Source organism: Sebastes umbrosus, chromosome 12 (assembly GCF_015220745.1).
Source record: "Sebastes umbrosus isolate fSebUmb1 chromosome 12, fSebUmb1.pri, whole genome shotgun sequence".
Lineage (NCBI taxonomy): Eukaryota > Metazoa > Chordata > Actinopteri > Perciformes > Sebastidae > Sebastes > Sebastes umbrosus.
The window spans coordinates 16,393,977-16,670,842 of record NC_051280.1 but is presented as its reverse complement, the minus strand read 5'-3'; the positions used below and the strand labels follow the sequence as shown (position 1 = coordinate 16,670,842).

Below are 276,866 nucleotides of genomic sequence, written 5' to 3'. Positions count from 1 at the left end.
TGATTATTCTCCTCTTGTGCCAAATCGGCTCACTCAAATCTTTTATGCCGTTCGAACAATGGAGCCAAATAGAGCTGCGCATGTATTAGGGTGCACATGTGTAACTGTATGGTTGCTGTGCGTGTGTATATCTTATCTGGTTACTTGATGTTGAGTTTTTTTTTAGCAAGGTCACAGCATGTCATCCTCCGCACATATAATGCAAGACGTGTTTAAGACGAAAATATTGCGTGATTACTTTGATGAAAATTTGTAACCTTAAAAAAGGCTCTGATTATATTGTATTATATGCAAAGTGACAAACAGTGACAGAGACATGCAATTTCCGCTGCGTGTTTCCCCTGTAATTTCTTGTGAAAAGACGTGTCAGTAAAGCAGCTTGGTGCCACCCCCTTGTCGACAAATAAAGGCAAAACGCTGCTTTGCGTGCTCAGGCAGCAGCTCTGGCAACGTCTACTGAGTCACAGGGCTCGTACAAGTGTGTGTCTGCCCCAATTTAGGGATTGTAGTTTTTTTTTTTTGCTCGGGGCCACATCTGCCTGCTGTGTGCTGGTGCGGAACACACAGATCTAATAGTGATTGATTGCCTGATTAAGGCGAATTGTGTTGAACTCCAGAGCAACCCAAGGAGAGAAGAGAGCATCTTCAGTTAGTGATGCAATAAAAGTGTGGCTATTGATTTGTGGTGGCACATGTGTGCAAAAAAGACAGTTGTCTCAATTATTCGTTGTTCACTTGTTATCCTGTTTTCTTTCAAACAAACCAAAGTTATTGAAAAATAACTGAAATATTTAGAACAAAAACAGAATATTATGGTTTATTCAGTTGTATCAAGTATGTACTGTACTTATGATACTAAAATACAGCAATTATATGACTATACTATTATTCTTTTGTCGTTGTTGTTTAAACATGACAAAGAGTCTACGGTCATGCTAGCAGTTCTGTGAGGCTGTACGGAGGCACAGTGGTGCTTTGAGCTAATGCTAATATGAGCATGCTTACATGCTCACAATGACAATGCCAACATGCTGATGTTTAGCAGGTATAATGTAAGACATTCTCATCCCAACTTGTCACATAGTGCCGCTTTGTCACGCCCCTGTGACACAAACGGAAGGGCTGTATAATGATGACCGTGTTCACCATTTTATATCATTAGTTATTCATAAACCAAACTAGACCAATTCAAATTTTGACCTGATGGTAGCGCTACATGAATAGTCAGGAGATCACCAAAGGCTTTAGCATGCATTTTCTGGGGACCATGCATGTCTGCACGAGCTTTCATGGCAATCCATCTAAGAGTTGTTGAGATATTACGTTAACGTGTTAATAACGCGTTAACGCAAAATAGTTTTAACGCCACTTCTGTAACGCATTAATGCAATCGATCTTTCTGAGGTTGTAGTGGGCTCAGTTTTAAAGCTAGAGTGAAGATACTGGCTTCATATAAAACAAAAAAAAAGAGAAATCCATTGGCACCAACCGTGTCATACTAGCTTGTCGCTGAGTAGGTTAAATAACACTCTACATTTTTTAAAGAGGTCCCTTGACCTCTGACCACAAGATATGTGATTAAAAATGGTTTCTATGGGTACCCACGAGTCTCCCCTTTACAGACATGCCCACTTTATGATAATCACATGCAGTTTGGAGCAAGTCATAGTCAAGTCAGCACACTGACACACTGACAGCTGTTGTTTTGTCTGTTGGGCTGCAGTTTGCCATGTTGTGATTTGAGCATATTGTTTTATGCTAAATGCAGTACCTGTGAGGGTTTCTGGACAATATTTGTCATTGTTATGTGTTGTTAATTGATTTTCAATAATAAATATATACATACATTTGCATAAAGCAAGCATATTTGCCCACTCCCATGTTGATAAAAGTATTAAATACTTGACAAAGCTCCCTTTAAGGTACATTTTGAACAGTTAAAATGTGCATTAATTTGCGATTAATCACATTTATTCATGGACAATCATGCGATTAATCATGGTTAAATATTTTAATCAATTGACAGCCCTAGTAACAATAGTTAAGTCAACGTTTACATTTTGGTTTCACATCCACCCTCAGTGTACATTTTCAAACTTTTTATACTCATTATTGTGCAAACTTTCAATAATGGTGGCTCAATATACGTCATTTGCTCTGACTGAATGCAAAAACGTTGACATTCAACGTGACCGAGGTTTTCAGATACGTACAATGCCAACATTTGTTCCAGGCGACTGGGCTGAACAACAAGACAGAAGCAACTAAACAAGTTTCTATTCATCTCTTCATCAATGACTGAGAACATAATAAATGTCTGTGAGGTTGTTATTGGAGTTTTCAGGGCCAAACTGGAACATTTTGCTTTACTAAATAGCTTTATCATCCATACATGGCAGATTAGTTTTTCAAGTGCTCACACACACTTGCACTTGCAACGAAGCCTATACAAGTAAACATCCATCCATCCATTATCTGTAACCGCTTATCCTTCACAGGGTCACGGGGGCGGAGGGGCTGGAGCCGATCCCAGCTGACATTGGGCGAGAGGCGGGGTACACCCTGGACAGGACGCCAGACTATCACAGATAGACAACCATTCACACTCATTTTCACACCTATGGGCAATTTAGAGTTCGAGTAAACAACTGAGCGTTATTTAAAAAGGCTATTTATTATCAGACGCGTGTTTAGAATCAGTGCACAGCCATATTTCACACTACATCAAACAAGCAAAATCATAATGCGCATAAGAAGGCATCACCTCATGGAGCTTCTTGCAACCCGATTGCCTCTATGGCGTCTTCAGTATTTTCAGCTCGAAATGTATTCCCCCTTATCACTATTGATCTGGAAGAAGACAAGGTCTCTGGTCGTGACAGCCTGGCCTGTCTGATTTAGGGTTGGACCAACAGCCTGTCTGAGCGCAGGGGCCTGGATGGATTTATATGTGGGCTGCTGCTGCTGCTCATCCACCCCGTGTGCCTTCTTCTGTCTCACACTGGGCTTTCTTATCAAGAGCTTAATTTTGGAGGCAGTCAGGGAACGAGCCACTGTTTTATATTTTGTAATCACATAGGTAATGAGATTAGGGGTTACTTCAATAAATGCGTTTTGGTTATGTGTTCAGCTGGGAGAGTTTAGTTTTCACATTTATTAGATTGCTTGCATGCAAAAGGCGCAGAAGGCCTGATTACAAAAATGCGTTAATAATTACTGTGGGCTTAAGAAGGTGGCGAAGGGCTGGCTTGCTCTCTGAGTTTGTCAGATTGCATAAAGAGGTGCAGTGTGTTCATTAAAATAATTAAAATCATGATGAAACGTATGATAAAAGGCAACATGCCACCATAATAAATGAAACATGGAATATTAAGATGTGTCATTATTATTTCAGTTGCCCTTTTTTCATGGTTGCATATGTAGCTAGAATATAATGTCATATTTAAACATTGCAGTTAAGCAATTAAGAACATTACGTTGTTTTTTTACAGTAGACATTATTGTTGATTTGACACAATATACTGTGTTTTAATGAGATTAAAATATGATCCTAATTCATGATAATTGCCATAGTACCTATTTCAACACACTTGCCTGTGGGTATTAGTATCTATTTTTTCCCTGTCAATGTGAATAGGATTATTATCTGGTGCATCTCCACAGCTCATTAGCAGTCAGCAGGTTATCATATGCTCAAGATGCTGTTTTTCTTCCATTAATTCAGAAAATAATGCTGCATTTTTCATCTGAATCAGATAATTGCTGAAAAATAAATTAATCGCACACCAACAACGTGGAACATTTAAAGTGCATTGTTGCCGCTTGTCTGCATTGCACCCAGTGATAGACTCTCCACTGTTGTTGACTTGCTTTCACTTTCACTAAAGCAAAGCCCTGCCAGCCATAATATTAATAATTTAAAACAAGAAAAGATGAATTATTTGAATGTAGCATAGGTTTTATTTGAGCTTTTTATCCTTGAAGCATAGACAATGATTCAAACCAAGCAGACACGATTTATGTAACTTGGAAGGTCATTTGTGGCCAAAGCAGCAGATGTTAGTGGCAGGTTGCTCAGAGCGAAGGGTGCCTCATTTGGCTCGCTCAGGAGGTGATCATGAGACATATTGCCTTTACTCTCGCCCTCCACACAGGCACATGACTGCTCCTTTTGACTGCCGCCACCCGCTTGGGAATTCGGCAAGACTGATATCAAAGGGTCAGTGGGACGCATCGAAACATCTGAAGTGAACCAGTCAAAGTATTTCAGGTGCCTCCCAATGTTTGTTTGTGAAAATTGCGATATCAAAAAGCTCTTCATAGTCACACAGCAGAGCTTTATTTGGTAAAAGGGAAGCAGAATGATGCATCAAGTGTGACTCACACGATCCCCACTCCTCCAACACACACAGCATGTCCCACGCAATACTTTTGAAACTCGGTGAAGCTATCTTCAGATTTGTCGTTTTCAATATCGGCTTTTTGCACTGTTGAACATAAGGTGGGTATGTCAGTTCACGGAAAAAGATGTTTTGATTTACTCGCAGGTTTTTTCACAGAAATGCACTTTCTGTCTCAGTCTGTGCTTTTTTAGCTGCCCAATTCCTCTCTCACCTCTCTTGGTGTCTAATTGGGTTTCATTGATTTACTCCCTCCATGATGCTGGCTTGGCCAAGTCTCTGCTGACCCTGCAGAAAAATATCAGCCGGGCTGTCTAACAGGCACTGTTCCGGCTACACAGCACCCCCCCAATACAAGCAGTGAATGATTGTGTCAGTGAGCTGGAAGTGAGTCAAGCTGCCTCTCCTCACAGCAGAACCATAGATTTGCGTCGCACTGAAACAACAAAAGGCTCTGGGGGGGGCGGGTGTTTGTACCCAGTGCTCTGGTACAGAGGGGGAAAAAAGTGAGGGGGGCCAACTGGCGGTCGTCAGGAGGCCCGGCGGGGACACAGCCACTCATCTGTGCCTGAGCAACCATGTGTCACCTTGAGCTCTCTGGAGGAGGCGTCCGGACACGAACCTGCTGGGCCGGGCGGGGTGTGAAGAAGGAGGCAGGATGAGGAAGTATATCCAGCTTTCCCATATGCGACAGCTGCGACTCAGTGGACGAGAAAACGGCGAAGCTATAACTTCGAGGAAATTCGAGTGAAGATTTGAAAAAAAGAGAATACCTTCACCTTTTCAATTCCACATACACCAATAGAGAGGATAAGAAGAAAAAGGATATAACACAGACAGAGCTTTAATACCAACTGTGTCCTCATTTCCTCCTCTCGACTCTTGTCCCCCTTCTGCCATGCATTATAAACGGCTGATTATGACAGTGACAGCTCCTCAGGTGTGCAGTATGCTAGATTTGTTATTCAGCTCACAGGCATCGCTGTCCCTCCCTCTTACCACCTGCACAGCAACACACACACACAGTGACACACTCATAGTGCACACACATGCAGTACACACACACACACACACACACACACACACACACACACACCCACGCGCGTACGTATTGCTCACAGCTGCTGTGTCAGCGGGACTCTGGAGCCAGAGAGAGGGGGATATTACATGAATCAGCCTCACACAACTGTTGTATTCACAGTGCTATGATCCAAACTCTCAATTTAAATTGGGCTTTTATTGTTTGATTTAGATTTTTCATGGGCCACTGGTGGTTTCGTGAACTTTGATTTGTTTAATTTTGGAGATGTTATTACATTTTAGTGGACAAAATGGGGCCGATTTACATTCCTGGAGCACACTGAAAAAACAACCTAATACCAGACCTTACAATAGATCTTTATATCTTTAAGAGCACGATGGGGCGAACTGATTATATTCAGTACACCCCAGTATGATTGAAAGGTTCTTTATTATTATAAATATCCAGAGCATTAATATAACAGCAAATAAGTATTTGCTTTGTAAAGATATAGTGGAGTAATGTCCACCTGGACAGAGAATGAAATTGCTCTCCCTCTGTGTGTGTGTTGCCCTTTTTTGGTCGCGTCTAGAAGGTAACCCACAATTTGACAAACCCTCGCAAGATGGTTAAGGTTAGGCACATGGTTAACGTTGTGAAATGGTTAGGTTTAGGCAACAAAACTACTCGGTTAAGGTTAGAAAACAGATCATGGTTTGTGTTACGTAATGACGTAACTAGCGTAAATAAATAACAAACAACCTGGAATGGTTATAGTTAGGATAGGTCATTGGGCAGTGAGTCTCGTGAGAGTTTTTGCACATTTTCGCAATTTGCAAGTTACCATCTAGACACGACCCCACTGTTTGCGCTGTGAGCACCGTTGGCTGTGAGCCAGCGGCTCAGCTGTCACCATGTTGAGAGCTGTGTGGAGGCAATATATATACTCACCCATGCTAAAGCTTTAAAGCTGCAGTAATCAATCAATCAACCTGCTTTTGTATCCGGGGTGTTTACAGCGCATGTCACGTTACCGCAACATCTCGGATTCGATTTGAGCCTTAGGACCTTTGTTGGATGTCATACCCCTCTCTCTACCCCTATTTCTTTTTATGGAAATAGATTTGGTGCTTTTCAGCTCATTGTTTTGGTTTTATGTCCCACACCTTTACGCTGACAACACACCAGGCAGCGGTGAAGTGCGACTCACTGCAATAATTACACTTTTCTGCAGTCGGAAGGCGTGTTCATATGTTTCAGGCGGGAAGAAATTCTTTGTAACATAGGTCAACATGTCACAGGAGTCACAGGACTCTGTTTACTGATTGGTTGTGGGTATTATCTGGCTGCAGATCGCCACCAAAAATTAAACTATCCCCAACTTTTTAGTTTGGCTGCACTTCGAAGCAGAATCAAACGGACGCAGCTCGCTGAGTTCAGAGCGGCTGCCGTATTTTTCCAAAGAGGTCGCATGGCAGATTGCCGCAGGCCACACTTTGCTGCTGCTCTGTTGTGTTTTCAGCATTACTGTTTCAGTTCAGTCTAATTGCTCTCATCAACCACATTTCCAGCCGCAGCAGAAATGTCTATTTTCAGTTAAAAAGGTCTGATAAACTACCCACTACTGTACCTGCCCAGCACTAAACCACTGACAGAAAAAGTTAGCGACTGGCTGGTGAAGATAATGGAGCATTTAGCAGCTAAGGAGCCGGATATTTCCCTCAGGAGTTTGTGAAGACCAAAACTAAGCTAAATGGAGAGTGAATATTGGTCTCTGCCGGATGTGTAAATAAGCGACTTTAAGCCGAAATGTTCTGGTTAAAGGAGAAATCAATCATTGGCAATATACGACTTTTCTGAGTCTGTTGCTCAGTGGTGTATTTATGTCATTGTGAGGGACTGCTCACTTATAAATGATGTGAAGTGGAGTGAGGTCACCTTGATACTTCTAATAATGGAAAAGCATTACAGTGGAAATGCTTCGTTAAAAACATCAATGCTAAACATTTTATCGTCAGCCCTTCCAAATGAGAAAGTAAGGACGTTGTCAGCCTCACTGGCTACAGTACTCTTATTTACAGTTCCTCTAAATTACAAACCATAAAACAATTTCATGTCCTGAACGACTGAATATCTGTAATAAAGTATCCAACTGGGAAATTTTCCCTTGAAGGTTTGGGAGACAATACTGACCTTGTGCTGCCGTATAAGGTTCTCATCATCCTGTTATCTGCTCCTGTTACAGTATTTTTAGGATACAAATTGGTTTTGTGGGTGTGTGAAAAAATCAACGGGCAAAGATGGTGAGAAGATGCCGTGTAAAACAAACACGGTGAGTAGTAATAATTTCAGGGCATGTTGAGAAAAAAAAATTACATTCCTGAGGTGTTGATTCTGAGAAGTCGCTTCATATGGCATTTCTTGAAGTGCCTGTTATTTCAGCGGAGCCCATGGCTTAGACTCTAATTTGCTCCAGCTTTGGCTTCACTCTACCATGTAAATGCAATCAAGTTGCTGACAAAGTATTTCTGTTGGCAGAGCTGCCGTCTGCCATTAAAAAAAAAATAAAGAAATAAATACAGGAAACTGATCTAAAAATAGAAAAATTAATCACTTTGCCAGGCCTCGCTGTGGGAAGCAGTAACTTACAGCGGGTTACGGCTTCACCTTTTCAAGTCGCATTGATTTCATCGAAGAGCAGCTTCTATTTGTGTTTCTAGTATTTTCAACCTAATCTAACTCGACAGGGTTAATTTTATGAGGTCCAGTGTACAGTAAGACAGATTGCCGACCTTTTGACATACAGGTTCACAGTCAACTTTTAATTAGGTTCCGTGTTCACTTCATTACTTTGCTTTTCTAACGCGGGCAGATTGCAACCAGTATATATATTAGATGTGATGTAACCTTAGCAGGTTAACCGAGCATTACACACCACATTAAGACTGATTGCCCAACCTTACACATGAAAAGGTTACATCAACCTTCAATTAAAACCTTCTTTACATTTCATACTGTACAGAGAACAGTAATGTAAATGTTAGTATAATTGCGGCTGGGTCAAGATCTGAAATGTTAACGATCTAGTGGCTAATTTAGTCGTTGTTCCTTCAGGGATAGAAATTAATTCTCAGAATAGATAGGCGTCACCATGATTGGATGTTGCTGTTACAAAATTTCAGCTTCATAGGTCAGGTCATGCAGCAGGAATCAATGTACAATTACAACTGCCTGTGTTGATGAGTATAAACAACACATTCTCATCTCAACTCGTTACATACTGATGCTTTGTCAGACAGAATAAACATCATGGGTAGGCTTAAAATGATGTACAACATTGTGAACACGGGACAGGAACGATCAGCTGATTGTAAAGTGAAAGTGAAACGTAACACACGGGACACAAACAACGGTATCCTGGATGAAAGCCCGGCGCACTTTTTCATAACGTTTATCATTGCTGTGGTTGGGTTTTAGTTAATGGAAGGCCTGGTGCGTTTCATACCGCCGCTAAAGGGTGCCGTGTGCGGCGGTATTCAACGCTGACGGCTGTGACAAAGCATCTATATTTGACACCCTGGGAATGAGAACGGTCTGGTTGACGTGTATAAATTATTCAACCCGGTATCACGGGAAGGCGTATAAATAGCATGACATTATATGGACATTCCGTGTGTCATGAGGACGCATTTTAGACTATTTGCATGTCATTTGTTCGCCACACAACAAAACTACGGTAAGCTCCGCATTTAGATTTAGGCAACCAAACCACTCACTTAGATTTAGGCAACAAAACTACTTGGACTTAAAATAAGTACATAATCTAAGTAAAATACGTACGGAAACAACGTAACATAAGTATGGAAAACACATCACAGACGTCACTAAAACACGTCACAAACAGCACTAAAATCACATCACAAACATCACTAAAAACACGTCACAAACGTCACTAAGAACACGTTACAAACAGCACTGAAAAGACAAAAACACATCACAATCGTCACTTAAAACACGTCACAAACGGCACTAAAATCATGTAACAAACATCTCTAAAAACACGTCACAAACATCTCTAAAAACACGTCACAAACATCTCTAAAAACACGTCACAAATGGCACTAAAAACACAGAAACATCACAATCATCACTAAAAACATCACAAACATCACTAAAAACACGTCACAAACATCTCTAAAAACACGTAACTAATGTAACTTTCAAAACAAAACACTGGTCTCCTGGTTAAAAGTCATATGTTTGTTGTCACTAGCTCTGAGAGTAGCATATTTACGTAGATGTGTTTACATTGTCAGTAAAGACTACATGGCGTACAAATTACATTCCAAAAGCAAGAAAGGCGTTCCTATTGCACACTAAATGTCTTGCGCATTATCATGTCATTCATACGCCTTTTTGTGCGAACGGACTGAAATGATTCTAATGCCATGAGCACCGCTCTCAACATTATGCAAAAGAAACACACGAGGGGTTTTGTCTCGTTTGTTTGATTGGAAATGACTATCTAGGGACGAACCTAAACACGCAGAGGAAATGTAGATATTATGCTATGGATATCACCAGCTGTTAGTCAGGGCCGTGGGCAGTCTTGGCTTACTCGACGGCATTGAACCTCGGGGACGCCGTTTGAGCATCTGTCGGTGAGAGTGCCAGGGCTCAGACCTCTTAAAATAAGACTGGAATTGATACTGACAGAGAAGCTCTTATGAATGTCATGGGCTCCTGAGTGCGATGACAAATTGTATTGTGGATAGAGTTTAAGGATTCTGGTGACAAAGTGTCAACTTGCATTAGCTTGCCGAAGATTGGCGGATCAGGCCAAACAAGGTGGCAGCGAGGTAGTCAGCAGATGAGACTGTTCCCTCCCGTCAAGCTTGTTGAATGCAGTTCAAGCGCTGAGAGGAAGAGCCGGTGTAGCCAAGCGATTTTTTCTGAGTTCTTGGGTTTCACTGTGAACCGCATGATTTCCCATTTCCCCCGGTGCCATTTTTAGTTTTTGGGGTAGACACACACACACACACACACACACACGCACACACACGCACACACATATACACACACACACACACACACACACACACACATATACGTGCCATATGCTTTTAAACTCCAAAAACATATTTTGAAACCACCTCAGAGCGCCTTTATGTCACACAGAAACAGTCAGATAAAAGCTAAAAGCTCCTGTGCTTATCAAACCTCCCCATCCGCAGTGTAAACTTAGAACAAGTCGAACATTCAGTCTCCCCACGGCATCATGTTGGAATCACAAAACATGGTGGTAGAAAAGAGGAGGAAACCAGCTGAGATTTACTACTTCCCATTTTATTTTTAGCGGTTCTTTGAGCGATGCTGGAACTAGAAAAGTAACTAAAAGGTGACTGTGCTTTCATATTTATCCCTCCCTCCTATGTGGAACCTATGGTTGACTGTATTTAATGCCAGCTCTTAAGAAACTCAGATGAAAACCTCCATGTAACATCTGTGCTTTTGTATCTCTCTCAGCCTTTTATTCTGTGTTTTTCTCGCAGCGCTGTTGTCCTTGACTCGTGGTTTCTTTGTGAAAGCTTTTGCTCTCATGCTGCAGTTTAAATTCACAATTTAATTAACGGCAGTTAATAGAAATTTATTTTTATCTTGTTTTATGCTATTCAATTGTGTGCTTTTCTATATGCTGTGAATCACCTTATTACAACCTGCATTATTACTTATAGGATTAAAATGATTGATTTCAAACGCGTGTTATTTTTAATGCTTAATCCCCTTAAAATATATATATTTTTTATGATTTACTGTTGACACTGATGAGATGTTAGTCACACAGGCAAAGAAGCAACTTTGTGGCTTCCCGTCATCGTCACCTGGCTCCTGCCAAAGCTTTGAGCTGAAAAGCTTTACATCTGTGTTGTCCTTTTCCCAACCTTTGCTGGGAGTTTGGGGGGAAAAATATGGCTGAACATTTGCAAAATCTATCACAGGGAAACCCACTTTACTCTGTGTCATGCATTACTGTGTCTCTTCTACTTCTCAAACACATCATGAGACATCTGAGATGCGTTCAGCCCCGCTGGGTAGAAATAACGAATGCCATCAATAGGATGCTGAAAATTGTCCTTGCAATATTACGATGTTAATTTAATTTGTATTCCCACTCTACAATTTGAAAGGACAATGTGACATCTCCCTGAATGCAAAGTAGGGGGAAAACGTGTTATCTTATAATAGCTAATTAGATTTCTTATGCGAATACTGACATGTTAAACAGGCTTCCCCTACCAGTGTCCTTCATGGGCCGTACTCATGTTTATGATTAGGCCTCCCATTAATCCTGCCAACAGACTGGAAACATCGTGCTGCTTGTATATTGGCACAGAGCTCCTCAATCATATCAGAAATAATTTGTTGTCTTGATTAATTGATGTTGAGCATTTGGGCTGGAGTTATTTCCCAATGAGGACTGATTTCCTTTACCAGTAGCAAACAAAGCTGTTAAACTTGTCGTTGCTGAACAGATGTATTAATAAATATCCAGTAGGGCTGTGTATTGGCATGAATCTGGTGATACGATACGTATCATGATACAGCGGTAACGATTCAATATATTGCAATATATTGAGATACTGTAAGCAAGGCGATATATTGCGATTTTTTAAATCTAATTTGAGGAAAACTGTCATAATATAAAGAAAACACCAAAAATACACAATTTGTAGAACAGGCAAAAATAACACATTTATATCGCATGCAAAAAACTACATGGTTTTTGCCCAAAACTGTGTGATTATTATATTATAGGCATGTCTGTAAAGGAGAACCCAATTTCATTCACATATCTAGAGGTCAGAGGTCAAGAAACCCCTTTGAAAATGGCTTGTCAGTTTTTCCTTGCCAAAATTGAGCTTAATTTTGGAGCATTATTTAGCCTCCTTCGCGACAAGGTCGTATGACATGGTTGGTACCAATGGATCATTAGGTTTTCTAGTTTAATATGATGCCAGTATCTTCACTCTAAAAATCGATGCAGTGTTTTGGAGAATCGATACAGAATCTCAACACATAATAAAACGATACCCATGTGTGTCGATATTTTCTTACACCCCTAATATCCGGTGGTATTAACATCTGCAAATGCTGAGCAGTCAAAAAACACAAAGGCTAATTCCAGTATAGCATACTTCATTATTATGATACTTGATGTTACTTCATTTCTTTAAATGCATAGATCCTGCTTCTAATCTCCATTAACCAGCGTTTCATCAAAAAATAAATCATCTATAAGCGACTACAGCCGCACGTCTGAGGACAGGACATATGAGGCAAATTGAAAGATTAGTTGTCAGCGGTATTGATTTGTCAACATCTCTGGAATCATCGACCCATGCACGCCCGAGTCCAAGCGCTTGCTCTTAACATACCGTATAAAATTGATGATTTTCAGGGTTGCAGGTTACAGCAAGAATATAACAAGGCTTCCACATTTTTTACAAACAAATTAATGTGTCCTTGTTAGTAGGAATGTGGCAACAGTATCAACACCATGCTGGTCTGATGATGATCCTGTCCCGGTCAGAGCATGCGACGGTCTGTGGTTGTTTACTGTTTTGCTCCTCCCCACCGCTCTGTTAAATGGGGTATCTCTAATGCTGGCACAATAACAAATTACCTGCTGCATTTGCATACTGTTTTTGCAGCTAACGTCATTGCTTCCAATAATCACCCCTTGATTTGCTAATAGACCTCTATTATAGAATCTAATCCATATTTGTGCACCTATGTGGTCATCCTATGGAGACGTTATAGAAGCATGATTAAAAAGGCACACAAGCAATTTGCTTACTGTTTATTTGATGGAAATGTGTCTTGCGCATTCAAGTAGCCTTCAATAGTGCTGCAGGGATGATGTATTTTTATAGGCCAACCAGGAAGTTAGCATTGCCCTGGTTCCCTCAACAAAAAGCCAATGGGATTTTTCTATTGGGTTTTGGATTATAGCCGAAAATGAGCTCTGTGGCAAACAAACGTTTATGACACTTACACGTTTTGCTCAGCAAGATAATCTTCACAAATTAACACCACTTTTATGATTTTTGAAGTGTAAATGCAATTGCAAAATAGTAAAAAGCTAACGTTATTAACGCTATAAACGAACTACAACACGGTCACATGAGCGCTGTAACGGCGGATGAGTCGGCGGGATGACGTTTAATAGTTTCATTTAGCCACTTGTTAGCAACCGCCTTCTTTAAGACACAAACGACTTCAAAATTCACGAGTGGGATATTTATTAATGTATTTTATGTTGTAGAATAAAATGTTAAAATCTCTTAAGCTTAAGACCTTATTTCAGGCATCTAACTAAAAAGCCATTCAAAAAACCCATTGACTTCCAGACAAGGGAACCAGAAGTGCTAAAATGCTAACTGCTAACATTCCTGTAGCACTCTATACAGCTTTATCAGAGCGTGAGATATCGTGCAAATGTTTGTTTTTCAATGGGAGTGCTTAATCTCTGCTGCTGGGTGAAACTCACCACCTGACATTTTCTTGGTAAAACATGCTACAAATAGAAAAATTAGGAAGCCCCACGTTTGGCCTCTTTGAGTCTATAGGACTGCCCTCAGATGGAGCACTGTAGTTAACTACACTGCAAAATCCAAGGTGACTATTTCCCAGTTGGGGTGAATAATAATAGCTGGACTTCACTTCAGGCCTATTGGAAATCAAACAATTCAACATTGCAACAAAAGAGCAGCATTTCCCATTCACCTTTGTTTTAGATGGAAAGCTGAAACGACCACTTGCACTGCAATAAAGTGAAAGCTGAAGAAAATCCTATAAATAGAAAGACTGTATAGCACATTCCTTTGCAGCATGTATTTACTTTTCTGTAGTTCTTATACTCACAGGCTCCAGATGCCAATAGCTGATATCACTCTTCCTTCCTTGAAATGGTAGAGCTTTTGGGAATATGTAATAAAAACCAAAAGGTCAGAAGTAATCTTAGTCAGATAGGCTGAATAAATACTTAGCACACTGAATACCTCACCGGCCTGACTTTGAGTTTTCACTCAAGTTCCGGCTGAAACTACTTCAGTGATTGTGAGACTTGGCTGTGCTGCTGGCAGTAATTCAGTTTCACCCAGAGATATCTCTAAAGGCCTTGGCCTGAGAGCCCTTTTTTTTTCGGAAAATGCCTTGGACCGGCAGTGACACATCCTCCCTGACCTGGCACTACCCCTGCTATTACAGTCACATGTGTTTTAGCTCATAGTGTGATGACAGGAGGGGAGTGCAAACAAGATAAATGGCAGTCAGAGTACAGTAATACAACCCAGAATACATTCTTCAGAGGAAAGGGAGTTTCCTTTATCTGTAAATGTTAAATTAATACAAGTCGTGTTCTTTTGAAAAATAAACAGAAAGTGACAGCTCATACTCAAACTACTGATGACAGATTTTTGTAGTGGAGGAGCAGACCTTCACCCTTACCAAAAATGTTTGTGCCCCCCACTCCTCAAAAAGAGAAAAACGTAAAAAATATATATATATATATATCTAAACATCAACTAAACATCTAAATGACTTAAACCTGCAGTAGGCAGAATATTTTTGGCATCATTGGGCAAAAACTCCATAATAAACTTTCAGCATATTGTAATTCAAATGTTCTGAGAGAAAACTAGACTTCTACACCTCCTCATGGCTCTGTTTTCAGTCTTTAAATAATCTAGCCTCTGAGGGGAGACTTTGGCCAATCACAGGTCATTTCAGAAAGAGAGTGTTCCTATTGGCTGTTCATTCAACAGAGGCAGCTGTGAATCACTCGCAAACGGTCAAACTAGGCAACGGGAATCAAATATGAAGCACACTTTCTCATTTTAAAGCTGAACAGTACACTACAAGATGTTTCTGAAAACATTTGAGGCGAGAAATAGGCATTAATGTAACATAATATTGATTCATATTTGATCAGCGCTGCCTAGTTTGACCATTTGGTTGGAGTTTGCGAGTGATTGACAGCTGCTCAGAGACAGCAGGCTCCAGCTCGGCTCTGATTGGTTGTTTTCCTCCGGTCTGTGAAATCTTGCAGAAGCCATTAGGAGCACCGGAGGACACAGAGGCATATGATTTTTTTTTCAGATTACCTGTCTCATGCACGACCGTCAGGATATAGTGACCATTTTATAAAAAAGACCTTTTTAAAATCATATTTGCTCCATTTCTACCCACTGCAGCTTTAAATGTTGGATTAATACGAGTCATGTTCTTTTGAAAAATAATCAGAAAATTACAATAAATTTGGATAGCTCATACTCAAACTACTGAAGACAGACTATTTTAAGGTGGAGGCGACAGACTAGCAGAAAAAGAAAGTCTGTAAAAAATGTATATTTATAAGCACCAACTAGGAAAAAATTGTGATGCATTATTAATCATCAAATTATCAAACAACTTATTTTTGGGGCGGTATAATGACAGAACGGAACTTCAAATGGTGTGGATTGTGTCTAATGGGGTGATAATTAATATAACAAAACTAAGCTAATATGCTCGAAAATCAAGTAAGCTATCTAACATTCAAAATAGACATTAGAGAATTGTTTTTCCGACCGAGTACACCTGTTTTAGGGAAACAAGGAACTGCAGCAGCTGAGGAATAAGTTGTGGCCAAAGCAGGTGCAACAAGTGATTAATATTTCCTCTATTGGAGGATATTTTTACTGGAACATTGACGTGCTGTAACGTTACGCTACTTCACACAGGGAAGCTGCTGCTACCGACCTTAAATGAGGACCTAAGCTATCTGGAAGAGACCTTTACCCGCAAAGTGCACTAATGACCTGAAGGAGAGTTATTCTGAGACTTTTCTGCACCAACATCCGCAGTCTTCAGTTACTCTAATGGGGAGTAAAGTTGTGTTTTATTTTCCCCCACTGACATCGTTGTGCTGCTTTGCTGTTGGTGAAGTTATGCATCACAGTTGCTACACAATCTCTCTGCGTGCAGTTAGTCATTTGTTATGTTTTGTCTGGCTTCCTGTGATGTGTGTTGGAGCTCGATTTTGCTGTGTTGCCGGTAATTGTTTGGTTTCGATGCCACTGTCTGTTTCTTGAAAAGCTGGAGCCTTTTTTTAGCACATTGTTCAGCCATTTAATAATAATAATAATAATACAGCATCAATATTGAACTATTCACATAAAAGGGAAACCAAAATGACACGTCAGAGGGGATTCAACAGCAAAGACATCAAAAAGATATGTAAATATGTGTATAAAACATGTTTAAAGGCTCTTGGGATCTCGCTAATATCATGGCAACAATGATGGAAAAAAATAGCCCAACATAAAATCAAACCAAAGGCAGCTGATGCAGACTGAACATCAGTGGTATTTTTTGAAGCATTTTCCATTTAAGGATTATATGAAAATGCCTCACTTCTGTTCTCAAACCGAACATTATCCCCATTACGCTCAAAAGACAACATAACAGCTAGAAGAAGCTAATTAACAAATTTGCATTTGATCCCCGGTTTTAATTTTTGTGCTGCAGTGGGAATCATGACCTCTCGTTTTCTCCGAGTAAAGATTATGTTTAAAACGCAGTTTTCACAAAGAGTTGACTCGGGGTTAATAAAATGTCACAGTACTTGGAGTGGATTAGATTCGAAATGAAAGGATGGCCACAGTTGGATACAAGAGATATACTGTACTGTACACCTCCACTACTTATTGCAGTTAATGCGGCTCATTCAAAGGAGCAGCGAAGCATTTTGATGCCTAAATTTAGTTGAGCATGATTATCATCAAAGCCATCCTGATATGGGAAACAAAAACAGGAGGCTTATTGTAGAAAAGGACTTTTTTGATAAGAAAAACAAAGCATCTTTTGGTGTCAAACTGTCACAGAACAGCGCTGATTAAGGTGTTCCAGAAAAAAATTATGCTCTCAGACTAAGATGTGGGACCGGTGCTGTTGTCACATGCAATGACAGTTGGGATCTAGAGGAAGCTATCATGAAAAGGATATTGCTGTTCACCTGACATGGGAAATCTTCCCACCTAATAAATGATATGATTAAATTTCCTCAAAGTAGACGCATTCAATCAGGACTTGAGTTTCTAGAAAATAAAGGTTCCCACCTCTCTGAAACAATAAAGCCGTTTTCTGTCTCATCAAAAAGGTGGAGCAGCATTTTGCAGGTATTTAACATTTAACTAGACGGGGGGATAAAGGGGGATTTTGCTGGTCTTGTGCAAAAATACTAAACACTAAAAGGAAGGCAAGCATTCTGCTTTTTTCACCCACAGAAAGAATGGAACGGAAATTGTGCCTTAGATGCTATTGTTTTGGTGCTGATTGATTTAGATGAATTTACCCTGAAATATAACATAATTAGCTCACAAGGGGGTTTTAGCAATTTCATTGCAGTAGGCAGGGCGTTCTTCTCTGTAGGGAGACTAACTCTGCATCATTTACCACTTATTGTACCTGCGTTTTAAGACCGGCGAAATCAGATATTATAATGGTGCTGCTGTACAGGAGGCCGAGGAGCTTTTTCAGACTGCTGCTGCAGAATTAAGGCGGTAATTACGGAGACAAATCACTTGAGCTTATCCCAACTGTGGGAAAAGTGGAAAAGCAATTTCTGAACACATTAAAGGAGTTTCAGTACACAAGTTGCATGTTGATATCTCAGCCTCATGTATCAGGCTGTTGGAGGTTTTATTATAGGATATTGTAGATATTTAACGATACAGTATCATTGGTGTTTCTCTGGTAGTTGTCGCACGAAAAGACACATGAATGACATGATAATGTGTAAGGCAAAAGCGTGCAATAAGAACGCTTTTCTTGTTTTTGGCGTGTCATTTGTAGGCCATGTAGTCTATTCTGTCAGGAATGTAAACGCTTCTGCGTAAATAATCTACGCTCAGAGCTAGTGACGTAGAGTAAAAAGTGAGAAAGACTGCTTATGGTGGGCAGGAGGGGAGGTGGATGAGTCCAACAAACAGGACTTTCAACCAGCAGACCGGTGTTTGAGACTGGTGTTTGGTTTTGAAAGTTGCGGTAGTGACATGATTTCCGTACTTACGTTACGCTGTTTCTGTACATTTTGTACTTAGCTTAGATATTTATTTCAAGCCCAACCATGATGTTTTTCTTAAGCTGGGGACACACCAAGCCAACATCAGAGAACTAACAGCGATGATGGCCACTAGCTGCGTCGCCTCACGTCGCCTTTGTCATGGCCAAAACGTTGCACTCGAACACATCACAGAGACTACAGCCAACGGCCAACTAGCACGTACGTTCTGCGCCTGCCTGATCCCTACCAGCAGGTCGCAGTAGTCTGTATTTGTCATTCAAAAACGGAAACCGGAAGACCGAGGACTGCGGATATACAAGCCGTTGTTCTGATATGTACAATTATTTATGTAATAAGAATTAAGCGGCGTTTGCCGACCATTTTCACACCACTTTCACTCACTACTTAGCTTCATTCCAGGTGAATCCTTCTGTGTTTTTCCTCTTGATTTTACTCGTTGGCTTGCTTTCCTCACATCCGTCTCTCTTCTCGTGCACTGATTCGTTGAAGCTGAACCGCCAATCAGAGTGATTTCACGCACCAACGAGCTCCTCTGCCAATTCAACATGCTAAATCGGCTGAGAAAACTCCAACAGCGGCAAGCTAGAGCCAACAGTGCGGGTCACACCGAAAAAAACTTGGCCGATGGACGCTCACCGACGGCTCCCAACTGTCCGACGGTCGACCATCGGCTTGGTGTGTCAGGGCCTTCAGGCCAAAATGTTTTTTTTTGCCTCCTGCTGGTCCGGCACCTTCATACACACTTGTAATATTCACGCCTCTGCGAGGCAAAACATGACACTGACACACTATCCTCTGGTGGACAGGTGGGTCTATTACACGCTTTGGCGTGATACCAGGTTTTATTATTACAGTAATTGTGTCGCTTTTGTATATTTTGAGGTCAAATTGTACTAAATTTTTTTAATTTAGTACAATTTGACTCAAATGCTGTCCTTTACATTAGACCAAAATCAGCTTGTAGTCTTTTCTCATGTTCAGATTCAAACAGCTGTGAGCGTCACCTCGCTCAACAACAGCGAGCAAGAGCTCAGAAGCATTACATCATTCTCGTTGGTAACACAGCAAGCAATAGTAGGTTTTGAACACTTTATTTTAGGATGTTTGGTAAGGTTCAATCTTGAGCAATTTCATGGTAAATTTGCTGTAAAAACACAAAAATCAAGGGTTAATCAGAGACGCGGGTTAGTGTAAACCACAGTACTCAAACATACCCACAAGACTGTGCAGGTATCCCCCTTGAAACAGCATTAGCCTAAATTACACTACTCAATCATTAATGGCTCCCTGGCACTGTGTCAGTATGTGCATCTGCAGAGACTCTCCACTCTGCCGATATCTTTTCCCCGTTTCCTCCCCGCCAAGGACGTTATGTTTTCAGTCCAATTTCTTTGTCTCCTTGGTTGATTGTTAACACCATACCTCAAAAGCGTATTAACAAATTTCAGTGACATTATGGGTATTTTCTTTTATTAAAATGCATTTTGTTCAGAATTCTGCAGCCTTGGACAACTCTGCAGCATTTGAGTGCTTTTTGGTTATTATTGCTGTTATTTCTGAACGTCTAGCAGATTTTGCAGTCAGTAGGAGTGTGAGTCCGCAACACTTGTTCCATATCCCACTGCTTGTGAAAGCACGATTCTCTGAAACAACAGCCAGTCCAAGGAAGTAGACTGAAACATCTTTTGGCTGAGGTTTCTTTTATGTTTTTTTTTTTAAGCTTTTACGTCTCACCAAATCAATTCTTGCTCTGAGCCTCTTTCAGTCAAAGTTAAAGATATGAGACAATTAAGCTGAATAATTGAAAAACCTTTGCGCCGGTTTCTTCCTTTTTCTCATTTCTAGACTGTGACTCATCCTTTTCATGTGAGTCAACTGAAATTTGAAGCAAAATCACAGAATGATACACTGAACACTTAAAGTCCCCATGAAATGAAAAATAACTTTTCTCAGTTTTACTGTAATCCTCTGTTAACTTTTCATTTACCTCTTGTTATATGCCATATGTCAAAAAAACAAAATAATATCAGAGTATTTTTACATCAAAATATGATCAAAATCTTTTCTCTTCCTGTAAACGGTTTCAAATGTTTAATGACTCATCCTGCACTCGCGTTTACAAAAATTCATCTAATCAAATGAGACTTTGGGCGACTAGCTGGCCAACTGTTTGTGGATCGAATCAATGTACGTTCTTTGATCGTAGTAACAGAGCAATATGGAAAGAGACACTGTTTGGATATCAGTGGGCAAAAACAATGTTTTATTTCCAAAACAATGTGGCTGAGGTCTAATTCATTCAACGGAAACTTTACCGATTTTCAATCACCTCGGTGTCACTGCAGCGCGACAGTACATGCAGTGAATGTCCACCTGATGACGATGCAAAACGACTGGCGGAGTTTTGCCTGCAGGTGAGCTGGGGACTCGGGGCGCCGTTCATTTGCATGTCCTGCCTGCGCCAGTTGAAAATTGTCAGAGTTTCCCCTTCATCTCTCCCTCTATCTGATCTAACAACAGGTGAGGTATGTGTATGTGTGTGTGTGGAGCCAACCGTCCTCTGCTCTGTAGCTCGTAGCTCCGTAATCGAGCTAAACTCTAAGCTCGCCCACTTTTTAGCTGCTCAATCAAATGCGAATGATTTGATTTAAATCCCTCTCAACTGTACAATGCTCAAATACTCTGTTTCACCGTGAAATATGTCAAGTACGGCTGTTAGAAACGCTCTAACTTCCATTTCATGGGGACTTTAACCTAATATACAGAAATGGTTATATAATGTTGACAGGACGTGAAACCATAAGCTCTAGGAAAATTTCACTGAATATATATATATGACGCTAGTTTGTATGCTCAAGCAGAATACATATTTGAGTAGGTGCATCTTAAAAGAGCTTGAGCAGGATGGTGCATATTAGACAGAATACATCCGAGACAGGTGGAGCTGGAGTGTGCATTAGTATTAGCCGTTAAAACAAAACCAGGCTTTCAGTTCATGTGCTGAGGTGTAGACTTCAAATGTAGAGAACTCCAATTATGACTGTATCTCAGATGTGTAACCACGGGCAGATGAATGCCGCTGACAAATGGATTCTGCAGTTTGGAAGATAACAGACTGTGTCTGACGAGAAACTATTTATGACAAAACTGGTAGCACAGCTTCTATTCGTTAGCAAAATGCTATGGGAACCCAGTGGTAGGTTAGGTATGTCATCAAGCAAGTACCTTGCATACACAACATGGCAGCACATAATGCCTATCTTTACCTTGCAGCAGCTGTGAACACATACTGTTTGTTAAGTGGAAGCTTTTTTGAGTAAATGATACTGTAGAGCACATACCATAATCACTCGCTACAACTGCATATAAAATGAAACCAGATCATATATCATGCCCTGACATAGCACCTTACTTGAGTATTTCCATTTTAAGCTACTTTAGACTTCTACTCCACTACATTTTGGAGACAAATATTGTACTTTTTTTACACACATTTATTTGATAGCTTTAGTTACTAGTTGCCTTCCAGATTTAGATTGTCAATCAACTAATATTAAGCTACCCAGCAGTATAACAAATCGTTAAAATGAGCTCCACATTTAGCAACTGCACAATTAAAGGCAGGGTTGGTAAAGATTTTAGAAACATTTTTGTTATATTACTTGAAATTCTCATTACATCCTGACAACAATCAATGAATCAAATGTTTTAACAGAAAAAGGATAGAAATCCAGTATGTTTTGTTGTTGCAGGACTGTAATAAGCCCGTCCAATCATTTCATTTGGCCCAAATGTAAAGATTGGACGGGTTGCTTACCTGCCTGTCTGCGTGCACTCATTTCGCATCACCGGAGTCTTCCACAAGCTGCTAGCCTGATGGCTGTGAGTGCTAACAATAGCCATGTTCGTTGTTTACATTCATTATGATATGTTTATGAACATACTCATAATTTTGGGGGACTGGCTTGGATTGTCAGTGTTGCCGACTTTGCGACTCTGGACTTTTGGAGCTAGTTCACAGCTTGTGCTGCTGGCTACTTTCATTGGAAAAGAGTTGGCAACACCGGGCTCGTTTTTTCATCTGGATCATTTAAAAGAATCTAGTGTACTCTTGCTAGTTTCTTAAGATCGCCCACTCTGCCTTTAAAGTGATGTATAACTTTGTTCTGAAATGGGCCATTCTGTATAAGAAGAACTTCATGTTTTTACTTTATAGCTAGGGTTGATAGTGTTCTTCAAAAACAGTTTTTGTTATATTTGTTGAAATTTTCTTTACATCCTGACAGCGATCAATAACTCAAATGTTCTGACAAAAAAAAAAGAAAAAAATCCAATATCTCTGGTTGTCTCAGGAATGTAATAAATCATTTCGTCCAATCATTTCAATTGGGCTGAATGAAACCTCCGGTTTGGGCTTAATTCTCTATGAAATGACCTCTTCAATAAACCGTAGTGTTGTAAATTATAAATCAAATATAAGGAAAAGAGGTCATGGAATCTGTCTAGAACGCAGCTTTATATGGTTGACTGAAAAGGTTATTCTTACAATTCACAAAATGAAATACTGCCCTTCTGACTTATTTTTAATTTACAGTTTAACTATTTGGAAAAGGAAGTAGATTTGATGAAACAGCTGCACCTTATATTATAAAGCGTAACCTCGTCATTGTAGAAATGAGTTGGTGTTTTTATTCATCCTCACAGTACTGTAGGTCTTTGCCCTGCACCGTCCACACATGGTCCAAGTTGATGATAAAAATTTTATATGGCATAGAGAGCTCTGCCAATATGTCCTCGCTTTTCAAGAACCTCAGTTTGAAGTATGGCACACCATCAGCAAATACCTCACTGAAATTCAAATGTGGTGAAATGAGGTTATCTTTTTATGGGGATTTAGATGGAGCTGTTTGGAGTTGGGGCTTCCTATTCATTTATTCTGCCACCATCGAGCCGCTCAGCTGTATTACTGAATTGATGCACTGTGACAGTCTTAAGCAATTTTTATCTCTTTTCTCCATCGTGTTGAGAAATTACAACTGATATACTGTAGAAAAGTCATGGATTTCCAACCGACACCGAGCTGAACTTGATATAGCTCATAACACCATCTGAGCCTGCGTATTGAGTTTTGCTCCTCTGTGACCTGTAGATCAAAGTAATGGACTATTGGAGGCTGTACTCTCCAAACTAAAGAGGCTTGAGCTACTGAGCACTTTAATGGTTTTGGGCAGGTTCTTAATTATAGGACAGTTTCCCCCGAGTGATTCCTCTCTTATGGAAAAGCTACATTCTCACCTGATCAATACAATGAGGGTGTTTAATGAAAGGTACATGAACGGGCTTCATCAAATCAATTAAGACACAATTATTCAGACTGGCCGTAATGCAATACATTAGCCTGATATGAGAGAAAGAAAGTTGTAATAACACACAGTCACGTAACAATTTTATTTACTCCAGAGTTCCCCTGCTTCAAATTTGCAATGAGTGTTATTGTTGTCACTTTTTCAATACAAGCAGGGTCTGAAATTAGCACCCGCCACCCGCCAAATGTAAAATTGTCAGGCCATCTGCCACTTTTGCAGACAGGGAAAACACTACGGATGGGAGTAGAGAATCGGTTCCCGTTGACAACCTGTTCCTAGTTGTCCAAATCCTTGGCATTTTCATGCCTCCGTGACTATCGTTTCCTCTTCAATGCTTTCCAACAGTTACGCATGCACAATGACGCTCAAACTTGTGGCGCTACTAAACCTAAGGGGCACACCCCATTTTTTCCCTGATAATGCTACATTGTGAAGAACAAATCCGTGTTGAAATCAGCAGGAGGAGAGTTAGTTAACGTTACTTGTTAGAAGCCGTTGGCAGCACAGTCCTGTTTGGTTAAATAACGGAGTTACTAACGTTAACAGAAGTTCCATTGAGTTACGTTATGGTGCATTCATGCTCTGTTCAGTAAAAATTAATCGGGCAAATGTAAATTACAACGTCATCATGATGTGTTTAAATGTAATCTCGTAAAATGTAGTTTTTGGCGAGAAACTTGAATAAATCCAGTTGTTGGAAGGAGATGTGTTTTTTTTAGATGAGAATTATGACCTGTTTAACTTTATAACACTCGCTCTAAGCAGCTTATAATACATAATTAAAATTACTAATGACAATATATACATATTAAATAGCAAATATTCAAACAATAATAATCATTTTAATGTGTGTTTTTATGCAAATAACCACTATAGATGACAATAACAAAGTACAGTACTGTGTACAGTACCCCCCCACCCCCAAAAAATAGGTCTCCCCCCGGAAGCTACTGTGTAATTCGAACACTGCAATTTACCATGTATATAATGTTTTTTTTTTGTAAAATATATCAAACATTGAATGACACCAGATCTAAAATGTTATTCCTTCATTTAGCACATAGATTTCAAAAGTAGACAAAAAAAATACTTGCCTGCCACAGTGGCAGAATGACCCTGAATACAAGTGCCTTTTAATTTAATGATACGTATTATCTTTGCAAGCACGTTATAATATGAAATGATATTAAGAGGTCAGTGTTCGTAGCTGGCCACCTGCAACATTTTCTTTTGTGCAGTCTGTGTCCTCAACAAGCTGCTCTTGAATGTCCGTCCTTGTTCTCTCTGTTGTTGGGAGCATCTTGCACGAATGCTCCGTTAATGGTCTGATGACTTTTTGTTCCAACAAGTTCAGCGGGTCAGACGTGTCATCCATTTTACTTTGGTCCGAGCGGGTATTGATCTCTCTTAAGTATAGCTTCTTTTTCTCCCTTAGCGGGGATTTCTGTCGCAGCGAGTGAGAGAAAAAAGACTCCTCTCCCTACTTATCTGAGCCACTCTCGCCACACGTCTTACATCCAGACAAGCTGTAAACATTGATATGGTACAGCAGGATGGTGTAAAGCTGATGCATTGCAAGTAAATATTTATGCAGCATGGTACCACCACGGCGGAGTAACATAACATTGACTATATTCACCGGTGAATTGCTGAAAAGTACTGTGTTTGAATAGAATTGCATTGAGATTTTAATGAGATAAAGCATGTTAGAAATAAGTGGATGATGAAAATAAAGCAACTGAAGCTATGAATGCAAAAGTTTGACTCAAGGTTGACAGAATCTGGTGGAAATGTACTGCATGGAGAATAATAAGCTTTTGACGATTAAAAAACTCTTTGTAAATGTAGCTGTAAACCAATTGTTGTTGAAGCACCTTTGGAACTGAGTGTTATGATGTTATTGCCGAAGCCTTGTTACTTTTCTACTTTACAGATTTGCCTAATATGCTGCATTAGGATGTATAATAGATTGAGAAGTGCACACTTACCTCATCAGCTACACGTGGAATCTGTTGAAATGTGATATGCTGAGATAGAATGATCAAATCACCAGTACTTTCATGATTATGTGGCTTAGCATTTTATATCGTAAAACCTAACAAAATTAGTCTGTCAGAGAAAAAAAACACTGTACAATAACATCTTTGTTGTCACTTTCCATTTACACATCTTTATGAACAATATAGAATTTAAAAAAAAGTGAGATATGCTAATGATCAAAAACTTTGACAAATGCTTAGATCGTATGTAATATAGAGTGAGGTTAAGGCATACACTGTACGATTTTATCCTGTTTCTGGCCTGAATTTTGAGCCTCATGACTCATTTTAGAGTTGGACCGAATTTCAGTTTCGTTGGGCGTTGTTTACCGTGCAGTGTACGTGGAGGACCGAAGACCTATTAACTCCTCCTGATCGGCCGTCGGACAGTCGGATGACATGTCAGAAATTTCGGTCGGCCGTCCACAGGCTCTTGCACAGTTGAAGCAGAGCCTCGAGCCGATTCCCTAACTTCAGTGCCTTTTTCTACTTTTTTTTTTTTACAGTAATCAGAGCGTAGCTATCAAGATAACAATGTACAATAGATATGGTAAAACGTAGCCTTACCTCCAGTTCTCTCTGCAAAATGAACAAGCCATACTGTCTGCCATACACGGCTTCCTAGCCACCTGCGAGTCCATATATGCCGGCACCTTTATTTGTTTTTAGACGTTTCAGCAGACAGGATGGCACAGAAACGTGCCTCCTTGTTAGCATTTTGACCCATACAGACCTCTGCTAGCAAACAAACTTTACCTGCCTCAGAGCTTTGAAACAAATCTGTATTGACAACTGTTAACATCCCGAATGGCCCGCACTTTTGTCATTGCTAGAACTGTAATGGTATTATTAAGTACTCATAGCGGTACTCTGTATTGGCAAGTACCCAAGTGTAAGTATTTGTACTTGGTATGAAAATGTGGTGAAATGTGGTCCCTAGACGGTACACTGTTGCCATCTTTCAAAAGGATTGGGCATGCACTCGAGTGTCACAAAGGTTGTCAAAAGAAAATATGAATATTTCTTAAGTATAAGTAAAATTGTTTGGGAATTAGAAAATAAAAGATATACTTTTCTAGTGTAGTGCTTCATGTTGGCACTAAATCTCAACAACCAGCTGATTGTTCTGTGATCAGCTGTTACAACTCTTTGAAACCACACTCATAGCATAGTTTTCATCAAGTGTGCCAGGCTATAAGGGGCGAGCAATTAATTATTCCTTTAACAGCTCTTTAAGCGTTATGTACACCATGTTTTGTGGCCTCTTTTGAATGCCCAGTCCCTTCTCATACTTAAGATGCACATTTTCTCCAAAACAGACTGAATAATTTAGTTTTTAAGTGGAGTTGCCCCGAAATCAAAGAGTGAGCTCTGAGTCTGGAGTGCAGTGAAGTGCCTTCTGTATGACCATGTTCGAACTGCTTTCTGTCAACTCAGTGTAGTGTGCTTGAAACTCATTTTGCAAGAGTTTCATCAGTCATGCATAATCTTTCTTTGATGCAGATGACCGACGACCGCTGGTAATGTTAAGCCTGGTTATAATGTGAGTGACAAGATTTTTCTTTGCCTGCAGACACATCAGGTAGATAGCTTTCTAGCATTTAAACTGATATACTGATTTTTAAAAGTGTGAATCTTCACTGACCTTTCGATTCGATTGCGATTCACCTGTCAAAGGTTCAAATGCACAGTGATTCACGATGCATATCGATGTATTGCATCCTCACTTTTCTATATTACTGCACATGGCTACTTTTTCATCAATTAATAGAACCAGTCAGATAAATCTAAACTCCTTTTTTATTTTTTTTTATTTTATTTAAGTGCTTTCAAAAATTTGACTAAAACAGTCAATAATATCAAAAGCTGCATCTTGTCAATACCACCTCAGTATATGAACATTACAAAAACAAAACATAAAATTTTCGGCAGTACCTTACAAGTGTGCTGTAATCTATAAAAATAAGAAGATATGCAACGATTAGTCGATTAACTATTAAATTAATCGGCAACTATTTTGATAATCGATGAATCAGTTTGATTAATCTTCTATGAAAAAGAGTCAAAATTCTCTGATTTCAGCTTCTTAAATATGAATATTTTCTGGTTTCTCTATTCCTCTATGACAGTAAACTGAATATCTTTGAGTTGTGGATAAAACAAGACATTTGAGGACGTCATCTTGGGCTTTGGGAAACACTGATCCATATTTTTCACCATTTTCTGACATTTTATAGACCAAACAACTAATCAATTAATTGAGAAAATAATCAACAGATGAATCAACAATGAAAATAATGGTTAGATGCAGCCCTAAAAATAAGGTTTTCTGTCTGCTACATACTGTAGCAGACAGGGCACTTCCTGAATACCTATGGCGTTTTACATTGCATGAATTAGCCTAGTGGCTAGCGGAGTTTAGTTTGTTAGTTAGTTAGTTACATTACATTTCCTTACTCACTTACTGTACTTATAGACCTTCGTCTCTTAGTGCATTTGGTTTAATGTTAAGTCACGGCATCTCCTGACAGAACAACACCGCGGTTGAATTTCAGCCTACATCCATGTTTTTTTCAGCCCAACATTGTTGAAGTAGAGCAGCTAATATTGGAAGCAGCAGCAATAAGTTACTGTAGCGGAGAGAAACAAACGCGACAGTAAATGACAGTAAAACGCAGTAAAGACTCACGCTGAGCTGAAATGAAACCAAACTCACGATTAAGTTCCGTCACCGCATCAATGCAGAATTGTTCACGTCCGCATCGCGATGCATCTCAGAGTCGATAAATTTCCACACCTCTTCTGCTTTTACAGTTAACCGTGTCCTCAAGTTAGTCTTATTGGATCCTATTTTTGACTCTTCAATGAGAAGAGACATGAATAAGCTAAATATATAAACTAAGAGTGAAGACATGCCTTTACATGTACACGCCACATTGCTTGAATCCATTTTTTACTCCCTGGATGTGTTTGATATGTTAAATTCAAGCATATCATTATGTTAAGCGAGAACTTCAATCAATGTCAGTAACGCGGGAATAAAAGCTATGTTGCTGTCACCGTGCTCGGAGGTGAGCTAGTTGAGAGAGTCGGCACCACTCTGTGACTTTGAGAAGTTCTACAAGACCTCATCCAGTCACGCTCTGGACTAAGCTGCATGTGAACGATTTGAGGCAGACAGAGATATCATCCATCAGCCACTTCACCTGGGCCTAATGGCTTGCCGCAGATAGGCATGTTTGGCTGTGTGTTTGATGCGTGCATACCACATACCCACCTACTCTTTTTATGTCAGAATATCAGCAGGCAGCACCGTGTCAGGGCTCACAAATGGATTTTCTAATCCACTTGTTTGCTGGAAAGTTCTTTCAACCCCCGGTTTTTGAAGTGCAAGCCAAAAATGTACTTAAACACAAGCATTTCCCTTAGACTCCTGTCTGTCTCACCCCCCAGCTGTCACTGTGCGTTAAAACATTTCCGTGGCAGAGAGAAAAAGATGCGGGCAGGAGAGGCGAAGGACATCAGGAAAGCTCAAATAATGAGATGTCAAGCAGGGCAGACCATAATTGTTAATTACATTTATTCCAGTGCTGTTGGAATGCAGCCACGATGCTTTCAGGAATATAAAGTGGTGTCCTCAACATGTTCCAGGTTCAGCCTTTTAAATGGGTCTGAGCGATCAGTCCTGAAATTCAATAAGTAGAGCCCTATTCCAATCTGCAGACGTTGCCATATAAGGAACGGAGACAGACGTTTAAAAGCAAGATAGATCAAGTCTCAGCAGCGTTGAACTAAATGAAACACGGGCTTTGTTAGAATGTCTGCCAATGTGTTATTAGTCTACTCTGACATACACAAATATGTTTCTCCATTAGAGAGAGGAGTTGGAGCTGCACGGGTCACCAGGACAGGGCTGAACAGTTTGACGTAGTGTACATCAAACTGTTTTATGTCAACTGGAAATGTTTGCTTTGACCGGGCCGTGTTTGCTTGCTCTTCTCTTTAATTGACGCATTGAAGTGACCTTTCCTCAACTTTTTACCGCTGCTTGAACCGGTGCTGCCTGGCCTGCAGGCAGTGATGGTCACTTTTCATAACATCTGAAGGCAATTAAAAATGTGCTGGATAAGAACCAGTTAGCGAAGCCTGAAGTTCACGAGTGTCCCGTCCTGTTGGCGCTCCGTGATTAGGGCTGTTGCAGTGAAGGAATTTCCTCTGTGGTGATAATGATTGACTCAACAAAGAGATATGCAATATTATTGCCTTTTTTCTTTTTTTTTGCAACCAATTTTCTTAAATGACAAAGTAAAAACAAATAAATGAAATACCTGTTTATTGTTAAATGCAGAACACAGAAGGGCAATGAGGCGCAGCGTTTTTTTTTTTCAGCTGAGATGCTTTGGTTGCATCTGGTTGCTTTGATACAGAACATCTGTATAAGTAAAAATATTGGACCTCAGGTCTATGTGTATTAATTTCTCCTCCATTTTTGGTTGTTGTTGTTGTTCAGCACTCATAGCTGCAGTACTTGTAGGATGTGACAGTTGATCTTTTTAGTATTTGTCCCACCTCTCCTCCATTGTGACTGGACGAGTGCAGCATTTTATTCAAAGTTGAACAGTTTTCAAATCTCGGCGAACAGAAAAAAAACACCTAACATGCAGCGCTCAGTGCAGAATAGCCGCTCAGCATATAGCGGTTGTGTCGGTTGCTTGCCATCTCCTGCAGTTTGCTTGTCAATAGCGCAGTATTGCAAATTACGATTATTGTGACAGCCCTTTCTGTGATTCTATAATGTCTTCTCTCTAACCTCCTGTCCAAATAATAGAAAAGTGTGTTTTGTTAGAGCTCGCTGAACATCCTTCCAGCCCGCTGCCTTAATTGAATTCTAAAGAGAAACTGTTAGTCATCCTACTTTTTCTGTCACTCCAAATGCATTGTTGCTGCAATAAAGACGTAGACTCAGGCGAACTACAAATAAGGCTCTGCTTGGTATCAACGCCTTTTTTTTTCTTTTTTTTTACATGCATGCACAAGCACATCCTCCGATGTACATATACCTTCCTAGTTTTACTTGCTACCCCCAAACCATCTGCTGTCAGACATCGGTAATTAGTTTTATGGTGTTCTTGGCAGCCAGAGTATAGCTTCACGATAATTACCCTTTTATTGTTTTGTATTCTATTGTTAATGTTGTTGTTGTTTCGTGGTTTGTCCTAATTAAAAGTTTGGAGCTTTGCGGATTTAACACAGGCCGCCCTTTTTGTCCTCCTAAATTGCTTATCCTGCAAAGCTAACAATGAGGGATATGATGGATATGAGTGAGCAGATATGGTGTGGGACAGTAAAGTCTCTAATGGAATAGACTAAATCCTTCTGTTACCACAGGTGCCTGGCACTTTTCATCACTATCATTACTATTTTTCCCCAGAAGTCTTGTCTTACAACCCGAAATATCTCAGGTGGTGGAAACAATCTGTGTCTCCCCTCTATAGCTTTCTTTGACATCCCTCTTTTTCCTCCTGCTCTGCCGTCCCCTGGGTAAAGAGCGAGTCGATATTCTCCCTGCATCTCTCACCGTGCTGTTTGTTTTAATGGCTTTTAAGTTGACCGGCGGTCAGGGCCGGCTTTCTCTGGCCTCAAATGTGTTGTCTGAGAGGTCTCTGGTGCTGAGCTTTGGTCATCGTCGCAGCCAAATCCACTTACACACAAACCAATAAGCTCTCACATTCAACAGCACACATTAACCTGAAGTAAAAGCTCTCTAGATTAAATGGAGGACTCGACCGAGAGAGGAGAAAACAGACTCCATCTGGTATCGACGGACACAAACCCATCTTGATCCTCCGGAAATACAGTTCTTCTATTGATCACACAGATTCAATCACTCAAATATATATTCTTTTATATTTCAACTTGACACATTATGAGTAATGTTATAGACAATAAAATCACATTTTAACAGTGAGGCAGCTGTCTATGTTTAGGTTTACAGTTGCAGTTGACAACTTGTACCTTGTTTAACTCAAAGCAGTGATGATGTTTATTACATTTTCTTTTTCCACAGCAAGATTTTGCATTGAACAATGCACTATGTCTGAGGCTGGGTTTCGATACTCAATACCTTTAAGGTGTTGAATGAAACAACCAATACCAAGTAGTATTGAAACGTCTCTAGTCACATGATACCTGCAATTGATCCTTTTTCCTTCCATTCACATGATAGGTATCGAATGAATTACTCTATTGGTATCAGTATCACCTTAAGGGTTCTGATATTGGTACTTGCATCGTCATTTTTTTTAAACGATACCCAGCCCTAACTATGTCACTGACAAGAATTTGTCAGCTCAGTATGTTTCTTTGATTATTAAATCATAAACTCCAGATAAATGTTATTTCCATTTAGCTTTCAGCCTTTCTTTTTGCACAATTGCATGCCATCGGCAGTGTGCTGTGAAGCAGCGAGGGGTATATGTGATACAGCCTGACTGACTGATTACTAGAACTTTAAATCTCTGTTTAACCAGAAGTTTGGGAAAGCAATCAAAACTGGCTCAGGCGCTCGCTATCTCTCTGCTCTGTTCTGTAAATTTTCAAAACAGTGCAATATGTCTGCAGGAAAAGCACCATTTTCTGACGTGAAAATGACAGAATGACTTATGTCCATGTGGCAAACACAGGAAATATTACAGCTGTATTTTCACTCAGACATAACAAATGGTCACTTCTGCCCATAACATTGAAAGTCGTTAGTAAATGTTTCATTATGAATTGAGGTCCATGCTTTTCCAACTATGACATGATGATCAAGGCGGTCAGCTGTCACTTGTACTTACATCTGAATGTCAAGACAACCTTGGTGATCCTGTACTCAATAAATCATTTATCTTATTAATAATGTGTCCTGACCATTTCAGTCTCTAAAATATTCAAATGAGCAGCGTACAGTGAAAGTAGCAAGACATATATATGTCTGTTCTCATACACCGTTTGTAGCTATACATTATAAAAGTAATGCAATGTAATTCGCATACATCCAAAGTAGGGATGTTAATAGTTAAACGTTTAACTGTTTAACCGTTTAACCAACATTAAGAATTTTAAACGATTAATGCTATTGGTTAAATGGTTAAAAGAAATATTAAAAATTAAATAAAAAGCTGAGCAAAACTCAGGTGAAGTGCTGCAGCACAGCCGGTATGAGAGAAGTAAAGTGTTTTTGAACATTAAAGTGTTCAATTAAATGCTCTAGTAGGAAAACCAAAATACAAGTAGGCACCTGAAAATAAACATAATATGTCCTCTTTAACCCAAACCACAATATTTCCTAAACCTAATGAAGTAGTTTCCTGTGAAGACAGAAGCTTAGTTTGAAAAGACTGTATGCATGTAACAAGCGGAAATTGACACATTTTGCTGGACATTCGTAGGAAAACGCACGAAAAATGTGGAATAACTGTTTTTTAATGTCATACGAAGTGTTGTATGAGAATACGTTGACCAATATTGACAAAAAACGATTATTGTGCGTCATTGTTTTTCACAATGACGCATAATTAGCAACCACATACAAACCTCTTTTTTCTCCTAATGAATTACACCAAATATCAGAATTAAATAGTAGAAAAGTAGGTGACAAATGTGGAAAGACATGCAGTAAATATTAATTAATGATTACTGGAGCGTTATCTGAGAAATGAAATACTTACTGTGAATACTATTTGACCTTCTGTGATTTTGATTATACATTCCAGATCCTTAACTCAAATGTATTAGACAGACGGTTGTTGCTAAAGGTTGGTTCTAAATTAGGTTTGGTTCTTCTCTCTCTATTGAACAGGGAAATGGATTTATTTGATCATTTTCATTTAATTTTCCCACATTTTTCTTTTCCCTAATTACCCAAGTTTAAGTTTGCTTTTACATTACACCCCATGTCTTAGCCGAAATGTCACAGCATTACATATTTACTCTGGCTAATGGCCTGTGCTGACAAGAGAGAGGGGGCATAGCTATCTCTTTATTTAACACATGGGGAGTAATGATTTGTACTCAGAGGGGTGCTCTGGTGAGGGGCCGGACATCTCAGTCTGTTTCCTTTAATAGGGCCTGTCTCCAGTGATTAGGGATTGTTGACAGCGGAAGTTGTAGTGCCGAGCACCAGACGGAGCGCTCAGTTTCTTTTCCCCGTTTATTAACACCTTCCCAATCTAGCCTTACTACAAAGTACTCGCCCGCACACACATGCACAGATGAACACACACATACTCTTGCTCATTATGTCAAATATCAGATGGTGAAACAAACATTGTCAAGTCGTGGGGGAGATCTCGGCTTCCGTTCCTCCCACGCCTTCCGAAACTTCTGGGTCTCAGGGCCACACTGGCAGTCGCACTCCAGCTCTCTCATCATTACACCGTGGTTCACAGCACAGCATCAGTACTTTCTATCCTGAACCAGGCTGGAACCAAACTAATTAGCCTGTCATTTCTATTCTCTTGTCTTTGAGGCTGCTGGATTTTCTGTGATTAGTTTCTTCCATGTCATTTCTAAAATGGTTCATAGGCCGCAAACTCTTTCCTGTCTAAATTAATCAACAGTGTCCTTTCTTCTTCTGGTAAAAAAAAAAAAAAAAGGCCAGACCTTGAGCAAATTGTAAAAGGATGGCTCTGCCTCAAAGTCTTTTTCCCTCAAATAGATAAAGAAGCCTGATTCTCTTTTTCTTATCGTCTTGACTGTGACAGTTGGCTCCTCTACTCCCATCTTCACCCCCTCCCCTTCTAACACTTGGCCCCTGGAGGTTGTAATTGACCTACACCTTTGACCTGTGCTTGTACACAAACTGCACAATCGCAATGTAGCAGGCATACTGAATAAGCTACGTCTTCCTCTGGGCGCTGAAGGCTAAATTAATTTGTATGAAAGTCAAGGATAACTAATGGGCAGCCTGGACAAATAATACAATAAGAGCCTTCTTATTCTACAGTAATTCAAACACACAAGGCGTATTTAATTATATATTCCTGCCAAACGCATACTCATCCCCATACGCAAAAAGGGGACCTAATGGCATACTAATGCGCAGTGTTAGCCATTATGCTTGAACCGTTTCAGCCTAAGCCACCATGAAAGCCAATCAAACCATAGCCTTTTCCAAATTCCACAGTGTGCCTTATTTTTCAGAAGAGTTTGTTCTTCTGAAATCGGCAACTAATTGCATAGAGTTAATTGGAGCCTGAACTGCAGATGACCTCTGCTGCTCGGTTGCTGCGGCGTGTACACCCTGAGAGAAGAGTGTAATAGATGTACAAGGAAGAAAGGATGTGCTCAGAGGATTACTCTAGGCTCTCTTTGGCAAACTAAAGCTGGCATGTGATTTTTGGAGATAACACTTGGCCAAAATAAAGAGAAGCTACCAAAAATATAAGGTTGTATCCATCAGCGTGGACAGAAGGTAACGCCTCACTCTTCAAAGGCATTCTCAGCTCTGGATATTTGACCCAGCTTTGTCACTATCCATCATACATGGTCATTAACCCGTGACACGTGGCAACCATCTACCAATCATCCCCCGTCATAAATCACTTTGTCCCATGAAACAATACCATTTCTACACCTTACAATGCCATCCCACAGGGAAGCGAGGGAATCAGAGTATAGGCAGCCACGTCGCCCAAGGAGCGGCTCCTCGTCACGTGACGATTTTGCATATCCAGCTCCAGTGCATGAGCCCCACGCTATTTAATACGGGTTGGCCCACGTGCATGCTAGCTCTGGCCGTAATTGGCTATGATTATAACTAATGGCTATAATGACGTACATTTTCTCCCCAGCAGGACACTGCAATTAGGATCAAGCAAATTCAGTATCTCCTCAGGCAGTCCCCAAACCCTCTTTCTCTCGCAGTCTATTTAGCCAAGCTGGTGCATGTGTGCTTATCATGTACAGTATGCTTGTGTGAGTGTGATGGATGAAGAGAGAGAGAGAGAGTCTGTACTGCCGTGTATTGAACAAAACATGCTTTACTGTAGGGAAGCACCGATCCGACTTTTTCAGTCCCAATAGCGATGACGATACCTGGGTTTTGGGTATCAGCCGATACCGAGTACCAATCCGATACCAGTGTTTAATTAATATGTTTAGCAGTGGATGTAATGGTAAAATGTTCCCATTTTTCAGGATCAGAAGCCATCTTTTATTGACATTGATGTATACTTATTATGTTGATTATGTAATCTCCTAAATGCCACACTGACATCTCAGCATACACCCTATATTTATTTGTAATTATTTGAGTCACAGACTCAAGTGATATATCTCTTTGTTATGACAAAACTTGTATTTTTTTTTTAAGGAAAAGTAAATATATGTTACACATTGATTTCTTTGAGTTGTCATTTGTGATGAAAAAAATGTGGATGCTTGTCATGTTCTACTAGTCATCCCCCTAGTTTGGTCTCTCTCACTAGCGAGTCCGAATTTTAAAGATCATTAAAATTTTTAAAGAACATTACGACTTTCATTTTTTTGGTTGAAGTGACTGGGATCATTCTTTTATATAGGCAACATCAAGCTTGACGTAAACATTGCTTTCCTAACTTTGGAAAACAAAATGTAACAAATAAATACATAGATATAAATTTACAGAATTATTTATTATTAAAATAATAAATCGTACACCAGTAACTTGGTAAAAAAAATAAATATCAAAATTAACAGGAATTACAATTCAAGTATAAACTTTTTTTAATGCAGCAACAAATTGGTCAAAACTTAAACAAGAATTAAAATTCCAGTATATAATGTATTTAGCATATAAACATAGAAAGAAAATTTTGTATACAAAAATAACGCCAACATTTTAAGTTAAATGCATCAATCTGTTGCGCTTTGAAAGCAAAATTAAAAGGATGGATCTATGAAGAACTCTGTGCTCTAGTAAACAATTTAATCACAAACACATTGATTGCATAGATATTAATGGTGATGACAGAGGAAAAAAAAAAGTCACACCCACAAAGCATGGTAAATGAGACGGGGTCCATGTTTCAAGACTGGTCGGGAGGGTTTGCTGACATCGCTGCATTGAAGTCCCTCCCCTCACCGCAGGTAGCGAGGACACAGTGAGCACTAAGTGGATTTATAACACAAGACAAAACCGAGCGACACTACAAAATAGAATGCGGCACAATAATCCTTTTATGTTGAACATCTTATTTTAATAATTGTTGGATGCCAAAATCATAAATTTGAATTTGCTTAATAGCACAGCCCTTAGGTGTGTGTTAACTTACCTTTCATTCATGACAAAAAAAGACCCTTTGATTGTTTCTGATAAACTAATTAAATACTAATTTGCCTCAACCAACACTAATATCACTTTTTCCTCTCGAAACTCATACAGTACAATATAACAAAACATTTGTGAAACTGATAACAATTAGTGTTGTAATTCCCGAGGCTTTGGGCAATTATAGTGTTGTATTAGGTATGTTTTTAGTATTTTGCTCCCCTGTGTGTGTGAAAATAACAATATACAACATTTCAGAAACACTGTGGACCTAGTGCTGTATTTTAACAGCGAGCGTGAGAAACATGTGCAAACATGTGCTGTAAGGATCGCTGCAACTTTGTTGATCATAGATGACTGCATTATTCATCAAACAAGGCTCGCCTCTGGTAACACTGTGCACCCTGCAGCTTTTCTGCAAGTTGTTTTTGTTTTTTTTGCAGAATAGCACTGAAAACCTCTATCACTTAAAATCACATCTGGCTGTCCAGACACTGCACATCGCCATGGGCCGCTTACACCGTGTGTCTAATTCACATTGTGTTTAGTTTCAATCAATTAGTGTTTTTGGTAAATAATTGAACAAGTGGTATTTCATTTTAGAGCCGACGTGCTGTCTTTATATGCATTTCTTCATTATATGCTTCTGGTTGCCATGGTTACTGTGCCCCTAAAGTCTTATAGGAGAGTATGTGCATTTTGCGCTAAGATGAATAAAAAGAGGAGGGGGGGGGGTCTACTTTCAGCTGTATCTCTTTCCTTCTTCAGACTTTTGTGCAAATTACATATACACACACACACACACACATACACACATTGTGCTCGTCAAATCAAGCCACGTCGCCATGGAAACTAGAGTCGAATAAAGAGATTGCCTTAATCACTTGATAAGTAGTACAAACTCTGCTCTAGTCTGGCCAAAGACATTCACTTTCCAGTATTATTTCAAATTTAGTATGTGAAATATGTGAAGCCATTTCATTCTATTAGCCAGAGTTATACATGGTGACATCTGGGACAGCTCTCCAATATGTTGTACTCGAGGTTAATTAAAAGTGTAATGGTCAAGTCTGTATTTCTAATAGAGCCGACAGGAGCTCATAATTCATTCAGATTGATTAGATATTAAACCAGTGGTCTGTAGAAGCAGCAGTCAGAGATGACTGTATGGAACAATTATCCCTGAATCAGTGCTGGCGCTGCCCATTGCTCTGATTGGGACGTGGATAGAAATCTAAGGAAGCAACAAGAGCTTTTTGAATCATTTACTCACCACTAATCCGCGAGGCAGCAATTGACCAGTGTGGTGGATGATTGAAAATACCACTCAAATTTGAAATAATAATTACAAAATGCTCTGGCATTGACCTCGTGGTAGGCTTTTAAAATAAAATTGTAATGTTTGGATTGTTTGGAAAGCTTTGGGCAAAAGTTCTTAACAAAATCTGTAGTTTACTGAATATGTTTGACCGGCAGCACAAAAGAATGAAAACTTTAGCTTAAAATTAAAGTCATTTTTCACCTTGTTCCTATTATAGAATATTCTGAAGGTGTCCGTCTTCTGCTCAAGCACGTGGAAGTTTCATTTGAGAGAATCAGAGAGCATGCAAGCTGTTGCTTATGATGTTTTATACAGTAATAATTAGTAGAGGTTACGGTGGGGAAATTTTCTCCGGACACCGGACATTTTACAAGAAAAGATGACGCTTAATATCTGTAGAGCGCTTACTTTGATCTTTAACATCAGATGGCGATGGCTGTGTGTCTGGCCTCTCCGGTCGAGCTTTTGCTTCGAGGCCGCAGGTTTCCACCTGTGAACGCTTCGTCCTCCGCACGGCGACTGCCTCATTAACGTTATGGTTCCCTTGCAGCATTGGGTTTTAATCCGAAACATTGCCAAATAGGCGCTTTTGCTTTTCGCTTGTGTGTTTGAAATCTGACTCCAGCTACTCTGTGCTGAGACGCCATATGGAGCAGACATTTTCACTTTCAGATTGTAGTGTTTGTTTTCCGACTATGTATTGATAACACGCCGCTGATACGCCAAAATGAACTAAATGGGTTTTATATCTTTTAAAAAAAAAGCAAAGCGACGGTGGAGGCGCTGGGTACGTAATGTAATCGGTGTATACCTGAACACCATGTAACACCAGTAACACCGACTACTCGGCAAGCCTAGTAGAGGTGTGGAAATTTCTCGATTCATCGCGATATGGACATGAACGATTCTGCATCGATGCGGTGACAGAACATAATTTAGAGTTTGGTTTCATTTCAGCTCAGTGGGAGTCTTTACTGCATTCTGCTGTCATTTACTGTCACGTTTGTTTCTTTCCTCTGATCTCTGTGTGTCACAGAGGGCGGAGCCTTGCACACACACTCTCCGAGTGCGCGGAGCTGAGAGACGGCACTCGGCAGTAATCTGAAAATGGAGAAAAATGTTGATCAGTGTTTCCCAAAGCTCAAGATGACGTCCTCAAATGTCTTGTTTTGTCCACAACTCAAAGATATTCAGTTTACTGTTATAGAGAAGTAACGAAACCAGAAAATATTCACATTTAAGAAGCTGGAATCTGATTTTGACTTTTTCTTTTTTGAAAATTACTCAAACCGATTAATCAATTATCAAAATAGTTGGCGATTAATTTAATAGTTGACAACTAACCGATTAATCGTTGCAGCTCTACTCGGCAGTCCGCTAATGTGTTTCTCTCGCTACCAATATTAGCTGCTCTATTTCAACAATGTTCGGCTGAAAAAACGTGCTTGCATGCTGACATTAAACCGTGGTGTTGTTCTTGTCGGGAGATGCGGTGAATTAAAGGAAGAGTAGGTAACTATGAGTAAGGAAAAGCAACTAACCAACTAAAGTCCGCTAGCCGCTAGTATAAATCCAGGAAATGTCCTGTCTTAGAGCTGCTATGTGAAAACCTTATTTCTGTAGATTACAGCACTCTTGTAATGCACTGCAGAGGGATTTATGTTTTATTTTTGTAATGATTATGTACTGAAGTGGGTCACACAGATACTGGTATTGAAACGATGCAGCTTTTTATATTATAGACCGTTGTAGTCTGACTTTTGAATGCGCTTTCTAAATAAAAAGGGAGTTCAGAGTTATCTGACTGCTTGTATTAATTAATTAATGAAAAAGTAGTCATGGGCAGTAATATAGAAAATCGAGGGTGGGATACATTGAGATGCATCAAGGATCGTTGTGCATTTGAATCGTTGGTGAATCGTAATTAAATCGTGAGGCCGGTTAAGATTCACACTTCTAATAATTAGGGCTGAGGAAAATGTGTAATTGTTTTTTTTCCTGATAAACAATGTGATTATTTTTTTTTAATTAAACTTCAGGCTTGTTTTTTGTCTACATGACAATATTTTTTAAATCAGACTGATTACCCATAATGATTAATTATTGAATGTATCTTGTGCATCTATAATATTGCTACTAGGTAAGAGCTCTGTGCATTTAGCTTACATTTTTCGAAAAGACATTATGAGAAGTCGTCACTTAGACGCTGCAATCTCTTTCCTTGTATTGTTGGTATACGAGCGTGAAGTCTCTCATGAGAAGGTAACATGCGTATGTGATTTACTGCTTCATATCGGTGCACCAAACACAAGCCATGATTGATTTGCCAGTTTCAGCTTCTCTCGAGCCATCACAAAAAGAACTACACAGGCTCTATCTGTGTTTCCCATCCCCGTCCCCTGAGGCAGCGCTCTGATGTGGATGAAGTGAAGAATTATCACTGTGGGAAGAGACGGGCACCTGCCGACTGTACCTGGATTTCATTCTGGTGGTATTTATCTGTATTAAAAAAAAGGAAAACGACAGGAATAAAAAAACGGATTTCTCGTTCTCACATAAACCAAGAGCCTTCAGAGCCTTTTCACAAATAGATAATGACGTTGGTGTAAACCTAACACCAATCTAACACGCAAATAACACCGGGGCTGAGTTGATTCTCCATATGTTTTCACCTTTCACCGTTGTTAATTATATCACCTTTAAAACCTCTATGCAGTAATGAAAATCTAGTCTTGTGTTATTATAGATTCACATTTTAAAACAGGCTTATGGCTCTGATGAAGATCAGATGTTGTACTTTAGAGACTGATTATACTTCTACAGTAAATACTAAGCTTTATTTTCCTAAAAGCAAAAGAGAAAAGATCATTTGTTTCATGTGAGAACTGCTAAACACATTTTCCTCTGTGTCACAATGATTTAGTCGTGGAGGCTGGCACCCCTGAGCAAAGTGATTTGTACTGGTACTGAGTCATGACGAGCACATCTCTCAGTCAAATCTTATTTTGGTGAAAGGTATCATTTCCCTTCTGTCCAATCCCCGGAATCAAACAGAAGAGGCAGCCTAACAGAGAGAAACCTCTGAGTTGTTATTATGCAGAAATTGCCTAACTGTAGCACCACAGTCATTGAACTGGAAGAAGGGAATCACCTAAAAAATCAGGCGAGATTTTTCTATTAGTAAAAATACTGGTAGGAGTGGACAAATGTGATGACAGACCTGGCAATTTCAGAGAAATTTAAATAAAAAACTGTCTTTCAATCATGAGGTGAAACACATCTGCAGCACTTGATATCTGAAGACGGAGGAGGGAAACACTCCTGTCAATTTGCTGTATCCTATGAATAACAAATTAATATAGGACATAAATTATGCAAATAAATGAATCCGTCTGTCTTCATTTAGAGTGAGATGAGAGCATCAGAAAAAAACTGATTATCAGCTGGAAAGCTTCAGAGGTGATACTTTTGGCTTATGGAAAGTCTTAATGTGGTGAATTAATGAGCAGGGATTATATCCTGTTCTGTCCTTTTCAACAGAAACTGCTCTGTGATGTATTTTATGCCACCATGCACAACATTTTGCCTGTTTATATCTCTGCGTTGTTGTTTTTCCTTTAGCTAAGGCATTTATTTGCTGCATTCAGTGTAGTTAATGGAACATAAAATGTCCATTATAATGCAATTTCCTGATGGATGACTTTTAACAGTCAACATATTGTGCGTTTAACTGAGTAACTCAAAAAGACCAGGTTCATGCATGCTGATGAAGGAAGGTGAATAACTGTTTTGTCATTATACAAATTTCTCCTAACCGTCTCAGACTAAATTAGATTAAACTTTAACAATCCCTGCAGGGAAATTGGGAGCATGTTGCATAATGTGGCCTAAATACTTAAATTTGTAAGGTGAATAAGAAAACGGTTTAACGATGTAAGGAAAGTGTTTTTTTGTTTTTGTTTTTTTCACACACACAATTACTTTGTTATATTGAGATGGGGAGGAAATGAAGTTGTAATCTTGAGAAAAGGGATAAGTATATGAGCAACAACAAACAACCACACTCAGGTCGTGAAAAGAGTCTGAAATTAACTTTTTTCTCTGTCTGCCACTTTGGCAGGCAAGTGTTTTCTTTTGTCTGCCATTCAGAAATTTGATTTAACACTTTTGAAATCTATGCACTAAATGAAGGAATAACATTTCATATTCAGGTTTCTCACCGAAAACTACATTTTACAAGATTACATTTGAACACATCATGATAACGTTGTAATTTACCTTCGCCCAATAGTCATTTTTACTGTGAAGAGCTTGAAAGCCTCATAATGTTACTCACCTCCATTAACGTTAGTAGCTGTGTTATTTATCCAAGCAGGACTGTGCTGCCCACCAGCTTCTAACCGCTAACGTTACTAACTCTCCTCCTGCTGATTGCAACACTGATTTGTTCTTCACAGTGTAGCATTATCAGGGAAAAAATAGGGTGCGCCCCCTCGGGTTTAGTAGGAGCAGCACCATGCTTTGGAGCGCTTTTTTTTCTGTCCGCTCTGTGGCTCCGGTCCCAAACAAACTGAAACATGATACAGCATGCGTATGTGTCATTGTGCATGCGTAACTGTCGGAAAGCATTGAAGATGAATCGATAGTCACGGAGGAAGGAGATGCCAAGGAATCGAACAACTAGGAACCGATTCTCAACTGAAACCGATTCTCTACTCCCATCCCTAGCGTCTGCCAAAGTGGCGGATGGTCTGACAATTTTACCCGCCACTGTCAACAATTTACCCACATTTGGCAGGTGGCGGGTGCTAATTTCAGACACTGGTCATGAATGGTGCTTTTACCCGTTAAAACTAAATTTGAGTATACAGATGTCCTTCTGATACAGAGCTTGATATTGAAGTGTGAATGAATGAATTGAATTTTATTTTAGTTGTGACATAATTTGAACTGACGGAAACCATTTTATCATCACACCATTAACAACATTATTTATAAAGGTTAGTATTGAACTGTGAAGATAGCAAGATACTGTTTAAAGTGGCAGTATGCAGGATATTTTTGGCATCATTTGGCAAAAATTCCATAATAACCTTTCAGCATATTGTAATTCAAGGGTTTTGAGAGAAAACGACTTCTGCACCTCATCATGGCTCTGTTTTCAGGCTTTAGAAAATCTAGCCCGTGATGGGAGACTTTGACCAATCACAGGTCATTTCATTGAGAGAGCGTTCCTATTGGCTGTGCTCCGGTCATGAGACTGGTACTTGGCGTTCCTACTACTACTTCCGTACACTACAAGATGATTCTGAAAACATTTGAGGCGAGAAATAGACATTAACGTAACATGATATTGAATCATATTTGATCAGTGCTGCCTAGCTTGACCATTTGGTCGGAGTTCGCGAGTGATAGACAGCCAGCTCTTATAAACGGCAGCTGGACAGCGGACCTCGGATCAGCTCTTACTGCTTGTTTTCCTCCGGTCTGTGAAATCTTGCAGATGCCATTAGGAGCATTGTAGGACACAGAGGCACATGATATTTTTCAGGTTACCTGTTTCATGTACTGTCACAATATACCGTTTTATACAAATAACTTTTTGTACTACTTCAGCTTTAAGTAGTTCTTTTCACTTCACCCTGCTAGTATTGTCCCTTGAAGGGAAAGTTATCTTACAGCAGGCAGCAACAAAACATCAATAACACAAAGGACAAGGCCGTAAAACACATGGACAGACACTGAAAAAGCAACAAGAGCAGCATTAAGACGTGAGCCCAAGATAACCATATGAAAAATAAATGAGCCAGCCATGGCGTCTTTGAGATAATTTACCTTTTGTTAGTTGTCAGAATTTCCCCAAGAGAGAAAACATATCTCATGTTACTAAAAATATAATCCACTCCCAGGGGCTTTTCAAGGTCTGAGAAGCTTTCTGACGATTTTAGGCTGTTTTTGGCTATTTTCATTTGTCTAAAAATACAGTCAAACGCAGTCAACCGACTGATGTTCTCTTCTACAAATCTAGCAAAACAGCTTGATACGTGTAGGTCAGCAACCACGACCTTTTTAGAGCACATAAAGCACATTCTTCATTGCCATTCACCAAAGTTTCTGGAATTCCTACAATTTCCTCTGTAAAAGCTATAGCATCATAACATACTTAACTTTAATCCAGAACACAGAGTTCTGTTTACAACCAAACAAACCCATGATGTGATATACAGTAGTACCATACTGTACAGGTTTTACATTTATCAAATGTGTCATAAACAGAACTGTATGTTGTATGGAATACATTACATCTTCTCTTGTCTCTTGCCAGTGTGTGGTTGGCAGAATAATGGTTATGAAACACAAGAGAATATTTTAAAAGAGATGGAAATTATGCAAGCCTCGAGGTGCACACACGAGGAGCTTCAATACCCCCTCCTTGTCTCTCTTGTTTTACCCGCATGTGTTTACATACCCACCATGTCAAGATAATTACAATAAGTACATGAAAAATTAAAACATCACACTATTATTTGTGCGGTATACGCAGTATGGTAATGGTCAACATCCTTGTAATGAAGAGTATAACACATTCTGCATTAATATATACGTAGGCAGACACATTGCAGGCTCTTAAATGTGTTGCGAGAAGAAAATATCTATATTTTGAAATGCAGTGAGGTCCCTTTCCCTAAACTCTTTCTAAATCGTCTCATACAGAGATGGGTTTGACATTTCCTTTAGCGAGTTAAGTAAAGGTTTGTAATACATTTAGAGAATTTATATTTCTTTTGGCTTGTATTTCAATGCATTACAGACCTCTGCACCCACCTGTGCAGAATGTGTGAATGTGTGTAGATCATCAACAAGACAGGCTGCTACCGATGTGATGGGATGGGAAAATATTTTATTAACTTCCTTGACAAATGTAATGATATAAACCTGACTAGCATTAACCTGCACTCCCTGACAGCGGTGTCTAAATAGCTTTATTCTGTAGAAAATCTGTCAAATCCTGTTTCCTTAGTAGGCTGTGATATCGCCTGGAGACCAAAGTTATCCGTCGACTCAACAATCGGTTTGTTTTGATTGGTATTAGGCCAACAGCGCTGTCAGACTCGGGGATATAAAAGAGAATCAGAAATCATAATCCCTCTTTTACAAGATTTTAAGTTGTTGAAAGTCCTGGTGATTCTTTAAACTTCCCTCACATACAGACACCTCGGTGGATGCGGACTACGCGGGGCCTCTAGAGCGCTCTCCATGGGGCTTTAACAGCCGGCGCTTTGATGTGTGGTTAGACGGGTAGACGTAGAGAGAGAGGGAGAGAAAGAGAGAGCGAGCAAGAGTAAAGTTTACGACCGAGATAGTTTGAATTAACTCTTTCAAGCTCTAGAGCAGCCTTTCAAAGTTCAGAGCAGCATTGAAGAAGAGTCACTGGAGAGAGAGTCTTATCCTGCCAAAGGTCGTTTTCATAAACCTTTTAATTATTGATGTTCAGCAACCAACATTGAAAACACAATGAAAACAAGGGCAGACTTAAAGCTTTTGCAAATGTGAAGCATGCAGGGATGCATCAGACTTAAACCAAATGGTTCTTCTCTGTTTTGTTTAGAAGTTTGAAGTCAGAAGTTTGATATTGCAGAAGACTTCAAAACCATGTGGTGATTTTAGCTTTTTAAATCAAAGTTTCTTTTATATATCTACATAAAAGCACATAAATGGTAATAATAAATGAGCAATATGTAGTTCAAGATATTCTCTGATGCTTTGGCCATCTATGAAAAATCCAGAAATTCATGTATCCTCCTTCCAAAAACATGTAGCCTGTAAGAGAGATATGGTTGGATAAGAAATACATTTTATTATTTGAAACATATAAAGGCGCTGACACGGTCGGCCGTCGGACAATTTGGGGCCGTCGGTGAGCGTCGGTCAGCCTAGTTTTTTTCGGTGTGTCCTGCACCGTCGGCTCTTGTCTGCCCGTGTTGGAGATTTTTCGGCCGATTTAGCGTGTTGATTCGGCGGTGGTGCCCGTTGGTGAGAGCAATCACTCTGATTGGCGGTTCAGCTTAAACGAATCAGTGCACGAGAAGAGAAACGGAAGTGAGGAAAGCAAGCAAACAAGTAAAGTCAAGAGGAAAAACACAGAAGGCTCTTTTCATTTTTCATCTTATCTCATCTGATCATTCCAATACACGGTTATTTTCACAACAACGTGGTCGGAGGCGGAATGAAAGTGGTGATCGATAGCGGTGTGCCGCTTTGTTTCATGTACGTATCATAACAACGGCTTGTATTTCCACAGTCCTCCGTCTTCCGGTTTCCTTTTTTGAATGACGAATACCGACTACCGCCACCTGCTGGTGTGGAGAGTTGTTTAATCTCACGCAGGCGTAGAACGTCCGTGCTAACTGGCTGTCGGCTAGTCTTTATGATGTGTTCGGGTGCAACTTTCGTCCAAAACAAAGGCGACATGAGGCGACGCCACAGGCGGCCTTTGTCGCCGCTAGTTCTCTGATGTGGGGTTGATGTGTCCCCAGCTTAATGCATACTCCGTGATATACATGGATCACAGCAACATTAAGAGATAATGCATGAGCAACATAGACAGCAAGAAATGCCTTTCCTACTTTGCAAAAAGTGAGACATATGTTCCACTCACTCACATTTGTAGCAATATGTCACAGCTAGCAGTAGGACAGGCCTTGCCAAGCTCCGCCGATAGGAAATATGAGGAGGCTGATTTTATTTAACAGCTCATTTAGCATTCATGTATAGTACCTTTAGCCCAGGTTCCTAATGGCCTGTATCCCCCAGGATTTGTCAGAAGATGTATGAAAATGCAAATACATCAGCAGGACGTGCACCCAGCTGTCTTGGCATGGAGACAGATTTGATAGAATTGCAGTAAAAATTGTGGCTCTAGTGGGGAGCCTTTAGCCGGCTTTAAGCACTGCACTGTCGGGCAACCCTCCATCTGAAGGGGCGTGCATACGGCTGCCATAACAATGTCAGGCAAATTGACAAGAACATAAATGAAACTTTATGAATGTTTAGAATGTGTGATTTGGTCAATAAGGTCACTTTCAACGTAAAGTTTACTCTTCTTTGTAACCGTTCTGTTATGACATTTGGTAGGCAGAGTCTATCATGGCAGGCTTTACTAACAACATGTTATTACACTGTCCAACGTCGTCATGATTGTGTCAGCAATAGTTTCCCTAATGTCAAGTATAGACCGATTTTGAAAGCTTTATAGACGTATAATAACATGTACAGTAGGTGGTCAAATGGACTAATAGTGGTAATAATGTAATAACACTGTCAAATGTTTTTGCTCTTGTATAATGATTGAATTAGGTTGTAATGAAATCCAGAAATACCTGAAATGAGAACTGATCACTGCAAACTTGGACCCCATTTAGTCCTCAGTGTTCCTTCAACTGCCGTTATTACATTGGACTGAGCTGTGTAGCACTTCCTCAGACTGCTTACTGACCTACTGTACTGTAAAGTTTACATGTGGGTCACATTAACAGCTTTTAAACATCTGGCTCGAATGTGTCTGAACCACCTCCAGAGGTGGATTTCAATCCGTATGTAACACTTTTCTGTTGGATTTACACTCATTTTACAAATTAACAGACACTGATAGTTGCTTTTTTGCAAACGTATCCGTTTCAATTGGCTTTCTATGTCCACTAATATGTATGACTATTTCCTTAGTGTAATCTAAAACTGCACACAATGTATAAGTAATTGATTGATTTTGCTTCATTTTCTGAAGATTATATTGACCAAGTACAAGTTCTTACATTATGAATACTTGATAATACCATTACAGTTCGAACAATGACTTTGAAAACATGTTTTATGTTCATCAGATGTTCCTCGCTTTCTGACTGCAACAAATTAAATATAGAGTATGATGCTGTTGCTGAAATTTTAACATTCAACTTTGCAGTGGGGATGTTAATAATTAACCGTTTAAATATTAAAAATAAAAATAAAAAAGCTGAACAACACTCAGAGGAGCGGCTTGTCACTCAAAGGAGAATAGCTGGTCAACCTTAAGTGAGCGTGGGCCGGAGTTGTTGCTAACTCCGGGGCTAACCTCCGACACAAAAAACTAAGTTTACTTCTGAATTTTGTTAATACAACTCTGACAATCCACTGCACATACATATCTCCCGACCCATGACAACACCCAGAGGGCACACAACTAAAACCATGCAAGTTAAACAAGTATACAAATAAATAAATAAATACACACAAATATACAAATTACATAAAATAATCATAGTTAAAAGAAAGAAAATAAATAAACAAATAAATAATTAATGATAAATTGGGGTATATCCTATTATTTAGGGCAATAACATGCATAAAAACAAGCACAGGAGTGAAGCAGAAAAATGTGAACACGGAGACAAATCAGGGGTCCTTCCAATGCTTCACTTGCAACGCTCCTAGTCACACACATTTAAATTAGGGCTGTCAATCTATTAAAATAATTAATTGCGATTAATCGCATGATTTTCCGTAGATAATCGTGATTAATCGCAATTTAATCTCACATTTTGTATCTGTTCAAAATGTACCTTAAAGTGAGATTTATCAAGTATTTACTACTCTTATCAACATGGGAGTGGGCAAATATGTTGCTTTACGCAAATGTAGCTGTATATGTATTATTGGAAATCAATTTACACCAGAACCATGACAAATTGTCCAGAAACCCTCACAGGTACTGCATTTAGCATACAAATATGCTCAAATCATAACATGGCAAACTCAAGCCTAGGGGAGACTCCTGGGAACCCATACCCTTTCACATATCTTGAGGTTAGCCTCCTTCGCTACAAGCGAGTGTGACATGGTTGGTATCTATGGTTTCCTTAGGTTTTCTAGTTTCATATGATGCCAGTATCTCCACTCTACCTTTAAAACTGAGCCCGCTACAACCCAAAAATCACAAGTTGCGTTAATGCGTTAAAAAAAATAGTGGTGTTAAAACAAATTTGCGTTAACATGTTAAAGCGTTTACTTTGACAGCCCTAATTTATTTATACCAAACTTTACTCAGCCACGAAGTGATCTGAGCCTAAGGCATCAACACGACTAAGGAAAGGTTGCCATATCAATACAAACTTGTCAGCTGACCAGCTGATAGTATACCTGATCTTCTCCAACTTAATAAAATACAACATATCTCTAAGCCATTGTGCAAATGTTTGAGGGTTACAATCTTTCCATTTAATCAAAATTTGTCGTCTGGCCTTGTGTGTATTTACAGTATGTAGCAAAAGACAAAAGGTTTAGTTTATTGTTTTTTAAAGTCAAGTTTTGTGTTACCACACCAAATAAAGCAAGGCAGGCTGATGGTTCTAAGGATTTATCAGTAGTTTTGGAAAGCATATTGAATATTAATTGCCAAAAATTCAACAATTTTGGACAATCCCAAAACATGTGAAATAGATAGAATACTGGTTCTGCTTGCAACAGTCACACATGGGGTCTATATCTGATGTGAATTGGGATAGTTTAACGTTAGTCCAGTGCAGTCGGTGGAACACTTTTAAACTGCATATGTTTCATGCATATGGGAGATGAATATATTCCCCTCAGCATCTTTGACCAGATGGAGTCTGAAATTTCTATACCCAGATCCCCCTCCCAATTGGTCTTTAAGAGAATTCAGACTTGTCATATTTTCTCTCATTAATAAAGAATATAAGTCTTCCTTCACTTTAATCTGTGGTCGGCTGGCAAGCAAAACACAGGAGCTTGGCTTGGGTCTTGAGGAGTTGTAGCATTTATTCACCGACAAATAAAAGGTACACACACTGCACTGCTACGTTCACATCATCAAACACATGCTCTCTCTCTCTCTCTCTCTCTCTCTCTCTCTCTCTCTCTCTCTCTCTCTCTCTCTCTCAGTCTCGACCGGACACTTTGCAATACACCAGTGGAAACCCTGACAGAGTACGCCAGGCAGACACACAGCTGTCAACCTCACAGCTAAACTAATTGATGCAGTGGCTGCATGTTTCCATGACAATGCACACAACATCTTGTCTTCTAACGCTCCTGGACGGGTCGGGTGAATTGGGGACTGCCTGTTTTGCGCACACACTGCAGCTGGCGGTAAATTATGAATTTGTGTAACAGTTATTGTTGCAGCTGGGTGGCTTATTAGGCACTTCAACCATTCGTCACATTGCTGTAAAGTGATATCGGGTGCGGTTGTATCAAAGTAGTTTTACGAGTACGAGTATATGAGCACAGTATCAGACCCAATGCTGGATACTGGTATCAGTATCGATGCATCCTTAATAGCAATCTATTTAATTATATCCCGCTCTCTCTCCAGAATCTCCCTCCAACTGGCTGTGTATTTGGGGGAATAAAAGTCCATTGGCTACCCTTTGCCTGTGTAATGTTGGCTGAACACACATGCATATGGGGGGTAGAGAAAACTCAGCAAATCCCATTAGGAGTGAACTCCTCTGGGGCATTGCCTCCCTATCAGACAATTAGTTACCAATGGCTCCTAATAGGTTTACCACAATGTATTATCTGGCACCACCCTACTCTAGTTACCCACCTCAGCTCTCACCAGAAAAAATACAAACCACAGCGGTTTCCTTCGGACAGCCAAAACTGAGGAGGGAAAAACTCCTGGGCATTTATCAGGTCCTGCAAAGTGCCATCAGTAAGTGTTGGTGTGTAATGTGTGGAAGTCCACTGTCAGCTCCAGTCTCTTTGTCAGCAGATGTCGGCTGGATCGCTGCCAAGCAGACCTCCTACAAGTGTTTTTCCATTTCATTGCAACGTCCCTGTACAGAGCAGCAATGCTGTAGGAGTGTTACTAGTTTTATGTAAGTGAATACTCTGCTTTTGACAATCCTACCAATTAGGGGTGGGGGATAAAATTGATTCATGCAAGAATAACGATTCTTATCTTTTAAGATTCTGAATCGATTCACAACTTACGAAAAACAATTTTTGAAAATTATTTTTTTTTCTACAAAAGTATCTAGATATTGCCGTGTCCTGAAGCCGTCTACACATGATCAGCGGTAAAATCGCAATACTTGACAAATCACACTTTAAGATAGATTTCGAACAGATAAAAAATGTTTGATTAATCACGATAAACTACGGACAATCATGCGATTAATCGCAATTAAATATTTTAATCGATTGACAGCCCTAATTAGTTCCCATTGAAACAAGGCTGTCATAATGGCAATGCAATGCCATTGAGAATTACAAATTGACAGTTACTGTGTGTGGCACAGTTCAAAAAGTCATACATGTAATATCTTCTTGAGAGTGGGCTTAAGGTAATTTAACACAGTAAGAGTGGAAACACACTAGTAAGAGCCCAGTACTTGACCCAATTGCAGAGGTTCCCACGGTTCTCACTAGCTGTCTGATAAATGAGAGCACACTGTGAGAGGTATATTAATCACTAAAGCTCAGTGTTGCTGTAGCAACACAGGGACACAAAATCCTCCTTTTGCTTTTATACTGAGCCCACCTGGCTAGTTTTTACAGGACTAAGGGTCAGCCTTTAGTAACACAAGTCAGAGTGTTTTTTTATTGATACAGTGCTCAAAGGATGAGCGTAGATGTGTGTGTGTGTATGTGGATGTCTGTGTGTGTGTGTAAAGTTCAGGCTGTGCCTCAGGTTTGTGAGTTTAAACCTTTTTCTTCTTGTGCACGTACTGGCAAAATCCCTAGTAAGATAAACACCCTCCTTCCTGACAGATACCACACATTTTGCGCCGCACCTACAGTTCTTAAAGTGAGAGTTTCCAAGGAGAGATGAGCACGGCGATAGTGTTTAACAGCTCATTTAGCATTCATGTAAAGGACAGTTTACTCTGAAGTTTAGCTGCTCCAGGGACAGAGCAGAACCACCCACCCCTGGCTAATATTTTTCCATTTGAGCACGACTCTGCTGGAAGTACGGTGATGTTAACAAGGCAGTTTAACTCCTTGCCACAGAAACTAATCTATGCCCTGATCATTTTTCATGACTCCTTATATGGTTAGGAGTGCTCACTTGCTGATCCCAGTCAAAACTGACAACTTCTTGTTGCGGTATAAAACGTTCACAGCTGTAAAGGCTGATCTAAAAATAACCCACTCTTTTTTTTTTCCTCCACTTGTTTTCTCAAGTGGGAGGACCTCGTACTTTTTTTTTCAATGCCTGAGCATGGCCTCGAAGTTGGGAGTTTGCTCAACTTGATCCGCTTTTTTCATTCCCACTGCTTGCCAATTTTCCTGACAACTGAAGCAGAATTCAGACAGAGAGAGAGAGAGAGAGAGAGAGAGAGAGAGAGAAAGGGGGTTTGGGGCTGACGCAAAAGCATGACAGTCTGTCTCTGCCCTTTGTAATGGTCGTACTCACCCTTTAAGAATCTCCCCCTCCCTCCTGCGCTCCCCCCTCAAGCCTTACCAGAACAGGGTTTATCATCTGTGATAAAGTACCCATGGTCTGGGAGGAATCAGCCCTGGATGTTTATTACATTAGGTCAGCGCGTACTAATGGAGAAACTCCTACAGACCATGTCATCGCCACAGGGCAGCAGGGCAGCGGATACAAAACAGTATTACTTTTTCCTCCTCTGTCTCTCTCGGTTCCTCTTTTCTTTTTCACGTAGACAAAAACACCCCCACACACACACACACACACAGGAGAGGTCATACTCGATTAGAAAGCTCATTACAGTCTTTAGCATATGCAATTTATTTGACTCTATGTAATGTGAAAATAAATAAACAATTATAAATGTTGCTTCCTGCTCACATACGCTGCTCTGTCAGATTCCATTTATTTGGCAGCAGCAGAAAATTAGTTGACAAAATGGTTTAAATGGTAGTCAGTGAATGATGTTGTGTGATTGTGTGTGTGACGTGAAGATACACCTGCATATGAGTATTTACTACCAGATAGACCGACAGATTGAGTTTTGGCACACATATTACACAGTTTGCTGTCACACTTATTATTATTATATTATATACACACGTTATTTTAATGTTATTTCTAAGCTCTGATTGTAATATTTCAAAGTTGAAAAGAAAACTGCTAGTAGGGAAATACTAGAAAAGAGATCTGTACTGCTGAAGACTCAACAGGAGATAGAATGATGTTCATATTTTTGCAGTTTGTTGCTAAAACGACAAAGTGTGAAATAGCGATAGTTTCTGCTTTGAAGGTACAGTGTGTAGGATTTGGCGACATCTAGTGGTGTGGTTACAGATTGCAACCAACTGAGTACCCCTCCGCTCACTCCTCCCTTTCTTGACCGCGAGTGCAAAACCGCAGTAACACTGTTCGCCTCGCTCAGAAGCCATCGTTACCATAATAACACTACTTTGGGAGCAACGGATGTCAGACGGCAGCAGACGGTGCCACGGTTTTGCACTCTGCGGCTCACGTTGCCGCAGTTTCACAAGCATGTCGAAGAACTACGGTGACCTTCAGGTTACAACGATTCTTAGTTTCAGGTGATTATATACTAATGAAAACCTAGTAATGAATATTATATTCCATTTCCATTTCCTTTTCCAAGTTTAGAAATAACTCAAAGGGTTGGTTCAGATTTTTAAAGTGAGGTTATATGAATACTCCCATGTTGTGCAAGGTAAAATGACTGTTTTGTGAATAGAGTTTGGTCTGGTCTTGAAGAACAAGATATAACAGCTTCAATTACAGTTGGAAAGGTCTGTCGAGGTAAAGCGTCTGTGGACAGGAGCAGCAGAAAAACGTATTTTAGCCACCTAAAACAAAATCAATATCAATATAATTGTACGCTCTATTTGGAATATTATCACCGCTTTACTTCGCCATCAGACAGCCTTTTCCAACGGGGAACTGTAGCCGTATATCACTGTCTTCAAGACCAGACCTGACTCCATTCACAAAAACAGTAATTTTACCTCGAGGGACAGAGGAGTTGCTGGTCTACCGCTGCATCGATCAGTTAGTCTGTTTGTGTCATTGTGTGATTTTCAGATCCGAATTAACGTGGCGTCCACATATCAGTACGTTGCTTAGCTTCCGTGCCATTACTCCTGTCTGCTTCTCCAAACAGGGAGCATCCCGACCGCCATCTAAATTACTGTATTTAATGTTAATACACTGACTATAAGGATGTATATACTGTATACTGTGTATGTAGCAGCGTCATCATGCAGAAATCTACATCAGGTGACATGGGAAAAAGCTTTTAGTGGGGCTTGGGAAAATGACATTTTGACATCAAAACATACATACTTCATACAAAAACTCAAAAATAATAGAGCCGCCCTTTAATTCTGCTGTAGACTGATACGTGTTTGCATTTAAAGCTGATTTCTGAATTGTTTACTCCGGTACTCTGATGATGACTTTACTTCGGCTCAGTTGTTCAGGTGTCTTAGAGAAAGCATCAGCTGCCAACTCACCTGAGGCCCACAATTAGCGTCGAGCAGCTGTTAAGCTTTCTGCGCCATAACAATTCACACTCTGTGGACACAGACTGTCAGCCTTACAAGATCAGCCACACAGAGCAATAAGCCTGTCGTCTTTCCTCCCCAGTCTCAGTCTTTTCGCACTTCGTCCTGAATTTGTGAATGCATGCAAAGAGGCAATACAACTCCTACTCTTTATACTGTATGCTAATTTCCACCCTTCCTTCCCGAAGCAAGCCAGATATTAAAGTGACTCTCATTTATATTCATCATCAGTGTGCCATTGGAAGGAAACGGTACTTCATTTTCAACTGCTTGTTGACCCCCCCCGCAGTAAGCAGGCAGGAACTGGTCTATAGGTAACCCCGGCCAGTGCAACATCAATAGCTGTGGTGGCATCATTAATGAGAGACACTAGCTGTGTGTGATGTGAATCATAGAGAGGGCTGGAGCGTTCCCATGCTGTTCAAGGCACACTGTGTTTTAATGATTCTTGGGGAAAGTCAGAGAAGGCCTGCACAGATGGTTTCTCTTGAGGCATTCGCCTGTAAGGAGCAACTGTCACAAGTGAAACCGTTTTACCTTAAATTATCTGTCCTGCTCTAATCGTCAGCATTATAAAAATGCACAGAATGGCAGATAGGGAGGGAAGATAAACGCCCCTCTTGCTGAATTCAGCTTCAGCCATTATAATATCTGACGTTCTTCTGAGAAATGTGAATCCATTTAGAGAGCAGACAGACTGAGTTAATACATGTTCAGTCCAATCCTGTGGCCCAGCTGTCACCAGGGTCTCTACTGCTCTGGGTTAAGACTTGTCTTTATTTTCAGCCTACTTAAAGCTAGTATCTGTAATATTAATATATTTCAATTAATGCATCGTTACAATATCAACTTAATAGCACATTTATTGTGGTTTCAGATGTTTTTTGAGAAATGTTAATCGGCTTTTTGGGTTTGCACCCGTACTGGTTGACAATAAAGTCTGCTCAAAATAGCCAGTACATTGAAAGTGACACCACGTTTTTATTCTCCTGCATCAAAATAAGCTACATGAGCACAGTAATATCACACTTTGCTAGCTGGTGTGTCTCTTTTTTTGTAATGGCTGATTTAAATAAACAGCAGGCTCCCAGACAACCATCCACAACGAGTGAAGCTCAACAATTCAAACATTGTTTTAATTACCTGTTGTCACCGGAGAAGGTGATAAGCATAGCACTATGGATTCAAGCTTTAACTGAACATCCTGCTTTATTCAGAGTGCATATGTAGTGAGCAAAAGACTACAGTATATTGTATACACATTGATATTCTGTGTGAACATGAATGAAGATAAGGGAAAACAAGCGCCAATACAGGCATACATGCATTTACATCATATTCAGTCACAACTATGTATGTGTGAATACCACACACTCACACAAACCCACACTGACACATAACAAGGTAATAACATCCAGTGCCACGGTCTTACCTGGGATCTCTGAGCAGGATGTATAGGTATGCAGTAGCATTTTGTGTGCTTGTGCTGTATAATCATACAGCAGGTATTACTGTGTGAATCAATGTTCACATAAATAAAGGTGTGGAAGTGCCTTCAAAGCAGGGCAGATAAAGGAACAGCAAATGTGTTATGTATTGTATCTGCCAGTGAAAAATCCTTCCTGGAAGCAGCGCAGGTACCCGCCTCAGCGCCTCTCTTCTTCTCCTTCTGTGAAAATGTTGTTTTTCTTTCGAGGGAGCAAAGGTGCATATCTGCACAGAAAGAGAAACATGTTGCTACTGTACCAAAACAAACAGGATAAATCTCACCAGCAGAGGCAGTGGAGCAGAGACAAGCTTGACAACAGCCGCAGGGCCCAGCGACTACTGCACTCTGCCTAATCAAGCAGCCGTTTGAAAACGGTGTCACTTTTATCCTGGCAAAGAGAGGAGGGTGAGAGTAGGGTTTCAGGTGGCATCCGAAGCAATAGGGAAGACAAAACGATAGTAAGATTTCTTACTTAAATTTTTTTTGGAGTAGCCGTTCTTCGGGTGTTGTGTAAAAGGATGTGGAAAAGTAATAAAATACAGGAGCGCGTAGGAAGCAGGGGTGCAGAATATCTTGCAGAATAACTTTGATTCATAGCTGTGAGCATCTAAGCAACCACTAATGCCTCGTTTCCGCGGCACTGTTCGACTCGACTCGGCTCTCAACTCACTTTTGGTACCAGGACCTTTTCTCTATTTTGTTTTCCACTGCGGATAATACCCCCTTAGTGTAGGCGGGATTCTCAGCTGATAGCCACAGCAACGCTGAAACTGCCGTAACATCATCTTCAACGTGACACTCGCTGAATCCTTTCATCGGCAACCCAACAGAGGAACGTCTGCACTTCCTCAATTGTATGCCGGAGTGTACGGCGGAGTGTAAGATGTAGTGTACGGCGGAGTGTACGGCGGAGTGTAAGGCGGAGTGTACGGCGGAGTGTACGGCGTAGTGTACGGCGGAGTGTAAGGCGGAGTGTACGGCGGAGTGTACAACTGAGTGTGCGGCGGAGTGTACGTAATGTACAGTGGAGTGTACGGATTGTACTTGGTGTACGGCAGAGTGTACGATGGAGTGTACGACGGAGTGTACGTAATATACAGCAGAGTGTACGGAGTGTATTTAGTGTACGACGGAGTGTAAGTAATGAACAGCAGAGTGTACATAGTGTACGACAGAGTGTACGACGGAGTTTACGGAGTGTATGGCAGCGTTTACGTAGTGTATGGCGGAGTGTACGCAATGTACAGCGGAGTGTACAGAGGAGTGTATGGAGTGTACTTATTGACGGGTTTGTGCAGGATGTCCCGTTCTACTTACGATGCTCTCTGACCACTCAGTGGTCTGCAGTGTATTACCCCACCTTCTACAGTAGTATCGGCTACCAAGGTGGTACCAAACAAAGTACTAGATACTAACCATAACATTTCCTAATGGAAAACCAAGTAAAGCCGTGTCGTGCCCTGTCGTATCGTGCCGTCCCACGCAGTGGAAATACGGAATAAGTGATCCAAAGTGAACACGGGCTGTTTTCCTGTTGTCAGAGCTTTTATTTAGATTTTTTTTATAAATGTTTTCTTCTGAATATGGTTATGTGGGCACTGAATGGCAGTTAATGGAATGGTAACAGTGTCTCTGTCTGACCTTGGAAAGGAAAAACACTTCTCTGAGTAACTCAGTGAGGATGGACTCGTCACCCCTCAACCCACCGTATAAAATTTAAGTGGTGAGAAATCAGCAGCAAGTACTGTGTGAAAATTCAAAAGCAAACTTGGGTGGCCAATTATCTTCTAAAATCTGACATTTTTTAACAATAGCTTGTAATTATTATCTTTTAGATCAAAGCAGAACTATTTATGATCATAGTCAGACATTCCTTTCTTTGGAGTATCTTCTCTGTAAACATGAGAAAACGATTAACCTTTCCTTTCAGCCAGGGAACACAAATATTCATGTGTTATTGCAGAACTCGTTTCTCATCCTCAAAGCTACCTAATAATCTACATTAACACATTCCCGTTAAACATTATACATATACTGTAACATCTACTGTAATAAATTACTATTCTCTGCTATTTAGATTAATCAAGAACTCTCTTTAGACCTTCATTCATGCAAAACCTTTATTCCGTCAGTGTTTTCAACGGCAGTGTGAGGCAGAGAGAGCGAATGACCTTCTACTCTTATTCTCTTTTTTTCCTCTATCCAGTTAAGGGCCTCGTAATTACTGGACTTAACTGCCACTGCATTTCAATGACTCTCTTTCAAATCAAAATACCTGGAGGTTCAAGGTTAAGAATTTATTATAAATAATTACATTAAAACTCTTTCCAGGCAAAGTGTTCCTCTTGATTTCATTAAAACGGAAGAAATTTGTTGAATTAAAACAACCTGAAAAGAGTAGAAATGACCGAATTTGAACAATATATGCTTTATGGTATATCTGTTTTACGTTATGATTAGCGCTGTTAGAGTAAATGTGATAATAACATGTTAACGCAAAGTTGTTTTAACGCACACTAATTTCTTTAACGCATTACCGCAACCTCTTAAAAATCTGACAAGCTGCGGTCGGGCCCGGCTGCTATTTGATCTTTTGGAGGTTGTAGCAGGCTCAGTTTTAAAGCAAGAGTGAAGATACTGACATCATACGAAACTAGAAAAAACGAAGGAATCCATTGGTACCAACCAAAGGAGGTTAAATAACGCTCCAAACTAAATTTAGGTGAGGAAACACTGGCATGGCCATTTTCAAAGGGGTTCCTTGACCTCTGATCTCAAGATATGTGAATGAAAATGGGTTCTGTGGGTACCCACGAGTCTCCCCTTTACAGACATGCCCACTTTATGATGACGCACGTGTCAATTTCTGCTCATTACATGAATATAGTCTTTTCAAAATAAACTTCCGTCTTCACAGGAAACAACTTGGTTAGGTTTAGTCAATAAAACTACTGAGTTAGGTTTAGGAACAGATCGTGGTTTGGGTTAAAATAATATGAAAGTGGCGTAACTTAAGTACGGAAGTTACGTGACAAATAAATCAACATTGACTTCTGATTTCACACGCGTTACGAACACCGGACATTTTTTTGACCCACCAATCAAAAGCAAAAGCACCTCCTTCCTATGCGATGTTTGTCGCTCTTTATACTTCCTGGATCACGATTATGTGGATTGCATTCAAATTGATTTTGCGAGATATAAGCGATTTGTAGTACATTACTTTTCATAGATATAGCTACGAACGGTGTCTGAGAACAGCCTCTACGATTGAGTGTGTTTTTCCTTAGTTTTTCTGTCCAACATATGAAATAACAGCCTAACAAACAACCTCATTCTTTTCCTACTGGGCTGTGCCAGTGTTTCTGTGTACGGACAATATGGAAAATATTGAGGGCACGGTACCTCAAACCACATGTTCCTTCAATTCAAAAGAAATCATTGTAAGTTTTAAATCAAGATGCCATTCCTCTCTTTATAACATTAGTAACCCAAGTCTCGCATCATAACATAAACCATCAGCTCTGTGAAATGTTTTAAAAAGAGAGCAGGCATACAAACTTTAAGAAGAGAATAACCCCGCTGATATAAAATACAAGGCCAATCTACTCCACATTGTACCCATTGGCTCATCACTAAATCATTTACTCAACATGCTATATTATAAGCTATTTTATATTACTGTTTTCTCTCAGAAACAAATTGGGATTTTAATGCAGAACATATTCAAGGTTGAATCAAGTGATGTATGTGTCATTCACACTGTATATTTCTGTTCATTTTCCCACTTCCTTTTCGACATGTGTCGTTGTGCTAAATTGAAAGAAAATTACTTGAAATAGCTATTAGCAGTCATCAGCAATCAGCTAGTAAGTAATCCAAAGGAAACACTTGTGTTAGAATAACGGGGACTTTGAGAGAAAGTCTGACATGTGTAAATGAGTTCGCCAAAGCTGAGGACTTAATGGGGGATGTTTATAGGCCCCAGACTCTAGTCTCTGTGGTATCAATTTCTTCATCAGTACAGGGAGGCTGAAGGAGAGACCTTTACTACCTCTCCAGCCAAATCCTTCAATCTCAGCAGGCTTTTGTAAGGCAAACGAAACAATGTTCAAATTTAGCCTCTCCTCCCTCCAGCGGGAGAAAGTTGACTTTTCTTCTTTCTCATCGGTGCAAAATGTAGAGTAACAAACTTGCGGTGAAAAAATAAAAATAAGGTTCGTGTGAGGAGATGAAAGAAAAACTTTGGAACATCTGGCAAGCAGACGCTGGCAGGTTAAGGTAAACAGAGTGTCCTTTTATGGTAGTACTCCTACCCTCCACAGAATCAGAGGTATGATGTGGAACACCTTCAAAGGAGCGAGGGGCCAGCACATCTTGTTTCAATTTATCCTCGCACTGGCAGACATGCTCTCGCTGGCCATAATATACTCCCACAAAGAGGATACTAGGCATATTCTCGCACAATCGCACATTAATAGTGAGCCGTGCTTAGAAATGGGCGCATTCTCAGACACAAAAGCTTTTGTTTAAAATATGCATTTCATACCAGACTCGTACTCAGACATTCAGATATTCACATATTTTTAGTGTGTGACCTTCTGTGAAAACCAGGGCGGGAGTAGATTAATTAGTTCACGGCCAAGCCCTGAAAACTAGCCGCGTGCCAGACCTGCATGTCAGCCTGTACAACATCTGGCAGCGGGCATCTGGTGCCATACATCAAACTAGCTCCTCCACGATCCACGCCCCGCACACTGAATGTTGGCCTGATCAAACTAACTTCTAAAACTAACATTTGCTTTACAGAGGGGAAAAGGGGACTGCGAGGGTCCAGAGGCAGAACAGGTTCTTGTACCTGTTTTTCAAAGGTCGCTGCCAGTCCAAGAAGTGGAACTTCTTTTCTGGTTATAGGGGAAATATAGAAACCGTACGGAGGAATGCTTGCTCATCCATTTTTATTGTGTGTGTATGCAACCACTTCCAAACCTCATAGCCCTCATACCCCCTACTGCTCAAAGCTTTTGATGTGACTCTCTGAAATGTCACAAACCTACAAGCACTGCAACCGCTTAGAAAGCTCTAATGAACAGGATAAAAACACAACCCCTAAATCAATGAGCAGGCAGCAGCAACCCTGTAGCTGTCACACTGATATCAGAGCGACTCTGCCCTCCATGCTGAAGCTGCAGGAGAAAAACTGGCTTCCCCTGTGATAATAGGTAGCAGGCTTTAGGCTGTTAAACTGGGTCACTTAGTGGTGCATGTATCTGTGGAGCTCCTCTCCTTCCTCCCTTCCTCGCTCCTCACCCTCCAACAGAGCGCCGACGCCCCCAGTACTCCTCTCCAGCCCTGCCACCCGCTATCCCCCACCCCTGATAACAGTAACTACATTCCTCTCCGGTGATACCACCAAGTGTTACTGGTGTCGGTTATATAGCACATTGTCTGACTGCCGTGTTTTCATGGTCAAAAAGCAGTATGGCAGGATATACTTTTAACTAGAGCTGCCTATATCTTCCTGCTAAGTGCGTGGTATTTCATTATCATGTTTCTTTGAGTTGCGTCTCTCTCGTTCTGTAATGAGAGAAAGAGATTGTTACCTTTACCACCTCTCCCTCTGTGCATGGTGCCACATACTCAGTACTGGAGTATAATTGAATGGTTTTGTGAGGGATCAATGAGATTAGGGATTGTGTTTATTCCTCCGTCGCTCTGGATTAGTGGTCCTTTTATATCTGCCTTGAGGAATAGCACATACAGTACACACTCTTAACACAAACACACACACCGTGTGTGATACACAGATAGACGTGCTGCTGACAGCATAGCAAGATGGTAAGAATGTAACTGTGAAGCTGTAACAAACAGCGAGGTGTTTCTATTTTAAAGGAATTGCTGTGAATTGAGTCATCTTCATGTTTATGTAAAAACATATATATATACACCGGTGTTTTCCCTGCGTTATCATGCTTGTGTGTATGTGTGTTGTTTAGCCTTCGCTCAATAGCGAAGCAGCTTCAGAGGATATTGCTGGGGGGGATTTTTTTCTCATGGACTGTACTCCAAAAAGTGGGAGTAGGCTCAGACGTTTGTAATGTAGGGAAAAGCCCGCAGGCCTGCCAATATGCCGTTATGCGGGTAAAAGGAGAGTTTGCTATTATTAACCTTGCTATGAGTCCCGTCCTTCTACCAATCCACCAGTAATCCTAATAATCCAAGCTTGCGCTCCCATCCCTCTATAATAAGTGCCAGATGCCGATAGTACGGATAAACAGCAAACCTGTGTTTTTATCCAAGAAAAATAAAGCAGAGAGGCCCCACTGGATTCCACACGCTGTGATGAAAGAATGTGAAAACAGTGGTACACATAAGCAGAGAGAACCTCTCATCAACCAGAGAGACAATGGACCTCATGCGAAACCACTCATCCGAACAGATTCGTTTTGGAGTGTCACGTAGAAGTGATTTAAGATCATTTGTGGCAATTTTCTCGTACAGCACTTGTAGATTTCATTCACCAAAGAGAAAATTGTAAGTGGTCCAGACTGTAGGAGCCGTCTTCTCCACCCCCGAGGAGAAACACAAGCAATAAGAATCCATCCGTGTTTTTCCCATTTATAAATCAGACAGTTGAACTCCTTGAATGTATTTAGATTAGGGCTGTTAATCGATTAACATATTTAATCAGGATTAATTGCATGACTGTCCATAGTTAATCGCGATTAATCGCAAATGAATAGCAAATGTTTTTATCTGTTCAAAATGTACCTTAAAGGGAGATTTGTCAAGTATTTAATACTCTTATCAACATGGGAGTAGGTAAATATGCTTGCTTTATGCAAACGTATGTATATATTTATTATTGGAAATCAATTAAAAACACAAAACAATGACAAATATTGTCCAGAAACCCTCACAGGTACTGTATTTAGCATAAAAAATATGCTCAAATCATAACATGGCAAACTGCAGCCCAACATGCAACAGCAGCTGTCAGTGTGCTGACTTGACTATGACTTGCCCCAAACTGCATGTGATTATCATAAAGTGGGCATGTCTGTAAAGGGGAGACTCGTGGGTACCCATACAACCCATTTTCATTCACATATCTTGAGGTCAGAGGTCAAGGGACCCCTTTGAAAATGGCTTATCAGTTTTACCTCGCCAGAATTTAGTGTAAGTTTGGAGCGTTATTTAATCTCCTATGTGACAAGCTAGTATGACATGGCTGGAACCAATGGATTCCTTAGGTTTTCTAGTATATATGATAGCAGTATCTTCACTCTAACTATAAAACTGAGCCCACTACAACCTAAAAATCACAAGTTGCTTTGATGCGTTAAAGAAATCAGTGGTGCTGAAAACTAATTTGCGTTAACGCGTTATTATCGCGTCAACTTTGACAGCCCTACTTCAAATATATGTCAAGATATGTTTTGATGGGAATGTAAAGGCAAAAAGAAGACAGACAAACACACACAGCGATGTTCTGTACATTTCTGACAGTTCAAAGGACTTGCTTGTGGGCTTCTGTATAACATCAAGTGTTATACATCCACACCCAAAGCTCTGTGGGCCTCACAGAGAGCAGCGGAGCATTGTTCAGACTGATCTCCTCGGGTCTTTTTTGGCTGCACAGATTGCTTCCACCATTCCACCTCGGAGGCAGGACAGTAGTGCTGGAAGTCCAAAGAGAAGAGATCATGAGCAGGGGGGTTACTATATAAGGGATTTATCTGTTCTTATAACCCACCAAGAGCCGGTGAATCATCACGCCACCCATGCACAACTCCCAGTGGATGATGAAGAGAGGTAGCGTTTGAATACCAAGGCAAAGTAATTATGTCACTTTTGATTGGGGCAACAATGAACTATAACAGCAGGAAATAAAGGATGGAAATGTAACGTTGGACGCTTTTGTAAGGGACCTACAACCAGGTGACGCCACTCAAGTCAGCAGGCTAATTAAAAATAATTCTCCGAACTATAACCTATAGTGATCGTCTCAGTTAGTGTTTCTGAATCGTTTCTTTTGTCACTTCTGACGCTGATTCATTTTCATTGGTAGGGTGAGTCTGCCTGACCCAGTTGTAGGAATGCTTTGTTTCCCTTTTCCTTTCAGCTGAACAATATGCTGCCCTTGACTAATACACCCGCACAATACCTCGCCTTGAAGGCTTTTATATGGTCTTTGCACGGGAACTATTCAATGCTGTATTGGTAACCATGAGACATACCAACAATAAGTTGCAGCAGCATTTCATTCTTTACGAATTCAAGGTTCAACTGTGCTTAAGTAGAAATGTGCATATTTTTTTGAGCTGTAAAAAGTTTAGTTCAATATGGAGGGATTAGCGTTAAAAAAAAAATGGTTTACCGATGATATATTTCCAAAACGACGAGTTTGATAGTAATGATGAAGAGGGTGATAATGATGATGTCGGGAAAGATTAAATGGAGACACCGTAATAATCCCGTTGCTGTCCTTGTGGTAAATGTATCTTGTATATAACAGAGTGCTAGGCGGCGGTCCGTGTTTAAGAAGCAACTTTGTTCACCACCTCCCAGCCTATCAGCACTCATTCGTTTGGAGACAGGAAAATAAGAGTACCAATACCAAGGAGGAATCGATCACAGTAATGGTTTTTCCCTGTGGAGAGGGAAGCCAAGGCAGGTGACATATCCACCCCCCATCATCCACAGCACAGCACTCCATCACCTCCGTCAGCCTGAACCGCAGACTCCTCATCCTATCCAATCTAGTGCTCCTCTACCTTATCTCCCCAACCAATCGCTTTGCTCCTGCTCCTGTCCCCTCAGCCAATTTAAATTCTGGAGCCTCACTTTAACCAGTCAAAGTCCTTTGCCCTTTTATCATCCCAACCGGTCAAATTAATAGCCACTACCTTTTACTCATAACATCAGAGGGATCTGCGAGGCGAGGGGGACAAAGACGTGCTTCCTGCTGCTTCGCTTTGATACCGTTATGCAAACTAGCTACACCACTTGACTTTGTGTCAGTTGCAGAGTGTCAAAAATGTGAAAAATCGTTTTATCTCCGTAGACCTAAGCTTCACGTTGTGTTCATTAAAACTCTAATTGGTTGTTCATCCCTTTTTTCACACATGCTCGATGCTGCTCATTCGCGCTAACAAGCTGAAATTAACTAAATAAGAATTCATAAGCAGCTGTACAATTAAGTTGAATTTGTTCCTATCTGTCAGATAAAGGATTTTATAATAGGCTAGATTTTCATACTTTCTGTTATCGTGTGATTATATGCATGATATTTTGGAATCAATTAACTAAGATAAAACACAAGTACATTAAAAAAAAATGTTTTCTCCCGTGCTATTTTCACCTCAGCACTCTCTTTTAGAAGCACAACATATTGCAAACTCTCACACTACACATTTGAACCTTTTTATTCAGTGCCAAACTCTGGATCAAAAGTGTTTTTTTTCCCCCTAGACTGAAAATAAAGAAGTGTTGTGTTAGGGGATGACGGTGATGATGACTCGTTCACATGGTATCTCCATAGCCAGCACCAGTCCTGATGTCTCACCCTTCTTTTCAGGCTGAATAATGGTGGCCCCCATTAGGCAGAGATGTGTAATTGCATGAGTCAGCCGCGCTAAACAGCTTCTTATTGTGAGTCTGCACGTCACACTGCTGAATACAGGACAGGGCAGTCTGCCAGCTCAAACTCCAAAGTCCTGATTTTCTTCATCCGGTGTGTGTGTGTCCGTAATTGTGCGTATATGTGCTCATTTCATGCCCATTTCTTATTTATTGATTTCTTTGTCTCATTATTTGTCTATTTGTCTTCAGTCCATTACAGCATTATAGCCATGATTGCCCTTTGGAATAAATCACGCAGAAGGCTGCTCTGCAGTCAACCCACATACTGTACAATGAGGAATATCCCCGACACATAATGACTAAATTGTGATGGTTTATTAACGCAATAAAGATAATTGTTATCGGTAATTGACCAAATAGATACAACTAAATAGGTTCAAATAGCTCCGGAAAGACTGGAGGCATGCTAAGATTATTTCAGTAAGCAGCAGTTTGAGTGACTTTTCAATGGGAAAACAAATGAGCTCATTTGTACTTGAAAGCTTCTCTCCGATATTACAAATTGCTGGAGTAAAAATAGCACTTATTCATGCATTTACCCCTCACAGAGAGGCGGTATACTTTAACAAACCTTTTCCAAACAGCCAGTGGGAAAGTGTATGTGCTGCATATAGTTGTTTTCCAATTTAAATGATTTTGCATTTAATTTTAATACAATGTAATCAGCCAGCATATAGTGGAAACAATTAGTGGGACTATCATTAGCCGCTTGTATACAGTCGTGAAATTTTGCATTGCACATCATATTATGCACCATTAAATCAGATCTTTGCTGAGCATCATTACAGCATATTTGTCAGTTTTCTTTCTCCAAACAAAACTCTAAAGACTAAAAGTTACTCTTCACTTTCTTCAGAATGTTTTTTTCTAACATTATTAATCACAAGTGAACCAAACAAGTAGCCTGCACACCTGCCGGGGGGCTCAGTATAGCTCCCCACCGATCTGACAGATGCACTCACTAAAAGTGGGTTCAAACATGGTCAACATTAATATTCTCTTTCAACATATCTTGTAGTCCTCAGTATATCATGTTACGTAATTGTCTGTCTCTACTGTCAGCAGGTTATAAAATGGGTAATTTTTTAGGAACCCAGACAGTCATTGAGAGACAGCGAGGAAAAAAAAGCGACGGCCATGTACAGCCATTACCCCCTAATACACCAAATCACTTTCTGCTGTGATGTTCTGTGTTCACCTCCCTCTCCCCCCCACTAATGTACTGAATGCCACCATTACACCATAACCCTCCACCAGTCAACCCTCACAGCGAGGACAGGTCTGACATGCAGTTGGGAAACGACAGTCCCTCAGCCGAAATAAAAAAAACATTCCTCTGTTGTTGCTTATGAATTATTAATGTGACAGCGTTCCTCACATTTTTTTTCTTGTTTCTCTCCTTTTTGGGGCATAATTAAAATCTCAGGAGCTCTCCGACTGTGCTGGGGATTAATCTCCCGTGGCACATCTCCATCTGCAGCCTAGATCATCAGCCATCCCTTTCTGCATCAGCCCCCAGCTGTGCGACTGTCTACCCAACCCAGGCCTATAGCACGCCGTGTAGCGGCGGAGTGGGAGCAGAGGGAGAGCGTAACGAGAAAAGCGACAGAAAGAAGGAGGTATGTGTGTTTGAGGGTGGTGGTGGTGGTAGTGGGGGGTGGGGGGTGTTAAGAGCAGCAATAAATCTTAATATTTCACATCAATTTTAGTTTGCAGAGCTGATTTGAGCCTCATTTTCTCTCAAATGGCGTTCTCCTCTGAGATGTGATTGATACTAATAGCTTCTACAGCGGTTACATTTAGGGAGGGTTAGAGTCTTTTTTTATTGGTGCAGACAGTTGTTAGTGTGGCACCAAGTAAGATTGTAAATTTGTCTCTCTTTCATGTAATGTGACTCTTGAGGGTGGTTAGGCTGAGAGCTTTTGATTCACGACCGCTGTCCATCTTCGTTTGCCCTGTGGACGTCCAATAGTTAATGAGATGAGTAATTTCTTAAAGCTCATGAATAGACACAGAATTTAGCTAATTTTGCTCGTGAGTTAATTGTATGACAGGTGGCCAAAATACAGTCATTTAAAATATAGCCATTTTGTTATTCTCATAGAATAAATTTAAATTTGTTTTTGGGTGTTTTAATAGTTAGACACCAAAAAGCAAGTTTGAAGACAGTTACAATAATATTACACAATGACAATAGGCTAATTGTAGGTTTGGTACAGACTAGGGTTGGGCGATTTGTTAAATTTCTCCAACCAGCCATCGTCAGCCCAACAACCGCTGATTGACAATATTTTCCCGCAGGTACATTTCACAGACCGGAGGAAAACAACCAATCAGAGCTGAGCTGGAGCCTACTGTCTCTGAGCAGCTGTCAATCACAAACTCTGATCAAACGGTCAAACTAGGCAGCGCTGATCAAATATTAATCAATATTCTGTTACTGTAATGACTATTTCTCGCTTCAAATGTTTTCAGAAACATCTTGTAGTGTACTGTTTAGCTGTAAAAGGAGAAAGTTATGACCTGGCAGCCATGTTGAGATCAATTGAGGAAATACCAAGCACCGCCCACCAGCCAGAGCAAACTTTTTCATTCTCACTCTAAAATGACCTGTGATTGGCCAAAGTCTCCCGTCATGGGATAGATTTTTTAAAGCCTGAAAACAGAGCCATGAGGAGGTGCAGAAGGCTAGTTTTCTCTCAGAACACTTGTATTACAATATGCTGAAAGGTTTATTATGGAAATTTTGCCCAATGATGCCAAAAATATTCTGCCGATTGGAAGTATAATAAAACTCACCAAAACCGCCTTTGTTCGTCTTTCCAACATTCACCAACTCTGGTTTGGTCGAAATAAACCCTTATTTCACTTGTGAAAATATGCCGGCTCAAAACATGCTGTTTCCCCCGCTGTCTCTTTCTCTCTCAGCGGCTGAGCGGCTCTCATTCTTCGGAGGCGAACCATTAAATTAGCAAAATAAAATGACTAACATCGCCTAAATTATCTAAACAAAAAAAGAAAAACAGCGATGTACCCAGCCAATCACCAATATATTCGTCTAATCGCCCAACTCTATTACAGACTGAGTTCTCAAGTGTGATCTGCAACCAAACAGCATACCCAAAATGAGCAATGCAATATGACAGCAGTGAGTCCCACAGACCCGTGGGTTTATAACTCTCCCAGGCTTAGAGTTGGAAACCGTCCCATCAACTAAACAGCCAAGTATTTGGCCGCCTCACAGTCCAGGCGATTTAACGGGCCCTGGGTTCCAGCATGCAAGATATGGTTGATCCAATTTAGGCCATGCTCAATCAACCTAATTCTACCGGGGACACGGAGGCTGGGTACTGCAGAGTGTGCAAGAACGGATTGCTCAACAAAGCAGCTTTTAAAGGTCATGTTTTCGCTGCCTCCGTGTCTACAAGATCCTTATAGAGGGCACCGTTTGCAAACAGTGTATGTAAATTCATCACAAACCTCCGACTCAACAGTGATTTATGCTGTGAACCTGAGGGGCCTCAGTTTTGGCTCAGAATCGCATTGTAAAATGCAGCGTGGCCTCTCTAAGGCCCTGTTTTTAGTACCCGCACTCTAAGAAGTTGAGAGATCTCTTAACATTACACTGACATTACAAGCATCTGAAATGATTCGGAGCGATTGAGTTCGTTCAACCTGCAGACTTTTGTTTCACTGTTTACTCTTGCTTCCTTTTTGTTGTAGACGCACAGTAATTACTTGCTAACACTGTAACTTGTCACAATTGTATGCACGTGTGCACGTCAACAAGGTTTTGCTACTCCTTCTCAATTGCCTCGTCTTTCTCATGGGGAGCACGGTGTCATGCTTTTGCTTCTGCCGTACACGAAGCCAATTATATTGTCAGCATGGGACCTCCGCTTGACATCGCATGTCCTGATGGTATAATGAAATAAAAGAGGTTTCACACACGTGCTCCCACTGTGTCCTTGACGTACGAGAATGTCTACTTTGCAATTTCTGTAATTTGGGTGAGAGGTACATTTTCAAAGATACCACGGTGTTGAACGTTCTCCACAGGGGAAAGGCAACCCCGTCTTCCATTTCAAGGGGGACTCTTTTAAGGGAAACAGTTATAATTACAATCGGGTATTCTACCTAGTTTAAGCTCCGTTAGGACATATTTTTTTATATTAAAGGGTAACTTCAGTATTTGTCAACCGGGACCCTATTTTCCCAAGTGACTAATTGGGACCACATTTTATTTTGGTCCAGTATTGATGGAAAACGCTGTAACCAACAGCCGCGAAACGAGCTGCGAGGGCAAGTGAGCACCGTCAATGTAACATTACATTCACTAAAAGTGCTTGTTTTTCCACTGACAAGCTCAGATTGTTAAATTTCTGACAACATTATAGAAAGGACCCTACACAGAAACAAAACACTTTCTTTACCTTTCGCTTGATCCGGTCTGTTTGTTATGGTGTCCATGTCCCGCTCAAGGAGAAGTCTTGTTGTGAAATCTCAATATCCGTATACTCTGGCTCACATAAATACGGGTGGCCATCTAGGGACGAGGAAGTTAGAGTTGCAGGGGCCCAAATTCATAAAACTAATTTTATATTTAAAGTTTTTAAAACAAACCCATGATAGATGGGAGTAATCAATAATAATTATCCTATTATTAACATCCATCACTGTTTACAGACCTGCTTCCTGGTTCAACTTTGACCCTATACTTAAAGGTGCAGTGTGTAGGATTTGGTGGCATCTAGCAGTGAGGTTACAGATGGCAACCAACTGAAACTTCTCCTGTGTGCCAAGCGTGTCGGAGAACTACGGTGGTCAAAGTGAAAACGTGTCAATGCGACTGGCCCTATCTAGAGCCAGTGTTTGGTTTGTCCGTTCTGGGCTACTGTAGAAATATTGCAGCTCCGTGATAAGGACCCGCTCCGTATGTAGATATAAACGGCTCATTCTGAGTTAACAAAAACACAATTCTTATTATCAGGTTATTATACACTAAAGAAAACATACTTATTAATATTATATTCCACTTCTGCTAATAGATCCCCTTAAATGTTACACACTGGTCCTTTGCAACGTGCATAATGCATGTTGTGTACACGCAGCTTTCTTGTGCTTTGAGGGATTTTTACCGACATTCTCAGAACACCCACTTTCTGTTTTATTTCCAAACTAGTGGTTTTGATAATCTAAAAGTTTTAGGCATGTTTACAACCTGTTACACCTCTGTGTTCCCACATAGCAGCAATTACTGTAATGTAAGTTGTAATAAACCAAAATTGATCTTTAGTTTTTAGCCGCTTCATGCTCATTGTTCTGGTTCACTGTTCCATATGACCTTACATGTTACTGGCTTTGAAGAACCTCGGCGCATTTTCAATTGTAAGAGATTAAAAAAGAAGTTGCTGTTTCTCACATGCCAGAATGCATTAGCATTGTTGTACTGAAGACTGTTTGATGTGATATGGTATGGTGATATATTTTAGAGCTGAAATGTTTGGTTGGATAATACATTCATTTATTGCTAATTGATTGTTTGTCATTTATCAAGCAAAACTGCCATACAATCTGTGTTTCCATCTTGTCTTGCTGCTTGTCTCCCTTTTATAGCTTTGTAAACTGAATATCTTGTATAAAATCATTTGACATTTTATAGTCTAAACAATTAATCGAGTTATCGGGAAAAATAATCCACAATAACAATAATAACTGTTGTAGACCTAGTTTATTTACAGATACAGTGTTGGATCGCAGCCTGATATTTTTTCACGCACAAAAAAAAAATGTAGGTACAGTGTTTATGAAAAAAGAACCATTTGTTGCTCTTTGAGACTGAGTGAGACAACATGGAGGAAACGTCAACATGGAAACTGTCGACTGTAATCGGCAGTGATGAGGAAAAATTTACTGACTGTTGGTAGTCGTCAAGTCTAACATGCAAACTTTTACAGCAGTCAGGAATGTTTGCTGTAAATGCTCAACACGCTGCAATAAAATGTGCCAAGCAGTGCTTGATGCTGGGGTTTAAAAGAGGCTCGTTATAATGAGATCTCCCACCAACAAACAGATGTGGTGAACCAGCATTCTGTGAAGTTAACATCTGTAGATAATTGGATGGTGTAGCTATTGTGGAAAACACGTTGTGGGCCCCTGTTTCTCAGTGAGAAGTCATTATCAGTGTTTATGTTAATGGCTTTGCCATACCAAGGCTGCATGTGTTCTTGGACTGAAGGGGGTTTGGCTGACTGTTTCTGCTTTCCACTTCTTGGTCACGGGTGCACCGCCTCTCTGATTTTCAGAAGTCTTGAATATCTGAACAATCTGTTGTGAATTTCCAATTTAGTACTGTATTTTACAGAGACCGAGGCTTGGCTCACTTAATGATTTGGCACTTGTCACCTGTGGGTTAAACTCTCATTAATCTTGCCGTGTGCCTGCCTCTAGGTTCAATACTAAAGAAACTCATTTTCAAATCAACCTATGCCAAATATGTGTAATTAGTAAAACAAAGGTCTCTTTATTTGCTTGCAAAGAGAGCTACTTGTTTCTGACAATATAATAGGGCTCGGTGGTATATCGACTTTTTAAGGTATATCATATATTTTCAAACGAGGTATAGGATGACACAATACCATTTATATCGATATAATTTAATGTTGCATTACATAACATTTCCTCCGTAAAGCCATGCTATTCTCCGACCCCGCACCCTCCCCCTCTGTGTCTACGCGTAGGTCTGCGCACAAACCCCGCCCACCTTGCTCTTTTTGACTGTAGCAAAGCGGGGGCTGCCAGCCTTATAAACGCCAAAGCATTTTGCTGAGACTGAGGCCCAATCCCAATGTCCACATTCACAGACTCACAGACTTTGAGGTGCGTTCCAGCGAAGTCTGTGAGGGTTTAGGGTTTGTGCCCTTTATGAACACTTTCCGTAAGTCCGCATTTCTGCAGACTTTGCTTGAGGGAATTACCCACAATTCATAGCATTGTGACGTTAAGCACAGGGTTACCACGGTTACTGGGGGGAAAAAAAGGTAAACAAAGAGAACGGCATATGGGTGTTTAGCCAGGCATATTTAAATTTACACAAACATTGACATAACGGATTTAAGATGGTAGATAATAAAACACATGAACACACCTGGTTTATTCATCAACCAGTTCTTTTAAGCTTGACAAAAACAAGTAAGTTGATGTTTTGACAGTTACCTCTAGTCTCATCAGGCAAGAGCCTGGAAGACATTCAAATCAGGTAGTAAAAACGTAAAAGTAAAACCCACAATTGGCATCGTCAAGGTCACGTGATATGTCGCCGCAAAGTGCTGTCCCATTCATATTTATACCATTTCAAGCCCTTGCAGCCTCTCACACTCAACCATTTACCAGGTGACGTCAGTCAAGTCCCTGAGGGTTCAGGGTTTAAGTCCTTAGGGGTGACATTGGGATTGGGCCTGACTGAGTGATAAAGTACACCATTGGTGGAAATGAGTTATAGCATTACACCATTGGCCGTTGCTCTTTCAAAATGAATAGGCATGACAGGTAATTGTCGCTGGTAACGTCACCTCCGCGATCAATCAGCTGATCCACTTCCTCAATGCATACACGGATGTTTTTTTCTGTAGGTCTATAAAATGTATATCAAATAAAATCTTGTAATTGTAGGGTGTTGACAAAGTGTGATGCATATGTTAAGCGTAGTGTGGGTGTAGCCGTGCGGTGGAGCGTCAGGGAGGTGGAGGTGCTCAGAGCACAGGAGAAATTAGCAGTAAATGTACATTGTAGGTTTCAGTTTGTATGTGAATTAACATTAACAACCTCAAGACCAACATGTGAGGCTGTGGGCATGTTCATAATTGTCAGGGGATGTAACTTAGGTCAGGTCTGTTTACAAAGTAACATTAATTACACAATAACACTCTAGATGAGAAATCCAGTACAACAAATTGATTCATTTATTGAATTAAAACTGTCCTCAACTATTTGTCTCAAACATGGCTTAACCATGTCATAAGTTATCTATTTTAATAATAGTGCTTGTACCGCATCTCACATGCGGTTTTGACTTACAACTGAACATTTAACCCAATAAGGACAAAATATGGAAATATAACTTGTGTATCGCCATTCAGCCTAAAAATACTGAGATATGATTTTTGGTCCATATCGCCCACCCCTACAATTTAATTAGGGATGCACCAATCCAACGTTTTCAGCGATAGCGATAGCGATAGCAATAGCGATACCTGGGCTTTGGGTATCGGCCGATACAGAGTACTGATCTGATACTAGTGTTAATTAATAAGCTGTATGCCTCAGTGTATTACAAAATGTATGAAATATATACAGAAATAAAATGTTACTGAATTGTATTAAAATAATAAATCATACACCAGCAACAGGAAACTTAAAGATTCCAGTATGTAATGTATATTGTATATAAACATAGAATTGAATTGAATAGATTGGCCCCATTGTCACCGATACCCGATCCAGCTATTTGAGTCAGTATCGGCCCGATATCTGATCCGGTATTGGTATCCGTGCATCCCTAAATATAACTAAGAATATCATGAAGTGTTTGAGTTTCAGGGTCTCTTCTGTGGAGAACTGCTTGATGAAACATGGATGATTTGGTTGGATAAGGTGTTCCTTTTACATACCCTCAGATGCCCTGCTCCTATTTAGTATTCTCTGAAAACTGTTGAATAATTTGGAACCTACTCTGAATGAAGATGTGCTGTCTGTGTCTGTGTGTGTGTGTGTCCCTGGCAAGTTCGTTCTTGATTGCAATTTCATCACATTTGATATTCACATTCAGTCTTGAGGCAAATTCAATACATCATTTATACATCTCAGAAAATAAGCATATCCAAGGACAAGACATGGGCCGGTAAATGCGTTATGATGTGCAATTGAAAATGTTTGTGTTTACTGAGATTTGGACGGAGGCAATTTAATGTCTTAAGCAATGAAAATGACTTGAAGGTTGGCTACCGTTTGTTTTTAGTTTCCTTCTCAATACAAGGGGCTCACTCCTCCAGTCAGTCAGTTCCTTATAATTAAAGTATAAAGCTTGCAGACAGGTTTGATCACTACATTTACTGCTTGACTAAATGTTAAAATGGGCAAGATGTGATCCACTGTAAGCGATTCGAGCTTAATATGTTGACTGGGTGCCTGATATGCCTCCAGCATCTCAGAAACCCTGTGACCACAAGCACCCCTGGGATCGTCATGCATTATGCTTCTAGTTTACAGAGAAACATCCAGTCGGCAGCAGTCCCGCTTTGTTGTAACAGAAGTCAGAGGAGAACGGCGAGAGCCATTCAAGCTAAATGTAGGCCACAAGTAAACAGCAGACCGCAACTGAATGCAACAGGGACGTTCAGAGGTCTTGACAGAGTGGATACTATTTTTCGAATAATGTGGTATATCATGAAAAAGGCATCATTTAAACATAGGTCCATAACCATTGCAGTGACTTTTGTTTACTCCCATGTAGAGATGTCACAATATCAGAAATTTAGTAGTCAATACCAACACCAATGAAATTCCACAATTCTCGATACCCAATTTGAACGGTAAAAAACAATAATCACTTAGCTAGTGTAAGGAGGTTAAAGAGGCCATAATTCCATCTCTATTATCTATTTTATACAGCTGTGAAAACATCTCCTTCAAACAACTGGATTTATTCATATTTCTTTCCAAAAACTAAATTTTACAAGATTACATTTGAACACATCATGATAACGTTATAATTTACCTTCGCCTAATACTAGTTAATACTTTTACTGAATAGATCTTGAACACATAATAATGTAAATCAATGGCACCTTCCATTAACGTTAGCTGTTAGCTCCGTGCGGGACTGTGTATTATCGGGTGCTAACGCTAACTAGCTGTCGTCCTGCTGATTTCAACACTGATTTGTTGTTCAAAATGTAGCATTATCAGGGAAAAAATGGGATGTGTCCCCTGGACGCGTCGATAGTGAGTTTACTGCGTCATTACGTTGTTAGTCTCGAGCCCCCCCGATACCAACTAGGGGTGGGGGGAAATAATTGATTCACCAATGTATCGCAATTTTTTTTTTACGATTTTGAAATCAATTTTTGTTATGCCCGAATCAATATATTTGCTTCATTTGAGTCTATACAGAGATAGAAGGAAGGTGCAGCTTTTATTGTTGTAGTCTGAGTAATGTGACTTCATATCCATTCCGTATCTTTCAACAAAACAAACAGCAGCTGGCCGCAGTGAGCCGAAATGAAAAAAGTAGAAAACAGCAGAGGGTCTGCGTGGATACGACCTGCACCCTCACATGTTTAATCCAAAGTGGTAAACACTACACATACAGTATGGAAGTAGTATGGAAACACTCAGGGCTAAAGCTGCATACTAACTCTGTCATGGACAGGATTATCGTATCATACAGGCAGTCAAGCCAGTCGTCACTCACATCTCCGTGGTCAAATTGGCCGACGCTACAACTGTAGAGCACCCATATACTGACATTTAGGTTAAATGCATTCAAACGTCCCCGATGGAGCTGACCATGAATGTATAAAGAGAACGGAGCTGACGGGGAGAGCCAGAGACACACTTGTGACTATGTCTGGTTTTCAAAATAAGGTGTCAACAAAGGGAACTGTTTATACAAAATACATATATGGAAATAAGATTGATTGAATTATATTAACCAGAAGTATAAAACATTACATGTCCCTTATAAATTAAACAGAAAATACCACTACTTTGTGAGGGAAATGTCTTCATGCTTTGATTTTTGGGTTGCTGGAAAAATATTAATAAATAATGCATGACAATGACTGATATATTTGACTTCAGGACATCTCTGACTACATACATGCTGAAAATCAAACATTCTTACTGTATTCATTTAGATATTTTTCAAATTAAAAGTCCCTAGAAGTGTATGAGTCAACTTTTTCCCCATGGTCTAGTCTTAAAAAAGTTAACAAAAACCGCAATAAATGGCAATATCGAATCACAATACTTAAATAAATACTAATTGAAATACTTAAAAAGCACATACATACATATCAAATCAGCACCCAAGTATCGCGATAGTATCGAATTGGGAGATAGGTGAATCGTCCCAGCCCTAGTACATACGGTACAATTTGGGCTGTCTTGTAGAGAAAGGTGGGTCCTAATAAGTACTAGATAAGAATTACATTTTGAAATGAAGCTCTTACTGAGAGACATATTTCAATTTGTGGTACCCATCGAAGCAACTGGCCAGTTAAATTGAAATGGGAACTGGAGATTCCAACCTTAAGAGGAGCTTCATCACAGCCAGTGTACATGAGTATGTCTAATACTCTGGTCTCTAGGCGTATGTTTGATTTAATATGATGTAGTGTTAAACGAGACAAGCCTATAACCACATCCAGGTGGTGCATTTGGAAATATATATAGGGGCAATTAATGGATTCATGATAAAATAATATAATACCAACAAATAACACCTAGCATGTCTACAAAGGAAATTACTAGAAAGAATTGCCAGTGACATATTATAATACTCAGTTGCACTTCAATGTCACAAGTGACAAAACTTGATGAAAGAAATCCATGAAAGACGTAGCGTTTGCGTCACTATTCATTAGTGTGCTGCACATCCAACACGTTCTCTGGCACATCAGCGACAGGCTCATGTTCAGGTGATAAGATGTGATAAGTGTTTTGGCTAGGTTTCAAGTCAAATGTTTTACTGCTCTGACATCCTTTTTATTACTTTTTGAGTAGAGGTGATATTGAGTTGGCCCGGCAGGTTCAGACACACGGCAAGATAACAAATTGATCATGAATTAATAAGGTCACTACTAATCAAAAAGTCCCATGCTTAAGTCTGAATGTATTAGCAGGATCAGACAACATGTGTTCAGAATCAGATGAGTTATTAGCGAAGGCTCCCAACGCAGAGGAACGAATACCAGACAGACAGCAGGTCAGAAGGTCAAAGGTTAAGTAGTAGAAAGACCAGATACGATTGATTACTTTCTTTTATTATTGTTTACTCAAGTAAATCAGTCTGTGAGGTTTCTGAAGCACACATTCTCATCTATATCTGTCTACATAGATAGTAAGGTCAAGTTAAGTCAATTTTATTTGTATAGCCCAAAATCACAAATCACACATTTTTTCCTCAGGGATACGACACCCTCTCATCGGATAAGGAAAAACTCACCTCCAGTCTAGTCATAGATTTATATTAGGGCTGTCAATCGATTAAAATATTTAATCACGGTTAATCACCCAATCGTCCATAGTTAATCATGATTAATCGGACATTTTTTATCTGTTCAAATTTAACCTTAAAGGGAGATTTGTCAAGTATTTGATACTCTTTATCAACATGAGAATGGGCAAATATTTTTGCTTTATGCAAATCTATGCATATATCTATTATTGGAAATCAATTAATAACACAAAAGAATGGCAAACATTGTCCAGAGAAACCTCACAGGTACTGCAATAAGCATCAAAAATATCAAACCATAACATGACAAACCGCAGCCCAACAGGCAACAACAGCTGTCAGTGTGTCAGTGTGCTGACTTGACTATGACTTTCACAAAAACTGTATGTGATTATCATAAAGTAGGCATGTCTGTAAAGGGGAGACTCGTGGGTACCCATAGAACCCATTTTCATTCACATATCTTGAGGTCAGAGGTCAAGGGACCCCTTTGAAAATGACTGACATTCTTTCCTCGCCAAAATTTAGCGCAAGTTTGGAGCGTTATTTAGCCTTCTTGGCAACAATCTAGTATGACACTCGTTAGTTTTGTATGAATCTGACCTGTGACCCTTTGCTGCATGTCAACCCCTCTCTCTCCCCCTTTCATAACTGTCTCTCTCACTCATCATTAAAGGCATTAAAACCCCCCCCAAGAAATAAAAAAAAAAAAAAAAACTGAGCCTGCTACAAGCTAAAAATCGCAAATTGCATTAATGCGTTTAAGAAATTAGTGGCGTTAAAACAAGTTTGTGTTAACGCGTCAGTATCGCGCTAACTTTGAGAGCCCTAATTTTATATAGAGGGAGAGATTCATAGTTAGATATTCAGTATAGTATACTGTAGTAAAAGTCTGCCTGGTGCCTCAAGAAGACCTACAGTCTGGTTAGAAATTGATATTAGGACATACCACTGCGTTTTCATTAACAGTTTGGAATGAATTATGTTTCCACCTGCAGTAACACCCATGAAGCGCACTATCTTCTAAACAGGCAAATTATTTATCCATCTCAACATAACTGATATTGATTGAAGTAGCTGAAGAAGTGTTTTGTACAGGCAATGGAGTGCTATGGCATGTAATTATCTCCTACTGTCTTGTGCTGATAAGGGAAAAAAATAATACGCTGTGTCAAAAAAATGTTAATCCGGGTATTAGACAAAAGGGAAGATGCATGTCTGGGAATTAGTTTTCAAATGCTTTCATTAGAGCCCTGCAATTGAAATAACTTCTTTGGCTGAAAAAGTTTTGCAAGGCTTTCTTTTTACTTATATTAATAACCCGGCAGTGTTTGTACTGTAAATGCATAGTGACGGAAAATAGTTTAGACTGCAAATGGAAAGCGCATCTTTTTATCTAAACAGACCTTGGTGATTGCCATCATTGGAATATCTGAGGAAATGTGACTGTTATCTGTGAAAGCTTTTAAGCTATTGTCGAAATGCAGAATTTAATGGTCAAATGGAGCTGGAAGCACTAATCCACAGATTTACATTTTTCAAAATAAAGCCTTAACACCGCTTTTGTGCTATCACTGTTAATCATTTTTACAGTAATTTGAAGAATCTGAATGAGGCAACACAAAGTGCTTCTCGTGACAAAGAAATAAAACACTGACTAACATAAAGCGCAGGCAAGCACTCACCAGGCGGGAACTTAATACTATTTCACTCAAAGCCATTTAATTCCCTCTCTATGCAGTTTTTCCCGCAAACAAATGAAAATATATATGAATATGTTTGTGTATATTTTTGCAAAATGAGCATTTTTCAAGTAAGAGAGAGGCTACACACATACTGTAATTGTTGGATTAAAATCTTGATATGCATTCTCCACTAAATACATTTTGACATGGATCCATTTAGTTGCTCCAGTTTCAGGGTCCTGGTATTGTGCATGCAGGCACACTATCACACTGTCATGACTTACTGGGACACTTGAATATAAAGGAGCCATTGTTAACATTATCAGTAACATCTGTGTTTGTCCTACTTTTTTACTACAAGTCAAAATGAAAAGGCTGTGAAAAATGCCCAGTTTTGCTGGGCTGGGGGCGAAGGATGAGTCAAACAACAAAGTACTTTCACCCAGGAGACTGGTGCTCGGGTCCTGTTGACTTATTTGAAGTTACGTAGCCTACGCAACGTTACTACATCGCGTACGTAACGTAGCCTACTTAAAGGTATAATATGCAGGAATTTTCTAAAAAAAACAATGTATAGACTGATAAAAACAATAATCCTTCTCAATCATCACTTATGATCCACTAGAAGTGTGTGGTGTTGTCTGTATCTGCAGAGACCCAGCCCGCTGCCTGTATTTTCTCTGTTCTTCTTATTTTGCTGTGTTCGCGATGTTTCTGGGCAATAAGAAAATAACGTTTTATTTCTCTGACCCACTGCTTTTTTTCTCACTAACGCTGCTCCCTATCTTCATTCACTCTATAACTGGCTCAACCATCGCTGCTCTCTCTCTCTCTCACTTCATCGCTCGCTAGTTGAGCCCAGGAGGAGGGGCCAGCTTTGGATGCTGTGACAACTGTTACATATTATACCTTTAACGACGTAACAAACATACTTTATTTTAACCCAAACCACAATCTTTTCCTAAACCTCACTGAGTAGTTTTGTTGCTGAAACCTAACCAAGTTGTTTCCTGTGAAAACAGAAGTTTATTTTGAAAAGACAGTGTATGCACGTAACAAGCGGAAATTGACACGTGGAAAACTGATGTGAGAGGGGTACCTACAGCATCAGTAGTAGTGGTTTGAAGCGTGGAGCCACTGACCAAGCTGCCGTATTTGACGAGTTGGGAATGAGGATGTGTCTTGTGTTGGTTGACAAAAGGTCAACAAAGCTTGGACCTGAGAAATAATGATGGCAAAGCAAGGGCCTGGTCCCAGCTAACCGCTAACACATACTAGCCAGTAGGAAATATAGTAGTGTTCGTCAGCCACAATAACTCTCCAAACTTTTTTTCAATTTTGTCTGTACTGGTCTGTTTACTCGCCCTGGCATTTTGTTCTGAGGATTGTGCGTCATTTAATTCAATAACTCAGTGCACAAGCAAACACCAGTCTACCTGGCCAGGAGTTGACCTACTAACCCAGCAGTGGAGCTTTGACCCTTGACTCCCTCTCTGGACAGCACCCTGGGCTCCTCTTGAACTTGTTAACAGCCTTCCCATGTCTGTGGGCTGGGCGACAGTGATTTATTCTCTGTGTCCTCACTACAAGGAGCACCGCGGGGTTGAAAGATGATTGTCCTCCTGAGCAGGGGAATAAACCGAGGCATGATGGTGTCAGGAACCCCAGCTGGAGCCCAGAGCAAACTCTATCACAGGCACAAAGGAGAGAGATGACCTTTAATCAAAGCAGAGCTATACATATCACAGCTGGCACATGACAACCTTGTAACTCCGATTCTGCTGATTTTTATTATGTAGTTTTACTTTTTATTATTATTTGTTCCTTTGTTGACAGTATGCAAATTGCGGGGACATTTCATTTAATAAACATTGCGAATGGTAAACAGTAGTTCACTTAATAACATACATACATACCTTTTCAAGATTGTCTTACAGTAATTGTATTTACTGACAGGCAATGTTATTTCTATCGCGCCTTTCAAACGTAAACATAATTTAAAATGCTTTACATAAGGCGTAGAAATGATTAAAACATTTGAGGGAAATTGGATAAAGAATAGAAATGGACAAATATGATGCAATGTCCATTACACCTCACATTGTTGTCTACCACAGATTATGGAAAATCCTGTGTACACAGTTGTTATTTTGGCTTTAGGGATTCTTGGAAAACTCTTTTCTTGGTCACAGAAAAGCTGACTTTTACACAAAAGAACATCAATATCTCTGTAACAGCAAACGCAGGACACTGAGACAAAGTAAAAGAAGAACAATGGTGTTATAAAAAGCCTTTTTTTAAAGATTCAAGCAGTCATGAAGAGCTGCAATGTACTAAATAATAGCATTCCAACAGCAGGAATAAAGACTAGTTGAGGATGAAGAGCTATAATCTTACACTGACTTTAACTAAACCTAGACAATTTTGTACCACCAGCAGTGCCATCGTGTCTCTCTGCGGTGAGCTTCAGTGTGTATTAAATCATGTCCACCCACGCACACTACATCAACTCACCGACGCCCACCGCCCACTGACGAATCTGTCACGGCCGCTATCAACGACAGTCCCTTTGCTATGGTGGAGGAGCAGTAGTGTGTGTGTGTGTGCGTGTGTGCTAGCGTGTTTGTGTGTGTGACAGAGAAGCAATAAGCATGTATTTATCTGTGTGTGCATGTAAGAGAGACAGAAAGAGCAATGAATCTGTGTTAGCTTGACACCATGGATCCTGTTTGCTATTTTGATTGCTTGAATTTAATCTCATTTTCTAAATACAGGCCATTTGATGAAATTAACAGAGTAGGGAGGGACTGAAAGAAGCATGTGTTTGCCACTAAGGTCTGTCATACTACAATGTACTGTAATATTTTCCCCCATTGAAGAGCCCGTTGGGGTGCCACAAGCTGCTGCACACTTAGTGAAGATGAAAGGGGATGAAGTCATTATCCACTGATGTCTCTTTTAAATGCTTCTGTCCTACTGTTGTGTACTCAGCCCACACTGTCTCCCCCACCCTCCACTACTCCTCTCTACCTCTTCTTTATTTGACTTAATGCTGATAAATTAGCCCGTTCTTACCCGTAGCATTTCTCATTCTGAGTGGCCCGGCTGGACTTACTGGTGCTTACTTCACAGTATATATTCTCTTTTCTTTGCGGAATTGGTCACAAGGAAAAAAAATAGGTCCTAGCAGTGTGATTTTAGTGAAGGTCATTTACCGTAGAACTAAAATTTAAGTTCGCAGTCCCCAAAGGTGGCACTTTTACTTTTTTTTTTACTCACACTCAACAGGAAATTCAGAGATCCTGCACCCGATTCGACTGTTATCAAGCCATTAAAATAGGCGCTATATACATGTCAGTCAATAGGGGCCCTACTACGCCTACTACGTTGTAAAAGTGAAAGCGAAACGTAAAAGGTTCACGTTATGACACGTAAAACTGAATAAAACATTACGTTTTTAACACAAACAAAACAGCTTCTTTAGGTTTAGGCAACAAAAACACTTGGTTAAGTTTAATGGAAAAACATCATGTTTTGGCTTAAAATAACTTAGTTTCAAAAGTGAAAGTGAAAGTGAAACTTAACGCTTGTGTTTCACACGGGATACACCGATATCGGGCCGATACTGAATCATATAGCTGGCTTGGGTATTTGTGACAATGCAGCTGATCTATTCAATTCAGTTCTATGTTTATATACTATAGACATTATATACTGGAATTTGAATTTCTGTTTAAGTTTTGACCAATTTGTTGCTGCATTTAAAAGGTTTACACTTGAATTGTTATTCCTGGTGTACAATTTATTATTTTAATAATAAATTACAATTCAGTAAATGTATATCTATGTATTTATTTGTCACATTTTGTTTTACAAAGTTAGGAAAGCAATGTTTAAGTCAAGCCTGATGTTGCCTTACACATAAAAGAAGGATCCCAGTCACTTCCTAACAGGGGTGCATACAGCTTATAAATTAAACATTGGTATCGGATCGGCACTCGGTATCGGAGGATACCCAAAGCCCAGGTATCGGTACTGGGACTGAAAAAGTCGGATCAGTGCATCCCTAGTATGCGAGCCCTGTGTTTTGTGTCCCATCTATCGCCCCCGACCTCCACCTCATATGGAGTTTCATGCTGTCTATACTACAGCGCCTGACTTCCACTTCTGCTCCTGTCATAATAACTACAGTCATTAGAGGTCACTGTCGTGTTCTTTTATACCTTCTTTTGGTGATCTACCATGTGAGTAGATGACAAAACCTATTATTGGTTGTAGTAGGCCCCTATTGACCCACATCTATGGTGCTTATAGCGACCGATAACGCCTATTTAATAATACGTTCTGGTAGCATTTCATTTCATGTAAACTGTTTGCTGTCTGCAGAAAACCTTCTGAGATGTTAAATGGAAAAATACTGGAGCTGTTTATTGCATTTAGAGAGGAACACTAGCTGCTAATTTTTACCTAGGAGACTTAAACTCTTTAACGCATTGCCATTGATGTAAATGAACATTATTATTCTCCCAGTGGTTTTCCTGAACATTACTGTAATTACCATAATTATATACCGTAAAAAACAAATTTGCTGAACAACTGGAGCAATATCTTCACTTCCTCGCTGTTGAGTGTACGCTTGCATATTTTTCTTCAGACTCTTTTAGCAAGCCTCTCATTCTTAGTCCCCTGGAGAGCTTTTTTCTATGTCTAAATTTAAAAAAAGAAATTAAAAAGAGGGAAAGGGGGTAGGAGAAACATGAAAAGAAAGAACTGTGTGCAAGCGTGAGAGAGGTGTCGAAGCTTTACTGATATTGCTGGCTGCTCTGTGTGACGCTGGGACGCCATATCTGGGTCAGGCCTCCCAGCCTGGTTCAAGCATCATGTGAGATTCTCCAGGTAGGGCTCTTTAACATCAACATGGGTGAGAAGGAGATGGATTTTGAGAATCTCTTGTTCCGCAGGTGTGGTATGGTAGATAAAACACTCCCTGGTAAGACAGCTGAGCAGAGATTCATCAGCAGCACAGTGGGTCTAAAACATCCACAGACCAGCTGGTGCCGCTCTCACAGCTCTGATGCCACAGTATTACACTTGAGATCTCACCACTTGTCTCTACCTGTGTCTGTATTTTTTTTCTGACACAAACCAGCAGTGAAAAGTGATGGCAAAAGGCAGCAGCGTGCACCCTTTACCCACTCCACCGAGCCGTGCCCTTCTGTTACCCAGGGCCTCTGGGGTGCCGGCCTGTTGATGTACATAGTTTAATCAAACTGGCAGTGCGGCCTGCGCTGACACGGTGTGTTATTTGAGCACATTGCTCTCTGTGGCTGGCCGTCCCACTCTCTGCTTCCCTTAACAAGGGAGTCAGTGATCAGCGCTGCAGAGGGTGACCGATGTTTCGTGTTTTCCGGTGCATCAATCCCTGCAGCTAGCACACCACTCCTACGCTCCCATAGTCTGAGAGCACAACGACTCTGATGGTCTTAAATTAACTGATGATCTGTTCATTAAGTGTGGCTTTGGCTCTGAGTGTCAGACATGGAGTTATTGGTAATTATGACCACGTGTTGGGAAAGGTGGACACCGTAGCGAGAATCTTTTGTGATTATAGTGGCCAATACCGTTTTGTCTTGCGAATGGAAATGTTTCAATGCTTGAACACTTTATATTAAAGAGGACCCATTGGGCTAATTTTCAGATCCATACTTGTATTTTGGGTTTCTACTGGAACAGGGTTCACCAACCTTTTTTCCTTGGAGAGCTAATTTGACAAAATGAAAGTGTCCGAGAGCTACTCTTAGCACCAATTTGTACATCGCCAATAGCAGACATAATTTCTGTCTTACTTTTATGGTACTTTAATAATGTTTCAGCCACCGCAGTTATCGCCTCTATTACAATCCCACCGTAGGCGAATAGCGCTTTGTGCCACTAAATGAAGCCTCTGTTGCTGCGTTGGCCTTCTTCGTCAGTTTGGTAAACAGTGTCTTTTAAGCGTTGTTTCCAGCTCTTGTACCTTCTCTGTTCGTAGACTGTTACCAGCTGGAAAGACTGGATACAAATTTAAATAGGTTTACAAAGTGAATTTGTGTTATCAAATTTATGTACATATTATTTGAACCTTTTGTGAGCTACTCAGAAATGGGTAGCAAGCCACTGGTAGCTTGCAAGCTACTAGAACACTTTATATAATGCTTATTTTTCTCATACCGGCTGTGCTGCAGCACCTCTTTTCACCCTCTGTCTGAAACGCTCTGTTTGAGCTCCGCTCCTGCTCCACTCCAACTAGCTTTGTTTGAAGGCGTGCCAAACTAGCCACGTGGCAGGTATTATGCAAATGTATTACTTGGTGACATCACTATGTTACGGGAAAAAAAAGGCAGGACTTCCATCAAGTCGTTTCAGGCAGGTCAGGAGCAGTGTTTCTGTGGAGGAGAGTAACTCCCTTTGGCATGGACTTTGAGCTTTGTAACTTTGCAGACTAAAAAAAACTATATAAAACACTAAAGGAAAGGGAAAAAGCACAAAAGCATAATAGGTCCTCTTTAAAACGACATGATTCCTGCTGGTGTTATCTCCAGCCTCTTGTGTGTTCCAGTGGAAACATTTGACCGTGTTTGCAGGTGGGCGTCCTTGCTGCTGCACTTGGTGCACAACAGTGGGAGTGGAACCATGGGAGATAGCGTGAACCTCTTGCGTGTTATGCCCTCCTGGTGAAGCTTATCGCTGGCAGGTTAAAGGAGGCGGCTGGCAACACTATGTGTCACAGAGGCGGCTCTGCCAAGGCCAGCAGCAGTGACAACTAGTGCAGTGCACAGGGGATTGGACACGCCAAAGAGGGAGAACAAATCTCAAAAGTGGAAATATATATATTTGTTTTAAAAACTGCATACTTCACCTGCAGTTCAGTACATCCTGTAGTCTTTCATAGCCTGTGCACTAATTGCAGAACTCTGTGTTTGACCTTACCAAACAAGAAATAACCTACAAAAGAAAAACTATCTTAGAATGTGGGAGAATACTGTCTTTTGCCTTGTGAACCAAGGAATGTGTGTGGGAATGTTTTTTCTTTTAAGTTATGTAGCCTTGTCTTTTCTTTTGAAACAGTCTGAATACAGCAAAATGCTCTTAGTCTGTGTTGTAATCTGGCCAGAAAGTAGGATGGAACCTGGCACAGTGTATTCATGCTGGTTTGTTTGTGGATGTACGTAGATGTACAGACAATGTCTCTGCTTCCTTTTAAGAATTTCCAGCAGACTGCTCAATAAAAGGGATGCTGCTGTCCCTCACAGTTAATGATATAAATGTATGTTTTGTAATGGAGCTCTGTTTCTAGATCCACAATAACCAACAAACACAAAACTTTCATCCAGGAGAACGCTGTTTGTGTCCCGTTCGTTCAGTTTCACTTTCACTTTACAATAAGCTGTTTGTGTCTCATGTTAACAACGTGACTATTCATTTTCATTTTACAAACGTAGTAATTTTAAGTCCAACTGTGATGTTTTTTGTTTTTTCCTAAACCTAACTAACCGTAAAGTGACGCCGAGGAGTCTGACAAAGAATCAGTATGTGACGAGTTTGGGATGAGAATGTGTTGCAATAACAAATAATTCAGAATTGGCACTTTGATAATATGAAAATTAGGACTGTCAATCGCTTAAAATATTCAATCGTGATTAATCGCATATTTTTATCTCTTCAATATGTACCTTAAAGGGAGATTAGTCAAGTATTTAATACTCTTATCAACATGGGAGTGGACTTTAGTTTAATCTTTTGAACAATCTTTTGGAAAAAAAGAGAAATTTTGATGTTGAAAGCAGTTTTAATAGAGCCCAGAACTTGCAAACTCTTTTCTTCTAACCTGCCTGCTTCTGCCCTGAATGCCAGGTCAGAGGAGTTTGTGTTGATATCATGATGCAAGAATGTGTTAGCCCACTTTTAGTAGTTGCACTATGATACGGTTTCACAGACTTCACTGCCACAAAGAGAAAAGAAATTCAGATAGTAGATTGGACTTGTCTTTTAATCTAAAACAAGCTCATCTGTTTGATCTTTTTCTGTATGTGCATCTGCAGCAGCCTAATTGGTATATGGGGATACTTTTTTGTGGCTTCACAGAAGTGCCCTCCTTTTTGGGATCACACTGGTGTCAGTTCTAGAGCTCTGTAGATGAGCTTCTGCTCATCTTTCTATTTTAAGCGAACCCTTTATTGTTGTGCAGTTTGGTGGTCCCTGATGAACAGTTTTCTTTGGCCAGACTATTAGCTCTGCAATGAGCTTTAAGTTAAGTTTTAACTAGGGATGTTAATAATTAACCGTTTAACTGTTAACCGACATTAAGACTTTTGACAAATTTAATCGGTTGTCTGTTTAGCGCGTACACTGCACACTGGTGATAAATGATGGATTTAACCTGTTTGAGCATCGGCTTATTGTTGCAGCTGGGCTGCTTGTAAGGCACTAAAACCACAGCACCGTTGCATGAAACGCACTAATCTTGTCGGTTAACGACAGTCGGTTATCGGTTAGAAAAAAAATGACAAATTAGCATCCCTAGTTTTAACTTGTTTCTTCCTGTGAGTCATGATATAAACAAGAAACAAGTTACGTTTTAACTTGTTTCTTCCTGTTTCGATCATGAGTCACAAGGCCTGATCAATGAGCCCTCATACAGAGTAAAACACAGTCCTTCCAATCAGAGTCAGACGCTGGTGGGTTGAGTACAAAAAAGAAAAATCAGCTCGCCACCACCCACCATGCTCAACCCTGCCTTGATAGCCTCTGGATGCTGGTAAATGGTCATCCACGTCGTGAGTCAGTCTAATAAGCTTTGTAAGTGAGTAGGCAGCAGTCAGGTCAACTCAGCAGGATTTCACTTCTTTGGCTCGACAATCCAGCACCTTTCATCTATCTCTATGGGGACACTGACAGAAGAGCGCCATCTGAAGGTTTTGTTACTGTCAACTGTGGGAGATTATAAATGGTGAACAATAAAGGCAGGTGAGAGGTGCATATATAGCATAAACCTGAAAAGGGGAGGAAAACATGTATTGGTTTTTGCATTGTTCTGTTAATCTGGTCAGCAGAATAAAAAGCTTTGAATAGAAAAGGTTAGATCGATCGTTAAGAGATTTTTGTCTTGCGTCTTCCAATATTTTCAAAGATATTACACAGGAATCAATACAAAACTCAATCACTAAATAAGTGTCTCATTATTGCAATCTCCCCCTGGTCTTCTCCCTCTCTTTTTCTCTCCCTCCACTTGCCCACGCGTACAGAAATGCACACATGCATGCACGCCTGCTCATCCCTTTTCTCCAGAACTAATTACTTTAAGTGAAAAAAGCTCTCCTTTGGGGCACCTATTTCACCCAGTGTCTGATGAGCAGAAATTACATGTCTAATGGAATGGAATAGTTGTGCAAATTGAAGAAATGAAACACATTTTTTTTTTTTATCTTGGTTCTACCTTAAATTAGATTTTAATTTGGATCACACTCACACATAATGGAGTGCAGTAAGCCTTCTCTGGCACCCCTCCTAATTGCCTGTGGCTTTCTTATTTCTGCAGGTCGCCCTTCTGTATCCATTACCAACTCCGCTGACCGCCATTTTAAGAGAAGAGGCAGGAACGTGATGTGTAAGTGTCAAAGCTGAACCACTTTTTGTGTCCACGCCCTTTTTTGAAACAGAACTTCAACTAGAACTGTAAAAGAATCAGCCGTCATGCCCTGTTGCCTCTGGAAGAACGACCTGCAGGCAGAGTTGCATTGCATGGCAGAAATATTCCCTGCCGCTGGAAAAACAATGTGCTAGCCAGGCAGAATCCCCCAGCTTGGTAGAAATATGGCCTTGCTTTTGGTTTATGAACCTGCCTACCAGGTAGAATTGCCCTGGATGCCGAAAATATCGCCCTGCCTCTTTGCAAAATGACCTGCCAACCAGAACAATATTGCGCTGCCTCTGGCTAAACCCTTAGCCAACCGATCTTTCCTCCTTACCGAGGAGGCAGACTGATTTTCCACAGGCAGGGTGAGATTTCTGCCATGAAGGGTGATTCTGCCTGTTCAATAACTGGTCGCTTCCACAAAAACGGGGCGATATTTCTGCCATGCAAAGAATTCTACCTCATTGACAGGTTCTTCTGCCAGAGACGGGGCTTTTGACCTGGTCAGCAGAGTGAATATTCTGGATTGCAGGACAACTTTGACATTTTGACTCAGGCAATTTGCCGCTTTGTATTAGCGGCAACAAAGCTGTAAACACATTGCGCTATGAGGCAACACTTCCCTTGAGTCACAGTGCCACCATGAGTTGATTAAAAAGATATTCATTATTTTTAATAACTTCATGTAAACCACAACATATGATATACTGTAACCTCCTTAAATTCTACCTTAAAGGTTCTCTATACAATATCTAGAGCATTGATATAGCAGCAAACAACTATTGTCTATGTAAAGATATAGAGGAGTAATGTCTACCTGAACAGAGAATGAAGTCGCTCTCCCTCTGTGTGTGTTTTAATTAGAGCTTTTCCGTGCTTTGTTGACATAGCCGGGCCAGCTGCGCATGCTTTTAGTGCATGTTTGTGCATGTGAGCGTGTCCCACTGGCTAGCTCACGGCCGCCGCTCTGCACTACGCCCCTATGGCGGTTGCAGCTGATAACGGTGTCCTGACCGACGTCACTGTTGCAGAAGCGCAGCACCCACCCTCCGGTTCCCCCCAGGTTAACACTGTTAGCTCTATAAGCACTGTTATTTGTTGTTTTCACTGTTAGCGCTGTTAGCACCGTTAGCTGTGAGCACGGTTAGCTGTGAGCCACTGGTTCAGCCGCCGCCATGTTGAGAGCCTTGAGGAGGCAATAGAAATGCTCCCAATCTTGCGTTTAGCACCTTTAAACAGACAACATTACAAAGCAAACAAAGCTGTTGAATTACTCACAAATAAGTTGAATACCTAGCAAGATGGGAAATCCTGAGGAGGGGCAAACTGACACACCTGTTGTTCTTTGGTTTTCAAGCTCATGTGTGACAGTAGAGAATAAACTTTATTTATAAAATATACTTTTCATCCCCAGACTGTAGGAAAATATGTTGGTGTAAGTGTAGGTTTGTAGTCATTCTTATTTAGTTAGTCTTATATATTGTTTAGTTTATTATTTGCTATATAGCATACCTTTTACGAATGTTCATCTTCTCTTATGCTTAAGTGAAACCACGCATGCTAGATTACCTACAGTACAGTCCACAGGAGGCACATGTTGGTAATGTTTTGTGACTCATACTGTAAGTTTCTAGATAAGCAGAAAACAGCTCCCCTACAGTGTAGAAATAATTGGCAGTCACATAAGATCTAATGCTTTTATTGTAAGTAATAACCAGCACCTCACACCTCCACCAATACCACACACAAACACAAGACCATTATAATTTACAGGTTTTTTCCTTACTCTTCCGGGGGAGGAGTGCATTAAGCTGAGGAATGTTTGCTTCGCCTCCTCCATCCAAGCCAATCTGAGATCTGGACTTATGCCCGAGTTTCAAAAAAGAGCGATAGAAAAGACAAGATGCAGCTGCTGGAGTTAAAAATAAACAGAAACTGCACTTACAGGAAGAGAGTTGGTGAGAGCTTTAGAGACAGCTTCGAGAGGCCGACCTCATGGCCCAGAGGTGATGGCACTGTGTGTGTCTGAGGGGAAGAGAATAGACACACAGGGAAAAATGATTTGGAGAGTCTCAGAGTATTGTGCAAGTCCTAAACAAACTTTTTTTTTCGCTACAGAAGATATAAGAGAATGAAATTTGGACCAAAATGTGCTGACTTTGTCAAAATACACACTCTCCACCATTAAACACATTTATCCAATTTACATGATATTGTGTGCGTGTGTGTGTGTTTTTGTGTGTGTGTGCCTGAAAGATGGTGAAAGCAGAGATATTAATCTTCTTGGAAAAACACATTCTTATCCCTATTCAGGATTGTGGAGAACCGGTCCCAGCAACTAAGATTCCGTGATAAATGAAAAATGTCTTTATCTAGTCTTATTAGGATTGTGCTGCGGTCCACTACGTGCTGATGTAGAGCTAAAAAAAAAGGCTTTCATATCATACATGAGGGAATTCTGGCAGCTGTCAAGATACTCCTCTGATAATGTAAGCCAGAGAGACAAGGCAGACATGTTGAAAGAATTGCAGTAAGAATAGTCTCCTATCAGCAGCCCCCTGCTCTTTGACTACAGCCACGGCTTTCACAGCACACAGCTGAGTCACCGTCCCAGCGTCCCTGTGCTCTCTACGTTACCTCTCCTAACTTAAGAAACCTCAACTCATCCAGTACCTTGTGTATGTGCAAGTTACAGTATGTCGTGAAAAACTTACAGTGCAGTCCGCGATTATTAAGACAGTGATTTGTTTTTCATTGTGCTCTACTCCAGTACACTGGATTTCAAATGAAACAATAACTTTGAGTAGGGTTGGGGGGGGGGGAATCGATACAGCATAGTACAGTATCACGATATTTGGCGTGGCAATATTGTATCGATACACGAACGTCAAGTATCGATCTTTTATTATATCTTAAACAAAGGAATCCATTGGTACCATCCAGGTCATGTTAGCTTGTCGGGAAGAACGCTGAATAACGCTCCAAAGTTACGATTTCAGAAGACACTTCTCCTTGAGCGGGGCTCTTTCCATAATATCAGACACCTAACAATCAGAGCCTGTCATGGCAAAAACAAGCACTTTTAGTGGACGTAAATGACGGTGCCAGCTTGCCCCAATAGCACCATGTTGTTGCTCGTGAGCAGCTGCCATCTACAGCGCTCTCCCTCAATACTGGACCAATTTCAAACATTGTTGTCACCATTAGTCAGTTAGACACAGAAACATGGGAAATAAGGTTGAAAAATACGAAGTTACCCTTTAACATAGGGGGTAAGTTTGAAAATGTCTTCATAATTAATTGGATGTGGATGTAAACATGCTCAAATTTAAGCTGAAAGTCATCATTTTAACCTCATTTTCATATCCTTTCAAATCCAATGTGCTGCAGTTTAGAGCCAATAAAACTGTTTCTAATATTGATGGACAGCGCTGTAAATGTTAAGTGACTAAAGAGGAAAAACTGATTTAATCTGCCTGGTCTTTTCTAGGTATCTATGGTGAATTTACTGCTGAAAAGATGACTTAAAAATGTTTGTGTGAGACCCATTAGTGGCAGCTAATGAGTAAACTAGAGCAAAGGTTGACATTTTGCATTGTGTCCTATTCACCTCTATTTGTCATTCATATTTCACAGTAAATTACATAACTGTCTGCATCCGATATTACCTCTTCACCCCACAACAAACTACTTTGTGCGAGATAATATTCAAAGCTTAACCCTCAAAATAATTCACCATCACAGACGAATTTCTCCTGTAATAAGGGATTATACCGCAGCTTACTCTACGGGGTTTTTAAAGCCATAAGCTGAAATGGCACAAAGTTCTCTGAAAAGAAGAATTACTGTGGTGTAATAGAGGCAGATAGATATTTTACTACTCCACCACCAGGAATGATCTCGTTGTGATCGTGGCTTAGAGGGGCATTGAAATATTGCTTTGTTTCGGTTTTACATAAACACTCCCAACAGAGTGAAATTGGTTCTTTTAAAAAACTTTTACCTCAGTTGCTGAAGACTATTTCTTAACATGAGAGTTTTATTTCTCCATTTGCCAACCTTTCCTGTTAGGCCAATTAACCCGTACCTCCTCTACCTGCCTGCACAATTTCCCCAGCACATTACTGGCGTCTTTAGAGACGCAATGTTTGCAGAATGAATACCGATGCTCTAAACTAGGCGGTCAAGGGACAAAAGAAGAAATGCATTACATTTACTGATATAACGTGGAGTGTGTTGCATGGAGAATTACCTGCAATAAATGAAAGCACAGGCAGGAGTGGGGGAGATAAAGTGAGCGGGTAAAAATAGAGGAATGTGCCCACCGTTTGCAGATTTGTTGTGTGAAATAGCCGGCCATTATCTGGGCAGCCAGGAAGGTTTAGCACAGTGTGAGGAATGCTAAGGTGTGTCCTGGTGTGTAATTAACAGATAAAAACTGTTGGTTCATTAAATGCATATGCAGTGTCATGCATTCACTATGCTAGTATTGATCGTCCGGACATCTCCACGCACCTCCCTGCTCACCGGACTTCTGACACACTACATCCATCACGCCACCTACCTCCACCATATTTATAGAATTTTAATTAGCTCTGAGCTCAAGCCAACATCATTAGCTTTTTCTCTCTCTCTCTTTTTTCAGCAAACAGCCATGCATGGTAATAATGGCGTTCTCAGACAGAAGCAGTGGGTACTTATATCAAGGACACAGCAAGAGAGAGAGTGGGAGCGCAGGACAAAAGGTTGACAGTTTAAAATGACAATGAAAAATGGAAGCAGTGGAAGAAAAAAACAGCATAACATGTGGAATACAGACAGTAATGTCACCTTGGAATAATTTCAGCATGATTAAATGAGTAGCTGCAGCCATTCTTCTGTGATGACAGTATCTGAAGAGAGTCAATACGACTGAATTCCAAGTAGGTGGGTGTGAAGTTTTAGTCTCTCCAACATGCAAGACAAGACTATAAAGTTTAGCCTCTCAAACATGACCAGACTTCTGTAAACATCATGTTGGAAACAAAAACAAAGCAGAATATATTTCAATCAGGATGAAGAAAAGATAATTGTTTATGAGAACAGATGATGTGATGATTAAGTCTTGACAGAAAGTCTTTGGCGCTTAGATTCGACAGGGAGATTTGTAATCGAGGGGCGTCTGCCCTGAACAGCAGCGAGATAAATCCCCCCCATGGAGTCCAGACACTAGTGGTGATGGTGGCTGATGAGGCTGATGAAATGATGAAGCTGATGAATCTGTGAAGACTGGGCGGTGATGGGGAGGTGGAGGGGTGCACGTAACAGCAGCATGATTGACAGCATCTATCATTGATAGATGATAGGCTGTAGGGGTGGGGAAAGAAAATCGATTCACCTGTGTATCTGTATTTTGACGATTTTTTAATTAATTTTTAATGGCAGAATCGATATATTTGCTTCATTTGAGTAGAAGGAAATTACCGCTTTTATTGTTGTAGTCTGAGTAACGTGACATCATATTCGTCTGTATCCGTCTACCAAGACAAACCGCAGTCTGCATGGATACAACGTGGTAAACACTACACATACAGTAAAGTATGGATTTCACACATTGTCAGGAAAAGCAGAGCTAAACATCACGGCTAAAGCTCTGTCATGGACAGGAAACATTATCATATTGCAGTAACGTGCAGTTAAGCCGGGCGTTACTCGCATCCGGTTTTCAAAATAAGGTGTTAACAAAGGGAACTGTATATAAAAAAATATGTAAATAAGATTGATTGGATTATATTCACCAGAAGTATAAAATATTACATGTCCCTTATAAATTCAAAAGAAAATACTACTAATTTTTTATCTTTTTTCTTTGATTTTTGGGTTGCTGTAAAAAGTGTAATGAACAATTCCTGACAATGACTGATATATTTGACTTCAGGACATCTCTGACTACAGTAAAAATCAAACATTTTTACTGTATAAATTTAGATATTTTCCAAAGTAAAAGTCCCTAGAAGTGTATGATTTAACTTTTCCCATGGTCTAGTGTTAAAAAGGTTAACAAAAATCACAATAAATCGTCATATCGAATTGCAATACTTGTAGAATCGCAATACATATTATATTTGCACCCAAGTACCATGATAATATCGAATTGGGAGATAGGTGTATCGTCCCAGCCCTAATATGCTAACAACGTAGCTGTGTCGCTGTGCTACTGGACAGATGTGATTTGTTGATGACAGGATTGACAGCCCCATCCAATGGCAGCAAGGAAATTATGAGTGAGCATGCGTGAGAGGACTGAATGGCAGGATGTATGAGAACTAAACTACAGGTCTAAACATGCAGAAGTATAATATTCCTGACTGAACCTACGCTAGAGCTTCATTTTGCCACAACTGCAATACTAATGTCTCTGCAGTACATACAGAACGCTGTTTACATAAATCAGGATAAGCACTTGCAGAAACTAGAGAGCTGGACTGTTATAAAAGAAACCACGATACTCGAGCTTGTAAACTTTTATTCAGGTATCTGATCGCGGTCTGTTATCTGCACAGACTGTTCTTCAACTGGAGTCACACAGGAGTTAGTCAGAAAAACAAACAATGTGAAGATGATAAGCTCTAATCTTCCGTTACTAGCGATAAGATGAAAAAGTCAAATCCACAACGCCGCCTTACAATGAATGCAGCAGCGTCTCGGCAGCCATAAACTAAAGTGGCTTCATGCTCGGCTGCTGAGATAATGTAATCATGAGGCCTGTAGAAATGACAGGGACTGACTGCTATGTTGAGGAGTCAAATACACGCCTGCACAGACAACAAACAATGATCAAAAACCTGGATAATCATATATACAGGCAGATAAGGTGCCAGTTTGTCCTTGAGCAAAGCACCAAACCCCAAACTGCTCGGGGCGCCATCATGGATGTATAATAAAACAGGATACAGCACGCTCAGCCTAGCTTCCAATTTTTATCCAATGGCCACTCGCGGTATTGCAACAAAAAATCCCCCTGTTGCACAAAAATCCGAGTCATCTGTAAAACTGTTGACAGGACCCCTCGAACTGCAAACAAGGTTGATTATGACTCTTTCCATTATGAATTTTTGATCCATGGATGGTTTTATATTTATAAAACTTTCCTCAAGCCGAGAAAAGTGGCGTCATCACAATGTAAAGTCTATGTACCAAGCAGCTGCTTGCCAGCAGGAGAAACACTACTGCGCATATTCAGTGGGCCATATAACCCAGAAATAAACCCGGAAGCTAGAAATTTCTTTTGCCATATGTGCAAGGCTGGAGACTGAATTGGCGCCATCTTGGGGTCCGGAATCCAGTTCTTATTATACATCCATGGGCGTCATCCTGTGAGGCAGCACCCTCGACAGGAGCACCAACACTGAAGCAAAACAATGTAATGCTGTGGACGGCAGAAAAGCATATTTTATAAAAAAAAAAAAAAAGACTCACCTAAAAAAAAATTTATATCTGTTGAAGTGTATGCTATATTTAGAAAATGTTTTGATGACAAACTGAACTGAAAGTGAAACGTATCTATACTGTTTTGTCATTTTAGCCTGCTGGCTTTGGATAGAGCATAGATACGTTTCACTTTCAGTTCAGTTCGCCATCGGAAAGGAGAAAGAAAGGGCTGTATATTCAAAATATAACGTGCACTTAAACAGATATTGTTTTTTTTTGTACTTTATGTGAGCCTTTCTTTCAGGCGGCTAAAATAAGTTTTTCTGCTGTCCCATTCCACAGCACTGTATTGCTTTGTTCTGGTGTCGGTACTCAACCCCACTTCAAAACACCCAAACTATCCCTTTAATATAGTATACTTTCTTTCTGTCTTTCTAAATAACCTCTAAGTTCAATGTAAACATCATATCCCAAAACTGGATTTGACTCATAACCAGGAGTGTGCATGAAAACATACTCATACAGTAGCACAAGTATGTTTTACCAAAAGCTCTCAGCTGAGGAGAGACTGAGGCACTTCTCAGCAGCAGCCCGCTGTACAGTACATTCATCCTGATCTTGTGACTTACGGACACGAACCCCTGGTTTGTTTGGAGATAGCATTCACACGCACATTCACTCACGGGCGAACACACACGTACACTATATCACACAACACTCACTTAAGGGTGACCTAATTAAGCCTGAGGGTAGGTGTAATTACATGCAACCTTCATCTGCCCTATTCTCTATTGTTATGGCTACTTGCTGCCTATGGACTGAGTCACTGTGTGTGCCTATGCTGCTGTCGCCCAGGGACTTTTCAATCCATTAGCTGGATAATTCCTCTGAGACACAAACATAATTTATAAAGTTCTAAAGAGATACATGTGCAGGCTGGCATGCTGCCTTAATTTTCCATTTACTATTTCATGGAATTGTATATAAGATCACATTAAGGCCTCTTCACTTGGTTTGATAATTGCAAGTTATAAAATAATTATTCAGATGAATAATTAAGGCTGTCTTGTGTTTTTTAGATGAGCAACATTTTCAAGTATGACTAGAGAATGAGGTTGTGCATTATGTGCTCTTCTAATTAAATCCACTGCTGGGATGTTGCATTCAGGTGTACAATGTAGGTATGCTTTTTAAAGCACACACTCATGCTATCTAAGGGCTGAAAGCAGGGGAGCTATGTACAGGGCTTTATCTATTTTTCCGCTGGCAACAGCCCTGGCCATTAGTCTCCACGTTATTAATGGAAAATGTTTTACCTCATAAATATACTGTCCGCAACTGGGAATACAATGTAATGTTTTTCACCATATAACCCTCGAGCTGTATTAATAGAAGCACTTTCCACTGTAATGTTGATGATAAACAAGCTTTGCTTCATTGGTATGCCGGCCTGTGATCGAGATGGCGACTTCACAGAATGGTTTTGTAGATATTTTAAGATGCTAAATTGTCTAGGTTTTTCACCACTGAATTAGATATAGATAATGTATTTGACCCAGGTTTAGTTTCACAGTTATGTTGGAATTAAAGCAGCCGTGGGTAGAATTATAGCAAATATGGTTTTAAAAAAAGTTATTTTTCTAAAACGCTATATCCTGACGGTAGTGCATGAGACAGGTAATCTGACAAAAAATCAAGTTCCCTCTGTGTCCTCTGTTGTCTTCTCTTGCTCCTAATGGCATCTGCAAGTTTTCACAGACCGGAGGGAAGCAACCAATCAGAGCCCAGCTGGAACCTGCCGTTTGTGAGAAGCTGTCAATCGCTCACGAACTCCGACCAAACGGTGAAACTAGACAGCGCTGATCAAATATGAATCAATATTCTGTTACTGTAATGACTATTTCTCGCCTAAAATGAGAATGTTTGTGACCCGGCAGCCATGTTGAGATCAGTTGAGGAAATACCAAGCACCGCCCACCAGCCAGAGTACAGCCAATAGGAACGCTCTCTCTGAAATGACCTGTGATTGACCAAAGTCTCCCGTCACGGGCTAGATTTTTTTAAAGGCTGAAAACAGAGCCATGAGGAGGTGCAGAAGTCGAGGTTTCTCTCAGAACACTTGAATTACAATATGCTGAAAGGTTATTATGGATTTTTTGCCCAATGATGCCAAAAACTTTCTGCCTACTGCAGGTTTAACAGGTCAAATTAGCTTGATAGTGAACTAATTTGCACGCTTAGTTTTAATATGTGTTTTGGTGTTCATGTTTTGTTGGTTACAGTTGGGCACTTTCACACGCCATAGTCCATTTGGATAGTCCAAATCAAAGTGAAATTGATACTTTGTTTTCTGTTTAGTTTTGTTTGGTTTCACAGTGCACAAATGAAAGCGGATCAAATAAAACCATTGATTTGCTGAGAGGCGTGTTCGAAACAGCTAATTTATATTTTTCCGTCTCGAGAGCTGCCATTTCTACACAGGGAGTCACTGACTTTGATGTATTGCTATCAAAGTTTTTTCACTGTGACTCGGCACTCATCTACTGTGCGAACGAATCCCTTCTCCTCCAGTTTATCTCAACTGACTTTATAAACGTCACTATTTTTGTGGACTTTATTTAGCATATTCTGTATATTCTCTTCAGCCCAGATGTCAAGCAAACATCAGACTTCTGCAGAGGTGCAGGTCAGCCCACTCCCACTCATATTAACCTGTCATTTATCTGTGTCCATGTCAACAAATTCCAGCACAGGCAGCCTACATTTTGGCTCACTTGGAAAAAGTCAGAGACCACCTCTCGCAAGCGGGCTCGGACTGGTTCTTTAGGTCAGCACCAGAGTACGATTATTGTATTCACAACTGCCCAAAGGAACACCACCAGGGGTTGAACTGCACCAGAGTTTGATTAAAACAGTCTAAATGTTGGCTTGTGAAAGCACCCCTATCTCACCCTCTTCAACTCCACTGACTCTCAGTGGCTCTGTCATTTTAAGTTCATGCTGTGTGGACAAACTTTGCTACATTTTAAATTGTAATGTCCAGAGACACTACAGATGTCAAGCTAAAATAATATACGACAAATCTGATCATTTGACTTCAACACCATTATAATGTTGCTTTTCTTTAAACTTGATGGCAATTTTTCCATTAACTTCTTGTAGTTGCCTAACCTCAACCTTAACATAACAGTATTTAAAATATCCTCCATTTGATGTAATGACGCATGAAAAAAATGTCATCTTAGGTTTAAACATAATATTTTAACTTTAAAGCAATTTTAAATGTACAGTGTGGAAGATTTGGCAGCATCTAGTGGTGTGGTTGCAGATTGCAACCAACTGAGTACATCTCTGCTCACTCCTCCCTTTCCAAGACTGCAGTAACATGAGCCACTGTGTGCAAAACCGTAGTAACGCTTCACTCAGAGGCCATCTTTACCATAATAACACTACTTTAGGAGCAACGGCAGTCACACGGCTGGCGGTACCATGGTTTCGCACTCCGTGGCTTACTTTACCGCAGTTTCACAAGCGTGTCAGAGAACTCCGGTGGCCTTCAGGTAACATAAAAACGTGAAGGGCTCTCTCTAGAGCTGGTGTTTGGTTTGTCCGTTCTGGGCTACTGTAGAAACATGGCGGAACAACCCGCTCCCTATGTAGATAAGAAGGGCTCATTCTAAGGTAACGAAAACACAACATTTCTTAGTTTCAGGTGATTATACACTAATGAAAACATAGTTATGCATATTATATTCCATTTCTGCTAATAGATCCCCCGAAATATTACACACTGTTCCTTTAAACAAGTACTATTATTTGCCTAAACTTCACCATACACTAGGGCGGCACATTAGTAAAAACCTTCAAGGGTTGTTTAAGGATGCACATTAAATGGGCTTTTTTGCTGTTTAGGTATAAGGACTTAAAATATCTTCCATTTGATGCAATGATGCATGAAAACATGGCATCTTAGGTTTAAACGTAATATTTTAACTTAAAAGTGACTTTAAGGACAATTTAAGTATAAAATAGGGACTCCGGATTACAGCTGCCCCTGTATCTTAACAAGAGTCTGTTGTTTCCTTTTTTAAATGTTATTCTTTAGATTTGTATCCATCCTCTACCTTTCACTGTTTAATATACACTAAAAATAATAGATGCAATTCTTCTCATGGATTCAATCATTTAGCAACAATGGCTCCATTAATGCCTTCCATGAAAAAAGGTCTAAATCAGGGCTGTGTGATCTCTGTGAGTTATGGGAGGGGTGATGGAGGTTGCTGATAAGAAATGTTATCACATAAGCTGTCATCTGTGGGAGCAATTTGCTGTGGGCCCTGTTAGTAATTAATCACAGGCGCCTGGTAATGCATTCATTTGATCTTAGAGAGATTCATCGTGTTGGACAGTGACCCTTGAAAGGTCAAAACCTCCCTGGTGTTGGTCATTCCTGTAGTTGCAGGATGCATGGGGGGCTCCTCCAGTCAATACCAGTTAATCTCTATGCACATAATAAATGAGTCAGTACCAAGATTGAATTGAAATGTGTTCCCTTGACAATGTGCAGAAATAACATTACCAAGGCGATGAATTGTGTGACCGGAAATACATCACAATTAATAAGATAACACAATATGTTTCATATCAAGTTGAATATTTTAATTAGAGATGTTACAGTATAGATACAATGGCAAAAAGATTGTCGGTATTGGACAACTGGAAATGCTGGAAGAGCTCCTCAAAAAAGAAAATTCTGGTTTTGGTCAATTCTGTAAAAAGGCCACATACCAAGGTCCTGTATATTGTCTAGACACATTTCACACTATTGAGTGGATTTCTTTTTAGAAAACATGCTACAATCCATTCCACATTGTTGGAATTGCTGATGACGGGGCTTTGATTTGACCTCTTGGTGGAGAGGATGAAAGGTTAGAGTAAAGGAATGACTGCCAAATGTACTTGCATCGATTTATCCTCCTGTCATTCCTTTACCTGCCACTCACAATAGATGAAGTGATTTCTGGAATGTTGGGTTGGCAATCAATGAGAGAAGAAGAAGAGGTTGTTTTGTCCTGTACTACAAAGCGGGTTCAACATACCCAAGGTAACTTGTCCTTATCTGGCTAAACTAAACCTAACAACCGCGATCCCGATAAGCGGTCCCACGACAGTGGTTATCAACTCGGTAAGTCAACCCAGAGTTTCTCAAACTGGCTATGAGCATGTTCACAATTGGTCACATTTGCAGCATGTGACCAATTGCAAACATGGACAACTCTACTGTCAGCAGAGTGGAAGATTTTGCAAAAGGAGAGCGAGTTATATTATTAGACAAATACAAAGAAGTTAAACACATAATCCAGGCTAAAAGCAACATAGTTTAAACTGCCACATGCAGACAGATGGCAAAGAAACACAGACTGTGTTGGATTGGGAGCAAATAGAAAATAAAAGATATACAGTACATAAAAACCTAATTCATATATATATATACATATATATATATGTATTTAATACTCTTGACAATTATGCTTGCTTTATGCAAAATATGTACATGTTATTATCTTGTTTTCTCTTTTGGAGTGGCATTTGCAGACTTCCTAATTGACTACTATATGACAACATGAAATACAGCAAATTAGTGCTGAATGCAAGACAGTGTTCTTATATAATAATTTGATGTTAGCAGCTGTTTGCATTTGTAAACATTATGTCACGATTCGAGCATCGAATACAACTTATGAGTCCTGCTCCTGCCACGGTTTGTATACTCCAGCTGTGTGTCACGTCTCTTTTTATACGTGCTGAAAAAACTTACACCGATATCTTCTGGCTTATAGCTCCTCCGGCAAGCCTCCTCGCTGTAATGCAAATAGGTCAAGTTTGCCTGTTTGCTGAATGAGGTGTGTGTTGTGAGCAGGTGTTAAAAATGACACATTATGGCAACATAAGCACTAAGACCGTGTTCAGACGGACAATAGCACTGCAACAAGCACACAGCCCTTTCGTTCATTTCAATGAAAACCAATGATGAATCTGACTCGACCATTGCCCCAACACAGTGCAACATTTTGTGACAATGCACTGCATTGACCAATCAAATAGGTACTAGAGCACTTTTCTGCTAGATTACTTTGCAACATGAATCGCAATCATTGAGACGGAGGATGAAATGACTTACCTGGACTTCTTGGGCTGCATTTTATCTTCTTACCACTACCCATAAATACACGCATACCAATACATGTATCTTTTTTATATGTATCTTTTTTAAAGGTATAGTTCGTCATTTTGGGTAATACGCTTATTCCCTTTCCTGCAGAGAGTTAGATGAGAAGATTGATATCACTCTCATATCACCCTGTTTTTCCCCTGATAATGGCACATTGTGAACGACAAATCTGTGTTGAAATTGACAGGACGTTAACTATTAGCTCCGTGCAGGTCTGTGATGCTTACCATCTGCTAACAGCTAACGTTATAGCTCTCATGAGGTGCCATTGATTTACATTATGATGCATTCATGCTCTATTCAAATGAGTGTTGGGCGAAGGTAAATTATAACGTTGTCATGATGTGTTCAAATGAAATCTTGTAAAATGTAGTTTTTGGAAAGAAATATGAATAAATCCAGTTGTTTGAAGGAGAAATTTTCACAGCTGTAGGAATTATGGCCTCTTTATAACTTCCTAACAAAAAACAATATGCAAATGGTAATAAAAGAGTGTATGTTGATGTACATGGGATTTATTGTTTTACCTTTTTTTTTTTTTTTTACCATGGTATCGAATTGGTATTGAGAATCGTGGAATTTCACTGGTATTGGTATCGACTACTTAATTTATGGTTTCGTGACATCCTTACTATTTTCAGTCTTTGTGCTAAGCTAACCGGCAGCTGGCTGTAGCCTCATATTTAGCGGACTAATATCAAAGTGGTATCAATCTTCTCATCTAACACTGTCAGAAAGTGATAAGCATATTTCCCAAAATGTGTAACGTTAATTTAACACAATGTCAATTTTGGTATAAATGCCTGCTAAGATTGCTAAATCTGCAGCTTTACGATATGGAGCAAAAGATAGATCTGTAAAAGTACAGTCAGCTGATTCATTTTTTTGTATCGATCATCTGATTTACTAACTCAGTTAAATCATCTCTACTCTGATATCTGTCACTCGGCTGCCAATTGTCTGGGAATGCAAGCCAAGTGAACTCAACGGAGCGCAGCAGATTTGTGTGATGCTACCTCTTTTGAGCCGGCTGCAAGAGATACGGGGTCAAACCTGTGTTTTCCACAGTCCACATCATCATTTGCTGGTCTATTTGTGCTCCGCTTGCCGTCCACCGGCTGTGTTGTTATGTACCGAGCCTCTTGATAGGACCATGTTGATCCAAGTCTGACAGCAAATCAATAAATTGTATTCCCTTAGCATCAGTGTTGGTGGATATAAAGAATGTCTTTTGAGCTCAGTCTTAGAACATGAAAGGGGTCGACATGTAAGGAGTGTCGGTGTGGTTTAACTTCTCCAGACTTTGGTATAAATAAACAACAAAGTGGTCACAGGGCTTAGTAGGAGATTTGCTCCTGTGCAGTATTGGATTTTTTTGCTACCACTGTGTTTATATTTATTCAAAGATAATGAAGTCCTACTCTTATGTGCCCTTTTATACATGCAGTATGTGCAATTTTGACGTATTTCCTCCCACTTGCCGATGCAGATCCTCTGTGACTGATATACAGCTCTGCTTGACCATGCTATTGCAGAAAATATGGAATAAGCACATAAAAATACAGCAGAAAATAGTGCTTCCCTAAAAATGACGATGTTTACGTTTAGTCCAATAATCCTTGTTTTTTTTACTTTGAGTTTGAACGCTTACTCGTGGCTTAAAAACTTCCCTAGTATCCTCATCAATATGCAAATTTCTTGTTATGGCCATTGAGCTCAGAGGACTGAGGGGGCCGAGATTTGGCTGCACACTTTATATCTACAGCTTCAACCTTTAGCTCATCTTGTTTTGACACCTACAGTGTCAAAACATTCCCTGAAGTCAAATGTGCAGCGGGCCAATTAAATTCCTCACTAAGACTGTGTGGTTATCAGGGCATAACCCCTGTGTGAGTCTGCGTTTTTGTAGTCTGCTGAAGTCTCTCTCTGCACCCTGCCAAGAGCCTGGCAGTGAGGCAAAAGCAGCACAGAAGGTGATCAGCCTTATAGATCTGCACCACAGGGGTCGTACACTAAGAGCCAGAGTGAGCCTCCGTCTTTGCGTCGACATCAGTCCCCAAAATCTGAAAGTTGTCTTACCTCTTTATGGCACTTTGCCTCTCTTCTTTATGCTCTTAATCTACCTGTGTACCCCCCCCCCCTCTCCTCCTCCTCCTCAGCCTGTCTAACCCTGTCTATCTCTTCCTTTCTACTCAGGCAACTCGCACTCTGCTGATCCTTGCGTGTTCAGCTGTTAAATCCGAGCAGTTCGCCTGTTAAATTCTAGCAGTTTGTGAAACATGACAGTAAGATTTTGCAGAGGGCTCACTTTGATTACGACTCCTACAGAGGAAAACACTTTGTCAGGTCCTCTTTTTTTCCCCCCCGTTTCCGTCAGATAAATGTAACAGGGCCACTGTGCTAATATGTGGCGCTTCTGACGAGCAGCAATGCCACACAGAGGCTCTCAGTCAGACAGAAACTCTCGCAACAAATGTTCTTTTTTTTTCTCTGGAGGTTTTCTGGCACCAACAGCGCCCTTTTGAGATTGCAGCAAGTGTCTGTAATCATTTTTGTTTGCGGCTTTTTCTTTCCATTTCGTACGGGTGTATTCATTAAACAGATTATGCTGTGCAGTACTTGACATACAGTAGTCGGCGAAGCGATTTCAACCTCACACCAGCAAGACCAAGACAAGCTGTGAATTTCTCTCAGAACATTTTCAAAGCCTAACCACCTAACCCAGAGTGCTATCCATATTGTAAGCCTCAGCTGGATGAACAATAATGAACGGGAGTCGTACTTTATGATTTTTTTTTTTTTTTGCGTGTACTATGTCTGCTGCTGCACCCTGGCCTCGAGTTCATTGCACTTCAATACTTCTGTTCAATAGAGACAAACACAAGCAGATAACTCAAACCACAAAACTAAACAGTCTTTTGATGTGGTTCAGAGGTGTGACTGCGGAGATGAATGGACCCAGTAGTGTTCAACCTCAGTCATTCATTCGATACAGTAATGAGTCTGGGGCTGTTACCGCGGTGGACACTGGATGGTGAAACACAAGGTTGATGAATGCAGCAGTGTTACAGTCTCAACAGAAGAAATAAGATGAAAGTCCAGCTTTCATCTTGCTATGTTTGTTACTTTCCTATATTTTTTTGCCATTAACTGGAAGGGAAAATAGGTCAACGCAAAAAGAGTTTCATGTAATGTAAATCTTAAAAAATATACCAGTAATTCTATCCTCTCATTTCCCCATCTATGCTTTTACCAAGTGCGTCACTCACGTCCTTGTGTTCACTGATTATTACTAAAAAAAAAAAGACCTTTGTTCGGTAAACTCCACATGGTCACGCCATTTAAATCCAGGGAGAATAATGACATATTTATTCAGATAGCGTTTACCAGGGTCAGTTCACTCATTAGCCTGGTGGAAAATAAAATTATATCTCCGTTCAAAGGGATAATGATCAGATGTCAATGTTAGAAGCACAAAATCATGATTTTAGAAAGCAGTTAATCGGCTTAAAAAATCATAAAAATAAAAACCGTATCCGCATCTCACCAAACAAATAGAAGAGAGATAAGAAAATAAATGGCAAATGAATATTTAGACCGTATATAGGTATTTTATTGTTATTAATCGTGGATGTAATTGAATGAGTTAAATCAGCATTTATACACATATTCTTTGGACTGTTTATCACTTGAATTCTTTTGACTAATTAAGACCCAGATGTCTCGCCGAGGCTTTCCGCTGCCAAACAGATTTATCTAATTAATATGTGAGCTGCACATTTCGATTGAGTGTGAAAGATACGGACGGCAACTCCAGGAAGAAGCACAGTACCTCCAACAAACGATGTAACAAGTCATTAAAGCTCTTGCATAGTTAATGTGAAGCGCATTCTGCCAAATGGTACGTTAGGAGTAGGTGTTAAGATGATACAATAGGAATTTGTAAAATCTGACACCTTTTTTTCTCTTAATTACATTCTATTTTTAGTAAGAGTTGATATGGCTAACAGAAATACCATTATAATGTTCAACAGCCTTCGAAATTAAATTATACTTGGTTTAGGGCTGCCCCCTCTCAGTCGATTAGTCAACTAATGTGTCGTTTTGGTCTTAGTCGACTAAGATTTCTTTAGTCGTTTTTTTATGCTTTTTTTCATGCTGAATGACTTATTTTTTAAGAAACGTATGAGCACATCTCTGATAAACACTCTGGTAAAGATTTAAAGTGGTGCTTTTGTGTGATTCTTTGTGGAGAAACTCAGTTTTACAGATCTGTCGATTAAATCAATTAATCGATTAATCGTATGAGTGTTAAGGCCGTGACACAGCAAGCCGACGGTCAGCTGTCGGCCTAGTTTTTGCGGTGTGTCCCGCACTGTCGGCTCTAGTCTGCCCGCGTAGGAGTTTTTCTCGCCGATTAAACATATTGAAACGGCGCCGCCGCCCGTCACTGGCTGTTCAGCTTAAACAAATCACTGCACGAGAAGAGAAACGGAAGTGAGGAAAGCAAGCCAACGAGTAAAGTCAAGAGGAAAAACACAGAAGGCTCTTCTCATTTTTCATCTTCATCTCATCTGATCATTCTAATACACAGATATTTTCACGACATGGCCATCTGGAATGAAGCTAAATTGTGAGTGAGAGTGGTGTGAAAAACGTCGCTTTGTTTCACGTACATACGGTATCATAACAACAGTTTTTATATCCGCAGTCCTCGGTCCTCCAGTTTTCCTTTTTGAATGACAAATACAGACTACCGCCGCCTGCTGGTGTGGAGAGTTATTTCATCTCACGTAGGCGCAGAACGTACTTGGTAGTTGGCCGTCGGCTCTAGTCTTTGCGGTGTGTTCGAGTGCAACTTCTTGGCCGAGACAAAGGAGACGTGAGGCGACGCAACTGGTGGCCTTCATCGCCGCTAGTTCTTTGATATCGGCATGGTGTGTTCCCAGCTTTAGTCGACTAAGAATTTTTGTTCGATTACTGTAAATAAAACACTGTACCATTTAAATGACAAAAATATAATGTAATCTTTCTTTAATCTGTGATTTAATTGTGGTGAAGTGTAAAATATTATAATCCTCTAGAGACGGGTAAATATTTGAATCATTAAAAGTGTTTTAAATAAACTATCATCACTCTTGGCAGCTTCGGCCCATTAAATGAGCACCGTATCCTTGAGAGGTGGTGGTCGGCTCCAATCTCACTTTAGTTATAATGAGCATGGAGGTGCAATGAGAAGACTTGTTAGATAAATGACACCAAATATCAGTGAAGGTGACTAATAGCACATGATATAACTGTACAGTCTGGCATATGGCACGTCGGAGCAGGATAAGGCTCCTGCCACAAATTGTCTCATCACTTCACTTTAACTGGGCTGTCGTGACTTCACAGCTTAATTGAAGTGATTTCAGGTGTTTGGTTACACATGTGACAGACAGAGGAAGTGTCTTGACTGAAATCAGCCACCTTCTATTATAAATATCCCCCCGAGCCACAGCCTGTGTTGAACTCAGATAAGATGTAAGTGTGACACCTAGTGGCACTGACAGTCATAACATTTTGTATTTATAACAGCCCTTCATGGGGGAAAATGCAAATTAATCATATATGATTAGTGACACGTAAATCATTTTAAACAATACATGATTGCCGTCGCTTTCATGAATACATCACAATAAATTTGAATTTGAATAAGGCCTGTTGTAAGCAGAAACACACACATATTGAGTGACTTAATTAATCACAAACCAACCTAAATTCCATATATACATGACCTGGTTTGTGCTTTCCCGAGACACACAATGAAGACATTACTTTGCCATGTGCTTTCATAGCAACTAGAATATCTCACACAAGTCATGTAAAGCTATAAATCCTGAGGCCAAAGTCAACAGGGGGTTAAGAAGTTGCTGTGCTCCGCGTTCTTGGCAGCTGAAGGCACCACTCCATATTGAACTCAGACGGAGCCAAGTGTCCTCAGACTCTCTGGTGGAGGGTGAAAACACCCTATCTGGAGAGATTGTTTTCACAGTATGCCGAAAACTAATTACAAGCAATAAATTAATTTCACGCTACTGCTTTAGAATTAATTGCATCTTTACAGAAGTGACTGGAAGTGATGGCTCAAGCAGCTCTGATAAGGGTGGACACACACAAAGTGGTCTATTGAATTACGTGGCTTATCAGTGCCATTGCTTTACATAGGGATGCGCCTGATAATCCTCAAAGAAATTATCCCAAACTCTCGTTTGTTGTCCTTTTAATTGCTGCAAAGGTATTTGTGTCGTGCAGCTCCCACGGCACACACACACCATATGTTAGGACAGCTGAGCATGTTGTGTTGAGCAGTAGGCCTTTACAGGAAGGTTTCCTTTGCACTAACTATGTTTTGCGTGAAAATGTAAGTCAGTGTACAGTAGGGGTGTAAGAAAATATCTAAAAAATATATATTTATATAGAAATATCCATCCAAAGATGAACTCAGTCAATACTTTATTTAAATTGCAAAGAGATGCACCCCCTCAGTGTATGTGCCCTCTCAAAGTAGTGCTATGATGTTGAATGTTACAGGGACTGTGATAAATGCAGATCCCACTGTTCTGATTGCATAGGAAAAAAATGTTTTTGTCAGATTTTATGCATATGGTGGTGTGTTCTTTATACTATGACAGTTTTCCTACATTTAAAAAAATCGCAATATATCGCTTTGCTTACAGTATCGCAATATATTGCTATATATAGCTTCAACCTACACTTTTCGATCATTTTTTTTTTCCTTTTTTATTTAATGTAGGGCTGTCAAAGTTAATGCGATAACGCGTTAACGCAAATTCGTTTTCAACACCACTAATTTCTTTAACGCATTAACGCAAGCAATCTTCCGGAGATCGTAGTGGGCTCAATTTTAAAGCTAGAGTGAAGATACTGGTATCATATGAAACTAGAAATGCGCTAAATTTTGGTGAGGAAAAAAATGTCATTGCCATTTTCAAAGGGGTCCCTTGACCTCTGACCTCAAGATACAATGATTAAAAATGTGTTCTGTGGGTACCCACGTGTCTCCCCTTTACAGACATGCCCACTTTATGATAATCACATGCAGTTTTTGATAAGTCATAGTCAAATCAGCACACTGACAGCTGTTGTTGCCTGTTGGGCTTGAGTTTGCCATGTTATGATTTGAGCATATTTTTATGTTAAATGCAGTACCTGTGAGGGTTTCTGGACAACATTTGTCATTGTTTTAAATTGTTAATTGTTTTCCAATAATATATACATACATTTGCACTCCCATGTTGATAAAAGTATTAAAGTACTTGCCAAATCTCCCTTTAAGGTACATTTTGAACAGACACAAAAATGTGCGATTAATCTTGATTAACTATGGACAATCAAGCGATTAATTGCTATTAAATATTTGAATCGATTGACAGCCCTAATTGAATGCGCTGTTGTTATCTATTTTTAATTATGTGCATTCCTTACGAAACATTGTTAATAAGGACCGAAATAGATTACTACTACTGTATTGAATTGTAAACCCCGTATCATGATTCACATCGTATCCCCAGATTCTTGCTAATACACAGCTCTAGTGTACAGTAGTGAAAGAGTGAGGTCAAATGAGGCATCTCATCATACAGTATAAGATTTGCTACCGGCATGTCAAACTCTTTTCCTCCTCGGTACTCAGTTTGGACTTCCATGACACATTTCACACCCGTTGAATGGTACGCGTCTATAAATAACCTGTGTGTCAAATGATTTTTGCTGTTCAAGTAACTCCGAGGTCTTAGTGCTGTGTCATCACTATGACCAGTTCATTAGTGACAACACAGCAGAGAGCATGAACTCTCATATCCACAGCATGTTAAATATCTGGCCCATGGTAAACATGGTAGAAATGTGTTTCCAAACATTCCTAGGAATTTGAATTATTGCAGCAAAAAGCATACACAAAAGCTTTTATTACTGCAGAGGATAGTAATTAAAGAGAAAAAAGAGTGTTTATCGGTGAAATAGGGGTAATAGAGCTGCCGTCTTTGCTTGGAGTGCCTTCTTTAGATATTTGGGTTAACTGCTTATTTTCATTATTTTGAGTTAAGTGACTTTTCAAGATTCTCCTAATTGGCCCCGGTGGGATTTTGAGCAAAAACCCTTGATGTTCCCATCTTGTTCACATCCTCCCGTAATTGTGACAGTATTATTGTAATCTGTGCAGATAATATTGTTGTATTTTTAACAAGATTCCAGTGTTTGATCGTGGCGAGAGACCGGTTTCATTCCAAGATTTAATTTCCCTTTTTTTTCTGCCGGTCTCTGTTGTCATCTTTGATACTCATCACCACAATCACATGACAGATGGTCCTTTCTGGACCCTCTAATTATATTTCCAGCTTCAGATTTGTAATTCATCACACTGATGCGTGATCTGCATGCCATCCAAACAAAAGTTGGTGAATTGTTTTACGAGCACCAATGGTTTTTTTTTTTATATATATTATCCGTAAATTAATAATCCATAAGCCAAAGCGTAATAACTAAGGCTTAATCGCATGATTGTCCATGATTATCGCAATTAATTGCAAAATGAATCACTCGTTTTTTTTATCTCTTCAAAATGCACATAATGTCTGTAAAGGAGATTTGTCAAGTTTTTAATCATCAACATGGGAATGGGCAAATATGCTTGCTTTATGCAAATGTATGTAAATATCTATTACTGGAAATCAATTAACAACACAAAACAATGACAAATATTGTCCAAAAATCCTCACAGGTACTGCATTTAGCATAAAACATTAGCATAAATCATATCAATCAAATCATAACTGCAGCCCAACAGGCAACAACAGCCGTCAGTGTGTCAGTGTGCTGACTTGACTTGCCCTAAACTGCATGTGATTATCATAAAGTGGGCATGTCTGTAAAGGGGAGACTCGTGGGTACCCATATAACCCATTTTCATTCACATATCTTTAGGTCAGAGGTCAAAGGATCGTTTTGAATATGGCCAATCTAGCGTAGATCACAATCGTGGTGTAGCTAAACTTTGGTGCAACAGGTAGAGCACTGTTGTCATGAGCACTGTTGTCATGGAGAAAATAACATAATTACAGGTAAGGCACAATGATACTGTTTATGTGCACCAACATGATCTGCCGGAGGTAAACATTAGCTAGGAGGTGAGGAGCTTGGCAGTAACGTTGTGCCCTTCATATTGTGCAAGCTCAAAGTACCACACCTAGTAAATCATTCACCAGAGTACACAGAGAGAATGGGCACAATGAACAACTGCTGTTGCTCTCACTAATGTCCTGCCAAGGTACAGAGTCAAAGCAGTACGAGGAAGACTTTTTATTTGACAAGATGATGCTGATAAAAATCATGCTGTAACATGAGATCCAAGCCGTAAGCAAAGCCTTTAGGGCATATAGTGGCGTTACAGTTAACTTTAAAATACTTCTAACCTGTTCGATAACAATATCCTTTTATAAATCTTATTTGGAAATACCATTAAATTAAACTCAGACTTATAAAAATGTGTTACAATAGAAACATTCTTTATTGACCATGCAAAATTACAACTTCAACAACTTAATATACACACATGGGAATGTCATGGGAATGATTCCCTTTTTAATTAGCAGGTTCAAGGACATTTTTATTTGTTTAGCTTTTCGTGTGTCTGGTCAGGCAATGTCAGTAACACCTCACTCATCACATTCACGCCCTGGTGCCGACTTTCACAGGATTACTGTCAGTATGTCGCAACAACCTCGATGACACACAGGGCTGAAGCTACGCCCAGTCAACAGTCAGGAGCTGCAGAGGAATGTGTTTGCACAAATACTTACTAAACCAGTGGAAGACAGTCAACAGTATTGTTCAAAACTGATAAATAATTCTGAGCATGTAATTTGAAATAAAGTATGTTCATGTGAAATATTAAAACAGGCAGTTGTGTTATTGTTTTATTTCATTTAGGTATTTTATTTTTCTTTAAAAAATATATCAAAACTAAAAAAACTTAGCACGAAATTTAAACTTAAGCCACACAAATGCTAAATTGCATCATTTACTGTGAACACAGAGGATTGACAATAACCAATATACCCAAAGTTGTTACTCATACAGTAGATAGAAAACCCCGCAGCCCTTCACTGCACCTATCAATACAACTACCATTATGAACCTTCAAAACCAGCCCCATGTGACCTTCTACGAGGAGAAGCAGGTAAAGCCAATGGATGAATGGGTGGTTGGGAAACCAAGACTCTAAAGGCAAACAACACGTAACACGCGACACAAAGTATGTACAACCGACTGCATAGTTTTCAGTGCAAAAGACTTTGCCAAAAAGCAGCAAAGTAAAAAACTAACAACAAAAAGTGATAGCAGAGCAGTGCGCACACACTGACGCCACCTGCTTGTTCGTTTTCTCATTCATGTTCAGGGGCACACCAAGCATTCAGATCCCAGGCCTTTTCCACATCCTGCTCAGTGAAAAGTAAACACCATTCTTTTCAGAGCTTCATTGTTCATGTCTTGTTGCACACAGCTCCTAGAGTTTTGAACTTTGGTCCGAGCGTGTTTAGGAAGTCAAGGTTATCGTCGTCGCCAATGTCGCTGCAGCATCCCACAGAGCCAGCTGCAGAGCCCACCCCCTCGAACCCGTAGGAGTGGACGATGTCGTCGGCGTACCGTCCTTCCTCGTCTGTTCCAAAATAGGTCAGCTTCTGCAAGACAAAATGGAAGGTAGAGGAAGCGTGTTATTACTCAGTGTGGACTAAGCCTGAGCGATAGGATGGGAGATACTACACCATGTGATAACACAATGCTGCTCAGGATATGACTGGCAGTCAGATATTACACAGAGAAATAATATCTCTCACCAGGAAGTTGAGAAATAATAAAGTTTACGGAGGATACTATCACGGCTTAGAGAACAAGATTATATTGCACAGGAGAGTTAGCTAGGCTCTCACAGATAAAAAAAAAAAAAAAAAAGTTATTAAACCTCAGAGAATGGAAGGTGTACACATCTGGACACATTTAATTCTGCCAAGTTTTCTCACTTTTGTGCTTCCTTCCACTCTTAAGGCCTTTACACACCAGGGGCGTGACGAATAAACGACATGAAAATGTGGAATACTCGCCTATTATATGTCTAAGGCTTTTATTTTGAAAGGTAAGAACGGAAGAAGTGGATCTGGTCTGCGCTGCGTTTGTCAAGGTTTAAAGGAGTAATGCTGTGTTCAGACCAAGAGCGAAGCAAATTTTCGCCTCGCTTTACTCGTGAGTTGGACCGCTGGTATCATTTGTGTTCATTCGCGCTGGACACGCCGTAAATGAGAAGGAGCTTGTCTCCATAGATACCGACAACATTTCGTTCTACCATTTCTACCATCAGCCATGGAAGAAATAACCACTGTTGCTGCTTTGTACATGTTGTGGAAGTCCACACACATACAGTGACATTGACTGTATCTAGCAAGCCACACGTTGCTACTGCTGTATGAACCCAAAATAAACAGATTGTGCTGTGATTTAATTGCAATAAACAGATAAAAAGTATGCTGAAACAACTACACAATCATAATGCCGATTTGTGAAAGTTTGAATTCCTGCTTTGTCAGGTCTGTCCGCAAGACGGAAAGCAAACAACTTTTAAAATGCTTGTTTTCTGAATGGAGTTCGGATTGATCAGTGCCAGGCTATGCTAACATTGTAACTGCTCCATCAACACAACATAACGTCATCTAGGCATAAAAACGGCAGCAACGTTTCAACCATAGACAGTCTGTGGTTTATACACACACATTTATATAAAGAGTTTCGCCCGGTCTCTGTACAAATATGATGTACTATCGTAGCTCTGGTTGACTACAGACAGCTACAAAAATGTCCCACGAATATGCAAATTTTGTGTCGCCCCTGCACGAATTCGCATCTATTCGCCTCTTTGCATTGACTTTGTATGTAATCACGATGCAGGAAAACTTCACTTAGCTCTTGGTGTAAACACACTATAATAAAGTTTGCTGTCTTGGTTCGGACTACATAGCCTCCGTGTTGTTGTTTCACAAATATAGGAGCAACTCAACGCATTCTGCACAACGCGATTGGTTGATGCCTTTATTAAAGCTACATCACTTTTTTGCCATGTAATATTCGCGTTCTGTGTGAAAGTATTAAGTTGGAAAAAAATATATTGACGTACGAATTAATCGCACGAAAAAAACGCCCCGTTGTGTAAAGGCCTTTAGACACCTCTTTTTTGTTGTACTATATATATATATATATATATATATACAACTAACTATAAAACTATAAGTAACTATAAAACAACATTACCTGGTGTAGATAGCGGCCATTTGTTTCCCAGTTGTGAAGAAAAGCTGTGTCCTGGGCGAGATATCTGTTGTCAAAGCTTGCACCGTTAAATGTACCCATAAGTTGACCTCCACCTACTGACTGAGTACCAAACTGGTTATTCTGGCTATAGTAGTAATTCTGCATATCGGATGTGACACCATTGGACGTGTACATCCCATTGTCATGTATGCTTTGGCCTCCCATTGTGCTGGTGCTCTTGTTCCCAATCCATCCTGCATTCACCGCAGAACCCTTAACAGAGCCCTTCACTAGTGTTTCAACTGCTGTAGTGGGAACATTGATGAGACTCGAATCCTGTAGAGAAAAACAATAAAACAAAAATGAGCAATCAAGTAACAATTAAATAAATGAAGCAAAAGAGAAAAAAGAGAAAAAAAATAAGGTTTCTCTACACGGGTATGAACCAAGGCAATGCCTTCATTATTATGTCCTTACCACTTCTTCCCCTGGGGCCTCGGTGTTTGATTTGAGCAGGATTCCACCGCCGTCTGCTTCGTCTTCAAGCTTCATTTTTTCTCTCTTTGTCACACAGAAAAATGCAAGCAGTAGGCCTGAAATAACAAAGCAAGTATGTTAGAAATGAATGCACATGGAGCGCATTTTATAACAAACAGTGCTCCACGTGTGGTAGACATCACACGAGTGAGCATAATGGAATTATACACTGTGTAATAATACTACCACATATCATTGCTCTGTGCCCAATATACAATGCATAATTCAGAGATAGAACCTCTAAGTTTCTATCACTCTTCTCGCACTTTTACACATGCATGAGCACAAAATTCCTGTTTCATTATCTACACAGTCTAGCCTCACAATTCTGCTGGCAAGAGTATAGCAGTGGGGGGACTCACAGAGCAGTAGGAGGAGAAGCAGAGGCAACAACATAGCCAGTAAAGCCAGTGGCCCCAATGACATAGAGCTTTGGTTGGCCAAGCAGACTCCATTCGCGCACTGGCAGATCCTCACTTTCGCCGTCTGTGTTTTGCCATTGCCCTGCAGATCTGTAATGTCCAAGGGAACATCGTATATCCCTGTAGGAAGCTCTTTCATGTGCTTCAACGTGGCTGCTGTGTCTGTGGAGGAAACAAATGTCAAAATGAAGTTTCTCTGAGAAACAGTAAACGCAACACTGTGCAGAACACTTTAAACTTGAATTTAATTTTTCAGGACAGATCAAAGTACTGTACTTAGGTACTTTCATTTTCTGCTCATTTATAGCTTTTTTTTTATTGAACTTTTTTACTTTACTTTGCTATATTTTAAAGGCAAATTTAGTTTTTACTGCACTACTTTAATTTCACAGCTATAGTACAAAACAAAAAATTAGCCCTTAAAATATGTTCCCAAAAATCCCAAAAAGCCAATGGGACTTTTCCATTGGGTTTTGCAGAATCAAAAAGCTAACATTAGGCTATAAACGAACTACACCAAGGTCGCGTGAGCGCGAGTATACACAACAAGACTGTAAAGGTAGACGAGTCGGCGTGATGGCGTTTAATAGTTTGATTTAGCCACTTGTTAGCAACCGCTTTTCTTAAGACACATAAAGGCTTCAAAATTCACACGTGGGGTATTTATTGATGTATTTCATATCGTAGAACAAAACGTTAATATCTCTTAAACTTGTGTTAACCACAGACCTTATTTTAGGCATCTAACTAAAAACCCATTTAAAAAAAAACATTGACTTACAAGTGAGGGAATCAGAAGTACTAAAATGCTAACTCATTTCTGGGTTTTAGGACTCATTCCTGTAGCACTCTATGATATTGATCCAATAATGTATTATGCTGTAATATAACTAATGGGTCATTCTGCTGTATGATAAGTACATATGCTTTTCAAACTATTAGTTCATTTTGCAGGTGATACGTCTGTACTTAATAGATTAGATAAGTAAAATTTTGAATGCAGGACTTTAACTTGTAATGGCGTATATGGCAATACAGTGTGGTATTGCTACTTTTACTCAGATAAATGATCTGAATTCCTCTTCCACCACATGTCGGTATCAGCCTCAAAAAATCATTATCAGCCAAGCTGTAAACAATCAACTTTATGCCTGACTCTGGCTCGTTCAGTGGCCATTGTGTAAGTGGTTTAATTTGATAGCTTACGCAAAAAAATTCAATATTTCAATGAATAACTGAGACGTGGGTTATGCTGTGTAAGTAGTTCGCGTATTTCTTACAGAGCTTTTACAGATGTTTTTCGATAATGTTTTGCCGTTGTTAAACATGTCTCCAGTTTTGTTTTGTATTCTTAAACAGATGTAAATCAAATAAAAATACAACCACCTACCATTAAATTTAATCACAGACCATGTGGCATCATCATCACTGCCTGGCAAACTAAAGCTGAAGGGGGCAGAAAAGGGACTCTGGTCGTTGTCTTCAGCCACAACCAGCACAGAGCCAAGCTCTCCTTCCTTCTCACACAACAACCTCTCGCCGGTAGGGAGCATCGGCACGTTGTCGTTGACGTCCTCCACCACAAGGATGACTGTTCCCGTTCCCGTCTTGGAGCCTGAAATACACGAGTATTACATGATATAAGACAAAACAGGGCATGTTGACACTAGAAAAAACTAGATAGACCAATTTGGTTGTGTCCTGACATCACCTCGGATGAGATTAATTATTATTTGGAAATCTCAAATTTCTGACAAGCATCTGGGATATGAGCCCAATTTTCACCATCACATCCGAGAACTGTGAGTCATTGTGAATGACTCGTCTTATCACATCACGTGTCAACAGGTGTTCTTGGGTGAGACAAAAGTCAAGACATGATGTTTGTTCAGGCAGATACCGGTGAGGGTGTGGCTGGTGTTCCTAATAACTTTGGGCTAGTGTAACAATACCGCCAAAAGGCGTGAAGGTGACATCTGTGTCGATTTGACATGCAGACTACACACTTTCCCACCTACACACTTTTCCTTTTTCTTGGTGACGTTCTAATGGATATTTACCAAACCCAACGGAGACAGAGTGAGTTTGAAAAACAGGTTATAGATGTGAGTAAAGAATTAGTCAGCAGCTCAGTGTTGAGGCCTGTGTTTGCTTCATTAGTCAAGTGGTTATAAGTTTCAGCAGAATTATGGAAGTACAGGAGATATACTTGAACGTATGCTATTATCTGAGCAATATAAGTATGTTTTTTTGTGTCATAATAACGGCTTGGGTTCTGTATGTAGTCTTATAGAAGTCATGGAAAAGGAAATGTACAAGCAACTTACTGGCATCAACAACGCTCATGGGGATGCTGTAAAGTCCATCTACGACAAACGGTGACTCTCTGTCAATTGTGTTTGTAACCTTCAGCTCTCCGTTATTTCTGTTGACACTGATCCAGGAACCTGGGTCGTTGCCCTTGTAATACCTGAGAGAGGGTGGAAGAAAAAGTACTTGTGTATTAGGAACACATTCTTCAGTTCAGCAGTGAAAGTCTGCCCTCCAGTGTTTAAGAGAAGTAACTTGAGTTGGGGTCTTGAGCAATAGCTGCAGTTGTGTCTGTTATCAGCCAATCTGTACCACAGGAAAGCAAAATATAAATATAAGATCGCTTACATGATGCCGTCGCCGCTCTTGGTCTCAGGATCCACAGCTGTGTAACTTCCTATCACCGTGCCGTTTGGTGTGTTCTCTTTGACAACGAAGCGGATAGTAGGAGTCAAGAACGCTGGACCCTCGTCTTCATTGAGGACATTGACGTCCACGGGGATTGACAGCCATGTGGCCGTGGTACCAATCAGCTCAGCTTGATTACGTGCCCTAATCTCAAGTTTTATATTTTTGTTCTTCTCATAATCTAAGGCCTGGAAAAACAGGAAGTGAGTGTATTGTAAATACAAATTTGTTGTCAATACTGTGATATAAACCTTGACTTTCAATTACTATTATTATTATTATTATTATTATTATTAATAATAATAATAATAATAATAATACAAGTAATTGAAAGTCAATTATTATTAGTCAATTATTATTATTATTAATAATAATAATATGAAATCTCACTCACCTTTGAGACATAGAGAAGCCCCTCGTTTGTTTTGTTGTCAGTATCGATTCTGAAATTTCCATTATCATTTCCTTTAGCGATGACAAATGTCGAAATCCAGTTTGGTGTGTTTATTAAATCCTTGTCTTCAATGGGAATTCGGAGGATAAGTATTTCTTTTTCGTTTTCTTTGACATTGACTGCATACTAAAGGAAACAAAAAGTGTGTTACTTAAATTAGACAACCAAGACAACAAGTTCAAAACACACTGATAACACTAAGACTTTATATAAAATGCACCTGTTGTGTTTCATTTTATCGTCACAAAACTTTAAGATGCGATTTCAAGATGTGAAATCTGTTTGAAATTGCTTTGCACTTACAGACACTTTTGTGAAAGTCGGTGGATTGTCGTTGATATCACCAACAGTAATGGTTGCTGTTGCTGTGCTGGACAGACCAGTTACTGCACCGTCCAAATCTTGGATTTTTACTATCACCAAATGCTTGTCTTTTACCTAAAGACAAAATGTGATAAAAAGGTAAATAACATGTTAAGATGAGGCAAAAGAGCAAGAACATTTTTGTGTTTCAAAGTATGGTGCTGGTGCTCACCTCTCTGTCCAGGGTGTTGGTTACCGTGGTGATGACACCTGTGTCTTTATTGATGGCAAACAGGTCTAATCCTGTCAAGAGAGTATACTTGATCTTGACATGGAGGGATCCTCGTTTGTCTCTGTCTGTAGCATCCACCAACCCCACCACTGTCCCTGTGGTGGAAAACATAAAGTTTATTCTCACCCACACTGAAGATCAAATACCGCCGGATTACTGGTGTGTATTTCATGTTCCTTACCTACGATGCTTTGCTCGAGCACAGTAAATGGTTGTAGGTTTTTGAATTGGGGAGCGTTGTCATTCACATCATCTATTTCTATATGGATGTCCAAAGAGTCGTCTGTCTCCACTTTCGTGTTTTTGTCGAAAACTCTGGTTGTTAACTGTGAAGGAAAAAAAGAGTCAATTTTACAGGGTTAACATCATATCATATAGGGGTGTAAGAAAATATAGAAAATATAGCATATCGCAACATGTTTTGTGATACTGTATCGTTTCTCAAAAACACTGACTGTATGGATTTTTAACCAATATAGTTTACATGCAAAGATTAACTGAGTCAATACTTTTCACTACACCGTTTCATTTGCTTTTGTTGGATATTACAGGGACTGTGATAAATGAAAATGCGATCCCACTGTTCTGATTGCATAAAAAAAGTAAACTTTTTTTACTCAGATTTTATAAATATATGGTGGTGTGTTCTTTATACTATGACAGTTTTCCTAAAAATAGATGAATCAACATAATACACATTTTGGTTTCACACTAGAGCTGAAACTGTTATTTAATTCATTGTTTGAATCGTTTTTTCAGGTAAAAATGCCAAAACATTACTGTATGACAGTAATGACAGAAAAGACATTTTAAAGACCAAGAATAATTTTTTGAGAAAATTATTTTCATATTAATCGATAGGGGAAATAATTAGCCATGGGTGGATTGATACTGTGGTAACACTACTTCGATACTCACAAGCTACACATTTGGTATTGATTCCTTAAAAAATATATTGATAATAAAGTTATTTAATACAAACGTGGGTGGCTGCATCACTTCCAAAAATGTTTCACTACTTTTGTATAATATTTGTGTCAAAACAGCATTGACATATTTCACTGGCCCATGTCACATGACTGTGGAAACCATGTGACATCAGAACCCAAATCAACTATTAAACTATTAAATTAATCTCCAACTGTATGATAATGTATTAGCCGGCTTGAGTCATTTTTTAAGAACAAAAAGTCAAAATTCTCTGATTGCAGCTTCTTAAATGTGAATATTTTCTGGTTTCTTTACTCCTCTATGACAGTAAACTGAATAGCTTTGAGTTGTGGACAAAACGTGAATGAGGACGTCATTTTGGGCTTCCAGAAACACTGTTAGACATTTTTCTCCATATTCTGACATTTTATAGACCAAACAACTAATCGATTAATCGAGAAAATAATCAACAGATTAATCGGCAATGAAATAATCGTTAGTTGCAGCCCTAAAACGTGGTGTGGTGCTACTTGTCACCTGTACATAAAAATACAGCAAGATGCACTATTTTTGACAGTAAGTGTCACAAGTAACCTTTTTTAACATTTTTATTTAACTGTATTCTTATTTGCTTTTGTGGTAAATGTATTATTAATGGATGGTATGTGTCGTGATTTGCCTTTGAGTGTAATAATCTTTTCTTTTCTAAACTAGACTATTATTTTGAAAAATCACATACCTTATTTAAAGCTTCAGTAGGCAGTATATTTTTGGCATCATTGGGCGAAAATTCCATGATAACCTTTCATTATATTGTAATTCAAGTGTTCTGAGAGATAACTAGACTTCTGCTCCTCCTCATGGCTCTGTTTTCAGACTTTAGAAAATCTAGCCCGTGACGGAAGACTTTGACCAATCGCAGGGCATTTCAGAGAGAGAGCGATCCTATTGGGTGTGCTCCAGCTGGTGGGCGGTGCTTGGTATTTCCTCAACTGTTCTCAACATGGCTGCCGGGTCAGAAACTTTCTGATTTTACAGCTAAACAGTACACTACAAGATGTTTCTGAAAACATCTGAGGCGAGAAATAGGCATAACAGTAACAGAATATTGATTCATATTTGATCAGCGCTGCCTAGTTTGACAGCTGCTCAGAGACGGCAGCTGGACGGCGGACTCCAGCTCAGCTCTGATTGGTTGTTTTCCTCCGGTCTGTGAAATCTTACAAACGACGATTAGGAGCACCGGAGGACACTTTTTTTAATCGTATTTGCTCCATTTCTACCCACTGCAGCTTTAATAAATACTCCGCATCTGTATCGTATTCAAAAAGTTTGGTATTGGCCATCATCCCTAGAAATAATCATTAGTTGCCGCCCTTTTTTCACACTCACTGTAAATGCTGGGAACTCCTCCCGATCTATTGGGCCGTGCACAGTCAACATGGCAGTCTTAGGGTCGAGAGAGAACAATCTCACTGGATGCTGGTCGGCACCAGGTCCACTGATGGTGTAGTACACATTGCGATTTTGTTCAGAGTCCGATACAATCTGCAAACAGAAAAAACAACAAATTCAAACATATAATTACAGATTTCAGTAGACTGAAGGAATCAATTGAGACCTCAAAGGAATTAATCACTGCACAAAGTCAGCAGAAAGTGAAGTTATTCTAATAGGTGTGTCTGGTTGTGTGAATCACATAATCTGGGGGGGGGGAAACATGACAAAAGGAGAGGCAAGTGTAAAACGAGTGTGAAGAATTGTGTTAAAAAGTCATGAATAAATCTCATATATATCTCAAATTTCCAAGATTACCCTTTCAATGTCTTTTGGATAAGGTCCCTTGTCATTCTCCAGTATGTTGAAGGGTGGAGGACTCCAGCGTCTCTTGGATCTCTTCAGGAAGCCTGTGGGCGACTGAGACATGCCAACAAACTCATTACTTTCACATTCTGTCATGTAGAGACCTGTTTTTACTCATGCGTAATCTTACCTTTCTTTTCACCCTCCTGTTGTGAACAAGGTGAACTACCATCTCACTTTCCAATCCACTGCTGTCCTGAGCCCTCACAGAAAATGTCCGCCCTTCTCCTGCGTCCACTTCCACATCTGCTACAGCCTCTAGTACTCCATTACTTGACATTTGGAAGCTTTTGTCGCTCAAAGTGAAGCGCGTTGATTTGGCGTCGCAGTCGGGACTAGTTTCGACTAAAAAACAAAAACGAGAGAGAAAGAGAAAGAGAGAGAGAGAGAAATGTGACTACAAAACCAAAAAGCAAATACAGGAAAGAAGTTCGAAAAATGTTCGATAAAGAATTCATGAAGAAATAAGTCTATAATAAGTGAAGTACCTGTTGTGATTTTGGATCCAGTTGGAATAGCTTCTGACACATAAACGCGCAGAGAGTCCGTGTTAAAACACGACTCCACACCGGACAGGATCTGAAGGAGAAAGTCGCTCTTAAAGTTCAGTTTTTAAAGAAAGTGAATGAAAAGTGACCTCCTTTAACAGCATGTAATTACATTATTACAACACTTGACAAAAGGTACGCTACTGTAACGCTATATTTGTATCCATAAATACTAGTACAGAGGATATAAAGCTACTTACCAAAGCCAAGCCGATGTGGAGAATTAAAACATTCGCCATTTCTTTGCAAAACTTTTTTAATGGACTTTGTCCGCGAGACGAAAAAAAGCTGAACTCCACCGAGAGCGGCTCAGTCCAAAAGAGTGACAGATGATGGCTTTGCGTCGGCGTTAAAAGTCGTCTATTCCTCCTTCACTTGTGTGCTGTGGAGTGAATGTGAATGGTGGAGGGGGGAGGCTGGACAGACTTTACTCTGAGCCGCTGCTATCTGTCGCTGCGAGTAGTGAGTCAACAGACACAGAGACACACCTATAGAGCCACACCCAGAGCCTCCCTGCTAAAGATCCGCAGGCGAAAGCACCTCAGGGGGGCTGTTGCTACTCAGTGTTATGTTGCACGTCAACTCCTTTGCAACAACTTTGCATTTGTATATTTTCTGCCAGCAGGGGGAAATATTGCTTAATGCCATATTTTTTTTTTTTTTTTTTTATATTTTATTTTCAATTTGTTATATACAAAACATACAAAACACAAACTCACACAAATATGGCTCCAAATTCCCTCCCTATATCCCACCCACATACAAACTGCAAAATAACCATATACTCAAGAGGAGTAGGCTAGTTAACTATCAATTGAATTAAAAAGGATATAGAAAAAACTAATTAAATACACAAATAAAGAAATCATGCAGTTGCAGATGCAGTTTTCTGACTTATTCAGATGACTAATGATAATAATAATAATACATTTTATTTATATAGCGCTTTTCTGGATACTCAAAGACACTTTACTCAGAAAAAATGATCCCAAAAACAAGGACATCATAAAAACATAAAAATATAAAAACACACAATTTTAATTACACATTAAAGGCAGTTCTAAAAAGGTGAGTTTTGATTAGTGATTTGAATGTGGACAGGTTGGTGCAGTCTCTGATGTGTTTGGGGAGTGAGTTCCAGAGGGAGAGGGCGGCTATGGAAAAAAATGATGTATTAAGTCTGATAATTTTCTTATATCAAATCCGATATAGGTGTTGGTAAGGAGTCCATTTGGGTTAAATAGGGTTGCCAAATCTTCAGAAAGGTGTTGTGTTAATTTCTCAGGGTATATGTGATCTTTTCAAGTGGAATGCAGCTGTTCATTTCCAGAAGCCATCTAGATATGAGGAGATGGGAATCAGACTTCCATGTAATTGCTATACATTTCCTGGCGATGCATAGATAGAGCTATTTCTAAAAACTTTTTTGAAAGTTTCTTAAAGGTGTACTAATGACTGTGAAATACCCTAATAAGCAAATTTGAGGATCCAATTGGAAGGCAAATCCTGTAAGTCTTGTCATAATGTCAGAGAAGTCCTGCCAAAAGATGTTAGCTTAATGCCAGATTAAGTAATTCTGTAAATTTAAAATGACACAAGGCATCAAATCAAAGCTGTAATTTCCCATGATTTTCTTATTCTTATTATTGTACCATATGAAAAGCACTATAATGTCTTGCAGGTGTATTATATACTATTAATGCTGAGCAGGTGCTTTTGAGTGGTGCAAGCTACAGAGGAAAAAGTAAAAGTTTTAGATTTTCTTTTTTGCATTATCCTTGTTTGTTTGTCTGCTTGTTTTTCTGGTCTGAGAAACCTCTCCCAGGTTCACACAAACACAGAGAGAGAGTGACCTTCATGCCCCTCCTCTCTCCTCTGCAGCACCACTGGTAGGAGGAACAGAATGGCGCTCCCATTGCTTAACGCCCGCAGGAATGTGTGCTGAATGAAGCCTGCTTGTGGGGGGAGGCTATGCCTCTCCCACAGCGAAAGCACTCACTATCTCTATAAACTGCTGATAAAAAGTGAGAGCCCTGAACACTGGGCCTGTGTCCTTTAATGCATGTCCCAGTTGGATCTACTGTAATGGAGTTAGACTGTGTCTAAAAGTTCACGGGGAAGTCAAACTATGTGGGGCTGCTAACAGGAAAGGTGAGACAAATGTCAGGAAGACTGCGCTGCTGTGAGTCATGGGCGTGGACGTAATGAAAGGGCTTGGTGCTGGGAGTCTTTTAACAGTAGATGCAAAACAGACTCAGCAAAATGTGTCGCTCCCGAGCTAAAATGAAAGTGAGTTACGGACGTGCTCGGGCTTTAGTGTGTGTGTAGAGTACACAGAAGTGTTTGAACAGATAAATTTGTTATGTTTCTGCTTATTCTATAAGTGACAGGATGTCTGACCTCTCCCTCCCACACTTTCCACTCATTAGGTCATACTGTGGTAAAATCAGTCACTACAGACGTGTTTTAGGTTGTGCAAATATGCATTACTTAATGACTTTTCTGCTGAATAGTGCAGTTCGAAGAAAGCCAAATGTGATTCATTTCTCAGACTCAATTTTGGAACTTCAAAAGACGCAAAGACAACAAAATGTCTTAACGTCACTGTAGTGTAACTTCCATGGAATGAGGAGTGATGACTCCTTAAACCGGGAAATGAGTTGGCAGTTCCGGTTTCACAAGATTAAGAGATTTTAACGTTTTGTTCTACGACATAAATCACGTCAGTAAATACATCACTTTACATGTCTTAAGAAAGGCGGTTGCTGTCAAGTAGTTAAGTGAGACTACTAAACGTCAGTCTCGGGGCTACTTGCAACGTTCCAGTAGCTGACGTAACACAGAGTTTATATTCTGCAGTAATCCAAAATCCAATGGAAAAATCCCATTGGCTTTTTGTCAGGGAATCAGGGCCTACAAAAATGCATCATCCCTGCACCATTCTATTCACCTTGAACTGGATTGCGCAGTGTAGTAGCAGGGTGTGCTCGGACATTTGAACACATCTGTTTTGTACTGTCATTATCTTCCCAGGTATTATACACTAAGAGTATCAATATCATGTTGCAAAATAGTTCGGAGGAAATCGCCTGCATGAGAACAATAAATCGTGGGTGATACACATTGACGTGACACACATACGTACATGATGTTTCCAGATAACGCATTTAAAAGTTGAAATGGTTGAGGCGGTTGTTTTTTGTTCTGTTTATGACAGTGACATATTTGGACGTACCTGTATGCCTGAGGTGTTAAAGTTTCTCACCTGGTGCCACTACTGCACCCTTCTTTCCACTCCCGTTGTGTGAGTGCCAGCGAGAGGCCGAGCAGAGCAATCACGTCATATGCGATGGTGGGTGAGACAAATTGCTCAGTGGTGACTAGTAGCTGATTATTAGTGTCATTTGTAATACTGGTCCCATGGAAACACATGAAAAGTTGTAATCAAACATAACAAAATATTCACCTGCCAGTTACCAGTTAAAGGTCCCATATTGTAAAAAGTGAGATTTTCATGTCTTTTATATTATAAAACAGGTTTAAGTGCTTTATAAATACTGTTAAACTATCAAAATGCTCAATATACAGAGAAATACACAACCCGAAATTGTACATTTGAAACAAGCCGTTAGGATTTCTCTCCATTTGTGATGTCAGAAATATACAATATTTAGACCATTACACGGTTTTAAACGTAAACATTCTGAATGCGTCCCAGTTTATTTCCTGTTGCAGTGTATGTAAAAAACATCAGCTGAAAGGAAGTAAACATGGGCCCAAACTGTTACCTAGCAACGCAATTCCATTGCAATTCTGTTGAAATGCATTAAAACGGTGCGTTTCAGACAGAGGGTAGATACAGGTATATTCAGACAGACAGTACGAGGAAAACAAACGTTTTTTTTGAACATTGCAGCATGTAAACATGTTCTAGTAGAAACACAAAATACAAGTATGAACCTGAAAATGAGCATGATATGGGACCTTTAAGTTACCAGTTTCTTAAAGCCAGGCACACCTATCTGATACTACAACTGCGACAGCTCTACAATACATTCTACCTAAATGAAGGTTATGTGTTCAAGTTTTGTTGTTTTAGAGAGGTGTTGATTCAACTTCATGGTCATTTTTGCTTTTGAATTACAGCAGGAACGCCATCAAGAAGATCATAGATGCCACAGAGAAGGCGTTGAGATAGCTGTGGATCAAGCAGGGTGATCCTACACAATCCATGGGTCGCCTGGGCGAAGGTGTCTGATGTTGACAGACCCGTCGAGACATCCGCTGACCTCAAGGTCACAATGATGTGTCCAAGATGCATCAAAAGATGTGTGTTAAAACCTACTGAGATATACGTAGTTATACTGAGAGGTGTTTGTAATATGTAGTTTTCCCTTATTGATTATAAGTGGACAAGATATGAGAAAAACTCTCAGTATAACACGATACAATTTGACCATAATGTTGACCTCTTTAAAAGAGTTTCAACAAAAATGGAACATTATAACCTTCATGAAGGTTGGATTTAAGGCAGAGCTGTCATATTGACTGCACTAGTCTTAGGGAGGTGTACTTAATAAACTGACAACTGAGTGTAATCTAAACCACATAGAAATCTGGATGGTCTACCTCAAGAAAATGTGCGTGTGTACTGAAAGTTACTGTTTTAATAGGGACTAATACACTGCATGATTACAACTAATGCCTAAGATAATATCCTTACTAATATACCACACCTATACCCCAGTTACTGGTGTGATAAAATTGCCATTACATAACACACCAATAGTAAGGTCATTTTATGTCTCTGAGGACACTGAAATGTGGTTTGGTCACTCCAACTGGACAGACTCGACACACCCAGCTCATGTGACACGACTCGCTGTGCTGCATTTTCAGAACTCACTAACCATAAATTAAAGTGACTATTCAAAATTCTTTGTTCGTCTGTCAACATTTCAATTATCTCTGTGTTTACGTTAATAACTTTGAGATCGTGATTAAGAACATTGGTAGTTTCAATCTCACGCAGCGCAATGTATCTATTTATCTGAGGTGCAGCTTTCCATCACATATTTGTCTTGCGTCACACGGTACCGTCGAAACCACCCATTCACCTTTGCGCTCATACTGCTGTTAAACAGCCAATGAAGAATAAAGTATTGCTCAAAAAACAATCAATCTCACTGTGAGTAAAAAATGACAACGGGGTTAAATGTGAGCTTTACTATCAGACAAAATAATTTGCAGTAACTAATGGCTTAATCAGGCAAGATAAAACCGATACTGTATTTCCTCTCCCACACACCTTTGACCACGGGGAGTCAACGTTTCATGTATCCTGGCAACACAAACTCTTTTTTTTACCCTCCTTGTTTCTCTGTTAAACAAACTCACCAACGCCCACATGCACACACACTCCCACCGTCCAGCATGCAGCTGAGTTGCTGCACTCTTTGGGAATTTCCCAGGCACAGGTGAAGTTTTACATATGAGTGAGAAAAGTTAGAAGGACTCTTCCTTTTTAAATTTTTTAACTGAATATAAAAATCATAAATTAAAAACAGACTTAATCACATACTGCAGAGGTCAAGACGGAAACTAATTGTTACCCTTACGAAAAAGTAGTATACTTCAAGTTTATTTTATGAAGTATACATAAGTAAAGTTCAAGTATATATTTCCCAAGTATACTTTATGTAGTAAGTATATTAATATCAATGTACTAGTAGTATACTTTTAAGTGTACTACTTTAATGCTTCTTGGGAATAAATTGGCCCACTTTTTAGTTTATAAAAGTACACTTTTAAGTATACTGTAAGTGTAAGAATAATACACATTAAGTTGTATTTTGTTCTGCAAGTATAATAATAGTTTACTAGTTTTATTGAAGCCCACTTTTTAGTTTATGAAAGTGCACTTTAAAGTATACTCTCACTAAACTACTGGTTTAATAGTTTTTATACTGCAAGTACACTTGCAGCCCACTTTTTTAGCAGAGATTAGAGTCTGCTACTTAAGAATACTTAATTATACTTTTCTTAAGTATATCTCGATCAAAAGATGAAGTACAAGTAGGCCTATAAGCCAAATAGACTTGTCTGTATACTTGTCAATATGAGCCAAGTATACTTTTAAGTATATCTCTGATAAGTACATAAAAAGTAGTATACTCTCTTATTTATATCTCGATCAAAAGACTAAGTAGAAGTAGGCCTATAAGCCAAATAGACTTGTCTGTATACTTGTCAATATGAGCCAAGTATACTTTTAAGTATATCTCTGATAAGTACATAAAAAGTAGTATACTCTCTTATTTATATCTCGATCAAAAGATTAAGTACAAGTAGGCCTATAAGCCAAATAGACTTGTCTGTATACTTTTGTTAAGTATATCTCTGATAAGTACATAAAAAAGTAATGTACGCTCTTATTTTAAGGTTAAAAGAAGTATACTAATAGCACACTTGAATAAACTTCTTCCTGGTGAGGGTAAGCATTGTTTTGATCCACAAAAACATGATTTCCCAATAAAAGTCTTGGTTTTGGCCACATGTTGTATACTCTGGAGTGATTTCCTCTCAAGTCCAGACTGCCTTTTGTTTCCTAGTGCAGTCAGAGACAATAGGCTGAACACAAAATGTTACAACTATGCAGGCAGGGAGGAATGAACCTCCTCCTTTCTCCGCCTGTTATCTGCAGTAGCTGTGAGCAATGAAACAGGAGAGAGGAACCGCCTATCGCTGTTAAAGTAGGGTCAAAGTCTCAAAGCTCGACTACACAGACAGGCGCGATTTCACTTCAACAAGAGGATTTTTATTCACTTATTATTATTATAACAAAGTCTACTATTTGTCAAACCGATGGCTCCACTGCCGAAATGCAGCATTTTGATCCTGCTGGGCTTCTTCTTCTTCTTCTTAACGGTAAGTTAAACGATTCAATTCGTTCATGATGATCGTGTGTGTGTAATGTGTATAGGCTTTAACAGGTGTGGCTCTTTTCTTTTTCCTCTGGTGGGCCATCGGATTCATTTGTGCGAGTATTAAAGTTAAAGAATACGAAAGAAAAACTAAATGCGCACTCTCCATGTTGGCAGGAATGTCACGTAGCTCTTTATTTGTCTCCTCAGGCAAAGCAGCTTCCCAGCTTTGTGTCTGTACATACACTGGATGTGTGGGGAGAACTTTTAAGTCCCATATCCATGCATGTTTAAGGTCACATTAGAGGAGGTATTGAGCTTTGTGACAATGTACTATAGATGGTAAACATATTAAAAGTGTGTTAAGTTATGTAGATTTTATATGACGTTTTTTAAGATTCAAGATTCACTTTATTGTCATTTCACAGAAGGATACAACATATTGTTTCTCCCAGCTCCTGTCAGTGCATTAAAAAGAATAGAATAAATAAGTATTAAAATTAACATACCTAAAAATAACAATAAAAGAATAAAATAAGTAAACGTTTCAGACACAATTTCATACAATTTGCAGTCGTGTTTAGCAGCAGAGAAAAGTGCATTTATGTCCATAGTAAAGTGCTGTTTGAATTACTGTTCCAAAAATTGTATTTGACATGTGACTAGCTTTAAAAACTGTTTCTGTGTTAATGCTGGGGGGTTTACATGTATTTAAAACATGTTTAACAGACCATATTCTATTGATTTGATTAAAATAATTAATTTACTGTGAACATACTTTTTTTTAATTTTTTTTAAAGATCCCTGAGATCCCCAATGGGCCTAACCTCTCATGATGTAAAATAAATAATATGTAAATGAATGCTATATGAGGTCAGGAGCAACAATAATAGGGTGTGCCATATGATTTTGAAATTAGGGGGTATTACACAGCGGTGTAATTGAGGGTGTAGGCGCAAGGTATACTGGGTATAACCGCCCAACAGCCAAAAAGCCGTTGATATACATAGGAGAGTATATCCACTTCCTCCTCGGTAACCTACTACCCATCTACCTAGTAATACACCCACGTCATCAACGACCGCCTCCCCACTGGTATGAAACATTATGATCATGTTTTTCCTCCTTGTTTGTTTACCTGCAGCTGGATCCTGTGGGGGCTGAAGGAAAAGGGTCAGGGTTACGGAGACAGAAACGACACTGGATCACCGCTCCCAGAAAGCTGAACGAGAACCACGATTACACCGGCTTGGAGAGTATCGCTAGAGTGTGTACCTTTTTTTTCTTTCTTTCTAAAGAATTCTATTAAAATTGACTCATTCTTCCTTTAAAACATGTTTTCACAGTCATGTAGATATTGGATGTATGCACAGCAATATGTCATTCCTTATAATCATAAGCCTACACCGTTGTCAAATAAGTTGATTGTATTTCCCACCTCACTGGTTTTATTACAGAGTATGTGTGAGAACAGCTCCCCCATGTTAATAATGAGTCATTTCAGACACACAATGTGGCAATGAATACATCTCTGTGTGATGTTTAGACAGGCACTCACCTGTCTGCTCATCCAGTTTCACATCTCAGCTAGATGTTGTTTTATGGTTTGGGAGCCAAGCCATGATGCAATGTCGGATATCACGTAACAAGCTAGGTTTTGCGGTTGTTCTCATGAGAGCAAAACCAGTTTTGATGCCATATTTCAGTTTTGTTTACATATCATCAACGATGGAAGGAGTATTCAAATCCTTTACTTAAGTGAACGTAGCAGTGTCACAGTATAAAAATACTCCATTGCAAGTAAAAGTCCTGCATCCAGAATTTCACTTAAGTAAAAGTAAGTACAAGTATTAGCAACAAAATGTACTTTAAGTATCAAAAGTATAAGTAGTCAATGTAGAGTGGCTACTGTCAGTGTTATAGTATTATATTATTGGATCATTATCATTGATATATTAATATGCAAGCAGTACTTTAATGTTTTAGTTGGTCTAGGTGGAGCTATATTTTAACTATTTCACATACTTGTGGTGGTTTAATCCGTAATAATGTATCATATTTTATAAACTGATCATATGTTTTGTATTTAAAATATGAACACAAAGTAACTATAGGCTCTTAAATACATGAAGGGAAGTGAAATGTACAATATTTCGCTCTGAAATTAGTTAGGTAGCAGTATAAAGTAGCATAAAATAGAAATTCTCAAATAAAGTACAAGTACCTCAAAGTGAGTACTTGAGTAAATGTACTTAGTTACTTTTCATCGCATTTCATGGCACGTGCTTGTATTCACATGATCTGAAGGTCTCATAGAATACAGTTAGAAAAACAAAACATTATTTTATAATAAAAACTAACAGTAAATAAGTCATCTTTACACTTTTCCTTGTAATTGGAAGATCTTCCAGATTCATTTTTTGTGTGTATATTTATTTTCCAGATTCGCTCTGATAAGGAAAACTATACAAAGATATTTTATTCTCTGTTGGGGCCTGGTGTTGACAAGCCCCCTACGGGCGTGTTTGGAGTCAACCGTGAAACTGGCTTTGTGAAAATCTATTCCATTCTGGACCGAGAGAACATCGCCTCATATCATGTAAGAGCACTTAAACATCCTGTTTGTAAAATCAAATGTGCATTTACAGTCATAACCTCAAGTTGTACAGTGAGGAAATGGTAAAGTAGTGCTGATGTCTCTTTTTGTAGTTAAAAGGTGTCGCAACATTCGCCGACGGGTCCTTGGCTGAAAGGGATATTGACCTTATGATTACTGTTTTGGATGAGAATGACTGCCCACCAGTCATTAAAGTACAGCAAGTCGGATCTGTCAATGAGTCAAGTGCAGCAGGTATTTTAAGACATCTACAGTATATTTGTGAAGGTGAAGTATTTTACATGTAATCAATGAAGTGATATATAATTTCATTCCCTTTGGTGATTCCTAGGTACTGTTGTGATGAGAGTGATAGCTACTGATGCTGATCAGGAGAACACAGCAAACTCCCAGATCCACTACAGCATTGTGGAGTCTAGTAACACAGCAGGGCTGTTCTCCATCAACTCTCAGACTGGAGAGGTCATGGTTCGACAGAACACTCTAGATAGGGAGGTGAGGCACTGAACTGACCGGAAATTCTTCTTTTGACGTCTAGTACAAGCAGTTATTTTCATTGGAAGAGCTTTTAACTCATAAGGCTGTAGTCGGATCAGTATCACACAGTGATGAGTCCAATTAGAGTCATCACACTTTGTAAACTTGTTCAGTTTTCCATCTGACACCTGTTGAATCACGGAGCATTTTGTGCATTTTTAGCAACTTTTAACCAAATATGCAGACAGAATCATGCTGATGTTAGTCAACAGGTTTTACTGGAATCTAAAAACTAGAATGTCTTAATCAGTGCATTGTATATCTGATCTATTCTTTAGAGACAAGATTCATATACGTTGACTATAAAAGCCTCAGACTTGAATGGAGAAGTGGGAGGAAACTCAGGGACCGGCGATATTACGGTCAAAATTCTGGACATAAATGACAATATTCCAACCCTGGAAAAAGAATCGGTAGGTGTGACATAATTACACACAACCAACACTTCTATCTTTTTTTCAATGGTTTTTACAATAATGTTGTTCTAAAGCAACTGTGTGTTTCATTTACAGTATGAAGGGAGCGTGCAGGAGAACACCGCCAACGTGGAAGTGATGAGGATTAACTCCGTTGACATGGATCTGATTCACACTGACAACTGGCGGGCTGTGTACCAGATCGTTTCAGGGAATGAGGCCGGCTATTTCACTATCACCACGGATTCTACGACCAATGAAGGAGTTATCATGTGTAACAAGGTAAAAGAATGTAGTTTAAGTTTGACAGACTGAAGTTTGAAACATTGTGAACGAGCAGAATAAACGTTACTACGGAAGCTAATGTGAACTGCATATCCTGTGCATTATACTTGAATCTTCAGGCCTTGGACTATGAGGAACTCAAAATGCTCAACTTGGAAGTGGCTGTTGCCAACAAAGCAGAGTACTATTTTGGCAGTAGGGTCGTGACCTTGCCCACAACCCCTAAAGCCTACCCCGTTAAAATCAACGTGATCAATGAGAAGGAAGGCCCCCGATTCCAACCGAGTGTCAAAGTGGTGACTCTCTCTGAGGAACACACTTCCGTCTCCATTAACAAAGTCATCGCCACCTACGCTGCTATTGACAGTGACACACTACAGACAGCCACCAACGTAAGGTACGACCACATGGTGAAAGATGTCAACAAACAGCAGATGTATAGATATCTCTCTTTGCGTCTCTGAATTGATGAAAATGTTGATTTGTTTTGTCTTCACATATATGGATTTTCTTATTTATAGGTATGCTAAAATCAAAGATGATGACAACTGGTTGACTATTGATGAAAGGACAGCAGAAATCAAGCTGAAAAAAATGCCTGACAGAGAGTCTACGTTCTTGGTCAATGGAACATATTATGCCAAAATTATATGCATCACCACTGGTGAGTTCTGTAAAAATGACAGTTATCATTATTCTCTGTCAGTGGCCTGATATGGTGCAGGTTTAATATTAATCTCTCTTTCGATTTGGCTTTCAGATAGTCCCTCAAAAACTGCCACGGGGACCATAGCCATCCAGGTGGAGGACTTTAATGATAACTGTCCGATACTGACCACTACCAATCACACCATGTGCCTCGAGGCTAATGTGATCTACGCCACAGCCGTAGACAAAGACGAGTACCCCAATTCTGCACCGTTTGAGTTCACTGTGATTCAGGGGAGCGGCAAGGGGAAATGGACAGTGGAGCATCTTAATGGTAAGATTACAATTACAGCTTGGCAAATTTCCAGCAAATCAGCGTTAAATGGGCATTCGGCCTAAGTGCTCTTCAAGGATTACATTAAAGAGGCATTTTTAGATATACTCAGTAATCAACTGTAGTTTTTAACTCCAAAACGTTAGATTTCTAAAGACTTGCAAGCAGATTAGGATCATTTCAGTGCTGCGTAGTTTGTTTATTTGTCCATTTAAAAGGCTTCAGGTGGTACACATTTGTGTGAATAGCAAACTTGTCATGTTGCTGCAAATACATTATATTTTATTTCATTATACACTTAGCCAGGGGTGTTTTGCTCATAGGATAATTTCTTTGAAAGCACTTTACTTTATGTATTACTGCATTCCAAGAAGGTGCTGTAGTTTCAGAGCACTGCCATTGTGCATGTTTAATCCCTGGGATGGATTACTGAGACGCTCAAATGGAATGGAACAATCGTTAACTTTATTAGCCTCATCTCTGCTTTTCCTGCCATGACAAGTAAATGTTGGTCGTGAAAAAAGGTCCATCTTGGTTTTATCACTTCTGTATAAAGAAAGGAAGTGTTACTACATATCCCCAGGCCCAAACAAACAAACAAACAAACTTCTTTATAACTTGCAAATTTTAAAATGTGGGTCTCGTCTTTCTTCAGAAACCACGGCCATTCTGCGAGACCAAGCCAACTTGTGGCCAGGCATGTACAAAGTGGCAGTGGAGGTCAAAGACCAGCAGGGAAAGTCATGTGATGCTGTTCAGATGATAGATGTGACTGTGTGTAATTGCGATGACTTCACCAAAAGATGTTTGTCACACGAGACAAAGACTGCGGGTTTTGGAGCTTCAGGTATCCTGCTTCTGCTCCTGGGACTGCTGCTTCTGCTGTGTGAGTAGAGAATTACTTATTTCCTTTCTCTTCCTGGTTGGTTATTTTGACAAGAATCATTAACTTTCCTCTACAAGGTTGCCTAACCTGACATGTTGTAGTGTGCTTGGTGAGGTTGAAAGAATGGGCGGATCACCATTACTTTTTGAAAAAAGGCAGATCATGACTCTAGCATGCATTACACAAGTATTTGTCATGTTTCCTCATGAGTTTGAGCCCTCTGTTGAATGAAAGTAATTCACTGATTGATGGTTGGACTTTATTTGACCTGACCAGTGTATTTTTATAAGAATTTCTCTTGACATAGTGTGATATGTGTTTTTTTTTCAGTGCTGCCTCTTCTGCTGCTGTTCTGCCTGTGTGGAGGTGCAGCAGCTGCTGGAAATTTTAAGTCCATTCCATTTGATACGAAACAACAGCTCATCCCATATCACACTGAGGGGCAGGGAGAAGACAAGGTACTTTGATTAGTATACAATATTTAGTAGGGCTGTCCCGAATACCATTTTTATGGGCGTCGAAGCTTCGGTGAGAAATATTCAAAGATATTAAAAGCTTCGGTACAGTGCCGCTACCGCACTACTGTACACATGCATATCTCTACACATAACCAACAGTGATATCCCTCTGAGAATAATTGATAATGATTAATGTTGAATATGAATTATAATGTGGGATTATTCCTTATTTCATGAGCTATTTTTGGATTTATACATTATTATTACATACTTATATATAAAAAAAAGAAAAAAAACATTTGAATCCTGATTTGGAGGTCAGTTACCATGGCAACTGTCGAAGCTTCGAAGCATTCGGGTCAGCTCTAATATTAAGATATATTTAGTATAAGAAAATGTGTCCACCAAATTTTCCTAAAATGCTGCCTCTCTGACGGGATCTCACATTTTTCTCACAGGAAGTTCCTCTTCTTCTTGCGCCAGTGCAAGTTTATCCTGGCACGATGAATACCAATACTTTCAACACCCTTGAGGGAAAGGGTTACGTAGGAGAACTGAATGCATTGGGAGGCGCAGCAGGTGGAGCCGGTGCCCTGAACTATTCCACCTTGACAACCAATGACATGTACCTGCACGACAAATATGGCCATTCTGGTGGGCAGGTGGGGATGGACTACATGGACGGTGGGACGATGACAGGACAAGAACACCGTTTCTCCACATACAGGGCTGGGGCCTTTGATGGGATGGCTCTATCTCATCAGTACCTGGGGGAGTACTATGCAAGTGTGAGTACATTAAACACTACATCCAACATCCAAGTCTAATGGTTTTTAACAAAAGATTCAAATTTTAATTTTAAGTTTGTATTTATACTTATATTTATAATAAGATTCTGGTTCTGTTTAATTGCAGAAATCCAGCCATGCTGCACAACAATCCCATCAGAAGGACAGTCTGCTGATCTACGACTATGAGGGTCAGGAGTCCCTGGCAGGTTCTGTAGGTTGCTGCAGCCTTCTTGAGAATGATAATGACCTTGCCTTCCTGAATGACCTTGATCCTAAATTCAAAACCCTGGCTGAGATCTGTCAGGGGTCAACCTTGGCAACAGAGTCTGTGGACGCAGGGGTTTTTATCTCTCCACCCAGACCAGTGTCTCCTGTCTGGCCCTCCACCTCCACCTCCACCCACACACATGTCAACACTCACACAGAATCAATCAGGGACAGGGACCACGTCAACATTAACACCCTCAACACCCTCAAAACCTCCAATGTAGCGTCTGGATCCTCCACCGTCGTGCAGGAGGAGCTAATCTCTGCGAGAGCCACCGCTCCCATGGTACATGTCCAAGACAACATTGTGGTTCCCAGTCAGACGATGCTCATACAGCAGCCCGCTATGTACTATGCTGCCTCGCCCATGTATGTAGTCGAGTCCAAGCCCCAAATGGTGCTTGTGGCAGGGGGGGCCCAGCAGACAGTGGGTCACGTAGGCCAAGTTGGGCTAAGTCAGGGGCTGGTGCAGGTTGGTGGCCTGCAAAGTGGTCAGGGGCTGGTGCAGGTTGGTGGCATGCAAGGTGGTCAGGGGCTGGTGCAGGTTGGTAGCATGCAAGGTGGTCAGGGGCTGGTGCAGGTTGGTGGCCTGCAAGGTGGTCAGGGGCTGGTGCAGGTTGGTGGCCTGCAAGGTGGTCAGGGGCTGGTGCAGGTTGGTGGCCTACAAGGTTCTCAGGGTATGGTCCTTGTAGATAGGCAAGTAGGAGTGGGTGGAGTGACTGGGCAGGTAGCACAAGGCCGTTCACAAGGAACCCTCTCCAGGTCCACACATGTGTTGGTGACGGAGAATGGGTCCTCAGGTGGAGTGCAAGGTGCACATTTAGCACAGGGCATTGTTCAGACAGGACATGGGTCTGCAGAGCAGGGTTTGGAAATTAGAGGTCAAGGTTTGCAGTTTTCACTGGCTTCCCGCGGTTCTACGGGGTTAAATGAGGACTTTGCTGTAACAGCCACACCCAAATTGCATGAAAGCCAGAGAGTGGTTGTGCAACGCAAGAAAGTGTCAGTCACTGAGAGAAATATTGAATCTAGTTCGAGAGCGTAAAGCAGCCTGTTTGTTTAGCATACCCACTAATGTCACACTTGTTAGGAGATATACTGAAATATATTTCAGTGTACTAAAATACAGTACAGTATATAAATACATATATGTTCATACAGATAGATTATGGTAAAACTGGTAAAAGGGATAGTTTAGTCTGCTGGACCAAATGTGCAATACTGTATGTCATCATCTATTGATCACTCTACTGCTCAAAGTAGTTAACACCACATGACTATCACAGCCATAGAAGTTGATTTGATGTCCATATTAATGTTGTTTTGGAAAATGACTGGCATTTGTTGATATCAAAAAGTGCATTCATTTCTTGTATGCTACCTGCTGGAACAAGGCTTTGTCAACATTAGTTGAGAGTGTGTACTTCACAGTGTCAGTGTTAAGTAAAGAATTGGGATAAAGCAACTGATTTTAAGAGGCATTATAGGACAATGAGTGGTTACACCCCAGCCGAGGTAAAACCTCAGCAATTGTCATTTCCCTCTTTCTCCTGTCCCAAGAATGACCAGTGAGACACCAAATGACAGCCCTAAAAGCACTGTAATTACTTCAAGTACAAAAGTAGTTTAGCTTCAGGGTGGGAACAGCCAAAGTAAACATAACAGAAGTACAGTAAACAAAAATCAAGCACATCTGACCTTATCTCCTAACTAAAGATACACTGGAAAAAGCAGAGCACAAACAGAAAGGTTACTTGCCCCATCATCTCAAATATCTCAGCACCTGGCAAATAGTAATGTCATTGGTACGGATTAAAATCATACTTATTGCTCTTCTAGCTTAGAACAGCACAGAGCATGGAGCTCATAGAATCCAGATCTTTAGTGACTTGCCAACAGTTCTGCTTAAATGACTATAATTATACCGTAAGTCGTTAGACTTGAAAAAGCACAATCATTATGAGGTAGAACAAAGTTTCTGTAGCAACAATAATGTTGCATCTATCCACATAGGCTTTGAACACTGGATCCAGTGCTCCGAGTGCTGTATTTTCATAGTGTGGTGTGACTCTAAAGATGCTTTGGTTGCATTTGTGTTAATATTTTAGCTTTAGCCATGCCATTAGCCGTTCTGCTGACCTTTAGGTTGTTGTTGAACTTTATGAGTTATACTGTAACTAATCAGGAGATGTCACTATATCTGTTGTGGGTGGCCACTGCTTGGAACGTAGATAAATGCTGATTGTACTGTAAGACTGATGAAAGAACCCTAGGGATATGACTGTTTTTATCAATAGATAACATAGTCACAGACTATAAACAAAAGAAGAGAATACCTACACAAATTCTCTATTTTATTGTTGCACTTTTTATATTATTCTTTTTTTTTATTATTATTATTTCTACAGAATATGTGTGGGATGTTTCTAAATTGTAATTTTTTCAATAAGACAAGTGTTAACTCCAAAAGTGCCAATTCTGTAAAAAGTGTACTATAGCTGACGGCCTTATTTTTACAAATGTATATTGTGCCATAATTATCAAATACGCTTTTAATATGTTGTTTTTTTGTTGTGTGTGTGTGCGTGTGCATGCGTGAGTGTGTGTGTGCGTGTGTGTGTAAAGGTAGCATAATTTGGGTATGTGGATAGGGCAGAGTAATCAAGGATGACCTATTGATATATATGTATTTTCATCTCTAGTTAATATGTTGTAATGATATAGCATATTGCTTTAGAACAGTGCTGCACTAAAGCAGTATTGGACATGATAATGAATGTTTCAACTTTTTAAGTTTTGCACCTCCTGTCGTAATAAAATTGAATTGAAAAAAAGCTGTTGTATTGACCTTTTTTTTCTGGTGTCAAATATGCGTTGTAATAAGTGCATGTGAAGGGCAGAGGCAGGGTGTTTGGATGACACTCCACATAGTGTTTTAGTTTAAAGAGACCATTTTTACTGATGCAATGTTTCGGTCATCTAGTTTTCAACAGGAAGGGCATCATTCAAATAAAGTGTGTATTTGTTTGCAATGAAAATCAGGTGTAAACAAATCCATCTTTCCACTTTATTGTGAAGACTTTCTAAAACTATTTGATAAATTGATATAGTGTTTTGAAATACTAGATATAAAATTGCTCATAATAGTATCTATATAATGCCATTTCGCCCACTCACTGACAAATTTTCTACTACAGTAAATTCTGTAAAGGCAGCATTCATACAGTATATTAAAAGTACTCCTGTGGATAGACTTTTGATGTGTAAAATAAGTGGAGTTGAATTGAAAATGTGTCTTCTTTCAAATGCACATATGGAAACTGTTGAGACACGCTGAATGTGGAGTTTTGACAGGTGAAATTCTTTCCTGACCTATAAACCTACATACTTCTTTGACCGTTAAAACCTGCCTCCTACAGGGACGTTAGAAGAGGATTTTGCTTCAGGCTTTTCCAAGCAGTCAAAGACAAGACTGTGTAGAACGAATGCAACTGGTTTCTTTGTAGTGCCTTCAAAAAAAAAAGAAAGAAAATTCAGTCATGCTTAACTTAAACAAAGAAGAGAATGTGGACAATCAGGTTTCCCTCGTGGATTAGTTTACAGGTCATTTACAATGCAGGTGAAGTCTGGAAGTGGCGAAAGAGTGAAGATTTTAAATGAGATGTGGCTGCGCAAACGCCTAGTTTTGATCTTTCTAAACAGAGACTTCGCTCTTGTGCATTTTTTTCATTATTATTTTTGCATTCAAGGATAAAGTTAATAACCCAGGCTTCTGAGTGCTGTGATGTTACCTGCAGGAAGACACACAAAAGTCAAAGAACATGTTCTACCACTATCTCAGATCAGGTCAACAGATGGGGGTATGGGAAGGGTTTGACTGACGGTGCACAGGTGGAGCTGATGTGTGCTGAATGCAAAACATGTTTACTGCAGTTTTTACTAATGCATCTTTTTTTATAATTTCCACAGTAAGAAAAATGGCATTGTTCTTATGAGCGTGTGAGTATTGGAGAGTGAAACTATATAGAATACTAACTTAACTGTACAGTAAATTGTGTAATAATTCAACTGTTCAATACTGTCCTTAATAATCCCCAATTTCTGATTCTGAATCTGTCATAGAGGCTGCGTAGTACTTCATCAGAGCAGGTAAGAGCATGTAGTTTGTTATCTTAATGTCACTGTTACCTGTCATACAGGTATGTAATCCTGGGGGCAAATACAGAGTCTCAATTACAGCAAGAATGAGTTTTCTGTTGAGTTGGGAGAAGTTCATAATTAATATGGATAATAATCCTTAAAGTAAATAATGAATGTGGATAATAATACCCAAAGTAAATAATTAATATTGATGCACTAAGTAGGAACTGGTTCTCGGGATGCTAATTAAAGAGCAAATGAAGTTTCAAGAAGTTTGTCCAGACAGTTACTCCTTGTCATATCTTATTTTTCTTATTCAGAATATCCCTCTCTATTGTCTCTACTGTGCCACTGAAATCCAAAAATAAGACATTTCCAAGTTCTAACCTTGGCAGTACATATCTTTTAAAATTCTTATAGTTGTTCTTGCTTGTGCAAAAATAGCATAAAGTATTTTCTTGCTTATGTTGATACACTTTTCTCCATAAATCTTATGTGGTCTATCCCATTAACTGTTCTGTTTCTTCACTGTTGAGGTACATTTTTCAGTTTGTGATGTTGTGAAATCTCCACAGAAATGGAAAGTATTTAGCCAATTTTATTGCTTTGGTATTACACTCAAGTCTAACCAAAAGAAGTCTCCTCCAGATAATCACCCTACAACACACCCTTTTTTCAGTTTCAGACAAATTTGTCAATAGACGCAGCATTTAAAACTGTTTTGTGTTACATCCCAGTCCCATGTTTAAGGTTATGTTTTCTTGTTTCTAGTTTCTGTTATTTCCTGTTTCATTTTGGCTCTCATTTTAGATTCTTCCTGCCCTCTGGAGTTTCCCGACGGTGTGATTAACAAACCCCGCCATGATTAGTTTTACCTTTCCCCTCATTACCCTTCCTCCTTTGTGTATTTAGTCTGTGTGCTCCTCTTTGTCTGTGCCAGTTCGTCTTCACGGTTTCAGTCAGCGCTCCAGCTGAGTAGCTTCTAGTGTTTTCTGACCTTGTTTCTGCATCTTAGACTTTGACTCTGCCTATAGTGTTTTTTGGTTAAAGTTGCCCGACTTTTTGCCCGACTTTTTCTTTTTCTTTTGCCAAGTAAAGAGAGTTACTTGTACTCTTTGTGAGTCATGCTCTGAGTCCTTGCCAGGGCTGCTTGATATTTTGAGCTATTTTGTTAACTCTGACACCTAAGACAAAAGTGGAATACACTCGTCTAATATGAAATTTGAAAGACTTATTGGCCTCATTGAGCTTAGTCCGAGTGACAGCTTGTTACTGATCACAGCTGTAACTCTCAGTTCTACCTTGCAAAGATTGCTATATCTTTTTTCTCTTTTGGTTCCCCTGTTCTTGTCTTTCTTCTGGGATAATTTGTTTAAAATCCATATTTGATTTGCTCCTCATTCCTCCAAAAGGAGAGGAGAAGAGTTAATAACATGATTTTATTTCTACTCACCGCTAAAGACATACCCCAAAAAGCCTGTTGTGATGAGTATTTTTCTCTCTGGCTCAGGGCAAGAAAATTGCCGCTCCACTACTCAGTCTGGTTTCGTTTTTTTTCTTTTTTTTTTTTTTTTTTATCTTTCAGCCATCAGTCATGTCAAAGCAGATGTTTTTCATCGGCTGTCTAATGGAACATTCTTGCTTTTACAGCCGGTACTGGGGTGTGGTTGGAAGCGTAACATATTTCAAACTTAATCCCTCAGAGAATGGTTCAACAACCGGTTTCTGTCCTTGTCTCTAATGCAACGTGTGCTCAAGTGTTTGTCAGCAAGTTTCATCATGTCGCCGTGATGGTGTGCTTCACATTCTTATACTGTCAGCGATTAATGCGAGTTTTGAAATTCTGTTATTACTTTCTCTGCATGTTTTGTAAAGATTTATTTAAGTACTGTCGCTGTGCTCCTCCCTGGTTGCTTGGACGTGTGACAATCTGTCAGCCTATCTGCATAAAAACACTATATATCAAGATTTCACAATGGCTTCCAGAGATTCAAACCAAACAAAACCCTTTTAAGTCAAGTTGTAAGTCTTATGGTTGCAAGACTTTATATATTGCAAAATGTATCCCATAAGAGGTTGCTATTTGTCATCTTAAGGCCATTTTGGCCATAACAGAGCTAAATGTGTGTATTTTTTCACCAGTCAGTACATTAAAGGATAAGGCTGGGGAATTGTATAATTTATTACTGTCAACAAATTTCATGAAAAGACCAACAGCTGTAATGCAGTTGTCTTTCCTTCATTACTTTCTGACTTCCCTACCTTGTCTGTGGCACTCAGTCCCAAGCCCATTCTTTCCTTTTGAAGATGTAAATCTTTAAAAACTGATCACGAATATATTCCTCAATCTTTAGAATTGGCTAAATAGTTTCCTAAAAGAGCTGGACTCTGTAGTATTTACTGCACTTGGACTGTGTACGTGGGATTGACTCAAAATGACCAACAATGCCCATGTTTATTGTAATAAGAGAACATTCTCACTCAGTGCAGCTGTGCGGTTCATTGGTGGGTTTTTAATAGTTTCTGAACAACAAAGGAATAAGCTAGTCAGGCTTTGGCTACACTTACAGCACTTGATAGTACAAGTAGCCCAAATTTTGGTTTGGTTTTAGGTTTTCATGGGATTTTTTGATGATTAGAAAAATATAGAATATCATCACACCTTAACAAAAAGACGTCTCATGCATACCAAATAGAGTTAATGTGTAAATATACCACACATTACAACTAAAACTAGGACTTATACTGCGGTAAATACAGAGCAGGTTTGCCCTTATTCACCTTTACTCCTGTGCAACCATCAAATAAAAACAGGACATCAAGTGTTCACAGGACTGGATCTTTTACTGGAGACTTCAGACAGTGAATGCATGTTGAAGTTAATGTTACAAAACTGTTGTTTAGAACAAGACTGCACTTATTTTGGACACTGGCAAAGCATGAACTTGGAAAACCAATTACTATAGTACTTGCATATTTTTAGGTTCTAACACCACTCATGATCTTTGTCAGTATAAGCTATATCTTTATGCAATATAATTTTAGCTAAACTGCTATTTTTCATCGTGATCTGCACACTGCAATATGTAGTTGAACACCTGCAACTCTAGCGTACTTCTTATGATCTCACTGCGCTGACCAATAATTTGAGGGTCTGTTTTGAGTGTGTTTTACAATCAGTGGCGAACGTCATGACGGACCTCGTCCTCATCCTCTATTTCATCTTCTTCATATTCGCCCATCTCATCAGCGGTGGCATCCTGGTACTGCTGATACTCAGACACCAGGTCATTCATGTTGCTCTCGGCCTCGGTGAACTCCATCTCGTCCATTCCCTCGCCGGTGTACCAGTGGAGGAAGGCCTTGCGGCGGAACATGGCTGTGAACTGCTCCGAGATCCTCCGGAACAGCTCCTGGATGGCCGTGCTGTTGCCAATGAAGGTGGCGGACATTTTGAGGCCACGGGGAGGGATGTCGCAAACGGCCGTCTTGACGTTGTTGGGAATCCATTCGACAAAGTAGCTGCTGTTCTTGTTCTGCACACTCAACATCTGCTCATCCACTTCCTTCATTGACATACGGCCGCGGAAGATGGCTGCCACAGTGAGGTAGCGTCCGTGACGAGGGTCACAGGCTGCCATCATGTTCTTGGCGTCGAACATTTGCTGTGTGAGCTCTGGCACGGAGAGGGCACGATACTGCTGACTGCCTCTGCTTGTGAGGGGCGCAAAGCCTGGCATGAAGAAATGCAAGCGCGGGAAGGGCACCATGTTGACAGCCAGCTTACGGAGGTCAGCGTTGAGTTGGCCAGGGAAGCGGAGACAGGTGGTCACCCCACTCATGGTGGCTGACACCAGGTGGTTGAGGTCTCCGTAGGTTGGGGTGGTCAGCTTCAGGGTGCGGAAGCAAATATCGTACAGGGCCTCATTGTCAATGCTGAAGGTCTCATCTGTGTTCTCCACTAGCTGGTGGACAGAGAGAGTGGCGTTGTAGGGCTCCACCACCGTGTCAGACACCTTTGGGGAAGGCATGACGCTGAAGGTGTTCATGATGCGGTCAGGGTACTCCTCGCGGATCTTGCTGATGAGCAGTGTACCCATTCCTGAACCTGTGCCTCCACCCAGTGAGTGGGTGAGCTGAAAGCCCTGGAGGCAGTCGCAGTTCTCCGCCTCCTTCCTCACCACATCCAGCACCGAGTCCACCAGCTCAGCTCCCTCGGTGTAGTGACCCTTGGCCCAGTTATTTCCTGCTCCACTTTGACCTGCATGATGCATGTAATGTTTAAAGACAATTCATGTCGGACAAATAATGGTACCACTTTCTGCTAAGGCACACTTCATAACGGGTAAGTTGAAACAAACGTGTTCACTGATGGATTGCCATAACTTTTTGTACCGACATTCATGGTCCTCAGAGGATGGATCCTAATAAATTTGGTGATCCCCTAACTTATCCTCTAGTGCCACCATGAGATTGACATCTGTGGTTTTGAGTGAAATTTCACAAAAACTATTGGATGAATTGCCATGAAATTTGGTATAGAAATTCACGTCCCCTACAAGACTAATTCTGATAACTTTGGTGATCCCCTGATTTCATGTAGCATCATCCTAAGGTAAAATGTTCTATTTGACTGATACATTCTCATCAGCCCCAGCTGTACTTTGTATTTATTGCCAATTAGGAAATGTAATGCTAAAAAGCTAAACTAAAGCTAAACATGATAATCATTTACTGAACATCAACATGTTAACATTGTGATTGTTAGCACTAGTACACTGCCCATTCGGGGCGTGTGTCCATTCAGAACGGGCCGATTGTTTGGCCCCCAGGAGTTCTGCTTGCAGTGTTGTCAAGAACAGCGGTACGGCTGCTTGCACCTGCCAAGTGTGAAGTTGATTGAAGGAGCGGTTCTCAAGATATGCTATGGACAGTCATACATACATACAGTCTGACAGACAGAGATTCCTTCCTTTATAGTTAGATGATGCTGCTACAGCGCCACCTATTGGCGAAATGACACCAAATTTATCATGGTCACTCAGACATCATATCTACACATGTCCACCAAATGTGGTTGCAATAGTACAAAGCGTTCAGGAAACAACTTTGTTTTGTAATACAAGCCCTGGCCAGAGCATTTGAGCTAACTTTGAGGCCCAGCTATAGCAAAACTGTATGGAACATCAAAAATGCAAAAAAAGTAATTTTTTTTCCAGCGTGGTTCAGAGATGTTCCGTACCAAATTTGAAGGAGGAGTCACAAAAAAATCAGATTTTGTCGCAATTCAAAATGGGCGTGGCTTCTCTGGGTTGATTCAACTGGAGCCACCATGGAAAACAAGATTTTTTTTCTGAGAGTAATGGTTCCTAAGTTAAAGAGCCAAAACATAAAGTACATTGTTATAGCGCCACCATCTGGTCAAATTGCACCACAATCGACACTCCCTTGGGTCTTGAGCAATACATCCAATTGTGAAGTCGGTCGGATGAGCGGTTCTCGAGATATTTGAATGACATACAGAAAGACAGACAGAGCGAGATTCCTGGCTTTAAAGTTAGATGTTGCCATGCTGGCGTTAGGAACAGTTGTGCATTGAGCTAAATACTAAGTACAGCCTGACAAAGCTGCTATAGCACAGCTGTAGACTCTTACTGTTAACAAACTGGCAAACCCAATGTTGATGTTCTATATGTCTTACTACTGATCTATAACGCATTAATAAATCATGTATTAGCCATTAATAAAGCCAGTTGTTACAACACATTCATGAGAACCTTTGTAAAGTATTCCTTGTGAGAAACAGGCAAACATACCATAAATTATTTATTATGAATGAGAAAATCTGAAAATGAAACGTGTAATCTTTAGTGAATGTGCATTAGTTCGTTAGCTCTTTTAAAATCTAGAAATGGTAAATGATATTTCTGGCGAGCTATAATTCTATAATGGAGAGTCATCCTGTGGGCGAGTTTATTGGCCCGTGTATCCCCACTTATGAGCAGCACTGCAGCATCATCTCCTTGTAGATTTCTTTTTCGCTGAGTCACCACGAGAGCTGTCTCAGTCTGACTCAGCTGCACATTGACAATGCATCACACTACTGGCACATCGCTGAGAGGCTGCAGAAGCTTCGTACTGGAAATATACATTGCTGTACAGCGCTGTCAGGTGAAACCAAGCACAGCTTGACAGGATGTGACAGCAGCATTCTGACACACACACACACATATATTGTACATGCAGTTGGTTCAGGGTGAGTGGTGACATTGGGATTTATTGTCCACTCACCAAACACAAAGTTGTCAGGCCTGAATAGCTGTCCAAATGGGCCGGAGCGAACCGAATCCATGGTTCCTGGCTCCAGGTCGACCAGAATGGCACGAGGGACGTATTTGCTGCCTTTGGACGAAAAAAGAGCAGAGGATAGAGGGACAGAGAGAGGTAATGGATGGGAGGGTGGAGTAAGATATCGACACAGTGTGCATGATTGTAGTGAACCATGGGGAAGATACTGATCTAAAGGGATATTAATATAACAATGCTGTTTGCTAATGTAATCTTTTAGGTAAACAGCCTTTTGTCTAAAGGACAGCCTGTCGATCAAGCTGGATATTTTTTTTCCTTGCACTTTGTTCCTCCCTCTTCCTCTGTAACCCTTCTACAAGCAAACTGCTGCAGCATGCTGCACTGCTTATTCTAGACCAGTGGGGCTTACAAAATGCTGAGCTCTGCAGAGTGCATTCAAACAACGATGCAGTCTTCCTACCCAGCCCTCTTTTTTCTCTCGTCTTGCCTGGGCACGTCTTAATGTTGCTTGCTTCTGTAAACATCTGGCAGTCAGGAGAAATTAATTTTTTGGGATGCTCAGTCAATACATGCACTGTACTTCGCCAGTGACACCAACAGACTTAATAAACTGATTAAGAAGGCCGGCTCCGTAATTGGCTACAAACCGGATTACTTTTGACGTTGTGGTGGAGAGGAGGACACTGAACAAACTGTTATCCATCATGGATAACCCTGACCACCGTCTCCACCATCTACTGGACGGACAGCGGAGCTCTTTCTCTAACAGACTGATTTAGCTTCTCTGTCGCAAGGACCGATACAGGAAATCTTTCCTGCCCAAAGCAATAAGTCTCTACAACACCTCACCTCTGTCTTATAGAGAACTCAGCTCTGTTTTAGTCCTGTAATAATCTTGCACATGTGGAATTTGCTCATTGGTTTACTACCTCATTTAATTTCATTTTAAACTTGCACACTTTGCTAATGTATATATAGTACGTTATTGTTATTCTATGTTCATATTTTCTATTTTCTAAGCTATTTGTAGTAGTCTGGTATATTTATAGTGTATTATAATATATTCTTTACATTGTGTATACTATAAATATTATCTCTAATGTTGATATGTATATTTACTGTTCCTCTATCTATCTATCTATCTATCTATCTATACACATTCAATACTGACCCGCTACAGTAGGTGACATTGATGCCAGCATGCAACATGGAAAGAAAAGATCAATAATGCTTGCCACTAGGAAATAGGTTAGTGGTAGACATGCAGTAAATAGTGAATATGCTGTTTAGGCCTATGCCACTCCTGCAGGCCGTTTTAATTTCTGCAAAGCAGATGTGTGAACTCAATCACATGGATTGTGATCTGCACTGACTTGTCCTTCTCTGACAGCATCGGTTCACAGACTGAATCACCAGACACAGCAAATGAGCTGCGTGTTTACTGAACCTCGTTGTTTGACTGTTCATTGCACAGCAGCTGTGAGGGAATGACACGCAATGCATGTGGAATGACCTTCAACATGCCACGCCAACAAAATCAGACAATGAGATGAGACCAAGGCACACAGTGGGCTCGGGGTCAGCTATACAGAGACTGCAGATACCTGTGCTCCCTATAGAGAGAGAGAGAAGGAAGGAGAGAGAGACAGAGAGGGAGAGAGAGAGATATTTTAGCAGATTCACTGTCCTAATTTTCCCCTGCACTCACAGTGGGACCTACTTTTTCCCTTGCAGCTAAATTAGTGACATTCAAATGAGGTGCTGCTGGTAGCATAAAGGCATGCACGAATAATAAGCAATGGAAAGCTCTATGTAAAGGTAAATTATTCAGATGCAAACGTGGTTTATTTAAAACAAACTTTCACACTTTTTTTTTTTTTTACCTGATGCCTCATTGTAGTAGACATTTATCCTCTCCAGCTGCAGGTCACTGTCACCTTGGTAACTACCGGTGGGATCGATGCCATGCTCATCACTTATAACCTCCCAGAACTGTGATGGGACAAACATAATCATATGAACTTCAGTTTTTTGGGGACATTTAGCAACATAACAAGGTGTGCTGTCATGAATTATTTGAGTAATTGCACATCTGTTTGGTGACAAAACGCAGCAGAGGCTGAACCACACCCAGCACATATATAAACAGTTATCAATCTATCTCAAAGAAAAGAATATATATATATATTTTTTTTTTATATATATATATTTTTATACATACATACATACATATATATATATATATATATATATATATATATATATATATATATATATATACATATATATATACCCAATAGATGCTAAACTAATTATTTGAATGACTCAACTCTATAAATGATTCAACAACAAAAGTCCCTATAATAAAACATGGCACGTTCCTTATTAAAATTAAAACAATTAGGCCTATATACGTTATTTGTTCTTCTTCCTAAATTAAATGATTCATACCTTCGCCCCAATCTGATTCCCACACTGTCCAGCCTGGAGGTGAACTATCTCCCTCATGATGCAGCTGCGGATGCGGTGTCCTGTCTCGACTTCACCTCAGCGTCCAGTCTTCAGTGTCTTGTGTCGCTGTGTTTCTCAACAAAATCTGCACTTGCCTCATTTCTAGGGCGAGTGTTGAGCCGGCGAGATAGATAAACGTGCTGCTGGTCAGATGACGTCACACCGCGGCGCAGCATCACAATGTGCCCGTCAGCCAATAGGAGCGCTCCAGTTTGATGCAGTGGGCTAGAAGAGGATCATGCCGCATCATCCTCCTGACATCACCCTATCCCATGCAGGGGAAATGTTGGCCTTTTTTTTTTTTTTTTTCTCTGGACTTAGGTGGTTTTCTCTGCCAGGAAATGAATTAGTGTAATACTGAAGGCTGCAGTTCTACACCTGCTGATTAAATTATAGGACTGTGTGAATACAATGTTCAGGAGAAGCTACATGTATATAAAAAAACATGTTGTTTCAAACTCCAGATGGAAAAAAATAATTTAATATTCTGATTAGGCATTTTAATCCAGATGAAATGACTCATGTTGTAGTTTGAATAATGCAGATGTTCCTATGAGTTCAGAAAATGCTACAGCCCGCAGGGCCGCATTAACTCGCTTGGAGACCCTGTAGGGGGCAAAAATGAGCTGAGCCCCCATGACTCAACCCATTCCAACAGCACAGAACTACATGATGCAAGCATTTTTTTCCTGCTGTGTCACATTCAACGTCACAGGTTAGTAAATAGTGAAAATGTTGTTCATGTGAAGTAAGAATATCATAATAAAGTATGCCTTAAATTGTCATTAAAATTACATTAAAATATAGTGTAGTGCCATAAAAAAAATCACATTATGGTATGCCATGAAAAAAGTCTTAGTATTATATTAGTAGTAGCACTAGTACTAGTGCCATAAAAAATGCCTTAAAAATGTCATAAAAAAACATCACAGTATAGTATGCCATAAAAATGGCATAAAAAGTCATAGTATAGTATGTCATAAAAATATCATAGTATCATATGCAATAAAATTGTCATTAAAAAATATAAAAAATGTCATTGTATATTATATCATAACAATGTCATTAAAATGTCATTAAAAAGTCATAGTATTGTATGTTATCAAGTCATAAAAAATGCCACAAAATATCATAGTATGCCATAAAAATATCAGACAAATATCACAAAAATATAAAAGTATAGTCTGCCATAACATTTTCATAAAAATATCGGTATAGTATGTCATAAAGTCATTAAAAATGTAATGAAAGTATCATAAAAAGAAAACCACAAATATAATAGTATAGAATATCATTGATAAGTCAGAAAAATGATCCTAGGATAGTATGCCCTACAAATGTTGTAACAAATATCATAAAAATATCCTACTATAGTATGCCATAAACATGCAGTATAGTTTGTCACAAAAAAAGTCATAAAAAATGTCATGAAAATATTATAGTATAGTTTGCCATAACATTATATAAAAAATATCACAGTATATTATGCCATAAAAATGTCATAAAATAGTCATAGTGTAGTATGTCATGAAAGCCATAAAAATATCATACTACAGTATGCCATAAAAATATCATTAAAAACCTCATACTATATTATGCCATAAAATTTTCATAAAAAGTCATAGTATATTATGTCATAAAAATGCTGTGACAAATGTAGTATACTATACCATACAAATAACAAATTATCCGTTTTTCATAAAAAGTAAATAGTATAGTATGTCATATAAAATGTATAAATATAGTATAAAAAATATAGCATAGTATGTCATAACAAGTCAAATCATAGTATAATATGGCATACAAAAAAAGTCATAAGAAGTCATTAAAAATGGCAAAAAGATATCATGTATAATATGTCATAAAAGTCATAGTACAGTATGCCATGAAAATGTAAAAAAGAAATACAGTATATTTTTTCATAAAAAAATGTCATAAATAGCATAGGGCACCAGTGTCCAGAGCACCACTGCGGAGGTGGACAAGGGAGTATGAGACTGCATCTCCTCCCGTTGTTTCGGAGAGATAGGAGGAACAGAAAACCACAAATTTTAATCAATTTCTTATTAAAAATATATTTTATATTTTTTATACATTATGACCCCTCTGAGTACATTCATACAGTAGAAGAAGAAAATATAAATGAAATGAGTGAGGAAACTTGGTCATCCTTAATTTTGGTCCAGAAACTCTTCACTCATCTGAGGAGAAAAGAAGAGAAGGACGACATAAGAGTTTGCATCATATTCTCATACACCTGTACATCTGTGACTACTACTACTACTACTACTACTACAACAACTGCTAAAACAGGCCTTCTCAAAAGTTTTGATGACAACTTAGGGAGCCAGCATATGAAGGTCGCACAGGAAAGTGTACTGTATGACTTATCTTTTTTTAGACATACTATGGCTTTTTTTTTATCATATACTATGTTTTTTTGACATACCATACTGACTTTTTTCAACATACTATACTATGTGTTTTTTATGATTTTTTTTTTACATAATATACCATTACTTTTTTGAACATAGCCCACTGTACTATGACGTTTTTCGACATACTATGACTTTTTTTTACTTTTAAGACATACTACACTGACTTTTTTTCGGTATACTATGACTTTTACTTTACATACTATACTGACTATTTTCCACACACTGTATTGTGACTTTTTTGACATACTATGACTGTTTTAAATTTCTTTCGACATGCTATATTATGGCTTTTTAATTTTTTCGACAAACTATACTATGACTTTTTGATTTTTTTTTCGACATGCTATAACTTTTTGATTTCTTCAACATACTATACTATTTAAAAAAAAAATGTCGACATGCTATACAATTACTTTTTCAACAAACTATATGATTTGTTATTTTTTTCGATATACTATATTATAACTTTTTGATTTTTTTTTTCGACATGCTATGACTTTTTGATTTTTTCAACATACTATACTATGACTTTTTTTCACATACTATACTATGACTTTTTCAGATTTTTTCGACATGCTTTTCTATGACTTTAAAAAAAAAATGTCAACATACTATACATTAATCTTTTTAATTTTTTTGACATACTATACTGTGAGTTTTTTCGACATACTATGCTTCAACTTTTTTTTTTTTTCTCAACATACTATACAATGACTTTTTTGCATTTTTTTCGACATACTATAGTTTGACTTTTTAGCATTTTTTCGATATAGTATACTATGACTTTTTTCCGACGTACTGTGATTTTTTTGCATTTTTTTTTTACATACTTTACTATGACTTTTTTCGACATACTATACTATGACTTTTTATATTTTCAAGTGTAGTGCCACCAAAATCTGTTCACACATAAATGGTCTCTTCCTGGTTGTACTACAGCACATAGGTTGGAAAAATGTGTTTTTGTAAAATTTGGGCGATTTTCATTGGGAAAAATAATCAACTATTTCAGTCTCATGCAGTATAGTACCATCAGATTCAGTTCAACCACAAGGGGTCTCCTATTGTTTAAGGTTGTACTACAATACTCATTTTGGAAAAATGTGATTTTGTATCATTTTGGTGAATTTTTAATGGGAAAAATATGAATATTAACCAGGAAGTGAACACTGATGTGTGAAGTGATTTCGGTATCATTACACTGTATAACGTTGAATTTTTTTGTATCATCTCTTTTCGGTGTTGCACTTTGTAGACGGCCCCTGTGCACTTGTCTCACAACTGGCTGCACATAGAGAACAATGTTATGTTTTTAGCTCGGAGGACGGCTCATTTTGATGAAAATTAGGTTGATGTCTACCTTAGTACGGTTAGAAAGGGCCGTTGTTTGTGTTTTAACAAACACTTATAAGTTATTGATCCATGAAGTTCAAATCTGAATTACATTTAGTGGCTGCTGGTGGAAATGTTTCTAGGTAGGGCTGTGCCACATCCAATCAATTTCAGCAAACATCCCGGTAAAAACACATTACTACTTTGCAGTTAAATAGTCAACAATTATTTAATTCCAACAGGAGCAGTGAAGAATGCTTAGAAAAACACCACAGTATAACATGTACTCAGTGGTGGAAAGTAACTAAGTACATTTACTCAAGTACTGTACTTAAGTACAATTTTGAGGTACTTGTACTTTACTTGGGTATTTCCATGTTCTGATACTTTCTACTTCTACTCCACTACATCTCAGAGGGAAATATTGTACTTTTTACTCCACTACTGATTTAATAACTTAAGTTACTTTACAGATTCAGATTATTAATACAAAATATAATCAACGAATAAATTATGTATTATTATAGATTAAACTACCCAGCAGTATATAAAGTCTTTAAAATGAGCTCCACCTTTACCAGCTGCAACATTAAAGTGATGAACACATTAATGCATCAATAAGTATAATCCAATAATGTACATTATCCTGCATAATATGTACTTTTATGTTTGGTACTTTAAGTATATTCATATGCTAATATTTCTGCACTTTTACTTTTACGGATTTTGAATGCAGGACCCTTACTTGTAACAGAGTATTTCTACATGTTAGTATTGCTACTTTTACTGAAGTACAAGATCTGAGTACTTCCACCACTGCATGTACTATAATAAAATAATAAACATGTAATACAATACTAATGTAATATAACAATATAACATGTAATAGAATTTTTTACATAATGTGATGCTATTGACCTTGCTTTGTTTGGTAAACCAATAGTGAGGTAAAGATAATGGAAAGTAAACATGAAGTGTAATTAGGAAAACTGCTGTTAAGTCCTGAAGCTATTCACCTGAATGTACAGAAACATGGATTCAAGTGCTCTGAGGTGTAGAGATAGTAAACTCCAGCAACACTTCTGCTTCAAAACTCTCTCACCTTACTCAAAAGGCACAACCACAACACATTCACAGATATAAGATATCACACATACAGAATATCACACATACAGAATACAGATATAACAAATTCAAGTTCGGTAAAGTTGGAAATTCTCGGAGAATATCTTTCCAACTTTACCGAACTTGAATTTGTTGCTGAGTTTTATCTGGACAGCATCCACACTGTGGCAGCTGTCACATGTTTTGGCGTACAGATGGGCTTTAATGTGTTGTTATGTAAGTTCACTTATTTGGCAAATGTGTACAGCTTTAGCTAGTGTGACGTCAATTGCTTTAGGCAGTGCACATCTGACACTGTCAATACCAAATCTACAAACCAGTCTGTCTGGAATGAGCTCATCTTGTAATTGCGTATTGCGTTTTATGTCATAGTGAACGTGGTTAACATTAACGTTATACCTGCTAAACATGCATGTTACAGTAGCATAGTCATTATGAGCAGGGAATGAAATTAGCACCTGCCATCTGCCAAATACAGGCTAAATGTTGGCTGTGGCAGGTTAAACTTTCAGGTCACCTGCCACCATGGCAGATAAGTTTCCTTATCTTAAGAAATAATTAGGTTTAAAAAGCAATTCCTAAATTAAAAATAGTCATTGATTAAGGTTACATGATCCATATTTCTACTGTCTGTTACCACTGACTCAGTATTTACTAGGGGTGGACGAAAATATTGAGTATTGCAATGTTGTGTTTTGTGATACTGTATTCATTCTCAAAAACCCTGTATTGAATTCTAATTAATAGTTTACATGCAAAGATTAACTCAGGAAATAATTTACTTTATTTTTAAAGATATGCAAATGCAGATCCTACTATTCTGATTGTATAAAAAAAGTATAAAAAAAGTTTTCCTAAAATTAGATTTTTTAAAAATCGCAATATATCACCTTACTAAAAGTTTCGCAATATATCGCAATACATTGAATCGTAACCTCTGTATACGTATCTTATCGCCAGATTCTGGCCAATACACAGCCCTAGTGTTTACGATTCTAAAACGTTCTACATAGATTTTAGAAGTGGCTGACAAAACAATTGTGTGGCTAGTAGAAATGTTCAGTGACCTGCCACAGTGGCACGTGAGGAAAAATCTTAATTTTAGACCCTGATTATGAGCATTTTAGCAAGCTGGCGTTAGCATTTAGTTCATTCCTGTGCCTAAATATTCAGCATGTCAATGGACTCTCTTAGCCTTGTTAATTAATCATATCACCACAAAGTATGGCACACAGAGGAGGCCCCTGGGGGGTCTGGGGCATTTGCTCGCTCTGCTCGTTTAATCCAGACTTTGAAACCATGTTGGATGACTAAGTGTAATAGAAAACAGTCATGCGCTCCCTGTTTTTTGTTCTTTAAAAGTGATTTATTTTTTTTATAGATACAAGCCAACAGAAAAAAAGATAACTGTTGTTTTGCCTGGGATCTACTTTTAATAAAAATCCATGAAATGTTATAAATCAAGCACTCACTGATATCCATGGTTGATCAATAAATAGTGGTTTATTTTAACAACAGGTATGGCTTATATACAAGTGCATTTTATGTCTGTTAAAACAAAACAAAATGAAACCAAACAATCAGAAATTATAAATGGTACAATCCATGGTTTTTACATTCATTCATATCTTCCATCAGGAGATTCTGAGTCGCACAGTTGAGAGAAGCAAAACCTGAAATGTGTACACTGGGGACTTCATGTCTCTGAGAGTTTAATCTAAGTTCAAAACTATTAATCAGTCCATGATACGATCTATGATCCTTCATCTTAGCGACATTGGGCGTTTCCACACATTTACTATTTACAAAGGCATAACCCATTCTTCTTTTTTTTGCTTTTCCGATTACTGTCTCCTATAGTCCACCCTATCGCTGGTGCTAACATTGCTTTGGATTGACTGATTTTTACTTTAATTTTACTCCCAATAAATCACTCCCATCGGCACCGTGAAATAGCTGCATGGGAGTTGTGAAAATGGAAGCAACAGATCTTAGAGAAGGTTGTACACTGGTTGTATTGTGCTGTGTCACTGTCGTTAAACTGGTGTTGCATGAGGTTTTGGCAATAGACAGTTCAATTTCTGCAATACGCACACTGAGACAGAGAGACCAACAATCACAGACAACGACGACTCAGAGTAATGTGAAGCCACTGACCACTGCAGTCAACTCACTTTTTACTGCAGATGCCAAGAATTCCTTAGTAAATCCAGTGTCAACACCCTCTTCCACACGGTAATTACATTTGGGTCTATTGCAAAAGTGAATGTGTTACTAGTAATTTCAAAACCCCACTCCATTTTCCCTTTTTTTTTTTTTTTTTTCCTATCAAGACGCTCCACCGAATTTGACATCACATGATTGCAGGGCATTGTGCTTTGAGGCTTAGCAGCATGGCATGTTAGACATTACATGTTCATATGAATCTTGGAAGTTTGCTGACTTGGTGATCTATTAAAAGATCAATGAATCAATCAGAAAAAAAGGAGCTTTCATACTTTGATTCAAGCTGCATCTGAGGAGAAAAAAAAAACACAAGCTGGTTTGCTCAATCATTCAGATCCCTAAAGATATGTAGCGCCTTTGTCAGTGCACATTAGACTTAGATGAGTAAAGTACCTGTAAGGTTCTTCATACGTGTACCACAAGATGAATAACACAAGTCTGGTGTTGTCTTTGACACCTGAATGACACCTTAATAGATCACCAATACTCCCTGGATCAATGTAATATGACATACCGTGAGAGAGTTTTATCACATTTGAAATGACAAGACATCATTCAGTTGGCTCTTAAGTTTCACAATAAAGTGTAATTATTATTATTATTTATCATTATTATTGTTGTAAACAGTAGTCTATCCGTTATCATACATCTTTCTCCAACAAATATTACAACCTCCAAAGCATGAAGTGTGTAACTACAAACTGTCAAGTTACACACAAGTCAAGTAGAACGCTGTCCACAGATGGACACAGACTTTGGAAGAGAAAGTGCCTCCTTAAGCAAGAGTTTGTCAATTTAAGAAGATTATGAATAGGTTAATCTACCTGTAAATAAAGATTTGACCTGTGTTTTAAAATGTCTTTTTTGAATTGCATTGAATCCTATTGCGTTTTTTTTTAAAGGTAAACTTAGTTGTGCATGTGAATGTATGAACACATTGACATACATGAACTATGTTAATGCCGGAACATGATTTGGAAAACACACTGAAGGGTTAGGGATGCTGTGACAGTCGGAAATCACGTTGAACATTTTTGTCATCCATTGGTTCATTTCAAAAATAGCTTTTGTGTCTTTTTAAGGTTTGCTTTTAAGGTTTGTTTCGCTGACACGTTCACAATTATTTTCATGCTTTGTCCCAACTGCAAAGAATAAGGTGGCGCCACACTGAGGTGCCACAAATACTGTAATAATGTAGTATAGCTTTGTACAATAAGGGCACGCCATGGGAGATTATTCAAAATAATACTTTGAATTTTTTAAAAAAGAAGACTGAATCAAGCTCAACAACTAATTATGCATTTACTTACAATATCACATTTACAAATAAAAGCGTTTGCATACCATAAATTCCATTGACTGAAACGATTGGAAAAATAAAAGTTTCTTCAGACCGACAAAATATGGGTCATTCTTTTCTCCAATATCGCTGTTCACACGATGAACCACGTGTTGATGAAAGCTGTTTTCGCGATCTCAATCTCATCTCTCAGTTCTAATTTATCAAATGGTGTTGTAGCTTTCAGTCTTTAATTAATTTGATGAACAATTTACTTCTTTTGTATATATGAACTTTGGAAAAGGGTTCATCCGATTCACTTTAATCCACATACAGTCTATGGCAGGGGGACTGCACTAAACAGTATTTCCCCCAAACAGGCAAATACTGTATTTATACTAATTTTTGGCACTATGTCTACATTTAATTTTGGTCAGAGTAGTTTTTGGCGTTTTATTTAGAAAAAAATCACTCCAATTTGGATTGTTTACCTCTGTAACGGCAAAAAAACGGTGTTGTAACATTCAGATTCTTCTTGTCCATACAGGTAAGGCGATATTTTTATACAAATATGTTAGACGGACATTTCATTTGAGCAAAAAGTACCAGTGATTTGATTTTTTTTGTTTGTTTTTAGCATCATAGTATTTCTCACCAGTCCTCTCAGTGATTGTGGGGTTTAGTTGCAAGTCTCTTTAAAATGACAGACAGTGATTTCCCATTCATTTACATCAAAGTAGTTTAAAGGCTGGTGATTTCCAGTGACATTCAAAAAGGAGCAGAAGATACTGTCACATTGTCACAAACCAGCCTCTGGCACTCTCTCACTTGCGTGGTCTCATTTATTGGCTAAATGCAGGAAGGGGTGGGGGACATTGAGAACCATACAGCATCTCTGTAAGACAACTCCAGGTGGGGACAATCTTCAGTCAGTGCCTGAAGACTGAGTTCGTACCCCCCCTCCTCAACTCCCTTCTCGGTCATTCATGTGGCGTGGTGGGCTGCTTCCTCGTGCACCTGTAAAGCTTCTTCTCCTGGCTGCAACACTGGATCATAACGACGCCGCGCCGTTGACAGTGTTGTTTTCTGTGCTGGCGCTGTCCCTGATGGAGAGAACGCCAGAGTCTATGGGGGAGGAGACGGTGCAGTCCACTAGAGAGGAGGGAGTTGCTTCTGTAGAGCCTGAATCCGTGGTGGAAGTTGGCGCTGAATCTACGGCGAGGGAAGCAGCTGAATCCTGCGTGGGCTGAACAGTCAGAGTGGGAGATTCTGGAGTGGAGGTGTGCACAATGTCTGTGACGGGGAGAATGGTAGGAATCTGTGGGGTGTTGACAGTATCTGGGACGGGGGGAGTGGAGGAGGCCGCTGAGGGCGTATTGCCTGAGTCAATGGGTGGAGGGGAAACAACGACGGGGCTAGGGGGAATAGGGGAACGGGGAGGTATATCATTGACACAGGGAGTGGTAGGGTCTAACTGTGACGGTTGGGGGTCTATGAACGGAGGTATAGGGGAGTCTCTAGGGGAAGGAGTAGATGTAGATTCGTCTACTATTTCTAACTTGATGGGAATGTCAGAGTGTGCGCTAATGGAGGGTGGAAGGTCAGTGGAAATGTTGCCATCGGTTATCGGAACAGGAGAGGGAGTAGGGGATGGAGGGAGGCTGTCATGCGCAGATGGAGTAGGGGAGTCCGCTAAAGGGTTCTGAATGGCCTCTAGCAAAGGCGGGTCGAATTTCGGAGTATTACATTCGGTCTCGTTTTCCAACGGGTTGGGGGATTCTAACGTGGAGCTAGGCGGGGGTTCGATGATGGGTGTGGTGCAGATCAATAAGGAGGCAGGCACGGTTTGAGGGACGGGGGGAGTGGAACGGTCTAATGAAGGGGAAGGGGTAGCGGCTGACTCTTCTGTGGGGGAAGGACCGACGTCATTCATTGCAGGAACGGCAGAACCCGTCAGTGGGTCGACAGAATCCAGGACTATTTCTTGAAGTTCTTGGGCGTCGGTTAAAAGTGGGTCGGTGATGCCTGGGAGTTTGTGTAAAGGAGTGGAAGACAGCAGGTGCTCTTTACTGGCGTGTATGGCGCCGTCTTTACCCAGGGTTGTGATGGGGGTTGTGGATAAAGAGTGACCGTTGGGGTCTTTAGGATCAGGCTTGCCGGGGTGCACCTCCATGAACGTGGGAGCGGACATATCTCCGACCGACGGAGCGGTCAAATCGACAGCCGAAGAGGCAGTGGAGTCCATGGCGGACATCGCGGTGGCGGCCGCTTCGTGGAGCGGCGTGTCGTGCACCCTGGTGTAGTCCCTGCTGCTCTCGGATTGAGCCAGCAAGAGGCGCTGCTCTCCAGGTTTCCTCGGGGGGAGGAGAGGTTGACGGGTGTAGCACTCGCCGTCGGCCAGGGTCTCGGGGAGGGGTTGGTAGCGCGTCTCTGGCAGCAGGAGAATGCAGATGATGCAGATGAGAGTGCAGCAGGCAAAGATAATGTGGTGAAGAAAGTAGCCCTTCTGATTGTGGAGCTCCATGATGGGCGCAGTCAGCATGCCGAAGCCGGCGCTGGCTAGGACCAGGCCCAGCCCCCCACCCCTAAGAGGAGATGGAAAATGTTATCACATGTTAGGATTTATGCTCACACATACATAAAAACCACACGTGGCGTTACTTAACTACTCTTAAAAGGAATGGATGGACTGAAAAATCATCGCTTCTGGGATTTGTAGGCCAATTATCTGTTCCACCTTCTGTCTTGTACATGATGTTTTTTCCTTGCATAAGCCAGCTGAAGGGGACGATGGTTTACTACAATTAAAGTAAATCATGATCTACCTGTTCTATCTATCACCAAATTAATTTACATCAAAGGGATGATCTTTATTTCCCTTCATTCTTCTGTTGATTTATTACTGCCATTTTAGCAAACAGCAGCAGAGAGTGCTGCGGCAACACCAAACGCCCTCCTCTACATGCAGTCCCATCCCTCTCCCGTAATTGCCTTAGCTCACCACCAGAGGTCGCCCCTGGAGTACTGTCAGCAGAACAACACCCCTTACATAACCCCAGATAATGAACATCCAGTGCTGTGTCATATATTCTCAAGGGGGCTGGCTAATTTTTTACAAGATGTGAATTACATTTGACACTGAACCGTGAGAGTCTGTTCAATGATTTCATACCCTCCTTTAACAGGAGGTGAAGCAGCGAATCCATCTGCAGGAACATGTGATGCTATATGGACATCAACCACTGTGTGAACTGAATCATAAACTAATCAGGACATTAAAACAGGTGTAGAAAGAACACTTCAAATTTCTACAACACAAAATAGAGCAAATATGAACAATGCCATTGAAAACACAGCTGCTTCACTCCTCAAGAGTAAAAGCACATTTTCCACATTACACTGTCCTCCTCTGATGGTACAAGTGCCAGTGTTTCAGTGGGCTTACCTGATCACAGTGGGTGTGATCTCAGCACAGAAGAAGATGCTCAGGTTGCTGACTGCGTGGGAGGAGAACATGCCGATGATGGAGAAGGCCATGGAGAAGTTCTTATTCAGCTTACTTGTGTAATCTGTGGTGTTTAAAAGATGATATTGCAGCATTTCAGCATTATTTAACAACATACAGAGAAGAGACAGTGGGTTGCTGGGAAATCAAATGTTTAAAATTAAGGAAATATGGGAGCAAATAAAGGTCATAATTTGAATTTTTAGAAGCAACTTTAAAACTAATTCTGAAATTCAACCATTACTGAATACTTAATGTTAAAATTGGAATACCACTGAATGTATATCATTCAAATATTTTCTAGTCCTATTTCAATTCTATGAGTAAAATATTTCAATGCTACAAATCCAATGATATTTAAATTTCAACATTAAGTATTCGGTAGTGGTTATATTTAAAAAATAGGTATTCAGTTGCATATCAAATTCTAATTATTGTGGCATTTCTTTGCTTCCGTAGAATACCACATACTGTATTGGTGCCTTCAAATGAAACTTGTGAGCTTGTGTTTACAACATGGGAAGCCTTGTACACATTATGCTTGGCGTTTAAGTGGTTGAGTCGTGAGAACACTGCTGCTAAGCAACGGCAATATTAACGTTCCTGTCAGCATCTACACGTTAGCAGGTGGGTAATATAATGCAGGAAAATGCAAAGGCATAATGACAGAGGAAAAAGATGAGGCCGTTGGGAATATCAACATTTTCCTCAGACATATTATAAAATTACGAAGAAAATAATATACGACTAAAATACAATACAATATATTAACTTATTATGCGTCGAAAAATTAACTTCCATGGCCTCCGCCATTTCTGACGTCAACAAACACGTCACAACTCGTGAACTCGGAGCTTTCAGAACCTTTCCACTTAAGAGGTCGTAAATACCACAAGACGGAGGCGTTCATATGGACTCTTCTCGTGAACACGGTAAACACGACCCCATTTGAAGGCACCATATCACCTCAGTTAAAGAGAATATTCTAATATATATATATATATATATATATATATATATATATATATATATATATATATATATATAATCTGATTCAGCAAATGAATGTAGAATAAATGTGTCTATTATTCCTCAACCACAAGAGTTACTGAATCTGGATCACGGACGACTATAAGGCAGGTCTTTTATAGCATTTCAGTGTGTATCATTTCAGCTAATTTCAAACCGTGCATTTAGAAAACCTAGAGGAAAAGTGCCAATAAACTTGGGTCAAATAAAATGTTACAGCTTCCCAACGCTAATGTTTATTTTGATGAGTTATTGAGGACTTGGCTTACTTACAAAAAGTCTATTTAGACCAAAGATGGTTTGAATACAGTGTTTTTTTTTTATGAATAAGACATGTTTGAAGATGGCATAAAGAGGATCAGAGGAGACTGCTCTGTGATCAGCTCTTGCTTCCCACAGGGGGATTAGTGAGGAGAGAATAAAGAGATTGATAAACAGAGGAGAGCAGTGAAGGAAGGCTGGTTGTGAGATTCACAGCTCTATAACAAAGAGGCTCACCCTCTTCAACACAAATAAGTGAAAAGCTAGCCATAATTACATCTAGGACTTCATTATGTGTCTCTGCAGGGCTTGTATACGCCTAATGAAATACTGCAGGATGTCTGTATGCAGCACATTTCCCTAAAACCTCATCAAGATAATGCAGCAACCTAAGTGATGAGTGGTGTGAGACAATTCAATTCACACTCTGAAAGAATGTGAAGCTGATAAAACATCTAAGCAAGATAGTGGAGCAGTCAATTATTGATCGGTTTATCTACCCAACGCGAATACAAGACTTCAGAAGAATGTAAATGAAGAGATTACCTATATGCAGATGGTCACTGTACTTCCCCAGCACTAGAGGAGAATGAGAGAGATTAACAGATCTGTATCAGTGAGAGACAAAAAAGCAGAACAATCATCACGTGCGACACAGTCAATAAATTAAATCGGGAGTCAAGCATTAAAAACAAAAACATTGAGCAAAGCTTGTCAACACACACTGTTACAACATTCAAAAGGGGAACATGACACATGAGCTTAACCTTGATGTGTTGACTCAAGTCAAACATTACGGCTCGCTCGGTTGTAACTGAATAAACGGACTTGTGCACGGTTTTGATCACCTGGAGCACTTTTTGGTACACATTGACTAAAATGTCAGTTTGTAATCATGTTTTGACCACTCATTGAGAAACACCTAAAGGACAACAAGCTCTTACAAAGTGCACCCACCACACTGAGTGTTCACAATATCAACATGCATCGTTGAATAGAAAATGTAATCAAAATAACATACTAAGGGGTCAAATTGGTATTTAATGCAACGAAATGCAAAACGGAAATTATTATAACTTATTCTACTACTTTTTAATTAGCTTGAAGTCATTCATTTGGCCAGAATGTTGTAAAATGCTATGGATTATGATCATATCATCATAAAATGATTGCACTGAATGTCAATAAACACTACAGGTGAATCATTGTCCAGCTCTAACAGGACATTGGCCGGTCACCTCTGTTATGATAGAGGATCCTGTCAGACTGTGTGCAAAACCTTCCAACCAATCTTTATATTCCATGTATTCATTTAATTGTTTAACAGTCAATTAAGTTACTTTCAATACTAATTTAAAAATGTGCCCACGAATGTATTGTTTACCTTTTTAAAAAGGATAAACAATTCCCTAAAACAGTTGTTTTCAGCAAACATTTCACAGGAATGGCACCGTTTTCTGCCATGAATGAATACATACTTGGTGCACTAGGGAGTATTTCCAGCAGCAGGATGTGTATGTGGACTCAAAACATCAGTACCCATGTTCATTGTAATGAAGGAACATGTCACCCAGTGCAAAATTACTACTAAGGCAACTATGGCACAGAGGAATAAGAATAAGATACGTGTGGTTTTGCGTACACAGACAATTGGTGTTTCTCAAAGTCAAGGAAGGATCCTTCAACTGAATTTTAAGGATGCTACGTCATCGAATCCCGACGAAGAACTGCTCCAAGGATGGTTTTGGTGAGTTTTATTTTGTTTGAATAAAGTGTGTTTTACAATCTGCGAGGTAAAATTACCGTGTTTTTCCAAATGGAGTCTGGTGGCTTTGAGGAGAGCATATGATTTTTATGTTTTGTACGTTAATAAATTATGATTGTCCAAATCCGTGTTGATTTTATTTCTTTTTAATAGTCCTACATTGTTTGAATCTGTTTATATAGTTTTGAGGAATGCAATATTGTAATATACTGAATTGTTCTAAATAAAGTTTGGAAAAGAAAATACCACGTCCATTTCTTCCGCACACTGGCACACTTGCTAGACTGTTCCAATAGGCTTGTTCGAGATGGAAGCCTGGAAAGTAGACAAGATCAGGCGGCAGCAGCAGTGGGCGGTGACTAAAAGCTGCGGTCAAGTCGGACAGTTTCCAGCCGACACATCCATGGTTTCCGGCAGCCTTCAAAAAATGTACAGGATGTCACAGGAATAATTACATCCTGTTAGATTCGATCTATAGGCTACTTGTAGTTGTCAGAGCAAGTCGGGATCAAGTCAGACACAAATCTAACCGGCATGCATTGGCCGCGCTGGCCTGGCTCATCTTGAACGAGCCTAAAGTGTGCTCTCCGAATGCTAAGAAGGAGTCTTGCCTAGCCTCTGTAGGACCCAACTTGGAAGGACCCGTCCAACCAAGGAAGCATCCTTGACTTGAGAAACACCCAATATTCGGTAGCAGGATCAGTTCATTGTTGGTTTATTAATGGGATTTGTTGGCAATAAGAAACATATAGAATAGTACCAGCCTTATCATTTAATTCTTCTTTAAAAGGTTAATGTAACCAAGAACCCAAACATGTTATGTCCTATAATTTAAATCCAGAGTTTCTTTAAATTGAGTAGTACTGCCACAGATATTGAAAGCCAATAAACAACATCACTTTGGTATCATCCTAAGTGGACATTGGTTCCTCATAAAGTACTCACAATTGAGCAGGCCGAGCTGCAGCAGTGACGCCAGGGCAGTGATGATCATAAACATGAGAAGGCCGCCCCGCCGGCCCATCAGGCCCACCGCCGGGCACAGCGCCAAGCAGGAAGCCACCGCAATGCCTGCCATGGTGTAATAATCTGCATAGAAGTTGTGGAACATGGTCGTCTCCTGAGCTTCAGGGTCCATCATGCTGCGGGCAAAGCAGTGGTGGATCCCATAGCCTGTCAGCCTGGATAAAGAACATACACAGGGCTAGGTTAGGGGATACTAGTAGTAAAGTATGCACAACAAGAAGAAAAGAAACAATAAGAAGGAAGGGACAAAATGGTAAACACAAGGGGAGAAGATAATATAGGTCCAAGCAAATCTAAAAGATGAGGGATAATTCAAGGTTTATTACATTTTCTTTCAGAGAAACTGCACACAGGTAAACACTGATTTATTGACACACTCACACACACAAATACAAGAGCAAACACTCACACACCCTTTCTCCTGGTTGTCTAATGTTTCATAAGGACACAGCAGCTCATGTAAAATTTATGCTGACTTGGGGAGTTAGGGATACCGTGCACTGAAGCAGAGCTAAAGCTGGGTCAGCCTAGCTAGAAAAAGAGGTCTCAGATGGAGAGCAGAGGAGGGATCCCACCGGAGATGAAAAGAGAGAGCAGCACAAATATGGAAGGGCAAAAGCATTGAGGGCTGCTGATCAATGCCGTATCGAGCCTCCAGGTTAATAGTGCCATCTCGACTGCACAAAATGGCGCGTCTGACTGGCATTACCTCGCCCCACACCGACATACAAGCACACACACGCTTTCCCTTTTTTTCCTCTCTCTGGTTTTTTCAGATCCTCCCACACACTCATAAGTACCTTGATAGATAAATGTTCAAACGGTTTCTAAGTACCAATACGAACACTTACGAGTTGACGCAGAGCACCACAATGTTCTTCCACAGGTTTCTCGTCCCGACCATTTTCACAATACACGTCTTCTTGGATTTCTTTTGAAGAGCTCTCTGCAGTTCTGGAAACAAGCAAAAACATGTTAATCTTAGAGCCCGACCAATATCTGACTTTTGAGGCCAATATCAATATATGAGCATGAAAGTTATTTCATAAGTTTGAGTCCAGCAATGCAAAGGGTGGTCATTTTGAATAGTGCAATGGTCTGTTTCTGCTTGAAATGCATTATTATTGTTCTTTAGTCTTTATTATTCCTATGTTGTAGCATCACTATATATAATTATTTATGTATAACAAAATATAACTTGTCTTTTGTTATTGTGAGTATAGATTTTCCCCCAAAATATATAGTTTATGTTGTGGTTTATGAATTAATACTGCTAGGTTTTCTATCCGAGGCAGTAACAGTAAACATAAGATGACAACAAATCATGAGCAATAAACTTCATTGGAAATTATTTTTTAAACAGTAATTTAAATAATATAGAAAATACCACAGAAATATCTTACACATGTATTTAGAAAAACAAGGGTTACAAATTTTGGGAGGAGGAAACCTGCCAAAATGAAAAATGAATAAATAATATAAACAGACACGTGCGAGCATATAGCCGATCTAAGCATTCTGACCCTATGACACATGTTGAATGATAGCCCCCTCATTTGCATAATGAGGCAGAAATGCATAAAGAAATGTATGAAAAAAAGAATAAAGAAATAAATACATTTGGGGAAATAAATGGGGTGGGAAATGCAACGGGAAAATCCTGCAGAAATAATGAATAAATACATGTAAAATAAATTTTGAATGAATAAGAAATAAATGCAAAAAATTATTAAATAAATTTAAGTTAATGAATATAAATAAATAACTATATAGAAGGGAAAATTAAAAAGAAGAGTCGATAGATACAGGAATTAATACAAAGGTAAATGAATAAAGAAGCAAAGTAAAACAGACATATCAATTTATGTCACATTTTGTCAATTAATTAATGCCTACATTTATTTGTAATATTAATTTTGGAACATTTAATTGCATATTTATTTATTCATTTATCGAGTCATTTATTTATTAATTTTTAATTTCAGCAGGTTCCGTCCTCCATAAAAAAAAAACTTAAAAATACAGCCGATGAAATATTAATGTAGTCTGATTTCTGTTTGCATATCAGCCAGCATATACTGATTCCAATATATCGGTAATAAACTAATATTATCAGCCAACATGATCAGCCTGCTTATATATCCATCAGACTCTAGTTAACATCATCATGTCAAATTGAGTTCTCAGGTCGAAGGAAAGTTCGACAGCAGTCTGGCTTCTCTAAAGACACAAACAAAGACGCCCCTGATTCATTGCAACCACAGAAAATTCCACATGTATTTTTAATGAGCAGGTTTCATCCTACGTGACCAGCCTCCCGCTGCTGTCTGAGACAGGTATGACAATGTTCTCAGAAAAACAGGAACGTGTCATAAGAAGGCAACACCTTCAACCCGCAGGTGAAGTGTAACAGGGCAAACGGTGGATGTTTTGGTATCAGGCTGCGGGTTGCCACAGAAACACACCTCTGCTTTTGCGGTACTGTATGTTCATGTTGACTCAGGCATGTGACAGCATTCCACACCGCCGCCTCAAGGTTATCTCGAGCTGTACCACTCAGGCTTTCCAGTGATCCCATGGCCAGGCTACAAACCTCTGAGTAAGACTTTCCTCTACTGAGATCTATGCAAAGATGACCTAATCAGTACTAGTTACACATGCATCTGTCATGTCTGAGTGCTTGACAAAGTTACTCAGCTGCTCTAATACAGAGGCAGTTAGTACATTCAGTGCCCAAACATGGTGTTTTTGTGCTGAGCAGTTAAAAGTGAGAAATATTACTGGAAGACTCGGGGACAGCCAGTTACTATAAAAACAAGAGTGGATAAATTAATGTCTATGGCAATGTACTTTTCTCAATGCTGCGTCAGCACACAGTCTTTGAGTTTTAAAAAAGTGCAGTCAATTTCACACTGAGTGGTTCCTCTTTGAGCCTTTTCCCAACAGTGGCACTGCTTCTTTTTCTAAATGGATTGATAAATACAGTACAGTGAGCAATGCCAGAATAAAAATGGAAAAAGTATACCACAGTAAATGGTGTCCTTTTAGTTTAATACAAATGCAATCTGATATGACATTTAACGACAACACAATTCACTCTGCTCTTTGCCTCTGGCACGACGAGTACAGACGCAGTTTAACCCGGGGTCAAAGTTCATGACCTGCGTTCGTCTGTCGTCTCCGTACACCACCCACCCAGGCTATAACGACATGAATGTACATTCTAGAGTGTCTTAATGTAATGTTCAACACCGACTGCTACCCCCGGAGTGGTCTGTTACTATGGTAACCAGACAGGAAGCAGATATAACCTTGTCAATCTATCTTATTTAGGAAAGCACAGTTTAGGATACTAGCACACACCCAGCTCTTTGAAAAAAGGATACAAAAAAAAACTTGGAAGATGACATTGCAGCAAATATATAAAAGACATAATGACTACTTTAGCATTACAAAACATACAGTAATCACATGATCAAAAATTTCTTCAAAATTAGTGTTGATGTATGCTCTACCTGTGAGGATGTTATCGGTGTCGAGCTCCATGTTCACTCGGTTTTTCTTTGCTATGTGTCCCATGATCCACTTGGAGCGGCAGTACTGCTGAGTGGCCAGCAGCCAACGCAGTGACTCAGGGAAGATCCTGTCAAAAAGACAGGGGATGTCCTCATTAATAAGATGGAAAAAAAAAAAGACAAGTCACGACAAAATGAATCCGCCTTTTAAAACGCTGACTGAAATCGATCTAAAAAGCGAGGAATCTCTGTCTGTCTGTCTGTCTGTCTGTCTTTACGTCTGTCTGTCTTTCTTTCTGACAGTCTTTATGTATGTCTGTCTTTCTGTCTGTCTTTCAGTATGTCTTTCCGTATGTCTTTCTGTCTGTCTTTCTGTATGTCTTTATGTCTTTTTCTGTCTGTCAATCTGTATGTCATAATGTCTGTCTTTCTGTCTCTTCATGTCTGTGTTTCTGTATGTCTTTATGTCTGTCTTTCTGTCTCTTTATGTATTTCTTTCTGTATGTCTGTCTGTCTATCTTTCTGTCTCTTTATGTCTGTCTGTCTGTCTTTCGGTCTGTTCATCACATATCTCGTAACTTATGAACCGTAACTCTCAAAAACAAAATTATTTTTTTCCTGGATTTCGTGGGTCCAGACGAATCTATCAAAAAGCCACGTCCATTTGCGTCTAGAACTTTCCACCATTTTGAATGGTGTCCAAATCTGTTGTTTTGCTTCTCCTCCTACAGATTTTGAGACAAACTATAAAGGAAACTATAAAAACTATAAAGGAAGGAATCTCTGTCTGTCTGACTATGTATGGACTGTATGTATGTATGGATGACTGTCCTTCACATGTCTCGAGAACAGTTCATCCAATCACCTTCACACTTGGCAGGTGCAAGCAGACATACCGCGGTTCTCGAAAATGCTGCAAGCAGAACATTTGGGGGCCAAGCCATCGGCCCGTCCCCGATGGACAAACGCTCCGAACGGGCACTGCACTCATCTCTCTCAATCAGGGTTAGAAGTATCAAATCTTGTTTTTGTATCCTGAACAGGAAATCCAGCTTCACACGCAAACACTCACATATCAGTTACAGGTGGCAGGGCCTCAAATTAGCCTACCAGATGTCATTACTGGGGGAACAACAAATAAACACACGGCTGCCAGCCATTGTTATCCCCGTCCCTGCTTTCATTTGTTATGCTCTATTATCCGGTAGTTGTATTGAGTTATGTTGCGGTGCGCACATTCCTGTGAGCGGTCAGGTTTCCCCTCGCAGATGTGTTGAAGACAGTCAGCAAAAAACGATGCCACATTTGCCTCCGTTGTTGGTTGCACTTCTCTGGAGCAGATGTCTCTACCCAAGTAAAAGTGCAGGACTAATGATCTTACACTGGCATGGCTTTAAGTTGTTTTCCTAAATCAGCAAACTTGGATCACCTGCAGTGTTCAGCCAAATCAGCTGTATTTCTATTTTTGCAGAGTCAGCCACTTTGTCAGTGATGGGTCCAATTTGTGCCCATAAACGTTGTCCGGCTTAATCAAGAAAGTCAACACGGGTCCGTACTTTCCCAGAATCCTCTTGTGCAGCTTGACTCAAGCTTGCTGATGCATTTGTGTATCTCAGTAGTGTGTGCTATGTGGACAGCTCTATCGCATATGTAGAAGGAGGCTACAGTGTTTGCCAATAAAAGCTTGCTCTGCACCTTGCAGATTGAGTTCACTGTCCAATGTCCAGTATTATCTGTGAGAAATATCAGTTTTACAACCTGCTCTACTGTATGTCCTTGACTTCTGTAAGTCTTTTTCAGCCAGCAAGGCCACGATCGCATAACAGCAGACAACAGACCGTTACAAAAGCCCTTCCACAGCGTAGCCGCCCGTCTGCTGAGCTATTGCTTGTTTTCACTCATTCATCAGGATAACAGCGACTACCCTGGTGTATGCCTCAGGTTACTGACTCCTGCTCTGTATCATTGTGGAAACCCCCATCTATCTGCTCTGCTCTCTGTCCTACACTGATTCAATTGCATCATATCACCAGTATTGATGTTTGATCAGATTAGTGCTTTGGAGTCCCTTTTGACGGTTTCTGAGTGGAAACACTCTTTATTCTTCAGGCACACCATTGAAGAAAGCCAAGGCCTTTGATACCCCGTGATAAAATCTATACTCTTGGATTTTCTTCTGTTGGCTTTCTACACATCAGCAGCGCTGTGGAGCGTTGGGCATCACAGTAGAATAAATGGAGGTGAACACACAGGTATTTATTGCCTGGGCTTTAGCAAAAGAAGACTGCAGTAGAGGTCACTGCAAATGGGTTAATGAAAAGACATTACATTTAATTCAGCTGGGAACTCACTGGTGAAAAATGTCAATGGAGGGAAGACTTTCTCCTTGTTTTTTTGAACCATGTAAATCTGCCAAAGCATATACTGTATGGCTTAACCAGGTTTTATTGACACTATTGAAACACTGCTGAATCTAGCACATGCAGAATTTGCTTGCAGATGGCAACACATATTTCTATCTCATGTAGAATTTAAACTGGAAACACCTTTTAAACTTCAACAGAATAATAAAAGATGAGTCGGTGCCAAAGTGCAGCAGATGCTCGGGTTCATTTCCTTACCAGATGTACGACAGCATCAGCAGGAGGGGGCAGATGATGACGGCTTGGAGAACCTGCCAGTCGCGACAGAGGTATGCCACGCCGGGCATCAGCAGCTGACCACCCAACACCACAAAACTGGCCACCATGGTCATGGAAAAACGCCATCCTGGCAGGCACAGCTCAATCCCTGGCAGAGAGAACAAAGAGGAGAGAAAAAGAAAGAGAGAGCACAAGTGTTATTGGGTTTTCTGCAACAGACAAAGACCAAAATGGGCATGTACCGCAACGAGGTAAATACCCCGTTTTAAGATTTCTTGACAATATGACACCAGCTTTACATCCATCTTAAGTTAAAACTTTACTTTAGGATTTACGTATCCCTAAATTAAAACAGATTGCTCCATACAAAACAGTTCTTAGGTAGAAATTAGTTGTTATCAGTATTGTAATATACTAATGACATTTTTTTGACATGTTTATATGGAATATGGTCGGCATATCTGACCCAATGATGTAAACTAGGAAGATTTAAAATTACATTTCACAAAAATAACACAACATACAAATTACAAAATGTTATGCCAATGATATTAACTAGGTCAGCACAATTGTATATTTCCCACTCATTCTATGAATACTACAAAATCTGAAACCTAAATTTTTTTGGGGGGGGCTCTGGGAAGCCTTTTACAAAAAAAACAAATATTTTCACATTTAGAGCTACAGCGCGTGATTTAAATAAAGGCGATAAATCACCATGTACAGTTGTTGTTCAGGGACAGCAGACAGGCCGAGACAGTAGGGCTGCTGTGAGAGTGAACTAACTAGAAAGAGGTTCCTTGTACTCAATCCTCCTCTATCAGAATGGCACTGATTCATTCACCCAGCCATTAGCATGCACACCACACTGGCAGCCAGCAACCACAGACAGTCCAGCCCTTTAGTTACTGCAGTGGAGAGGATGGCTTCACATCAAACCGTAGAACAGCGAACAACGCTGTAATGCTGCTATTCTCGTAATGCCCTGATCTTTTGTCCTGCTTCATTCAACCCTTTTTGTTATACTTCGCTATTTTTTTTTCTAATAGGTCTTTTCTGCGGCCCAAGAATGTGAACAGTCCCCACATGGGCCTTTCAAGGTGACAGGGCCAGCATAATACAGTGGGTGTCGGCGGCCCCGCTTCATTCCAGTGGAAAAGACCGGAATTTCAATTAGGACTTGCCCCCTTCTGAGGACATGAATAATGCTCTCTGTTCACAGACACTATCGCAGCTGGAATGACAAAGCCAATGAGCTGAGAGCAGGGCGATGGGTGCAAGACCTGCTGAGTTTGAACCAACTAACCTCGAGACCCCTTCTCTGCGCCCTGCCGGGAGAAAAAGTGACGGTTCACTGGTTTACGGACCGCATGGGATTTGAATTCTTCGGTTATGCATAAGGCGTCATGTGCACTGAACAGGCCACTGCATTGTGACCGGAAAAGTACATCCTATGGTGAGTTATGGAAAAGTGCTCGCACGCACAGACATATGACCCTTACCCTAACTATATCATTAACATAAAAGATATTAAAATAAGTGTGAATATATATATAAAATATGGCACATGTTCTGTAGATGGTGCTGCAGAATGAGAACCAGAAAGGAAAGGAGTCCTGAGCTCCTTACTCCTGCTGACCCTAATCCTCCACAACCCACTAGATCAGCATTCCCACAATGCCCTGCTGCAGCCTGTATTCTACTGACATAAATCTACCACTAACTAATCTGATGACGCATACAAGAAACTCACCGAAGATGCTCGCTGAGGATCTCTGGGGTGACAAAACAAGTGGGACATACAAGCTTTTTAAAAATAGACCCATTTGAATGCATATGGGCACATGCTGTACAAAGTGGAAATGACATCATCAATGATCAAGCCAATTAATAATGATGATAATCCCCCAAAGAGGCTTTGGCTGCTTTGCTGACAAAACAAGAATATGAATCACACTCTGGTACACGCCACAGTAGCTCACTAGCCTTCTGTCAAGTACACAGCTCAGTCAAGGAGGCCCATTGTTTTACAAGTGAAAGAGATTGGTTGACCACTAAATGCACTCAGTGCAGCCACTCCCTGTATCCACAGGCTAATGTCATGACCTTCTACTGGTCACATGAGGTCCATATGGCCCAGTGCCATGATTTCACTGCCTAATCCTGGCAACTCGATCTGTTAAGTATATCATAATGATAAGGAGACTCTGAGGCATTTCTCCGCATTGAAAGATAACAGAGGTTTGTTTGCTGGGATTCATTTTTATGGCATAACTATGACTTATTCTCAAGTCTGGAGCTGCAAAGCCTTCAAGCAGGTGTCAAAGGTGGGAAGTAAAATGCAGCTGTATTGCAGTTACCGTCCCGCAGCTGTGTTCCCTCTTCTCCATCAACATCTTTTACCTCTACTGCTGTGAGTTCTTGTGCCTCAGGGTGAACGGTACCAGATGGTTCCAGACCTCATGTCTCTGATTGGTTCAGCTATTGAAATAAGTCTGGTTTTGTGCTCATTAACCGCTGTTTCCTCCAGTTGGTTAAGGATATTGAATGAAGGCTGAGACACGGTCTTGTGCTATGGGGGTATGACAAATGTGCAGTGTAACTAGAGCTGGGATGTTGGAGGGTTACTGCAGACGGCGCTAGAAATAAACGGATGATGTCCGCTCAGGTGCTCTTTGGGTGCGCTCGGCCTGACAGAATCTTTTGGGTACGCTCGAATGGATAGCCGATATACAATAGAATGTTTTCAAACAGAAAGCATGTGTTTATGGTCTTTTATCAAAGATCTTTTCAATAATTGCAGAATTGTAATTCTCACCCTTGAAGTAGGCTATCATTGACACCCTCCCTGCGGACACCTCAGTGAAACGAATCAATCATTCTCATGTTCTATGATCGTGTGCCAGCTAGTGAGCTTTTAGGCAAGTGCAGACCACATTTTACTGTGCTTGTGTTGTACCCCAATGATATCTCACAATATGTCGTTGTGACATCTCATCTTTTAAGCAATGGGCTACCTCCGGGTCTGAGAAGCGAAGCCGATGCTGAAGTGCCTTAAACTTGCATTCTTTATAAAGGCCAGCAGGGGGCGACTCCTCTGGTTGCAAAAAGAAGTCTGATTTGAATAGAAGTCTATGAGAAAAATTACCCTACTTCTTACTTACCTCAGTCAACATTATAAATGTGAGTTTAAGAATTAAGAATAGTGACATAAAATTGCAGCCTACCATCCACAATCTCCCATGGGTGTGCAATTAGGAGATCTGGTGATTGTAAAGGCCAATAATTCACATTATTTTCATAATTTTCAGACTCATGAAACCCTGTACAGAAGCATTTGTTATCTTTCTCCACAAAATTATTCAGGCATTTCATTTGTCACCAGTTTCCAGATACTGTAGATGCTAATAGTCCAAGTCTTTCTTCCACATAATAATGTACTATAAGCTCAAAAGGCCTGGTTCACTTTCTTACAGTATTCATGTGGGTGGTCTGCTTGGGGCTCATCCAGACTTCACTGGGTAGGTCTGCAGCTTTATCAATATATTGTTAGAGCTCCACAGCTTCAAAGCTGTGGTCACAGATGGAAACGCTGGGCGAGACCAAACTCGATTCAGGCATGTGCAAAGCTGCTGATGAGTTTTTGGAGTGCTTCCTGAGAGTGACGGGCCAGTGCAGCATTGTCAGCAAACAGCACTTCCCTGATTAGGAGGACCCAATGAACCTTGGTGTGGAGTTACTGCAGATCGAAGAGGTTTTTTGTGTGAAGGCAAATTGCATCCACAGTGGAACATAGTGACCACAGAGGAGAAGAAATCAAACAGTGTGGGGGCGAGTGCACAGCACTGTTTAACCCACAGTTAAATCTGAGATTAAATAAGAAATGCCTCTTTAACCCTTTTAAATCACCTCCCCGGTCATATTGTGCACCTATATAACAATACATGCAAAATAAAAATGACAAATATATGTATTTCTTGGTATTTTTATTTTAAAAACCAAAAGTCCCCCTATAAAACGTGTGCTTACGTAAACTAGTACCAACTAATTTCAACCAAAATATCATGACATCCATCCATCAATCAATCAATCTGCAACTTTTAGCGACAAGGGCAGTCCTCGGTAGCTCTGTATCATGCTACATTTCAAGCCTGCCTACTTTTTAGCGGTCCAATCAAATGCGAAGGATTTGATATAAATCCCTCTTGTGACCGTACACCGCTCAAATATTCCATTTCACTGGGAAATACTCACAATACAGAAGCTAAAGACACTTCCATTCACTAGGACTTTAACCGTGACAGTGAAATAGGTACCCTTCACATTGTAATAGAACATAATCATCCAAAAAGCTATGGTAGAAAGCCAAGAGGGTAGATCATTGAGATTCTGTGTACATATGGATAAGAACAAACTGCAGTTTATTTACATTTACTATGGCAAATAACTTCCAAAGAACGCTCCAAAGGGAGATTCCACAGTATAGTTTTTCTCATTATATAGGGTGTTAGCACACAAATATCCTGAGGTCTCCTTTCTTCTGACCACTGAAAAGGAGCTATTGACTAAGAATAAGGCCATACTCATTGATTAGTCCCTTATCTGGAAGTGCAAAGAATGCAAACTAGCCAGAGGCACTTTCCTCTGATCTGTGTGTGTGCTGAAATTCTCAGCAATCAACCCACCACCAGGAGAGTATTTTCCTTTGTTTGTGTGTGAGTGTCCTTACTATCCCACCATTTCACACAGAAAGATCAGCACAAAATCAAGCTATTGGCTCTTTGGGAGATACAGAACAGAGTGACTGATATACAGCTTGCACTCTGACACAAATATTAGACTCGGATTGCCCCAACACAACAGACTCATCAGCCTGACTAAAGAAGAACTGAAACAGCATGCGTTTTACACTCATCGATATAAAGTGCAAAGGTTGCACAAGCTGATTCTGACAACCAAGATAACGTGAGGTTATATCATGCAACAAAAGGTTAGAAATTAGACCATTAGGTCACCCAGTGTGCCTTTAAACAAGGAAGCGGTTTCCTAAAATGAAGACATGGGGAAAAAAAAACAGATGTAAGATGTACATGTAGCCTAACGTGTTAGGGGAGGAAGTCTGTTGAGCAACCAACAATGCAAACTCGGCACAAAAGGGAACTTTAACCCTGCTTAGAGGGGAAAACAGAGTCTGCACCTTAACCCATTTATCCGGACACAGCTGGAGCGGACTGTGTGGGAGGATTAGGACGGGTCAACCGGTGTATCCTGGAAAATACCTTTCTTTGGCTAAAAATGTCACACCCTACCTCTCTGTATACCTGCATCATCCTTTTCCGGCATTTCTTAACTTTCAGAATGAATAGAAAGTCGCCGTAGTAAGGTCCATCTGATGGCAGCACAGTATCTCTGCAGTGGTGTGAGGCAGACCTGCTGCTGCTGTCCTCAGGGAGCCAGAGCCGTGTGATGGGAAATGAAAAGCTTCTCTCTTCAGAGATTGAGCGATATCCATCGGTGGCATACGCACAAACGGTTTAAACACAGAGCGCAAGACAGGTGAGGTGAGGAGAGGAAGGCAAGCAAACAAAGCATGCCGTCTGTAAGTATGTACCAACAAACAGGAGTCCGACATTGCCACAAAGGGAGCCATTTACACAGATAAATACACATAGAGCTTCCATCTTTCTGTGCTTCCCTCTAGCGCAGAGAGATTAATGCCTGTGATACCAGGAGGGCACCACAGAGGAAAAAAGAAGCACCTCATTACAGGAAACTCAGGAACAGCGAAGAGGCCTGGCCTGGCTGACCTGACAAAACACAGCAAAGTACTGCAGCAGGAAGCATCACAGATCATCCTGTCTGGACAGAGGAGCATTACTCTACTGTCATAAGGATGGAAACATGCACACAGACAGCTGGGGAACTAGGGGTGGGAATCACCAGAGGCGCCCAACGACACAATACTTTAGTCACGATACGATCTTATTGCGATTTTAAACATTTTGCGATATGCTGAGTATTGCGATAAGATATATTGCGATATTTTGCGATTTATTACCTTTTTTCAACTGGAAATTATGCAGTTTGTCAACATCTGTTTTCTCCAATAAGATCAAGTTTTCCCTCTGTTCATCTCAGAGTTTTCACTTGAGGTCAGAGCTAACATTACACAGTTGGTACCAATGGATTCCTTAATTCCCTGACACACCAAGCCCACGGTCGGCAATACTATGCTGTATCAATTTTTTGCCCCACCCCTATTGGGGACACACGTGACTATAAAATCTCATGGACAGATCAGAAGAGAGGATATAAGGGTGTTTTTCATATTACCAAACACTTAGTCTGGCCTGCTGAATATGATTCCTAAAAAGAGGAAATGCTCAAATGCCCTTTCTGTGCTCTATTTCTGTAACATTTTCACTGACACACATTCTTAAAAACAGCTGAGTATGGCACAGAAGTTCTTTTATAGTTGCATGCTTTATATAATGTATCACATATGACCACAACCTCTCTCTACATGGTCCATACATTCACACACTGCTTCCTTGCCACTACACCACTACGTCTCAGGCTGTGCCGGAGGGGTTGCAGGCTCAGGGACAGTCCGTGTCAAGCTCAATCGGATTTGTTCTGAAGTATCACATGAGCAGAGCAAAACCGACAGACTGAAATGCATATTATTGTTGCAATAAATGATTAAAACCTTGAAGAGAGTGTCGTTACTGAAGTAAGGTAATAATAACTAACATACTTACACGAAGGGCAGTCAAATTATAACTTTAACACACTTCACAAAATCTTTAATAGGCTACAAACTGTTATGGAAAAGATCAGCAGAGTGCTAGAATGCCATTCATCTTCATATCACATGTACTTCCCTGGGTTTCAAATAAGATGTATGCATGTGTGATCACTACTCATACTAGACCAGTTTGTGTACAAAAGGAGTGACAGCACCACCTACACAATCAATACAGCCTGAGTGTCTGGGTGTGTCAGCAGCAATTTACTGTATTGACATGAATACAAGACTTTTTTTTCCCCCTTAGAAATTACACTTGCTATAATGAGATCATATAACATGGACTAGACGTAAATGTGATACATTTATCAATCATTCTTTGTCTGTCTCTCTCGTGCTTATTTCATCCATTTCTCTCTCATTGACTTCCATCTTCTTTCCCAGACATGACAAGTTTCCATTAGCAGCGACCTGAATTATTAAAGAGCACCTATTACGCTTATTTTCAGGTGCATACTTGTTTTTGGGGTTTCTACTAGAACATGTTTACATGCTTTAATGTTCAAAAAACATTTTATTTTTCTCATACTGGCGGTGCTGCAGCACCTCTTTTCACCCTCAGTCTGAAACGCTCTGTTTGAGCTCCCGCCCCCTCCCCCCTCCCGAAAAGCCCAGTCTGCTCTGATTGGTCAGCTGGCCCACTCTGTTGTGATTGGTCAACCGAACCAAACTCTTCGGGCGTGTTTGAGGATGTGCCGCACTAGTCGCTAGGCAGGTATTATGCAAATGTGTTACTTTGTGACATCACCACTTTGCGGAAGGAAAGGCGGGACTTCAAGGACGGCATTATAACTTTGCAGACCTTTTACATGCACACTAAATAAAAGGGAAAATGCACAAATCATCTTTAATAAAATCCAACCCTCTTAGGACAACACTAATAATGTATGCAGTGTGCATTTTAGTCAGGGCTCAATACAAATCTACAGAACAAAATCAGCTTGGAAAACAAGGTCATTTTAGTGCAGAATGGCTCCATTATTGGCATTTTGTGGAGCATAGCGACAGGGGAGGTTTTTCAAATGAATTTTAAATTGACGCGGACACTTTATTTTTTAAATCTTGATGACTAGAGAAACCAAATCATAAGATATTGGAACTATCCATTGGCTAGTTTAAGTAACACCTCAGACATCATGAATGTGTAATATATGAAGAGAAAGGGAATCAAACCTAAAAAGAATACCCCGTCCCTTATCAAAATATAGTGAGTGACAACAATTTGAGCTGGCCATTTCTCCAAACCATTAGCTTGAGTTTGTCCCAGAACATCCTCCATTAAAACTAACTTTTTCCTTGTAGATCATCACACAGAGAGCAGTCATGAGCATGTATGCCAAAGGTGACTAACAGGGAAGTTATAAACCTCTGTATGCTGCATGACCCACGACAATAACAGAATCATGTGGTCCGTCTGTCTACTTTCTGCATGTAGTCTACTGTATCTCACTCTACAAGGCCTCTCTCACACACACACAAACACACGCCCATGACATGTATAGGCTTGCCTCTCCTACTTCAGACAAGAAAAGAGAGCAAGAACTCCACTTGAGATGCGTTTATAGACATTTGCTCTTTACTGCAAGGCCATTATACAGACTTCTCAAAGTAAACATCCTGCCACTTATTGACATTTCATAGTTGCTTTCAGGAAATTAAAAGGTGTGCGATGAAAACCATTACGCTCAAGGACACACACACATACACACATTTAAGCTGGCATTTTGGTAGAGAAACGTCACATTAGTCCACAAGTCTTTCACCAAGTTATACAGTAGGCTATGTGTACATTTGTCGCTGTAATGGATAACTGATATTTGGTGTGAATAAATACTTCTGGGAAAAAAACAATGCATGTCTAAAAAAAAGCATCTGATTTTAGCCCCACTTAAACTGACGTGGATGCATGATATAGCTGCGCAAACAAAAAAGCGAGCTCTGGCCCACTGCCCCAGAACACAATCACCTCGTCTCAAGCTGATCACAAAATCATCTCTTACTAACACCCGTGCAGTGCAGCCAGCTAGCATGACTCAGCTAGCTGATGTGCAGCGTGTGTTTGCATGTGAGGGGTTACCAGGCGAGGGTTGGGGCTGGGAGGGTGGTGGGTGGTGAGGTTGTTTACTGTGAAAACACATTAGTGAGCAGCACCATGATGCTGAACTATAGGCACTATGAGCCTGGTGCTGTGATGCTAAAAAGGCTAGCGCACACTGATGGAGCACTAGGGTATAAATAGCAGCGCTGCATCAGATGACTTTCTATAGCTTTGGGCTTTGCTATTCTGCTGTTATACTTTGGAACCAACATACTATAGATGAATGTATGCACTGGCCTAGTTTATACATGAAAGGGCTTAACGTTAACGTACAGAAACACTTCACTCTCACTTGCGGTGGTGGTGTAATTGTATCTTGCCTCTTAAGCTGCCTTCACATGATAAGAGATTTGCTCTACAGTCAGCGCGAGGTAGGGCGCAGAGACTTAAAGAGGCAGCAGGTAAAATATCTCCCCAAAAAGAGCGCAAGGAACGCCATTTACTGTTTCTAGGCAACAACAACAGTTGCAGCTGTTCTCATTTGTTGGGCTTTGAAATGTCAGCGGCAGTCGAGGTCAAAGTTGAAATAATTTGAACTTTAAGCGCAGTGCTACGTCGCGATTATGTGTGTTGCGCCACGCCGAGGGTAGCTCTTCCGCAAAGTCAGGCGACACTGCTCTCCCCATAGGGAAACAATGGCACAGCCAGCGCAGAGCGGTTTTACCGCTGATCGTGTGTAGACGGCTTGAACCTGAAGTAGGCAGAATGTATTTGGCATCATTGGGCAAAAATGCTTGGTATTTCATTAACTGATCTCAACATGACTCTTGGGTCATAAACTTTCTTATTTTACAGGTGAACAGTACACTACAAGATGTTTCTGACAACATTTGAGGCGAGAAATAGGCATTGCAGTTACAGAATATTAATTCATATTTGATCAGCACTCCCTAGTTTGACCGTTTGATTGGAGTTTGCGAGTGATTGACAGCTGCCTCCGTTGAATGAACAGCCAATAGGAATGCTCTCTCTCTCCGAAATGACCTGTGATTAGCCAATATCTTCCGTTTAAAGCCTGAAAACAGAGCCACGAGGAGATGCAGAAGTCTTGAGTTACAATATGCTGAAAGGATAGAATATTTATTCATATTTGATCAGCGCTGCCTAGTTTGACCGTTTGATCAGAGTTTGCGAGTGAATGAAAGCTGCTCAGAGACGGCAGGCTCCAGCTCGGCTCTGATTGGTTGTTTTTCTCCGGTCTGTGAAATCTTGCAGATGCCGTTAGGCGCACAGGAGGACACCAGAGGACACAGAGGGGTTTTTTTTTCAGATTACCTGTCTCATATGCACTACTGTCAGGATATAGTGACCGTTTTATAAAATAACTTTTTTAAATCATAGTTGCTCCATTTCTACCCACTACAGCTTTAAGTCTAGCATTCTTCAGAATCAGAGGTGAACAATCTTGCGTTCTCCATCCTTTGTGCAGTCTCAACATTCCCCTCAGTCTTTACGTTACACTTCTTTTCTACTTGTATTAGTCACTAGTCGCCATTCTCTCCCTTTGTCTGAAACCACCTGGCCACCAATTCCCCTTTTCTCTGTCTCTTTGTGGCAGTTAGCGTATAAGTGTCACATCATATCAGCCATGTTGGGCCCTGCAGCGGGCTTTACTTCGACAGGCCATCCTGGCGGAACTGATTGCAGCCTCGTACAAATTGCTCTACACTCTTAAAAAGAAGCTTGCCCATATCCTGAAAACGCAATGTATTATCTCAATTGATACTTCAAGGTCACAATACGGTCATATACAGGGGGGCCAGGAAGATGTGTCTTCTAACTACTGCATTACCATATTCACAAGGATTGCAATCATTGGATTTGCTATTTTCTAGATTCAAATTGCAGCATAAGATGGCGCCCAGCCTTCAAGATCCATGAACTAAAACTTAATTGCACATGGATTGATGAGAAAGGGGGGATTAGTGTAATGTCTCCAGTGCAAACAAAGCCGAAGCTGGGATTTGGCTCCGACTTTCCTTTGTAAGCAGACTCAAACAAAGCAAGCCACAAAGGAGGGTCATGTGGTTTACAATGCTACATGCAAAAATGTCATATGACTGACGCAGTGTCAGGACTATAATGAATAATGGCTTAGCATGTGGCCAACTGTCATGAAAACGTTCCCTAAACAGAACACCTTGAAATAAAAAACAAAATTGATTTTCTCCAGTAATGTGTTATTGAACGACTGCACTCGTCCTCTCGGAGCAGCTCTCGTGGGGTTGTGTCAATACAGAGTGGATGCAGGGTAAATATCATGTGACAGAGGCCATGCATGATCAGAAATAAGGGCGGCGGTATAGCAACACCTATACAAATATGCAAAGCTCAAACTAACAACTGTCCAGCTAAGCTTTGCTCAAATTGAGGTCAGTATGTAGTACTTCAGCAAGCTATTCATAAACAGAAGTATAATTTCCAAATAATCATAAGGACATGGTTGATTAGTAAAAAATACTGAAACAGCATATGTGGGGAAAATAGTTTGATTATTAATGATGAATAAGTAGCCAACTGCAATGGGGAACCCCGCAACAACTGTAAGGAGGAATTATATTTGACTGATATGATATTTGACAGATCTGACTGCTCGTTCTATGCATGTTAAAGCAACAGTGAGAAGAAATGGAGCAAATATGATTTAAACAAGTTATTTTTACAAAACTATATCCTGACAGTAGTGCAGGAGACAGGTAATCTGAAAAAAAATCATGTGCCTCTGTGTCCTCCGGTGCTCCTAATGGCTTCTGCAAGATTTTACAGACCGGAGGAAAACAACCAATCAGAGTAGAGCTGGAGCCTGCCGTCTCTGAGCAGCTGTCAATCACTCGCAAACTCCGATCAAACGGTCAAACTAGGCAGCGCTGATCAAATATGAATCAATATTCTGTTACTGTAATGCCTATTTCTCACCTTAAATATTTTCAGAAACATCTTGTAATGTACTGTTTAGCTGTTTGTGATCCGGCAGCCATGTTGAGATCAGTTGAGGAAATACCAAGCACCGCCCACCAGCTGGAGCAAACTTTCTAATTGTACAGCTAAACAGTTCTCGACAAGATGTTTCTGAAAACATTTGAGGAGAGAAATAGGCATTACAGCGACAGAATATTAATTCATATTTGATCAGCACTCCCTAGTTTGACCGTTTGATTGGAGTTTGCGAGTGATTGACAGCTGCCTCTGTTGAATGAACAGCCAATAGGAATGCTCTCTCTCTCCGAAATGACCTGTGATTAGCCAATATCTTCCGTTTAAAGCCTGAAAACAGAGCCACGAGGAGATGCAGAAGTCTTGAGTTACAATATGCTGAAAGGTTATTATAGGACTTTTGCCCAATGATGCCAAAAACATTCTGCCTACTGCAGGTTTAAATGAGGAAGTGGTAGCCTGAGTTATAATCATCTGTTTCAGCCTAAAGCAAGGAGCCATGGAGTACTTGTGTTTGCTGTTTATGCAAATGGATCAACATGGGTTATCTAACCAGACTCTATACAATCCTGGTCATGGTGGTTAATGCTTGGTTTGTCAGGGCGAACAAGGTTCGAAAAATAAAATACTAACTCTAGAGTTGCTTTCCTGTAAAATCAGAAACTTTAAACCTACTATTTTAGATATTCTTGGCAAATTCTAAGCCATTGTGCAACCGCACAGGTACCTGGATATGATTGCAGAGGGTAAGGTGTTGCATTAACCTGAATAAAGAGAAGAATGCCTATACAAATTAAAGCGGTTTGTTCGTGACCACTTGACTTACATTGCAATCACTGTATTGTTTTGTAGATTGCAGACTGTTCAGTCGAATGGCAAATGCAAAGAATGTTAAAAAAACAGGATAGAGAATGGTAGAGCAAAGAGGGAGGGAGGGAGGGAAAGTAGACGCTGAGAAAGGAAGAGGAATAACATAAGAAGGGGGAAAAACATACATTTTGACTCTGACTCTTGTTGGAAATATATCATGATAAAACTGTTGTTGTGTAACAAACTTAATTATGTTGTGAGTTTAGCGAGTTTGGTGTTAAATACTAGGCTTAGACTGTCTACAGATAATTGACTAATGTAAGACGGGGCAAGAATGATCACCTGGATTATCTCGTGATGGAATGTTGAGTGGGCCTGTACAAAGAGCAGTTGCAAGGTCAAAAGGGCATTGGGGGTAAAACCGGAAGGGGGAAGGGACAGGATGTTCGTGCAGACCCAAGGTTGTAAAAGATGGAGTCAGACATAGGATGGAAAAGTATTGGTTCTGCTAAAAGCCTGACCCCTCCCCCAGGGTGAGCCTGCTGTGTATAAAGTTAAATGTATAGCAGAGATCGGGGTTCATTCTCTGCGAACTGACAACCGTGTTGCATGGTATCAGGAACACATTGATGAATCCAGAACTTCTGTAATAACTCTGTGCAACTTTGATGAGTATATCTTCGGAATAAATTGATACTGATTATGCTTTAAACTTACTTGTATTTGTTTATGATTTACTCTGAGCTTGCAGCTGCTTAGAAGATAAACCAACACGCATGAAGGTGACGACTCCCTGAGGGGAATTCCTTCACTCTCTAGACACAAATGTAGTTTATTTGCAATGCAGCCTTGCTAAACCATCAGATATATTCAAAGCAGGGCTGTCCTTGAACAAAGAAATTCTTCAAATATTCAAATATTGTTTCCTTTTATCAGTCAGAATGGTCAGATACTGCTCAGCTGCTATGGCATTCAACCGTTAAAGAGGCAAATGATTTAAGTTTCCAAATGGCTATTTAATTCTGCCTTTATATAACAGCAACTTGCATTGTTCACTGCACCACTATTCAGAACAGATGTCAGATGAATCTTATCTTTTACGATGGCCAACACATTAAACTGTCACATACAGCAAGATGGAACAATACAGAGTAGACATATAAACTAAGAAAGAACTGCAGTATCGAGTCTGAATTCTACCATTTTGCAGTGGACCTTTTAAAACGAGGATATACCCATTTACAACTTCAACCAATTAATGATTTTTCTCTTGTCCTATTCTTTCCTTTGATTAATGTCATCTCAGACTAAAGCTGAATACTAATGATACAAGAAATAGGCATACTGTATATAAGCTTGTAGAGTAGAGATGTAGAGAAATAATCAGCCCACCACCTCTCATTCGGTTCCAACCACCAGGTTTACTGAACCATAAACTGCGGGCTAATGTGAAGACAAAGGATGCAGATGTCAAGTTCATTTAAAATTGATAGGACACCATACTGTACAGCTTAACTCCACCCGTTTTCCCTCCCTCTGTCCCACCCTCTTCCCTTTGTCCCGCGAGCAGACCTAACGGTCCTATTTTGAGAGTGCGCCGAAGCTTTTCAAGGTATACAGTGTGGAGTAAATTAGAATGACAAGGACACTAGGGGCCCCTTCCTTCATCATCTCGCCCTTGCTCCCTCTCTCTCTCTCATCTTCCCCTTCCCTCCACGCTGGTCAATTACTGCGGCCAAAGAGGCTTTTAAGGATCCATCGCGGAGACCAGAGTGTTCATCAGCTGCTCGGCCAATTATCAGGACGCTATCGAAAAGTCTCTTTCTCCCAACGCTACGCTCCCACAGAACTGATTATTTAAAACCTTTACTATGCAGAGAGAAGGTCACATCAACGGAGAGAGAAAATTACAGTCTCTTCCTGCAGTGATGGGTGAAACTATATTGAAGACAAGTTACAACACCATCCCCAAGCCCTTCTGCCATTATCAGATTATTGATTAGCAGTAACAAGGATTCAGATCTCTGGTAAAGACATGCTAGGAAACCTAAATGGAAATTAAAAAGTTCACTTCAAGGGTAAGGAGGCTGGTATTGGCTGTTGTTCTGTAATGAGAATTTATCCCGACAACGACATTCAATTTAATAAATGTTAGGAGGTCACCGCAACACAATTACTCTTCTTTCAGCAGCATGCTACCCTCAGCTAGAGAAGAGAATTAAAGTAGAATAGGCTTTTGATGAGGCGTATCTGGTGGGAAAGAAGACAGCATCAGTGGGAGGATACTAATGATAAAGAGTGGGCGATATCATTAATATTTCAAAAATGATCATAGCATTATCACAATACTAATATGTTACAGTACGTAAAGGACCAGTGCGTAACATTTAGGGAGATCTATTGGCAGAAATGGAATACAATAATATTAGTAGCACAAGGAGACTGTATGTTTTAAATGTTAAATTATCTTGATGACTAGAAACAAAATAATAAGATCCTGGGAAATATCCCTTGGCTAGTTTAAAGAACCAGTGTGTAACAGTTAGGGGGATCTATTGGCAGAAATGGAATATAATATTAATAAGTATGTTTTCTTTATTCTATAATCACCTGATAATAAGAATTGTTGCGTTTTTGTTACCTAAGAATGAGCCGTTTATGTTTACATAGGGAGCGGGTCCTCTCCACAGAGACAGCCATGTTGCACCACCATGTTCTACAGTAGCCCAGAAGGGACAAACCATACTCTGTTAACTTATCCTGCTTGGGCCGGAGTCGATAATGTTACTCGCTCTCGTCGCCGCCGCTCTCTCCCTCTTGCTTCACCACTCACTTTCCACGAACACATTGGCTCTGCTCCGATTGGCTCTAGAGAGGGCCATTCGCGTTTTTGCGTCAGCCACAGTAGCTCTTCAACGTGCTTGGCTCGCGGGAGAGGCTTCAGTTGGTTGTAATCTCCTCAACTCAGTGCTAGTTACCGCCAGATCCTACACACTGGACCTTTAAAGTAATAATCTTGAAGATTTTCATTTAAACAAATGTATGTTAAGTCACTATCTATTACTTAATGAGGTAACACAATGGTGATTGAGCCTATGGCACACTGATGAAAGTATTGCAATATTTAGACATTTTCAGTATTACAAATTGGTTGTCTGTGGCGACATTCGCAGAACAAATGCTGAATTAAGTTACTGCTAATACATACCGAACATTTTCTACTGCTGTAGCTTCACATTAAAAGCATTTAACTGGCGAAACACAAGTTGGATTTTATTATGACGTAGGCACAGGACATGCAACATGTTTGTCAGTGAGCTTGACTTGATTAAAATAGAACATATTTTGACCTTTAGGAGGTATGATGTTTTGATATGAGATATTTTCAGTGATGATGATGAAATATTTACTCAGCCCTAACAAGGAAAACCGTTCCTCAACAACTTGCAGTGCAAGAAAAGCTGCTCCTACTTAGATATTAACATGGAGCCAAGTCCCAAACAAACCAGTTTGGCCTACAGGTAAATTATAAGTATTGCTGCTACTGCTGCATTCTGTTCAGTGTGTAAGTGAAATGCAAGGATTGTCTACAAACTTGAACCGAAGCCGAAACTAAGGTTTCAAGCGCTACCTGAAAGCCCTCAAGCAAAACGCGTCAGCACAAATATTCTATGTTCACAGTAAACACAGATAAGTACTCATATTTCAACGGGCAGTTTGTCAAACCCCTCCCAGGAACAGAGATTGTCCAATAATAGCTTACAACCATAACCAGGTCGACGGTCACTGGCTAGAAATGTGAATCCTGCTTTCCTATACTTCTGTGTTAAATCTAAGACCAATTGTTTCAAAAATTGCTCAAAATTTTGAGTGGTAAATTTGATAAACTGCATTTGTGCTGTGCTAGCTTGACAGGCGTAGCAGAAATAACAAAAACTGAACAGGGCTTAGTAACGGGTTAGTTAGCACAGAGCTTTGAGTAGAGAGATAAAGACTTACTGAGGACGTAGAGAGAAAGGGTTATCCCCGCCAGGCAGAAGCCCTCAAAGAAGCGCAGGGTGCTGAACATGGGGACGTTGACCGAGAAGGCCACAGTCAGACCAAACACCAGCATGAATAGCACCGATATGATCAGCACCGGGTGGCGGCCAAACCTGCGGAGCAAGGTAAAAATTATTAAAGGACTAAGGACACCTTCAATGTGGAAAAAAGAGTTTCTGATATTACACCCCATACACTGTAGCTATATAAAGATGGACGACATGACAGCTCCCCATAAGTGAAGCCAAAACATCTTGATCGCCCCCCTGGTGGCTGGCTGCAGTATATGTCATAAGTCCCGCCCCCTCAATGTTAGTGGATGGGACATGGGCCAAACTAAAAAGTCAAAGTACACCTCTAATAAAGTTTTCCCAAATATGGTTCCAGTCATTTTAGGTAGTTCTTATCAGGCTGATGTATGTTCAAGTGATAATTTTTCTGATAAGTTTGGTTTTAATTAGTTATTTGATGCTATGATTGGTGACGTCATGATTGACAGCTGTGATTGATACTGTAGCTGCTGGGAGTGGTAGTTGTGTGTCTTTCTAATCAAACAGCTACCGTGGTGCTAATGTAGCAGCTAGGTGGCTCGCGCTAACAAGCTGCGGCCGTGCTTGGCTCGTGATTGGCTCAGGAGGATGTGTGGGCGGGACCTCGATGCAGACTCTGGCTCCAAATGGCGTCAAAATATCAAGAGGGCAGCTCCCGTATCCGGGATATTATAGCTTCACTTTTGTACAGTGAGACGAAGTTTGTTGTGCAAAAAACTTTGTTTTGAAAATCTTACCAGTCAGCAAGGATCCCAAACGTCAGGTATCCAAAGATGGATCCCACCAACAGAGAAAACTTGGCGATGTGGACTTTCCATGCTGAGTCACACACCAGACTCCACTGTAGAAACAAATAAACGCAAGCATTAGTTACAAGAAATCTGTGCTGGGTTCAAAATGGAAGTGAAAGCAACAACTGTGTTTTTTGAGGATGAGACATTTTTATGGATTGACCCTGACCCTACACTGAGTCTGTCTGATTCATGGGGCATTATCACCACTCAAAACACACTGACATTTGAGAAGGGTACATTCTGTAACAGGGCTTCCTGGTGAACATTGACATGGTATCCCTCCAATTACTACCTTTCCTTTGTTAATCATTCCACACATTATTTTACACAGACATAGTGCAAGCATGTATTTATTGCGTAAAGGTCCCATATCATGCTAATTTTCAGGTTTATACTTGTATTTTCCGATTCTACTAGAACATGTTTACATGCTGTAATGTTAAAAAAATCTTTTATTTTCCTCACACACTCTCTGAAACCTTAGTATGAAACCAATAGTACGCGAATTGCATACTATTTCTAGTGCAATATCACAGTCCTTTAAAACTATTAGTCTTTAGGCCCAATTGTACCCAAAAATAGCACATCTCTAAACAGACTTGATATTTTAGAATTTCTCTAATGTAGTTAACGACTCTCTTGGTTAATAGCTAATTTAGCAGAAAAAAATAAGTGGTCTTGAGAATTGTGACTCCACTAGTAAATGCATGTTTATGCAAAGCCCACACTGTGTATTTGCCTTACAGAGCCAAAACCAAAAAACGTTGGAGAAGCTCTTTTGTCCTCTGCAAATCAACATCAGGGATGAAATCATCTCTTATTTATGCCAATCATTTCCTCAGTCAGAAATCACTGGATGTACATAAACGGATATTTCTTATTTTGCTGTTTATTCATGCCTCCTCTATATTGTGTCGAAATGATGTACATTATTACAGTCAACTCTGCGTGTCCTTCATCGACTAGGGATTCCTAGAGTGCAAACAATGCAGTGTGTGCCTGTTTTTGCATGAATCACGCACGCCCTGATTTCTTTTCTCCCCACAGTAATTGTGACCTTGTACACAAAGCAATGATCGCAGAGGTGTAGGAAGAAACTCAACACCTAAACAAATCTACCCGAACTTGCAACTTTGACTACCATTGACATTATTATTTAACGATCCTAGTAGAGTAATTGATCCTGAGAGGAACAGAAGATGAATTTCAGAGGGGAGGTGGATATTAGGGTCTTTTTGGCAACATATGCCGCCCAGCTGTCTGTGTCGACAGAAGCAGGAAGGAGCGCACAGGGGCGTGGTGGCCATAGCAGGTGCAGTTCTGCCTCAATCCTGCTTAATCTATTCACCAAACCACTACAAAGAATATGGGAACATATATTGCCATGTCATGAAAAATCATTTCATGTAGCAGCTCAACCTCGTCTTGAAATACAAAGTGTGGTTTGTTCTTACATTTTTCTCTGAGGGGCTCTAACCTCTCATAACCTCCACCATAGTGACCTGCTCAGAATGGAACGCTCCAGGATTACCCAGCCGGCCATCACATGATCCCGGCATGCCACTCATTCACAGTCTCAGTATCGATGTCAGCAGAGAAAAAGACAGAGGGAGGCAAACAAGTTCCTGTTGCACAATCAAGTGTGTTTTAAAAAACTGAAGTTGCCCTTCAACGGGACTGTGACAAACCGGCACATGCTGTACAGTGGAATCAAAGTCTGCGATTAAACAGGCTGCACGGCCGGATGATAAGTTTGGTGACTGTGCAGAACAGATATCTGCGGGCGACCACAGACAGATGAGCAATGTTGAAAAACGCCAACACATCCCGAGTCACATACCGGAGACAAAGCAGCAAGTGTGAAGTGCTGTTGAAATGTGCAGCGAAATGGGCAGATTTTGATAGTATCATTAATGTGTTTTATTTCAGGATCTGCCAATTCACATGTAACCAAGATTGTCTCTCAAGGCCAACACTCTGACCGAGCTCACACACAATTATTAATGGGCCTCCATACTGCAAGTAGCACAAGTGGTAAAAAAAGACTTTCAGCTATAGCAGAACAAAGAAATCCCAGAAAAATGTGCAATTCAGTCGAAGCAAAGAGTCCTTGCAGCTTGTCTGCTATGCCCCTATTATTTCTGTCAGTTGCTCCCCTGCTATTCGTCTTGCTCATTTGGGAGTAATAACGAGAAGCCAGTGTGTAGAGCTGGGTTATACGCATTATAAATCTAATAGCTGACAGAAAATGCAGAACAATGAAGGGCCAAAAGCGAATCAGTTGAAATCCCCAGGGTGTCTGTTGACCTCTCTCAAATGACCGGCCACCAATGATCGGTCTACACCAGCGAGTCTCATTAGCTAAGATGAAGACGCTCTCGACTACAGCTGCACAATTCTGCACTCGTTGAACTACAGAGCGGTGGGGGGGTGGAGGGAGGTTTCAAAGGAGGGGGAGCAGGCGAGGGAGGGAGGGAGGGAGATGGAGGAAAGCACAGGAGGAGGGAGGAATAAAGATGTAGAAACAGAACATACAAAGAGATGGAGAGAAACGCAGAGAATAAAAGGAAAGTATGGGTAAGGATAACAGGCTGAAGAGAGAGGGATAGAGATGCTTTAAAAAAAGCAGTTGTGAGGAGCAAACACATGGAGACTGCTGCATAGTTACTGCCTAGCAACAGACCATCGCCGTGGTTATCAGACTCTTTCTGCTTCCAAGTGCAAGTTTTAGCACCACTGCCGCACAAAAGGGTGGAAATCCTGTAATGTCGTTGCGCCATGGGCGAAGGGTAAAACAGAATAACAGAAGAGAGAGCAAAAAGATAAATATACGCTCTCTTTCCCTGGCAGATTTGTGGTTGGAGGAAGTAAACTAGGAAACAATAGACATTGGTGATGTAGCCTGAGGGAGTCTGAGAGCAAGTTTACATTATGTAGGTGTAGCCAGGTTACAAATAACTGTCATACTACTGTAGCATCCGGACTGAAAAACACTAACATGTTTGGCAAGTTAGCTGATGGCAGTTATGTTTTCGTGCGATCAACAGTGACAGATGGTGAAAGCACAAACCTTTTCCTGTCAATCTATTATTCATTGTCTCCTTTTGTTGAGAGTAAGAGCCATAAGAACACATATCTGTCGCCAAAGAGACCTGATATGCATCAACAACCCACCAACACTCCTACAAGCTGAATTCCATCACACAACCCTAAATGCGAGGGTCAGACGCCCCATAATGTTCACCCCTCTCTGTTCAAAAGTCTTATCAGAAACAAGCCCGCAACACACAAACACACAGAGCCTCAACAGAGCTTTATCTTTGGGTCACACAAGCGTCTTCCCTCCCAGCTGACGCTTTGAGTGGCTGTCATTGTGTGCTGACTGGGTATCTGCAGTGGGGTCATCGCCTTTCGACAGCTGAGACTGTTTCAAAAGTGTCCCACACTGATCCGCGGTCTGTGGAAGGAGCCAACCAGCTGGGTAAACAGTATGAAGGGACACAGAGCAGAGAGGCCTGCATGGGTGTTCATACAGTATCATCTTTCAGATCTATGGGTGTGCAACCTCCAGCACAGTGATATGGGGTGTGGGTGTACCCACCAGTGTGTGCTTTTCCTTATCACTTTCATACAATTCTCTAACCTACAAGAAAAATAACACAAAAACTGGCACTGACATACTGAAGTACTGAAACAACCGCTTGATTAATCACTCAACTAGGGCTGCAACTATTACTTTCATTATCGATTGCCCATTATTTTTCTTGATTCTGTTTCTCAAAGTCCAGTGTAACATCTTCAAATGTCTTGTTTTGTCCAACCAAAAGGTTTAAAAAAACAAAGATATTCAGTTTACTGTCGCATATGACAAAGAAAAGTCTTCACAATTTAGAAGCTGTAACTACAGAATATAGCATTTTTACATTAAAGGAACAGCGTGTATTTTGGGGGGATCTACTAGCAGAAATGGAATATTATATTCAGAACTATGTCTTAATTAGTGTGTAATCACCTGAAACTAGGAATCGTGTTTTCATTAGCTTAGATTGAACCCTTCATATCTACATAGGCAGTGGGTCCTCTTCACAGAGTCTGCCAAGTAGCTCCGCCATGTTTTCTACAGTAGCCCAGAACGCACAAACCAAACACTGGCTCTAGAGAGAGCCTTTCACATTTGTTACATTACCTGAAGGCCACTGTAGTTTTCCAACACGCTTGTGAAACTGCGGTAACGTAAGCCGCAGAGTGTAAACCCGTGGTACCGGCAGCCGCAGTCTGACTTCCGTTGCTCTTAGAGTAGTGATATGGTAAGGATGGCCTCTGAGCGAGGTGAATGGCGTTACCACGGTTTTGCACTCTGTGGCTTTACTGTTGATCAACTAATTGATTAAATCAACTAATCGTTTCAACTCCAACAAGCAACAGATAATTAATTGGCAACAATTTTGATAATGGATTCAACCTTTTGGTCATTTATTAAGCAAAACTGACGGATACTGGCTGTTTCCAGCTTGTAAAATATGAGGATTTGCTGCTTTTCTCAGATTTATCATCATGATTTAAAATGGAATATCTTATGGGTTTTAGACTGTTCATCAGACAAATTGCTGTGTTCAAGATGAAAAATAGCTTAAATGCGCGACCGTGTCGTAGTTTTGTAGCAGCCAGATCACCATTCTACGGTGAAGTTTTACAAAAGAACTAGATTAGGGCTTCAACTAACAATTATTTTCATTGTCGATTAATCTGTTGATTATTTTCTCAATTAATCGATCAGTTGCTTAATGAATAAAATGTCAGAAAATGGTGAAAAAAAGTTTCCCAAAGCCTCAAATGTCTTGTTTTGTCCACAACTCAAAGATATTCAGTTTACTATCAGAGAGGAGTAAAGAAACCAGAAAATATTCCCATTTAAGAAGCTGGAATTCAGAGAATTTTGACTTTTATCTCCTAAAAAAATGACTCAAACCGATTAATCGATTATCAAAGTAGTTGGCAATTAATCTGGTAGATGGCAACTAATCAATTTAATTGTTGCAGCTCTAAAGAAGATGTTAAAATAATCACCAATCCCTAAATGGAAAGTGTCTCTGATTGATAGCCTATACAAGAACCAAACTTTCACAGGGAATCAGCGTAGAGGTTAATCTTTGCTTCGAAGCGGTTCTCAGGCCACTATTTGTGCAGCTGAATGGGAGCTGAGTAGTATAGGCTGCAGAGAGACTCTATCTGTCTCTGAGTAATGATACATTCTCATTTCTAAGGCTCAGTCCAATTAAGACGTACCCCGAGGAGAGCTTTGACTCAATTAGTATGGGTCTCCACATTAACCACTCTGGATCCTTCATCACCACCTCAACCTCCTCCGCCTCCATCAAAGCCGTCTTTCTGTGACACGCTGAGAAAAAGTAGAAAAGTGCTACTGAAACCTATGTGGCACAAATACATCTACATGTATTTGCATGTTTTCCTCATGCGATATGAAGGTATAACATGGGGTTAGAATGGGTTGGTACATGTTGACAGAGACACTACCGCAGCCATTACGTCTGTGTTGGCACCCTGCTGCTCTTTCTTTTTGGGGATCGAGTGTCACAGATAGCTGAACCCAGTCATGTGCAGTTATTCCTATGCAATCCAAACACAGGGAGAAATGCCAAGTCATCATTTCCTGCTGCTGTAGTGTCACATCCTAGTTTCTGTGTTTCTACTGCTGGTGGTGGAGATAAAGGGGGCCTTGGAAGAGTGAGGGACGGGTTGTCGAAAGAGACGAAACCAAAGATTCGTCCTCATGCCGTCTGATTCAATTTCTCCTGACAGTGACTTTGTCAGGACGGCATGGGTCAGGGAAGACGAGACACTTTCACCAACTGCTCAGGCCCGTCACTGATCTGCAGTGGTGGTAGTGTCAACATGACATTCTCCGTATGCGTGCAACGGCAACACAAATGTTCGTATCTACAGGTTAACACCAGCATGAGGGGAGAGCCGGTGGTGTTTTTTGTACAAAATCCTTCATATAACGGAAACTTCTTTTACCCATGAGAGTACTGACATTTTTTGATTGCTAGTAATATGGTTCCACCCAATCGATTCCCCTTACATATGACTTCATATTCAGCTGGTTGGGAGTATTTTCTATCCATAAAAACAGTTTATCATCCTGGCTTTAGCTCATGCAACCCCACCCCCCTAAATGACCCTGCGGACAGTAAATGAAATCAAGACTTAAACAGTCCCCCCGGCTCCCTTATGGCTGAATTGAAATGCCACAGTTGAATTTTATTTGCTTTATTTAAACGGGGACATTATCAGTGATAAGCAGATGGGCTGTTGGCATCACACTGGTGCCACAACCCCCTCCTACAGCACAGAGACGCTTCAAAGCCCGGCTCCAGATCTAACTCTTCCTGATAAGCGTTTTGATTATGATATGCATGCCAAACTCTTCAGAGGTGCAGATTAAAATGCAATTTACTGTTCTCTACAAGGGCGTGCATCAACATTTTAGACTTTTTCTCAACAAAAGCGAGTGTTGAACATTAATATCTATTTATTCCTTCTAGGGCTGTCAAAGTTAACGCGATAATAACGCAAATTAGTTTCAACGGCACTAATTTCTTTAAGGTACTTTGCAATTTTTCAGTTGTAGCGAGCCCAGTTTTAAAGCTAGAGTGAAGATCCTGGCATCATATGATACTACAAAGCCTAAGGAATCCATTGGTATCAACCATGTCACACTACAGTGCTGCTTGTCGTGAAGGAGGCTAAATAACGTTCCAAAGTTACACTCAATTTTGGCGAGGAACAACTGGCATGGCCATTATCAAAGAGGTCCCTTGACCTCTGACCTCAAGATATGTGAATGAAAATGGGTTCTTTGGGTACTCACGAGTCTCCCCTTTACAGACATGCCCACGTTATGATAATCACATGCAGTTTGGGGCAAGTCATAGTCAAGTCGGCACACTAACAGCTAATGTTGCCTGATTTGAGCATATTTTTTATGCTAAATGTACCTGTGAGGTTTTCTGGACAATATTTGTCATCATTTTGTGTTGTTAATTGATTTACAATAATAAATATATACATACATTTGCATAAAGCAGCATATTTGCCCACTCCCATGTTGATAAGAGTATCAAATACTTAACAAATCTCCCTTTAAGATACATTTTGAACAGACAGAAAATGTGCGATTTATCGCAATTAACTATGGACAATCAAGTGATTAATTGCAATTAACGATTTTAATCTATTGACAGCCCTAATTCTTTCTCTTTCTGAAGTCTTAATTATCTACTCCTCTGTGATAAGAGTCTTTTCTCTGCCGATTTAATCACATTATCCCGTCAATATTGATGTCAAGTTTACTCAGAGAGCCCTCTGGATCTAGTTTCATGCTTTTCAAAAATAAAACTTGATATCTTGATATAAGCAAGACGCATCCACAATGTGAGAAGAGCTGATGTGCGTAATGAGAGAGAGAAAAACCCTTCCTCCTCAAGCTGGCAGACTAACTATGATGACTGCAGGCCTATGCTGTCTCCTCAGCCTGGGCCTGTGCAGATAGGAATATCTGCAACACAATGGTGATGTGTGATAGGAGGTAAAGACATCAGAGACACACTAAAAAGTGCCCAGAATGAACATATCACTGGTGTTTGGTTAAGGCAGCAGATTGGGAGCACAGGTGATGTTTGGCCAGGGATGGTTGCATTATTCTAGAGAGCGCACTAATGACCTTTGCTCCAAATCAAAAGGCTCCATGTCTATTATGTCCATTACGGCACACCGGCAAATTCCACCAGCAGTTGTGTGCCAATGTGCGAATGGTGGCATCTCTCTTGATAGGTCACACTTTGTGTCAGCTGTTAGGTATGACTCACTGACTGTCAGCAATAAGGTGCATGCCCTCACATATACAACACTTTTGAGGTGAGCCAAATCTGTGAATCTCTACAGAACAGAAATGACTCAGTGCTAGACAGCCCACTGTGGAGAAATGCACTCCTTTTTTTTTGGATGCACTAATGGAGGCGAGAAGCTGTCATACATAATTTTTCATTAACATGACATGCTGCTGATTTATTTATTCTATTTGTCTTATCTTTTATTTTTTTGTATTCTTTGTTAGATATGTGAAATGCATGGTGTCTCTCTTTCTTTGAAATTCTGACTAAACATTTCATTGTATAATAGAATTATTAATAGTGTTAGTCTGTCTGTATGTGTATATATATGTTTATATGTAAAATTCAATACAAAATATTGTTTAAAAAACAAACAAAACATGACTGCTGCTGCTTGGGTGTTGATAAGTGCCACAATTTCTCCCTCTTACTAAATCGATCCTATAATAGGATTAGGGCGGATAGGGTATCACACATGCATAATAATAATAACATGATGGAAATGATGTGCACCCTCTCTTACCTTGGTAACCACGTTCTGCACAAGTCCTGAGTGCAGCTCAAATGTCCACTCTTTGCACTGACACTGCATGTAGTTCCTGCTGGTGTCATTGTGGCTGTTGCCGGTGGAACTTCCATTGTAAGCTGATCGTGCGCCTCCGCTGCTGCTGCTGCTGTTTTGGGGACCGTTTAACAGCGAGGAATGGCTCGCAGCAGGAGCAGTCTGATTAGTCAGGTTTGCCAGAGGCTGGATGCAGGTGTTGTTCGGCTGGGCCAGGAGGAAATTGTCCGAGTACTGGCTGAATCCGATGAATAACGCCGGGATCCATGTCAGCACGATCAGCTGTTTCTGGTACTTCCCGAATCCCCCGAGAAACGGCAGCACGGAGCCGTCGATGCGTGTCAGCAGGTTGGCCGACGTGGTTTCTGGGGACACGAAGCCGTTCTCCGGTTGATGGTCGTCCGTGTCGAGCTGCACCACGGCCATCGCGGTTCCTGTCGTGTAATGCAAAGCCGGTGTGGTTTTGCAGAGCTGCTGCTGCTACTAACCCCCCTTGTCGACTCCACAATGCGTCAATGCCCCCAGCTCCGCCGGTGAAAGCCGTGCGCAGTCAATCACTGGAATGGAAATAAGACGCACCTCTTTATTATCAGGAAGCACTTGCCCTCCGTCTGCCAACCTAAACCCCTTTGCGGGTTATGACTGACTGACACAAAAGGCAGTGAATTAAATGAAAAAAACGACGAGGAATACTATTTCATGATCATTTCCATTTCGTCTCATTCATCATCGGTGTGTGTCTCTGTTGTCGGTCAGCTGTGGCAGCTATAGGAAGGAAGTGCTTCCTGAGGGAGCCACAGGTAACACACCTGCCCATAAAGGCTCATCACAGTGCTGTTGTTGACTCTACCCCAACATGGCCACTTGTTAACACTGGGAACCACTTTGGAAGGAAAATGCTCATTCTCTGTGCAGCTGTAGAGCTAGGAAATTAACAGTTCCTTATAACAAATTGTTTTTTTCCGTTAAAAAGACACCAGTAGTAGTAGTAGTACTTTTGTTTGTATATTTGTATAAATGAACACACTGTGTTCTCATAGTATAGACTGTCCCCTTACCAAAAACAAGTTTATTCAAGTGTGTTATTTTTGTTTAACCTTAAAATTAGAGAATAGGCTACTTTCAGTTTACTTTTTATGTATCAGAGGTATACTCAACTAAAGTATACATAAGTGTACTTAGCTCATACTGACAAGTATACAGGAAAGTCTAAGTATACTTGGCTCATACTGATAAGTGTACAGAAAAGTCTAAGTATACTTGGCTTATACAAAAAAGTCTAAGTATACCTGGTTTATAGACCTACTTGTACTTAATCTTTTGATCGAAATGAAAAGTATAATTAAGTATTCTTGCCTTATAGGCCTACAGAAAAGAATACATGGCTGCTGAAAATTAAAAGTTCCTTATAACAATTAATTTTTTTTTTTTTCAGTAAAAAGACACCAGTAGTATTAGTACCTTTGTTTGTATATTTGTATACATGAACACACTGTGTTCTCATAGTATAGGCTGTCCCTTACCAAAAAGAAGTTGATTCAAGTGTGTTATTTTCTTTTAACCTTCAGATAAGAGAGTATATAGGCTACTTTCAGTTTACTTTTTATATACTTATTAGAGGTATACTCAACTAAAGTATACATAAGTGTACTTAGCTCATACTGACAAGTATATAGAAAAGTATAAGTATACTTGGCTTATGCTGACAAGTATACAGGAAAGTCTAAGTATACTTGGCTCGTACTGATAAGTGTACAGAAAAGTCTAAGTATACTTGGCTTATACTGATAAGTATACAGAAACGTTTAAGTATACTTGGCTTATACTGACAAGTATACAGGAAAGTCCAAGTATACTTGGCTCATACTGACAAGTATACAGAAAAGTCTAAGTATACCTGGCTTATACTGACAAGTATACAGAAAAGTCTAAGTATACTTGGCTTATGCTGACAAGTATACAGGAAAGTCTAAGTATACTTGGCTCGTACTGATAAGTGTACAGAAAAGTCTAAGTATACTTGGCTTATACTGATAAGTATACAGAAACGTTTAAGTATACTTGGCTTATACTGACAAGTATACAGGAAAGTCCAAGTATACTTGGCTCATACTGACAAGTATACAGAAAAGTCTAAGTATACCTGGCTTATACTGACAAGTATACAGAAAAGTCTAAGTATACTTGGCTTATGCTGACAAGTATACAGGAAAGTCTAAGTATACTTGGCTCGTACTGATAAGTATACAGAAACGTTTAAGTATACTTGGCTTATACTGACAAGTATACAGAAAAGTCTAAGTATACTTGGCTCATACTGACAAGTATACAGAAAAGTCTTAGTATACCTGGCTTATACTGACAAGTATACAGAAAAGTCTAAGTATACTTGGCTTATGCTGACAAGTATACAGGAAAGTCTAAGTATACTTGGCTCGTACTGATAAGTATACAGAAACGTTTAAGTATACTTGGCTTATACTGACAAGTATACAGAAAAGTCTAAGTATACTTGGCTCATACTGACAAGTATACAGGAAAGTCCAAGTATACTTGGCTCATACTGACAAGTATACAGAAAAGTCTTAGTATACCTGGCTTATACTGACAAGTATACAGAAAAGTCTAAGTATACCTGGCCTATAGACATACTTGTACTTAATCTTTTGATCGATATATACTTAAGAAAAGTATAATTAAGTATTCTTGCCTTATAGGCCTAAAGAAAAGAATACTTAGCTTGTAGTTGTGTTTACTTTTTGATAGAGTAGCACATTAAAGTGTGTTTTGCAACCATGTTATGTGTTTATTATTTAATAACAGAATAAAATCAAAACCAGCCCATAGCAACCGTTGTTCTTATTTCTTTATTAGATAATAAGAATTACAAACATTTTGCAAAAAAAAAGGTCACATTATTTTGGGTTCTCTTATGTGACATCGCCCCAAATATTGTAGCTGGAAGATAGATAAGTAATGAATAAATATATATAGCCTATATAAATGCAAAGATTTTAAATGCACAGATGTCCTATCCACGGGGGGTAGGAGGAGGAGGAGGAGGAGGAGAAGGAAGAGGAACTAGCTCTGTCCCTACCCAGCTCTGTAGCAGACAATAAAAACATAACACTTCTACTTTAGCGGCCAGCAGAAGTGGATAATAAAAAAAGATTATTACTCTTCATATAACTTGTAATCACAGATGTGAGCAGAAGTCTCTGATACAGGAGACAATGACTTATGTCGGTTGTTTAGGGACAATAATGTATGTACAGTGTGGAAGCAGTATTTAAAGGGGTATGGTTTTGACAGAGTATCAACATTGTATTTTGGCTTTTCATCCATAGTTTGAATGATTGAGAGAGATAAAAGCAAATCAATCATTTGTCTCGTCGTAGATTGCATGCTTTATTGTGTTCTAGGTTTTAGATTGTTTGGTGAAGGCGACTGATGAGAGTCAGAGTCAACATTAGTCATTCCTACTTCCTTATGATTCTTTAGTCTGGTGGCAGCGGTGTCATGTAACTAAGTGCATATACTCAAGTACAATTTTGAGGTACTTGTACTTGTGTATTTCCATTTTATGCTACTTTGTATTTCTATTCCACTACATTTTGGAGGCAAATGTTGCGCTTTGTACTTCACTACATTTATTTTAAAGCTTTACTTACTAGCTACTTTGCATATTCAGATTATTAATACAAAATATAAATCAACTAATAAATTATGATATTATATTAAAGGTTAAGCTACCCAGCAATCATTAAAATTAGCTCCACCTTTACCAACTGCAACATTATAGTGATGTACTAGGGCATCAATAATTATAATCCAGTAATATATATGTGATTCTGAAATGGGCTATTCAGCATAATGAGTACTTTTACTTTTGTTTTTTAGTATATTTTCACTCTAATACTTTTTTACTTTTACTTTTGAATTCAGGACTTGTGGAACACTGTGGTATTACAGCCCTATTCTCATTCCCAGGACCTTAAATACAGAGGCTTTTGAGCAACAAACACAAGGCTTTCATCCAGGAGACAGCTGTTCATGTCTCATGAATTCCTGTGCAGTAAGTTTCTCTTTCATTTTCCAATCAGCTGTTCGTTCATTTTCAATCTACAAACGTAGTAGTATTAAGCCCAACCATGTATTTCTTTCCTAAACCTAACTATAGTGGTTTTGTTGCCTAATCCTAAAGTGACGCAAAGGGTTACTATAGCGGTTTTGATGTCAAAAATAAAGTGAACCCAAGGGGTGTGAAAAAGTGGCGGTGGGTGACAAGTTGGGATGAGAACGTGTTGGGTGTTACTACATTTACTTAAAGGTGCAGTGTGTAGGACCTGGTGGCATCTAGCGGTGAGGCGTGTAAGAGCGTGTAGGAGATCTACCTTGGCCGACACACAAAATTTGAAAATACAAAAGTCCCTATCTAGAGCCAGTGTTTGGTTTATTCGTTCTGGACTACTAAACATGGTGGCCGTGAAGAAGACCTGCTCCCTATGTAAAAATAAACGACTCTTATTTTCAAGTGATTATACACCAATGAAAACATACCTATTAATATTATATTATATTTCTGCCAATAGGTCGCCCTAAATGCTACACACTGTTCCTTTAAAGGGACTCTATGTAAGAATCAGAAATTGCTTGTTAACAGCGATGACTGTGGCCGTTAAGTCAACGAAAGTCAACATCCTGTTGCTCGCGCTCGCGCTTGTGCTCACTCTACATAGACATGAACGAGCATCGGTCAAAACAGTGAGGCGACACACGTCAGCTAAAACCACAATATCACTCTATATTTCACCTGCTTGGCAGTAATGTTAGCTGACCAGACGACGGTCTCTCCATGAATCAATGCTGATCCTGTGTTGTCCTGCTTCAGACTCCCGTTTTCTGCATTGTGTAGTGTGCGCGCATGCACGTGAGAGGTGGAGCGAGTGAGAACGAGCGCGTTGTGTGAGTGAAGGCAAGCAGGCAGGCAGAGGAGCAGAGCAGCATCGACTCCGGCTCTGGAGACCAAAGCTCCTCTGTGTCATCTGGCCGCGGTCGGGGGTAGGACCAGGAAGAGTTGACACTGTTTTGCAAGACGGGCTTCACTAGATATAACTTTGCGGTTTTGGTGCTTCCGTGTAGTTTGTGTTGGAACAGCGTAGCCACACGCGAGCGCGCATGGGACACCAACCCAGTTTATACATGTAAGAAGTTACAAACAGTCCCTTTAAGTAAAAGATCCTTCTTCAATCTCTGGTGGAAAATCTAATCAATTACTTAGTTTATAATGAGCCAACAGGTCTGATATAAAGGTTAGTAAGTCATTAATAATGAGGTTCTTCTACTATAATAATTTATCAAGTCTGGAGTTGTAAATAAGAATTGGTGGTTAATAAATGCATTTTGTTCCAGATGATCTCCAGCAGCTGAGTGGTTGAACTAAACATCGAGAGGTCTTGATAATGAACTGAAGAACTAAAAAGACAAGTTATGCTGGAGATGGACAAACACCTGCCAACTGATTTTATCACAACCTGGCAACCCAAAGCTTTTCCTTATTAATCTATAAAGCATTAATAAATTATGTACTACCTATCAATAAAGCCATAACTTATAAATCCTTTATAAAGTGTGCCCTAATAGAAAGGGGGTCCAATATTGTTTATTTATTTATGGCAACACATCAGATGCTGTTTTGCACATTTCAATTAACAAATTCGATTTGATCAGTATTAAATACGATTATTAATTATCTTATTATTTAACAATATCTTGCCCTCATTTTACTGAAATTCCACCACTTTTTTTGCAAGAAATATAATTAAAATTAATATATTATTGTGAATACAATAAGACATTTGGTCGCAGAACTAAACTTTAAACTTAATTATCGTCACACATTAATTATTTTTTTTATGATTATCGCTGTAATTTGACCTGAACACAGATGTATTGAATTATGAATATGGGTATTTTGTGTTGTAATACTCATTGTGAATGATTTAAGGAAGCCTCATGGGACAAACAGAACGATATTTAGTCAGGTTGGATTTACACCCACTAGCTTGATTGCCTATATTTATCTGACCATGTGATGAGCAGACACCTACTTCATACACAAAACATGTGTTCAGCAATGCTTCACCCTCCTGGCCATGATGTGATATTACATACTTTTTTTTGTTCACACAAAGTGTTGAATCATGCACATCTAATTTATATCAGTTTCTCAAAGATCTGCAGTGAAGATGTTATTTTTTGGGGGGGGGTTTTAGTAGTTTAAACTGCAATTCTTCTTTTTTTTAATGATTATTTTATACCCCACAATTGTGACTCATTCATGTGACATTTGACATACATGTGAATTATTATTATTATTATTATTATTATTTGTATTATTATTATTATTATTATATTATTATTATTATTATTATTATTATTATTATTATATTATTATTATTATTATTATTATTATTATTATTGTTATTATTATTATTATTATTATTATTATTATTATTATTATTGCTGCGTGCATAGCAAACATGTTAGGATGTGGGCCCCTGAAAGTCCTGCAGTGTCGTGCTGTGTCTTGTTACACACTGACGACCCCTGCAGGCAGATTGGAGCAACAGCACTGCTTTCTTGTCACTGCAGCATTTGCAGCCTATTTCTTTTATCTGGTAACAATCATGCAACATAATCTGTTTTGTATTTTTTTTTCTGTAATTTGTCAAGTTTAATTTTCGTTTACTGTTGAAAGCATGTTTCATATTTTCACAAAATTAAGGATAGGATATATTATGTGTTAAATGAAGCTGTTAATTATATAAGAATTAATTTACCTTTCATTGTGCTGTGCAGCAGCTAATGAATTATAAATCACTTTTCTTCTTTTGCTCGCTGTTCTATTGTCTGGAAGGTAACAATTAAAAAAAAAAAACATTGATGACCGGACCTATTTATTCTGAATCCTTTACAAATCTGTCATTCAGACAATGCTTTCTGTTGCAGTGTGTGGAGTAAATATGGCATGGCTGCAGGCCAACAGAAACCAGTCGACCGTTGTACCGTCTCACTATCTCACTGTGTGTTTGTTATCATTCAAACCTGCTTGTCCCTCCCTAGCAACTAATTCAGGTGTGTCCAGGACTCACCCCAGGCGTTGCTATGAGTGAGCTCAAATGTGCATTTGTCTGTCTGACTGTGTCTCATAAACCGGCTGGTTACACATGAGTTGTAAAACTGAACAAAAAAAAATTCCAGAGGTGTGTCTGAGCTTTCACTCTGCAGTGAAATCTGATCTGCTGTGAAAAGGCAACTATACATTTCCTTTTCAGATAACACTGTATTAATATAAGATTTATAGATTTAGACTGTATCATAACGTATTGTGATTTTAAAAAAGCGTATCCTCCCACAGACAATGTAAACATACATGAATATCCTTTTAGTGCACTTTGGCTTCAAAGTCCAAGAGATAGACTAGTGAACTAGTTTGATTTATTACTTAGGGGTTAAGATCAACTTAGCAAAACAATAAATTCATGGGCAGTGTACACGTAGTGTGGACTGTGCACAACCACACAAAGATACACACACACTACAGTTAATATATCAGCAGATAAGCAAATATTATAGAAGAAAAGGCGGTTAACACAAAGGTTTTTTAGCTCCAAATTATTGAGAAACAGCCTCTGATGTTGAGTTGTTTCCCATAAGGCCATGGTCCTAATATTTTAGGGGATTTGGGAGGGTTTAATGGACTGAGAAAGAGTTTACATTCTACAATTACAAATGTATTCTTCCAAATTGTTGGGCAATTTAAGGCTGATTCTGGTATTTTCTTTTATATTGAGTCGCTTCATATACAGTATATAGATTAAAATAAAGTATTCTTCACCAGGATGACACACCTTTGAAACAGTATTCAGATAGTCATAATAAAAACATGAAAAAAAAAAAAGATCAGAAAAGACTTTGTTGGTCAAGTCAAACATTTCTTAAAGGCTGGGGTTTCTGGACTCATGTCATGACCTCAGTATTTATAAATTCCCGGCTAATGCACCCTCTTTTTCTTTTTTTTTTTGCCAAATTCCTCTTTATTTAGTTAATGTGAGACCTTGGTCCTATCAGTGTTCCCGTAAAGCAGCACTGAGGACATGTCTCTTTTTCGGTATTGTTCTATGAATCTATGAGGCAGTGGAAAGTGCGTATGTTAACAAGCTTCCGGGGAAACTCAGATCACAGCGTTAATAAGCGAGACAATGTCAATTATCTACGTAATTTAATAAACCAGCTGTCAGGCTTGTTTATTCAGCAAGTGATGTCAGTGTCAGTGTCTGGAAATGATATCATATGTGTGTCTACGAGTGTCAGCAGGTCTCACAGTCACTGTGAATCATAATGGGAGAGAGTAAACCTGGTGTTACCTTTGTATTGTTTGGATTAATCATGTTTTCCTTACGTCAGACGAGTATCTGTTTAGATTTATATTCCAGATGTCTGTTTGGTGTGGTGTGGGGTGACACATATGAGTGACAAATTCCCCTTTGTAACAAATCTCCTCTTCACAACCAGGAAGTACGGCAGTGGCCCACACTGTTTTTCAGTGCAGAAAGCAAACATCGAGTTAAATATTTACTCCTGAGCTGAAGAGACAGTCAGCAAAGCTTTTACTTTCTCCTCAAAAGGCTCTGTGTACGTCAGAATGGACAATGCAGACAGAAAGTGTAGGTGAAATAGAGACATAGAGGCGGATATGCCAGAGGGAGGCTCCACCTCGTTGTGACCGTTGTGACACTTAAATCTCCCAGGAAGATTCATATCTTGCCAAAGAAAACAAAAGTGCAAATGCTGTGGAAATTGCACCACAAGAAGTTTTAATAAGGCCAAACCCTTTCTGTCGAAGTCATTATAGTTAATGACATGCCTCCAATTATTCTTCACTATCTCATTATACCGAAAGGTTCACTGTCCTACTGTTCAGTCCGTCTCGCTCGGCACCACAGCGGTTATTTAGACTGAAGTTTGGAAAATTTTGCAGGCTCAGTCTTGCAGTGTGTTTTGTTTGCAGGACGTGTATTAAGAGTGGAAACACGTAAAGCAAACCCACCTGAGCTTAGTGGGAAAGAAATGCAGGGTGTGTCTCTTTAGGTGTGGTGTGTACATGGCGTTTGACGCTGGTCTTTCAAGCAATTGTCATTATAATAGATGAGGCAGTCATCATAGGTTTGAAAGTTAAAATAATTACTGTGTGAGGTATACTGTTAACTATCAAGCACGGACAAGTCATGATACGTTTTTCAAATACGTGCTGTTAAAACATTTCAATGTGAAAAAGACGCGGATAGTAATGCTTGAATGACAAATTCCAGGTTAGGGCGTTGGTTTCCTCCCTCTCCTCCTATCTCTCTCTCTGTTCTCACACTGCTACGTGATGTAGTGTAGTTGTGTGTGTTCAGTGACTAAAGCTCAGGGTTAAAACACCAGAGGGCACAATATGTCTGTCAGCATAGTCTCCCTCATAAAGACTTTATTATGACATAATTCGTAAAGACATAAAACATTGTCATTTTTGTATCTGTATTTTTATGTCTTTTCCACTTTTCTCATATAACAGACAAGCACAATCAGATAAAATCACACTCAAGTTAACCGTTCAGACTTAAACTGACTTTTTTTCTTCACCCACACACTTTTTTTAAAGACTGCCAGACACTGACACAAGATATGTGTATCCCGACTCTCTTTCACTTTTCAAAGCTCCGGCACGCCTTCCTGTAATGTGCTGTGTGTGCAGAGGAATGGAGAGATAATAGAGAAGTGAGGACAAAGTAACAGAAATTAAATGGAAATGTAACAATATATAAACTTGGTTGTCAGCTTCAAGCAGCTACGCAAAACACTAAACTCTCAAATTGACCCCTTTTGACCTCAAGAATGTTGAACCCAGGATGACACATTCTTTGCGCAACCACTATCTCAACTCGCTCTACTGGGGATTAACCATGTTGGCTGCTGTCTTCCTTAATTACTTTCAACTTTATATATATCATTATCACTTGCCAGAGTTTAAATGAGCCCACATTGATCCTGAAGCTGTAACAGAGGGAAATAGGAGCAAGCAAATGCATTGGGAACTCAAATCTAAGAAGAAATCACATCATGATTTTAGAATAATTATTCAGAGGGTGTATAAGTGAGGTTCATGGAGTCCTTTGCAAAATTAAAAATTTACTTTTTTATTATTATGACAGGGAAAAAGCACAGTGATCAATATCACAGTGAATGTGTTAGTGTTAGCCAAAAGACTAATTTCCAACTATTGTCCCTTTGCCAGATGTTAAATGATTCATTAAAACAAAAATGAAGCAAAAATCAGACCAGTCAAGTTAGATGTTATTCCAAACACTAAAAATCTATTTATTTCAATTGTAGATTTCACAAAATATGAGTTACACCATACAATATAACGAATCCAGCTGGTCTCAAATTGATCACAGAGATGATTAAATGTCTCTGACATTATACACCATCTGTATACATTTATTTTGAAGATGGCAAACAGTTGCCTTTGTTTGTAACAAGATAGTAACCACGAATAGTGGCAAAGTAGCCTATCCAACTTTAAGTCACGTCAAGTCAATAAAATAACAATACAATACTTAAATACAATAAAATAAGTGATTAATAAAATAGCAATAAAATAGAATAAAAGTTTACTACTTAAATACAATAAAATACGTGATTAATAAAATAACAATAAAATAGAAAAAAATATTCAACTGAAATAGAATAAAAATAAGGGACTAGTAAAATAACAATAAGATAGAATTTAATTTTCAACTTAAATACAATAAAATAGCAATAAAATACAAAAAATAAATTCAATAAAATATGTGATTAATAAAATAACAATAAAATAGAATAAAAGTATTCAACTCAAATATAATATAAATAAGTGACTAATAAAATAACAATAAAATAGAATACAATTTTACAACTTAAATACAATAAAATTAGTGATTAATAAAACAACAACAATAAAATAGAATACAATTTTACAATTTAAATACAATAAAATAAGTGATTAATAAAACAACAACAATAAAATAGAATACAATTTTACAATTTAAATACAATAAAATAAGTGATTAGTAAAACAACAATAAAATGGAATACAATTTTACAACTTAAATACAATAAAATAAGTCATTAATAAAACAACAACAATAAAATAGAATACCATTTTTACAACTTAAATACAATACAAAAGGTGATTAATAAAACAACAATTAAATAGAATAAAATGTTAAATACAATACTATAAGTGAATAAAAATAATTCGTCAACTAGGACTTTGTCTATTAGGCTACATGAAGTTAAACACATGTTGTAATCCATAATAATTCTGTGGGGAAACAACGTTTGAAATGATTGCAACATAACTTTTTCAGCAGAATGAAAATGACAGCCCAGCAGTAATAACATTCCCACCCAGGCTAGTGGGTGCAGGAGTGTTTCGTAAACACAGAAAGGTGTGGTTTCAGCTTCCGTCTATTCACAGCAGACCATTATCTGCGCAACAGTCAGGAGAGACGGGGAGGGGAAAAGGAAAGGAGCAGATCTGTCCTCTGTCTGGTCTGGACAGCAGAGCAACAAAACAACTTCAAACTTTATATTAAAACATTAAAAACAACAACTCAGCCAACATGAGTATGTACGGCTCCAGCTCGAGACTGGCCACGCTGGGCCAGAGAAGTAATTCGCGACAGGATTTGGCGAGTCCAAGTTTTAGAAACGACGTGTTCGTCGGTGGAAACGGCTTCCAGGGAGATTACCAAGGTGGAGACGTCGTAGGCGGTGGTGGTGGTGGTGGTGGAGGATACACCTACACCACCTCTTACTCCAGGAGCTCCATGCACGGCGGGGGGGCACCTAAAGGACAGATCAGCCAAGGTGGTGGAGGTACAATGAAGTAAGTGTTCTTCTATATCACCTGTTGCTTTGGAAATTAGTTTTACGCACGGAGATGTGATAAAATAAGCCATTAAATGTACAAAAATACACATTTATAAGAGTTCGGTTGTTCTTTAACTAACAAAATGCAAACTATAAACTACTAATTCATGCAGATTCTTGAGAAACATGTCCTCTGTGTCCATTCAAAGCCATGAAACCCATTTGGGAAAAGCAAACACTCACATCCAACCCCCCAGCATCAACACAGAAAACAGCTTTTAGAGCTAGTCACATGTCAAAGACAATGTTTGGAACAGTAATGCAGAACAGCACTTTAATATGGACATAAATGCACTTTTCTCTGCTACTAAACACGACTGCAAATTGGGTTTATGACTGCAAATGGTAGGAAATTGTGTCTGAAATGTTTACTTATTTTATTGTTATTTTTAGGTATGTTCATTTTAATACTTATTTATTCTATCCTTTTTAATGCACTGACGGGAGCTGCTGGGAGAGAAACAATATTTCGTTTTCTTCTTTGTATGCAATGACAATAAAGTGAATCTTGAATCATTAGTCACCAAGCAGGTTCCCTCCAGGCCATTCACTGCTGCTGGCTCACCACAGACTGATAATTAATGAATGCTGTAGGCCAAAGAGATAATTGTACCTAAAGGAACACAAAGTCTACTGGTTTTCTACCAGTCCAAACTCATCCCAGGGATTGACATCTTTGCTGCAAACATCATTTTCTAATGCGTTTACGTGTGTTTCATTATGCAATCCTATAGTTGAATCACTCCTGATTGGTTTTTCCCAAATATTCTGAGGAAATACATGGACACACCCCTTACCATCATTCATGACGTCAGTGTCTAATGTTGTAACAGTGAAGTCAGAAGTGTAAAAACAGGATGTGTGTGTGGGGGAGTTGTTTAAGCTCTTTAAAGACAGAAAGTCAAGAATTGGTCCATTTTTTTTGTATTGGTGACCCTTTGGTGACCTACAAGCTATGGGCAGACTAAAAACAATTAATGAGTTTGTGTTGGATTAAAAAAGGATTATTCCCTCAGCAGAAACTGCTTTGTTCTTTCTTCAATTTTCACACATTATTGTTGTTGCCATGCCATGTTGTTCATTAAGAACGTTGGATCTGATATTTTACGTTTTCATTTCCAAGTTCTGTGAAATTGAATGATCATTTACAAGCATTTATACCAATCTAGTAAGCTATTAACTATAGTAACAGTATATGTCTTTGAAACAGTGCTTATTAAAAGATTAGAAACAAACAAAGCTAGCTCTACATACATATAAAGTAGAATTAAGTAAGGCTGGGTGATGTGATGATATATATCGTCAAAACAATATACAAATGTCTATTGTATCTATTTTCTATATCGTTTCTATTGTTCATTTTACACTCAAGTTCTTAAAATGAGAAAACACTCAATACTTTTCATTTGTCAAGTATTTATTTCACACAGGAGTATACAAAAATAGTCAAACAATATAGACTGTTATTTATTGAATTACCAGAAAACATGCTATATCGTTTGTGATATATATTGTTAACGAGATATGTAATTACCTATATATTGTGATGGAGGATTTCTGTCATATCATCTAGCCCTAGATTTAAGTTCTTAAAACACATAGTACACTGTATTTTCTTTTTTTAATTATGCTTTTCACATTGATATCATTAATTACAAGCTCTGAAAATGTATTTTTTTCCCCCCTCATGTGTAGTGTGCAGGCCATCCATCAGAAAGCGATGTTCCTGACAGGCCAGTGCCAGGAATACCTGCAGAGAGCAAAGATGATTCTCCAGGGTGTAAGTGTAGCACGCAGATTACACCGAACACAGCTGATCTCAAGTATTTGTCTTCACTCCTAGTGCTAATTAGAATAATGTCAACCTCAATATTATAGTGTTTTCTGCTCATGCATCAACACGATGATGATTTTTTATAGGGGGGTCCAGCTGTGGAGGCAGAGAAGCTGTTGATCATGGCTTCAGAAACCATGGAGCAGATGACGTTGTGTGGCAGAGAGCTGCAGCAAATGCGTATCCCTAATGACGTATTCAGAAGGTAAGACAGGATGCCGTGTGTGGGTGTTTGCTGTTTGTCTTTGCATGTTTGCATGTGTTCATTCACGACTGTGTATTCTGCCTAAAGGTTAATGAGTTGATATGGTAGTATTTAAGGTCGTAGAGAGTAGCATCTGAATTTAATTTTGTAGTTGAATCAAACCGTATAAAGACAAAGTAATCCTGAGGAGTTATATTTGCCCCTCAGCTGTATTTGCCCAGCTGAGCTCTTTGATGTGGAGCCATCAGTGTGGAAGATTCACAAAGTGTATACCTTTTTTGTACAGCTTAGAACAGTTCCACCACATGCATGGCATTCTCCAACAGCAGCTAGGCAGCGGCGGCTTAGGCAGTATGCCCCCGAGAGGCGGCAGAGGCAGCGCGGGTTCCCTCGATGGGGGGAGGATCTATAATGACGCCATGTCCTGGATCGCCCAACAGAAGGTGAGCTCTTCATAAGTCAGAGACATTTAAGGACATGATACAAATAAACACATCAAATATGGGCAATACGGTTGAAATCAATTTTCTTTTTCCTTCATCAATAGTCAAGTTTATTTGCATAGCATGTTTAAAAACAATTGGTGTAGAGCAAAGTGAACACCGAGTAAAATATCACCAACAAAAGCAACAAAATAACAATAGGTTGCAATGGAAAAATACAAGGCAATATTATAATATGTGTCTAAATCTAAAACAGAATGAAACTTGTAAGAGTAATTTATAAAAAATAAAAGTTTATAATATACTAAAACATTAAAACCACCAAGAGCATCCAAAGGCCACTGAAATATAATCCTAGTCCATAAAATAATCAAATGTATGTGTAATTCAATGATCTGTGTTCCACTGTTATGGACACATACATTTTCTTTTGAATGACGATGACAATGTATTTGTAATTTGGACAATCATTAAATGACGATACAGAATCGTTGCCAGCATCAGTAAAGGCCGTGTCTAGAAGGTAACCTGCAAAATGCGAAATCTGATCTGAAATCTGCAAAAACCTGCAAATATATACAGTATATATATATATTATAATAGATAGATTTTGTGCAAGTTTCCCAACTTGCGGGTTACCTTCTAGACCCGACACATCAGTACACTCGTCTGATGCATTCTGTGACTGCATCATCAACAAATGTCTTGCTAAAACTCAAATGCCCAACAGTTTTCTCAACCTGTTTGAGCAGTACGAATAGTTGCGCCTGCGTGTGCATGCCTGTGTTTCTGGGTGGATTAGTGTGCACTGTTTTTTTATGTGAAGGGTGGAGGAGGGAGGGAGGGAGGGAGGGGGATGCACTTACCCTATCACTTATTCTGACCTCCCGTAACTGAAACCATCTGGACACACTGCCAAAACCTGATCCGTGAGTCAAAGAGGCTGCGGGGGGTGGGGGGGGGGGGGGGGGTGGGGGGGGGGGGGGGGGGGCAGTGAAGAAGGATTGAAACAAAGAAGAGGAAAGAGCTCTGCCATTTGAGAAAGAGACGGTGAGAGAGAGAGAGAGAGAGAGAGAGGAAGGCAGAAAGAAAGAAAGAGAGAGAGAGCGGGAGGCAGATAAAGAAGCTGTGGGAGCAAAAAAGAAAAGTAGAAGTAAAAGAGTGTGAAATCTGACACTATCCACTGAGTCAGTTGTTGTGGGACAGGGCAGTTCAGCAGGACTGTAACATGCTCATGGGAAAACGCCCTTCTAGTCTCTACCTCACCAACCCTCCCACCCAACCAAAAACACACCCTGTCACTCTGTCACCACCACTTCAAGCCTCACCCTTTATATAATAGATCATCACTCATTTTCCCTCCGTCATCAGATGTAGAAACATTTCTTTTCTGTCTCAGTATTTAGTTATTTCAAACTAAACTAACATTTTCTCCCAAACTGTGAACATATGATGACCTACTGCAGTGTCTCTATGTACGTATGTAGGTCATGCGTTTAGCCGTTGCACCTACAGTCCAACATATAACTTTGTTAACCATTCTATTCAGGCCACTAGCTTTACTGCTGATAGTCTCGTAACAGCCAAGCAGTGCGTAGCTTCATGAAGGAAAAGGGAGTGGTTAGAGAACAAAAGACTTGAGAGAGAGAAAAAATGTGAGTAAAGGACCGGCTGAGGTCGGTTTGCTGGCAGAGCTCTTATCAAAGCTGAGGGCTGCTAACAAGAGAGGAATAGTTGGGATAGTTTCCTGCTTAGCAACAGGCTTAATGATTATATGCTGACACCTAGAGGACAAAGAGGGCAAAGACAGATTTATGGTCAAGGGAATTTATAGCAGGTAGTGTTTCTGTTGAGATTTAGAATAATGTTGCCTTAAAGAATAAAGAAGGCTCATTGTGTATTTTTCTTGCAGTTAAAATAAAACCATGAAAAGACTCAAACAAGGAGCTGATTTTATTTACAACTATTGCCTGTGTGGCTAAAGCAGATAAAGTTATTTATCTGTGCTCCAGAGCTTCATTGTTGCCCAAAAACTATTAAAACACATCGATGAGCCACACCGTTGCACTGGGTGGCATGTTCCTTCATTACAATGAGCATAGCTGCTGGTTTATTTTGAGTCAATTCCACACACACTGTCCTGCTGTTGTAAATACTCAATAGAGCACCAAATGTGTATTAATTCGCCATTGAAAATAGTCCCCAACAAATGCACAATTTGTGTTTCATTTATTTTTTTCATTCAACCTTTATTTATACTCAAGATCACTGAGGGGTGAACCTCATTTACAATGACATCGAGTCAATAATAAAACAAAGAAAAGGAAAACAAAACAACAACAATGAGATATACAAATAGAGATAATGCAATATCATTATAAAAATATATTAAAGCCATTAAATCTTTTTGATTAGGAAAAATAATTTGATAGAGGTGTAAAATAAAGTTAAGTATATAAAAAAGAATTGATTTGAATGAGTTGCTGTATTTTCTTCCAGGAGTCAGTTGCACTTAAATTAAAATCAATTTTTCCAAGTTCCAGATTAAGTAGCATTTGCTGAAAACAGCAGGTGTTTTAGAAAATTACTGAGCTCTTCTAAAAAAATGAGATAATGTATTTATGACCTATTTTTAAAGATTTACGTCTTCAGTAGGAATGAATGGCCTTAGGGTAGCGCCACACAGACAGGTTAGGGAGGTCAGACAGCATTGAGAGACAGATTATGCTTTGTTGGTTTTTCATGAATTTGTTGATAATAAAACATAAGGAATAATGCCAGACTTATTCTTTAAAATGTGTATATACATTTGGCTGCAACTAAAGATTATTTCCATTATCAATTTGGTCTATAAAATGTTAGAAAATAGGGAAAAATGTCCATCCCAGTTTCTCAAAGTCCAAGGTAATCTAAATGTTTTATTTTGTCAGTCCAAAACCCAAAGGTATTCAATTAAATATGATATAAAACAGAGAACAGCAGGAAATCTCCATATTGTAGAGGCTTAAAACAGCATTTTCTGCCATTTTTGATGAAAAATGACTGTAACAATTAATCGTTTTTCAATATAATTGGCAATTACTTTTCTGCCGATCGACTAATCGTTGCGGCTCTATATATACAGTATATATTAACCATTATACAGTAATGTTCCACAAAATGTTATTTATTTTGCTTCAATTGAGATTGATTTTGACATTGTAATTGTGTGCAGCAGTTGTTGCATTTTAAAAGGTAATAAACTGTGATTCTGTAACTTGTAGCGCATGATTGAGACGGCTCAGTGGGGAGACGACTCTGAAACCATAGAAAAGCAAATCATAAGCCACAGCAGAAGCCACAGCTCCATCCAGAGGAGCCAGGAAGTAGACCGCGCCCGAGATGAGCTGGTAAGTGGTTTCCCTGTTTTGAAGCTCTTCTTTAGATTCTTTAGATCTCTTGTCTGTTACGGAGGATGATCATCCATGCATCATGTGCACAAAGGTTTTGTAAATCTTATTTAAAACTGAGCAAAATAACATAATCTCTTTTTTTGTAGAACATGAGGGGCGACAAGTACAACCTGGCCATGCTGGAACAAGAATGGGAAAGCCTGCAGGTAGAACCAAACTCTTTCACAAATATGTCAAAATCAGCAGCACTTTTGTTTGTAGTATATTCATAAATTTACCTTGTGTCTGTCTCAGAAAATGTCCCACAGCCGCGTGCAGCAGCTGCGCGATCTTCAGGGCATCATCGATGAGATATCCCGAGCCATCATGTGGGTGAATGAGAGAGAGGAGGAAGAGCTGATGTTTGACTGGGGAGACAAGAACATCGACCAGTACATCCCCAGGAAGCAAGAGAGCTACTCTGTAAGGCTTCTTTTCTCCTGGTTGGATGTTTCTGACTCTGACTTACACGTTTAATATTTGATGTGTTTTTATTTCCTATACCATTATAATCTTAGTGAAGTATGTTCGCTCTCTTACTTTCTGTTCTCCTGCCAGGGGCTGATGAGGGACCTGGAGGAGAAAGAGAAAGAGCTAAACAAGCTGAAAGTGAAAGCAGACGGACTTGTGAACAACAACCACCCTGCATCTGATAAGATTGAAGTAAGTTTTTTTCTGGGTGTTTTCCTCTCCTTAGCAGCTGATTATTTGTTGATGTTGTACTGATGACTCTGTGTGCGCCCACAGGCCTACATGGACACCTTACAGACCCAGTGGAGCTGGCTTCTCCAGATCACTAAGTGTATCCACATTCATCTGAAGGAGAACGCTGCCTACAGCCAAGTAAGTGCTCAGTCCTGTTGATGAAAATAGTGCCCTGTGTGTTTTCATGTGAACGCTGATCAAAGGTTTTTGCTGCCACATTCAGTTTTTCAAGGAGGCCAACGAGACCTACGCAAAGCTGCAGAAGGAGCACGAGACTATCCGAAGCAAGTTCACATGCGACAAGAAGACCCCGCTGGAAAGCCTCACTGAACTCCTGAGAAACCTGGAGGTATCATTATACTATACGTATTTCCCTGCAGGTGTGGAGCATGAAACGTGCTTAAAAAACGATTTGCTCTGTCTAGTGACCTGTTTTTTTAACAATTTGCATGTCTGGTGAACTGGTTCGGCCAGTTTTATTTAAGAGACTAAATGGAATGTCGTGTGCTTTTGAACTCTGAATGGTAGTTGCAGTGTACAGTGGTTCAGTTAATAACACAGATCTGATTTTTGCACGTTCACAGAGAGAGAGGGAGCGAGTCATGGAGAATAAGAGGCAGGTCCAGAGTCTGGTCAGCAAATCTAAGGCCATTGTCAGGCTGAAACCTCGCAACCCTGAGGAGAAGAGCAGCAGCCCCGTCATCGTTGAGGCCATATGTGACTTTAAACAAGACCAGGTGGGATATATGCTCTCTCTCACACACACACACACACACACACACACACAAACACATTCACACACCTTAGACTGTATATAAGAAGTAGACGTAGTCACTGTGACATCACTCATTGGTTTGTGGGCTGCCGTTTTGAAACCTTGAGTCCGGCATTTTTGGCCGTCGCCATCATGTTTTTTTGCAACCAGAAGTGACATGTGAGGGTGGAGCTAAGTACAACCGAATGCTGAATGAGACATTTTTAGGCGTCCAAAATGTTACTTTCAAGAACTGAAAACACACTGTGAAAGGGTTAAAGCTATAAGACGAAAACATGGACAACTCCCAGACCGGGCAACGCCGTGGTAGTGACCTGTCGATCACAAGGTAGCCACGTCCTAAAACATACCCTGCTTTATGGTCTATTTGACTCTAAATTGGACCATAATTTACGAAATGAACATCATGCTGTATTGAAGAAGACTTGAAACTAGCGATTGAGACCATAAACTCATGTTTACAATGTTATATATGTAATAAATCAAGTTGGAAGTAGGGTCATTCTCTCATAGACTTCTATACAATCAGATGTCTTTTTGCAACCAGAGGAGTCGCCCCCTTAGAAAGAATGCAAGTTTAAGGCACTTTCACACTGGCTTCACTTTTCAGAATTGGACGTAGCCCACTAACACACACAGAGTATGAAGTGGAATATTACAAGTATGATTCAGCGTTTTCTCTGTTCTGTTTTGTGCTTCAGATAGGGATTTTAAAAGGGAACGATGGCATCCTTAAGGATAACTCGCAGCGCAGCAAGTGGCTCGTGACGGGACCTGGAGGTCTGGACATGTTGGTCCCCTCTGTGTGTCTGCTGATCCCCCCGCCAAACCCGCTCAGCATCGGCCTCGCCAACAAGTAAGAACCATTCAGTCAGTGTAGACCAGTGTAGGTCTGTGAAAAACCCTGCACAGATGGTCAGGGCAGTTAAAAAAAGATATCGACTCAAGGGGATTTATAGTGTAATAAATATATTGGATGCATCACATTTTCCGAAGCTAGATAGAAAAACAGCCGTCCTTTTGGGATGGTAATAAATATTTTTTATTCTAAAAGGTTTTTATAAGCATAAGAGGTAAAAAAAAATAACCATAACCCACAAAGGAGCAAGTAATCATCCTGTTAAAATGAAAATATTTTGATAAATATAACATGTTTATCATGTAGTGTCTGCATATTAATGGCTTGTGCTGTTCCTAGGAATGAGCAGTATTATGAAGCCATCATGAGCATCTGGAATCAGCTCTACATCAACATCAAGAGTCTCATCTCGTGGCAGTACTGCCTCAAAGACATGAACTACATCAGCTCCCTCACTGTCAGCATGGTAAGACGTCACAAAGAGTTTTACTGTTACAATAACTTACTGTTTTCATACCAAGTAAAGCTGAACTAAATTCAGTTTCCGTCTTATCGAAAACACTTTATCTGACGCCTCTTGTGTCTTTTGCTTAACCTGACCGCTCTCCGTTGCCTCTCAGCTATCTAAGATGCGTCCAGAGGAGTACCGCAGTATCATCCAAAGACTGGAGACTCACTACCGAGAGTTCCTGAGTAACAGCAAAGGGTCTGAGGTGTTTGGGGAAGAGGATAAGAAAACGATCAAGAACCACTTTGATAAAACCCAGAACCACATTGAAACACTGATTATCCAGATACCTGCTCACAGTGAGTATAAAAGGTCTTATTCCTAAATTGTCAGTCCACAAAATGTTTCAGTTTTTTCCACTATAAATGTATATTGTCAATATTTTGCAGCAGGTGATGAAGGGGTGAAGGTTGAGCCCCCAAAACCGGAGCCCCCCACGATCGTCAAGATCGTCCCCGAGGTCAAATCCCAGCCTCCCCCTTCCCAACCCAGCTCCACCCTCAGCCTCAGCCTGCTCCATAGTCTGCAAGAGATTCGACGCAGGCTGGAGCTGGCCGAGTCCGGTCTCACCAGTCACCTCCACGTTCACCTGGGGGACAACAGTGTGCACGAGTGCTCTGTGCACATCCAGCAGCTGGAGGTGTGTAACTTTATCCTTTATCGTTCTGTCTAATTAAAAGTGAGGTTCCTCTTTGGTAAAAAAAAAACATTTCAAAATTGGCAAAATATAACTGTAAATATACCCTCTGTGTACAGCTTACCACAAGAAAATTACGAGTGAATCTCTTAAACAAAATATTAATTTCCTGTTTCAAGCACAGTGTGAAACAGCTGATTATGCTAAATGTAATGTATTATGACATATTGACATCCAGAGTGTGAACCAAGACCTGGACTCCATTCATGATGAGTACCTGCGACTGAGAGCAAAGATTCTAAAGCAGCTGGCTGGGATACCTGCAGACTCCGAGCAAGCCAAGTTCCTCCGCTCTGAACTGGAAATCATCAACCAGAAACTGGGAGGCCTGCAGGGTCTCTACCCGGCCTACCATCAAAGGTACGTTAATTTAGGCTATTCACATCACCTTTATATTTATCCCACAATGATTGAGAAATTTCTGCACAAAATAAAGTAAGTACCGGGACCAGAACTTGTTGCAACATACAGCTTTACTGATTACAAAGTAAAATCACTGTTTTCCTCATTAAATGTGCATTTAATGTCTTTGCGTGTTTACCAGGCTGTCGGCTCTTAAGGGGTTGCTCCTGAGCCTTCTTCAGGCTGAAGATATCATTAAAGTCCACGAGACCCGGCTGACGGAGAAGGAGACCACCTCTCTGGACCTTACAGAGGTGGAAAACTATCGGAGCACACTAAAGGTTTGACACACTTTTTATATTTAGTTTGAACTGCAAGACTTCTACAAATTAATTAGTAGCACTAAATCATCGTTGTCCTCTGTGGGACATGAGGCCACAACTAAATACACCATCTCCTATTTTATATTGCAATATCACTATATGTTGTGATATACTACATTTTCTGCTAAATTAATTGAGAAACTTGAACAAGGAAGTTCATTCTTGACCTTAGAAACCGTATGTGTGACCGTATAACATGAACACAAAAGGTCCACTTACTAGCTTTTTTCTGAGCTTTCAACCACATCTCACAGTCTTTACGTCTCTTCAGTCCTCAGTGACTGGATGGGTTATTATGATCCCCACTCTTGTATGCAACAACTTGTTGGCATATGCTGAGGATTCACACTTGGGTCACATGACAAAACCAATAGGTGTGAATGTAACAAAGTACATTTACTAAGTATTGTAGTATGAGTATTGTGCTTGAGTACACATTTGTGGTAATTGAGTATTTCCATTTTATATCACCTTATACTTGTACTCCACTACAATTCAGTTAAAAATAAAGGTAATGATAATAATCCAACAAATGATAACACTCACATGGGCCATTTTTCTGCATTTCTAAGTACTTTTACTTTTGATAGTTTCAGTACATTTTGTGTACTTTTATTTATAGAGGACCTACTATGCTCATTTCTAGGTACATTCTTGTATTTTGGGTTTCTACTAGAACATGTTTAGAACATGCTTTAATGTTCAAAAAACACATTTATTTTTCTCTTTAAGACTGGCTTGTGAGAAAAACATGGTGCACATTTGCAAAGGTAGTTCTCAAGCTGCGGTTGATATATTCTATTGAGCCTGCATGTGACATAGGAAAGGGAGCCAAATCTGAATGGCTTATCAAATCACATGTTTTCTGATCTAGGCAGCCCACAAAATACTGACTGGGTTGTCTTATTTCACAGTTTGTGGCTTGGTAGGCACTCCAGATACCCAAATATATGTGCACAAGCACTGAAAAGTGAGTTTTTTTATGATATGTCACCTTTTAAGTAACATTTTAAATGCAGGAATTTAACTTGTAATGGAGCATTTTAATATTACAGTATTGCTATATGCAGTAGGATCTGAATACTTCTTCCACCACTGACAAAACCATAGCCAATCTCTGACGAAGACCAATCATATCATGTATAAATTCTTGTCATAGCACCCACCTCTTTATGTAAATAGGACTCTAATAGGATATATGTTTATAGTTGAAATGTAAAATTTGAATCTATTTTTTGATTGTCTATTAAAGCAAATGAAGAGTGATCTGGAGCAGAAAAGAGACTTGCTGACGGCCATGGAGTCTGACCTGGCTAAAGCAGTGCACTGTAATGGTCAAATCTCCGAGTCTTTCCACAAGTGTGACGTGGACTTGTCCAAGTACTCAGACCTGGTGGGTCAGATGTCTGACCGCTGGCGCCGCATTCAAACTCAGATCGACAGCAGGTATGATAGTTTGTACATGTACACACATTCGTTCAATACCTGTGAATATTTCTCCACATCCTCCGTCCGTCATTGCTGGTAACAACTCTAAAAATATCCTTTCATCCCTTCCTCTCCCTCCCACTCTTTCCTCCTCAGAGTGTGGGACTTGGAGAAGCAGGAGAAACAGCTGAATCATTACCAGCAGAGCAGCACTCAGCTGGATCAGTGGATCAACAATGCCAGGAATCGCCAGGACATGCTTCAGTCGGTTAAGCTCAGCGACATCCAGACTCTGATGGACCACCTCAACCAACAGAAGGCATGTCTTTCCATGTTTACATCAACATATTGTAATCAATAATGATAGTTGAACTGATTTTATTTTTAATTGGAAATACTGACAGCCATGAGCATTGGTGTAGGTGTGTGGATTTTATAAATTAAACAGCAGCATAAGTGGAAAGTGTGCAAAAAAATGTGTACATGATTCGACTTACTAGCCCTTGAGACCAAGAAAATTAATTTGTTGAGTAACCGCCTATAATATTATCAACATTCTTGTCTAATATTATAATAATATTAAAATTCTTATCTAATATTATAATAATATTATTAAAATTCTTGTCTAATATTATTGTATCATTAAAATTCTCATCTAATATTTTAATAATAGCAATGAAATTCTACAATATTATAATAATAACATTCAAATTCTTGTTTAATATTAATATATCATTACAATATTATAATAATACAATTAAAATTCTATTGTAATATAATAATAATATTATTAAAATTATTGTCTAATATTATAATAATATCATCAAAATTCTTATCTAATGTAATAATGTTATAAAAAATCATCTCTAATATAATAATATCATTAAAATTCATGTGTAATATTATAATAATATCATTAAAATGATTATCTAATGTTATAATAATATTAAAATTCTTGTCTAATATTATAATAATATAATTAAAATTCTATTCTAATATTATAATAATATTATTCAAATTCTTGTCTAATATTGTAATAATTTAATTTAAATTCTTATCTAATATTATAATAATATTCAAATTCTTATCTAATATTATAATAATATTATTCAAATTATTGTCTAATATTACAATAATATCATTAAAACTCTTGTCTAATATTATAACAATATCATTACATTTCTTGTATAATATCATAATAAAATTATTAAAAGTATTGTCTAATATCATAATAATATCATTAAAATTATTTTCTAATATTATTATAATATCATTAAATGTGTTGTCTAATATTATAATAATATTATTAAAATTACTGTGTAATATTATAATAGTTTTATTAAAATTATTGTCTTATATTTTAATAGTATCATTAAAATTCTTAATGGATATCTTAGAAGAAGCGCAGACTGGTCAGGGTCATCAGTGAATTTAATGCCCCCTTTTTCTGACTCTACAGGCACTACACACTGAAATTAAAGGAAAGAAGGAGAAAGTCGAGGTTGTGCATAGAAATGCTGACACCTGTGCTACCTCCATAAAGGTAGGTAGTTAATTAATGTGCACCGTTTTCTTTCATTTTTTATACATGTTATGTAGCTGATTAGCCCCAGCAAGTACAGTACAAAATAATGAAGTCCGTATTGTGTTGTGTGTTTTCAGGACTATGAGCTGCAGCTGGCTTCCTACAGTTCAGGCCTGGAGACTCTGCTCAATATTCCCATCAAGAGAACAATGCTTCAGTCCCCCGCTACTGTGGTCAGACAAGAGGTATGACGACCGTCTCTCCATTGAGTCACACTAAACCAATTATTAATACACATGTTAGTTATTACACATTCAATTAATTATTATATGTTAATCTTGTGTTTGTTAATTATAAATTAAACAATTTATATTATGACCTCATGTAATACAACAGGTTTAAAGGTTAATCCCTTAATTGCATCCGTCTCACTGGTATGTAATTAACACATAAACGTTTGACATCAGTATTAATCCAATGATTTTAACTCCCATCAGTCGGCTGACCTCCAGTCCCGCTACATGGAGCTACTCACCCGCTCCAGTGACTATTACAAGTTCCTTGGGGAGCTGCTGAAGAACATGGAAGAGCTGAAGGTTAGTATTGCAATTTTAAGATGGCGTTTAAAGGAACAGTGTGTAACTTTTCGTGGGATCTATTAGCTGAAATTGAATATAATATTCATAACTATGTTTTCATTAATGTATAATCACCTGAAACTAAGAATCGTTGTGTTTTCATTAGCTTAGAATGAGCTCTTCATATCTACATAGGGGGCCGGTCCTCTTCACAGAGTCCGCCATGTTGCTCCACCATGTTTCTAGTGCAGAACGGACAAACCAAACACTGGCTCTAGACAGAGCCTTTCATGTTTTTACGTTACCTGAAGGCCACCGTAGTTCTCTGACATGCTTGTGAAACTGCTGTAACGTGAGCCGCAGATTGGAAAACTGCGGTACCGCCAGCCGCGGTCTGACTTATGTTGCTCCTAAAGTAGTGTTATTCCAGTAAGGATGGCCTCTGAGCAAGGCGAATGGCATTACCACGGTTTTGCATGTTACCACAGTATTGGAAAGGGAGAAGTGAGCAGAGGGGTACTCAGTTGGTACTCAGTTGGTTGCAATTTGCAAGTACACCACTAGATGCTGCCAAATCCTTTAAGACATCATTGTTTCTGTGAGTCAATAATATTGTGTAAAATAAATAGTATGATAAAACAATGTTGTTTAACAATATGAAAGTAGGTGACTAAGGCTCTTTCTGTTTTTGTCAATGCTCTCTTCAGATCAGGAACACCAAGATTGAGATGTTGGAGGAGGAACTGAGACGTCTGAAGGAGGACATCCAGGATCGCAACCAGAAAAACAAGTCTCTGGAGGATGCTTTGGCCCGCTACAAACTGGATCTCACTCAGTCACAAGACCAACTCATTTCTATGGAGGAAGTGAAGAGAGTCTCAGTGATGAAAGTCAATACCACCATGGAGAACCTGGACAGCACAAACAGCCAGCTTCAGGATCTTAACGACCAGCTGACCCGCATTAAATACCAGCTGGATGAAGAAAAGAGGAAGAGAAGGTTGGCAGAGGAACGCTACACCAGCCAGCAGGAAGAGTACGAGGCGGCGGTTCGCCGCAGACAGAAAGAACTGGAAGAACTCAACTGGGCCAAGATTGACTTGGAAAAGTCTGTGAAGGACAAGGAACGTGAACTGGAGAGGATGAAGATACTGCTGGACGAGGAGGCGGCGCGTCGGCGAAGCGCTGAATCAGATAGCTCAAAGGTAAGAACACAGTGTAGCCAGGAGGTTAATCAACTTAAGCAGACATACGAGACACAGATCCACGTCACCAAGACGTCAATCCTGAAAGCCTCACAACAGAAAGAAGAAGACACGACGGAGCTTAGGCTGCAAGTTGACAGACTCACGTCTGAGAAGAGAGATCTGGAGGAGGAGCTGAGGAGACTGAGGCAGTCCATCGCTCACACAGAGGAGCAGAAGAGCAGAGCAGAGCAGGAGGCCAGCCAGCAGAGGTCCTCGGTGGTGCAAGAGACGAGGATACGCAGCGAGTTGGAGGTTCAGCTGAGAACCCTCATGCAGCAGGGAGGAGAGGATGAGCTCAAACTAAAGGAGTCCATCAAAAGCAATCAGGAGAAGTCCAGACAAATCAGCATGCTGACATTTAACCTGGAGGAGGAGGGGAAGAAGAGGAGAGCTCTGGAATTAGAAATCAGTCATCTGAAACAGGCTGAGGCCGACCTGAAGGCAAAGAACACCTCCTATCTGGAGTCCATTAACAAGCTCAAAGTGTCTGAGCAGGAGATCCGCATCACCCGAGTAGAGCTCGAGAAGCAGACCAGTGAGAAAGCCAAGGCCGAGCAGAGCTCTACCCGGCTGCAGAGCCGTATCCGGGAACTCCAGTGCTCTCTGGATGGAGCGGGAGCCGAGCTGGAGAAGCAGAAGAAGGCAACCCAGGAGGAGTTCACACGTAGAAAGAGGATGGAGGCAGAGCTGGAGAGGATGACGCATACTTGCAGAGAGCACACCACCACGATTAGCACAATGAAATCCATCCAGGTAGAAACTTCCAACTATGAGAGGAAGTTCGAGCAGGATCGCAGCGCCCTCCAGGATGCTCTAGACAAGAGTCTGAGGGAGCACAAAGTCACCAAGCAGGAATTGGCAGCCGTCACGGCCGAGCTGAGGGCGCTCAAACAGAAGCTCCAGCAGGAGCAGGCTCGAAGCCACGAGCTCAACCAACGCAACGAGAGTCTGTACAAGACCATCGAGGAGAAGAGCCGCCAGCTCTACGAGTACACCGCCGAGATCGAAAAGCTGAAGACTCTGACGCAGAACCTGACGAAGGAGAGGCTGAGGTTGGAGGAGGAGCTGAGGACGGTCAGGCAGGAGAGAGACGACATGAAGTTTAACAAAAACGCTACTGATGGAGAGACTGCCACTCAGATCTCAGCCCTGCATGTGCAGCTTCAGAGTAGCACCAAGAGGACCACGGAGCTCCAGGTTCTCATCAATGACCTGACCAAGGAGAGAGAAAAGCTCAAAGTGGAAATAGACAAATTCCAAAAGCAATCAATTGAGGTATTTTTGATTGCATTGAAGGATCAACCCCACATAATTCACCTAATTTTTTTCCTGCTTTTGCATGAATGGCTATAGGTGCATTAGGACTGAGCATGATTTCAAAGTGGTCCTGTTATATTAGTTCATTATTTTATGAGTTTTGCATGAAATTCACTTACAAATGGTTTTGCTCAGACTTGCATGTTGTTCACCCTTTTAACTTTCATATTGTGTGACTGAACTTAACTCATACAATAATAACAATCACTTAATTATTAACTACATACTAATTGATGTAATATATACTGTATAATGTAGGGCTGTCAATCGATGCAAATATTTAATCGCGATTAATCGCACATTTTTTATCTGTTCAAAATGTATCTTAAAGGGAGAAGTATTTAATACTATACTAATACTATCAACATGGGAGTGGGCAAATATGCTTGTTTTATTCAAATGTATGTATATATTTATTACTGGAAAATCAATTAACAACACAAAAAATGACAAATATTTTCCAGAAACCCTCAAAGGTACTGCAATTAGCATAAAAAATATGCTCAAATCATAACAAACTGCAGCCCAACAGGCAACAACAGCTGTCAGTGTGTCAGTGTGCTGACTTGATTATGACTTGCCTAAAACTGCATGTGATTATCATAAAGTGGGCATGTCTGTAAAGGGGAGACTCGTGGGTACCCATAGAACCCATTTTCATTCACATATCTTGAGGTCAGAGGTCAGAGGTCAAGGGACCCATTTGAAAATGGCCAGTTTTTCTCGCCAAAACTTGGTGTAAGTTTGGGGCGTTATTTAATCTCCTACGCGACAAGCTAGACGTCGCGAATATGACATGGTTGGTACCAATCGATTCCTTAGGTTTTCTAGTTTCATATGATACCAGTATATTATACTAAAAATCGCAAGTTGCGTTAATGCGTTAAAGAAATTAGGCGTTAAAACAAATTTGCTTTGACAGCCCTAATATAATGTACATGTACTTTCTAATCATTCAATGGCCTGTGACATCACACATCATATAGATATTGATGAAAAATTTTATATATTGATGAGCTCTTACAACATGCAGTTAAGGAAAGCCACGTGTAATTAATTCAGTCGAGTTGTGGCTCTTTGCATAATCTGCTTTTTGCTCTGTGCATCACTTATTGGCATTTCTTTACAGACGTAATAATGTGTTTTCTTTTTTTTTTCTTTCTCTCCCCAGACGTCCATGATGGTGCATAGTTCCCAAACCCAATACAGCGAGCTGGTACTAGAGAGGGACAGTCTGATGTCCAAGCTCAAACTTCTGGAGCAGGACAAGACCCGTCATCAGCGCATAGAAGAGGAGCTCACCCGCATCAAGCTCACGCTAGACACCGAGCTCCGCAACAAGCAGCGTCTGCAGGATGAAAAGAACGTCATCGTCAAGGATTTCAACTACATGAAAAGCCAGTATGAGCTGAGAGAGAGCCATATCAGGCAGTTTGAATCGGACAGAGACAAGGCTGATCGGGACAGGCTCTCCCTGAAGAGTGACATCGAGAGGCTTATGAGGGAGCTGAAGACTGTTGAGGAGAGGTACAAGAGCCGTCTGGTGATCTCTGAGAAGGAGGCGTCGGACCTGGCTCTCAAGAGAGATGCTCTGGAGAGAGAGATAAAGAGGCTGCAGCAGAGACCCAGCACTCTGGGCAAGCAGACCCAGACAGATGAGAAGGTCCCGACAGTGGATCCATCCAAGCTGGTATTTGACGGCGTGCGCCGCAAAGTCACAGCCCACCAGCTTTGTGACTGCGGCATAATCAGCAAAACCACGCTAGACCAGCTCCTGAAGGGGAAAAAGAGCGTGGATGAGGTCGCTGTGGACATCCAGCTCAGTCTAAAGGGTACCGGCATCATTGCTGGCATGACGACAGGCTCTCAAGGGAAAATGCCGTTCACTGAAGCGAAAAACAAGAACCTCCTCACCCCAGAGAGCGCCCTCATGCTCCTGGAAGCTCAAGCTGCAACGGGCTACATAGTGGACCCCGCGTTTAATGAAAGGATGCCCGTGGATACTGCCTGCTCACGAGGGATCATAGACACAGATGACAGAGACACCTTGGTGACAGCTGAAGCAGCCAGCACAGGCTTCAAAGATCCATACACTGGCAAAATGTTATCCGTGGGTCAGGCTTGCAAACAAGGCCGCGTAGACAAAGACACGGCCATCCGCTTGCTCCAGGCTCAGGAGTCCGTTGGAGGCATATTGGACCCTGTTTTGAGTGTGTTCCTTCCCAAAGATCTGGCCTTGGATCGCAATCTTATCGATGAGGAGCTCTACAGGGCTTTGGACAAAAAACCCACCTGCTACCTGGAGCCAGCGACGGGAGAGAAGATCAGCTACAATGACCTGAGGAAGAAGTGTGCGGTGGAACCTGTTTCTGGCTTGCTCCTGCTCCGTGGTCCAGAGAAGCCCATGACAGTGAGGGGTCTCCGCGGTGAAGTCAATGTCGGAGATCTCGTCGATGCAGGACTGCTGGATAAAACTGAAGTGGCAAAGCTCACAACAGGGCAAATCGAATCAAAGCTAAAGAACTATCTCTACGGCTCCACTTGCATCGCAGGGATCTACGACGAGGCCAAAGACCGAGTAATGCCCTTCTATAATGCAATGAAGGAAGGCCTGCTCATGAGAGGGACCACCCTGGAGCTTCTTGAGGCCCAAGCTGCTTCTGGCTTCATTGTTGATCCAGTCAACAATGTGTTCTTGACAGTAGAAGAGGCCGCAAAGAGAGGCCTGATAGGAAACGAGTTTAAGAACAAGCTGCTGTCTGCAGAGAAGGCGGTAACTGGATACAGAGACCCATCCACAGGAAAGACAATCTCCCTCTTCCAGGCCATTGAGAAAGATCTTATTGAGAAAGGACATGGAATCCGTCTTCTTGAGGCCCAAATTGCTAGCGGCGGTATTATTGACCCCAAACACAGCCACCGCATTGACGTCGCTATTGCCTATAAAAAGGGATATTTTGATGAGGAGATGAATGAGATCCTAACTTACGAAGGAGATGACACAAAAGGGTTCTTTGACCCTAATACTAAGGATAACCTGACATATCTTCAACTTAAGGACAGGTGCATGACAGACAGCAAGACAGGCCTCATACTCCTGCCGCTGAAAGACAAGAAGAAGCCCCAGAAGGTGCAGGAGAGCCGCACCAATGTCCTCCGCAAGAGGCGGGTTGTGATCGTTGACCCAGACACTGGGCTGGAGATGTCAGTGAGGGAGGCCTATCACAAGGAGCTAATCGACTACGACACGTTCCTGGACTTGTCGGAGCAGGAGTGTGAGTGGGAGGAAATAACTATAAAAGGGTCTGATGGCTCCTCACGTTTGGTGATAGTGGACAGGAAAACAGGAACCCAGTATGACATCCAGGACTGCCTGGAACGCGGTGTCGTTGAGCAGAAGTCTTTGGATCAGTATCGTGCCGGAACGCTAACCCTGACCCAGTTTGCAGACCAAATTACCAGCAGAACCAGCAGTGGCGAGATGACCATCTCAGCCCTCAATGTTGATGACATGGTCACCTGCAGCAGTCCCACCCAGGCGGCGCCATCCTCTCCTACCGTTCGTAAACGCTTCAACAGTATCTCTATCACTGTTTCTCCCCCTGAGCTGTTCGACGACCAGAGCCCCGTGGCGGCTATATTCGACACCGAGACCTTGGAGAAAATCACCTTGTCTGAAGGGCTCAGAAGAGGCATAGTTGACACCATTACAGCACAGAGGCTGCTGGAAGCCCAGGCATGCACGGGCGGTATTATCAACCCCGCCACTGGCGAGAGACTGTCGCTGCAGGATGCCGTCCATCAGAGCATCATTGACGACAGCATGAGCGCCAAGCTGAGGCCTGCCCAGAAAGCCTACCTTGGGTTTGAAGACGTGAAGACTAAAAGAAAGATGTCCGCAGCCGAGGCGGTGAAGGAGGCGTGGTTGCCCTACGAAGCTGGCCAGAGATTCTTGGAGTTCCAGTACCTGACAGGAGGCCTGATAGAGCCCGGAAGTGGACGCCGCATCACCATCGAAGAAGCCATCCGCAGAGGTTGGCTGGATGGTCAGGGGGCCCAGAAGCTTCAGGATACACGGAACCAACAGAAGAACCTGACCTGTCCCAAGACAAAGCTGAAGATCTCCTACAAGGAAGCCATGGACAGCTGCATGGAGGAGACAAGCAACGGTATGAAGATGCTGCCGGCCACCTCGATGTCCACCAAGGGGATCAGCAGCCCTTACAATGTCTCTAATCCCGGATCTCGTTCTGGGTCCAGGGCCGGTTCCCTCGTCGGCTCCAGGAGTGGGTCTCGTAGAGGCAGTGTGGATTACTCTTCCACTTACAGCTATAGCTTCTCCTCCAGCAGCACCAACACTCAATCTTAATACACAACATAGAAAATAGAATGAAACTAGACTAGTTATTACCAGCAGTTTTTATAACAGTTTGCTTTTCTAAATGCTTTTCTGATTATGAGATTTGGGGAGGTTTGTTTAAATACTAATGCTGAATTCATTTAAGTGTTTTGATTGTTTGCAATTTTTGGTGATTTGGTGTTTCAATATTAAACTTAATGCATAGTATAATTAATATTCTCAAGCACAATGAATATATTTGTCATAGCTCATTTTAATATATGGCTTTTTTTTTTAGAATTTAACAATTTGTTATTTCAAAATATGCTTGTTCACCTCAGCTTCAGCGTGCACTAAGAATTAAGTTTGCTTTTTTTATTTGTAGTTTTTTTGCAACTTGACTTATGTATGTGTTCATTTATTTTTTGAAAAAAAAAAAAATTGTTAATTGCAAATACTGAGGTTTGGCTTAAAATACTGACTTGACAATGTAATGATCATCTATGAAAATTCCTTGCCACTAAAATGTTATTCTCACGTGATTGAAAATAAAGTTGTCATAACAATTTTGATTTATTCGTTTGCTCATTCATTCATTTACTAGCTGGATAACTGTATTGCGCATTAAAAGCTTTAACAGTTCACTATGTGAGGAGAAAGCAGTACCCATTGTAACCTATGGATGGCGCTAATTGTCATGCTAAAACTGTGAGGACGAGCCTGTTTTCCCTCTTAGCACACCATAGGTGGGAAACAAAACTGTGCACTTTACAGTATAATGTTAGCAGGAATGTAATGTTGGAAATATTAACAGATTGAAAGGTAATTTCACCAGCGATGCATGGGTGTTATTTTTTTAAAATTTGATAATCATGGTCCCTATATACCTATATATATATATATATATGAACAAACATTGGTATTAATAATAATAATAATAATAATAATAATAATAACTCTATTTATATTATTATGTTACAAAGTGCTTCACAAACAAGGACAAATAAAAGAAAACTGGAGCAAACAGATACAAGATCACAGTCAGCAAATAAAAATAACACATAAAACATCAGAAGTAAAAGTAATGAATAAAAGCACACATCAAGAACTGATAAAAAACAGATAAACCTAATGAATATGATAATCTCAAATAAAAAATGCAGTTATTTATGAAGTCATTATACTTTGATAGTACATTTGGCCCAACAGGTTAAACCCACTTCTATTATTGCTTACATATAAACTGAATGTACCCCCTAAATATTGGTCATTATACCACTGAACCACAGAGTGAAACAATTTGACATGAATACAACCGACTTCAGAATCAGAAATACTTTATTGATCCCAGGAGGGAAATTAGGACGTTACAATTGTTCTTATATATAGGTATAAAGAACTGTAAGTGTAAATAGATCACATTTTATTGTCAGACATTGCATTGCACACAGTGACATTTAATCTCTGCATTTAACCCATCCTAGTATTAGGAACAGTGAGCAGCCACTAGCTGTCCGGGGAGCAGTTTGGCTTGCTCAAGGGCACCTCTAGCAAAGTTACAGCTACCAGTCCTACTTCGTCATATACATACAGGTACATACATGGAATTTGACCTCTGCATTTAACCCATCCTTAGAAGCAGTAAGAAAAATATAAATTTATATAATATAATAAAAATAGAAATAAAGGAGTAAAATGTAAATTATGCACATAATGCTACAGCCTATAACACAATATATGTAGAGTACTATAAATAAATATTGAAATGAGAAATATAAGAACTATGTGCATCAAAAACATACAATTTATAACCACAGTGTGAATAAGTAAATAAGAATAAAAAATTCTGAGAAGTGGGATCATTTAAGTGTGTTAAATGTAGTATTAGTACTATTGCGCTGTTGAATTATTGTAAAAATGATTGTACAGTTAAGTTAAGAGGAATTATTGTACAGATAACTTGACTTTGACACATACACCTATAAATCTTTGTTCTAGGTGATGTACTATAGCAAACCTTTTCATGTCAGGTACCCCTAAACTGACACAAATTAGACCAGGTCTCCCGTCTGATATGATTTTTGCTTTTCGATGTTTTATTACAGAGTGTGTATGAAACCCATGACCAAAACAGTCTGTCATTGTTCTACTTATGGATGGAATAATAGTGAAAAAAATGATTCCCTTATCTAGAATACTCAGAATCACAGCACTGAAGCAAATAACAAAAGGGTTGGAAAAAACTAAACCCCCAGATTTTATAAAATGGAAAAGTGTAATTCAAGAAGTAAAAGTTATGGAAAAGGGAACTCACAAAATAAGGAATATGGAGGATGTTTTTGAGAAGAGATAGAGTCTAACAGAAGGCAAAATATAGTTACATGGGTTAACACGCATGCACATATACATATGCTTGGAGGTGACCTGACATGAAGGAGGATGCATGTGTGTGCCCATGTAAATGATATTACTATATATTTGCACTCCTCCCCCCTTCCCCCCTTTTTATTTTCTATTAACTAATTTGTTGATTTAATTTATTAGTACTCTCGTATTTTTGTATTATTATTGTTTGTTTTTTTGTTATGTGTTTTTGTTTTTGTTTTTTTTAAACATTTTTTTTTAACTCTATTCTTTCTTTTTAACATTGTCATTATTATTATTATTATTATTATTATTATTATTATTATTATTTATTTTCTTAATTTTATTTCAATTTTGAAAGTTGAGGTTTGTTTTTTTTCTAGTGCACTTAATGAGTGTGTCTATAAGCTCATCTACTTAAAAATGGGTTTATAAACTATTGCAATTACAAACTGTAAATTGCATATATGAAAACAACCTTGAAAAAAAGGGAAAAAATAAAGTATAAAAAAAGAAAAGAAATGATTCCCCTTTTTGCTGGGGGGTCCCTGGACCTCACTTTGAAAAAACAAAACAAAAAAAAACATCAATAACAAATAACAAAAATAACAAACTATTCTTATTACTATACTTGCTTATTAAATGTCTTATAATTGTATATTTTATGATATAATGTTTATTTATATTTATTTTTATGTTTATTTTTGTTTATGACTTATTTTGTATATTGTATATTGGTAGAAATAAAAAAGAATTATTCCTATTTTATTCTAACGTTTTTATCAATTCTTTTGTTATTATACTGTTTGACTTGCACCAACAAAACCAAAGCAAATTCCTAGTGTATACCTCTTTTACACCTGGCAATAAACACCATTCTGATTCTGATTCTGATTCTGATAGACCTTATTAGCTGCCTATATTTCAGTTACTCCACATACATGTGAGGGGTTGATGGGGGGGTCCTGTGGAGGAGGAGTGGGTTGGAGGGCTGGAGGAAGTCTCCGTCTGCATGTGAGGAGTGAGGGTGAGAACAAATGGAGACAGGCAGGGGAGGAGGAGGAGGAGGAGGAGGAGGAGGTAGGGAGGAAGAGGGAGGGAACTATGGAGACAGCCCTAGCGGCGCAGTGGGAGGACTATCCCATGCCAGGACTTGTGGCCGGACTAGAGGAGAGGAAGTGTGCTGAAGGGGGCTGAGCAGCAGCAACAGCAGCAGATCAGGAACCGAGCAAAAGACTTCCATTTTATCAGAAAAAAAGGCCGAGGAGGTCCAGCTGAGAGTGCATTCCAGCAGAGCAAAATGAGCCTCTCAGTGCGCACTAAGCCTACAGTATGACTGAGCTGAGGGCTCTCTGATCCGGACTCTTTCTCTCTCTCTCTCTGCAGCTCTTGGTGACAAAGGAGAAAAAAGAAAAGAAGAAGCTTTCAGTTTGAAAAGGTAAGTCTGAACTTTTCCTTTTTCCTTTTTCTAGCAGGGATTGTTTTTAAACTACTTTAAAAAGCAGGATTAGACTTCCACACAATGCTACTTTTCTCCCTCCTTCTCTTCTCTTTAGCTCTTTGCTCAGTCACATTTCATTGACTTTGCTTCTGTATTTAAAGTGCAAAATGCTCCCTCTGTATTTACTTTGGCTCTGAGTCCCACTAAAACCAGCAGTGTGTGTGTGTGTGAATGTGTGTTTGTGCTCCAGCAGCACTCTGAAGAAGGGACTCATTCAAGCTGACCTCCAGCACTGATCTTGTGATTTCTTTTTTTTCAATGTGAAAGAGTCTTTGAATTGACCTCCCCCAAAAGCTTGGCTTGAACTTCTTTGGGTCCCTTTTTTTAGCTTTAAATGTCTTCCTTCAATGAACTGTGTTTTTTTTTTTTTTTTGCAATGGCTATAATTTGGGGTTCCTCGCTGTTGTGGGCTCTGGAGACCTTTTTTCTAATGTGAACCATATGGGGCCCATTCTTGTGGAGGACTTGCACACCAGCAGTATAGAGCTCCAAAAAGACTTGACTGTTTTGGATTCCTCAGTCTGGTGGATAAAATGATGGAGACAAATCAGAACGAGATGAGGCTTCTTTTCTTTGAGCTCCAGCTGCTGCGTGGTATTTGTGGCCCCAGGGCTATATCTCAGGCAGCCATTTGTTGATGACATGTACAAGCTTCCTTACATCACAGCAAGCCTCTTCACCTGAACATCCCTCCCCTCCCTTTGCTTGGAAATCAGACACACACACCTGCATTTACACCCCTCTTCTTCTTCAAGCGCAACATGCAGGTTTGTCCTGAACATTTTTGCAGGCTAAACTCTTTCAAGATTAGCTTTAATTACAGACCGAGCGAGACAGGAGAAACATTTTTTTTTGAACTGGCAATTATAGCTTTTGTTGGCGGTTCTATTTTGAGGTCGTTTTAAAGAACAATATCTTGCCCCCCCCTCAAGGCGAAAGAAATGTGACAGAAACCCAAAGTGTCAAGTGGTGGGTAATTACAAAGGGCTGGCAGGGCGACAGATGAATGGGCATCCTGATGGTGTGGTTTGGACAGGTGGGTTGGCACCAGGAGTTGGTGTTGTGTACTGTAAGCAGAACACTGTGTGATCTAACCCTGGGGAGGGAGGAACAGCGGGGACGGAGCGCCCCGGGCCATTTCACTTTGTCACAGCGGTGCCACGGCCACTTGGCTGGCATGTGTAAGCCATTAGACCTGGAGAAGGAAGGAGAATAGAGGCAATAAAGGGGGAAAGAAAAGGAGAGATGGAGGGAATGAGAGAGAGCGAGAGTGGGAATCCATTTTGGAGCACATTCCACTATGACCTTGGGATGGAAAGCGGTAATTAGGGAGTACTTTAGGAGCCTTAAGGGTGCACGCATTTGCTCAAGGCGGTCGTTTTTTTTATTCCCCTTCAACATATCTCATGAAAATGTGGCACAAATACACGTTAGAGTTCCAGGGTTACTAAATAAACGTACAAAAAAACATGTTTTTTTTCTCATGGTTTTTGTTTATTTCAGTTCTTCAGCAGTGAATGGGTGTCAGAAGCCACAGCGTAAACACACACAGCCCCCTTGACAGGAAAAAGGCCAGAACAAACTGTGGCCTTGTCCCTCTCCGGGCCCTTCAAAACCAGCCTGTTATGTCACTGTGTGGACATGTTATCCCGCAGTATGAGGCGCGCGCTCGTGCCAAGTGTGAATACAAGGCGGTTTGGAACAGCGGTGGTATCAAGGTTATTAGATGTGAATGCTAAATACCAACTACAGCCAGAGGATAACATTCAAGAAGCAAAATCTGTTCTGGTTGTACAACTCCTGTCATCTGATGGAGCGGTAAAACAGGCATGAATAGGGCTTTTCATGTGCTGCAATCAAAGAAGGAATGAAGCTACATTTTATACAAAAAAAACAAAGACATTTCCATCCAGAAGTCCCCCCCGACCCCGCAGCCAGCCAGACTTCCTGAAGCATTTATGGCACTTTAGGTGTTGCTCAGGTTTGCAGACAAACAGCTTAGGAGATCATTAATCTGTCCAGAGTCTCCCATAGAGACTGTATGTGTAGCGGCCTTTTCCATACAGAGCCAGCTCCTACATGCTGGGCTGGATGAGCTTTATCACCCCACTTTGAATTGGACCTCTAACCGTAGAGAAAGTTAGTGTCGAGTTGGGGTTTGGTTGCTCTTTTTTTTCTCTACTATTAGGGTGAGGAATATCAGTGCACCCCATTTTTCATTTCAGACACATCATTTCAGTTTAATGGGCCTATAAAAAAATATCACAAAATGGAGGCCGTTGCCACGACGTGTCAATCATAAACTAGAAGCTGGAGCCAACAGAAGCAATTTGATTTCAGAGTGTGAATGGGAGGGGGGGGACGCCTTGATGGCTTTCATATGTGTGCAGGCGTGTTTGTGGATATTTTAGTATTCTTTAATTAACAACACTTTGCATCTCTTACTAATTTGCAACCTAGCCATTTAAATATGGATTAAGTAGATTGAAGTAGGGCTGTCCCCAATGCCATTTTTTGGGCTTCGAAACCTCGGGGAGAAATATTCGAAGGTATTCGAAGCTTCTCAGAGCAGCGCGAAGTAGCAGGCTGACATGTTCTTCTGTCTGTCCGACTCCATCTCCCCCGTTTCAGTGCCGCTGCTACACTACTTTACACACCAGCACTTCTACACACAACTAGATATCCATCTGAGAATAACTAATAATTATGAATAATGAATATTGTTGTGGGATTATTCCTTATTTCATGGGTTATTTTGTGATTTATACGTTATTATTACATACTTAATATATATATATATAACATTTGAAAAAAAAAGAAAAAGAGAAACGAAGCTTTCGAATCATGATTTGGAGGTGGAATACCATTTGGGTCAGTCCTAGATTTAAGTTTAAATCTTGTAAAACTAGACTTAAGTTTGGTTGTTGCAGCTTCTCTAATATAAGGATGGAAATAGGGCTGCAACTAATGACTATTTTCATTGTCGAGTAATCTTTCGATTCTTTTCTTGATGAATTGATTAGTTGTTATAGTTATAATGCTATAAAACGTTGATGTGTTCCCCAAAGCCCAAGATGACGTCCTCAAATGTCTTGTTTTCTCAAAGATATTAAGTTTAATGTCATAGAGGAGAAAAGAAACCAGAAAATATTCACATTTAAGAAGCTGAAATCAGAGATTTTTGATTTTTGTTTTTCTTTCAAAAATTACTCAAACCAATTAATCGATCACCAAAATGGTTGGTGATTTAATTTAATGGTTGACAACTAATTGATTCATTGTTGCAGCTCTACTTGTTGGCTTTGAGACATTTGGTGGGCTTTGATAGTAACTTGTGATGACAATTTGTCATTATTTTTGACATTTTACAAACTAAACATTGAATCAAAAAAAGCATTGATACATTGATTGATAACAAAATAAAAGTTGCAGCCCAAATGTCAATAATTTAATTTGAACTTCTTTCTTCCGTGGTCATTGTGTTGATATCCCCATCTCATGACTATCTTTAAAAGTATATGCTTCTTCCTTTACCTTAAACTTTTTTTCTTTCCCACATTTAACCAATACTCTCTATGCTGTATTCCCTCCTCCACTGGTTTGTAGAAATATGTAAAAGCAATCTGCAGGATGATGGCCACACTGAGATCGCTAATGGAAAATACAGTCGGGGCCAGTAGATATGTAGCAACCAGCTTAATCACATAAACAAACTTTTTGAGCGACCGGATTCGGTTGCTGTGGCTCAACCCCAGGCTCGGCTCGGGAGAGTCTTTTATTATTTGTGACAGACAAGCATGCAGAGTTTTTGCCAACTGTTGTCGCCACAGTGGACTCAGAAATGAAAACAACTGATGAGGTCACTGTTCACATGACGAGGCCGTGATTTAACCCTTAGGGTCTGACTGACTGATGTCTGGCTTTTGAGACAGTTCATGTCCTATTGCATGATGCTGTCGTCGTTCATCTCGTGGTTCACCTGCTCCTACTGAATGGAAGATTCCATGTGCAGTGTGGACCAGGTGAGGGTGCGGCTCCTGAAATAGAAACAGCTCTTTAATATGCCTTTCTACTCTGCATTTCTTTTATGCATACATGGAATGTTTGATTAATTTATTTACAGCGTTGCTCCGGGTAATTGAAAGAGAGGCATTTTGGAGCCGGTCCCGAGTGATGGTCATGCATGTGTGAACGTGGCTGACAGCATGCACGCAGCCCAGTCAAGCTCTTACCTGCAGGGGTTGGAGCTGGGGGAGCCAGACACACCCTAATCCCCCAACATCCTGACCTCAGTAAACCTGTCGCAGCTTGTTCACAGTAGACCTGGCAACCCGTTTTTTCTACAATCTCCCGGCCTGCCCCGTTCCCTCTACCAGCCTCGCTCTCCCAGTGCCATGGGTGGGCTTGGGATTTGAGTTCCTTGGCACTGCTTATTCTGCCTTTGTGAGCTAATGCTGCGCCTCAAACCAGGAACAAAAGCAGTCAGTGCAAATTAAAGACCAATTATCTTTAGTGCGTGCTAGGGCAAGTCGCTCATGTTCGCTTGAATGACGAGTGGGAGAAGTGCGAGGTCTAGGAGGAAAAGGATGTTGGTTACTGCACTGTCTCGCATGAATGCTCCATGAGAAATTAATAAGTTGATATTTAGAAAATTATGATTTATTTTATAATGTCATATCAGCTACTTTTGGGCATTGTTATGGATTTTATTTGAATTGATTGAAACCTTTATTTCTCTTGGTTTAGGTACTTTGAAATGACCCATGTTATCAGTGATTTAGTTTGACTTTTTAAGCTCTCTTTTCCGAGAGTTAGATGAGAAGAACGATAACACTGTCATGTCTGCCCATTAAATATGAAGCAACCGCAAGCAGCTGCTTACCTTAATTTAGCATAATGACTGAAAATCGAAGGCCCCAGGAAGAGCGCTGGGCTTTGAAGCAAATTTTACGTAGTGGCCAAACGGTGGAATTACAACTTCTGTGTCCATTGGGCCCAAAAATACTTTTTCCCATCAGACTTACATTGGGAAACGCCTGTAAATCAGCGGATCATTTTTTTTTTAGGTAAATCAAACCAGTATGAACACTTGAATCGCCCTGATTTAAATCCCAAAGTTGTAAAATGCACTAATAGCTGAATCCAGAGTTACTTCCTTTCCTCTGTTCATGTGAATGAGCCCCAGACCGAGGCTGGACCGCGGGCTGGGAGGTGGAGTTAAAGGAAACGCTACTACGCCTGCTCTATGGGCCGAATGGAAGCGGCAGATCGTGGGAAGATCGGGGTACTTTTATACTCGGAAGTCAAGCTTTTTTTTGCTTCATTCGCCACTGAGCAACTCTCATAGGAATGAACGGGAGCCCCGCCTCCAATGCCGTATCCAGTTCTCTTTATACATCCATGACTACAGCGCCTCCGAAAATGAAAGTGGGAAAAAGCACATGTTGTGGTTTTAGGGAGTGGTTATATGTCTATTTTTTTTGCGTACGCAAGTAAGTTAGAAGTTACTGCGCTGTGTCGTTTTTTACACTTTGGTTTTGTACGTATGAAATGTGTGAGATATTGTAGGCAGATTTTTACCACCTAGCATTGGAATACGTCTCCAGTGACCACTTGCGATCATCTGAACAGGGCCTTTGTTATTAACATGGACAGAGCCAGGCTAGCTGTTTGCAGTCGGTCGTGTCTAGAAGGTAACCCGCAAATTGCAAAAACTTGCAAAAACTCTCACGAGTCTCCCTGCTCGACGACCTATCCTAACCTCAACCATTCAAGGTCAACACCTAACCCTGACCATCTCGCGAGAGTTTCGCAATTTGCACGTTACCTTCTTGGACACAACCTTTCCAGTCTTTATGCTAAAATAACGTAACGTTAACTTTACCGCACATACATGAGGATGGTATAGATTTTTAATCTAACTCTCGGCAAAGAAAGCGAATAAGCCTATTTCCCAAAATGTAAAACTTTAATGTTAAAATTCCTTTAAAACAGATCTTCACACACCAAATGAATTAAGTAACATTTTTTTCACATTCCTGGAGGTTAAGTGTTAGTTAGATATCCTTCCCATCTCTAGTTGGCGCAGTACTTTGACACTTCCAAAACATCACTAAGCCTTCTTCCCATGCCCCTGCCCTGGAGAGACACAGAGCCTAAGTACTGGCCGACCTGTTCATTAATTTCCCATTAGTCAACAGTTTTTCCCTCAGAGTCTCAGGGGAAATAGACTAACCCCACCATTAGTAACAATCCCCGAGGACCTCTTTCCCCCCCGCTCCCACCACCTCCACCAACACACACACACTCAATAAACACCCAGCCCCGTTTCCCCGAGTGATGACCTCTTCATACACATGGCCTCTTTCATTCCGCTCTGAGGGTTGGTTTAAGCCGCGGCTACACTGTCCGGGTTTATGGCTCCCTCTCTGGCCCCCTTCAAAGTGTCGAGCTGTAGCCTGCAGTCATTGCAGACTTAATTGACGGACGCATTCCTGACTGTGGATCGTTTAATCACAACAAACAATTGGAGTCATTCAAGAAGAATGATGATGATCTTTGGCAGCTTTAGGAATGTGTTTCTGTTTGTGTGAAATCTGAAACCTTTATCAAGCTCTACTTATCAGTTATCTCTTATAAATGCTACGCAGAAGTATAGATCAGTTATTGTATTTTAAGTTATCGACATACAGCCTAATTCAACTCTCTCAAAAAGTAGGATTTGGTTTGGTTTGCTTTATTAGCAATTTATAAAATACAATAATGAGTACAGATAAAAAGAGAAAAGTAAAAAATGAAGTATATAAAATAAAAATGACAGTAGAAATAAAAATAGGAACTATACAAGAGCCATTAAACTCAAAACTACAAGGCGAGCAGTACACATACAATACCCACAGTGATGAACTTCAACTAATAGTGTAGTACTGTCTTAAAGCTTCAGTAGGCAACACCTTTTTGGCATCATTGGGCAAAAATTCTATAATAACCTTTCAGTATAGTATAAGTCAAGTGATCTGAGCGATAGAGAGATTTTTTAAAGCCTGAAAACAGAGCCATGAGGAGGTGCAGAAGTCTAGTTATCTCTCAGAACACTTGAATAACAATATGCTGAAAGGTTATTATGGAGTTTTGGGCCAATGATGCCAAACACATTCTGCCTACTGCAGGTTTAATTCTCTAGATCCTAAAATGACAACTTTAAATTGATTGTTGTGTCCGACCAAAAGCCTGAATTTATCAATTTGACAATCATATAAAAACAGAGAGAAGCAACAAATCCTCACAATTTATAAGCTGGAAACAGCAACAAACATATTTGAGGTGTTAGTTTGTTTAATTTATTGATTAATCAACTAGTAATAGTAATAGTGTTAGCACTAGTGATGGCCGCAGCAGCAACACTTTGCTTTTCTCCGGCTGACAACCAGCACAGAGCGTACAGAGATGACTAGATAAGAGAATAAGGGATGAGTCTGTGGATGTGTGGGGTGAGATGGGCTCTCTCCAGACCACCACTGCAGGAAGTGCACGGCCATGAGGTCACAGGGACACGCCATCACTCAGGGATTTACAGCAACTGGTTCTAACCGGAATTGTTTGAAAGTTTTTTTTGTCTTTGTCACTGACATTGGGTGCTAGATTGCTGGCATTCAATCTTTTGATGCCACTGCACTGTATCTCCTTTTGCAGTGGAGATAAGCGGCACTCATCTCTCACACATGTTAAAAAGCCCTTCATATAATGTTTCCTTTCAGCCAGTACAGTGTTTGTGACTCACACTGTCGGCCGTTTCTGTGCAAACAAGACACCCTCTGTCACACAATCTGGAATTGAGGTCAGACTCTAAAGATATCCGCGGCAAACTTGGACACAATGACTAAAGCTGAGGACTTTGACCACCAAATATTGACTTATGAGCAAAGTCACCTGCTCTAAAATGGTGTGAGGTTATTGAAGCGCCCGTCTGAGCCACCTGTGTCTCTGCTTTTCAACAGGAAGTCCCAAGATTCAGGATGGAGGAGGGATACGAACTCGACCTGACATACATCACAGAGCGCATCATCGCCGTGTCCTTCCCCCGGGGGTGCACGGAGGAGATCTACTCTCACAACCTGAAGGATGTCACGCGGATGCTCAAGTCCAAGCACGCGGATAATTACCTGGTCAGTGCTCGCCGTCCGCTGCTGCTCGCTGTCTCACCTTGAAATGTGTCAAAGAGCCAACAGTATTGATGTCAGGGCTGATGGGCTTTCATGGGATATTGACCTGAGAGTATTGATCTCAGAGTGCATAGTGCATCTTTCACTCATTTTTAGGGTTAAAGCAGGATGCAATAATCTCAGAGACAACATTTGAAGTCATTGGCTTTGTTGTATGTTCTCTTTAGATTATCAACCTGTCGGAGAAAAGACATGATCTCACTAAAATGAACCCTAAGGTACGTTTATGTGACATTGTGTCATCTACATAAATTAAAATCCTAGCAGGATGAGTATATCAATGTTTAGAAAAAACAATTCATTTCAATGGCAAAAATAGATCTTCTGTTCATCCTCATTGATCAGCTCTGTCTAACCAGCTACAGTAAACAGCATGATATTGATTGGTATAGAGCGCTGCTCTGTGTGTTTACAGTGAGTGATGTGCTTTCAGACTCTAGATACGGGCTGGCCGGACATGCACGCTCCACCTCTGGATAAGATCTGTACCATCTGTAAGGCCATGGAGAGCTGGCTCAATGCTGACCCCCTTCATGTGGTGGTTATACACTGCAGGGTGAGCATCGAATCATTTAGCAATTGCTACAGACCATATTGTATTTATTGTGTCATTACACATTTCTGAAGTGTTTTTTTTGTTAAAACCCCTGAAAACAAAATAAGTATTAAGTTTTTCTCATAAGATCATATTCTGATTAAAATTGCTAAATCCTGGTTGGTGGACGTAAATATGTGACTGCCTTTTTCTTAATTAGCCATGTCCACTTCAAAGATACAGAGATGCAGATTTGTGTCATGTGAAATAATAATAATAAGGTGTGGACTCGAGTCACATGACTTGGACTCGAGTCACAAATTTGATGATTTTAGACTGGACTTGACAAAATCAAAAAAGACTTGCAACTCGACTTGGACTTTAGCAGCAATGATTTATGACTTCTCTTGGACTTGAGCCTTTTGAATTGAAAATACTTGATACCTTCCCCCAAGCCCAAAGATTAAAAAAAATATGTTTTTTAAAATGTGTGCCACAAATCAATTAATTTCCCTCCATTTCCTGGATCAGCTATCGTTAACGCTGTTCATTCTCAGCAAATCGACACATAAACCTGCAGTAGGCAGAATGTTTTTGACATCATTTGGGCAAAAATTCCATAATAAACTTTCAGCATATTGTAATTCAAGTGTTCTGAGGGAAAACTAGACGTGTGCGCCTCCTCATGGCTTTGTTTTTAGGATTTAAAAAATATAGCCCGTGACGGGGGACTTTGGCCAATCACAGGTCATTTCAGAGAGAGAGCGTTCCTATTGGCTGTGCTCCGGCTGGTGGGCGGTGCTTGGTATTTCCTCAATTTATCTCAACATGGCTGCCGGGTCAAACTTTCTCATTTTACAGCTAAACAGTACACTACAAGATGTTTCTGAAAAGATTTAATGTGAGAAATAGGCATTACAGTAATAGAATATTGATTCGTATTTGATCAGTGCTGCCTAGTTTGACCGTTTGATCAGAGTTTGTGAGTGATTGACAGCTGCTCAGAGACGGTAGGCTCCAGCTCAGCTCTGATTGGTTGTTTTCCTCCGGTCTGTGAAATCTGGCAGATGCCATTAGGAGCACGGGAGGACACAGAGGCACAGATTTTTTCAGATTACCTGTCTCGTGCACTACTGTCAGGATATAGTGTCCGTTTTATAAAAATATATTTGTTTTAATCAAATTTGCTCCAATTCCACCCACTGCAGCTGTAACTCCCCAGATCCACTCGACCATGAAGAACTAATGTTACGTTATTAAGCGCCAGTTGGAGAAAATGATACCAAAGATGATTTTGTTCATGTACAACAACTACACAGGGGTCTACGAAACGTGAATTGTAGTATGCAGAACGTGCGGGTTGAAATTTACAGTCGGAGACGCAGAAGAGCGCATTATGAAATGTTTAGGACTTGAAACTCAAAATTTAGGACTTGGGACTTGAGTGCAAAGACTTGAGACTTACTTTTGACTTAAAAAACGATGACCTGTTCCCACCTCTGAAAATATCCCAAAATGTTCTAACATTGGCAGAAAATAGTGTGTTTATGTAGGACCCCCTTTAAAGCTGAGTAAAGTGCTGTGTGTGCAGTGAATCACCTCCTGGCCTCTCTTGTTTCTTCAGGGCGGCAAGGGTCGAATCGGTGTCGTCATTTCATCCTTTGTGCATTTCACCGACGTGTCAGCCAGGTAACTCCTACTATGTGTAAAATTTTTCTTGTTAGGTTACTATAAATGTCGTTGTACTCAGGATTTATCATAATATCACTCACTGTTTTTGGCAGCGAATAATGTCAACAACAAGCCACAACGGGTCATGAAGAGTCATTCTGTAGACCGCAAGAAATGTCAGTGCCTGACCACGGCTGATTTATTTACCTGCTACAATTGAGTGTCAAGCTGATTCAGAGAGTGAGTCAAAGAAAAGTTCAAATTCAAAGGAAAACCACACAATTTAAGCCATGAATCACCTCGTATTGAATTGCATGAATCAACTTGGAAACATGTAAGTTACCGTAATAGCTTCTGGCCACAGTGTCAGTTTCTTGAAATCTATTCATCGGGAAGAAAACTGATTCTAATTTTCTAACCAATGTCATTGTCCAAAGAGCCCTAAAGTAAAGAAACGCAGTAAACATTAGGAGAGACCACCTGGTGTTATGCCCCTTTGTAGATCCTTTCTGCACACCGCAGTCAGTGTGGCATGAGCACACATCCTCGGCCTTCGATTTAGCTTCCCTTAGTATCCCGCTAAGGAAGACTGGGCGAATATGAAAGACAGAGGGCAAAAAGAGGTAGAGGAAGAGATAGGAAAACAATGAGGCAGATTTACAATGGAATAGATTCAGAGGGGGGGAGCAGAAGGCCGACGAGAGAGAAACAGAGCAGTGGTGAAAAGGCTCCAGCGCCTGTTGGTTTTAGGTCCGTCTGAATAGCAGAGCTGTGCACACACTCTGTCCTCCTCTCCCCCTCCGTGTTTACTTAATGCTGCCATTCTCTTCCTCTCTGCTGAAATCCCCTGTCTCTCCGCTAACTTTCCCTCTTGGCCATTATGCATGTGTATGCATGTGTGTGTGTGTGTGTGTGTGTGTGTGTGTGTGTGTGTTGTCCTAATTTAAGTTAGGGTTAACACCATTTAATTATAGAGCAACAGAGTGTAATCTCTCTCTGGAGTCATAATTACCTAAAGTGTTTAATGCACCTCACTGTCTCCCTCAAAGTGCTGATCAGGCGTTGGACCGCTTCGCCATGAGGAAATACTACGATGATAAGGTCTCAGCTCTGATGACACCTTCGCAGAAACGGTAAGACCCAAAATTTGAACAACGCCCTTTGAATAGCAACATGTGTCTATGCGTGTGTTGTTTGAGTCGTGCTTTGTTGACCCACATCCAAACACATTGATGTCCCATCTGATTCAATACAAAACTTTGCATGATCCTGGTGCTGTTTGTCTATTGGGGATCATTGTAATGAGAATGGGACACCATGGTGACTCCTAACCCCGTGTATCACTGAATCATCATCATCGCTCTTTCTCTTTCTGGTTTCTCCAATTTGTTTTGTTCCAGTTCCCCAGTTATGTGAGGTAAACATGGCGTGATGAGACCATATTAGTATGGCTGGGTATTCTTTAAAATTTCTTGATTCCAGTGCAGAGTTGATACCTGAGTTTTGGTACCAAAACTAAGATAATGCTTTTTGCATTACTTTGCTATGAGGAATATGAACTTGTTTTTCTGCAAAACACTTTTTGTTCATTTAACAAAAGAAGCCAAACTTCTCAAATGTTAAATGTTGTCTTAGAGGAATAGTTTGACATTTTGGGAAATAAGCTTATTCGCTTTCAAGCTGCTAGCCAGATGAGAAGCTCAATACCACTCTCATTAGTAGGGCTGTGTATTGGCAAGAATCTGGCGATACGATACGTATCATGATACAGGGGTTACGATTCAATATATTGCGATACTGTTAGCAAGGCGATATATTGTAATAGTTTAAATCTATTTTTAGGAAAAAGAACACACTATCATCTGCATAAAATCGGAGTAAAAAAAGTTTGCTTCATATTCAACACAAAGAGTGGTATCGATCTTTTCACCGAACTCTATAGTGAATAAGAATATTTTCCAAAATGTTGAACTATCGTTAAGTCTGAGAAAGTAACCCTGATGATGTCATAGTGATGTCACCAGGGTTATCTCAGTTTGGGTTTGTAGATTACAGTTTTTTAATTTTTATGAAACGCCTGAGTTACAAACTAGAAGCTTTAGTATGAAAGAAGTGGACATTTGCCAGGCAGGGAGGGTCTAACGGAAAAACGTCATCAATCAAATTGCATTATGGGAAGTGTAGGATCCAGCGTCTGTGGAGCTTGACCCATACTAGGGATTAAAAGCCTGTATATCTCGGCCTGTGCTGTATTTTTGCTTTGGAGTTTAACACAAGCAGACTCAAATTTGCTAAATTGTGGTCGTTAAATATCAGATTAAAAAAAAGTAAACAAGTGACACATTTTGGACTGTGCTAAAAAACATACCTTTGGATACCCTCGAATGTTTGGCATGTTTTTGGTCCTGTGTATTTATATTAACATCCACCTCTGTGCTTTCCTGTCAGGTATGTTTGGATCCTCAACAGTCTTCTAAGTGGCTCCATGAAGATCAACGCCTCGCCCTTGTTCCTGCACTGCGTCATCCTTCATGGCATCCCAAACTTCGACGCCACTGGAGGTTAAAACTCATATTGTTTACCACTATACACAGCTGCTGCAGCTCCCAATGAAAACACAGTCGCTGCCACCACGACAGCATAAAAGAGCCCAGACACGACCACATCAGAGTCGGCGCAGTAAACAAGATGGAGACTTATCTGTGCTTTATATCTTTCTCTTTTTCCAACATGCACAGACAGATAGAGACACTAACATAAACAGAGCTGGAGAGAAGAACCTCTTTATGGGTTCCCAGGGAATTCACAGCCATGTTTGCATGTAAATTGCTGTTTTTCCTAATTTCACCGACAACAACAGAGGTCTTCGTCACATTGTGGTGCTGAAATCCCTTTCTCACAACAACAGATTATCACACTTGCTGTGAACAAAACAATCTGAGAAGCTACTCATGAATATCTGACCTAACAGGCATCTTAAGGTCATGTTATCAATGCACTTGTAACTATTATTTATCTTTGTTTCTTTTCAGTATGTCGTCCGTACATCAAGGTTTACCAGGGAATGCAAACAGTGTATTCATCTGGAATCTAGTAAGTAGCTTTCACATGTGGTACAGTCATTTGTTTACTTCAAAGAATAGTGGAATACATCAAAGAAATCTTCTGTTTTACTCACTTTAATTTCTGTAAATATCTGCAATTGCTTCCAAACTGTGGCTCACTTTGACTCACTTCGCTGTTGTTTTTGTTCCAGTCACATTGGTCCAGGCCACAGAGACCGAGTATGCATCACCCTGGAGCCTGCCCAGCTTCTAAAAGGAGACATCATGGTAGGAAAATAATAGAAAACAAGATGCCTGACAGAGTTTATGACATCAGTATTGATTGTAGCAATCACAATTTCTTTTTTTCTCAGATTAAATGCTATCACAAGAGTGACGTAACTTCGGAACGTGAAGTTATTTTCCGGCTGCAGTTCCACACGGGAGCAGTGCAGGGCTACAACCTGATGTTTGAGAAAGAGGACATGGAGACTGCCAACAAAGGTATAAAAAAAACAACAACCCTGAGAGCAGGTCTCAACGTGCTGCCGCTAGTTTTTACGACTCCTCCTGCTGCTCCACGCAGCAACTGCAGGGCTCAGTCTGGACTTAATTTAGACTGTTGGCACTTTGAGACCAATAATCTTGTTTTCCCAAACATGTTACGTGTAGCCTACTGACTGAGAGAATCCTTTTCCCAGACATTCATCCTTCCTCTCCTGAATGGCCGCACTAATGGCATTCCTGTGTGCTTACATTCCAGATCCCAGATTTGCAGATTATGGTAAAGTGGAGCTGGTGTTCTCAGAGGGACCGGAGAAGATCCCAGGTAGATTCATAACTCTTACTCTAGTTGGAAAAGCAGATACAGAGCTTTCTCCATTTTTCCCTTCCTTCATGTTGTCCCGTGCTCCGTACCTCCCCCTCTGCCCCCTGGTGAGAGGGGATGAGGAATGCTGCGGAGGGGAAATGTAGTGTGAAGTGTGTGCTGACAGGGAGGTAAAGAAGCACAGCATGTGCTGCCCCAGAGCCCCACAGGAGTAAAACTTATGTTGTGTGGGTCTGTGTGTGTGCAGCATGTGTTGTGCATACTCTGTTTGCTTGAGTGTTTATCATAGGGCTGCCCACTCTCATGACTTATTTCTAAGGAACTTATGAGCACATCTCTGGTAAACACAAGATTTAAAGTGGTGCTTTTCTGTGATTCTTTGTGGAGAAACTCAGTTTTACAGATCTGTCGATTAAATCAAGTCTTTTTTCCAGTCTTTATGCTAAGCTCAGCTACCTGTCTGCTGGCTGTAGCCTCATACTTGGCATACTGACATGTGAATGGTATTGAACTTCTCTGCAAGAAAGCAAATAAGAGTATTTCCCAAAATATTAAACGATTCCTTTCGGGCTTATGTATGCATTAACAGATTTGTCTACACATTTACAAATGAGATTACACACACACGGATTCTGAATACACATTTGCAGATTCCTGTACACATTCACAGATCTCTGTACGCATTTAGAGATTATTTTTTCACATTTACAAATCTGATTATGCACACAAGGATTGAAACACAGTTACACAGCTCTCCACACACATTTGCAAATAGACCTGCTAAAATAATGGCCCCATAGAAATATTTTATTTATTATTTTTTGTGTTGAAGTAGTAAGATTTGTCGATTATTTAATATCTTCAGGAATGGGTGATATGAAGTCAACATGTATGATCGCACAGCACCAAAGTGATACAATTCCACTGAAAGTTTATGATATCAAACTATTGCCTAACCCTAAATATAGTATGTACACAAAATCCTTTTTTCCATGACAGACAATGATGAATAGTATTTTATGCTTCTTTCTGTGTTGTGAAGAAAAAAACAAACACCTAGATACAGTATCAACAATGTTGTTATTTTTGGGTCCAGGTGCCGACAGGTGGCAAAACGGGGCAGATGTTATTGTGGACTACAACACAGCAGATCCTCTAATCCGCTGGGACTCCTACCAGAACATCTGTGATGGTGAAGGTACAGTTACATTGCTGCATTAGTCACTACATGACTCACAAGGCTTTATAACAAAATGTCAGTGGCTGTTTTATGAATGGAAGAAGTATGCATAGTGTGTTATTTAGACATTAAATGGAGTTTCCCCCTCCCTTGCTGTTACGTTTCCAGCATTCAATGTGTTTCACAAACACACACACACACACACACGCTCTCTTTTCCTCTCAGTGAATTAACACAGCGTGACAGGTCCTCTGCTCCATGTTGCTGAGGGGCTGCAGTGTGATTGCATTAACATGCACACTCAGTCACCACTAACTTGGTTTATGTTGCAAGTAATGGGAGTTATTGCTCATGAGTGGGACTTAAAACCCAGGCAGGCCCTGTGGAGACTTTTATTATGGCGAGGAAAGGACAGGAAGCTGAAAAGTACCTCTAGGTTGCAGTATGTTTGGCACGACGAGCCGTGTTGCTCCTGTGTGAAGGATAGGGAGGAGTGTTGTTGTATGTAGGGAATGCTGGCTTCAGAGGAGGAGCAATTAGTTCTCAAGAGATTTCTATTTTGTTGGTTCATCAAATGAATAGGCATGCTTTAACCATCCCACACACACACACACATATACACACTCTCACTAGCACAGACACACACACATAGACTCACACTCAGAGCCACCCTGTCGGGGCGTCCCGTCCCAGCTGCGGTTGTTGCTCGCCACTCAACCACAGGATTCACAACAACCTCCCAGAATAGAGCGACGCGGTGGTAGCATTAAAACACAGATCCACCCTTTCCCAGTATTCATTGACTGTTTTTATAAGCGAAGTTCAGCTTGATGAAAATGAGCTGCCTTTTTTATATTTTCATTTAAAATACCCCAACACGTCCATATATAATTTTATGCGCACACACTCTGGGATTGCAATGGAAAGACTCAAATTTAAGAATTCATCAAAGCAAAGCAGAGGCATTAACAAAGGAGCATTTTTTTTTTTCTTTTCCCTTGATTCCAAAGCATTCATGTGGGATATTTACAGCCTCGTTTTCTCGTGTAAACACTACATCTGAGACGGTAGACTGGGAGCTTTGTTGGAATTCTGCATCTACTTACCAGCAGTCTTCTGGCGGGCCCAGTTTGACTCTGAGAGGCTGTCACTCAGGAGGAGGACGTCTAAAAATCATTTGCCACTGTAGTGCTAAGGTTGTGAAAAGAAAACCTCATTTACTTCAATGGCTTTTGGTCAATCACCGGTGAGAGTGTGTGCTTTTCCCCACGTGTGAATGAAGAGCTGGATTTTAAAAGATTGTTTTTCCAGAACTTTGTTGACTTAAGTTTACTCTCAAAGTAGGCTTTTGTCTTTGTGACTTGGCTGACAGCTGGCTGAAGAAATGAATATCTGATATTGAATACAAAGGGGAGACACTGCAGCTGAATATAGGGTTACAAATTGTAATTGATAGATATCACCATGAAACTTCCCAAGTTGATTACTTACTTCAAGACATTGAAATCTAATCAGGTCATCCGTGAGTCCAAGTGGACATTTGTGCCAAAATTGCAGAAATTTGCTCAAGGCGTTCTCAGGCTTCTCAAAGAATCGGTTCATGTGTGCGGGAATTGACTTCTCAGCCTGGGCAGGAAGGCCCGCCCAAAGCCAGATGATTGACAGTTTGGCACTTCCAGGAATAGCAAAAGCAAAAGGGAAAAGAGTAGGAAAAATATAGGGATAAAAATAAATAAATTATATTATATAAAAAGAAATAAATTAAAATGATTCATTATTATTTAAATTAAAAATATACAAGAAAAATAGAGTTATTTATGCAAAAAATACATAAATACATATTTAGAAAAATAAATGAACAAATAAATGTGAAAAATAAATAGAAATGCTTACAATTATTCTTTTATGTTTTGTCATTTGTCTTTATATTTCCACATTTATTTATTCTTCTATTTTTCTCTTTATATTTCCACATTTTTCTATTTATTTGTTTGTTTGTTTATTTATTCCTCTTTATATTTCCACATTTATTTATTTGTTTGTTTGTTTGTTTATTTATTTATTTATTATTTTATTTATTCCTCTTTATATTTCTAAATTTTTTTTTTTATTCTTCAACAAATTTATTCTTTATTATGGCACTCCTATGACGCCATACAGACAAAAATAGACAAAGTATATTAAAATAAACACCTAAATTTGTATTTTGGATGTTTTCGTTCCACTAATCTGAAAGAAGACATGTTATGGAGATAAGATGTTATGGAAGCAAAATTGATCAGTGCATGAAAAACGATGTAGTGTCTCACCTTAAAATGAGTGGTGCTGAATGGTAATGGTAAATTTATATTTGCTGCTTACCCCTAGCAGTATGTTGCCATGCAGATAGTTTGTGATATCTGTTTCTCAGATTTCTGCTGCCGCCTCAATACAATATAGGTGGATGGAATTTCATTTGTTGGACTCACAGCACTGTAAAATGATTTTTTTTACGAAAAAATCAACACTAACATCTCTTTTCAGAAAAGGTATGGATAAGGACTGGATAAGTTTTCGTATTGACTATTTTTGCAAGTTGCGGGTTACCTTTTAGACACAACTCGAACTTGAAAATATCAATTTAAGAAAGGATGCAAAATAGTATCAAAGTTGCAAAAAGAGGGAAAACAACAAAGTCCATGGATTATGTTTTTTCTGCAAGGAAATGTTGCTGTTGACATTTTTAAAATTTCAATGTTTATTTACCTTCATGGTATTAAAGTAGAGGCAGAATTCTCAGTGATGGATATCTCAAAACTGTCTGCATGACAAGATACCACTAGGGGTGTGTGAGAAAATGAAAAACACAATTGAATTTAACCCCTCCATAATGGAGTTTCCCCTCTGTATGTACAGCGTGTCCTGTACAGATTGTACACAGGACTATAAGAGATATATTTCCCAGTCTACACATTGGAGGCACATGTAGAAGCCTGGGCGGAAGAAAACGTGGATGATGATCATCATTATGCTTTCGACTCACGGTTTTGGCATTCAGGAGGTGCGGGATGATGGTAGTAACTGGGAAGGAATGGGAAGGGTTGGGTAATTGCATATCCATACACAGCCAGACCTCCTCCTGCGATACGAGAGCAGCAGCTTGAGGAACGCTTCTGGTTTTCGCCGCTCTCTGCACTGTAATTGGTGGATTATTCAGGGACTGACCATACCACAACAACCGACATGATGAATGCTAGATATAAACTGATTTTCTTAAGCAAAGAACATACTTGGTTAACCATCCATGGGTTTGTTAATGTCAGTGTAATCCCTGATAGGTAAAACAGTTTTTATAAAACAATTGTTGAAGCCCATAATTGAGTTTAGGGCACATCTGTTTCTTGCCGGTATTGTTCACGAGAGGCAATTGCATGACACACAAAGAGCGAGAGAACAACAACGTGGCTTCTGCTTTTCAGAGCTCCAAGTAGAAGGCAAGGATTGCTCTAATTAAAAAGTGTCTTTTTACCGAGTAAAAAAAGTCTGGAGCTGCAGGAATGTTGTTTTCTTTCTCTGATCCTCTCCGGGCCGCCCTCTCTTTCTTTCTTTCCCTCTTTTTTCCCCCTTTTCCTCCCCAGTGGGGTAGTCCCCTAATGCAGGGCAAGAGGTCGGGTTACTCCTTTCCTCCAGCCCGCCTCCAAACCCGAAGTCCCGCCTCACTTGTTTACATTCCTCTGCCCTTATTTGGAGATCTCAAGGTCCCCCCCCTCTTGTGAGGAGTGCAAACACTCTCACCTTCTCAGCAGAGAAAGAAAGCAGGGGCCAACTTCATCGTATTCTGACTTGATTTAACCCTAACCATTATCTGTTGGTTAAAAGCCATGTCCGCTCTTGTGTGTCCGCGTCGCCTCTTCTCCTCTGCTGCAAGTATTGTTCTCCCGGAGGCTATGATTGTCTTGTGTGCTTACCTGGTAGTGGCAGCGAAGGTAAGAGATTTTTCTTCTTGAGACAGATGGGGTGGCCATGAGGGGGGGGGAGAAGAAAAGGGAGGCAGGGTGATGACACAGAGAGAGAAAGATGGCCAGCATTGAGGGACAGTGGGAAACATCTGTCTTGAAACCAATGCACCTTGCCAAAGGTTAATGTCACGAGAGGGATTTGTTGGACCTGCATGGAGGCCTGAGCCGAGGCCGGATGCAGGTTCAACTAGTGTGTTTGTGCGAGCCAAGGGGGGGCAAGCCATACATACAGGAGCTTTTGGAGAGGAGGAGGGGGAGGAGGAGGAGGGGGAGCTTTTATCATGCGTGTCTGGTATTCAGATCCTCCAGTCATGGTTTGACTGAAAGGCAAGTACTTAAGGCGGCAGATTGAGGGAGAAGCGTAGGAGTCGTGTTCCAGCTCTCTTTTGTTGAGGAGAAAAGTGAAAACAGCAAAGTTTTACTTACTTGGCAACGCCGCTCACACGCACTTCTTTCTCCAGCCCTCATTTTGAGTAAGTCTTGATTTTCGTTGTTTTCTTTTTGTGATGGATTTGACTCCTTTCACTTGTGAGGATTAAGGAGGTTGTTTGGACATATGCTGGGGGGTCAAGGGGCAGACGAGAGGGAGTTGGGTGGCTTAATCGCAGCAGGGTGAGGAATGCAGGGGTCAGACTAGGGAGATACACAGCCGTCTGACTTTTGTAAGCGACATACATCCATTATATAACCCGAGCATGAGGAGCACCTTTGTCTGCCGCGCACGCTGCATACACTAGAACCTCGGCGGTTGACCTTGTGGACAGGTGGGAGTTGTTATTTGCAAGATGAGTGGAATATCTTTGCTTGAGATGAACTAGAATATGAAAAAGATGACGGATTTGTTTCTGACACATCTAATGAAGGTGATCTGTTGATTCACATGTTTTTTTTTCCTTTCTCAATGTATTCATGTCCCAGTTATTTGTAGTCTGCTCTGTATTGTCTGGTGTGTCGTCTTTGTCAGGTGAGGTGTGATTGTGAGTTTTGTCCGTAACAGATTTTGAATGATGGAGGTTGTGGTGGGATGATGCATGTTAACAGAGTGTTTTGGGTTTTGTGTTCGTCTGCGTCTGAGTCTCTGCTGCTGTCTGTGTGTGTCCTCTCTGTGCCCATACCGGCTGACCGTATGAAGCGCTGCATCTCTTCTATTTTGCAGCGCCACGCTCTCAAGGTCTAACCCAGGACAAGGCGGCTAACAAGAGGAGCCCCGGCGGAGGAGAGGCGACGCTGGGCAGAGGGGCCCGCACCACCTCCTCCACCTCCAGCCCTGACCACAGCGACCACGCCCTCTCTGTCAGCAGTGACTCGGGCCTGTCTAGCACGTCTCTGTGGGCGGACAGACCCACACCTGTCCCATCCACCACCGCCACCACCACCACTACCACCACCACCACCGCCACCATCAGGCCTAACCAGGGCCCCAGCCAGCAGGAAAAGGTCCAGCTGAAGCGTCTTTTAAGTGGCTTCGGTCTTGAGGACCCCTCACTAGGGGAGATGGGTGATCAAGTCCCCAGAGTGGTCATCCAGCAGGTAGTCCCGGCACAAGTGCACATCAACGGAGACCCCAGACCCCGAGAGAGGGAAACGGACATCCTGGATGATGAGGTCATCACAGGTCACGACCTGCACAGCGTGGACAGTTTAGGGACCTTGTCGTCTTCCTGCCACAAGAGCAGCCAGAACTCCCTGCTGTCGGACGGCTTCGGGAGTCCCGGAGGAGAGGAGCAGCAGCAGAGCCAAAGCCAGCACCACCTCCACCACCACCCTGCACCTCCACCCATGGAGGAGTATGAGAGAGCCTATGCTGAAGCGAGAAGGGGCTGTGTAAATTCCAGGAGCAACTCTGTGGCCTCCGCTAATCCCAGCGGGGCCCCCGTGCCCAAGCAGCACGTCTACAGACAGGGCAGCTACTCCACGCAGTCCTGGGTTCGCCAGCAGCAGATGGTCGCCGCACAACAGTTCATCTACATGCCAGACGATGGAAACGATACAGAGAGATACACAGGGAACAAGCAAGGGAGCGGTTCGACCAAAGCACAGAGCAACGCTGAACCACAGGGCCCCACCAGGGACGACGCTCTGAGGAACACGGCGCCGCACAAGGAACAGGCAACGATGAACAATAACAACAACAACACACGCGACGAGGAGTTCAAGTCTCTCACGATGGACATCGACAACTCCATCGACCAGCTCAACCAGCTCATAATGGATCTGGATCCCACATTCATGCCGGTTTCAAGCCACAGCAGCTCCATCAAGAGGAACGGCGGGACGCACGTGAACGGCTCGGTCTCCAAATGCCCGAACGGCATCAATCTCAGATTGGGCGATAATAACGCAGCGACCCTGAAAAACACACAGCAGACAGGTAAGACAGTCAGACAGTCTGGGTGTGGTGGTGGTGATGATGTGGTGCGGTCTGGAAGTGTGAAAGAAATGTGTGATTATGAAACCAGAGAAGATGTTTTGCTATAAATATCTAATAAACATAATTAAGCAACTTTAATTAAGATGCTAGGACTATTTCAAAACAAGAGTAGTTCAGCTTTTTTTCTCCCTTCACTACAGAGTTAACTCAACAAAGCGCTCCTCCTCTCCCTCTTCCACCTGGCGTGTTTTAGTGGCAGAAATAGCGGGGTGGTTGCCAGGTTTTCAGATGTTTTCAGTATGAATCTGAAGAAAGAGCGCCGTCCAGACTTGCCTGTGTAGCTATCTGACTAGAGGATCAGCACCTTACATGAAGAGAGAGGGAGAGAGCAGCTGTCATCGACCTCTCTGAACATCGCCGTCTCTCTGTGTTTGATTATAGACATTGCGTACTGGGGAATACAGCTATTTACAAAATCAAAGTCCACAGACCTTCCCACTGCTTATTGTTGTGTGTAAAAGAAGCATTACGTAAAACACACACACCATTTCTTTCATTTCATGTTAGTCATCTCTAATAGACACTCTCTCATATGTTCCTATAAAATGTCTCCTTTTGACTGTTGTTGTTAGGTTTGTTGTGCAGACGGAGGTTATGCAACATAGTGACTTTTGAGTAGATATCCACCAAAGTTATTTCCACTTTGTTCAAGTTGAAACTGATCCCAGGAGGATAATCAAGGATGGCTAGGAAGTCTATGATCTTAAAACACTGCAGAATAATTCACAGGATGTGTTTCAGTAACTGTATGTGTGCTTCTAAATCAGCATTTTCAATAATAGTGTATAAATGGTCCCCACACTTTTTTGAAAAAGTCCTTTTTGCCCTAAAGGAGCAATACGTAGGACTGACAGCTGCCGTTTAAAATCGGTACAGCAGTCCAAATTCAAAACATTGGAGCCATGGCCCGCTCCCTCCTGCAGTGTGACTGATAGCAGTTAGCTCACGTTTTTGCAATTTCAGGGTTACCTTCTAGACACGACCAAGTACTGTCTCAAACACTCGCTGCCTTGATAACCCAGCTGCACACGGACCACAGAGAGATGTACCGAGGCTTTTCAGGTCGGGTAGAATCTAACGTTAACGTTATCTCTGTTGATCCAGTTTGTTTGATTACCTCCATGGCTGCTGAAGGCTGTGTTTACATGCCAATTTGTTTGTGGCAACAAGGTGTCGAAATGGGCAGCGGACGGGATCACACCGGCCAAAACAAAAATGACGTTCCTGACCGGAATGGAAATTTCAAAGGAGAACATTACTGGTTGTAGCACTGTTGTCGGAGAAGCCAGTATTTCAGTTTAGCATGTTTCCTTAATCTATGATGACATATCAATGTCATTTTATGATTAATTACAGTAAATATATTACATACTGGTCCTTTAAGGATATAGGTTATTTTTTCCATTGAGAGACATTGAGACATTTCTTTCATCCATTGACCTATTCGAGGTCCGTTAACATTTTTCCAGGAGAGTTCAGTTTGACGTCTTGCTTGTAGTAAAGCAGCGCATATCAAGAAGAATTAGTTTACTTCTCTGTGTATGTGGGGTACATTCCCAAAATAGAAACCTTTGGGTCAAGGGGGAACTTTAGAGATAAAATCTCATCGACAGCATTGTTCATTTCCCCCCAAAACTCACTTATTATAGCACAGTCCCAAAGACAGTGGACTAAAGTCCCCCTTTCCTGACTACACTTGATGCATGTATCTGGATTATTGCTATCAAATTTCTGTAATTTAACTGGAGTAACATAAGTACACATCAGCCAGTTATGTTGTATAACTTGTTATCAGTATAACAGATTGTGTTTGTGCCTTAAGACAAGCATCCTGCCATTCATCAAGTGTAGTCTCCACTCGCAAATCCTCCCTCCAAGCATTTAACCTTGGCTCACAAGATTCAGTGCAGCCAGAGACCAATAGGTCATATCTTATAGAAACTTTGCCTTTGCCATAGCAGAGGTTGAAATAACATCTTAATCTTGATCTGTAGGTATTTAAAGAAGTTGTTTTTTTTTGGAATGTTGTGCCTTCTTGACAGTTCCTCAAATGACATGAGCGCTCCATCATTAGGTTTAAAGACATATTGTGTATGTGTGCTTCTACAGGTTATTCATTTTGGTACTATTGACTTGAGAATATTCATTCTAGGTGCTATTTTTCTTTCTTTAGCTGAGAACTAGTGAGGCAAAGAAAATGCAGAGAGCTGTCTGGGTGTTAGCGGCGCACACTTGTGGTTGCAGGGGGGCACGAGTTGGGGAGGCCTGAGGAATTTCCAAGGGAGGAACAAGTGAGGCCGGAGGCAATGTTTTTTCCATTCGAATCCAAAAGCATACCTGTCTGTGCATATCAACTACACGGAAGCGTCATTCCAAGAAACAAACGCCGAAAGCTATCGCTTGCAAACAACCTGTAGGAAGTAATGTAGGCTTTTATCTGTTAACTCTGGTGACAGGAATGGAGTCATTCAGCCCAGCTGTGTTATAACATGAAGTTGGAGCAAAAAGTTGTTTACCCTAAAGGAAGGCTGATTTTATGAATGATTCATTTGGACTGTTGAAAGCGATTCAAGCATTAATGGGGCTTTTTGTGTTAAATTGTGCATCTAGTATCCATGTAACTAGACCAGTCATGCTTTACCTGCTGGTGCTCGTCACATCGTTGCACCAAGTCTCCGTGTTGTCCTTGTTTTTACTGTGAAGAAATAGAGAAGATGGAGATTGGAGGAGGAAGGTTGCAGTATGTGTGTTGCGTCCAAGGGACACAAGGTGACAAAAAGTCAGGAAGGTTGGAGGTACTCTCCACCTGAGGCTAAAGTATAGCAAAACGTGCAGGAGAAATTTGGCACATTGCAAAATTCATCATATTCTTATATCTCCAGTAACTTCATGGCTTCCAGGAGGCAGTAACATTTTAATTAGATTTTTATTATATATTATATTACTTAACAATTACCATGCATTTGATCAAACAACATTATAGCACAAGTCCTATAAATACAATGTGTTTGCTTATGTTAATATCAGTATTCACTCAATGAATTATTGTGCTTTTATTATGATGTTAGATAAAATCCCAGTACAAGATTACTCTTAAGTAGGGATGTGCAATATGGATAAAATCTTCTATATCAGTATATGTACTTTTAATCAATTATATACAAATGTATTTGTATTAGAGGTGTAAGAAAATATTGAATATCGCAATTTTATGTTTTGTGATACTGTATCGATTCTCCAAAACACTATCATTTTCTAAATAATAGTTTACTTGTAATGATTAACTCATTCAATACTTAATTTAATTTGCAAAGAGATACGCCCTCTCAGTGTATTAGCCCACTGGACAGTGATAAATACAAATGCAGGTCCCACTGTTCTGATTGCATAAAAAAAATACTTTTTTTACTCAGATAAAAGACTCTCAGATGCTACTGACAGTTTTCCTAAAATTAGATTTATAAAAATTGCAATATATTGCTTTGCTTACAGTATTGCAATAAATCGCAATATATTGAATCGTAACCCCTGTATTGTGATACGTATCGTATCGCCAGATTCTTGCCAACACACAGCCCTAATTTGTATAGCACCATACCATACAAAAGCAGATCAGAGTGCTTTACATAAACACAAAAACAAGGCAACACATAAAGCAGCAAAAATGTGCAAATAAAGAGAGGCATCCATACATGCATGCATACATACACATAAAAATACATATACACACATGCAAGCATACAGTACAAATGCACTGTTTATTTAAGTAAATGCTCGAGTGTAAAGAAAGACCTTTAGTTTGGTTCTAAAAGTATAACGTTTTTGTCACCATATCATGGTAAAGTACATTTATAGACAATTCAAGTGAGAAATAATTTATAGCTAAGGAGTCACATTGATGCAAAAGTGCTGCAAAGACAAGATTGCCTTAAAGCCGTCATGTTCATTTACGACCTGATACAACCTTGAAGGAGAGCCACCTCAGTGGAAATAGCCAGATCTCCATTGCCTCACAATACTGTATTTGTCCTCATGTTGCCCAACCCTGCTCTTGAGGGTATATTAGGTTACAGGAATGATGGCACTGATAGTGAGTCACTGGAGAGAAAGAGAGTCCACCATTCACATCCATGCTCGCCTGTCTCCACGACTATTCCTCACACCTCTTATGTAAAATCTTGTACACCGATGATACATAATGAAAGAGAAATAACTCGTGATGCATGCATGTAGTGGCAAACACTGACAAGTATGTTATGACACTGTCTGTGTCATCCATGCTCGCCGCCCAAGACAAAGTGAGTAATGATCCCCGGCATTAGCACTTGTGCATCATTAGCATTCTTCAGGGCTGAGAGGTCGGAGCTCGCTGGGAGGGCTCAAATTAACACCCTGGTGCTGAGTGGCAGAGTAGTCACAACATTGACACCCCCCCCCACACACACACACACAGACACACTCCACACCCTCCAGCCAGACCCCTGGCATCCCCCAGCTGTCCTCTCTAAACATGACTGCAGGCACAACCCCCACGAGGTTAGCAGTGTGCTGCTGTCACTAAATTCAAATGTCATCAATCCCAAACTTTATAGAGAGTATAGCCATTAAAGTCAGTTTACAAAAGTACCTTGACAAGAGGAAAAAAAAAACACTTTCCTAAAAGGTACCAAAGGTTATTGTTATTTCTCCTTTCAGCGTTTCATTAAATGTACTTTACTTCCTTGAAATCAGTGATGCCTGTATATCTGTTAACGTTTAATGACCTGCTTGCTGCTGTCTACCTGTGTGTATCCAGCTGTCCAGTCCAGTGAGGGGCGGGTGGGTGTCCTGCGGAGTCTGAGTCGCCAAGGAAGTGATGTCACGGATCATCCAGGCTTCTGTAACTCAGGGTGGGGTGTGACGGAGGAGTACAGAGGACAGCGGACATACTCCCCCTGTGTGCCACCACAGTCCCAGGTAAAATACAGCATGTGCGCACACAGTGTATAATGGCTCTTCTATTCTGTACGGTTGGTTCATGTTCAGGTGTTTGTTGTTTGTTACAGCACCCACTGTTGTACAGGACTGACAGCGCTGACTACAGGGCCCAGGGCCCAGACATGGACAGCGGGGTCGAAGCCGGGAGTGACATGACTCCTCCCACCCCCGCTTTCCCCATCTCTCCGCCAACACCTTATGGTAAGCATTTATCCTGTGTCACTAGGTTTCTTTTTGTTCTGAGCATTTGATTTTGCATATGCTTGTGACCCGCTTTGTTTGTTAGGTTTAATTAAATGTTCTCGTCCTTGTTTCCTCTTGTGTTTTCAGTGAAAAGTATGTCGGAGTTGAGTCACCTCAGGCAAACACCGTCTCCCAGCATGCAGTCTTATGGAGGCTACAGAACAGACCATGGTAGGTTAGAATCTCCTTCAAAATGCAAACTGAACGCCTCATATGAATCTGTTATGGAGGGAAGAAAGTGGTCTTTCTCTGTGAACTCAAAAGCAGTGTTTAAGAATAGACACTGGGAGACAGAGCAGTGGTATAGAAAACAATACTCCATATAATTTGGCGGTATATATTTAAAATGCAGAAATGTCATCTCGTTGTGAACCGAAAATATGACCTTTTTCTCAGCCTACGGATTTGAGGCACCGTATTATAGGGTGTTAAACAGTTAACCAAGCTGCTGTGGAAAATAAAAAAAAAACATTAAGACTTAAAGAGGACCTATTATGCTTATTTTCAGGTGCATACTTGTATTTTGGGTTTCTACTAGAACATGTTTACATGCTTTAATTAAAAAATTGCTTTATTTTTCTCATACCGGCTGTGCTGCAGCACCTCTTTTCACCCTCTGTCTGAAATGCTCCATTTGAGCTCCTGGCCCGCCCTCCTGAAATACCCAATCTGCGCTGATTGATCAACCAAATCAAACTCTTCAGACTAGGGATGTGACGGTGAGGAAATTTTCCCACCGGTTAATAAACTTGTGACAACACCGGTGTTACCAATTACACCAGACATTTTACAAGAAAAGATGATGGTCAATATGTGTAGCGCGCTTACTTTGATCTTTAACATCAGGTGGCTGTGTGTCTGACCTCTCCGGTAGAGCTTTCGCTGCGGGGGCGCAGTATTCCACCCTGCTCTGCTCCGCTGCGCACACTGGCTGTGAATGCTCCGTCCTCCTCACTGCGACTGCCTCATTAACATTATGGTTCCCTTATAGCATTGGGTTTAAATCTGAAATATTGCCAAATAGGCGCTTTTGCTTTTCACTTCGACACCAAATCCTCCGCCATCGTCTTGTCTGTCAAGAGTGTGTAAATCTGACTCCTGCTTCTCTGTGCTGAGACTCTGTACAGAGCAGACACATTCACTTTCGGTTTATAGTGTCTGTCGTCCGACTATGTATTGATAACATGGCGCTGATACGCGAAAATGAACTAAATGGGTTTTATTTCTGTAAGAAAGGCAAAACAACGGTGTATGTAATATAACCGGTGTATACCTGACCACTGTGTAACACCGACTACCGTGGCAAGCCTTCTTCAGACTGAGCTCCAGCTCCGCTCTAACTAGCTTTGTTGGAGGGCGTGCAAACTAGCCGTTAGGCAAGTATTATGCAAATGTGTTACTTGGTGACATCACCACATTACGGAAGAAAAGGCGGGATTTCAAGCAAGACGTTTCAGGCAGTTTAGGAGCAGTGTTTCTGTGGGGAGAGAAACTATTTTTTGGTGTGGACTTTGTAACTTTGCAGATATTTTACATGCACAAAAAAACTATATAACACACTAAAATAAAGGGAAAAAGCACAAAAGCGTAATAGGTCCTCTTTAACATTTCCCCTAAAAGACACTCAGTGAGTGGAAGGTAATTGCAAGTCTTTTATGTCAGCCCTGTGACGGCATGTTTGGATCCACTATCTCATTAGAACGGAGCTATTTCAGGTCCATCTTGCTTTACCTCATAATGCCGACATTGTTGTTTGTGGAGTTTTAGCGGTTTTGAGACAAAGACGTCTCATAAATGTGAAATCAGGGAGATTCCTAACCGGTCTCTGCCCTTCATGTTTGTTTTTTTAGAGAATGTCTGTGTGGTCACGGTCTGAAGAGATTTTTTTAGACATAACAGTGTTGTTCTTCAGATTAAAACAGAGCTTTTTTTGTTTCTTTTAGTGTGGAAGTTTTTTTTTGTGGTGTTTATCTGAGGTGGAACACACCCTGGCTCTCAGAGTTATGCATTCATAGCATTTTGTAGCATCAGCATCTGTGCACTTATTTATGCAACTATCACAGAAAACGGATGTGTAGTATATGTTGCCCCAAGCTGTTTAAATTAAGTTAGCTGTGTTTTATTTGGCATGTTTTTGGATCAGTGATTGTACATGTCAGGAACTACCCACCCACACACATATGGATCTCATAGTCTTGTTTCCATAGTGATCTACAGTATGTCTAAAGGTCGTAGGGCCTGGGAGCAGATCTGTGCCCCTGCTGTTTCCTCTTACTACCTCAGAATCGCCACATTCAGTCTTGCTGCCACATCTCCATGGTTACTGTGGGTCAGGAGGTGTGACACAAAACTACTTTATTTCCCCCATGAAAGTGTCCTCTGTGTACAGAGAAGGGGAATAGGGACATGAAGAAACCATCAACTCTTTCAGCTTTGCACCTCTCGTTCATATAAAAGTAACCCAGAGAGAACATCGCTGTCAGTGGCCCCAGGCTGTGACTGATTGAAATAAAAGCTTTTAGATAATTATATCAGCGGGCTTTTAATTTCTAGCTGCAGTGCAGTCTGATTTATTGACTCCGTGGTTTGTGGCAGGAGTAATTGGTGATTGGTTTTATGTAGATTGATGGCCGGGTTCAAGGCCATGTGGACAGTTTTCATTTCATTTCAACTCCAATATTGATTGTTTGTTACTGGAAACAACCCAGAGCTCTTTCCGGGGTTTTTGTTGCACAGTCCTGCAACTAACGATTATTTTCATTATTGATTAATCTGACGATCATTTTCTAGGTTGATTGATTAATTGTTTGGTCTATAAAATGTCAGACAATACTGAATAATGTCCATCCCAGTTCCTCAAAGTCAAAAGTGATGTCTTTGAATGTGTGTGTGTATGTTTTGTCAGATATTCAGTTTAATATGATATAATACAGAAAAAAGCAGGAAATCTCCTTATTTATTTGCTGAAAACAGCATTTTTGCATGAAAAATTACTTAATTGATATATCGATTATGAAAATAGTTGCCGATTATTTTTCAGTAGATTGACTAATCGATTAGTCCACTAATCATTGCAGTTTTACTTTCTTTCTTTTTTGCTTTTTAAGCTTGTTTTGGGTGAATTTTCTCTAAGTAATTCTTGTATTGCTATGTTTTAGATTAAATGTATTTGTATTTACTTTCATTTAATTCAACCTTTAAAACAAAACCAGCGCCCGACTGTTAATATGACCAATAAATGTGCTTGAATTAAATATAATATATTCAGATTTGTTCTCTTGCTCTCACACAGAACCCCGGGGATATCCAGAGATGATCAGTCATGTTGGAGTCGACAGTTTACCAGACTCCTCCATCAACTGCCACAGGACGCTAAGTGCTACACACTCTGCTTCTATTGTCGGGACCCATCAGTGGACAGACAGGTACAGATCGGTCCTATCCACAACCTTAATGCCCAGACACACCAACCCGACATCAGAGAACTAGCGGTGATGAAGGCCGACTTTTGCGTCGCCTCACATCGCCTCTGTCTTGAATGACAAGTTGCAGTTGAACACACTGCAAAAACTACAGCCAACGGCCAGTTAGCACGTACGTTCTGCGCCTGTGTGAGATGAAAAAACTCCCCATACCAGCAGGTAGCGGTAGTCTGTATTTGTCGTTCCAAAAGGGAAACTGGAAGACCGAGGACTGCGAATATACAAGCCGATTTTATGATACGTACATGAAACAAAGCGGCGTTTGCCGACCATTTTCACACCACTCTCGCTCACCACTTAGTTTCATTCCAGATGGCCATGTCGTTGTGAAAATATCCGTGTATTGGAATGATCACATGTGTTGAAGATGAAAAATGAGAAGAGCCTTCTGTGTTTTTTATCTGGACTTTACTCGTTGGCTTGCTTTCCTCACTTCTGTTTCTCTTCTCGAGCACTGATTCGTTTAAGCTGAACAGCCAATCAGAGTGATTTCTCTCACCCACGAGCTCCGCCGCCGATTCAACATGCTGAATCGGCCGGAAAAACCTCAGACTAGAGCCGACGGTGCGGGACACACCACAAAAACTAGGCCGACAGACGCTCACCAACGGCCCCAAACTGTCCGACGGCCGAACGTCGGCTTGGTGTGTCAAGGCCTTTATAGACTGGTGTTGATTTCCAGTGGGATCGAGAGTATTAGCTGCACTTTTATATTAAATACTAAAGTAAAGTCTACAAGTCCTCTGCTTCAGTGCTAACCTCAGTGATATAAACAATAAGGTCATTAAGGTCATTAGTGGATGGAAATATGCATTAATTTGCATTTCTCTTTTCTGGAAATTTGGTTAAAACGCATTCTACATTTGAATGGTAACTTGACTAATGTTTATTCTTTATTTTTTCTGTTAACCTAAGTTCGTCCACGAACCAGTCCTGGCCAGAGCATCCCGTCCTGAGCCGCCACTCGTCTCTGAGCAGCTACCCCTCCACCAGACAACCACCGCCGCACTCCATTTCAGTGGAATACGGCCACCACTCCCCTCCCCTGCACCACCCCCACATCCACCCCGCCCCAAACGCCCACAGCTCTCCCCGCAGCAGCCAGCGAAGCCGCATGGCTCGCTACGTTCTCAGCCGCAGTCCGGCTCAAAGCTTTGAAGAGCAGGATGACTCGGGCCTCGGCTATGGCACGGACTGTCCCAGCGCCGTCTCTAATCGGCTTGGAAACGGAGGCATGGACAGGGAACTTTTGCCCTCCGTGGATGGGCAGAATCAGTTGCAGCTGCCCCAGATGCTGCCCCCACTTCTGCCTGAGAAGAAGAGGGCGTCAGACGGGGAGCATTCGCTGGGAACGGCGTCTCCAGCCCTCAGCGGGTTCTCGAGTCCCCACAGTGGGAGCTCCCTGAGTATTCCCTTCCCCAACGTTTTGCCAGACCTCTCGGCTCAGACGCTGAGCACAGCTTCACCTCTGCCAGGTAAGCTACGGTCCCCTTATGAAGCCTCATTGGTGTCACATGGCTTGATAGCCCCCACACAAATGGATACTGATTATTTGGCTTATAATTGTGTTTTCCAGATGTACTGGCCAGCAAGCAGGTTACTGTAAAATTTGTGCAGGACACATCAAAATTCTGGTACAAGCCAGATATCTCAAGGGATCAAGGTAGGCTCCCAGTGTCCACTTTTGTGCCAAAGTAATAAAAGAAAGGGAACGTTTTCACAGAACTATAGAGCCGTCTCACAATTTATGTTTCTCTCCACTCAGCCATTTCAGTCTTGAAGGACAAGGAGCCCGGTTGCTTCATCGTGCGGGACAGCCATTCCTTCAGAGGGGCTTATGGGCTGGCAATGAAGGTGGCGACTCCCCCACCCTCAGTTCTCCAACAGACCAAGAAAGGTAGCAAACCTTTTGATTTAATTGGTTGATTCAAGCTAATTTGGTTTTAAAGAGGACCTATTATGGTTTTGTGCTTTGTCCCTTTCCTTAAGTGTGTTATATATATTTTTTGTGCATGTAAAAGGTCTGCAAAGTTACAAAGCCCAAAGTCCACGCAAAAGAGAGTTACTCTCCCCCACAGAAACACTGCTCCTGAACTGCCTCGCTTGAAGTCCTGCCTTTTCTTCCGTAATGTGGTGATGTCACCAAGTAACACATTTCCATAATACCTGCCTAGCGGCTAGTTTTACGTGCCCTCTAACAAAGCTAGTTAGAGTGGAGCCGGAGCAGAGTCTGAAGAGTTCGGTTCAGCTATATTGTCCTTTTTTCGGTTGTTGAGGTAGTAGTGTTTGTTGCACATTATTGGGTGATGAGAAGGGGACAACCGATTGTTATTGCAAAACAAACGACCATTAATCCAAGGCCCCCAAACAGAAGCACATGGCTAATTATTATGCAGAAGGAACAAAGGATTTCATTGGTCAAACATATATTTCCGCAGGCAGAAATCTGCTGAAGTTTAGGTCCATCCGAATATTTTTGCAGGGGTGTGTACTGTGTAGGCAATCATAAGAACCCACAAAATCTGTTTTTATAGATATCCGAGCGAGTTTTTTGGATGAAAATCTGCTCGGTGTGAAACGTCTTTTAGTCTGCAGAAAAAAAACAAACTAAAAGTGTATCTCTCAAAAAGTCACTCTTTCCGTTATCATAGTGAAGATATCCGAGATTGGTCCAGTAGTACAGATTTCCTGGGAATCATCCATCACACGATCCCACACAAAGCCATCTACAGTTACAGCCCACTGTACTCCACTGTCTCCATGCTGGAACATGAGAGTGTGTTTGTGTGTGTGAGAGCTCCTCGTCACGATGAAGCCAAACAGACCCCTTTTTGCCTGATAGTCTTAGATGTACAGCTAATGTTTCAGCCCTTAACAAAGGATGTGCCGGGTCCGTAAGCCAGCTCGGATCCCGGGTGCTTCTCCTGGGAAGCTGTCTGCCCCACATAACTCTGTCTGATATGGATGTAACACCCAGGGGACTGGGGTCAAAACAGGCTGCTTGGGTTATTTTTGTTTAGCGTATTCAGGAAATACAGGGAGGAAAGAAAACAAAGTCTCTAGAGGAATCTGGCCAAAACATTCTCTGGCCGTGTTTCAACATGAAAACAAAAGGCTGATTGAGCGATGATAGAGATTCACACATCACTTTTTCTCATTCAGAAAAAGGGTCAGAAGACTTTAAATCACACACAGCGTGTATCAGAAGGGCTATTTATCTATCGATGCTCTCCATGCTCCAGCCCCACCACAGCGTTCAACCGTCTCGTTTTATCTCCCACTCACACCTGTCCTTTTGTTTGCCTTCACCCCTACGCTGTCCAACGACACCTGTGGTGACATCATGACACGGTTCTTCTCCACACTCTCAGCTCAGGGCATTGTGGGCTTCTTATAAGTGTGAAACCCAACCCACCTTAAGGAGCGGGCCTTTCTCCGAGCCTTTGTGTGGAGACATTCCTTCGAATAGACTCCCCCCTGCCCCCCTCAGAGGCTCTTCTGTTGAATCATAATCCCATTAATCTCTGGAGAGATTGAATGTAGCAATTTAATATGTTTTTACGCAACTCTTCAAGGCTGGGAAAATTACGTGTTGTACTGAGATAAACGCTCGGGGCTGTTATTTAGGTCAGAGTAAATCTAGGGTGTCAGATAGAGGGCACTTTTAGTAAAAACAGACCACAGACTATTGTGAGGAATTAATGATCTCTTTCTGTATCTTCTATCGGTCCTTTTTTTCTCTTACAGGAGGCGATCTATCCAATGAATTAGTACGCCACTTCTTGATTGAGTGTACACAGAAAGGAGTGCGGTTGAAGGGTTGCCCCAATGAGCCCTATTTTGGTGAGTACCTAGTCTGTTAATTCACAGCTGGTGAACAACAGTGACACCTCCTGGCTGTTGGGCTACATTGCACAAAGTGAAAAACTTCACACAGCATACTGCCCTCTACTGGTGGATTGTACCACTGTCTGCTGATGGGTAATTTTGTCTGCAGCATAACATGACATACTGTGCTTATCAATACCTTTACTGCCATACTATTTAGTATGCCAGAAAAACATTTAGTATGTCCTAATACATAGTATGTCAAATGCAGTATGCCAAAAATACCAGGATGTCCTACTGCATCCTGTCGCATTTTGCAGTTTGCAAGCCAGCATGCTTTTCTGGCTATTTTAACCAATATTCTTTTGTGACAAAATAGTATGTCCCAATTGTATACATACTGCATGCAATAGTACATACTTTGTAAGGGCAGCTGCAGTATGTACTAAAAGTATGTAATTTGGAACACACCCATAGAAATTGCACCTTGCATGTTATCCACAGCCTGCTGTTCCATGTATTCATCTGTCCTTTTTAACCAGAATAATGGTATTTTCCTCTAGTAGTTGCATGTTCTTATGCTTTTATTGTTAATATCTTTGCATTATATGTTCCTTTCTTTCTCTTATAGATGTACAGTATATAATTATGTGCAGTATGTGACAGTTGCAAAAATTATGCAATGTAAACAGTCAGAAATGGTATGCACTCTTGCAGTAAAGTATTAAAGCTGCAGTTGGTAACTTTGAGAAAATATGATAAAAAGTTATTTCTATGAAACTGTCACTTTATCCTGACAGTAGTGCATGAGACAGGTAAAAAATGTTTTCCTCTGCCTCCTCCTATGCTCCTAATGGCATTTGCAAGATTCCACAGCACCCGAAGGAAAACAACCAATCAGAGCCGAGGAGTTTCTACAGCAGCTGTCAATCACTGCTCGCAAAACTCATGAACTTGTTTGCTAAACAGTACACTAAAATATGTTTCTGAAAACATTTGAGGCAAGAAATAGGCATTACAGTAACAGAATATTGATTCATATTTGATCAGCGCTGCCTAGTTTGACCGTTTGGTCGGAGTTTGGAGAGCAGTGATTGACAGCTGCGTTAGATACTGCTCAGCTCTGATTGGTTGTTTTCCTTCGGGCACGTTGAAGTCTTGCAAAAGACCCCACGAGAGGAGGCAGAGGACCATGATTTTTTTTCCCACATATTACCTGTCTCATGCACTACTGTCAGGATAAAGTGACATTTTTATAAAAAATAACTTTACATAATTTTTGCTCAAAGTTACCGACTGCAGCTTTAAAGTCAAGAAATTGATGTAGCAACAAAGCATCAAATCTCACCATAATATTGTTTTGATATCTTGTTGTTTTACAGGAAGCTTAACTGCTCTGGTGTGCCAACATTCAATCACCCCCTTGGCCCTGCCCTGCAAACTCATCATACCTGACAGAGGTAAACGTTCAACACACAGTCACACAGACCTCATTTTACGGTCAGAAGAGAAACTAAACATTACTTAGGTTTTGTGGCTCCCAATATCTGTCTGCTTAGCTGTCTGGCCATTTGTTCATTTTTTTTTGCTTATGAAGCTGTTGTGGTTTTCACCAAAGGATCTCTTGCTTTTCTTGTTCATAGATCCTCTTGAAGATGTTGCGGAGACTACGTCACAATCAGTCACCAACTCTGCGGCTGAGCTGCTAAAACAGGGTGCAGGTAATGAGGCGTCTAAAGTCACTTACTTTGAATAGACATTATGACACATCAATGATGGCACTGTACATAAACACCACCGACAAAATGTTCCTCGTCCTGTTATTATGGACTTTGTCGCTGAATACACTGAATAAAGTGTAATAATTTAACTGTGTGTGTTCCTGCAGCCTGTAACGTGTGGTACCTGGGCTCCGTGGAGATGGAGTCTCTAACAGGCGTCCAGGCGGTGCAGAAAGCCACCAGCATGTCCCTGAGCTCCAACCCTCCACCGACCTCCACTGTAGTTCACTTCAAGGTGTCCTCCCAGGGAATCACCCTCACTGACAACCAGAGGAAGTGAGTACCACACAGGCATATTCACACAGTAATAGAATAGGAGTAAAACAGACAATGCTATTCAAATAAACGTAGCAGGATGGTCAGAACGGCCAGAATGCATTGCACGGCTGCTCACATAGAAAATGAGTGTGAAGTGTGTTCTGTTGTCACCATAACAACAATTACCATTTTCTTTTGTACTAGTGAAATGACCAAAGAAAACAGTTCAATATCCGTTCTACTCCTATTCTATTTCTATGTGTTCACACAACACACACATGCAGAGACCTTTTTCTCATAATAATCCCCCACTTCTCTGTCTCCTGTTAGGTTGTTCTTCAGGAGGCATTACAATGTCAATACGGTCATATTTTGCGCATTGGACCCTCAAGATAGAAAGTGAGTATTGCTGATTTAAAGTTGAAACACATGAGTGCTGGTCTATTATTAGGCAAATCTGTTATTATTACAACCAGCTGTGGTATGTCAAAAACAAGGGCAGGAAATGACAACAAACTTCTTTTTTTTGCATCACTGATAGTTTTGAAAGTGCAGTTGGAAAGTTCCACTAAGCCAATAACAATCCTCCTTTTTACTGCTCGCAGGTGGAAAAAAGATGTCTGCCCTTCAGCAAAGTAAGTAAATGATTATTATTTTTTACATCGCCACAACCAGAGCAGCATTAACGCAGTTCTTTTTAAAGTAACGTGGTCAGTTCGAGGCAGATGACGCTTCTGCTATTAAGTGTTTTTCTCCACCTCTGCAGGATCTTTGGCTTTGTGGCGAGGAAAACTGGCACTTCCACGGACAACGTGTGTCACCTGTTTGCAGAGCACGACCCCGAGCAGCCGGCGAGCGCCATCGTCAACTTTGTTTCCAGGGTGATGATCGGCTCGCAGAAGAGTAAGTAGGCCTGCTTCGGGACTGAGCTGATCAACTGGACAGACTTTTACTGAGAGTAGAAACAAGAAATAAAGACTGAACAGAGGACTGAAGATGGTGACGTTAACCCTGGATATTAACTGGATATTACGTACATAATGATCACTTACCAGCACCAGGACATTTAATTACATCTTTCAATAGAAACATACACCGATCTGCCATAACATTAAGACCACTGACAGGTGAAGTGCTTCTTGATTATCTCGTTACAATGACCCGAATCAGGACCTACCAAAAGTGGTCCAAGGCTGCGTAGCCGCAAACCAGTCAGGGTGCCCATGCTGTCATAATGTTATGGCTGATCGGTGTATAAATCCCTTCTATACTGTTATTGTTCTTTCCTGTAAAATGAACTGTAAAGTAAGAATACAACAAAATCATAAGAAAACGTGTATCCATTGCAACTGTAATGTCTTATACAGTTAGATATATTAACTTTCATAACACAAAGGCTGCTTTTCTTATTCGTGCATAGCATTTTTTTAATGGACAAATCAAGAAAACTGTACCATGTTGCATGTAATCTTTTTTTTTTTTTAATATTTAACCAAAACAAACTTCAATTAAGCTATTAACATTCTGTAAAGTTGTAGCCAATGTAGAAGCACCTCTGTGCTGCATCTGTCCATCATGCAGTATTTTGTTGTGGAGTTTAAAATGTGGGAAAGCAGTGCAGCAGATATGTATAAGTTGGACTTTGGGGACAGGCTACGTGTCATACAGGATTATCCTATTTTATCTATGCAATGTAAATTTTTATTTTTTTAAACCACGTCGGCTTCTCTGAATCTGTTAAATAATTTTCTTCTTAAGATGTATGTGAATATGACCACTTTTAAAGCTGACATTTTAATGAAAGTGTGTGTGTGTGTGTGTGTTGCAATGAGAGAAACCATAGAAGAATATTTTAATTAAACCCTAATATATATATACATATATATATATTGATTTGACATGAGCTGGTTAAAAACACATCAGTACTTTGCGTAGAAGATAGTACAAGTGGCATTACACTCACAGCTGCCAATGCTTTTTACTTTATTTCACCCTCTTCTGGGGGCTCGTGGCCACTAACGGCACTGCTGGATTTGACATCTGTTAGCCATCTGTCAGTCACATATACAATCTACTTGATCTGGGACCAAGATAAAGCTGTTTATTCACCCAGATGAGTGCTTGTTGACCATAAAACGTTTCGTGGTGGGCAGACATTTTTATCCAGAGAGGGACCTACGGCCACAATACAGCTCTGTTGGTATTCTTACATTGATTATGTACACATTTGTTATCTTGTTATCTATTATTATTATTATTGTACCTCATACTTATCTCATACATTACTGTGCCTCTGTGTATAACATGCTACATGTGAACAGTTTATTTGTATATTGATACTGGATTGTTTGATGTGTTCTGTAAATAAACAACATGAAACATGTATTTAATGTTGGTGAGCCGTTAACCCCTGAAAGGAGAATACGTAGCCATCGACATATAGCCAGGACCAGTTGCCAGGCAACAGGCGGAAACTACAATGGCACCGACAAACAGCGATTTATCTGCGATTTGCACTTTCGTTTTTTTGCAAGAATTAACCAAATAGGATACAACGTGTTAATAGGTCTTTCTCACAGCAGACATTTTGAATTGTCACAGGAGGAAAAGCAAAGGTCGTGTCTAGAAGGTAACCCGTAAATTGCGAAAACGTGCAAAAACTCTCATGAGGCTCGGTGCCCGACGACCTATCCTAACCATAACCATCTTGTGAGAGTTTCCCAAATTGAGGTTTACCTTCTAGACATGACCAAAAGCGAAGGTGTTACCATGGATGTATAATAAGACCTACACCCATGGGTGTTACTAATAACACTAACGATGGCTCTGTTCTATTTCAAAAGTTCCAATTTCCAAGAGTGACGCGCACCAAATCAGTCGTTTATTCTAATGAGCCTGCATGTGACATAGGAAGGGGAGCCAAATCTGAATGGCTTTTTGAATCCCATGTTTTCTGATCAAGACAGCCCACAAAAAACTAACTGGGTTGTCTTATTTCACAGTTTTTGGGTTGGTAGGCACTCCAGAAACCCAAATGTATGTGCAAAAGTTTTTCATGATATGTCCCCTTTAAAGTGTTGTGCATCATTTTGTATAGTTAGCTTACATTTCCGTGAAAGTCAAGATCATATTTGGTGACTTCATTTGGGTCTCCACTAGAATTTTAAATAAAGTTCTGGGGGTTTGAAGTTTGAGCTGCACACCATGCGTTGGTAAGGACTGACCCACTGGTATGCTGCTATTAAAGGGGTCGAGCACACTGCTGAATCAAAGACACCCTGCACATGGTCTTGCCTCTCTCAAGTCGATGAGCCACAGCCGCTGGAGTACTAGCCACAGGGGAGGATTTGTAAAGTAAGTAGATCACAACACTGCCCAGGGGCCAGTAATGAGGAAACTGCTGGAAACATATATAAAAAACAAATAGCTTCAGTTCAATTTGCAGCCAGCAGAGGACGCTAGCAACACAACACTTTTGAACCTGAACATGTGGAGTCAAGCGGAGTGGTTTTTGTGACGTGGCTTATTTCCCTCAGTCAAAATTAACTTTCTATAGCCGTAGCTTAAAGATGAAACCGTAAAGGTGACGAGCCTAAGTGGATCACCATCATTTACACGAGTACTGTTCATACTGTGTGTGTTTCATTCTCAGTACATATGCACGCACACACGTCCACTGTCTCATTTATGAAGTGCAGTAAAAGAGGATTTTGCCTTCACACAAGCCCGGACAGGTTGCTCTAATGGTGCTGAGAGGGAATAAAATTGCATAGCCTCGCCAAAGAGGGAAGATAGTTGTAATGGAGTAGACCCTCCCTCCTCTCCCCCACCCCCCTCCTCACTACTGTCCCTCTGCAGGTGGTGAAAGTGAAGAATTCCCGGGGAGGGCAGGAAGGAAGCGAAGGCCCAGGTGTGGCGGCTGCAGAGGGCCCACAGCCCAGTCTTCCTCTGTTATTTAGTGCAGAGTGGCCTTGAAATAAAAGAAGCTGGGGAAAGTCCAGAAAACCAAGTCACATTATTAGACCGCAGAGGAACAGGAGACAATATTTCACACAGGTAATAACAGTGTGTGTGTGTGTGTGAGCATGAGACAGCTATGCAGCCCTAACTTGATACTGCAATAATTCCCCATCAAACTTGATTTATATGTCTTAATATTTACTATTACCAAGCTGATTAATGATATAGGAGAATGTGCTTTAAAAGAAAAACAGACAAGAAATTGCCCGACATGCAGAGTCTGGCTTATTTTCCAACCATTAACCTTGCACATGGAGACCGCTGATGAACCTCAGTAATATAATCACCGCTATTGTGTTGACATTCCTGACCTGAGCGAGGACCCGTAACCGACACTGATTAAGCCTGTCACATACAGTATGCTTGTCTTAACAAACAGCTTTCCAATAAACTTCGCAGATTTACACCAGTTCTCTTCTAGCAGGCCGAAGCCAATCCGGTTTCACTTCGCAGACAATGCGGAGGTGAAATGCCGTGTTTATTGAGGCTGACGGAGCTCATTCTCATACCTCGAGCACCCCCGGCTCTGCAGCATTTTTACGGCCACTTAATTAGAGGGGCAGGGCTCATCTCGTTTCTCTGAAGCGGAATAAAGGTTGGGGAGCAAAAATAGAAAGTGCATTCTGGCATGGCTGCACAATTTGAGGCCCCCTCAATTTTGTTTTCAGCAGACGCCGAAACCTCAAAAAGCACTGTGAGATTAATTGTGG

The 276,866-nt window shown here is 40.2% G+C and overlaps 6 protein-coding genes and 2 long non-coding RNA genes across 16 annotated transcripts; 4 read left to right on the top strand and 4 right to left on the bottom strand.

The window, feature by feature from the left end:
- Positions 1–78,899: 78,899 nt before the first annotated feature.
- LOC119498031 lies at positions 78,900–82,880 on the bottom strand. Its single transcript, XR_005209035.1, has 3 exons — positions 82,856–82,880; positions 82,538–82,540; positions 78,900–79,031 (listed from the first exon to the last, which is right to left on the bottom strand). It is a non-coding gene; the product is annotated as an uncharacterized LOC119498031 (long non-coding RNA).
- A 30,118-nt stretch (positions 82,881–112,998) lies between these two features.
- Positions 112,999–124,383, bottom strand: dsc2l (desmocollin 2 like). The gene is made up of 16 exons (XM_037788229.1): positions 124,081–124,383; positions 123,821–123,911; positions 123,463–123,677; positions 123,285–123,386; positions 122,862–123,017; positions 120,721–120,865; positions 120,480–120,634; positions 120,248–120,382; positions 119,885–120,070; positions 119,431–119,678; positions 119,100–119,242; positions 118,163–118,387; positions 116,713–116,934; positions 116,291–116,406; positions 115,814–116,149; positions 112,999–114,195 (listed from the first exon to the last, which is right to left on the bottom strand). Exons 1-16 carry the CDS (start codon positions 124,117–124,119, stop codon positions 113,998–114,000), a joined length of 2,712 nt encoding a protein of 903 aa, XP_037644157.1. The 5' UTR covers positions 124,120–124,383; the 3' UTR covers positions 112,999–113,997.
- Positions 124,384–130,598: 6,215 nt separating this feature from the next.
- LOC119498774 (desmoglein-2-like) lies at positions 130,599–140,876 on the top strand. Of its 6 annotated transcripts, none has more exons than XM_037787828.1 (15): positions 130,599–130,807; positions 131,948–132,070; positions 133,247–133,402; positions 133,513–133,654; positions 133,752–133,915; positions 134,236–134,370; positions 134,470–134,655; positions 134,778–135,055; positions 135,180–135,322; positions 135,419–135,640; positions 136,296–136,526; positions 136,857–136,984; positions 137,443–137,772; positions 137,900–138,530; positions 138,639–140,876. In XM_037787828.1, exons 1-15 carry the CDS (start codon positions 130,745–130,747, stop codon positions 139,085–139,087), a joined length of 3,381 nt encoding a protein of 1,126 aa, XP_037643756.1. In that variant the 5' UTR covers positions 130,599–130,744; the 3' UTR covers positions 139,088–140,876. The 6 variants fall into 6 exon arrangements, with proteins under 6 accessions (XP_037643756.1, XP_037643753.1, XP_037643754.1 ...); XM_037787825.1 differs by having other exon boundaries at positions 138,603–140,876; XM_037787826.1 differs by having other exon boundaries at positions 137,900–138,586; positions 138,659–140,876.
- A 4,131-nt stretch (positions 140,877–145,007) lies between these two features.
- On the bottom strand, positions 145,008–151,144 carry LOC119499324 (tubulin beta-2A chain-like). 2 transcript variants are annotated; one of them, XM_037788601.1, is made up of 5 exons: positions 150,943–151,144; positions 150,375–150,483; positions 150,096–150,104; positions 148,474–148,584; positions 145,008–146,443 (listed from the first exon to the last, which is right to left on the bottom strand). In XM_037788601.1, the coding sequence occupies exons 1-5, from the start codon at positions 150,997–150,999 to the stop codon at positions 145,359–145,361; spliced, it is 1,371 nt and encodes a 456-aa protein (XP_037644529.1). In that variant the 5' UTR covers positions 151,000–151,144; the 3' UTR covers positions 145,008–145,358. The 2 variants fall into 2 exon arrangements, with proteins under 2 accessions (XP_037644529.1, XP_037644530.1); XM_037788602.1 differs by lacking the exon at positions 150,096–150,104.
- Positions 151,145–157,381: 6,237 nt separating this feature from the next.
- Positions 157,382–199,845, bottom strand: LOC119498831 (solute carrier family 22 member 23-like). The gene is made up of 10 exons (XM_037787900.1): positions 199,117–199,845; positions 190,624–190,727; positions 189,795–189,949; positions 173,125–173,293; positions 170,504–170,631; positions 167,840–167,942; positions 166,908–167,143; positions 164,744–164,776; positions 162,848–162,971; positions 157,382–161,987 (listed from the first exon to the last, which is right to left on the bottom strand). The coding sequence occupies exons 1-10, from the start codon at positions 199,579–199,581 to the stop codon at positions 160,454–160,456; spliced, it is 3,051 nt and encodes a 1,016-aa protein (XP_037643828.1). The 5' UTR covers positions 199,582–199,845; the 3' UTR covers positions 157,382–160,453.
- Positions 199,830–206,777, top strand: LOC119498832. Its single transcript, XR_005209194.1, has 3 exons — positions 199,830–199,955; positions 203,146–203,230; positions 204,568–206,777. It is a non-coding gene; the product is annotated as an uncharacterized LOC119498832 (long non-coding RNA).
- Positions 206,778–210,726: 3,949 nt separating this feature from the next.
- Positions 210,727–232,364, top strand: dspa (desmoplakin a). Of its 2 annotated transcripts, none has more exons than XM_037787898.1 (24): positions 210,727–211,132; positions 212,872–212,956; positions 213,097–213,215; positions 213,502–213,658; positions 216,922–217,047; positions 217,197–217,256; positions 217,345–217,512; positions 217,648–217,752; positions 217,837–217,932; positions 218,018–218,143; positions 218,379–218,531; positions 219,271–219,425; positions 219,768–219,894; positions 220,049–220,235; positions 220,326–220,576; positions 220,812–220,993; positions 221,178–221,316; positions 222,611–222,804; positions 222,943–223,105; positions 224,246–224,329; positions 224,449–224,556; positions 224,809–224,907; positions 225,597–227,411; positions 228,625–232,364. In XM_037787898.1, exons 1-24 carry the CDS (start codon positions 210,867–210,869, stop codon positions 231,820–231,822), a joined length of 8,163 nt encoding a protein of 2,720 aa, XP_037643826.1. In that variant the 5' UTR covers positions 210,727–210,866; the 3' UTR covers positions 231,823–232,364. The 2 variants fall into 2 exon arrangements, with proteins under 2 accessions (XP_037643826.1, XP_037643827.1); XM_037787899.1 differs by having other exon boundaries at positions 210,728–211,132; positions 225,597–226,094.
- A 2,933-nt stretch (positions 232,365–235,297) lies between these two features.
- On the top strand, positions 235,298–273,291 carry LOC119498799 (tensin-3-like). 2 transcript variants are annotated; one of them, XM_037787867.1, is made up of 27 exons: positions 235,298–235,594; positions 243,655–243,822; positions 244,047–244,097; positions 244,313–244,435; positions 246,039–246,103; positions 247,135–247,218; positions 248,534–248,646; positions 249,118–249,178; positions 249,342–249,417; positions 249,504–249,633; positions 249,893–249,958; positions 251,055–251,156; positions 256,293–257,507; positions 262,363–262,523; positions 262,613–262,745; positions 262,875–262,958; positions 266,080–266,212; positions 267,185–267,744; positions 267,846–267,932; positions 268,035–268,166; positions 270,017–270,112; positions 271,480–271,557; positions 271,741–271,818; positions 271,986–272,154; positions 272,467–272,535; positions 272,742–272,771; positions 272,903–273,291. In XM_037787867.1, exons 2-27 carry the CDS (start codon positions 243,673–243,675, stop codon positions 273,045–273,047), a joined length of 4,191 nt encoding a protein of 1,396 aa, XP_037643795.1. In that variant the 5' UTR covers positions 235,298–235,594; positions 243,655–243,672; the 3' UTR covers positions 273,048–273,291. The 2 variants fall into 2 exon arrangements, with proteins under 2 accessions (XP_037643795.1, XP_037643796.1); XM_037787868.1 differs by lacking the exon at positions 244,047–244,097.
- The last annotated feature ends 3,575 nt before the right edge of the window (positions 273,292–276,866 follow it).

What these genes read in the sequence shown, in the direction of transcription:
- dsc2l (XM_037788229.1), bottom strand. Translation starts at nt 124,119, where the DNA reads ATGGCGAATGTTTTAATTCTCCACATCGGCTTGGCTTTG. An exon ending in CCAACACCCTGGACAGAGAG is followed by an intron (nt 120,383 to 120,479) that starts GTGAGCACCAGC and finishes TTTTGTCTTTAG; the next exon opens with GTAAAAGACAAGCATTTGGT. An exon ending in CGACTTTCACAAAAGTGTCT is followed by an intron (nt 120,071 to 120,247) that starts GTAAGTGCAAAG and finishes TGTTTCCTTTAG; the next exon opens with TATGCAGTCAATGTCAAAGA.
- LOC119498774 (XM_037787823.1), top strand. Translation starts at nt 130,745, where the DNA reads ATGGCTCCACTGCCGAAATGCAGCATTTTGATCCTGCTGGGCTTCTTC. An exon ending in AATTATATGCATCACCACTG is followed by an intron (nt 135,323 to 135,418) that starts GTGAGTTCTGTA and finishes TTTGGCTTTCAG; the next exon opens with ATAGTCCCTCAAAAACTGCC. An exon ending in GGGACTGCTGCTTCTGCTGT is followed by an intron (nt 136,527 to 136,856) that starts GTGAGTAGAGAA and finishes TTTTTTTTTCAG; the next exon opens with TGCTGCCTCTTCTGCTGCTG.
- LOC119499324 (XM_037788601.1), bottom strand. Translation starts at nt 150,999, where the DNA reads ATGAGGGAGATAGTTCACCTCCAGGCTGGACAGTGTGGGAATCAGATT. An exon ending in GGAATCAGATTGGGGCGAAG is followed by an intron (nt 150,484 to 150,942) that starts GTATGAATCATT and finishes GTCCCATCACAG; the next exon opens with TTCTGGGAGGTTATAAGTGA. An exon ending in GCCTGACAACTTTGTGTTTG is followed by an intron (nt 146,444 to 148,473) that starts GTGAGTGGACAA and finishes TGCATCATGCAG; the next exon opens with GTCAAAGTGGAGCAGGAAAT.
- LOC119498831 (XM_037787900.1), bottom strand. Translation starts at nt 199,581, where the DNA reads ATGGCCGTGGTGCAGCTCGACACGGACGACCATCAACCGGAGAACGGC. An exon ending in CTGATGCTGTCGTACATCTG is followed by an intron (nt 170,632 to 173,124) that starts GTAAGGAAATGA and finishes TCTTTTTGACAG; the next exon opens with GATCTTCCCTGAGTCACTGC. An exon ending in CACCGATAACATCCTCACAG is followed by an intron (nt 167,943 to 170,503) that starts GTAGAGCATACA and finishes GCTTGTTTCCAG; the next exon opens with AACTGCAGAGAGCTCTTCAA.
- dspa (XM_037787898.1), top strand. Translation starts at nt 210,867, where the DNA reads ATGAGTATGTACGGCTCCAGCTCGAGACTGGCCACGCTGGGCCAGAGA. An exon ending in TATCCAGATACCTGCTCACA is followed by an intron (nt 220,236 to 220,325) that starts GTGAGTATAAAA and finishes AATATTTTGCAG; the next exon opens with CAGGTGATGAAGGGGTGAAG. An exon ending in TGCACATCCAGCAGCTGGAG is followed by an intron (nt 220,577 to 220,811) that starts GTGTGTAACTTT and finishes ATTGACATCCAG; the next exon opens with AGTGTGAACCAAGACCTGGA.
- LOC119498799 (XM_037787867.1), top strand. Translation starts at nt 243,673, where the DNA reads ATGGAGGAGGGATACGAACTCGACCTGACATACATCACAGAGCGCATC. An exon ending in CTCTCCGCCAACACCTTATG is followed by an intron (nt 262,746 to 262,874) that starts GTAAGCATTTAT and finishes TTGTGTTTTCAG; the next exon opens with TGAAAAGTATGTCGGAGTTG. An exon ending in TTGGACCCTCAAGATAGAAA is followed by an intron (nt 272,536 to 272,741) that starts GTGAGTATTGCT and finishes TACTGCTCGCAG; the next exon opens with GTGGAAAAAAGATGTCTGCC.